The sequence below is a fragment of the Agelaius tricolor genome, unplaced genomic scaffold (assembly GCF_023055355.1).
Source record: "Agelaius tricolor isolate 1412-34295 unplaced genomic scaffold, bAgeTri1.0.p SCAF_5, whole genome shotgun sequence".
NCBI classification, from domain to species: domain Eukaryota; kingdom Metazoa; phylum Chordata; class Aves; order Passeriformes; family Icteridae; genus Agelaius; species Agelaius tricolor.
This window is the reverse complement of record NW_027269265.1, coordinates 27,783,083-28,001,615: the sequence shown is the minus strand read 5'-3', so window position 1 is coordinate 28,001,615 and position 218,533 is coordinate 27,783,083. Positions and strand designations below refer to the sequence as shown.

General features: G+C 36.1%; 1 protein-coding gene and 3 long non-coding RNA genes across 5 annotated transcripts; 1 reads left to right on the top strand and 3 right to left on the bottom strand.

The window, feature by feature from the left end:
• Nucleotides 1-16,082: 16,082 nt before the first annotated feature.
• Nucleotides 16,083-25,002, bottom strand: LOC139589993 (uncharacterized). The gene is made up of 2 exons (XR_011679182.1): nt 21,258-25,002; nt 16,083-18,427 (listed from the first exon to the last, which is right to left on the bottom strand). It is a non-coding gene; the product is annotated as an uncharacterized lncRNA (long non-coding RNA).
• Nucleotides 25,003-26,391: 1,389 nt separating this feature from the next.
• On the bottom strand, nt 26,392-57,942 carry LOC139589992 (uncharacterized). The gene is made up of 6 exons (XR_011679181.1): nt 57,263-57,942; nt 56,818-56,969; nt 51,878-51,938; nt 50,653-50,994; nt 34,533-46,588; nt 26,392-26,816 (listed from the first exon to the last, which is right to left on the bottom strand). It is a non-coding gene; the product is annotated as an uncharacterized lncRNA (long non-coding RNA).
• Nucleotides 57,943-83,907: 25,965 nt separating this feature from the next.
• On the bottom strand, nt 83,908-196,582 carry PRKD1 (protein kinase D1). Of its 2 annotated transcripts, XM_071426977.1 has the most exons (19): nt 196,100-196,582; nt 138,644-138,782; nt 126,242-126,373; nt 125,392-125,552; nt 122,646-122,669; nt 113,261-113,471; nt 111,517-111,594; nt 108,419-108,623; nt 105,847-105,970; nt 104,997-105,074; nt 104,141-104,420; nt 101,879-101,931; nt 100,728-100,800; nt 99,671-99,777; nt 99,087-99,248; nt 97,646-97,744; nt 96,338-96,605; nt 87,088-87,173; nt 83,908-84,870 (listed from the first exon to the last, which is right to left on the bottom strand). In XM_071426977.1, the coding sequence occupies exons 1-19, from the start codon at nt 196,286-196,288 to the stop codon at nt 84,652-84,654; spliced, it is 2,688 nt and encodes an 895-aa protein (XP_071283078.1). In that variant the 5' UTR covers nt 196,289-196,582; the 3' UTR covers nt 83,908-84,651. The 2 variants fall into 2 exon arrangements, with proteins under 2 accessions (XP_071283078.1, XP_071283079.1); XM_071426978.1 differs by lacking the exon at nt 122,646-122,669.
• A 104-nt stretch (nt 196,583-196,686) lies between these two features.
• LOC139589991 (uncharacterized) lies at nt 196,687-211,297 on the top strand. The gene is made up of 3 exons (XR_011679179.1): nt 196,687-200,552; nt 210,297-210,368; nt 210,450-211,297. It is a non-coding gene; the product is annotated as an uncharacterized lncRNA (long non-coding RNA).
• The last annotated feature ends 7,236 nt before the right edge of the window (nt 211,298-218,533 follow it).

Here is a 218,533-nt window from a genome sequence, read left to right as displayed (position 1 = left end):
CTGCCTATTCCTTTATGTCTAGAAAAGGCTATAAAAAAAACCAACAAAAAAACCCAACACCTGTAATGCTAAAAGACTCAGGCTTTTGTCTGTTTCTAATATTACTTTTCTGCCTAATTGCCATCACTGCCACGTACATTAGGCCCTTTTTCAGCAGGGTTAAAACAGGGCCAGTGATGAATGGAAAACTGATTGTACTGCTGTCAAACTTGAATGTGAGGCTTATTCTGGAGATAGAAGTATGAGGAAAAGGACAGAGAATTGCACTTCATTAAAGCTCTACCAAGCTGATTGGAGTGGAGGAGGTAATTGAGATTTAAAGTGGCATTCCCATCACACTGTCCCTTTTTCAACTTAACAACTGTCATTCAAGCCACATAGGGCAACAATTGGCCAGATTTCCCAGCTCTTCTGAGTAATAAAACAGACACTCACCTTCTGGCTATTCGTTTTACTTACTTTGTTCTAATTTCCAATTCATGTGTCATTAGTGAACGAAGATTGACAAGAAATAGCTTTGACCTCACAGATTTGACCTTCAACCTCAGAGACCCAACTCTAGACTGAACATAGGTTGGAATATGCTAAGAAACACCTTTCCTTTGCACGAGAATGAATGGCAGTTTTTTTCATCATTGTACCACCCCCTGCTTGCCACTACATTTAGACTATGAGACATGTCAACTGCCTGTCACAATTACAATAGACACAGCAAATCAGAATTTTACCCAAATCCAAGGGGAACTTCCTGAACAAAGAGTAAATTTTACTGCACAGATTTTGGAGACCTCCAATTTGTGCAAGCATAATGAATGCAGCCAACAGACAAATAGGTAGTTGTTAATTATCCCAGCAATTTCTTTTTTTAATGCGCTAAAAACACAGAGTGTTAAGCCTTCATATCTTACACTGTTACCTGATGATCTCATCCCATTTGAAAAGATGGTAATCTGAAGGAAGGCATTATTATTGTAAGTGCTCATGACAGTAAGTTGCAGCGGAATAATCCTTATTTTTTCATAATTTATACAGTGTGTCAGAAAAAAACCAGATTCTACTGCATCTTTCACAGTGGACTAAGTTGTCTACCTGTATAATAGTCCTTTTGGAGTAACTTAATCTTTTTATTTTCTTCATGCAATTATCCCAAAGCTTGTGTATACTAATTTAGTGTCATATTACTTATCAGAGCATTTTGTGGATGAATAATAACCACAGGGCAAGACCTATGACCTTAATAAGAACCTTCAACGAATTTTAGAGCAATTTGTGCTGTTTGCGTAGAGGTCTTTTAAAGCTCCACTGTTCTGAGCAGAAACTTGATCCCTATTGTACTTAGAACATTGTTTTTGTTCCCTCATATTTAGTGAATAAATATTTGGATGGTCCCAGTATTAAGCACCAATAAACACAATAATTGAATACAGCAATTCATTGTTGTCAGGTGTTTAAGAAGTTGATTGGGGTTGTTTTGTTTCGTTTTCTAAGATGAAATATTTTGAAAACACAGGCAGACTTCCTTAATGCATAGACTTTCACTTTACCAAGATGTGAAGTCATTACTCTTTTCCTTTTCCCCCTGTGTAATAGTAATTTTTCTGTGCATAAAAGCCCCAACATGGACAAGTTACTGCATTGACTTCAGTCTAATGGGAGACACAGTCATTTTGTTTTCTTCTAGAATATTTTTTCTTATATTATAAAATGTATTTGCATAGCTTATTGTGTTGCTCTGTGTTTTCTGAACTCCCCATTCATACTGCTGAAGAAAATAAGAATAAAATGTACTCTATTTTCTAACAGAAGGAGCTATAAACTTTTGTGAAGTCTAACAGTTGTCAGCATGTCATTTACAAATACTGTTACAATCCTCTACCTTCCTAAAATTTAAATACAATTCAAAGAACTGGCTTCTATTGAAAGGCTGTTATTAGCATATAAATACAACAGAATTATTTTGGAGTAGTACACGTATCCCAAGTATGACATGGTAAAGAATTTACTCATAATTATAAAACCCATGAACTCTATTGAGTGTATAATACTGGTCTTTGTTGAAACCCTGTTACAATTGTGCGAGAAACACACTTTTGTGTTGATGAATATAAATTACTTTACATCATTCAGCTTTGTTTGTCAACTTAATTATTACACTGTTAAAATATTGCTTTGCATTAGTCAGAACAGAACATTTTCCTTTTATATAGTTTCCTTTTCCCAGGGGTAAATTTTAATGCCCTGAAAGGTCATCAGAGGTCAGGACTTCTTGACTATATCTCAACAGTGCATTTCTGGTCATCAAAAGAAATAAGTCTCTGACCACTGGTAGCTGCTGTAGGGGTTTCTTTTATCCTGCACCTGTGACAATTACCCTGTGTTAGTGAAGCTAACAGGAGTCAGGTTGTAGGTTAAGGGTCAGGGCACTGTCAAGAGGAAGTTAGTCTTCAGTCCACTAAATCTGTTATCATTTTCATCTAATGTGACATCCATCTGTCAATCAGGGAATTTAGGTGATTGTCTTATTCTAAGTGCTGCACTTTATGCCTCAACCAGCTCACATTTTACTGCTTTTCCAATAATTACATTTTTCTACCTCTGAAAACCCATCTGCAAAATAAACAGGGAAAATCTTACTCAATCATTTTGAAGATCCAGCCTCTTTATGCTAAAAGCTGTTTCACTTACAAAATTAAGTGATTCCTCTGCAAAGTTTTATATTCATTTAATTTTCATCGTTATGGCTTTTTAACACAGAAAAAGAATAAAGCCCCTCTAACTACATGGATATCAAAATGAGTTTGCATGCAAAATTGCCTAATGCATACCAATCAAAAGTCCATATGCCTCATACCCGTCTCAGAAACACCTTACTTCTCAAACACCAAAAAAACAACGTACTATAGGTGTGAATGACAAGGATAAGCTTTTACAATGGACTTCTGAGGAATAAGAAGATAGTATATAGCTAAATTGACTACAAATAAGAAAATATTTTGAATATCTCCCAATACAGAACCACAGAATGAAGTTTCAAACTCCTTAAATTCCAGTTCAGTGCTGGTCAATTTCAAGTACATAAACAATGCCAGCCAGATACTGAAAAACAGAGCTAAATAGAAAAGAATAAAAAACCTAGGTGTAAAGGTAAATGCTCTACTGAATATGAGTGAGATTGCTCCTACACCTCAATTGAGACATACTTTTAATTGCTCTGATGAACAAGAACCTAAATACTTTGCCAAGCATAAAAATCATGGTGTGGTTATATGATGCATTTGAGCCAATCTAACAGCTTGTTACCACTGAAAAGGATAGTAATGTTCCCCCTATTTCCTCCCCCTGCCTTCCCACCCCAGATTAGTTTTCTGCTGGGTTAGCAAATTTAATTGCCTCACCAAGTGGTTAGGCAAGCATGCAAGCCAGTGTAGGGACAGTGACAAGAGTATGCGGCTGGAGCGAGTGTTATTGGCACGCCATTACATAGATCCAGTCACATAATTAAACTGCAGTTTCTCCTTTCACTTCTGCAGAAATTTCCCTTATTAAAAATCACACCTTACCAATTAACAGTTATTATCAACAAACTCTCTAGGACCTATGCTGCTACAATTTCACAGACAGCAAAGTTGATACATATGAGATACTCTAACAGATTCTAGAACAGAACCTGTCCCCATATAGCAGCAATATTAATATTGACATTAACTGCATTTCAGGATATTTTATTAGCAGTGCTTGGAAGAAGACTAGGGTTCTCTTTTGCACATTAGGGATGGGAAAATCAAGGTATTGAAAGGGGGAAAAATGCCGTATAGAAACGTAAAAGTACTTTACTATTACATCCATTACAAGACTCTATGCTCTAGGCTGTAACATTCTTCCCATCAAACTTATGGGCTTGTCTAAATATTAATAATGTCAGATGTTTAATTGCTCCAGGGCAAGCTGGGCTCCTCTCAGCGCACATGCATTCTGGTGTTCCTCTACTCTTACCAGCATGATTTCCGTACTCTGTGAGCTCTGTCTTGAAGTTTGTCTCCAGCTGCTCAAGGTTCTCCTTTTTTTTGTAGGATTTACTATGTTTTTTTCCACCTAAGTTCTCCAGAGATGAATTAGATATACTTCCCTTCCTGCCACAACCCCATCTTTTAACTCTTCCTTCCTGACTTCTGGCTTTTACCATAACCTTTTCAATTGATTCTGTAAGTGTTTTTTGATCAACTTATTTTTATAAAACCTTGCTTCACTCAGCCATTTCATTCTTTTTCTTGACTGCAGAAACCAATGACTGCAGGAGTCAATGACTGTAGGGTGATATAGTATGGGTAAATGAAGGTGGTATAGAATGTAATCTTATCCCCTAAAGAGTTGTAGCTGAACCAATGACTAAAGATTAGGAGCAGGCCTGATGTTAACAGGCCACACCTGTAGCCAATGAGAAGAGTGTTATAAAAGAATGGCTTGGAGGGACCTGGAGTCAGTTGGGTACTGTAAGGACAAGTCAGTGTCTAGAGAGGAGGCCTATGAGGCTCATCCAGGAGGTACGAAACTCTGGTTGTGTGGAACCCTTGCAGTGTGGTGACGGTGGAGCTTTTGCACTACGGTGGTAACAAATGACTGCAGAATCCATTGCAGAGTATTGAATACTTTTCATGCAAGAGAGCTGTTATGCAAAGAGATGTAGTTAATTTTAATATCTTGTCCTGACCCTGCGGTCAGATTCTTGCTGGGTCATATACGTAGATGTGGAAGTAGAGAAACGCTTCCTCTTTTCTCATTATAGCTGTGATTGTGTAAATATTTTAAGGTAATTGATAGTTGTCAACTCACATGTCTGTGTGGCTTGAGGATGGTCTACCACAGTCCAGTCATCTTCTCACTTCAGAGTAGTACACATGCTCATGTCTCCTTGATAGATTGAGTTAATCACATGGTAACAATACAGATTATCCTTGATATTTGACATGCTGATATGGGACTTATGGATGAATCATGATGGAATTGTAGGTACCATTTAGAACATTAAAACATATGTTGTAAAACTGTGGTAGCATTTTTTTAAAATAACTACAGGTGGCATGTTCTATATTCAAGGCAATGGGAAGAACTATCCAAGAAATGTGTTATTTCATAGTATGTTAACTTGTTTGTTGATAGTCAAATTCAATGGACTATATCAGAAGAAATAGATCAAAATAAGGGAATTTCTTATGCAAAAAATATGCTGGTAATAATATGAATCATTCCTATTGACACTGTATCCTGTGTGCAGAAAAGCATTTTACAGTTTCAGTACTAGCCTGATACATCTTACATGCTATATGTACTACATATGTGCAAAAAGAGTGCCCATGTATGTTTGGATGTTACAAATTTTCCATTAAATTTCCTGAAAATCTCTTATTTGATATCTCTGAAATACCATTTTGACATCTCTCTCTACATCTCTTTAGTACTTATGAGTAAATTAAAACCACACCTTGTGTCTTGCTGTAGCTCTTTTGTAAATGAGTAAATTCCATAGAGAAACCATTAAGGCTGAGCAAATCCAATTAGGCAAAAAGAATTGTTTCCCATGCTGAGGCAGTAACACAGAGTATATCACAGAGCAAAGCATATGAATGATTTTGATTTTCTTGGTTTTGATTACCTGTAATTTGAGTTAAAATACATTTGACCTTTCAAATAGCAAGGAGAAAGGGCAAGAATTACAAAGAAAGCTGCATTGGTTTCCATGCTCAAGTTCTGAATATTCACAGGAAAAACCTTGAAATATTTTCAAGGTTTAAGTAAGGAAATGGTGCCTATTAAAGGAAATTATGTGATTTATAGTAAGTAGAAACAATGCATTCTCCAAGGTATCTTCTTCACTTTAGTCAACAACTGGAGTAGGACAGACTAAAACAAGTTTTCAGAAATCATTTATAGAGTTGTAAAGTCCAGGCTGTTCATAATCTCTCAGAAATTACATTACAGATTATAAAGAAAAACAGAGGGAAATAAAGACTTCTTAAAATATGCAAAGGCATGTTGGTATTTTCTACTGTTTATTTAATCAACCTATGGAGGATGCAATTGTACAATTCTCTGATTTAGTCTAAGGAATAGAACAGAACAGAATGTTTCTGTTGGAGGAGTCCTCCAGTGATCATCCAGTCCAGCTGCCTGACCAGCTCAACACTATTATTAAGGACATTGTCCACATACCGTTTTGGCTCTGACTGGGCCTCTTGAACACAGGGGCATTGATCATGTCTCTAGTAAGCCTTTTCCAGTGCTTGACCACTCTCTTGATAAAGAAATGCTTCCTAATGTCTAATCTGAATTTCCCCTGGCACAGCTTTGAACAATTTCCACACGTCCTGTCCCTGGATACCAGTGAGTAGAACTCAGCTCCTGGTGTTCCCTTCCCCCCTGCAAGAAGAAGCTGTAGAGAGCAATGAGGTCTCTCCTCGCAGCCTCCTTTTCTCCAAATCAGACAAGCCCAAAGCCTTCAGCTGCTCCTCTAGGACATGCCCTCCAGACCTTTCACCAGCTCTGATGACTTCCTCTTCTGTTTTAAGACGTGAGAATTTATCTACAAGAGAATAACCACAACAACCGTGGTAGAGCGATCCTATGTGGATTCCAGATGCCCACCAAATGTGCTCTATCACTCCCTTCCTCAGCTGGACATGGAAAAGTACATATAAGGGAAGGCTCCTTCTTTGAGACAAGGGCTGGGAGAGGTTGCTCAACCAATACCACCATGGCAAAACAGGCTCAGATTAGGAAAATTATTTTAATTTATTACCAACCAGAGTAGGCAATATCACAGTAGGATAACCACAAATAAAATTAATTCTTAAAACACTTTCTCCCTACCCTTCCCTTCTTCCTGGTTTCAACCTCATTTCCAATTTTCTCTACTTCCTCCTGCCCAGTGGTGCAGAGGAAAAGGGAATGAGGCATTTGGTCACTTCATCAAGTGTTGTCTCTGCCACTCCTTTTTCTTCAGATTCCTCACATACTGCCCCTGCTCCAGCATGGGATTCGTACCATGGAACACTGTCCTCCATTAACTTCTCCAATAAGAATCCTTCCCACAGACTACAGTTCTTCACAAGCTGCTCCAGTGTGGGTCCCTTCCATGTAGTACAGTCCTTCAGGCTGAGATACAGCCTGTAGTTCAGGCTGCTCTGGTGTGGGTCCCCCATGGGGTCACAAGTCCTGCCAGGAAACCCCCTCCAATGCGGGGTCCTCTCTCTATGGAGAGTGGTGCTGGCAGGAGCTTGTTCCACCTTGGGCTTCCCGTGGGCTCACAGCCTCCTCCAAGCATTTCCACGTGCTCTGCCACCAAAACTTTGCCACAAGAAAACAACCTAACAAAGAAAAAAACACTGATTCTCTAACATAAACATTATTTCTCTTTGTAGTTTCAAGGTAACAACAAGTTTTCTATTAATTTCTTACATAATTTTTAATGGATTTAACTTTAATAAAAGAGCCTGATGTTTGGTAGGCTGGTTCAAATGTGTGACTAGTTTTGAAAGAAAGGTTTAAAAGAGCTCATTCAAATTATCTTAACTTTCTGAACATCATATTAATTGGCTGCTGAAGCACAATAGCTTATGAATTATTATTATTGTATGAGTAGCATGAATATTCTATTGTATATAGAGTGCAGAAAAGAGGGTCCATGCTAGATCTTAGTGGCAGTGAAGTAATGAAGATAAATTTTGTCAGTGATACCTTAAGCTGAGAAAGTGAAGAAGCACCCAACTAATATGAGACCAGCTCAGCTTTGGCACTTTGAGACTGCATATAGATCTAATGATTGCTATGACTTGAAAGAAAGCTCTACAGCCTGGTCTTATGTCCAGAAGAAAAAAAAGATCTAGAAATATTTATGCACTAAGTTTCATGTCTGTATTTTAGTTGTCATATAAGGAAAAATTAAAATAGCATCGATTTGGCTTTTTGTTAGGTCTTTACTACCACCTGACACAATTATATAGGAAGACATTAGGGTCTTCTGATATCTGTTGTATTTGTGCAATTAAATGAGGAATATCTGTCTGCATTTAGCCTCCAGAAACTTTGGGACTGCTGCATTTCCACGTGGCTGTTAGTTTACCACATTGGCTTTCAAAATTGTGACTACCTTGGATTTGCAGACTCTGTGATAGGTTCTGTATTAATAGGTTAAAAAAATAAGGTTGTAATGTACAAATTCTTCATGGAAATGGTCTGTGACAATTCTACCCTTATACAACAACTGCCCTCACTTTCTTTGATTTTTTTTTTTACTGTTAGCCAGTATTTCAAAGTCTTCTGAGGTAGAGACCGTCTTATTTCTTTATTAATAGTTCATTACCTAGAGTAATTAATTAGGCATCAATAACAAGAAGGAAAAGTTATAGTTTTCTCTGGCATAAAAAGATACTATTTATTCTCATATTTTTGGTTGGGGAGAGTAAAATTTACATATGGTAATATTAGTGTACACTTTAATGACTAACTTCACAACAGGTAGTAAGAGGTTAGATTTCTAAGAAGTAAGGCTAAGTAGTCAGAAAACAGAAGAAATTGCAACCTGGCTTTGAAATAGCTGAATCTTCAATGTTTTGTGATTAGGTTCCCATCAGCCCAGCAGAAAAGCATCAAATTAGATGGAAATAGGACATGCTATCAGCTGCAAGTTGTCATCTTTTTATTAGCTCTGCAACAACCAATCAGTCACATCACAGTGTGCAACTATAAAAAAAATATAAATCCCTTTTTTTGTTAGAAAGAAAACCCTTCTTAATGAATGTACATATGCTCTTCAGTAAGCCGTAGATATTGTTGCCAGTAGCATGCCGCCATTTATTTTTTCAAGTTTCCTTAAAGAAGCAGACTGTCAGGTATGTGAGGTTAGAAACAGAAGTCCTCAATTTACTCACTGAATTGTTGCACTATAAGTCTGATTTCCCTATCCAATTATGATTGTTTGCTAGAGGCAAGCGAGGGTAAGACACATTTTTCCCATTAGAAATCTGTGTTGAGACTACAGGCAATTACAACAGTCATTATCTACTGTAATGATATCTTTTTAATTTTGCAAACACCCAGCCATTAAAACAGGACTGAAACAAAAATTACTTATTTTACATATGTCTGCTAATGCTTGTCCAGGGCTAAAAACCTTGAGGGAAAGATTTTAAAATAACATGAGAATTAAAGGGTTTCAATTACTTGAAATATTCATATCTAAGAAATTACCTCCCACTGCAAACAAGGAGGAATGTAGGCTGCTCCAACATAGCTTGGGCAGTTTAGAGCTTTGAGTCACAAAGTGGCTAAACTTACAAGGGAAGACCTAGGCAATCATAACTCATAAGTCATATTATGATAATTCCTTCTTATTTGAGTCCTAGTGGGAGGAAAAGTACGTTGCACTTCTGTGGCTGTCTCCTTGCTAGTATGACTTTTTACAGTGGAAGCAAGTTATAGTGACTAAAGATCCATCTTGTTAATTTGGAGTGGACATTAGTGTCCAAAAACTTCTCTGGTATCAAAGAGATAGATTTCTTTTCACTTCCATTTGACCACGTTCAATGCACATTTTATGCCAGCCATTTAGGTTTTTCTGTAATCAGTGGAGAATAAAATTATTCCAAAGAATAATTCATTCATCTGGCTTAGATCCTGCATGAAGAAAGAATGAATTGTACTCTAGAGATTTGTAGCCCTGCATTTCTGTAGAGGGAGTGCTGACAAATTGCTTAGACAGTTTAAAGTTAAGTGAGATGAATCCTGCCCATCACTCCTGACACATACCCTCGAAAGATAAATTTCAGCTCCTTGAAATCAGTAGGATTCAAGCCATCTAAATAATTTTTAGAATTTTTATCATTCATCTGAAAATCTACTAGCTCTTCATTTGTATGAACAATCACACTTTTTTATCTCACAAAACACTGGGAATTTAAATGCAGTAAACACAGTAAAGCAGACTAATCATTGCAATTGAGGTCAGATACCTTGTGTAAATTCTTAATCAGTGGCACTTGCAAGAAATAAAAAGAACCCCTATATCTTTAGGCAATTAGTGAATAAAAGAAGTAAGTTGTTTTTTCTTGGGGGCTTCATAAATAAAACCTGTATGCATTTAAAATATTTGATCCCCTTCAGGTCTGAGTAACAGTTCTTTTCATCTGTGGTGAGGAGGATGTGTTAATGCAGCCTTTGAGCCTTTGTGATTATCCTCTAATGATGATTCTTCCTATGACTCATGAGTGAAGGCATTTGTGCATAGATGATAGATATATATTAAACATTTACTTCTAGACAGTGTGCTACTTCTCATTATTAAATCAATGCTGGAAAATTGACTTATGAGTGCACTGGCAGAAATAATTTCCACCTATAAAAAGATGTCACTGAGGAGGAAAAGTTCCTATTAAATCAAAATTTTCCCTGTTGTCCCAGTTACTTTTGCTGAGAAATGAAAGTCAATGTCATCTTCATCCAGGGAAATTGGGTTTTTGACTGTAATACTGAAAAGAATACATAAAATATGCATGGTAGTCAGGAAAACTCATTTCTCAGGAACGGTGTCACTCTCCAGTCACATGGTCAATGCTTGGGTGCTAAGCTTTGCATCCATTTTCTTCTTTCCCTGCCATCGTTTACTCCTCCATTAATTAGCATGGTCAATGGAATCCTAGTACATCTTTTTTTTTTTTTTTAAGGGACACATAAAACTTCTACAGGCTGGCCAAGCACTGGAATAAAAGTAGATTAGGAACTCCAACCTGAGTCCTCTGTATAACAGTTGGCTTGCCTGACATGAAGGTTATCAGTTATTCGCTCTCTTCCTTGTCATAAGGAAGGTTCTGATTTGTTCCTATGGCATGAGAAGTAAGGTAGCTGAAATCTTGTAAAATTTTATGGGTCAGAGAAAATGTGGCTAGTTTTAAAACTGATTAATTCTCCCCATTAAATATTAAGTGGTTTATTTTTCATTCAATAACTTTCAAACCATTATCACAAACTTATCCTTATAAAAGGAAAAACCTTTGGAAAAAAATCCAGTGCTTTCTGTGGCCATTTGTGGCATGTTATTTTCATGTGTTGGATCAAGATTATTGTTCATTAGGGAAGAGAAATGGTAATTTTTGAATCTGTCTGCTCCAGAGCAACAGTGTCTGTAGAAGCCACCTGCAAAGTCCTTCAAACCTTATTCCATAACATGTCCCAGTTTTGTTCTGAATGTAGATATGAATATACCTTGGGTATTATTTACTGAATGAAGCTCTACTCTCATTACATGTCATTTGAACTACATTTATTCAAAAGAGGACCAGTAAATTTCCTACACAAAAGAATATACCTCCATATTTCAAGCTTTCATAAATTTAACTTTATATCTAAAGTTGAAAATATAGTTCCTATTTGAAATAAATGGACTATTGTTAGTTAAAAAAAAAACATTTATCCTTTCATACTGTTCTTCTTTATCTTGGTTGATTTCTTTTTTTAAGTTCTGTACATCCTCTTCATAATCCTACTGGAATTCCACTGCTACTGCATTTATAGCCACAGCACACTTGCAGAATTCCAAAAGGTCTATTTTCTTCCATTTAATGTAGCAAAAAGAAATCTTGCCTGAATATAAAACATATCTGTTTTGATTATGCAAACTGTTGTGTGTAATTTTGCATCTTCTTTTTATATCATGTCCATTGAATCCATTTTAAAGGGAAATCATTTTCTAGACTAAAATGTTATCCTAAGAGCAGCTCCACTTTTGCTGACATGATTATGATTAGGAAATGTAGATCACTGCATATGAATACATTTGAAAAGAATTTTTCATATCTAAACTCTACAAGAGAACAAAATAGACCACAAATAAATAATCAAGCAGCTTTTATAAGTTTAAAAATAAGTCATGTATTTCAAAACTTACAAAAAAGTAACCAGTTTGATCTGAACAAAAACGTATCTAATTTATAGCAGAGAGAATCCAGCAACATCATTTTTAATTGGGTAGTAGAAGTGTTGAGGTGACAGGGCTGAGAACAGGTAAATCATCTAGGAATAGAAATGCTCTAAGACAGAAAGCCAGCTGGTGTAGTGCTTCCTTTGTGTCAGTGATCCATGTTGCATTCTGTAATAGGAACTGTTCAGACAGTCTGTTGCACAGCTGTTCTTCCTTAGAAACAAACAGCCAGGTCTGTTAGTGGTATCACTCTGCAGGTATTATAATGACAGTAGGGCTTTTTGGTTTTTTATATTATTTTTGGTTATTTATTCTATTTTATTTGAAAGTGGTATTCATCTTTTTGAGGAGTAGCTTTACAAGGACATAAATTAAAGTTTATATCACCATTCAGGCTGGATTAATTACTTATAATATGTCTGTAGAAGGAAAAGGTTGGAGGATGTCTATTTTTTTGAAGTATTTCTAAATGTTGCTATGATTTGGGTATATAGGAGGATTTTTGGTGGTAAATATTATCTAATATTAGAAATAATGCTAGTGCACCTGCACTTAGATGACTTTATCTGGAGTTTCATTTTCAATGCCCAGATTTTTTTCCTTCTCCATCACTTACTGCTTCAGTGGTGTAAAGAGATAGAGAAATCCCAAGACATGTTTAAATGTTTTTCAAGCTTACCAAGGGTATCCAGAAGAAGAAGTTATCCTTAGGGTAACTTTATTCTCTGACTCTTCCTATGCCCAAGACTGATCTGGATCATGGACTGCCAGTTATTAAGGCAGGTTTAGTCCAGCAGTCCAAATATTTTTTAAGAAAATTGGCAATGCTTTACACTCTAAAGACTGTGAAGTTATTTTCCTCCAAAGCATAGAATCAAATCATAAAGAATCATAAATATTTTTAAAGTCACAAATGAACTGTGTCACACCACTAATTAGCTGATTATTTTAAAAACAAACACAAAATTAATTATGCCTGCTAGTGAGAGGGGTTTTTTTCCCCCTGTGTAGTCCTTATGGAAGGAATCTGGAGAAACAAATTGTGATGATATTCAATAATGGTATTCTGGGACTGGGTTGACACAGTCATAGCTGTGTGTAAAATAAAGCTTAAAGTCACACTGAGATATTAGTCTATGCAGGGGATAAAATAGGAATGTGTTGAGTTGAAATACAAGGTGACAAGGGTGATACTTGAAATTCTCTGGTGAAAGAAATGACTGACTTTATTAGGACTGAAAGAAGTTATGGAGAAGGAGACATTAGAGATGCTATTACCAGCAGTGACTACCAGTGTTAGTCCACAACTAGGCAAAGTTGCTCTTTGCTGTAATGTTCTTTTCTTGGCTTCCAGACCACTAATGCAGGCAGGATATCTTCTCTGCCATCCTTTTTTCTCATCACTTCCAGTGATTGTGTGGTCTCCATGCTAGATGTGCCAGAGGCACCACTAAGTGGATGCCACTGCTCCTTTTATTTAGTTCTCAGTAAAGTAGGAAATAGAGCTGCCACCATCTCCTCCTGTTTAATTCAGGTGTTAGAACAAATGAGAAGAGTTACTACTACAAGCTGACACAGGATTGTCCTTATCCCTTCTGTCTCAGGGGTAACTGGTTGAATATTCTTTCTTTAAGCACTAGAATTTGCACCCCAGTACAGGCTGGTGCTCAGATCCAAATTTTGGGACTCAGTACTATACAGACAGGAGAGAAATTCTTAGGAGAAATTACAGAAGCAGCATATTTACAATTTAACTGCAAAGCTTTCAATCTCCAACTCCTGGTGATATATATTCATACTCCTGGTGATATATATTCATACTCCTGGTGATATATATTCATGCTCTTGATTTTCACAAAGTTACACTATGTGTGTGTCCAAAGTAACTCAGCATCTAGACCTTGGAACCCCCAACAGAATTCATGATCGAAAAAGTCAAAATGTGTGATTTAGCAGGACTCTCAGTTACTATTATAGCAAGTTTCTCTGCAAACGTATTAATTAAAACTAGATTGCTGTTTGTGAAAAAGTTGGAGGCTTTGAAGAATCAGTTCTATGATCAAAATAGACAGCTGTTAGGTACGCCAACATAAAAAGAAGCCTCTTATTCTATTGCATTTATTATGATAAAATTTTTGGCAGAAACAGGACAACAAGGATACATTATCTCACATGGTGACAGTGCTAAATTGTCATTAGCCAGATAGGAGAAATCATTACTGTTACTTTCAGAAGTGAGAAATTAGGGATTTAATCCAAAAGCAGCTTGAGCCTGAAAAACACTATTGCAATAAGCATGTAGAAAGGAACTTAAGGCAGAAAGTACCAGAGTGATGCTGCTGATTTTGCAGATTCAGTCCAAACAATCTATAATATTAGGGAAGTTTTGAAGAGTCATGATGGAGGAGAAGAGAAAGTGGTTATTGCTTTTTGTTTTAAGAAAGGTTGTTTTAAGAAGAAAGTGTCGATAGATGGGTAGAATTAATTATTTTTCTTTCCCAGGTTGCCTGCAGAAGTACCATTGTTTTAAATCAACAAGCTGATCACCAAGCTAGTCAAAGGAGATAACTAAAAATGTGCACCTCTGATGGGATGTTGATATGTGAGGAAAATGTTTATCTCAAGAGGCTTCTAATAGTTTAGAATGTTTCATTTTAGCCATTACCTGGCAGTGAATTTAGTAAAAATTGAGAGGAGAGTGTATGAGGCATTATCTTTCCTCCATCCCCAGGTACAAACCGTGAAATTCTGTAAAAGGTACAAGGCTATGTTCCCTCTGGGTTTGTTAATTTAGTCTGCTATGGAGTACACTCTAAATTCAGTTTTTATGGCTTTTACATTGTTTAAATAAATAATAGTGATCCCATATATGATAAACAAAAACTGTATTGTTTTCTTCTCTGTTTTTTACCCTTTCATACCTGTTTTGTACAATTATTAAGACTTGACCTAGAATAACCCAAGAATGATATGAACTGTTTTCTATCAGCCACAAGGTCATAGTAATGAATAATAAAATATATTTGGAGCTAAAACTTCTGTGTTTATTAAGTTAACTTCATGGTTGACTGGAGGTAGATAAAGACTATTACTTTTCTCTCAATACTCTGGGAATTTTCCCATTATATTTATCAAGATTTAAATGATTCTGAGGGTAATTTTGATAGATGCTGTCATTTTTCATTTATTGTGTATTTGATTTATCATATGTAATGCCAAATAGAAAGTAAAAAATCTATAAAAAAATATAATCATCTAATAGGTGATTTAATTAGTGCATGTATGTAGAAAATGTAATCTGTGGTAATTATCTATAATTATGTTTTCCTTGCAATTTAAAATAACTTGTCTTTTTCAGTAGGGAACAACCCTCTTTTTCACTTTTTGCCACCTTTCCATAACATTGATTGCCTTTTTGTCAAGAAAGAATGCGCCCCTTGAACTAGAAGAAATATCAAGGAATTAGTAACTGGTTATAGTTATTCAGGGACAGAAATACTTTATATGGAGGTCAAATGGGTTGTTTAATCAATGGATATCAAATAAAATGACAATGTAGATTATTAAAGAAAATCTTCCCACCACTGATATTTGTTGTATCATTCAGAAATCTGCTGAAGGAAAGTGGCAGAATCTTTTGTGTTTCATTTGTAACATGAATCTGATGCTCCTGTTCATGAATCTGCTCTCTGACAGAGATGACAGTGGAAATGGAATGAAGGAGAAGAATTAACTTGGACTGGTATTGAGGAGACTTATGAGAATCTGCAAGGCCAGTAGGGCATGAAGGTAGATAAATCTATGAGTAGAATCTACAGAGGGGAAGTAGAGCTACATTGAAACCTTGAAGATATCTGAGAATAAAAACACAGTAGCACAGATAGCAAAGGATTATTAAAATTCTGATAGAAATATCTGATAAGTTATCAAAATATTAAGAGGCCTGTCCAGCAACAGTCATAAAATGCCTGCATAAAAATTTAGACATATATACCCCAAGTCCTGCATTCACAGGTATGTGGATTATAGAACTTGACATTGGACTTCTATAGTAAAGGAAATGTAAAAATTTCAGTATTAGACTAAAAAGATGGAATATCAACATTTCAGTAGGTTTCAATTTGAAATTTTTTATTGAACAGTTTATTTATGCATTCCCATTTCAGGCTTAGACATTCAGACATATTCCACCTGAATTTTTGGATAATAAAAGATTTTTATTTTCTGTATAACGTACCAATTCTCTGCCAGAATTCTATATTTGAGCCTATACCTACAGTGGATCTCTAAGCTTTTGAGGGATTTAGCCAATCTGAAAGAAATGAACAAAAAATAGTTTCCATAAAACAATCTGTTTGTAGTAAAATTAAATAATTACAAAAAACTCTTTGAAAAATAGTTACAAAAAATGAAATAATTTCAAACCAAATAATTTAACTATATGTTTCAGGATCAAAGACAAATATCTGGGGTTTTATTTTGTTTCATGATTTTCACTTTAAAATTTTGATCGGGGTGAAAATGTATATTGTCTCTCTGACTGGATTGAACAGACATTCTGCTTCAATGACTGTGTGCTTGATTTATACTCAATGTTCAATAAAAAGAGAGGATTTTTTGGGTTTCTACTTCTAGTGGCATAGTATACATTTAAGGATGAAGAGATAATGATGCAAATGCCAGAGAAGCTGCTTGAATTTTTAATTTTGAATGCGCCAGAGATATTACCAAGATAATATATTTAAGAATAAAGGCAGGAAGTTTCTGTGAAATGCTGAATGCAAGAAGGTATAACAATAATGAATAACATATTGTTTACTTTTAAAAGTAGCTCAGATCAAAATTAATTAGAGATAATATTAACTGACAGAGTAAACCAGGGTGTTCATAGGTATAATGAGAAGCTGAGCTGGTTAACATCTGCATGGTTTCATTTACCCCTGTCAGCCAATGAGACAGGCACATCAAGACCAGATACTTTGCAAAGTGTTTCAAGGAGTACACTGAGAAAATATTCAGCAAATTTTCATAGCCATATGGTCAGTGATCTATACTGGGGGTTCTCCTCCCTCTGTTCCTGATGACCCAAGAGAGAGACGAAGGCAGTGCACGTCTAACACCAGTCCTTCACTCTGGCCTCTTTCTTGACAAAGGCTTTAGATGGTGTTACTCAAACCAAGGCTTCCTTACTTTCCAGGACTTTTTGCAGTACAAAAGTGAGATTGAGACGCCTAAAAAATCTTTTTCTGAAGAATCGGCAACTTTTTTCAAGAGAAGACCAAAGGGGAAGGGGTTAGGTTGGTGCAATGTCCTTAGAATAGGCCTTTGCAATAACTAGTTCTTAGGCAACAGGCATAGATGACTGCTATCACACATGAGTAAATGCAGCTTGTAACTCAGTTGTTTATATTGTTTGGGGTGTCGTTCTTCCAATATTAAGTAGTAAAATATTTTATCTGATACTAATTTATGATTAGTTAATATTTTATGCAGACAACAGATCTTATCTGTATTATTGCCAAAAAGTGTTATATTCTAATAGTTGGCTTTTAAAGAAAATAGAAACCTGAATTTGGAAGATGTAGGACAGATTAAAAAAAAATTGGAATAATGAAGGTTGTAAAAGCTGTAGAGGGATTTTTCAATTTAATGTCCAAAACTGTGATTGTGAACCATATTAAATAACACTGCTCAATCATTGTAGAAAAGACTGGTGCATAAAATTCACACTGGAAACATTTAAGATTTCTTTAAAATTATTAATTCCATTTTTCCATGTCATTTTATTATGACACCCTGAGATGTCCAGATCATCAATTCAGTAAGTGGTAGTGGATTGACCCTATCTGAATGCCAAGCGTTCACCAAAGTCATTCTATCATTCACCTTCTCAGCTGGATTGGGAAGAAAAAGTATAACAAAGGTTCATAGCTTGAGATAGGTGAGGGAGAGAGATCACTCACCAAATACTGTCATGGACAAAACAGACTCAGCTTGGGGATATCAATTGAATTTTGCTACCGACAAAATCAGAGCAGGATAATGAGAAGTAAAATAAATCTTAAAATATACCTCTCCCTCACCCCTCCCTTCTTCCCAAGCTCTTCCTTCCCCACCAGTAGTGAAGGGAGGTGGGGAATGGGGGTTACAGTCAGTTCATCACTCATTGTTCCTGCTGCTGCTCAGGAAGAGGAGTCCTTCCCCTGCTCCAGTGTGGGGTTCCTCTCATAGGTAACATTCCTCTAGGAACTTCTCCAACGTGAGTCCATCCCATGGGCAACAGTTCCCCCCAGACTGCCATGTGGGTCACTCTTCCATGGGGTGCAGTCCTTCAGGCACAGCCTGCTCCAGCATGGGTTTCCCCTGGGTTGACAACCTTCTCTTGGGCATCCGTCTGCTCCAGTTTGGGTCTCCTCCGTGGGCTGCAGGTGGATCTCTGTCCCTGGGGTTCTCCATGGGCTGTAGGGGCACAGCTGCTTTATCATTGTTTTCACCATAGGAGCACCTACTACCCCTCCTTTTCCACTGACTTTGGTGTCTGCAGAGCTGTTCCTCTCACATATTGACACTCTGCTCTTCTTTGGCAGCAATTATATCTGCACAATAACTTTTTTTTCCTTTCCTTCTTTAATATGTTATCACAGAGGTGTTACCACCATTTCTACTTGGCCCAGCCTTGGTGAGCAGCAGGTCCATCCTGGAGCCACGTGGCATTGGCTCTGCAGGACATGGGGGAAACTTCTGGCAGCTCACAGAAGCCACCCTTGTAGCTCCCTCGGCTACCAAAACCTGGCTGTGCAAGCCCAACACAGTCAAGTATATAAATCCTATTTATTTCTAGCCTGAATTTACTTAGGGCTAGTTTATATCTGATTGTTCTTTTGCCAACATCACTTAAATAGTTCATCTTTTCCCCTGATACCTGGCTGAAGAATTTACAGATAAAAATTATTTTCTTTTGAATTTCTATTTTGCTTGGTTAGACAAACCAGCAAGGTCTTTCAATGTTCTTTAAAAAAGATTAGCTCACCAATCACCCGTTCATCCTACTAGCGTCTCCTTGCTCCTTTTCACTTTGAATTTACCTTTTCTGATTATTGGTATCCAGAATTATATATGTGTTTCAGATGAGATTTTGGAGATATGTATTTATTTTTACTAATTGCATTGTCCAAATAAGTGGAAATTAAGTCAGCCTCATGTTTTGCATTGAAAGGCAGAGACTATGAAACTCAAATATCAAACTGAAATTGTTTCTTCCCTTCATATATTCTAGGCATTATATATGAGAACCAGAATCACACCAAAGAAAACATATTAATTTACAGCAGTATAATCCCTGTTCACTGAATTTCTTCCTAGCTACTGAGAGGTGCTTTTTTTCCTTGCTTTTAGGCTATGAATATCCATGAATATTTCATGTTTTTATTTCTATAATATCAGTTTAGTTCCCTGTAAATTTTCAATATTGTGTAGCTCATGTAATTGCATATAACAATAAATCATGTACCTTTATCATACCACTTATTCCTACTCATTGAATATATAACTGTCAAGAAACAACTATGCCATCATATTTCAGTTTCAGTAAAAAAATCTTATTTTATTGTGGCTTTCACTCATTTCCAGATGTCCTCCCTTCCTTGAAAGAGACAAGTCTGGGCGATGCCAGATTAAGATGAAATATCATCATCGCAACATATTAATTTTTCTTCAAAGATCTTAAAATAGCTTTCTTATGCTTTTGCTGGAACATTTTTCATCTTGCTTCAAGGGGAAAAACATGGATAAGAAAATCAACATCAGAACTTCAAATTGAGTGGTATATCCTCAAAATGTGGGCTGCAAATTTAACTACAGTGGCACAAACACTGTGCAGAAATAAACAAATACATCCTGTTATACTGGAGAAACATGTCCTTTTGGAGTCTGCACCCTTTATACAGAAGTAACAAGATGAATGTAAATAAGTAATATTTTCTAGGCATACTTATGAGATAATGCAAATAAAAAGGCAAACTTCTCTTGTGCACATTTGAACATTATATAGTCTTTTCTGAATCAGATGTATAATTTTTAAATTCTTAGAGATATATCAGCACAAATTTTGCTTGGAAAAACAGCTTATAGAAAACACTCAGCTCGTAATCACTGAAGTTTTCACCAGTCTAGTATCTGACAGTATCTACTTGTCTTAGTTCAAATGAGAGAACAGTGTTAGACTAATAACACATATGGTATGAAGTTTTTACAAGGTAACTGTAGAGACGTTTTCAAACAATCTAAAATGCAAATAGAGTATCAGTGCTATGTTGTACAGGCAGCTTTTAGGATATATGAATGCCTCTGAAATTATATTTTGTTCTTGTGAATTACTTTATTAAAAAAAACACTTCAGAGTGGGATTACAATGCAAGTAATTGTATATATATATATACAATTGTATATAAGTGAAAAATAAGGAATTGAAAAGTGCTTGTATTTTCTGGTGCTTTCATTATCAGTCAAAATAACAGTGAGTTAGTGAAACACTACCAAGAGAGCAATCAAGTGTGAGAAAGTGAACAGAAAAAAGCTATGTAAAGCCTCATTGGCAGAGAAATATCAAGTTCTGTCACTCTAGCCTTTTTATTTCAATGCTGAAGAATGGAAATAGCTAATTTGGATTTTTATTTAGGATTTTTCTGTCAGATGCAGAACATATAACAATTATAGTTAAAGTCCCTTGATTCATTTCAGCAATTCTGTGCTCTGCCCATATCTTTCCCTGAAGGATCACTCATTTTTTGTTGGCATAATAACCAACCTCAGACTTAATCTACATACAGTTTGGATGATTCTAATTATTTTTGTTAGTAAGGAGACTTTTTTTTTATCATTAGCATGTTATAACTTGACACTATGATGTGTTTCTCAAGACACATGTAAGTGTACTTCCCTGATATCTCACTGCAGACCAGAAAGCTCATGTTCTTGTGGCAAATTTTGTCCCTCCTGGCCTCACTGGGGTCCTCACCTGGCCTGTGCAGTCAAAAAAGGAAGGCTGAGAAATTAATGTGGTCCAACCTCCCAGTTTAAGCATTTGACATTTTCATGTATGTAGAGTAATTCACAATTAAATTTTGTGGACAAATTTTGTGCTAATACAAGCATTTACTCATGACAGCTGAAGCAGACAACATGATTGAGAATGTTTATAGAAGACAGAAATGCTGAAATGGAAGGAAGAAAGCATATGTCATTTGCTTACACTAAGGATACATGAGGTGCATTGTTCTCTTTCACTTACCCAGCTGATTTTATGTCCTTCCTGAAAATGTGGCATTCAGGGCCATGGAGAGAGAAACTTCCGTGTGAGAAAGCTGCTGTCTGAGATTTCCAACAGAGAATGCTTTCAGGAGCACTCCCAAGGAGCCACCTTCAGAGGTATATTCATGTTCTTGGGCTCAATTTCTGTGAGACATGATATTTAACTGCTCACAACCACTAAAAGTGGCAGAAAGAGGGAGAGAAGTATGAGAGGACAGGAAAGTACTGCTTTTTTTCTTATGGCAGCAGTAATCTATTATGTCAAGATAACTGCCCTTGAGATGGAAATCTAATTCCTCAGCACCCTGAGATAGCCACATTTGGGAAGAGTATTCTTACTCATATAGTTCATCTTTATGAGCTTTTTGAAGTACTGTTATAATTCCAAAAAGTTTAAATTTTTTTTCTAGAATACCACAACTATTAAAAAATTGAATAATTCAGTAAAATGTCATATGTAATAATAAAACCAAAGATGACAAAAAAAGTTATTAGCAAGTTGTGAGTGCAGGGGATTTACATGTCCTGAAATTTTACATTCAACTTAAGCATGCAACACTTACATGGTATCAAATATTTTTTTCCTTGATGGTCTAAAATTTTATCATGCAGACACCAGGATTCATTCACCTTGGGAGTTTGCTAGACTCAATCCAGTTGTTGCATTATGGAGGCAAGGATGGGTGTAATTCTGAAATTACCGAACCCGGTATGCAAACAGCTGGAATCTGTTACCTTCAGACGAGGTCCAGTGACGTACTTCCCTTGCTATCAGCGAGTTTGCCTTTCTGCCATGACTGCCCAGGGCCTTTTCCTTTCTGTGAATAATGTCCACCCACCCAGCTGCACGCCTGGCCAGGAGATGCACATTCCATCCACTGCTTTGGGCCACAGGGTTGGTTGAAAGCCCAGCCAGGATGCACACCCTGCTTTTTCTGACAGTACACATTGCTGCTAAATAGCTGGCAGGCTAGGAAAGATGCTCTGCAGGCTGCACCAAGTCCTTGAGCCGTATGTTATGCAGGTCTGTTCTCCAACTCGATTTTGTTTATTTCTCTGTGCGTCAGTGGTAGGATACGGAACTGTGATCTCTTATTTAAATATATTAATGTATTTCAGAGGCAGAGGGCTTTTAAAAATCATTATTTCATTGGTATGTTATCACTTACTTTTAATATGAATTTTTATATATGGTAGTTAGTCATCTCAGAGTAAACAACAGATGTATACACCTATATTATAGTTTAACACTGACATTACTATTAAACAATAATAAGAAAACATGTCAGAAACTTTATTGATTAATAAATGTGACAAGAAGAAGGAACACTCTAAGTTCAGTTCTGCTTTCAGAAAAATGACTGAAAAAGGCACATACTTCTTTTCAGGACATTCTAAAATGCCAAAATTCCTGATCAGACAAGTCTATATTTGCTGCTGTATATGAAAACTAATTTAGCACAGAATAGATATTTATTGATTTTTACCTCCAGACCATGAATTCCCCTGTTTCTGGGGTAAAGAAGAAATAAAAAGAAGAAAAAGTAATTCCTACAATGTAGCAGCTCCAGCTGCAATAAAAGTCTGTAGATTTGGTTCTGATTAAAAAGGAAGGTTTGTTAACTTGAAACCAGATTTTCTTTGCACTCTGGAAGTTTTACACCTCACTATTGCTTAAACCAATTTACAGCATTAACTTTGAGGTATCAAACATTACTTGCTACCTCTGTTAAGGGAATTGAGTCAGTTCAATCCTTGTCACTAAAAACAGAGCAGATCAGTGACTCCAATAAGGAGAAAGAGCAGTAACTTAGAAAACAAGTGAGAGAATAGGGTTGGTGTGGGTGACTGCAGTGCCTTTGAAGAAACTGATGCAGGGACAGATGACAGCTCTGACCCTCTCAGGATATTAAGGGACAGGTATTGAAGCTTAACATAATAAAATTAACTCATTTCAAACATAGGCATATTGCATGGCATAAGTTTTATAGGAGATAATCAAGGCCATCATCCATCAGGATGGAAGTAATTTTTTATAGCTGGCTGGAAATGATGGAAAACATTCCATAAATTATTGTGTGGTAGCTTACTGTCAACAAGATAGTCATGAGCACTTATGACCTGAATTGTTTAATTGTGTGTACTAAGCAGCATGATTTAATCCTTTCCAACATGCTCTTTTTTTGTTCTCTGTTGTTTCTAACAGAACTGTGATTTTTAATTTTACTATCTGGGCAGGGGTAACTCAGCAAAGGAATAACTTTTTTGTAATTGCACAGTATAGGGATAACACTGAATCAGTGTTTTAGAAAGTTCTCTCTATATATCTATATATACATATACACAACATTGGATTTATTAATTGAGAAAGATCATTGCAAAGTATTTTAGGACTGTGGAGTTATAAAAGCCCCAAGTCTGGTTGATCAATTTGATTAAATTTTGTGTTTACTATGAGCAAGAAAAAAAAGTTTAGTTTTCATTTTGAGACCAGCAAACCACAACAGAGTACGAGTAACTGGCCTTAAGAAGGAGATAGCAGGAAACCTCAGCTATGGAAAGATGAAAAACACCTTATCAGCAATGTAAGGTGTTATGAACTATTTTCCTGTCATCTACTCCATATTTGTATTCTTTCTGAGTGGTACAACGCAGCATAAAAGTGTGTTGCAGGCAATTCTTGCAGAGTATGAGAAACATAAGTTCAGAGGGTAACTCGTTCATCTGCACACACCCTTAATGCCTCTCAAGTTGTCCGAGTGAGGGATGCTTACAGATAAGACAGAACAATTATGTAAAAGCAAATCCTATCACATCGGCAGCTGACTGCAGAAAACTTACAGCCTGGAGCAAGGAGCAGCATCCATTTAGAATGAGACTGCACCACAGAGATATATATTTTCAGTAACTGAACTCCATCTATGTTTCATGTTCTAAAACACTCTGTATTTTGTGAATTTTTAATGTAACTGTGTTCCTCACTAATGGTGTTCCCCCATATGGCAGTTTCCACAGATTCCAGGTTGCTAAAGCACAAGAAAAGTTTTAGAATTATATCCTACATCATGTATTGATACATTAAAACTATTCATTTGATGAATGAGTAAAAATGCTATTATAAAATTCAATTTCTGATCCTGCTTAAGCCTGTTAAGAAGGAAAATAATAACCCCTTGTTAGTGTAAGAACTGCACCAACCTCACTGCTTTCTTGTTGTTTTCATTTTTAGCATGTGCATTTATCTGCTTCCAATTTCTGTTTCAAATACGCTCACAAAGGATCATCCTTTTGTTCTGACTGTACACATTTGTACAGTTTGGTAACTAGCCTCTAAGGCACTTCAGCTTTGTGTCTTTACACTTGTGGCCACTTATCAACCCCCTGCTTCAGTCTGGTAATTTTTATGATGGGACAATGAAGAATGTCATTCTGCCTTAAGCACCAGACACCATAGTACCACTACTGAATGGATCTGATAGTTCTACTAGTGAGTAAATAACCACTGTCAGAAAAGTTTCTCCCTCTGCACAGCTCTGACCCCTTATCTGGAGGATGTGCAAGAAATACTGTAGAAAGTGTCACATCATTGTCCACTACTTGGCACAGTATTGTTTACCTTATTCATCAATGCCTTGGATGAAGGTGCAGATCCCTCCTCAGCAAGTTCACTGGTGACACCAATCTGGGAGGAGTGGCGCACACCCCAAAGGGTTGCGCAGCCCCGCAGAAGGACCTCGACAGGTTGGAGAGATGGGCAAAGAACTTTCTGAAATTCAACAAAGGGAGGTGCAGGGTCCTGCACCTGGGGAAGAATAACCTCAGGCACCAGTACAGACTGGGGGCTGAGCAGCTGGGAAACAGCTCTGCAGAGAAAGAACTGTGAGTCCTGCTGCACAGCAAGATGTCCTTGAGCCAACAGTGTGCCCTGGTGGGGCAAGAAAGTCAGTGGTATCCTAGGGTGCATTGGAAAGAGCGTTTGCAGCTAGTCAAAAGACCTGGTTCAGCCCCTCTATTCAGCCCTGTTGAGGCCACGTCTGGAGTGCTGCATCCAGTTCTGGGCTCTTCAGCACAGGAGAGACATGCAGGTCCTGGAGCGGGTCCGGTGGAGGCCACAAAGATAATTGAAATACTGGAGCATCTCCCTTATGAGAAGAGGATGAGGCAGCTGGGCCTGTTCAGCCTCAAGAAGAGACAACTGAGAGGGGACCTTATAAATGTCTAGCAGTATATGAAGGGAGGGTGTCAGGAGGTGCCAAGCAATAGAACAAGAGGCAACGGGCAGAAACTGATACACAGAAAATTCCACATGAATGTGAGAAAGAACTTTACTGTGCAAGTGGCTGAACACTGGAAGAGATTTCCAGAGAGAGATTGTGGAGTCTCCCACAGCAGAGATATTTGAGATCCATTGGGATGCAATCCTGTGCCATGTGCTCTAGGATGCCTCTGCTTGAGCAGGTAGGTTGGACCAAATGACCCACTGTGGTCCCTTCCAACCCATACTCTGATTCTGTCATTTTGTGAAATCAAATGAAGTTGTCAAAAGAAGGATGATTTCATGAAGTCGTCCTTGTTCAGTTTTAATCTGTTGTTATAATGCTTTCCATTAGTTGTTGGAAAGCTTTCAATTCACCTTCACCTGAGTACATCACAACTAACTGGCAAATTCACTGGATTTGAGCTGCAAGTGACTAAGCACTTAGGAGAACTGTACTACACAAGTTTAGGTCGATTTAAAATTATGAAAGGAGTTTCTGAGATGATAAAGAATCTTTTAACTTTTGTATGCTGTGTGAACAAAGACTACTAAAGGCCTTAGAAAGCTAGAATCTTTTCTGGCAAGTTATTTTACAATAAATATGGACAGCACATCTCAAACTGAGACTGTAAAATTTGTTTTGCTATACTCTAAGCATTTCATACCATTTCTATATTTCTAAAAAATGTCTATTTTCATGCGACTCTATATATAAAGACATATATGTAGCTAACTTACATGCATCTGTGCAGGTAATCCCAAGAAATTTATGGGGTTTGCATGACAGTGTACAATTAGAAAAGCTAATTGCAATCTAAAAGTTTCTTTGGAACCAGGGAAACTACCGACATAAAGGAAGTTAAAGTAATAAGTAATGGCAGTAATATATAATTTTATATATATATACATACATACATACATATGTATATGTATGTGATATTAATGAAATACTGACTTCTACTACTAAATGAACACCAGATACTATATAATTTTTTTCCCAAAATGGATGGTAAGGGTTGGATGGTAAGGATGATTGTCCCATTTAAGAATGTTTTTCCAGAAATAACATTGCTGTGGTTGTCAGGCCCACTTGGTGAGGTACAGATAGGATACAATTCAGTTCACCTGCCTTCAGCAGCCTAGAAGATGGCTGCATATTCCAACCTAAGGGGTGACTGTCCTCTGTGGTGAGCATCTTCAGAAGGCAGCTGACATCTCCTTTCTCAGATAACTGGGGAATTGCCCTTCTGGAGCTAGCTCTTCCATTGACTACAGGAGGAGCTTAGAAGATGTATGCAAACAAGTTGTTTAAATGTCATATATAAATATCATCCTCTGACATATGTTTTCCAAAAAAACATAATTGTCAGAGGTAATAGTTTATTAAATAGTTTATTTACAGCAGTAGGGTGATCCAGGTGTTTTAAACGTAGAGGTGCCTAAATATTTTGCTGGACCTTGGTTTAAATCTTGCATCTTTTCTCTTTCAGTTGCTGAAGTTCACCAGCCCAAGACTGCTTTCAGTAGCTGCCATCCTTAGTTTCCTGGCTGAGCTGCTGTTGAGATTGCTTTCTAGGCTATTAAAATTAAAATGAGCCAGCATAAACCATTGAAATAATAGATCGTTTCTGCTTGCCTGCTTTGCTAACCAAGTCTCTTTGAAATAAATTAGGGAGTGATCACACAAGTAATTTAACCAGTGGATCTGGCAAGGCAGTGTTCTCTGGCAAGAGGATGGCAACAAACAGTCGGGGGTTGGCTGGGGTTGGTAATCTCTTCAGCTCGTCCTGTGGGAGCAGTAATGCAGAAACAATTACACAAAGCTCCCAACTGTATCTTCTTTTGAGGGCCATCATTTGTTTTCATCCAATAGTCTGCAGCCCCCTCATTTACCACCAGAAATAATGCTATGGTTTCCTGTTACTCATGTAAATATAAGCAAAAGAAAGAACTTCATATTCTAAGTAAATAAACCTTGCAGGATATGACCCATTTAGACCCACTTGTATTAAGAGCATGCAACTCTGAATCATAAGGAAACAAGTTTGCAGTTTACAGGTTGGACTTTCACTGATGTATTTTATAGAAAAAGAATGCCTTAGAAATTCAAAATAGTGAGACACTATAGGAGAACTCCAGGAGTTGACATAAAGTCAGAAAAAGAAAATAAAAACAAAAGGAGAAACTGCTTTACCAATGGTGGTTTTTTTGGCAAAGTCATCTTGGAATTTGATAAAAAAAAAAGGTTATCTGTCTGTTTAATTCCTGAGATATTAAATGTTTAAATACTGACACTTATTCATTAGGTTGTGTGTTAATAAGTCTATTGCTGGGAAACTTGTTCAAAAAAGAACATCTCTGCAGTTCCTATGTTGGTAATGTAGCTGTTTGACATTAACTCTTGGAGGAATCTAATTCTTTGACACAAGAGAGATATTCTGCTGTTCAGCTCTCTTCTGCTCTTCCAAGTGTCATCCTGTCTTGCTGCTCTATGAACTACCTGAATTTGAACTTTATGTAACTTGATAATATATAGAATTTGTGTCTTAAACATTTTTTCTGTAAAACATGTTTGCTCAGATTTTAAAGTTCAAAAGATATCATCTATCAGTTAAGTTTTGCATGTATAATTCTTTGCATTTTAGATAATTCTCATTGTTTTATATAACTGCAGCATTGAATTTTTAAATAGCATTTTAGTATGCATTCGAGTTGTACTTTTTCAGTGTACAAAATTTGTTAATTATTACTGCATTAGACATTTTTACAAAATTATTGACATTTTCTGAAATTACATATAACTAATTTGGAAAATCTCTAAAAGGAATTCTACTTAACACAGCTGTGAAACTACTTTAGGTGGCTAAATAGCTTCCACACTTGTAAGGTCCTTACTTTTTTCTATCACATATTAAAATTTTTCTCATAATTTTTTCTAATTGCACAGAAAATGTGAGCCATCAGTTTGTTCAAACTAATACTAGTTACTTTTGGCTGAATGTTTTTAATTTGCTTTGTGAAGAGAGTTCATAAATTTTTTTTCCTCTCCTATGATATAAATTTTGCACGATTTCTCATTAATGTGAGCAATCAGAATGCCACACTCTTTTCTCACTGTGGTGACTAGTCTTTGCTGGTAATTGAATGGTAGCCTTAAACAAGGTGAGGTCAGGCTTATTTATCTGACACCATGAATTCTATGCCTGTGTAAGAGGGAAAAAGGATGTTTTTTTGCCCTCAGGGTATTAGTCATGGTCCATAGGTTCGTGGGAAAAATGTAGGAAGTCTCAAAAGTTTGTTCCTATTATTTCAAATTTTCTTAGACTCCATTTGAATCCCAAAGTGAATTTTCTATTATTCCTTTGAAGGGAGCATAGGAGGGTACCAACAGTCTTTGAGGAGCAACACCTGCAGTTGCATTCAAAGGCATGACTTTTCCAAGCAGCTTCTGAGCTGCCTGGTATTGTCCCAGGAAGGATAAAGGCCTAGGTTTTTACCTGACTGGCAGAACATTCCACCACCAATAGAACTCTAAACATTGTTTTAGAAGTAATGAGTCCTGCTGGTTTCATCCTGCAAGACCTTGAAATCCCACAGGGCAATGTGGTAAGAAATAAAACAGAAGGCTGAGGCTTTTAATGAGTTTCCTATCCACAGATGCCATCAAGCTTTTATACTATTCATTTTATTTCTACAGCTTCAACAAAGGAATCCAAAGTTGTGGGCAATACTCTGACAAGTGCAGTTCACAAACTCGGCAGAAATCTAGACTTTAGACAATAAAAGATCATTGAAAGAAGTAAAAGAAAAAGTAAAAGAATAAAAAAAATGAACTTAAATATGGGATACTTTACTTTCAAAAAGTGAACATAGTGCAATTCAGACAAGTTAAACTGCTCAGAGCATAGAATGGCTGCAGGTTTCCATAATGTTTACAGAGGTTATGATGACAAAGAAAAGTGTACTGAATAGGGCCAACGAGAGGTCAGTGTACATTTTGGGAATATCCTTAAAGCCACACTAAATTGACAATTATCTTCATTTATCATTCATTCAAATCTGAATTTTTTGAAGTCTTCCATACAGTCAGAGAAAATGAAGAATTTTAATGAAGAAGCAGTGTATCTGTTATGAGAAGATGAAGAGAAAAGTGTCTGTACCTATATACAAGAATGTAGAATATGCATGTGTGGGTTTGGGAGACATTACATTTTATAATACTTTTTCCTCATTTTACCTGAGAAAATCATCATTTTCAGGCCCTTTGTTACCGGAAAATCATTGCCTGGAACAAATGTGGAATAAAGAAATACAATGTCTACGGACCTCCAGTCCAAATTGAATAATATCATGCTGGTTGCCCTTGATTCATCCCTAATAAAATATGGAAGATTTTGTGACTGTAAGATAAACAAACTCGACAAGTTGGAAAATGTGCCTTTCACTTTAACCTCTCAGCCTCTGTTCAGATACAAATGAAAATTCTTGTTGATAAGCGCATAAATATTTTGTTCTCAGTATTTTCTCCCTGCAGTTGTCATGAACAAGTCTGTGTTGAATGCTTTTATGAGGATGGTCCAAACCAGATCAAATGCGACAAAATGCTTTCATTGTAACATGGAAAGGTTTATTGTTCTAAGATTCCCAGTACAATTTTGCAGTCTTTGGAATTTTCACAGAAAGATAGAATCCACTATAAACCAAATATCCATCAAGAAGAGTTTTTCTTTTTGAGATGTGCACGTCAATGGTTTTGAGATGATGAAACTATTGATGACATATAAAAAATAGACATTTCTGAAAACAGTAACAGCATGGACTCCTTATATATGTGCAATGCGCTGTTATCTAAATTTCAAGATTTGTCTTTGTTTTAGTTTTCATTGATACAAGAATACATGTAATAGGTAAAAAATCTCTACGAGTTGTGGAGAGCTATGAGAACATATTATAAGTATCAGAATCTTTTCCTGTTCAGCGTTAAATTCAGAAAATGATGTTTACTTCATATCTAGATTTATATGTTTGTAATTTTAGCTGTGGACTGCAAACATTGACTCAGCCTCAGCCTTTTGACTCATGACCAAGTAGGTTGAAATGAAGAGATGAGCTTGAATGCCTCAAACTTCTGTGTGCATTCATTCTAAGAATTTTCCAGGGCTCTCAGAAACATTTAGACAATCAGGATTTACAGCTCCACATTTTGGCACTTCTCTATTCTGAACATCTCTCATTCTGTCTTCTGTTAGTCTCTTACACTAATTATCTGTACAATGTTTAAATTTTACTATTTATTATTGAAAGGAGACTGTCATTCCATCTTCACGTTCTCTTTGAAATGTCTCTTTTTTCTAATATCATGTGTTTAAATTTAAATAAATCATGTGTTATTCATGATGTTGTCATAAAGACAGCAATGGAAGAATTGGCTTTTGAAGAATATTTGTTGTATATATGCTGCATAATCATATATACATGCATAGACATACGTACATATATTATACATTACTATACTATACATATATTATACTATTACTATTACCAAACCTCATTTGTACAGAGCAAAATAGTGCAGTATTGTCATGTTTTACCTTTTTCAATAAAAAACTTCCAGCTGTTAATAAATGAAGCAGCACCTAACATATAATGCTGCCAGTAATGACTAACCAGATGTCTGCAGATAATTCCCAATATTCATTAAGTATTACAGCTTTTAAAATAGATTGAAATTACTTAAAAATCAATGGGCATATTAAATGTATAACTTGCAGCTACACATTCTTACCACTTTCCATAAATTCTTACTCCCATATTTCTGTTAGCAAAGCTTAATTCAACACTTTTTGAAATCAATTGGCCCTTTTAAATGAAATTTGGCATTTCTCAAATCTGAACATCTCTCTGTTAATATTTTACTAAAAATGAGCAAATCATGCAAATCATTGATTGTAGCCTCTAGTTTTTACAGAAGTCTAAAATTAAATTCCAGACCTATAGCTGAATTTACAGCAGCTAAATTGTCTGCTCGGCGCTCCAGCTCCTTCAGGAAGGCTCTAGTTTGGTATGGGAACCTTGAGCACAACATTTGGTTTTAACACTGGTATTTGGCACTCAGATCAATTTTCTAGAAATGTCCATAGCGCCTACTATAACTTGATAATATCCTGGAAAAGTTACTTGATATTTAGTAATGTGAATGAAGGAAAATTAGTATTAAAGCAATCATGATTAAAAAATGTTATGATTTAAGCTTATGTGGCTGTTTTTGGTAAAGCCATAAAATTCCTTCTTTGTCTTTCAGTGAACTTCACACTGAAAAAAACCAAAATAAAATATTAAAGAAGGTAGAAGGACTGGTTTGAGAAAAAAATGTTGTAAATTATGTTTTTTTCTAGTTGAGTACAAGTTTAAGTGCTAACTAGTATTTCAAACACTTACCATGAGATATCAAACAGCATGTGCTTTCTATTTATATTGGTTACCAATCTCAATATTCAGAGGAAGAGTGTATAAAGTTAACAAGCAATTATTTGGCAAATTAGTACTCAACAACCCTGAGTAAATAGGAAGTTTGAAACCTATCTGTTATACAGCTACTTTAATTTGCATAGCACACTGGTGTGTTTGCTTTGCAAATACTTTGCAATGAATCATCATTTGTACTATACAGTCCAAAGAAAAGCAATCAAAATTCACAGCAAGACAATGAAATTAATTATAACTGTTGAATTCTGTGGTGGTAATTCCTCCTCATGCAGGAAGATTAATTGCATTGCACTTTCCTTGCACTCCACTAAATGATCTGATGAATGTATAATCATTTACAGATTTTTCAAATGCTGAAAATTGATTACCTTTGATTAGCTCTGATCTGCACAAAGAGCTCTGACAGAGTATCAGTGAAACATTACAACATTACAGACAAAGTAACAAATGATTTAATTACCAGTGTGCTTATTAATGTTAGATTCCCTGCAGTGATCCTGGCAAATCAGGGACCTGTAATAGACCTGTGGGTTTCGCTGAATTCCATTAGGGTTTAAATAATATTTCTCACTATTTCTCAAATCCTTCTTTTCATGGCTTCTTAATAACTCTAATTAATTCTAATTTGCACAAAAATCCATTGCATCTCCATAAACTTTTAATTAGATGTAAAGTAAAATAAGTCACTGCTTTCAGAGACTGGGGAAAATGCAAACTGTGGCTTTATGTGCTTCCAAATAAGTTTTTCATTAACAAAAGATATTTCTCTGCAAAGCTTTTTAATGAAAGTTCAGAACTAATTTTGAATTAGGCATGTGTTTCAGCTCTACACTTTCAGCAGCAAACATAATAATAGTTGCTTATAGATGAAGCGAGAGGAAAAAACAGGATGGTAAAATGTTTAGCTGACAAAATGGTAAACATAAATTTAATACTTTTTTTATGTATTGCCAATATATACATTCACTCATTTTGTTAATTGTGGTAGATAAAACACTCTGATTAAGCAGCTACACTGTACACTGAAAGACTATTTGAAAATTAAATAGCAAAGGAACACTAGCCCAGTTACAGACCACGCTGAATGTTGTTGGCACAAACAAATCAGGCTTTTCTATGCTTATACTAGTGAACACTTAGATCAGTTCAGATTGGCAGCTTCTGTGGTTTTCTCTGGTTTTATGTCATTATATATGACATTAAATTATTATGAAGCAATGACAATGAAAACCCAGATGATCAGAGAAGTCAAACAGAGCTAAAATTAAGCTCTGTGTCTGCAAGTGTTTCTTAGAGAAAAAAAAAAACAAATGTAGGTAATTAAAAGCTTATTTAGCACTGAAGTATTAATACATAGACAACTTATAATAATATTTTTGTATTTCTGTTTTGTGGGAAAGGAGGGACTGTAATAGTGCAGGTGTTACTTTGTCATTCGTAATGCACAAGACGGAAAACTTAAAAAATAGAAATATTCAGCCCCCAGTGTGGATGATTACATTTATTACATTCACTGCTGTCAGCAGCTGAAAAGCTATCCATCACACTGAAACAGCGACGAGAGTCAGAAGTCTCTTTTTGTGGAGAAATATTGAAGTCAGATTGTTGATGTCAAAAGTCAAACTCTAGTTCAGCTATCTGTTTTATGAATCTGACTGAGACACATTGTGCCTGTGTTCAAACTGATATCTAGCAGAGCTCATTTTAGCAAATGTGTGATATAGAAGTCAGAAAAACATTCATACCAGCAAAATATTAAGAGGAAACTGATAGGGCACTCAACTGCTTTTATATTTAAATATCACATCATTCAATAATCATGCATTTATTTTTCAGTGGCGGTTATAAAACTTGCTGTATATAATACAATGATGATATTGTACTTTCATACAGTAACCCCAAAAATATTTTATGTGCACAAAAGCATTTGAAATGTGACTGCTTTTACCTCACTAACATGGTTGACATGGGTATAATTTTTTTTCAGTTTATTTTGGATACACATATGCACACATACATACACACATACATACACGTGTGTGTATATATATGAGGGATGATGCATTCAAGTAGTTTCAAAAGGCAAGCAGAAGACTTACATGGAGATACACTGACATAAGGATGAAGCAGTGCACATACAATAGCTGAGTGAGAAAATCCAGTGTAGTCATGATGAGGAAAAAAAAGAATGTATTAAGCCCTTAAAGACTGATTACACGTTCACCGTTGGAATGATATGTATTTACTGACCGCAGCTACCATTCACTGTACCTTGCTAGAACAGGAGGGATTCTTAGAAAAGCAATACTGAATAAAAATGTCTAAATGTACTTGCAACTCTCTATTTCTTCAGGTCTGACTTCTGGAAAAGTGAATAAATCAATTGCTCTGTTTCATTTCATCAGAATTTTTAAAACAAAATTTTACAAATAATTGGGAGGCAAAGAGGTTCCAGATAATAAAATGTATTCCATTAAAAAACACTAAAAATAAAACAAGAAATGTACTCACAGCTTGGGGAGTACTACTTAATATGAGTATCTTCAGTAGTTTACATTGAATATTTTAAAAGCGTTTCTTAAGGAAGGTGCTTTCTAGCTGAGAGAAAAACGTATGCGCTACACGTTATTGAACTTGCTACCGTCACCGCAGATTTTGTTCTGTTTAACAAAAACAAGCACAGTTTGTGAATTCAAGTCAGGGAGTTCCTTTTATTTTTGCTAATTTCACCATCCTTTCTCTTTTTAAGCACAGCCCTCAGGGTACATGATGTAATGGTCACCATTATAGTACGGAACAGGAAAAAAGGGTATCATGAAATGCAGAATTGAATGGTATTCTTAGAAAAAAAATGTATGCCAGATTTTTTCCAAGGGAGCTCTACTCAAAAACAAACAAATATGCAGATACTGTAGAAAGCTTCTTGAATCATCATTAGTGGTTAGAAAAAAAATTGGCAGAAAGAAAGTGGACGGTTTAAAAAAAAAAAGCAAGCCAAAATGGAAGGACTAATTCAATGATACCAGATGTAACACATGACTGTGGGGATTGAAGGGTCATGAGTTTGAGTCAAAACTCAACTTCGAGTTAATTGGCTGGCAGTGGGGCTGCACAAATTGCAGAGATAGAGTACTTGTTTCCTAGTGCAGGAGGTCAGCCTTCTTATGCATTTGCACTCTTTGCATGGCATCCAAGAACTAACACTTTTATTTGCTAGAAAAGAGTTTGCTTGCTTGTCATCTTTTTAAGGAGAAGAAAAAGAACTGGCTGAGCATAAAACAGAATGACACATTTAAAAAGATTCAAAAGCTGCTCTGTCTTGAACTACATGTATTTCCTTCTTCGTTTTTTTGTCTCTACAAACAATCCAGAAAACAAATGGTACACAATAGTTTCAGGGAATATTTTAACCCAGTGTTATGAATTCATTGATATGAAAACCATATATAAAATATGTAATCTTAACATATTTTCCCTTTGAAAAGACCAATATAGTTTTTTCCACCTTATCCAAGTTGAAATGTTATTATGCTTAAAAGAGAAAAATAATTGCCACTACCGACTTTGCTGGGGGAAAGAAAATATAATGTTCCTTAAAACATTTAAATGGGCAAGTGGGAAGAATTAAAAAAAAAAAAAAAGCTTCTAGCTGTGTGCGTGGAAACTCTGGCTATGTGCCTGAGACATACAGCAAAAAACAACATATGGAACTCACCAGTTCCTAAAATCCCTTTCCACAAAATTCATGCCACTCCTCACCACAATAAAATGACTCACAGAGGGGTGTGTTTTATGCCTCCCAGGCAGAACTCCCTAGTCCACAATTAGTCTATCCATTGAAAGGCCAAAATACCTTATTGTTTTACTTGCTGTATAATTATCTGTTATGATGAACTGTGATTCTAAGGACTATTGTCCCTAGGCTTGGATCTGTGTGTGGAGCAGTTCCCTGGCTGAAACCCAGGAGTGGACCTTCCATTTAGAATCCATGCCTGAGTGATTTCTCCAGTCTCTCCCTGGCTGGCTGAAACAGGGACTGTTTCTGCATGATTTCTTGGGTTGATGAGAAGCAATTATGCCTTAAATGAAGTCATTCATGTCTGCCATTTTGTTTGCATATTTTTCAGCATTCACCTGTTATTAGACCTGTTTTTAAACTGTAAACTAGTTTCAAGTAGACTTTTGTGTCTAATGTGGTTTGGTAATCAGAAAAAAATATATATGTAATGTTTTCTTCACAAATCACTCAAGCAGGAAATCTAATAGAGTGATTTAGAAGTAAAATAGCATTTAAGAATGTCCCAGACATTTCATTTCTGAAGTGATAATGTACAAAGATAATAATCTTGAGATATTAAGTAGGATTTTTAATGTGCATTATTTAAATAACCTTATCTGGTAGAGAAGATTGCCAAAACAGCTACTTTACTCCATTTAAATTTGGTAATACTGGTAGTGTAAACAAAATACTACTTTAATATTTAAGAATATATTTATATGTACGACAAGAAGATATTGTGTGCCGTTTTTCAGAATTCCTTTAATCTCTTTAAACAGACAGATTTTCTTTTGCAAAGCATTTACTTCTGAATGCTCCTAAATTATTATAAAAATTCCTTCACTATGTATAGAATCTTCTAAGTAGTTAACAAATAATTTTCTGCTTTCATTCTCAGTGTCTGGTAAAGCTTTTCCACAAAGCAGTTTCCAAGGTGATGTTAGGTACAATGTTGATAAAAGGTAGCCATGCCATGAAAACAAATACTGTAGAAAGAGCTTTGTCAATTTGTATTAAGCTGGATATATTTTATGCTAATTTACCAAATCTTTTGTTGATTTGTCAGGCTTCTGAATGCTTTTTTTTTTTTTTTTAATGAAGATGAGTGAATTTTGATAGATGCAATTTATGTCTGAGTATCTCCTCCCAAGAAACAAATTACTTTGTCACATTTTTCCCCATGGTAAATATAAAAGACAAAAAAATATGTAGTCCTGACAGATCTTTATATAATTGTAAAGCTTAAAACACAAACCAATTTCCAGATATTTGAATGAATTGTATGTGTAGATCACTGATTAAAACTGTAAATGCACTTAGAAAAAATTCCTCTTTTCATATTGAATAATCCCTATAGCAAAATATAATGAAATTAAACTGACAATATAATCTTGGTTTTTTTAAAGTTTATATAAAACATTGGAAGGAAGTTGTGAGTACTTCTAAGTGCATAATTTATCAGGGTAGAAAAGGGTTTTTTATTGTTGTTGTGGGCTGTTTTTTCAGAAGAGACTTGTACTAAGGTGACCTCTACTGTTTAAAAAAAAGGCTTGCAAAAGCAGCCCTCTCTTAAATCATCCAACAATCCTAAATTGCCAAGACAGACATGGATACTGCCGTGCTTAAAACTATTTATTTAATTCACTGCCATTTGGATTACTACAAATGATTTTAAGGTTTCTTTCTCATACACTGGAAAGTTCCCCTGCCATTTACTTCCTAGCCATTTGCGTGCAAATTCTGCCTGTACTGGGATGTCTGCCATTAAATTTTCTTCACACTGAAGGGTTTTCTCTGCTCCTGGTGGGGCGAAGTCATGACCCAGAAAAAAATTGATTCATGAATTCTCAGGGTGCAACTAAAGAAGAGAGGAAATATGCCTTGGCTGAGCTCCTACTAGTGACAATTTAAAACCTGTAATTAGTTTGGATTCAAGCTGCAAAAGGAATCTGAATTTAAAATGCATTAATTCAAACTGATATATTAACTTTAACAAAGTAGATCAATTATTATGTAGAATCATTATTACAGTCTGTTTTGCTAACTGTTGGATTCCAGACTTTATTAACTTAGATTTTATTAGAAAATGTAAGTAATTGCTTGCGAACACTTTATGTGATGGTTTTCTTGGTGAAAAAGAACTTTTTATTGAGGTTAGTTAGCTTTAACACCTCAGTTATGGATTCTATTTTTGTAAATTCCCATCATCCACATGCTGCACAATGGTTGAGGCCACTTACCCCCCGCTGATATCAGGACCCCACATCCCCTTTAGCTAACTCCCTGACATTTCTATGAACTACACAGCTGAAATGTTATACAGTAATTAATGTTGATCCTGGCACACACACAGCCTCCAGTACAAATTAGGATAGAAAAGGTTATCATAATATTTTGCTAGACTGTTTGGTAGACTTGAATTGCTCCCTGTGGGGGACAAACAAGAAAAGGTATTTTTAAGATTTGCATGCTGGAGGAGCATCCAGGTATTTTTATTCAGATAAAGCAGAAACTGTTTTGAACATTTGGTCTGGGAAATGTTAGTCTTGCTATTGGCATGTTTTGATACCTGTGCAGTTGGAGTCCCTTAGGAGCAGTTTGCTTTAGGTATGTGTTTTCAAAGATGAAACAATGTATGGTGACTAAAACTCTTAACCAAAGCTCTGTTATCTTCTGGAGTTCAAATCCAGGTACAACCAGCAGCTGGATCCTCTCGGACTGTCAGTGGTGTCTGAAAAACACTCAGAGACTAAATAATTTAGATTACACCATTCTGACCTGTATAATTGTTTAAATGAGTAATGCAGCCACTAACTGAAAGAGGTCAACCATCTGTAGAGGAAACATAGAATTTGGTTTCATTTCCAAACAAACTTTTGAAGCGCCATACTGTGGGAGGTAGGGAAAAGTCTGCTGACAGATCAATGGCTTATCTGCTACACCAAGGTTAAAACTTCTATCACTTGTAGAAAGCAATGTTAATAGAAAATGCTCCTGAGAGAGTAGGCTTAGCACAAATAAAACTTGATCCACTCAATATGCCATTAATTGTCTTTTTTTAAATTTTTGTGCTTTACAATGAATGTGCTTTAAACAGTTGTGATGAGTATTGATGGATTCTCATTAATCACTAAGGAAGACCACAACCTTATTTAAATTTTTTTTGAAAAATTAGATTCAACATGGAATCATGGAATTGCTGGATAGTATATGGCCTGCCAGTTTTCTTATTTTTAGGAAAGGAAAAACCCTACAAAAATTGCTGTTACATTATAAATTACAATTTCACATCTCTTCTGAAAATGTGAAGAGAACAGGTTCCTCATCTAGGAACAGGCTTTTGTGTATTTGTGCCCTGAATCTTTTTATTTAGAACATATAAGTATATATATTTGCCTTTCCACTCATGCCTTGAAATGCCTGTTTTCATGAGTAAAAAAAAAAAAATTTGCATTTGAAAGGATTTTTTTTTTATTTTATTTAAACCCCAAAGTACAATTTGCCCTACCAGTTTGTGCACAGCAAGCACAAGGTAAAACAATATTCCCAATGACTAATGTCATCTTTGTAATTTTGAGAGTGATTTTGAGAGTGAGTGTAATTTTGAGAGTGTCTGTAGCGGCATCAAAGTTTTTCCCTGTCATTTCCTGTCTTGTTTTGTTTGGTTTTATTTTTTTTAATTTTTTTTATTAGAGAATATATTTTATATGCAGGCTGAACCTCACTTAACACTGCACAAGATTGCAACTCGACAAACATATATTATTGAATGACGCCATTCATCACATTCAGAAACAGAAGTGAAGGCCAATTTCATTTAACAGACAGTGTGAGGACTGCTGCAGAATGAACAAATGGTACTTTGTAAATGTTGCCCCACTCATTTATTAAAGCTCTCTTAAAAGATAACTGTTCTTTGGAGATACTAGACAGAATATAAGTTTTCATACTGAAATTAAAAGTATATTTTCCCCTGAAAACATGCTCAAAATTGTATAAACTCACAGAAACCAATACACATTGATGAGGTCGAGAAATCCATTATGATTTCTCACCCAGTGGTGAACTTCATCCTTTTATATGGGGAACAGAGTGAATTTGGAATTATCCCAAAACAATGGTTACAAATCCTCCTGCAAAATTCTTACATAGTAGGAGGCTAGAACAATTTGAGAAGAATGTTCTCAAAACACAATGCATTAATGATGAAAAAGAACCATGTCTGTGTCTGAAAAAATATTCAACCTTTTCAGGTTAGGACTGGGTTACCCAGACTATTCTAGTGGGAAAATATTCATCACAGGTGTGAGATTTAATGTGTCCCTTTGTCTTTATCTCTGAATTCTTTGCAGCTCAGTGCCCGAACCTGAAGCTGTAAGGACTAAATTATGTCCCTCCTAGGACTGCTTTGTGGCCAGATACAGGTTTGAATATAGGAACCCATAACCTATATTCTCTAGTTGGCTGAATATATTAGCCATTATAACATAATGTATCAGATATATGTATTAGAGATGCAGTGAGACAAAACAGAAAGGGATGATTTGAGAGTCAGTCAAGGATGAGAGCATGAGCTGTAAATCTCAGCTTTTCGTAGGCGCCTATGACAAGACTTTAGACAATCTTGACAGGTGTGTCACAAGGCATTGACTGGGAATAGGTATATTCCAGAGATGGACATACAATCCTTGTTTTTGTAAAGAAAGGATGTCTTGTTAATCTTGACAATTTAAACTCTGAACCTGAAACATGTTGAGGGATTTCAGCAATAGCTTCTATAAGGAAATTTCAAATAGATGTCTTTTTATTCCCAGACATAGATCATATTTTTGGAGTTACAAGTTTGAATATAAAAATATAAAATATTGCTTTATTATCACAATTATGATATTATTTTTGCTACCATAAATATTCTGTACTACAACACACATTGAAAACTATGTAAATAATCATGTTCTGCTAATTACATTATCTTAAGTTAGAGTCAGTTGAGATAGTTGGATTCTAAATAATGTGAATGAAAAAAAAATCTCTTCTTGAATAGAAAGCTTTTGTAGGTAAGCAGGAATAGTCATCTGTATAAAAGATGAAACAGGGGCTAAGCGCTTCAGGGAATTTGCAAAATTGCTGCCACACACTCTGAGAACTCTTGACAGCTTGAACCACCCAAGCAAATGAGGTCTAAGGAATGGATATCCAGCAAGTATAAAAAGGCAACATGATCTTCAAAATGGGCCATGTAAGTGAAGCAAGGAGTGACAGGTAATGACATTCAAGCAACAGATCTTCACTGCCTGTTCTTCATTTTTCCTAAATTACCATGTTTCAATAGAGTAGACAGATAGATTCATAGAGGTACAAATTAGGATTGAAATTTACAGTCCTCATAATGACATCTGTGAACATGAAGTTCTTCAAGAGTTCCAAATATGGCGATCTGGCTTTGCCAAAAGCAGGTAGATAAATGGTAAATAAATGGTAGGTTTTATGGTAAAGGGGCTTTTTATGGGGTTTTTCATTGTTTTTCTTGGTAATGGTGAGCATAAAAATGATACTACTATTAATCTGGTAACTAGTAATCACAAATTAAATTCACCAAAATTCACTCTTAGAATACGAATATGCTTTCTGATCTAACTAAGGGGATCTGCTGTAACTTCCAAGCAGATAGCAGATTATTTCAAAGAATATATGCATCTTTTAGTTCTAGTAGCAGAAGTACAGGAGCTAGAAAAAAAGTTTATTCTATTTTGTGGTACATTAATCTCTGCTAGTTTACACAGTTTCTGCCAGTTCCTGAATATGTGCATTCCTAAACTAAGGTTTATGAACATCATGAGGAACACATGCAGTGCAGCTGATGTTTGTCATTATCTGTTCTATACATCATCAAAATCATGATGTAGGAGTGTCATGTTATGGTACTGTACTGCCACATTTAAAAGATGGGTATTTTAAATGATGGATCTTTTAGGATCCTTTAAAATATTTTAATAGACTTCTTGTCTGTTAATTGATAAGCTAACTTTCCACATCCTGTTTAGATGGAAAATTTCAGGATATTGATGTAACACAATACACTCAGTTTCACATCCCACCCAGTACAACTGCTTTTTATTCCTATAAGCTTACCAGTCAGGTCCCATCACACGAGATGCAGATTGATAATTCAGGCTATTCACCAGTGTAATACCCACTTCATGGTTAGTTAGGGCATTGGCTATCTATTTTGTATTTTGAAAAAGATAACTTTCTTTTAAAATGATGTGCAGAAATGCAAATTAAAATAGACTCACATAGTTGTGATGACACTTTTTCCATTTGTTACAGTCTTCGCAATATTTTGTATTTTTCTTCAAGCATAATTTTGGAGACATTTAAATATAAGAGACACTAAACTGTCATTTAAAAAAAGTGTTTTGGTGAAGTGCTGGAAGCCCTAAAAGACTCAGTCGAGAGTAGGCAAATGAAAGGAACCAAAACTTTCTAGTTTCACACAAAATATTTTTATATAATTTTAATTTAATGTAATCATAGTACTGGATTATTGACAGTGTGTACTAAGGGTACAAAGTCCTGGAAAATGAAGATTGCACAATCTGCTGCATAGCTCACATTAGTAAGACACCATTTATTTCTACAGTGTCTTATGCTGTAAAGATAAAAATGAGTAATGATCTGGAGATTCTGCAAGATACAATTTCTTTAAAATCAATACAACATGAAGAACAGAAATAATATTTTATTTCTAATGGGAAGAAATGCTGGTTTATAATTGCAGTATACATTTGTATTTACTGCAGACAACATGTCTTCTCCTTTAAAGTATTTTAAGAACTGTTTGAGCCTCTTTTAAGTTACCAAACCTGGGACCTCTTGTACAAATCTGTGCCATCACATCAGCATGTAAGTGCACTCTGCATAAAAAAGGATGGGGATTGATTTAGGCCGCACTACGGAGCCAACCCCAGGCTGAGAGTAGCTTTATTCTCTGCTTGTTTTCTCAGCTTTTTATTCATTTGCAATGAGGGAGTGTGGTGCTTTTTTGAAAATGACTCTCTTGATGAGGCCTCTGATTGTAAAGTACTTTCAAACTGGGAACTTCACCACCTTTGTTGCTGAGTGGATAACTTTTCCATTAAAAAATATGAACCTGCTTTCCACCAGTCCCTTTCCTCCTTTTCATTATTGTTCGTGTGCATCGGAAGCAACTTTTCGTAGCAGACCACTTACAGGAAGCTAGCAAAAAAAGATACCCACGTTCCAGTGCAATTGCATGATAGCAACCAATATTTTCATTGCCAGGTGGTACTAATAGCAGTTCTCTAAATGCAACTAGTATTTATCTAATCCACTTTATCTCTGCAGATCTCCTCTAGGCTTCCCATCCCAATTTCATCTCCTTACAGTACCTGCACACCCAGTAAGTTGATACGAAACAATTCAATGAATTTTGTTACAAAAGTAACTGATTTAATGACAGACTTTCAGTGAGAATTTGTCCCTGGAAATGCTATGGTTTCTGCAGACTACTGCTCACTACCCACCCTACTTCCGCTCCTCGGATGCTTCTGCCTAGACTGAGCCCACATTGCCTTACTCCCTTGCTCTCAGAAATCTCTGCTTCCTCATGAAAATTGGATTTTTTTTCTCATCAGTATTTGGAATTTACCTCTTCTATACACTAACTGTTCTTCCTACTATACTATGGCTGTAGCTGTCAGATCTTGAAATCAATGGTAATTTACCAGTGAAAAAAAAGATAGATACTTAACATTTTAGCAAAAGTTTGGGCAATATTTAGCACTTGAGTGTTAAAAGAAGTGAGAATTCAAATTGTCAGCACTTAGCACTTTCATTCATATTCACTAATCTCAGGAAATTATGTCCTGAGAAACCGGCACATACTTAAAATTAAAACAGGCTGTTTAAAAAGGAGTCTGCATGGCATCATATTTGTCAGTATTCAAAGTAGAGACGATTATTTTTCTTTTTCTTATTAGGTTAGTAGCTGCATCTCTTAATAATTTATTGCCTCTTTGTTTGTGGCATCCCAGGACAGAATCTCTCACAACCCGTTATTGGAAGACATTACCAAACTCTGTCAAATTTGGATGTCAGATTATGTTATACATTATAAATTACAGCAGCAGATGTTCTTTTAAAAAGTTGTGGTTTCTTTAAATGATCTAGCTGATGCAACTCTTTGAGTCACTGTGGTGAGAGACAAAATTGATGACAGGCTGATTTAGTGGTGCACTTTTTAACCAACAGTTTGAAGAGATTAGGAGGTTGTCAGAAAGATATCAGGAGAGGTAAAGGGATTAATTTGAAAAGTAGTTTTAAATTAAAAAACAAAGAGTTTCTTGGAAAACCCTTTTAGAGGTGGGAGCACCTCATGGAAAATGGACCATGAAGAAAATGTTTCATTTGGTTACTTTTTTTTTTCCTTAGGCAGATGATTTCTTGATGCCCAGTACCCTGCTAATTTTCTTGGAAAAATGTAATGTGAACATTTCTTGGCAAACACATTAATCTGTTAATTTTCTTAAATATTTCTTCATCCCTGGAATGTTTGAGCCTTAACAACAAAAAAAGATATCAATCAAGTCAATAGACAGGAAAGTGTTTGGTTTGACAGTTAAATATTTTAAATAAAAAGTGTAATTGTCATTAAAGAAAAAGAAATGATGATAGAAAATTACAATTAAAATATTTTTTTAATATCTGTTGCAAAGTAAACTAATGTGCAAAAAATTTTAATTAAAATGTGTTTATAATTTAGAAATAATTTAACAGAAAATGCCAGCATGGAAAATGGGATATAGATAGACTGATAACATGTAATGCAAGACAGTGAAGTTTCCAATGTTATAAACAAGCCATAAAAATGATATCTTAAAAATAATATCTGCAGGTCCACTGTTATTTTTTGCAAGGAGAAGGCTACTCAAGCATACAAAGGGACTCTGAGAATTTTACTCCTGGAATTTCCGTGTAGTGGCTTAAATTGTGTGATTAATTGTCCCAGAAATAAGGTTGTTCAATTCTTTTCCATTAAAAGAGCTACTTTGCCAAAGCTTAGCAAACTTACCTGAACCCTACACAGATTTCTACCTTAAATTTGACATTTCAGTATTTTACTTCAAGCTAATTATATTTAATTATTTGTGTGTGTATACATGCACACGTAGATACATTAAAAAACCAAAGAGCTGCTGTCTCTAAAACCAGTAGATGGAAGAAAACCACCACAAGCCAAACACACCCCTAAAGAATTTGTTTCATTTTATAAAATTACTGAATCACTGTAGTTCATTTGTTTAGATGCTCCAGTACATAGCACCCCATGTACATTTAAGGTACTTATTGAAATTTGTTTAAAATTCATGCTGTTACAAGACCATGAAAAAAATCTGAGTTCACACATAATCAGCGTCCTTCTCTCCGGGCAATCCATCTCCAGTGTCAGAAAAGAAGCTGGCCTTCCAGATATCCACATATTGTCCCTTTTGGTTGGCATGCAATGTGGGCAGAGGTGGGTATGGCCTGACCAAAGTAAACATTTGCTCAAAATAAGCAGAAATATAGCCAAAGAACGGGAAGTAGCAGAAGCTGGAGCAACATATTTATGGATGGGAATGGGATCCGTATGGTGACACCAGATAATTGCAGAGACAGGGCTGAAGGGGGAAATGGATTGGGCATGACCAGGAAAAAGCGAGGACATGGAAAGCAAAGGCAGAGTCAATTGATCATTATGTTCTACAATCAGGGTTAAAAACAGACATGCAGAGAGACTTGCTTTTCTCAGTTAAAAAGTAGTTATGACGTTAATCATTTCATACATGGACCAGGGTTGAGTCACATAAAAAGTAGCTACTGTGTTGATGTTTGGTACCAGAAATTCCATGGATTCAGAAATCTTCTTTTTGACATAAAAGTTCTTTTTTTGAAGTTAGAAACTGTTCTAGACATGAGATGTTTGTTTCCTCAGTTAATGAATCAAAACAACTAAAGATGGTCTCTTTCCTAAATGTTGCAATTAATACTTTGATATAAACGCATAATGATGCAGACATTCACTAGATAATTCTATTCAATTTCTTCCAGAGAAGCCACATCTTTTTCAGTTAAACCAATAATTGTTTATACCTAGGTTGTCACTTACAGAGCAGGGATAACAACACCATCTATCTTCACAGAACTTTGTGAAGATAAATTAATTAGAATTTTTATAGCATTCAGATGCTGCAGTAGGTGTATCAAGATACAGAAGAACAAGTCTGCGGTGAATACCAAAAAAAAAAGGGAGATCACACTTTAAATAACTAGTCAAATGTTTGAATAACTAATCTTTTATCAAAACAGTCAGAGACTGTGCAAAAATAGATAGGCTGAAATAAAGAACCATGATAATGATACATGCATAAAGAGGCCAAAACAAAAGTGCTGCAACTATTACAGTTTTAGCATTGCAACATTTTGATTTCCTTTTTATAACCTCTTTTTAAAACCTCAAGGCTATTATTCTATATCTCAGTCTCTGTATGAAGAACAAATATTACCCACTGTAGTAGAAGAAATGTTTTGAAATCTTCCTTTTATATGTGTTTACATCGCATTCCTATGAGCTCAGAAGGACTGTTTCTTTGATTTTACTTGTTTAAAGTTTCATGTAAATATTCTATAAAGCACAAAAATTAGTCTCATCTTCCTTTTCCAGCTTTCATTTAATCCATCACATTACTCATTTTCTCCCTGTTTTAAAGGAGTGAAAACAAGTAACCTGTAAAAGAAAACAGAGGGTTGAAAGGCAAAGTACTAATATCAAGCAAGGAACAGTCATTTAAGAATTGTAAAGTATTCTCTGTGCATTACCTAGGAAGTGAGGTAATGCCTTGTGTTCCAGTCCATGCATGCCGGTAGCACATTTAACAGCAAAGAAAAAGGGAGAGGGAGAGGTAGGCTTGTTTACCTATATGCCATTGGCCTATGCTTAAACAAAAAAGATAATAATTTCAAAATATGTTTGAAATGATGCAGCTGTAAGCAGAGCAATGATCTTTCTAATAATATATCTCTATTCTTAAAATTATAATCTTCAGCCTACTCCTATTGCCATGCTACAGTAACTCTTTGAAATATTCGTTAATACAGGATTTAACAATCTTATTTGCTATAAATTCTATTGCTCTTTATTTTTGCTTGCATAATACAACCTTTGCATCCTGCCACAATTTCTCACAAAGATAATGTAAATGACTGCAGTGTGAAAACCATCTTATTCTTTTGGTTCACTAACCAATAGATTATTTGAATTTCAACCTTACTTAATCACATTCAGATTACCACAGAGTGGACTTTCAAATATTTTGTCAGGACACATGCTCTCCCATATATTATACCTCCCAGAGTGCTCCTGTATGGCTGTCCCCTATCTTGTGTTGATAACCACACCAAAGCAGAGGTTGTGCTGCCTTCAGAAACACACTGAGAACCATGAGTTAATCCAGGGCCCCTAAGCCTGTGCTGTGCCATCACCTCACCGCTACCGACACTACTATCGTTACCACTTACTGTTCTTGATGTTTCCCTACCACCTGACTCCACATACTGCTCAGTATTTTTTAGCACTCATCATCCAAATGCTGTAAAACCCACCATCCAAGTGCTTCAAAATACATGTGCAATATACATATATATACCCCCACGCTACCCACAGAGGAGTAGCAGAGCTGTAGACAAGCAAAACTGAGACAGCCAAGACAGAGTGACTGAGCGGAAGGCTGGGATGCAGAGTAAGAATCCAGAACATTCTTTTTGAATGCAGAGATCAGACATAGCCATAGGTACATCCTTGGCCAAAACAGTCTGTGCTAAGAGCATTCTCTCTCCTGTACTTGCTAGAAATCTGTCCAGTATTAGGGCTGAATAGGGTTGAAACCTTCATTCCATGCCTGGTAATAAGACTTAGAAATCTGTCTCCAACTGTTTGGCTAAAGTTTCAAGTACTGTAGGTAGTTCTTAATCAACAGGCTTCTTATAAAATCCATATATTTTAAATAATATCAGCAGTGACTTGGAAGACTATTTGAGGTATAATTTGGTCAGACTGTTCTGTTGAATATTTTTCATGGAAATTTAATGTATGTGTCCACTACTTGAGGTTGTCTAATCTAAGCTCTAATGGACATGCATAAAATATAATGTGATAAATTTGTCCAGAATAGCTGGTATACAGCGACCTTTTGGGGTTTAGAGGCACAAAGGGGTTGATTGTGTATACTTTTGTAAGACCTAACACTTTAGACCAACCACAAAAACTCAGGACCCACGACTCAGGGAATCTGCATTTAAATTGAAACTGCTAACTAAGGGTTTTGGCTAAAACATCTATGGCAACTGGCAGTTTCTAGGGATATCACATCACAGTTTCATAGGTGATACACCTTTATTTGATTAGGAATTTAGCAAATATATCCCAGAATAGAAATAAAATACTAATAAAAATATTTGCCTTCTTAAAATTACAGTGCTTCTTAAAAGATAGCATAAACTGCTTTTTTTTTTTTAAATCGTGTATAACTGGCATCTCGTGCTCCTTAAAACTTCCCTCAATTCAGGTATAGAGACTTTTTCATTCTTTTTAAAATGTAATTGTGCATAGGAGTGTTGGGAGGTTTTAATTTGTTTGTTATATTCAAAATAAGTGCGAGAGAGAAAAAAGAAACTTCTTGTAGAGTTATCTAATCATGTTCAGTACAGACTTTTTCTTAGAGTTTTCAGTACTCTTAGATTAAGCTAAATTCTCATGTAACTAACAAACATGACATGGTTTAACTCCTGATAAGTCAGTAAGCATCATGGGTTAATTCTGAAATCTTAGTAGCTACATTTCTATAATTCAAGTGAACCTTTCTGTCCCTGCTATACTTTTCTGCTGGGAATGTAATCTCATAATCAATATGCAAAGCGACAAGAGCTGATGATATTAACTGGGGATCTCTTTCTGGGATCACAGACTCACTTGTGGAAAACTGTTGTTGGAAAACCAAGGATACCAAGTATAAGATGACAAGAAATAAGAATCTGATCAGATTCTGCATCCAAAACAAGGACTTTGTCTTGACCACCTTTCTAGCCAAGAAATCAGTTTCAGGGAGTCAGCAACAGCAGTTTTGTAAGTCTACAGTAAAACAGGATGCTACAGCATGTTTTCTGTTCAGAAACAGTAAGTCTGTTTCAATCGGGTTTTAAATGTCTTCCTAGTCCTGACATAATCCTAGCTGCAGGCTTTGTTGAACCAACTGGTGTTTATTTTGAAACTGACATCTTAATTCCCATAATCTGACTGCTCGTTGTAGGTCATTATCTCACCAGCAATGTGCTGACCACTATAAAAAAAGGTGGAAAGAGTAAAGAACCTTTAAATGATATGTTAAAAGTCATGCAGTTTTGTTTGAATTACTGTGAAAGTTGTATTCATGTTTCTGTTTTCAGCTCCACTCATCAGTTGTTTGTAACTATGCTAGAAAAGATTCTCTCCTGGCTGGAGCCCAGCAGATTGGTGCTCAGCTTGAGAGGAACAGTATTATTTAACTTTGAAAATATTTATTGATTCATGTTTTAATTAGCAGTAAAAAGCAATTTGTTTATTTTCAGAACACTTTCCCCCTCACATTTAAGGGCAAATTCTACTCGTTTTGTGTTTCACTTGCATAAAGGTGACATTTTCATAGATGCTTGCTTGGCACAAGGCAGAATCATGTACTTGGTATCCTGCCCTTGCTTTTTGAAAGATCCAGAATTGGCAGCTTTGGTTATGCGTAGGGGGTTTTTGCTCTCTCTATAATTTGCTACCCAGATCAAATATGGAAATTTTTAACCCATATTTTGTGGCTTTTTTGCATTTTTGCATTTGTAGGTGTTTTTCCTGTAATATGCTTTGTTCTGACATTTAAACACAGAACAGATATGTTTAAAATGCTTATGCCTAAAATACTATTCATCATGTTTCTAAGTTTGTACAGTGCATTCCAATGAATAGTTAACATTTTGGGTCCCAAAATAATCTCGACAAAGCACCATTTAATGTAGAAGCCAGGAAAAATGGTGGCAAGTAAATCCAGGTTTAAATGATACTGCATTATTATCCAAAATCATGCATTTCATCTATCCCAGCAGCATTCAGATGAGGAACTTTTAACAATGTCACTAATGTTACTGGTACTTGCAATGAATATAAAGTACTGATAGAAAGTATTAATTATTATCATTGCAGGCTTGAAAGTTGAAGCAGTGTTATTTTATATGGCAAATGCTTTAAGCATCCAACACTGCTTCTGAAACATTAGAACTGGGCAAAATACTCATGAGAAAGGTATTATTTGTTTTCAACAACAGCAAAAAAAATTATTTTCTATTCTGCAATTGATGCAGAGGAAAATAATGACATTTTCAAGATAATGAAATTTCATTATTCGTTATTTAATACTTGAAAAATATGTCCTTCTATACCCATATTTGGACTCATGAGTACTTTAAAATCCTAATGAATTATATGGAGAGTGGGATCTAGCAAGTCTTTTCACATTAGAGTCATTCTTACCAGACAAATATTTTTAACCATTCTTTATGCATTGGAAAGCAGATGCTCAGACAAGTGAAGGCATATGCTTTGTATAGCGTAAGTACAGGTGCTGTGATATTTTGTGTTGTGTTGTTGCAGTCCACAGCTATCTTGTTCCTGTGCTGTTTCCAATGTGGAAGAGATGGAAGAGAAGCTAATATGTATGCCCACTGCCCAAACCACAGGGTGCTGCCTTAGCTTGCTGGTGCCTAGTGAAGTACCTGTGTTGGGATGTGGAATGCAAAGCTCTGTTTCACTGAGCAGCTGCCCCGATGGGGTGGCAATCTCTAGCAGAGAAACACAGCAGCTAGCTGGGGGCAATAGGGTTTCTTCCTTTCTCCACTGCTATGAAAAAGAATACAGAGCACAAGGCTCTCTGGACAGCTGTTTACAGAGCAGATGTTGGTCAGTTGAATGCCACACTCAGAGTGACTGCTAAGTTCCAGCAACTATGGGAGAGTGAGAAATTGCTGTCCACAAAGGCCATTTTTACAAGAGAGGATCATCTCAACAGCAACAATGTCAGAATGTCTGGTATTTCTTCTCAAACATCACTGCAAATTCTGCAACAGAATACGGAACAAAAGCCTCAGTGCTTGATGACAATCTTCAGTGGCCCTGTACTCATAAACAGTGGTCTAACTGTCACTAATAGCTTTTAGATCATGCAATTAGTAACAGGTATTTAGTGCTTTGCTGAAAAAAAGTTTGAGTTTGAATTCATTCATGGATATATTGCGCTCATTTTGACCCACTGGGTGAGAATCCCTGTGAAACAAATCAGTGCACTCAAAATTCTTTAGATTCAATTTATATTCACTTTTCATCGACAGAAGAAAAAAAAGGAAAAAATACTGTTATTTTCCTTATCTGGAAGGACAATAAGTCCTCCTAAAGCTTTCAATTGCTCATCTCTCCACTTCAACCTCAGATATTTCTAGCATTCTGCTGCTACCTTTGTCTAGCAGAGAGGTTCCAAAGCTGCCATTCAAAGTGTTTCTCTCCCCACAGATGGGAACAGATCTATTATCCATAGAATCATCAGTCTTTGTCAGCCAATCTGTCAGCTATGAAGTCATAAATTACAGCATCCAAAAATTCTTTCTGTTCATGCTTCTTCACTATTATTTAAAAAAATATTTTAAAAATATTTATTTCAATCAATATAAATAAAAATCTGCATTTAGCACTTCTTACAGTAAAATTCCTCTTATTCCACCATAAATCTCTAATGGTGGTGATGGAATGCCATAATCATGGGGATTAGAGCATGTCTGACTAGAAACAAATGCCATGGCTTACAGTTTACAGTTTCCTCTAAGTGAAGAGTTTAGATGAGAAAAAGGATTATTTTGCATCCGAACGCTGTATGTTTTAGCCATGCTGCATAATTCCATGCAGTTGCACATCTAGTAAACACAAAAAGAACAAACAATTTTCACCTACAGGCCTGTGCAGGCTCTGTCTCCATTTGTGCCAAAGTTTATATTCAGTTCTGCTGCCGTTCCTGGAAAGGAGTTTCAGAATCACTTTGTCCATCACAATGCCATGACACAGACAAGCAATATATACATGCACATTTACCAAGCCTTTAAAGCTGGCTAAGCAGCTTGCCTGCACTGGGTATTCACACATGTTCCTGAACTCTTTGGGACATCTCTCTGTGCTTCATCTATCTATACTAACCAAGGCAATCTCTAGTAATCCCTTCCTGTAAAATCCACCTCAAATCATTCCAGTAGTTCTCTTCACCAGCTTCAATATGAGCTTATCTCCAGTGACTATGGATGACCACAGCTATAAACAATAGTAAAATGATACTACCAGTTTCTTGTGCCTTAGCAGGTACATGGCTTTTCTGGAAATACTTGATTAATCCAAAGTTGGTAAAGTAGAGGATCATCTCTGCTTTTTTATCTATCCCTTGGCAATGAATATGAATCAGTTAAATATAAGAAGTGTTTCTCTTCCTCTGATTTTTCCAGATGATTTATCATATAGGTTTCCTCACATTTCGCTAATTTTACTCCTCAGTATCTTGATGCTGTCCTGTGGAACACTTTGATTATGAATCTCTCTCTAGTGTCATTATAAAATTTCAAAACAATTTTTTTTGGGTCAGTGTTATTAATGAAAATGCTAAGTAGCATCAGATCCTGCTCAAATCTCAGGAGAAATGGGTAATCTGTTAGTTTAACAATTTGTTTTCAGTCCAAGTCATTCTTGTCCTTCTTAGTAATCCTACATCACTTTTATTCATTGTCCTCTAATGTTTGTCCAGTTAGGATAGACTTAGATTGTTTATCCAGTTAGGATAGACTTAGATTGTTTATATAATATGCAACATTTCCACTTTGTTGAAATGCAGTGGCTTGAAGAAATTCTGCAGTGTCCTTGTGTCTCACTAACCTTGTTTTCTCAAGTCCTAGAGGCCATTGATTCTTTGTTTTCTTTCCTCTACATTCTCTTTTTCCACTGTCTTCCATATAATTCTCATTAGATCTCTCTCATTTTTCCAGAGTATGAAATTCTGTCTTCTCAATCCCTTCTTTCTGATTGTAGTCACATTTCTTTTTCATGGCAAGCTCCAGACTCTGCCTTTTCTTTCTGAACACAGTAGCCTGGTTAAAAGCTTTTTTATGCCACAAAGAAACAAATTATTCACCAAGTTTCTCCTCTGGCATTGTTGACACCTGAATTTTGTTCATGAAGTGATATACCTGAAGACTGCATGTGTTTAAGGTCCTTTGGGAGTGTGATTAACTCCCTGTGGCACAAGTATTCTGGGACTATGATAACTTCATATAAATTAAGTCATTTATAAAGAATAATAAAGGCTATTAAAATTCTGAAAAAATATTTTCTCAGCTATTTCTAAAGTCTGTATATCTTTGGCCTCTTGGATATATTCAATAAAGAAGGAAAAAATGCAAATTGACAATTGTCAACATATATTTATATAGAGGCAATGCTTCCATGCACGGGCATATGTATATATATATATGTACATACATATACATATGAATATTTATGTAGATAAATCTATAAATCTATATTCCTGATCTAGTTACTCCAAAGTAGTTAGCATGTATAAAGCAGATTTCCATGCAGTGTCACACTGCTTTCAGAGAACTAGGTAAGAGACTACTATGTAATTCACAGTTCTGAAATATTATGTAGCCAAAGAAAGAAGACATCAACTTTAACATGTCTTTTTAGTTTTAATTTATTTTTCTATTGTATGTAGTTGCATTATTAAAGAACCAGCCTCTGGGAGGATACTTTTAATAAGAGTAAATTAAATATAGTTCATATTAAATCTTTACCACTGAAATGCATGGTCATCAAGAAGACACTTCAGAAATCATGTCTCTTTGCTGCTGCCAGTAATGTCATTGTAGCAGTGAGTGAATTGGTCTGTTTTGTGAAATACAGCAGATATCCTTTTACCATGTAATTCATTATTCTAGCTTAAATGAAGTTATGTTGATGATCTGGTCTATAGTTAACTTGGAGTTAAACACCAGCATAGCAACTCACCTCCCTTTAGCTACTGTAAACATAATTGAAACACCTGAACCTTAAGGGTGACATAGAAGAGCAAGGCATTGCTAGCAGTAACCCTTTATTTGGAGATATTTCATGCAATGCAGCAACAGGAGGATTCTCCTGAACTTTGAGTCATTAAATGAGTTAACTCAAAACTTCTCTGAGACATACAAATGAAGGTTCCGGCTGCAACTACAGTATTTCAGATATGTGATTTTGGTTATTTTGCATTTCTATTACATAGTCAATATATTTATTGTGTTGTTTGTGTTTTGGGTTTTTTTTTACTTGGAAATATCTGATTTACACTATTTAAGTTAAAACTTTAAGTCAGGGTAGACCCTTTGGAGGAATATCTGTATTCAATCTCAAGGGACGAAAGGTGACTGAAAACACGGTGCAATGGCATGGACTACTCTAGTGTGATTGTGCAATACAAGTGGAGAGCATGGAAATGCTTTGAACTTGCTCTGAGTTACATTCTGAAAGCATTGGCTTACAAATACATATGAAAATGCTGCTTTGAAATAAGCAACATATAAACAATGTATTGCCTTTCACAAAGGGAAAAATAGTGTGGAAAAGAAAGAGCATGCAATATACCCACATTACCAAAAAAAGCAGGATTTGTTTGTTGCTAAATATATGGCAATTCTCTGCAAAAGGTTTCAGAACCAAATTTATTTTTACCAATGTCTATGATCTCTTTAGAAAAAAAGTTGGATGATCAAGCTAGAAAAACAATGTGAAATTTAAAACAGGTGTTTTCTAAAAGAATGTTCATTGAATCCTACTAACTTTGAACTCAGGAGAGTGCACATATCTACAAAAAAGTGAACTTTTTTTTCTTTAATTGATCTTTAGGACTTTTCTCTTAATTTTGAAAATATTTTTTTGCCCTGCATTTTCTTTCCATTTACTTCTCAATTGAAAAATAAGACTTGAGTTTCCACGGTATTTAGTTCCACTATCAAAGCTGAGCTTTACTTTTTATATGGTTTCCTGTCTATGCACATCGCTCAAGGATTTCAGTTCCATTTTATACAGTCCATACTGACAAAACCTCTGTTTTGGGAGAACCGGGACAAAAAGACATTCTTTTTGATATAGAAGGTATTTTAAAGATATTATTTCATCATGAAATGTAGCCATGCACAAAATACAGAGTCTTATTTTACATATTCACAGAAGCTGATAGTCAAAATTGGTTAATAATGAATTTATCATTATTTAAGCAAATTTATATTCTGGACCTGCCCCTATATTTTGAATATCACAGATATTTTTAATATCTGATCCTTAACTATTTCCTCAAAGTTGTCATCATTTTATTAGACTATTTATTCTTATATTCACTGAAAGGCAGCTATTTTATAATAATTAGCACATCTTCCAACATAAAAGATGAAACTGTCTCTTAAAAAAAATGACAATGCTCTACTTCAATTCCATTGTAGTAGTCTTAAAAAGAACTATCTTCTTCCTCCAACTACATATTTTTAAAATGATGAAAGAAAGAAAACATTTTTTGCTACCTTTTTTTCCTTTTCCTGTTACATTTTTTCCCATTGTGGTGTGAATATTCATGCCATCTGACATCTATAATGCAGTCAAATAACTTTAGAGAAGCCAAAAATTATATTGGTCATCTCTCTTTCTTTCCTCTTTGTAATTAAGATCTCATTTTAAATCAAATCTTTCCATTTATAAAAGTAGTGATTTAGTTTTGATAGCAATAAGGTGTCATTCAGAACACTTCTCAGCATTCCCACAGTGAATGCAGAAATTTATCTTGACTTAGTCCATAAATGCCCTCTGGTGACTATCTCAAAAAATGCAAGCAGTTTTTCCTTTGATATTCCTTTTTCAATCACCTGCATGGTAGTTCAGCCAACTAATATTGAGATCATAACAGAAAGTAAGCAAACAGAAATTTTACAGATTAAACTTCTGTGTATAGAAGGCTTTCTTTAATTTCTGTTTGGATTGTTAAGCCTGAGGTTTTAAGAGAAGAAATAGCAATACTGACCTGATGCAACTCTCATTCCCATGGATTTAAAATGCTGTTCACAAGAAAGACATGATAGAAAACCTTAACTTATTTAGATAGCAATTTGAAAAATAGAGATGCAGCCAACAGATCAAAGAGAACGCAATGCTGAGAATTTAGAAATCAGAAAAATTGTCCATAAAAAAAATTAAAATATTTTTGAACTATAAAAAGATCTGTATAAAGATCAGAATAGTAAATTAAACTGAAAGTGCTTTCCTCAAAATTTCAGGTAATCTACAAAATTATTTACACATATTGGAACCTATTAGTTGTCTCTTTATCTAATAAATCTCCCTATGTATTCTAGATTGATTTTCTTTAGGTTGTGACAAAATTGCTGAATTTTATACCACTTCATCACCTGTGCATTGAGAGCATTTAAATTTATCATTTATTCTTACAGAGTGTCCATTCTCCTGGATTTTATCAAGCTAATACAAATAAATAAATAAATAAATAAATAAATAAATAAATAAATAAATATTTAAAATTTTCCCTTGCAAAGCTTATAGGAACAGTAGAAAACTGTCCAGCTTATAAATATGCACTGCATGCTATTTAGTTTGCTCACTCAATTGAAAATTTTCCTCAGAAGGGTTCCTCTATTTGACAGCTCATTCAAGGCAGTTCTGGAAATATTTCTAAGAGAAGGTCAAGGTAATCTTTCCCAGTTAGTCTGAAGATGCAGAAGGCAGAATGAAGGCAGTAGCTCAGAACTGTCAGTAGTTAAGAAAACTAAGAATTTTAGAAGTTGAAAAAGTAAGGAAAATATGCCATTACCCACCTGATGGCCTGGTAAGAAAAAAAATGTAATTTTCTGTGTCAGTTCCCAGCACTCACTTGGACATTCAGTAGAACAGATCAGGTCAATAAATACACACGTTTCATGCTTGCCTTAGAAACATTCTAACCAAACACTGCATGCCCTAATAGAAACTAAGAAAAAAATCAGGTTAGTCTATCTTTGTTTAATATTTTTCCCAATAAGAATTACACATGTAATTTAAAGCAATATAAAATTAGTTGAATTTGCTGATATTAAAACAAGATAGCCTGAATGCATCCAGAAACATTCCAGCAATGAGTCCGTGGAATGCTTTTGCAGTAGTTGGTTTGATCCAAAACATCTGTATTGAAAAATAATTTCAAATTTATGATAGCCTTTACCCCATTACAATAATACACTCTAATATGATAGAACAAATGTATAAACAAAGAAAAAGGCATACCTTGCAATTCAATTCTCTTTGGGGAATCTGGCCAAAAACAAAAAACCCTTTGTTATTCCATGAGTTAGCAAAGAAATGCTCTTCTTTTACAATGCTCTGATAATATACCTAAAGAATAACAGCACTCAACAGTCACATTGAGTACAGATTTGATTTGCTACCTTATTTCAAATGCATCATGAAACAGTGAAAATCATGTCTTATAAAGATATCTTAGCTGTGTCAACAAGTTAATCTTAAGAAAAAGGTTTGATTTTTCCTGTGTGTGACAATATGCCAAATCATGATGTTTCCTAAAATACAGGATTTACTATACTCAGTATTCCTAAATCTAAATATGTCCCAAAAACTAGTTTGCTTCACAAGCATAATCACCCTCAGGAGAGACAAAAAAGAACCCAATACAAAACAAACCCCTCCCAAAATAAAAAAAATACCCAAATCCCTAAAACTGTGCCTATCCTACTGTAAGTACAAGTGGTAACATAGATTGTGTATGTTAATTTTCACTATTTTAGAAGTTAGCTAAAATACCAGAAAGGCTCAGTAAGCCTTAGTATTGACTGAAAAAAAAAGAAAAAGGGTGGTTTAAGTGCCCCATGGCTGTTCCTTCCCTAAGAGATAAAAGCCATTTCCTTTAGGACTCTCTGTGTTATTCAGTGTCAGGATTTGGGGCACTGAGACAGGCATAACTGGATGGTCTTTAAGGTCCATTCCAACCCAAACCATTCTAGGATTCTATGATTCAGTGTTTGTGCAGGAGAAAGTTGTAATAGGCAGGCAGGCAGGTAGGTAGGTAGGTAGGTAGAGAGCTCTCTAAATCTTTCAAATGCACATAAAAGGAACTCCTTTAGCCATGAATTTTACCACTTTCATCTTCATCTTTCTCTAGTTTCTCATTTTTAGGTAAATTCAAAAGCCGTAGGAATTTCTTTATAAGACATTTGCAGGTTCTATTGTCTCTTCCTATGTTTTTGTCACATATTTACCTTAGTGTGATGCTGACAAATAATACTGCTTATTAGATATGACAGGTGGAATAAAAATATTCCATGTAGACTGTACCCCTGGAAATGATCAATAGCTTTATTTTTACATTGCACGTATTTTTGGTGTGTCATTGTTATAGACAAAGGAACCCTGCCCAGTATGAATACCATACTTTTATCAAGATGAATCTGGAATGCTTCCTAGGTTATACATCTGCTTGCTCCATCTAATTTACATATCAGAAGATATGCTGACCAGGGGATATGGAGAGTAATTATATGTATTACAAGTTGTTAGGCTACTATTTCTACAACTGGCAAAGACTCATCACCACCACCCCCTAAATCTAAATAAGCTTCTGGTGATCTGGCTGTCAGAAGCAAGTTAGAATGTTCGTGTGCCAGATACAACTAGCTCTACTGTGCTTACATGCTATCATGGACATATTGCAAGGTTGTCACAAGCTAAACATTTTGCCACTGACTAGAGGACGATAGCTTTTAAACATTCTAACATTATATGTTGCACTTAAGATTCTTTATCCTTTCTGACAGCTTCCCATTTCTTTACTAATTGTTTCTCATATGCTGTGTTTATCTTGTTGATGAGCTCTGGACAAAAGCAGTGGTAGAGCCAGACTGAAAAAAAATGAGTTACTTTTAAGGAGAAGAGTGTCTTCTTACAGTAGCTGCTCTAGCTGGTTGTCCTGTCCCTCCAGCATGCAAGGACAGTGTCAAGACAGCAGAACACCACTGTTTGTTCACAATGTGCTTTATAAGAGAAATGGCATATTATAGTGAGGCCAACACTGCAGGAAGCCACCTAAGTTTTGCTAATGTGAATGTTGCTTGAGACATGTCCAACAATTAAGACAATAATTACTGGGTACTATAATAGCTTGTACCTTAGTTTTAAAGAATTTTAAATAATTTGTTTGAATTTCAGCTGTCAAATTGTATTTGTCAGTACTCAGGTCAGTTACTAGAGAAGAGCTAGGTTTTGCATGTTTCCCCTGAGAATCCAACACAAAACTTGGCTTTTCTTTGTTTTTCCTGGCTGTTCTTTGTGCCCCATCAGGAATGCTGAAGCATTAGCCCAGGTCTTTTATACACACATAGAGTAAGTGTATAGTGTTATACACAGTGTCAGGTCCAGAATTCTTGAAAAAAGATTAGCAGGGAACATGCAGCCTAAAGTAAGCAGATATGTTGGTTAGCAGTGACTGTGTCTAAGGGGCAGACTGTCATTTTGGAGAGAACACCTTGGGGCCACCAATTAAACCTTTTGGCATGAATCTGAATTTCCTCTGCAATCCACAGGTCAAAATTCTGCTTGCTACTGACTAAATGAAAAACATAAAATTAAAATTCTGACAGAGATTTTCAAAAGTACCCAATATTTTGAAATGGATTTAAATGCTGATTTAGCATCAGCAACTCAGCAGAAGGCATTGCTCCATCTACTTACCCGGCCACATGTTTCCTTCAAAGAAGTAGGACACTAAAATTGTCCTTAACTTGCCTTTAAAGGACTGGTAAGCAATGTGAGATGTCCAGCAGAAATGCAAGAGATCATCCATGATGTTGAAATCAGGGTAAAGTTTACCCCAGGTCTTGGTTCAGATAAGAGTCTAATATTCAATTAAATATAGACACACTTGGATCTCTTTGTTTGTTAAAAGTACATGCTCAGAAAAGCACATTTCTTGAGAACAGGTTTCTTCACTTGTGTTCTAAACTTCAGTTCTAAACTTCACTTTTGAAAAATAGTCTTTGTCTTTGGAACCATTTGTATAAATGTTCCAGTGTTAGTTGGCTTGGTTTGGTTTGGTTTGTACAAAGAGAATGACAATAATAACTGTTACAGAAAGTCCCACAACTATGCTTTTTATGAAATAGTAATCAATATTGAAACCTTGCATAAGTGGTGATATGGTGTACCTAGAAAACTTTCAATTTAAGCTTTCATATACATTAGCAAAATGACTTCTGCAGAGAAAGCTTATGGTAGTTGTAAAGTGTAATATGTGTTTAGTACATATGTTTCTAATAACACTTAATCATTTTATTTCTCCATAACAGTCATGGAATGTGCAAAATCATCTAAAGAGAGAATACACCATTCTGTCTGATAATGAAAAATATCTTCAATACTTAGGTCAAAAGAAAAACACAATAAATTAGGTACATTGAGTTTTCTTTATTACCTTAAATAGTCAGAAATCAGTCAGAACAAAAGTATTCCAGAAGTTCAGAGTCCTGAGAACTTTAGAAAGTAATTGATATTGCACTCTACAAGAGGTAAAGATTTTATTTATTTATTTATTCTGTAAGTCACCACTCTTTATTTCATACTTGCTGTATATACACAAAGAGATTATGGATTTGATTCTCCTGTCATACCGGTGGTGTGATGTCTGATCACGAGGTGAAAGAAAATTTGAGTGTACTACATAGTCTTTGGATTGAATGTGCTGCATAGCTCCCACAAAAGTTCTTCAACCCTCATGCTCAGAAGCTTTTCTCCTTTTTTCTTCTTCTTGTTTTCCTTATTAGATATAGTCTTTAGAAATATGAAGTGTTCAACGTTACCATGTGATCTTATATCAGTACAACATCTAGCTTCCAGCATGGAATTTCATTTTAGAAGCTAAGAAAATGTAACATTTGATTTCCTCAGCCAAGTTAACCACATGCTGGATGTTAGCAGACATCTATAAAAAGCTACCAGTAATGCAGAACTGGGCTTGTAGTATTGCATCTAGCAAGAGATTTTAGCTACTCTATTAGGTCTTCATAATTGTAGCTGGTTTATTTGCAATATCTGGAGATTATTAAATATGCTACCTATACTGTTTGAGAACCATCAATATGAGCAATCATATCCATTAATCTTTGAATTGCACAATATTAATTGAAAAAATATTAAGATCTTAGACTAGAAATGGAATTTGTTTGTACAGGTGACAAATGTATGTTAATTGCTATAGTACCTTCAATTAAAAAAAGTCTTATTTCAGACTTATAAGATTTCTTTTTATCCTTCAAAAAATAAAATAAAATATTAAGTAGCTGCAAAAATTAGATACAGTATTCAAATGCTGTTTTCTATGATTCTGAGTCTTTCCATGTTGGTATTCCAGAGGAAAATTGTTGTGCATTATATTACCATAAGTTTTTCCTTTTAACTTTTCCAAAGTTGTTCAGAAGACTTGATAAGGTTTGATGGAAATAATTTGTGAGCTACATTAGAAAGTTCCATAATTGTGCTTAACTAAATCCTCTTAAAAAAACAAAAACAAAATTAAAAAAACCCACATCATTACAGAGTTGCTAGGTATGGTCCAAAAGCAGTTTAAGAATTATTTCTACTTTATTTTTGAGAAAGTGAATTGCCCCACTATCTAAACTGTGACAAGAAATTGAATTGTACTGAACCTTTATAGGATATGTGCATTAGTCCAAATAACTGAAGAGCTGTAAACATTGATGATGACTTATTAACTTTTTCTTTGTGATGTGCAACAGAGAGTAACCATACTAGAAACATACTTTATTTGTGACAGTGGTATCTAAAATATAATGCTGTTTATTTTAGTATAAGGTTCTCAGTGTGCATTCTAGATGTAAGAGGTTTGTTGTTAAAAACATCAATTTACAGATGAACAATGATCTAAGAACAGGCAGGGCCAAGACCATTCTGAAGGTTCAGACTATAGTGAGAAAAGTAACCTTTCCTCTTTCTGCATTTCTTTTTCCTTATCAAATATTTGCAGTCCCGTAATCCACTTTAAGTATCATTTATGTCTGCACACACATATATATATAGTCATATGTACTTATGTCTTAAATAAATAAAATGTAAGATATGATCACTTAAGGGAGCAGGATACTTTAATTACAGCATTTTACCAGTGTTAAAATTCTAAGAAACATCTGGAAGACCAGATAAAAGAGAGAGATGTTTAGCTTTATTATGAATAACACACTAACATACAATTAGGTTTTAATGGTTGTAACTTAACAGAACTGTTGTATGAAATATTTTGTTTAGCATTCATTAAAAACTGCTAATGTACTTGTGGCTTTTCATGGACTATATTTTTATGCATATTAATAGTGGAATACAAATATGCAAAAAACCAAACAGTTTGGTGCTATAATGTGAAAAGAAATTTACACCAATCTTATTTTTAATTTGTACGGGAACATTTTTACCACAAATTCCATATTTTAATAATACTATCCCAACTCTATTTTTTAAACTCATTTTGTCACTGTTTTGTAACAGAAACACTGTAAATATTATAGATGTGGTAAACTATTATACTTGTTTTCTTATAAATGAAATGATCTGTGCCAACACTGACAAAATGAATTAATGTGTTACTAAGGCAACAGTCACATTATATGCTTTCTCTTTCACAGTATGCGGTAGAGCATATGGTTTACTCTTAATGGAACACTAGCTTCTCATTAACATACCAGTAGCAATGTCAGAACTTACAAACCAGCATAACAGAGAAATGGAAAAACTTATAAATTAGACCCTTTCAGTATTATTGAGTAGAAAATGACTGATGTTCCAAGGTACAATATTTAACTAATACAGTGCCCTTTTCTGCATCTTTCTTCTCAAAGGAAAAAAAAAACTCAAAAAAAACAAAGCAAGAAACCCATAACTTTTTCTTGTAACAAATGCAAATATTGGTCCTTTTCTAATTTAAAATGATTGATATTCTTATAATTTTTAAAAATATGTTTCAATATTTCCCTTTCTCATGCCATGTTTTACATAAGCTTTGTCTTCTCTGGTATGTAATAATACCAGCATCTTCATGGGCAAATAGAAGTGCTCACTCCCATAGTGGATTATCCCTACTGTAGATACAGTAAAACAAACAGGAATTGTAAGATGAACAATGACGCTTCCTTGACTATTCAGGGCCATGCAAAAGAAATGGATACACCAGTTTGTTGGATCATCCTGTGGGAACAAAACAATCCATCAGATTCTCATCAGAGTGGTTGGGTGTTGGCTGCCATATTAAAGCCAGTTTCCCTAACTGAAGAAGTTACTAGTTTATGCCCACTGAAGTATTTTATCCTTTTTGCCTTATATCTTGGAAGTGTCTATGGCAGGACAGCACTAGTTGGTAAGTGTATGCTGTAAGGAGAGAGAATCTAAAGTTGTCTTATTTTATGCCTTTACAGAGAGATCAAGTGTGAATTCTGAGTGCGACTGCCTATGGCAACAGCAGAATTAAAACTCTTCTGTGTGATTAGTATTTCCAGTTTAAAAATTCATAACAACTAATCTTTCCCTCTGAAAGTTTAAAAAACCCTCTAATAATAACTAAAATATATAATTATGCTGCATTTTTTTTGCTTCAGCACTCTTATCTTTACCTCTCAATACAGCAGTGATACAGATGGACACTGGCCTGGTTGTCATAAGTGGTTGTCTGCTCTCTAAGTCACTGCAGGGGTAAGAATTGTCTAAGATTGGGTCAGTTCAGGGTTCCATGAGAACTGAAATCCAAAGCTGAAATTCCAAACATTTGATGCCACAAACTATTGAATCTCTAGTCCCTTGGTAGACTGCAAAACAAACCAAGGAAAAGAGGCTGCCACATCCCACTGGATTCAGCATGAATGCCCTACTTTTACTCACCATGAAATGCTTATTTCAGCAGTAGCTGTTGCCGTGGACCAGAGAAATTACATAAAATAACACTTGGAGGATCAGCACAACCTTGTCCTTTATGTTATATTAGTTTAAAATCCTAACTATAGGTGGGTGTTAGAAGTTTGTTACACTGTGTTGAGGGCACAAGAAAATCTTGATTAAAAATTTGTCATGAACTATAAATTTCATGCAATGTCAGACTTAGACATTTAAAGTAACAAAAGACCAAAAGTTTTCCCAGCTTAGTCCACTGAGAATTTTCTTCTTACTTATCAACAGTTAAGTTTTGAAGCCCCCTTTCCATTCTTATTCTGTCATTTGCGTATTTCTTTTAACTCTACAGCATGCTCTTTTGTTGTTGGTGATGTTTCTACAAATAATATTTAATGACTCTAAGCTCCTTAGAGTCAGAAAAAGTAACCATAGGCTGAGGCCAAAGCAAGAAAAGGCTCCACAGTCTGAAAGCAAGAACTGTTTATATCCAGGTGCTTGTGGGTGGGTGTGTCTGTGTGTGTGGGTAAATAAACACAGTAAGGCATACTTCATTTGTGGAATCCTATTCTTCCATTGAGAGGAAGTCATCAACAAAAAAAAGTGTAATTATCAGACTAGCCTAGCTTCTCTTTTTTTCAACTGCATTGTGTATCTGCACCTGAGTGAACCCTTATCTCACCTCATCGAGGATACCTAAGCTGAGTATCAGTTTAACTTCAATAACACAAACTGTTACTGCAATTAGTTCTACACTAATTCGGCAGTGATGTCTGTCCTGTATATATTTTTACTAACAGAAGTAGTGCATCCATATCATTTGTAGAATAGAAACAGGTTAAGGAGGAGGAAGCTTTGCAAACTATTTAACTTTACGAAACAAAAAGATAATATCCCTAAGTACAAATTGCTTGTCAACTCTATTCTTTCACAATCAACCTCCACTAAAGAAGCATTCATTTTTAGCATTCAGCTTTGCACTTCAGCATTATAGGATGTATATTACCATTGAACAGCATTGATGCTAACTCCTTCCACTTCAATAAAAATAAAGTGCAAAGGGTTGTTTATTATTTCAGTGTATACTCATTACTTGATCTGGTCACTCTCTCACTGGACTATACCACTTCTACAGGGAGAAATCAGTGTTTGTGAAGAGGTTGCACAATTATTTGTAATTGCTTTACAATGCAGTACATGATAATAAATGTCTCTGAATGAAGTTACTGATTCAAAGAGATAATTAAAATGTATGTCTATCTGACTCCAGTTCCTGCCAGCTTTATGTAGCCACTGTGCTGCCAGCATCTTTGTTATGTTTAGACAAAGAAACTCTGTGTGGCATTAACAATGAAACTCTATGTTGTTTTAACAATACTTAAGACAATTGCTGAAATAAACATTTGGTCCAAGCTGGAGATTTACAATACTCTTGTAATTCTGGTGAGGTGCATATGCTCCACAATGGTATCTTTTCCTAGAAAAGCATTATTTAATTGACTTTCAGCTGGTGTTAAGACTTAAAGACTTAGCTTAGGCATCATGCAATGCTAGGTATTCTCTTCAAGAGAGAAAATTAATTAGAGAGCAAAGGAAGCCAGCATGCTTATCATTTGATCAGGTCATTGACATAAGTGCTTCACACTTTTTAAAGCCAAAAGCTGTCTTGTACACCTGCTCAGAGGTCTCATCAATTTTATTTGAGCAAGGCAGTTCTTTTAAGCCTGTCCAAGGAAAAAGGTGGCAATTTTGATGGAGAGGGAAAAAGAGAGAAAGATGCGTCGCAAGCTCTTTATCTTGATCTCATTGTTTGTTTCTCCACTGATGTATGTAATGAAACAAAGAGGATTTAATCATGGCAAACAGAGGACTATTGGCACCCAGAGGGATCTCATTTTCTCTCTTACAAGTCTATTTCGTTTCAGGTTGCAACATCTTCTTTTCAGCCTATCCACAAGGCCGAGTTTCTTACCTGGGGCTTAAACCTGTGAGGCGTGAAGCTCTTTTGTTTTGACAGGTGCTCTTTGCTACTCCTCAGCCTAGCATTGGTGCTGCTAATACACAGAACAAACTCAGATATGCTAATGAGTGTAGTTATCAAAATTCTGTCTGTAATGAGTTTTATTAATTTACTTCACTTTTAATTCCTAGGGTAAAGTGATAAAAAACAAATTGTGCTGATACAAGAGTGAGAGAGATGGTTGTTTGCTATGCATTGCCATTGGATTCTCCATCCTTGGATTTCTCCAATTTCTACAAAATCTCTGGAGTAATGGAAATATCATAGTTTATGATATTTCCATTACTCCAGAGAATCAGACCATAACCTCTGTCACAGAACAGCTGCATACAAGGTGTTTCAAATATAAAGAAAATGGGAAGAAGGAAACTTAAAATGGTCCTGACATGGGTTTCAAATTCTTCCAGAAAAAAATTCTTTTTCTGCTGACCAGCTGCCATGAGGCTAAGGTATTATTTGCACATTTTGATCCTTAACTGGTGGAGTAAAAGATGATAATGTAATATTATCATAATATCAATAATAAATAATAGTACAACTTTAAGAAGAAAAGGTGGACATTCAGACCTTAAAGTTGTGAATAAATATCCTTCCCTTGCCTTACCTTTCCATGCCTTTTTCCACTTGCCTTACCCCACCTTGCCTTCCTTTCCCAGAACCCTGCATCACTCACATACGCTTAGATATGTCATAGGTACAGTTTGATTATTAAAGTCTAAATATTCATTTTACTGTTCTCCATTAAATTATGTGGAAGTGATGTACGCATGGCTCCTTTGTGGTTTAGGAGGACCTTTTAGGCCTCACACTGTGGGACAAAAAGCTGAAGAAGAAAGAAATATTGGGTATGGACAAAACATAGGAAAAAATAAAAGAGGTCTCTATGTAGAGAATAGAAATTAAATTCAAGGTACAATATAGCAAAATTATTGGTAAACACTGATTCAATTACAATTTGTTTGATTGCTTTAGTGATTTTAATCCAGTTTTAGAAGAATGATTATCCCAGTGGTTTGGCTTTTCTTTTCTATGCTTTTCTTTGTACTTTGGAAAAAAATACAGCTGTGGAACCTTGTAAAAACAAGACTGTGTCACTTCTCTGGAAGTTATTCAGATCTTAGTGTATCTGAACTGTCTATAAGTGCTAAACAATTCTGATAACTTGGATTTGATATTATCAAAGGTTTTTATTTTTCCTCCTTCTAATTTTATCTTATTGGTAAACTTTGGGGAAAAAATGACATTTTTTTGTCCCACTACAACACTGGCTAGAAGGTGTGTCTTGTCATCCCCATTTCAAATAACTATGAAAGATTATGTCATAGAATCTTTAGGGGTGGAAATGATGTCCAAGATCATCAAGCCCAACCACTAACACTACCAGCTGTACCACAACAGCAAGAATTTTTGTGACACATCTACATGGTTTTTGGATACTTTCAGGGATAGTAACTCCACCACTTCCCTGGGTAGCCTATTACAATGCTAGGCCATGCTTTCAGTGAAGAATTTTTTTCCTAATAATTAATTTGTTTGTACTTAAGGTATTTATCAGATACAATATATGCCTTTCATGATCATGCCCCTTTTGATGAACTGGCTTGCCTACTTTGATTAAAGTAATCAGAGAAAATCTAACTAAACCTGTAAGTAGCATGAAATACTGCTTGTCAAAAACTGTAGGGTTGCAGGCCTCAATTTTTTTTCTTGGAAAACAAAACTGATTTTTTTTTTAATCTGTCTGAAAATGTAAATTTCTTACATTCTCATAGAGTTTCTGTTTATTTCTTTTGGTGGGTTTTTGTTTGTGTTTTAGATATTTTATTTTTTCTGGATGGGTACTCTTGACACTTGAAAACAAAATTCTGCATAAAAAACTTCGAATGTTGAATATTTGACCACTTTTATTTGCAGGTTCAAAGACTACATTCATACAGACTCCTACAAGGGAGAAGGGGCCTTTATCAAGACTGTGAAATTTGGAAGGGAAATTTTGCTCAGGACCACCAGCAGAGTACTTGGCTATGGCTGGACTGTTAGGAGATATTTTAACTTAGTGCTGGAAGGTGCTCCTCTCTCAAGGTTTCATCCTGAGGCCCCATGTTTACTTCCATTAGGTACTTTTTAAGGATGAAGAGTTGAGTTAACACTCAGAGATTTGACCTGTGATTCCAGAGTTCTAGATATTGGTGATCTGCTTTCCAAAATAGTCATCCGTTTCTCAGTGAATTGGGCAGGAAGGAGAGAGGAAAGTCCCTCAACATTACCCCAGTTCTGTTATTTTTAGGCAGCTCTTTAAAGTCATAGGGTTTTGTAATTTTTCATGGGCAGATGGACCTAAAGTTTTGCAATCCAGGCTAAAATTTGCATAAAAGCATAAGCAAAGAGCAGCGCTAGTAAATGTGACAATTCACTAAAACTAGAGAGAAACTGAGCTTAGTAGGCTTGTTGGTAAATATCTGGAGTACAAGGAAACGTGCCTCAAAGTGTTGCTATGTAAAGCCTGGAACCAAAATGTGCTTCAATGTCTTTCAGGTACAACTTGCACTACTTTTGGTGAGCCTTTAATGACCCTTAGATTGGTCTCCAAGTCAGGTTTTGGCCAGGACTACAGAGACTAAGAAGTAATTGAAAAATAGTCCACTGTTAACCAATCAATGTTTTGTGTGTTTGCCTGCTTGTTGGTCAGTTGATTTTTTACACTGAAGCTCTTGGATGTAAGTGCTTTCAGCTTGGGGGATGATTGAGGGAACAGCTGATTTCTTTGTCAGACCAGAAGATCAGGGTCAGCAGAAGTGCAGTCCTACTCCAGCACGTGGAATATTTCTCTTTTTCTTCTCTCCTCAAATGACCTCTAAAACAGAAACATGAGAAAAGAAAAATGAACCAGACAGAAGTTAATGCCTGAAGTTTGTGGAAAAGAGTTTTCCATAGGTACTGTACCAAACAACTTCCAGCCTCTCAGTGAGGATGGGGGCTTGAAATTCTTTGCACAATATTCAATCAAAAGGTTTTGCACTTGATAGGGAAGCTAACTAGGATGAGATTCTACATCTATCATGTGGAAGAAATTAAAGTGGCTATATGTAACATTTTTTCTTGAGTTATAAAAACCCCAATTGTCTCTATGGGCCTCATCCTTGTTGTTTTGTCCTGTTGTTTTCTGGATTTCTCATTGAGAATCTACCTCCTTGCTTTTGCACTTTCTGCATACTACTGTCTCTCTGTTTCATCTTAACTCAGGCTAAAACAGTGAAGCCTCCTCACAGCAAGGTTGCCCTAGATGTTTCACAAGCCTTCCACCAGCTTTTTTAGTATGCAACACAATATTCAATTTGACTTGTCTAGTTATAATTATTTGCTGCTTTGATGGAGTGTTTTATTAATTCTATATTCTCCTTGGAAAAATGCACATAATGTGTGCATCTATCAATGAATGCATAGTTTCCAGAACGTAAACATAATCACATTAGATTGCATAATCCACCTTGTTTTCAAGTCTGAGATGTGTTTCCCTATTTTGCTCCTCCACTTTTATTCTAGGGACTGCAGACCTACAACTATAAGCTCTAGTTGCTCTAGCAGTGGAATCCCTTCTTGGTAGCAGTGTGCTTGCAAACTGCAGCAGGTGGAATGAGAGGCATGGAGCTGATGGGGCATTCTGCTGAGGGAAGATATAGAGTCTTTCCCCATCTTTCTGAAGACAGATGAATTTCCAAAATTTTCACAAATAGGGAGAGATGAAAAAAGTCATTACATTTAGGATATTTGTTCTTTGTTCCAGAACTTTATAATCTCCTCCATTGTATTAAGTAAAAACCAATCTGATTTTAAAAAGGAGAAAAAAAATTTGCTCCAGTGGAAGTTGATTGCATCATTGATTCAGTGCTTGAAGGGTTAAATTGAAAAGCAGAGAGCTCACTTTTCAGAGAGATTCTAGGACTTTAGGTAACAATGGAGTTTGAGTTTACTGCTGGCATAGGAAGTTGAACAGCAAGGTTCAGCTTTTCTGAGGGAATCTAAGAGTAAGCCAAGAGGCCAGAAGGTTAAAGGGCAGTGCTCAGGCTTCCCATCAGTTCCAGATACTCCAAACATTCAGGCATTCAGTGGCTGGATTCCCCCATGACATTCAGATGAATGGCCAGTAGAAATGAAGAACTAAAGCTGGTCCTGCTTTCAACTCTGTAACTTGTACCCTCCCTTATTCATTTAAATTGATGTAATAATCAAAGAATAATGCCACTAAAAGTAATAGGCAAGGAAAAGAGCTGTGACTCCATTGTCTTTTGCCATGAATATGTGCAGTAAGGTACATTTTGCACTAAATATGGCTTTTTAGAGGGCATAGCTTCTCAAAACATGTAGTTTAGAGGGTTTGCTGAAGCTCAGAGAACAAGGTTTAATAAGCTACAGCAGTAAGACTATAAGTTAGGAAAGACAAGGGCTGTTGTAACTCATCATTGTGCAGTAGAAAGACTGATTAATACTGTAACTCTTATTAATGACTCCAAGCAGCCAGGGACCATTCTGTGTGCTTTTGTCTATGACAAAAAATGCATTCTGAGTTATGGTTGATTACAAAGACCATGCATAATTTTTTATTTTCCTTTTCGCTGTAGATAACAAAAAGTTGAGAACATCTTTGCTCACATCTCCATTTGCTAATCCAGCTGTTGAATTTTTCCTCCTGGACTCCTGATGACTCTACATTAATTTTCTTTCAGTGCCTAGTGTTTATTTTCAATTACTATGCTCCTTTTATTATACCTTCTGATTGATTTTGTGTGTTTTGAGCAATGGCTTCTATACTTTCTGATTTTACAGACTCATAGCATGGTTGGGGCTGAAAGGAGGCTCTGGAGGTCATCTAGTCCAATCCTTCTGCTAGAGAAGATTCACACAGAACAGGTTGCACAGGACCATCTCCAGGCAGATTTTTAATATGTCCAGAGAAGGAGGCTCCACAACACCTCTGCACAGCCTGTTCCAGTGTTCTCAATGTAGAGAAGATTTTCCTCATGTTCAGACAGAACTTCCTGTGTTTCAGTTTGTGCATATTGTGCCTTGTTCTGTTGCCGGGCACCACTGAAAAGGTTCTGCCCCCATTCTTTTGTCACCTGCTCTTGAAATATTCCTATGCATTGATAAGATCTTTTCTCAGCATTCTCTTCTTCAGGCTGAGCAGGCCCAGCCTCCTCAGCCTTTCTTCATAACAAAGATGCTCTAGTCCCTTAATAGTTTTTTGTAGCCTCTGCTCTACCCTTTCCAGGAGCTCCATGTCTTTTTTGATCAGGGTAGATCAGGTAACTGGACAAAGTACTCCAGACATGGCCTCACCAGGGCTGAGGAGAAGGGGAGAATCACCTCCCTTTCTGTTTAAGTAGAGAAGTTTTTTGTACCTAGATTTTTCATGGGCACTTGCATGCTTCAAGAGAATTTCTTCTAGTCTTTTCATGACAATTTTTAATGCAGAGAAGTTGATTACCCCCACATGTTTTCATGACCTGGCTTCTCTACGGTGAAACATACACACAGCTCCTAACCTAACCCTATTAAAAAGTCAAATTTTGAGCCCTGCTTTCTTTTCTTTATTCAGTCCCCTTAAAATTCAGCTTACTGGAATGCTTGTAAAAATTGATTTTTGATGGCTTCTGGTTGTATTTGCAGAAGACAAAAGATTTATTCATAATCTCATATGGTGTGGCATATGAAAAACACAAGTTTGACAATAGATACTGATAAAAAGGGATTTTTTTAGTTCATTGGTTTTTTGGCAGGAAGTGATGGGGGACACATTAAGAAAAAAAAAAGAAAGGAAAAAAAATCTGTAAACACCAGATCCATATAATGAATTTTTTAAAACAAAGTACATGAAATTTAGCTCCCAGGATGCTAAGACTAGTTACTATGATTCACAGAGAGCCATTTTGCTGCTTAAGTACACTTTCAGCTTCAGCAGCTGTTTTGATTCATAATCTGTGCTGTAGCAAGGTTTATTTTAAAATACCAAGCAGGAGACAGGGCATTCAAACATCAATTACTTAACCGAGAGGATTCAAAACCTGAAGTGCTTAAAACTGAAATGAAACACATGGCAAATATTTTGCTTCCTGTCTCACTGGGGATTCGATCCTGCAAGCTGTGTGAGTACAAAGCTCCAGTTTGTCTGCAGTTAACAGGTGAAATTCTGACATTGTTGTCGTCAACCAAAATCTTTCCTTCCCCTTTCACAGAGCCAATTCGACCACAAGGATGCTCTCACAGCAGGTTAGGGTAAGGTCTCAGAGCCTTTAAATTCTAGTCATTTTAAGTTGGATTCCTTGCAGGCTTGCAAATATAAAATCATTTAGTCCTATTCTTTAGAGATGTTGGAAGGATGACAATGTCATACCTTCAGCCTCTAGGAAAGAGTGTTTAAATATTTGCATGTGGCTCTTGCAGCTGTGATTGGAGCTAGTCCACTTCACATCAGCCCTTCTCTGACACTGCATTCAGGTCTTCATGTGAGTTAGTGGCAGCCTATATAGGGCAGAAGAAAATAAAATTTAAAAATAAATAAATAAAGCCCCCGACCTATTACATATGGATATATATGATACCCCTATATCCCCTCAGTCCTATTTCCAAATCAGTTTATACTTATCAGAGAGGAAGACATTGCCCAGAATCTCCTAGCCTCCTCCTGTGTTTGGTAAGTGCTGATCAGCCAACAGGAGCAAAAAAGTCACCAGTGATGCAGTGTGCAGGATGCCTCACCATTCCTGGGACTGCTGGCATGTGAGGATTGCCTGGATAAATGATATGCAGGATCATGCTCAGACAACACCCGGAATTGCCAAAGCATTCAGACATAGAGGTGGTCGAGAAGAACTTGTATGTGGCATTCAAATTATTTTGTTAATGGTGCCATCTCCTGGTAGCAATTTGCTAAGCTAATCCTTGCCCCCACAAATATCTTACACTTTCTATTTTAATGCCATGTCTCTGAAGAGAGGTAAACAAAGTAACTTAGATCACTTTGTCTGGTAATGTCTGTTTTCTTGTTTAATAAGGAATATTCAAGTAGGAAACAAGCTTTTATTAAACAACAGTGTATTTTAGAACTGAACTTTCAGGATATAGACCCAGTGCTTTTGGAAAAGATTCTTTTTCCCTGCTCAAGTTGCTTTAATTTATTTCTTCCATAAGTATCAAACAATATAAAATCAAGTTAGATGATGCTGATAGAGAGCAATGAGTCTGCATACTAATGCAGGTCCTAAGCCCCCACACTTTGGGGAAGCAATAGTGCAATTCAGAGTGGGTTAATTTGACAAACAAAGGAACTGTACACTGGAAGAGACTGATGGCATGCCTAAATCTATAAGAAATATGTCTTCAGATTTCGAGTGGGACTAGAAATGTTTGAATGCTGTGTCCAGAGCCTTGCAAGGACTCACTTTTCAGATCTAAGAAATAAAGTGTGGTGGAACTCAGAAATACTAAGACATCACAGCAGAATAAGTGAAATATACAAGTAATGTATCTAATTCCATTATACTACACTGGGGAAAACTGTTTTCCTGAACTTAATCAGTGATTTCTTTCACTGATACAGGATTAGTACAGTTGCATTGTGGCAAAGACACCGTACATTTGTTTTCCATAGTGCTCTTTCTGTTCTGGCTCTGCCAGGCTAGGCTGTTACTGTGAAAAAAGATGCTTAAGTGAGATGCATCTCAATGCTTTGAACAAACAGAAAGAATATGCAACAGGAGTGATGGCAGTTTGATCTTCACATGACTTCTGTAAAGATCAATGAAATAAAGTTTGCAAAGGGCTTATATACTACTAAGTTCAGAACCACACAGTAGGCAACTTGTGATATAGTGTCTGTAAACTGGAAAATTTCTTAGTGAAGGTGAATTTGGCTTTTACTGTCCTTAGATTTCATACACAAATTTCTGTAGGATGACAGGTTAGCTACCTTTGCAGAAACATAGCCTTCTGAATGTGTGCGTAACCTCCACTTACAAGCAGGAATTAACATGTATTCTGTGTAAGGACTTCACTGTTGCAGATTCCATTTTGATGCAATATTTGTTTTTCTTCACATTTTTATGCTCAGAAGCAAGGAGTAAATTTACTCTGTCCTGTACTTAAACAGTGTTATCATACTCCACATTTTAATCAGCCAAAATCTCTGTCTTTTTGACTGGAGGAAAGCAGTCTTGAATTTTAACTTGCCACCTATTTTGTCAGGTTTTTCCAGGTTTCCATCCCGTTGCCTTCCTCTCAATCTTCACCGACAAAGAGCAGAAGGAGATGCAAAGGTAATCCAGAACCAAACAACTTCCAGTTTCCCCTGACAAGTGTAAAGACTCTCCAGCAGAAAGGCTTTGCAGGAAGTAGGTCTTATTCAATAAGTTCATAAAGGACCCAACCATGGCCAGTTTTGGGAGCAGTCCCACGAGAATCATGCTGGAAGATATTCCAGAAGGAGAGACTATTTCTATTACCATGTGGTGCCTAATGTGCAGACAAGGTGAAATGGTAGTAAAAGAAATAGGGAAAATATTGTCACAAATAGTGTGTGGATTACAACAGAACAATTTGCAAGGGAATGGAGAAGTGAATTGCACATCTACTGGGAAAGGTCAAACTATGTAAGTTGCAGAATTTTTACTTGGGGAACTCTAATGACAGACAGATGTGAGCTATACATTAAAGTACTTGATACTGTGGGTATCTATTTGTGCAAAAAACAGCTGAAGACTTCAAAACTTACTTAGGGAGACATTACAATTAGAATGGTAAATAGCAAAGTAAACTGTCACCATTTTCAATATATATTAGATGCCAGATACTGGAGAGTCTGAAGGCAAAAGAGATGCAGGACCGAACAGGAAGAATATCAAGAAGTAAAAAGTAACCAGGTAAAAGAAGTCTAAGAGCAATAATCAGCTGCCATCTACTTGTAGGTAGTTGAATATCCTATTTCTTTTTTATATTCCCAAGTGTATCTCATTATGGTTTAGCTGTGGTTTTTAACTTGCCTTTCCAAACATGCTTCTTTATTTCAAAGAAAAATCACTTTGATCTAGAGATAAAAATATTGTGTTTTCCTTCTCTGGACAGAATTAAACCAGAATAATTTTTACTCGTGAATACATTTTTTTCTTTGCCCAACTTTTCTAAGGAGATTTCAAGGTCCTATTTATATTCAAATTGTTTAAATATTTTTTCATGCAAGCTAAGCATTTAACTTCACAGCCACATTTTGCCCAACATTAATTATCAATTAAACCGCTAATCATTTCAATGAATGTCTCTTACTATTGTCTTATATATTCATGCTTTTGAACTGAAAGTGGGACATTCAGCTGTCTTCCTATGCAGCATTATTTTATAATTTAGTTGGAAGTGGCAGCCTGTAAGTTGCTTGGCAGCACTGCTCCGTGACCTCTTCTGACTAGAAGCTGCCAGAAGTACTGTATCAATTTCTAGCTGTTGGCGTTTGCTTCTATATTTAAAAAGAACTTACAGCTTTTTTCATGCAAATGAAAGGCAGGGGGAACCTTATTGTTCTGGTACACAGAGTAATTAACAGCAGTGGAAACTCCAAAGCATTCTGGCATCAGTCAGAAGGAGACTTAGTACCTATCTCAACGCGAATCACCGCGTTTTCGCATTAAAACACGCCGGCAGGCTGCACCTACCCTGGTCCCCGGTGCCTAAGGCTTTGCGAAGGCAGCGCGATGGGCGGCGCTGGGACGGAGCGGCCCGCGGCAGGTGCCGGGGCCGGCCAGGAGGTGGCGAGGCGCGCCCGGCATCGCGGCGGCCGCGGGGCTCCGCCGCCAGCGCCGCGCCCGGGGCGCCCCAGCCGCACCCACCGCTCCCCGCGCTCTCTGAGGGTGGCTCCGAACCGAATGCCACAGTTCAAAAGTTAAAGCATGCAGGGGGTTGGGAATAAGAAGTTGGTAATAGGTATCTACTAAAAAAAAAAAAAAAAAAAACAACAAAAACACAAAAGAAACCACACCTCAAAAACTTTGAAGTATGAAAATACATTGGTAATGGAGTAAAATCACACAGCCTCTTATTTTGCAATTATCATGCAAATCAGACAGCATAAGCTAATAGTTACTGGATGGCTTAGAAAATTGGCAATGCCCTGGCATTTTTTGTCTTTGATCACTGGTTTGAGTTCAATCTAGAATTGTAGTTTTACCCACTTGGCTCAAAAGAGATTGCTTTGCTGGTTTCAGGCAAATGCATGGTTGTTTGCATCATAAAATGATGACAGCTACTTGGCAAAGTAATTTGAAAGAGGAGGCTGAGGCTTTGTCTGAAGAGTAAAGTTGGACTACTCATGAGAATTTAGTTCAAGTGATAATGTCTGGACCTAGTCATACTTGTATATCTATTTTTGTATGAGTAGGGATTTAAGCACTACAGTTATAAGATACTTTGTGCCCATTTAAATACGTCTACTTTAGAAGCTGTGCCAATATAATTTTACTGGTAAAAGCCCCAGCTTAGCCAACAAAAGAGTACAAATATTGAGAGAGGATTATTGAGAGTAATAAATTAATTTCATCACCCTTAAGGCTATGAATACATGAATAAGTCTGCTCAAAACCAATTAGGGAACATGTGAATCAAGATTTTAAATGGTTGTGATAGGAGAGTTATTAAGCATGCAGAATATTGCAGCATTTATAATACTAGTCCTGCATCCTCTGCAGTACCTTGCCTACACTCTGTTGTCTCCTCCTCAGAATCATGGAGTTGTTATCTTCATATGCTATAAGAGTGGAAGAGCTGGAAGACAGTCTCCTTCCTTTGGTCCAAAAGCTGCCTGAGCCTCCTCACAAGCAAAAGCAGATCTACAGTAAATGGGGAAACAGTGGGTCTGGGAGGTGAAAAAGGCACTGCAAGGGCTTGAGCAAGGGCAAAGCCCTGAGGCCTTTAAAGGAAGGTCAGGGAGTGCCCCCTGGCTGGTACTGGAGACCAGTCACAAGATGCTTCCAAGGACAAACAAGATCAGTTTTGACTGCAAGGCTGGGAAACAAGACACAGAAGAAATTATATTTCTGGTACAGTCACTGACACCTCTGTCCTCTTGATCAAAAGAGTAAATTATGTCATGCAAACAGCTTATTTTCCATATAGCACTGTGAAGGATTTTACTGCTGTCACCAATCATGGACAGACAAGTCTCTTTGTGTGTGTTCTTTACTACCTCGAGCTCCCCATTTTGCACAGAGCCAGGATACCCACAGGAGAAGTTTAATCTAACATACTATGACACTATATTCTACTTTGTCACAGTACTTTGTTAGCAATGTGCTGAGAGATTTGTGCTAAACAAGGCTGGAATTACCTGGATCTGCCATGACTAACTCGTGCCTGTCATTAGGACTTCAAGGGCTGTGCCTTCGTTCAGCAGCCTACAGACCCTGTGACCTCTGAGGCAGCTGTGGCTGTACTTACAGGGAGTCTGTGTATTTACAAGTACTTCAAATGTGTGACAAAGAGATTTTTGTAAATGAAATATAATTCACATTTTATGGACACAGTATACCCTTTTCCTCCCACAGAACATCTCATCTAAGGGTCTTTGGATGCATCTAAGCTAACTGGAAATGTGAGAATATATCACTTAGTGTGCCTGCCTTTTATTGGCTTTGGGTTCAAGGTTACTGTTCTCTCTGCCCAAGTCACTCATTTACTTTTTTTGTCAGTTTGCCATCTACAAATGTAGTTAAATATAGAAACATAACGAGGAGCTGACCGAGAATATTGTACATTCCTGCATATTTTTGAATACTGCATTTTCCAAGTGTCAGTAATCCATAAGAAGACTAAGATATGCCAGGATAATATCTGTGAAGGTACCCTTGTACTGAGGCTTGTACCTTGTACTGATTTTTTTATTAATGTGAGCTTGTTTAGAGCAAGCCAGTTCATGCATGCAAACCTGTGTCACTCCAGCTTTGAAGCTCAAACAGTTTATTCTTCTTCACAGGCAAGGGGCTAATAGTCATAAATTTTTAGAATATGTAAAAATATTGTGCATTTCAATTGTTACAAAGAGGGGAACGGGTATACTGGATACCTAGCAGTTTTGCTTGAATGTATGCATTCAGCTTCCTAATCAAAAAACTTTCTCTGAATTTCCTGAAGTGTAGTGATCTTGAAAGAAACAGTGTGTGGAATCTTTCCTTCACGTTTCACTGAGCTCTGGGAACAAGAAGGGATATTTGAGCTTTAAATAAATACTTTCTGATGACTCTGTTTAGTAAGAACTCTCCTAAATGTAATGTTAGTGTATATGCATATACATACATCTGCCTTTTTTAGCCAGGAGAGGCTGTTTTCAGACCACAATGAATATGAAAAGGCCATTATCAGAGTGAAATCAGGTAATCTTGAACCGGCCCATGTTCCAGATGGAACTTTGATGTGCAAAATTTCCCATTAGGATAAAGGCGAAGTCAAGTTCAACCCAGAAACATTAAAAGCGTTCCTTATTTAGATCTCCTTATTTCCCTAAGAACAACTACAGCCACTATGTTTTACAAGTAGGTCTCATTTTACATATTAGAGGTTTTCCAGTCTGGATCTGTGAGCCAAATGCCTACTCTACCTTTTCACCACTTAGTGCCATGCATATTCTTTCATATTCTTGATTGTACTTCCATTTGGCAGAGTGAACACATACATTTTACATGAGCATGGGCTTTTAAAATCACCTTAGTTATTGTTTTTATTAAGATTCCTATTCATAACACATAGTGGTCATCTGTGATGAGCATAGAGTACAATGCCATGAGCAAAAGTGGCAAGCTTAGAAACCGCAACAGTGCCTAATTAGTTTCTGAAGACCTTAAATCCTACTTCAGAAGAAATCAGGAAGCCTGACACACCTAGAAACCCTCAGGGATTCATGCTTGCAAGCATATTTCACTTTTGAGAAATACAGTTAAGCACTCTGACCTGTGACTTCTGGCAAACTCAACTACAGCAGCAGAATGCCCTCACCCTCCTTCCTGCCCCTTTTGCAGATGGCAGAGATGGCAGAATGAAGCATCCCAGCTATAATTCATGATTGGAAAAATTAACTTAAACATTAAAATAAAAACTGTGCTTAGATACTTCTGAGTGTCAGCCAGAAGAGTTGAAATAATCTATTTTTGCTCTGTTATAAGGCCAGTAACAAACAGCTGGAGGCTGAGACAGTAACATCTTAAAATGCTGCAGCTGTTTACTTGGTAAATGTGAGCCAGGTCCCTCAAGTCAATTTTTATTTTTTTAAGAATATGTCACTTAAGTTTCCATGTATTAAATTTAGTGACCTAACTGCTCAAATAACTCATGTTTTTATATGCCTAAGTCAACAGAGGAACCATAACATCTACTTGCTTTTCACAGGGTAGTTATTAGGACTCTCTGAAAAAACAGTCCCCATTAAAAGTGTCGGAGGTCATTACCAATAAGTCACTATTCATTTTGGAAGTTATACAGAAAACTATTTAAGTTATAGTTGGCAAATGTATAATAAATTTATATTGAAAAATAATTTGTCTTGATAGAAATACTCAACAGAATCTGCCAATTTTTGTCAAACTTTGGCAGCACACACATGCTTACAGATTTTGGCATTTGCCTTAAAGGCACATTTTCATCATGCCTGTTTTCCTTTAGCTCCCCTGGTTGGCACCCTGCCTGGCAGACTTCTGCAGAGTGAGGCCCCAGGTTCTCCAGACTCACAGAAGAGATAGATTCCCTTAGTTTAGGACCTTAGTGCTTGGATGCCCATGCAAAACATTTCATTTCATAGAGCCTTTCAAAAGAGCAAGTTTTCAGTCTGAAACTGAAGTAGACTTTTATTAAATTCTTATTTGTGAACAGGTGATGCTCAAGCTTGTAGATGTGCTTAGTAAGGCAGCAAAATAGTTTACACTTCTTACGTGTGCTCCCTGTTCTTCACTGAAATAAAGCAATGATGCATCAAGAAACACAGACAAATATTAGCTCACTCAGTAGACTTCAGTTTCAACACTGACTCCCTCCAGTTGCTAGAAACAAGGTAAACAAAAAGCAAAGTGAAATTGCATCGCACTTACATGTCAAATTTGTCACCACTGGAAAGTGCTTGATCTACCAAGAGAGTTCCTCTGGCTTACATTTGATTTGGTTATTTCCCACCTGGCATATGCATGGAAAACCCCAGTAATATGAGTTTTTAGTTCAGATGCCACAGGACTGGTAAGGCAGAAGATGGCCAGTGCATGTGCCTGACTTCCTTTGTTGAATACAGTTTGGTCTATTTTTCTAGGGGAAAAAAAACTTACTAGTTTCTCCATCAAAGTGGTAAGTTTAGCTAAGTTTGGGGTGCTAAACAACTACAGGTACTAGTCTCTGGGGTATCTGCATGAAGTAGAGCTTTTCCAGGATGCCAATATTTTAGTACACCTAGCTGAATAATACTGCTCCATAATGCATAATTATCCAACTCTAATCTTTTGCCCAGTCTTACAGACTGAAGAATATATATATTAACCTGCCTAGTGATTAATTCAAAAAATTTGTTTAGTAGGTTTCTTTTCCTTTTCCTTTCTCCCTTATTTGAAAGAATGCCAAATATTTGTATCAGCTTAGCATTTTCCCTATCATGTCTCTGACTTCATTGTCCAGGAAAAATTCAGGTGTGCAGAAGAGGTATTGGTTTATCTAATAATGTGAAACAAATAATCTTTCAAACAAACAAAAAGAACCCACCCTGTTTTTAAGACAAAAACCAGCTACTGCCTTGACACGAGAACAGGATTTGCTGTTTATTAACTCCTGGAGAGATGAGACTCTAGGAAGGCTTTTCAGGAGTGAGGTGAAGAATGGTAAGAGTAGGGAGGGTGAAAAACACAGAAAGTAGAGTATCCAACTCCTTTTGAAGAGATCTTGCTAAGATGAGAATGAGGAGGTCTGATACATATCTGAGACAATGGAAGAGAAAGGCATACTGATGGGAATTCCTTTCCATCCTGTGATGTGAAGATGTGGATGGATGGATAGACGGATGGATGGATGGATGGATGGATGGATGGATGGATGGATGGAAGGATGGATGGATGGATGGTGACACTTGAGCTGTACAAATTGCACAAGGGCATCCTTTTGCTCACTTTTTTTTAGTTAAACTGAACAAGACACTGGATAAACTGTTTCTGAATTACCAAAGATTGTAGAAATGAAAATGGCTACCCCACATAAATCAGAAATTCTGACTTCCAAGTATCTGTTGGATACTTCTCTGCACTCCACAGCTAAGTTCTGACACAATAAATGTGTCTTCAGATGTATGATTACCTGTACACATGTGCTTGATATGCATAGAATATGGTGTAGCAGAAAAGGAAGTACCATCAACAGGTCAACACTTCTATGCAGCATAACCACTGTTGGTTTTGCTTCCATAATGCATGTGCAGGAACTGTTGGCATAATGGAAAATGGTAAAGGCCATGGAAATATTGCCACAGAGTAGCTCACCATTCGTTTTTCCTGAGTAAAAAAAAAAAAAAAACAAAAAAAAAATCCAAAAAACAAACAAACAAAGAAACAAACAAACAACCCCAAAAACAACAAAAAAAACCAACCCCCCCCCCCCCCCCCCAAAAAAAAAAAAAAAGGAAAATTATACAGGACAACACAACCCCAGATTTGCTTCAGTACACTTTGATGCTGATGTGTCTGTTCCATTTAGGCTACGAGTTAGGAATCAGTGAATTCATCTGTCTGGCTCAAATGCAAACAACTCAAATTTCACAGTGTAATATTTTTGAACAACAGCAGGGAAAAAATTAATGTATTATATTGGCTAAAGGCAGATTATTTTTGAAAAGCAATGAATATTGCACAAGTTTCTTAAAGTGATGAAGCGAGCTTCAGCACTCAAAAACCCTAACAAAAATAAAACAGCCATGGAGAGGAAAATAAGTGAAATGTGCCCCTAGTAATAAGAGTTTCTTGGAAGCCATGTTTAGTGACTAGTCAGAAAGTTTCTTAGGAAAGAAATTTATTTATACTTTTGTCTCTGCTCCACTGGAAAACAGTTTATTGGAAGTGCTCCATGAGATTGAAAAAGTTGATTAACATAGGTCTGTGCTGAGCAAACTCATGTGCATGCCAACCTTTGTTATGGAAGAAATCAGCAGACACTGGGATTTAGTGTAAGTACTCAATATTCTTCATTTTTCACTGAAAGTTGCAGTTTTTGTCACCCACCTTCTTACACATGCTGTTGAAAGTTATAGTGTTTTGCTTTCTCACTTAATTTCTACACTACTCTCCATGATTAATAACAGAGTGCCAGTATGTTATTTCATATTTCTGAGATTTTTTTTTGTTGAAAACCACCTTTGCTCAAGAGTTAGTACATTAATTGTAAATGAAACCAAGTCAACTACTAAAATCCCAATTCATCTAAATTGATCAATATGAAAGCAGAGCTTTAAATCTGTTGCTGGTTAATACTAAGGGAATGACACAACACAATTAATGCACTTCTGTCATATTCGGGCTCCTTATGAGCAGTCATGATATCAGCATCTGAAAAAAGTTTATATGACTCTGGTAATTCTCCTAATTTCCTCTTAGAAAAGTTAGTTTCTTTGACTTGACCCCTGGACTACTCATAGAATGGAATAGATATAATCTTCCTATATCCATGAGTCCACCAGTGCACCTGTAAGTGGACTTACTTTTAAATGTACTCAAGCACATGCACTTTTACTAACAGAAAATTTGATACTTAGCCCAACTCTATTTTCAAGTTTACTTTACAGTCAATTGATGATTAAGCTTAAGGCTGAAAGAGAAATAAACAATGGCCAATGATTAGCCAATATTTAGTCTTGTAGGAACATCCTGACAAAAAATATGGATATGGCAGAAAAATACAGCATGGCAGAATAGTCGACACATTTGACCTTGCCCAACAAGAACTTCTTCAGAACATGTCAAAAAGCCATGATTATAAAAGACCTTAAGCAAAAAAGGATTTTGGTTTTTTTGGAAGTGGAAGAAGTGAAAGAAAGTGGGGAGGAAGGAGAAGAGATTAATAAATAATTTTTCACAATACTTTTTAATTTTCTATAATATAATTTTTTCTGTTTGAATAGAGGTGCCTTTTCTTCATTTCCTCTATAGTACATACTAAACGTCCAGCAGAGGTGTAAAATACAGAGGAAAAAATCTTCTGGTTTTAGTGATGTTATGTATCTGGCAAAAATTTTCTCAGGACCAAGCTCTTCTTCAATGAAAGAATGAATTTATCTAAAGAAGAGCTCATGACTAACATAAAGCCAATGTTTGAGCAGTGGAGCTTTACCATATGTGGCTATTAGCTCTTATCTTTGCGTACTTCTGCCTCTAGCCCAATGCATCTTTACATTTTTAACCTCAGTCTTACACTACAACCTATACATTTAACTGGTTTTTTTTCCAAGACAGACAACGGCATAGAATAAACTTCAGCTTTTCAGTGAATTCCTCTGTCACGTGTTTTTATAGTGCAGCCTGAACATCTCTCACTGTTAAAACTAATTAGCTTAGCATTGGTAGTCTAAGTAATAGTTAGAAATGAAAATTATCATCTTTAAAGTTTTCAGGGGAAGAAGAGCAAGAAAGATCTGCAGTTCAGTGGAACTCAGTGGAAAAGCAGAAGCAGTGCATTTCTCAAAAAACTAAAATTCTTTTAATGCATCAACTTCCCCACTCCCTCAGTGTGTTTCAAAACTGAACAAAATCAGACCCATTAGGTTCTTATAAAATATGTGTGAAAGGAACAGATGTTGTCCAGCAGCATTTTCTCTCCTACCTCCACGCTGTCTTCTTAATGATGAATTAATTTATTCTACATATTTCTGATGCCACTCCAGGGTTATTTTAAACAGAAAGTTTCATCAATGAACCTCTTTTAACAAGACTTTTATTGAAAACATACACAAAGTCAACATGTTATTTAGCTTTTGAATGTACATATTAGAGAATATTCATAATAGAGAAGAATATTTTAAGAAAAGGGGAAATACAACTGACATGCTGCAGTTTATTTTACTAAGGCATTTAGGCTTAAGAGCAAGTTATACTGTGTGCATGTGTATCTATATACAGGAACTTACAAATACACAGGTTATCTGAAACTGTACAATTCTATGCAATTCATTATTTTTTGCCTTTTCTATTTTTAGAACACCAAATAAAGCTTTTATCCAAATGGTAGAAGTTGTTCACAGAACAGCAGTTATAATCTACTCTTCAAGAGTTTGCTTACAATTACAATACTAACAATGCACAAAATACCCCCGAGATCTTCCCGGGAAAGTTCTCTCTTACCAAAATGAGGCTTAAGTAAGAAAAACACTAGTTTGCAAAGGCACCGTGGAGACAGGTTTTAATACATTAAATACAACATGAATCATTCACAATAACAAGTTTAGTGTTTCTGGGAACTTTTGTAAATACAACACAGTTGGTCACACAAAAATGTTTCTGTTGATTTGTCTTGGCAACTCAGATATATCAACAGTGTAACAGCATAACAGCTTTGTTCCCATCTGACAGAAAATAATGGCAGTTCTGCAAGGCAAACGTTAAACCTGACCGTATGTATTTATTAATTCCACAGTGTTTTGACAGATTATAGGGGATGTAACTTAAAGGATGCTGACACGCTCACTGAGGGCTTTCATTTCTGTTTCTTCTAGCTTGGTGTTTTCGTTATGGTTAGCACTTGGACTGATAAGGTGTGCTGGATACTGCAATCCATGTTCTTCTGAATACTGTTCCCACCGGGAGTCATCACTTTCATGGGTGATGTAACGTTCCCCCATTTTACATTCCAGTTCCCTTAAATCTAACCAGGTTTGGTAGTCCTGAAAAAGAGTAACAGTATTACTTTTAGATTTCCTAAAATAAATTATACTCCCTTTGCTATCAATAGCACTCAAAGTGCTATTAACTCAGCTATCTAAGGATCATCCCTATTGCTCTAGAATGGAAAAAATCTTATATAAATGTGAAATCTGCCCAAAGATATAAATTTCATCTCTAGAGGATTTTTTAATAAATTAATTTAATTGAATTGTCACAATTATAGTATTGAGCTGTTACAGGTTGTTTTGCAAAATGCACAGATATGTATAGATTGCCATAATATCTAACTGAGGCATGGTGGTAAAGCAATTCCTCCTTCTAGTCACAAGATGAATAAGGAAGAAGAAACGTCTTTAAATCATACAAATACATTCTAGTGATCTGTATCAGTCAAGACAGCTAAGTCTGTATCTCATTATAATAATGCAGAACATAAATTCAGCTTGGGCTAGAAAAATCTCCTTTTCCGAACTTGGGCAATTCCTGGTTTCCTCAAAGAAATGTATACATCTAAACATTAAGGTAGTTTGGAGCTCCATGTTGACAGTCAAATGTAAGGATGGAAGTTAGTTTGAGTCTCATGCTATTTAGACCATTATGCTCTGCAGCCTCTCATCTGTCCAAAGTATGCAAGTTTAATAATTTCTTTTCTTATTCCAACCCAAAGCACACATGAAGCTGCAGTAATAGAGCCAATGCTAGCCCCATGCAGACTAACCTCTCCTCATGATCCTGTATCCAGTTTTCTATTTTCTCCTTCACCTTGTCTCAGCCTAAGACACAACCCTAACCACATAGCCAAAGCACCAGAAAGCCTAAACAAAGTAAACGCATAAAGCTTTCATCTTTAGTATCACATATACTTTGGCCCATTTCTTAGAGTCCTCCTCTCAGAGAACACCACTAAGTGTCCTCCACTCACTGCCCTGTAAGGAAAAATAACCACTGTTATCTTTCCTTAGCCTGCAAGGCAGGACTCTTCTAGACAGAGGACTCATCCCATCCCTGGGGCTAGAGCTGCTGCTGAACTGCCTCATCTTAGCTCACATCCACTCACTAGTACACAAGCAATAAAAGTGGATCTAGAGGAGAAGGACCCTGTCCTGTCACATGAGACAGCCAGCATCCTTGCTGTAGACCTCAGCCCAGACACTTCTGGTCCCCACAGACTCAAGCATATGCATTCTGCGATGGTTGCCAGGCAGAGGAGTGGTCTTGGAGGAAAAAAACTAGTGAGGGGCAGGAAATCTGAGGGGAAGAGAGCAAGCTCCAGATAAACATCCCTGAGAAAGGTGGGGTGCAGCATGGGCAGTTACAGCCCTTTTCCTCCTATACCAGAAGGTCACCATCTACTTTGAGACACAGTATCAGCTATAACATACTGAAGTAGGACCCAGTTTTCTGGTTTGATAAAGATTCCTTTGGGATTGGGGATTATGCATCTGGTCTATGCCATGCCTGTGCCATGATTACTTTCCTAGACGCAAACAAATCTCCCTTGGGAGATCCAACAGGCTAAAGCATCTGTCTGGCCTTAGCCTGTCCTCATCTCCAGGGAGGGGACACAATGCCCTGGCCTGGGCTGACCCCAGGCCTCCCTGCTCCTTGGCTGGAATGATGGAACTGGCCCTGGCTCCTCACTGCTTTGTCTTAGGCCTTAAACTTGCAGTAAACACTGCCGCCAGGATAAAAAAAAAATTACCATATCATATGGTGAGCACAAGACAGAGACTGCTGGCATCTTAAAAATTCCTTACATCTCAGTTTTTACTTGAAGAATTCAGTTGAATGTGGTTAATGTATTTTCCTGGCAAGCACACAATTTCATTAGTTTTTGTGATGACTGTGAAGTGAAAGCCCGTTGAATAATTTTAATAAGAAGTGAATCAGAGTAAACTGCAGGCAATGAAATAATGTAAGTCAAATGACTACAAGGACTTTATATTTAATATACACAATTTTCTAAGTAGACAAAAATGATAAAATACTTTTTAATGTATTTTGACAGCATGAGGATGTTTAGTATTGGAATCTAATACTTCAGAAATTAATGAGAAACCATAGGTAAATTGGTGAACAAGCATGAGCTTCTAGGGACCTAAAATCATATTGAGGTTAGTAGATTTTCTTAGATTCCACTGTGCTTAAAGATAAAGATTTTTTTATATGTTTAGAGTCCAAACACAAAAGTAAAACCATGGAATTTAGAGAAATACCTGTAACCATGGGTGGCTTAACGTCTTGTCCACACTGTAGCGCTTTCTCATTTTCACTTGCAATAAATTATTTATGAGATCAATAGCTGAAAACAAATAATATTCAAAAATGTTAGTTAAAATGTATTTGTTTCAACTAGGACATGCAAACAGAGAGCTACACAGACATGGTGGTTGTAAAAAGAGGGCAGTTATCCCTTCTTACTCCAGTTCTTTACAAATTGCAGTCAATGCTGATGTACCTGAAGGCACCCATGCAACCCTTCCTAATGGGATTACAACTCTTACTGAACAGTTGCCTGAAAATAATTCTCACACGTATCCTGCTCAAGAGAAAAAAAACTCATGTGAGGTCTACAGTTGTGTGATTTGACACACAGAGGCAACCAAAGCAACCACCACAAAGCTGAAATGCAAAGAGAAGGTTTATTCCATTGCACAGGCACGGGGACACCAGCTCTGCTAGGCTCAGCTGATCCTGGCAAAAGGGGGGCACTGCCTGCCCCAATATATCAAAGGGCTGTGTGCACCCCCAGTTCATCTCAAGGCTGTGCTTCTGTGATCTCTCTCCCAGCACGAGGCTCAAGCCCGTCTGTGAGAGTGTGTTATCTCTACGTGCTAATTCTACTTCTCAAAAGAGGCAGAGAATGAGCAACACTAGGCATAATAAATGGAGTTTTCCTACATCAACATTTTTAGCAGCAAGGTGCAAGGTCACTTCGAGTAAAAATACTCCCTCGTTGCCAAATCTTCCAGCTTTAACGTTTTCCTTCCAAGAACAGCATTCTTCAGGTACCACAGTAAACAATATATATGTACATATTTTTCTGAGACTTTCAGTGTCACAACTGACAGCAGCACCTTCCCAGTCCCTGAGTGGAGAAATTAGGTTTTGTAAGTCATCAAGTCTTGCAATACTATTCTTTTGAACTGAGCATTGCTTCTACTTGCTAGTCAACAGTAGGCAGTGTCCGAAAAGTGAGAAGGGCATCTTTAACAATTTCATGACTTCTGTGGTTTTGGAGTCAATGATTCACTGAGGTTCACAGAATCACAGAACAGTTTAGGTTGGAAAGGTCCTTAAAGATCCAACTCTACTACCATGGGTAGGGAGACCTTCTACTAGACTGGATTGCTCAATTGATCTTGAACACTTCCACAGATGGGGCATGCACAACCTCTCTGAGCAACCTGTGCCACTGTATCATCACCGTCAGAGTCAAGAATTTTCTCCTAATAACCAACCTAAACCTGCCCTCTTTTCAGTTAAAAGTAATTACCCCATGTCCTATCACTACATGTCCTTGTAAAAGGTCTCTTGTAGCCTCCTTTAGGTAGTTCAAGGCGCTATATGGACTCCCCTGCAAACTTCTCCAGGCTGAACAAAGCCAACTCTTTCACCCCATAGGTATGTGTGCTGTGGTGCCTGAAGGGATGAGACCCATGAGCCAATGACCAATGCATGGAACTGCAATGAGTGACCCGTTTGGAAAAATCTCTGTAATGAGAGTGCTGAGCTTTGAATGCAATTACAGAAAAACATTAAAAAAAAAAAAAAGAGGCTAAAATGAAAGGTTAAATCATATTAGGTGGTGCTAAATGTTCAGCATGAGTTCTGGTGGAAATTTACTGCTATTCCAGAATAACTGACTAGCCACAAGGAATGATAATATTCCTGCAATTTTTCCATTTCATCACATTATCCTTTGGCTTGTCCAAAGTATGCTGGTTTACATCTTTATTTCTCTGTTTATATCATGGTGACAGGGAAAGATGGTCTCAAAAGTAACACAGACTCATGGCATCACTGAGGGGCACCGGGTCTGAAACACGTCAGATGAATATTGTTGCCAGCTGGGTATTAAGGGAGCTGAATAATCATCTTGTCTGTTTTAAGAGTATGAGATGGGACAGAATTCTTTAAACCAATTATCTCTGAGGTTGTATTTTGTACAACAATATGGAAAAGCTTTTCTTTTTTAACAGAGACTTCCTCTCTGCAGGCTGGATTTGCCATCTAGGGCTTTATGTGTGCTTCTGCCACGGGGCAGAAAACAATGGAAACAATATCCAGGAAAATGAGAATACACATGGCCGTCTATCTGAATTTATGCAGTTAATTTGATAGACAAGCCTATTCTTGGCAATGGGAGACTATCACTAAAGCAGCCCTGACTTCCTGGTGATGAATACTGTCTTGGAAATCAAAGCAATCATGGGAATGATAAAAAAATACATCTCAGGACTTTTGACAAAGAAAGCATTGCCAGAGGCTTTGAGCCATTCTTTTCCTGGAACAGATGGTCCTAATTTTACTTTTCTATTGTGGACAAACAGATTGTTATCTACTGACTCTTTTAGCATCAAGTACAGTTAATGCTAAATTCTCTAACTTGTGTTTATTTTGCTCCCTCTCAAAATGCTGGTGAACTGTATGTAGGATAAGAAAGTCAGTGGATATCCAGTAGGACCATTACTGACAGATGGCATAATTCTTAAAACTCATTTGTTTTCCAAAATAGTGGGGTAATCTTCCTCTTTATTCATAGGAGACATTCTCAGGTTCCAAGCTATGGGGAAGAGATTAGGAAGTCAGTCATACACAATAGCTTTGATGCCACCTATCAAAAAGTAGTGACCGTTGTTTTTATCTGATGTTTCAAAGAGGAAAACATAGTCCTTTACCCACTGCAGAAGATCTGGGTATCAACAAAAATCAGCATCTTCTGCAACACTGTCCAACTTACCCTTAAATTCAGCAGTATTAAAGTAAGACTTCAGTCTGTCTTTTGATATATAAGCCAGTGCTGAATGTGAATTTAGTAGGGCTACCATTTCTTTATTATTTTCAGTGGTATTTGGGTGTGTATGATCTTCAGAGTTCATTTTTCTATCATTTACTATGAATCTCAGTTTGGAAAATAGGTCAAGAAGCTGATGAGAGGTTGATTGTCCTGGTAACTGCTGTGATGTGGGTGCACATATCCCAGCATGTGCCTCAGTAACTGTCAAGTACCCACTGAGGGTTGATAATGTCTCTATTACATTCCTTCTGTGCAACCAACTGGAAGCAGATATGCCTGTAAGCCTCACAAGTGATGATATCATATTTAACTATTCAACCTCCCTCAAGTTACAACAGGACTAGGGGCCCCTTTGCCCCTTTTTTCACTTCAGGACAAGGATGTATTATGTGTAATAACATATTTCTTTGTATTCTTGGGGGAAATTACCAATGGCTTGTTGAACAGACCAGAAAGGCACTGGTCTAGAAAAAATCACTAGAGAAGGTGCAAAAAAAAAGACAGGGAAGAAAACTATGACGAGGGTGAAAAGGCAGTTTCCCTGGATGGTTACAATTGTCAGTACCAAGCACTTGAAAACAGTTTACACAGACAGGCTGCTTGTTTCACCACTGCAATATTGCTGTCTCTGTAAGAAGTTTTGCTGTTTTGTTTCATTTTTTATCTAGAGTTCTTTTTGCCAGGAAAGTTTTGCCTATCCCTTGCTTCTTAAGGAGTAAGCACAAATAAATAAATAAGCAGAAATGCAGCATGACTACTAGAAGTACACCTGAAGTAGAAACTCAAACTATCTGATAGAATTTTATTTGCTTTGTTATTCAAAGTTTTCAAACTTAGGAGAATGAAGAAAACATGAGCTTCAACAGCAAAGAGTCTTTGCTACTTCTTATCAGGAAATCATGCAATTCAAGAAATGCCACTTGTGGAACCTGTAAGAGTTCTGTCTGAGTAACAGAATCCAAGATGCAAGTGGTACAGGCAGGGCAACAAAAGAACAGGGCAGTGTAAAGCAAGGAAGAGTCTAGGAAGTTTAATAATGACATTGTGAGTACTGGAATTAAAATGGTTAAAAGACTTGTGGAAGGTTCACTATTTTTCTCTGTGTTTAAATTCACAAAGCCCCCGTCCTGTTCTGACAGCATCCTGACATCCACTATCTTACAAAGTTTAGTCTGGCTTCAATTCATGTAAAATGAATGAACAGCAAGATTCATGTTCACTCAATTTCTGAATTTAAAAAAAATAATTGTTTGACGATTAAATTTTGAGTTGTAATGCTTAAAAACACTGAAGATAAAAAATTGGAAGGCATTAACATTTATTTTAGACATACAACTTCAGGGGGCCAAATTTGGGCATCATCTGTTACAAAATTAAATATTCTGTCTAGGAAGATGAAGCAGTTTTGAGGAGAGGGCAGTAACTACATAGTATTTTAAAGTATTTTCATTAATTTTCACTGATTTTTTATTTTAAATCAGGTTTTAAAGTAATCCTTATCAGACATTTGAGGAGCTTTACAAAATTTTATAGTATTCCTCTGTACTGTCTAACTTTAGAAAGCTCTGTATCCCTTTGATTTTAGGATAGCTCTTTCAATTCACTAGAAAGAACTTCCACAGTCAGGAGGTTCATGACTCTATACTGCTTATGCAAGTTTATTAATATGCCAAATAATTAATTGTAGTACGGACAAAGTCACAATTATCACTCTAAGTATCAAATTAACAGAATAATTGCTTTTCACAGGAATGACTGCTTTAACTCAGATAGGATGTGCCCTGCACATAAATGCAAAAGTTTACAAAATATCTTAAAAACCCTATTACAAACATATCATTAATTTAGTCTTTCCCTACAGATTTAAACTTTTTACATAAGTTATAAACAAGAAATCACCTGAAGGATATAAAAAAAAAGCAGTCCTAAATTAATGATAAATTTATGATTGATTAAGAATTTTAAAAGTACACCTAGAATACTATCTACTCTTACTGCCATAATTTGTACAAATTTAAGCTGCTTCCACTAATACAGGATGTCCAGGACTTCCTAGACCCTGGATTTTTCTAAGATTAGGTTAATTGATTAGAGGTCATCATTATTATAATTTTTTCATACACACAAATTCCCTTTCCTGCTGCTAGTCAATACAGCTTTGTTGACAAATGCTCCAGTGTACATGCAGTTATTTTAGCATAAAATGATCTTCAGTTGGCTGAGATTTTCAGGCACACAGATTCAGCTGTACTCTCAAAAGAAATCCTTCTCAATTCTAAGCTGTACCCTACAAGAGAGGTTTCCTAATACTAATTTATCCAACCAAATGTGTAAGAAGAGCCAAGACCTCCTTTTTAACAGCTAGCTAAACGTTTACAGAGGCAGAGAGCATCTTTGAGCTATAACATGCATTGACCTCCTGATACTCAATGCTCATTCATTCATGTGACTTTCTCATTAATGTGTGAAGCACTCAGAGTTTCTATTCACATTATGCTGGAAATACAAATAAATACTGACTCAAAGGCAGCCACGGTGTTTATACATGACTACAAAGCATTGTAACAGGGACACCATGACCAAATTTAATGCATGATAGGAATGGCATTGTTTCTTCCCAAGTTATTTTAATAATATTAAGTAATGTGAAGCACCTAATTAACGATGTGTGATGTGCATCACACAGCCCATCATGTTAGTAGCAATAGCTGTGCTGGTGGTAGCTGATGAAAAAAGAATTATGAATACAATGTTTTATGAAAATAGGGCAGCAGAATGAAACACACTATGAATAATTCCAATCTTGATACAGCACATTTTAGGACCATACAGTTCAAAAGAATAGCTACCACAGTGAAGTCATAGTACATAAAATATACTAACAGATAGAGAGAAAAAATCCATCATGGAGTTCTATCCTTATATTTAGTAGTATTTATTTCTTGTGTCATGTAGTGAAGTAAAAATAAATCCCTTGAGATGATGCAAATTTGGTAGACTGGAAGGTTAAAACTGGAAACAAACAGCAAAGCTGTTGAAAACAGGTTCCATGTTTGAGACATGTGAAATTTAAAGCTATAAAATAGACAGGAATTCTGCAAGTAGAGTCCTCTATATCAGTAACTAGCAAAATGCCACAATGAGGACTGAATTAAGTTCAAATTGTCATACAGCAATTCAGTGAATTTGGAAATGCAGCCAGGCTGCAACAAACATTGAAGAGAGAGCAGAAATAGACTGGGCAATGAACTGCTGAATGGCTCTGACAAAACCTGGTTTTCTAAAACATACCAAACATCTACCACAAAAACTACCTATCTCCAGTAATGTGTTACAATCTTATTTAGACATCCCAAAACAGGATCAGATTTTGGGATGTGTTCTTTTGAAAGAGTGAAGTTACTGGAAAAATATGGAAAAATGCAGCCACTCAGGTAAAAATCAGAGCTCCCTATGGAGAAGCCTACAAAACTGAAAAGTCTTCGTTTTCTTAAGTTGGATAAAAGGATATCTTAAATGGATAAAAGGAAGGACAAAGCATTACACAAAAAAGCGAAATTTCTCATCAGGAAGAGTTGATGAAATTAATCTAGGGGTTATGACATCAGACAGACACATTATGGAAAGAGAGGACTCAGTGAATGACTAGACCATATAAATGACTGGCAGAGAAGACAACTGTAGATGGTGACTTAAAAACATGAAGCATTCAGAAAATATTATCTTCAAATAAGTTTTGTCTTTTTTCTTGGCTTGTGACTGCAGATTTTAAGAATTGCCATAAAATGCTACAGAAAAAGTTACTATCAAGAAAATTAACACTGACCAGAATATTATCCAATATGGCACACTTTTCCTCCAAGACACAACTTATTTCCATGTGCTTTTCCTCTGAATCCATTAGACATTAAGTATATTATTTATATTACTGTGCAGTTTAAATTGTTATGGGTCATGTGATTTTTATTAATCTATCACCTCATCAGTGCAATTTAAAATTTGAAAAGCCAATTTTACTTAAAGACCAGTAATTGACTAAGTAACTTATATTGGGAATATTAAGGCTACTTTACCATTGCTGTTACTTTTCCAGACACATTGTTTACATATGATCAGTCACATTTTTTTTTCTTTTAAAATTTCGCTACCCTCTGCCTCCTAGCTCACAAATTAATATGCTGTTGCTTAGGAAGTATCAGGAAAAGCATGTGGTGTGCACTAAAGCCAAAGTGGTGCTAAACACAGCATAATTCACTCTAACTGCTGTGCTATCTTTTGAATTAAAAGAAATAAATGTTTTTCCCTCTCTGATTACAATAAAAATAGAAGATGGGAATAACGAAGTTTAGCCATCCTTAAACTTTTTACATGAACAGTGGTCTGAAGAGAGCACTGGAATAGCTACAGTTGCAAGAGGTTTTAGACATTTGGCTCTCTGAGTCACAGTAATAATCATGGACATGACACAAAAGGTTTAACTGCTGTTCGCCTTTCCTTAGCACCAATCTCTGCAATAGGCATGCAGAAGTTCCTTCATAAAACCTTTAAAATAATCTGTGTTTGTCCCCTAAATGATCCAATCATTTGTGGCATTAATTAACATGGCACTGTTCAGAACTGCAATCCAGATCAGATGCATTAGGACACCAGGACAGGTTTGCATTTTAACCATGCTGCACTGTCAGAGGTAACAGAAACTGGATGGAGCCAGCAGGTCCACAGGGGCAGCTCCTGCCCTCTCACAGTCTGTGCAGGAGAGTGAAGCAGGACTTGAGAAAAACATTCCTTTATTTTCCCTAAGTAATATGGAATTTGAGTTCAAAATTGAGCTCTACAAATAAGCCTTATTGAGTATTATTTGTACAGAGATCTAGACTTCAACTCCCTCTGTTAGACATAATGGAATCTCTTCAGACATCTTCTAGGTTTTCATTTAGAGTAAATAGAGTGGTTCATCACCAAGCAATCCAAAATATGTAATAAAATCACAATGTATAAGCAGATTTTAATTTAGTAATTCGTTAAAGTGTGTTTCCCTCCCTTCTGCATGCTTGCAGCCTGCTATCCATCAACCCTTAATGAAGGCTGTGATTCTACAAATGGAGAGATAACACCCAAGTAGGTGAATTTTCTGTAGGTGCTCTACTGAATCTTCACCTCTGAGTGCAAAAATTGATCTTCTGTCTACCACAGTAGAAACTTGTGGGAGACAATTTCTTGCAGCTTCCCCTGTGTTGATTGCTGTTTGCTTATCTCTAGCGACAGATAAAGCATTGCTGCCAACAGATTCTGTCAGCTTACATATCAAAGTGTGTGGAGGTTCAGGAGAACTTCAGTGTGTAATTGTGCAGATTTATAGCTTTTTTTTTTCCAACAGATTTCAAACTTCATCTGCCACTGAGATAAAATAACAAACAATGCTCTCTGAGCATTTTCAGAAGAGAATCTCACATGGCTGCAATATTTAGTAAGCATTAGGCACACTACTCTAAACTATGCTTAACAGGTATGTTAAACACATCACCTGAAAAGCAGAAAAATGGTACTGTAAATACCAGAAATTATAAATGCTAATATTGTAATTCAGTTTGGCACATATTACAATTCAGAAAAGTATATAAGATCCGATGCTTACAATGTTTCTTTGCTTTAAGACTTACAATCCTGCAGAACTCTGGACTAAAAAAAAACCCAAAGAAAATCAAATTGCCTGAAAATGTTACATATGTGAAAATGTTTGTGAAACCAGAAGTGCCTGTTTTTTTAAATGGCCTACTTAGTTGTGTTTAGACACATTTTTAATAGAACTAATTTACCTTCTTCAAAGATGTTCCTAGTGAACTAGTCACATTGTTCTTTTGTTTTTTATCAAAAGTCTTTGATGCCATTGACCAGAACTCGAGTTTCAAAGGTCTCACAGTTATCTCCAGGCCTTTTCCCCCTGCATAAAGTCTGTTATATGACATTTTCTCACACAGTTCCTGAAATCTCATCTACGGAATTGCTTGCTTTTATCTTCTCCACACAAAGATATCGGAGTACAGCATCCAGTTGAAACCAAACTCAATTACTGGAACAAGTAGAACAAGAAACAGACTGCAGATGCAATAGAGCTGAATGATGAGGTACATAAATGAATATACACAAGACGAATTACAGCAGCTTAAGCTCCCCACAGATTCTATAGCAATCTCATCTGTAGGTGGTTATGTGCCTCCTTCAACACCTCCTGGAGCGATCCCATGCTAGGAGATTATGCCATATGCAGTCTATACATGCTCTGTAGGAAATGTCTAAAGCAGCTGATAGCACAAAACAGACACATTACATTACTGGAATTTTTTTTTTTCTTTTTTAAATTCTATTATGTACAGGAAAAAATATAAAAGCAAAATACATCTACTCTTTTGAGCACTTAAATAAGAACAACCACAAACAGGTATTACCTTCAAGAGAAATTTCCTTCCATGGATTAGGTGGATACATGAAAGCAGCATTCTGGATTTGGTCATGTATGTCTTCATCTTCATTGAATGGAAAGGTACCACTGAGGCTTACATAAATGATGACACCCACTGACCACATATCCAGAGATCTGTTATAGCCTTTGTTTCTCAGAACCTCTGGAGCAAGGTAGGCTGGTGTTCCTACAACTGAACGCCTAAATGATTTCTCTCCAATGATTCGGGCAAAGCCAAAGTCACAAAGTTTTACCTGTTTAATGAAAAATCCTATAGTAAGATATACATTAATTTTATTATCAAATACACAGTTGGGGAATCATCAGTTAGTTGCAAGATGCATCTCTATTGTTCCTTCAAGGGTACTTTTTTTTTAAACTCATCTTTGAGAGGAATATTCTTATTCCACTGAAACAGTAGACTGGAATACCAGTCCATTGTATCTCTTCTGTTCCTTCATTCCATACATAAAACACTGTTGTGGATAGTCTCAACAGCTCAGGTTTGTGATGAAAGTAGTAATAAATAGTAATACTTTTCATTCAAAGCATAAGAACACAGCAAACAGAAAAAATGTTTTACCTATGGCTTTCTCTTAAAACTAGCAACAAAAGTTAGTTGTTAAACTTCCACTCTTATTTTATTATGGATCTAGCTGTACTCTGCCTCTCTGCAAACTTCCTTGTCTGAGTTCTACAAATTAAGCAGCTTGAAAATTCTCGCTTAAAACAACTCAGTACAGATCCTTCCCTTCCAATTATTGATACTGATATTATCTAAAAATTATCAATAGTACTCATTTTGAAAATGGGTGATTGAGGGAAATTATAGATGAACTCTGTAGACTGAAGGTAACAGAAGCTGATAAAAACACCTTTTAATGAGAAATATAACCAGTCAGAATGTGTATTTAAATATCCTGTGATCTACATGGCATTTAAATGTATAGAATTAAAGAAAAAGCTCTTGTTCTTCATGAGCCCTATTCGAACTTTCAAAAAAATAACTTTCTTTCTGGAGCAAATCAACCAGCAAGGTAATTTGTGCTTAAGGGTGAGCAAATTAGAAATGATCACACAAGTAGCTATGTCACACTTGAAAATCTAGTTCAATATTTTAATTATATCTAGTTCAACAAATGACAAGAATCAAGGATTTTCAAACATAACTTCTTTATGAGGTAGCTTGAATAAGTGATCAACTTTTTCTTACCTTAAAATTCTGTGCAGACAGGTTACATAAATACTTATTAGTTACAACAATTTATCTTAAGAAAGGGTATTTTCTACTTGCCTGTGGGAAAGGATCAGCTGATGCCAATAACACATTTTCTGGTTTGAGGTCACAATGAACAATATTTTTGAAATGAAGATGTCTTAAAGCAACAAGGATCTGTGAATAAAGAAATCAAATTATGGTTGTTTGTTTTATATTGTTTGAACAGTATCAGTGACCAGAGAAGCAAGGACTGGTGTCAAGAAAAACAATTCAATAAGAATGTACCTTTTACAAGAATATCAACAATGAAAAAAAAAACTAAAAAACTTAACAAAAACCAAAATGCTGTGCCTCAAGTTTTCTTGATGTTTCACTGCATCAAATATTTTTCCTTCTCCAAGAGCTTACACTATAAACATCTTTTAAAAACTGGGTTCTAAGTATTTGTTTACTTTTTTGTGCATGAAATCTTTAAATGTAGCAACATTTGCAGAATGACCTTTCATATCTAGATTCAACCAAAAACATTTCACAGAAATATTACATGATCCAATTGAAGTGTTTTTGATGGCAGAAAGAATGGAGACTGTTGTATGTATTTCTGTTCTGTTACAAACACATAAATATAGTGATAGTGTGACATATCCGTCCTTTTTGTGTGGCTTTAACTCAATTTCTGTTTGGTCAGGGGCTGACAGAATTTGCCACTGCATTAGAGCAGTGAGTGGTGAGGAGGCTGAATGAACCTGTGAACAGAAGAAATCAAATTCTAAAGCTGGTGGCAGTTTTGCCCATTAAAGCCTGGAAACTAGGAAACCTGTTAAGTTCTACAACAAATAAGGAATTTATAATATTAAACACCATAGTAGAGTTGCTCCTGCTACCTTCATTTTTCCTGACTGCGGAAACATGGGCTTCTCTGACTGTGAGGTGGCTCACTACCAATGTGTATCTAAATTTAAACCAGTATTTTGGGCAGCCAAAGAAACAGTATGGTAATATTACAGGAATGTAACAACAGGAAGCTCAAATAAATCCCATACCAAATTGTTAATAGAAGTAATAATGGAATCCAGACTCAGACACAGGTAGCACTGAGATCCAATCTCAGCACAGAAAATAGGTTTAACAGTGTATAGTATGAACTGCAGTGGTTTGATATCAGGCAGTTCAAGAGGCCCAAATTTCTTTTTGTAGCTCTCCAACAGTTTGCTTTTAGTGCTTTCCTTTCTTGTGCTTAATTCTTCCACCATATGAGAAACTGTAGGTTGATGTCCCCTCCATCCAGCAGCCAACAGCTCTATATGTGTCAAGCCTTAAGTCCTCTTAATGGGTTACTAATGTAGATAGTAACAGAGAGTCATGTAAAGAAAGCTGTTTTACCAACCCTGTTTTACTCAGATTTTCATAAACCAGCCAGGTAAATTATGTCAAAAGGAAAACAGAAGAAACATAATGTTGATAGTGATAATAATTGACCTCAAATGTCCTTCCAGGTCTATAATTAATTTCTTACCTGAGTAATTAAAAACTTAGTTATTCTCTCTGGCAGTCTGCCCTTTTCACTTGACAAGATCATCTCCAGCATGTCTCCATGGAGTTTTTCCATAACAACAAAGACTCTCTCTGGCGTCTCAAACATACACTCCAGATTTACAACCCCAGGATGATGAAGATTCTGTTGAAGATAAATACAGCACTGGATTTCTCAATATGATCAGTAGCTTTTATCATTGCATATTCAGACTTCACACTGCCACCTAAACTAGACAATGTTTCAGTATTCAGTAATTTAAACTGTGTGCCTAACCTGTAGGCCACAGGGACAAAATTTCTACGGGAAGTACAGAAGAATGTATGAATTTCAAATTAGTTTAACATACATTTTCCTTATTGTGGTCTGGTGCTTAAAACTGCAGAAATTGTAACTCCTTGTGTGACACTGCTGACCCATTTGGCTTTTTATGGAAAATATACAGCAAAAATACTAATATTTTTGCAAAGGCACTAATGATTATAAATTAAATTCATTATATTACCATCTGGTATTTACAGAAATAAATAATGGAGCTAATACAGTAAAAAACAACAGAAAAGTACCTGTAAAATGGCAACTTCATTACGAAGTTGACTTTCCTGTTTAGTTGGAAATCTTAGTTTATCAATTATTTTAATGGCAACATCTCTTCCAGTTTTGCGATGCTTCCCTGTATTAATAAAAGAAAAGCTCTCTATCAATTAACATGATTAATTATGAAAAGCATTCCCTTTTCATGGGTTGTACAAATGGCCATAACCAAGTAATCCTCAGAGCTGGTTGGCAGATAAGACATTAAAAGTTTTCTGTTATTTCTCTTCTTTCTACCCTTTGACAATAGAACTTGCTATCACCTGACAAAGCCACTTAAACATGTAAGAAACAAACATATGAGAAAGTTAGCTCTACATTTCAACAGTATAGATGCAAAGTTAATTTTCTCATATATGTGTAAGCTGCAGCTGCATTCTGTGCAACTGGCTGGTTGTAGGCTTAGTTCTTCACTGATAGCTCCACACTAGCAAATAATGAAATATGTGACAGCCTTCAGGCATGTTAGTGCCTGTCCCAGGTTTATCAGAGAGTCAGAGATACCTCAGTGAGAAATTTGTTGTTAGTTCTCACTTCACACTGTCTCAAACAACAGCTGTAACTAAATACATCCCCCAAAAAACTGCAGAAAAAAAGGAGAAAACAGAGAGGAAAAATTAATAAGAAAATAAAAAGATAAACAATTCTAACAAGCTACCGAAGAAACAAAAAAATGCTTCACTGGAATATGTAAAGAAACACAGAGGGAAAATAATGGTTTTTTTCATGCATTATATTTCTCAAAAAGAACAGCTTTATTAGAACTTACAGAGAATATGAAGCTATTGATAGACATTGACCCACACTGGGCAGTAAACTTCAATCTACAAAATTACTTTGTCAACACAAAATATAAACATATATGCAATTTCTGCAGTATATCTAAACATATATTTTGTTGAACATATATGTCTTAAATGAAACAACAGACAGCTAATTTCTGCAACAAAACATTTCAGAGTCCAAATATTTTCCCCATTCAAGAAAATTTTTATCTTAAGCACAATTTTACCACACACAAAGCCTTACCTCCATAAACAATTCCAAACTGTCCTGATCCCAAAACTTCATCTGGGAAGATCTGGTATACAGTGCTAATATCCTGTTTATACAAACAACAGATATTAAGCCCTAAGAATATGGAAAGAAAATTTGCATTTCATTTGCTTTTTCTAGTGGGAAGTAGCATCCTTTTAGTACAGTACATTTAAAATATATTATCTGCCAAAAATTTCCGGTGTGTTTTCTTACAAGCCATAGTAACTGTAACTGCTGTAAAAGCTGATGAATCTTCAACAGGTTCACTGAGAGGGGTAAAATATTCCATTTGTGCCAGAGAGGCAGTCTCATGTCTCACTATTTCTCAGTGCTGTAACACAGGCTAAAGCACAAGCTGTTAGCAGATTCATTTGGGAGACTCAAACAAACATCAAATCTTGTAGCTCAGCTTTATTTTCCTGATATTTAACCAGAAGCATGTACAACAGAGTAAAAGAGGGTCTAGCTCATAATAAAGGCTGTCTTACTTTTTAGGAAACAAATGGACACATCCCTAGCAGGCAATCTTTTTGCAATCTTTTTCTGACAACTACCAGAGCTGTCCCAAAGCTTTAGCTGGTTGCAGGGAGAATCTACTTTTTCCATCTGCCATGAGATAGAAAGCAAGCAGTGTGACTGCTTAACTTGACTACATGACCTATGTCCAACTGTCCTAGAGTAAAAGATACTCAGAATTCTCTATGTATGTGTTTCAATATATGCAACTCTTCCTTTGCATACATAGAGTTTCATCTTTGTACAACCAAGTATATCTGATTTTTCAGTTATGACAGGAAATGGTATATTTATCAAGTTTTGTGATCAGTTTTACAAAGTTCAGTTGGCAAATTCCATGAACCAGTATTTCTACACCTCGCTTTTCCATTTGGTAATTAACATCCTACACAGACCCACAGTTAAAGCCTGTGAAATTACCCATACATAATTCTTGCATCTCGAGAAAAGGTGCCACGAAGATGGTTTTTGTCAAAAGTTAAAAAAGCTAATTGTTTGTTAATTTCTTCAAAGTAAATGAGAAATGGCTGATGGGAACTCCCCTAACACTCCTCATGAAAAGCAGATCAATGACTTTGCCAGCTTAATAATAGCATGTCTAGCACCAGCATCAAGAGAACACTCACCACATTTTCTTGGACTTGGCAGTTTGACACAGAAATACTGATGGATATATCCCCTGGGGAAGAAAGCAAAGTATACTTTAGATTGCTGTGCTTTTAGTTCAAACATGTAGTAATAGGAAATGACATTCATATTACATCAGTATCTACTGACAGCTCTAGAAATTGGACCAATTAGGTCAGCTCATTTGTCTACTATTTTTTTAATTGTGAAGTCTCATAATAAGCTTCTTATTGCTTTTTCCCATTTTATTTTGAGGCTTTGAATTGCACCCAAGTAACAGCTGCAACTAAACTGGTTTTATTTAGTGATTTAATTTAGGGATTTAATAATAATTTTGATTTATTTAGTCACCTACAACATATTTGATGATATTCAGATGAAGGCAAATACACATTCAAATTAGACTTCATACTGTTACAAGTAATACATATTTCAACTGGCTTAACAGACATTATTAAAACTTAAAAATTAAAACAGACATAATGGAAACAAAACCTTGCACCTGCATTGTAGTACAAGAAACACCAGATCCAACTTCTATCAATGTGGAGCTTAGGATGTTATAAGCATGTCATAAGCATTTGAACTGCAAACTTACTGAGGCAAAATTCAGCATATGCCTACTACTAACTGCATCACACAAAGACAATACTTTGGGAAGGAAAGCATGCTTCTGTGGAGCATGGTCACTTCTGTCTCCTACTTCTATGTAGAGTCCCATTCATGCTGAATTTCCATTTGTTTAAGTAAAAATTTCAAAACTGTGTCCCCTATTATAAGGCCTATACTACACATTGAAGACACTTGCTACTACTCATCAGCACTAGTCCTAGTTGCTGTAAGTAACATGAGTAACATGGCCTATTCCCTTTCCTTAGGAGGAGTGCTTTTGGCATAGAATGTTTCAGTTATGGAGAGGCTTTTAATCATTGCCAATTTGTCTTCAAATATATGTACTGCTGTGTTTACATGAAAAAAAGCATGGACAAAGACAAGTCTTAGAGTTTGAGCAAAAGAAAGAAGGTTGCTATCATTCTCATTGTCCACAAGAAATTGCTCTGAAGATCTCCAACAACCTTAATTTTTGCACATATAACCCAAAGATAGCTACTAACTTGCAAAGAAATTTTTCAAACTTCCCAAGAGGGAGATAAGACAGCTGTCATGCACAGTACAGTATTTTAGGTGATTTGTTTAGCTACAGTGGACTCAAACCAGGGGCACTAGGCAACTAGTCTGACAGAAATGACATCCAGAATTTGACACTATTTTATACAAGATCCTGTTTGAGAAAGCAAAGGACACTGCTGATCTAATCTGATATGTGAGCTTTTGTGCCTGGAGAAGCAATGCCACAGCCTGTTGTATTACTTGGCTCCTGAAGGGCTTGTGGTCTCATTAGCATTTGTGCTGCATTAACAGCATCCAGATGTCAAGTGCCAAAGTGGGTGCATATTGCAACAAAAGGTCTAATCCAAATTATGTAGACATATCCAAATTCTCTTTACACTCACTAGGCTGAAGAGAAGTACAGAGCAACCACAGCAGCACACAGCTAGTAGTGAGGAATTGTTTGATCTCTGGTACTTTATTATCAGTACCCAAGACAGATTTAAACAGGTCTCATGTTTGGTTTACATAAACTGTCACCATTGCCAGAGAATTACACAAAGGTATGTAAATTGGAAGCTAAGATATATTCAGTTCTTTTGGTCCTGGATAACACACATGCCTTGTTGAGCCTAGAACAGCTGTTCTTCACACTTGAGCTCTTTTCATCTCAGCATGGGACAATGTTTGAGGCAGCTGTACAGCCAAATATGATGAAAGGGAGCATATCATCTCTGCTGCAGTGACCTAAAGACTGAAGAGCTGCTTCTGCAGACAGCTAGAAACATAAATTACAGTCAGGATGAGAAAAAAATCTATCAGTTCTGAAGTGGAGCTCAGAAAATTTCATCCCTCTGCACAAGGAGGCAATCCCTCACACCAGCAACATAAACTTGAATTCAAAGCCTTACTAATTCCATAACTATTTGCTTACTAAAATATCTATATCTTGTATACCAATACAGATGTCCTACTGACAACACATGGATGAGAAACCGCGGTGTTTAAAATATGGAAGACAAGTGACAACCCATGACAGAATAGCCTTTACCAGCTGTGCAATACATCCTTTCAATGTGTGCAGAGGACTGAGCAATGCCATTTGAGAGGTGATTCTCCTTATCAGAAACAGAGGAAATGAGCAGACTTACTGTGCAGGCTGGCTCCTGACCCCGTGGATGCCCCTTTGGGGATGACAGGCATCAGGGCGTGCTGTATGGCCATCTCCCACATTCGCGCCACGTCAATGCCGACGCCACTGCTGATAACGCTGTTATTCAGTGGAACGCTTGAGAGGTTGTCTATGTTTTCTCCAACATAATAGACTATATTTGCTGTGCTTATTTCAAAACAATGAGGATTGGCTCCTTGAGGCAACAAAGTGAAAGTTTTTGCAGGTTCCAGAGACAAAATTTCAGACAATGGGATTTCCTAAAATGAAAAAAATATTTTATTTTCTGTGGTGCAAAGATTATCAATATAAAGAACTTCAGCATGAGCTTTATTTGATTAGTTTATGATATCAGTTGTTGCCTTTTACCACATGCTTCTTGTACAAACAAAAAGCCTCTTGTAACCTGAAACTCTGTGACACAGACAACTGTTGATGGTAAAATACTAAAAGTTTCTTTCCAAGACTAAATAGAACTTTAATTATTTAACTGAACTTATCAAAGAGAGTAGAGAGGTACCTTCAGAGAAAAAGCAGGGCCATCCATATATTAAGAAAACTCCTTTAGAAAATAAAACCTTGTTGACTTCTCATATAATAACTTTTCATTTCCACAACACACATCTTATAGGTCCTCGTGAGCTGATATCTTTCTGACCAGAGACTTGTTTTTTGAAAAGCAGAACACACATACACAGCTTAAATAATAAAAAAAACCCGAAGAACCAAAACCTAGAGAGAAGTTACACTATTATTGCACTTTTAGTAAGCATCAATTTAGCAATTTAGTCCTTATATTCTGCTGGTATGAAAAGAGGTTGAAAAATATTTCTTACTTTGTAATATTTGCTTCCAGTATCATTTTGAAAAAGTGTAATGCATTTGCTGTCCAGCCTCCAGTAGTGTCGCTTTCTCTGCAGTGAAAAACAAGTAAATTAATGAAATGCTCATTTTGCAAAAGCACCACTGCCAAAATGTTTCCTTAGTTTGAAGAGATGTACTGTGAACGATAAAGACCCAATTACTATTACAAGATTTTAATGAAAACTTTCTAATTGAATTTAGAATTTATAGACCTCTTTTTATGCTCTGCTATTTCAGGAATAGCTCTGTTAAAATTGTACAAGTTTTAAAAATTTAAAATGTCATTCTGTTGTCTGCATTACATTCAGCACAATTTGCTGATATGCATGATCCTAATGCAATTGAAATTTCTTTTTGTATCCCTTCTAACACCCCAGTTCAATTTTGAAGGTCACATACTGAAGCCTTTATTCATTTTTTAGCAGGATAGAATGAAAATAGCCTTTTTCTACACTAAACCTACTTTACAAAAGTCTCAATTCAACTGGCAGTAAGGTATCATAGAAAGTGCAGCTGGAAAGTAAAGCTACTTTACAGAACCCCTTAACATTAGGTTTCACTTCCTTAAGAATGATTTTACATTTGGCTGCCTATGATAATGCAACAGATCTATTCAGATGTTTTTTGCATGTTTTAACTGTCTCCTGTTCTTACAAGCAGAGCCAGTCCCAGTTATGATAAGTATTGGGACTTTAGGAATCATAAAAATTGCAAAAAATGCCTTACATGAATGACTGTAAATTGTCTGAGTGTTGTTAGAATTTGATTCTATACTACAACATAACATTTACTGGAAGACAGGTCTTCTGTAACGATTCTTACCAGTGTGTCCTTGCTTGTATAGTGAACCATCCAACCCTCCTTCATTACTGTGCTACTTCTCCTTTTTGTGTGCTTCACAGACTGTACCACTCTCATTAATGGAATATTGTTGCTGGTTGAAGGGCTTAAGAATAAATCATTAAAGGCTTTTAAAAAGAAGATAACTTTCGACAGAAAGGAAAAAAACCTTTAAAATCAGAATACATGTATACACACACATAGAAAATATCCACATTTATTTTTATCATTGTTAGCTGACCTGGTTTGTACACTGTTTTGTTTTGTCATTCAAATTATCTTGAGATTACAAAGAAAAAAGGCTGTAATGCTACACCAAGGGAACGTCTGAAGGCTTACATACACTATTCCAAAATATTTCTAAAGATGAGCTAAGAAAATGGGCAAATGACTAGGGCCTTAGCTAGGCTCTGGGAGCACTGCTCAAGCTTGTGCTATCCATGATTCAGAGCAGTACTTGATCTTGAATCTCTCATAACCTACACAGACACTGTCCATCAGATCACTGTCCTGTGATCTTGCCTGGGCTCAAACACACAATGGAGTGATGCTACTTTACAGAGTAGAAAACATGTCAGCTGCCCAGCTGCACATACCCTGGCCAGGCACAGCAGAGAATCTACTGGAACCTCTCAGAGAAAGAGATTTAAGCTACTCTACGGTCAAAGACTTAAGGTGAAACCCTATTGCCTTGTAGGGTACGCACACTGCAACTTTCTACCATTCAGCCAACACACAGTAAGCTGGGAAGCCATGGGAATGTGACAGCATGCCTGATAGCACCAGCAGATAAAATCTGGTAGTAACCAGAGACAACCTAGCCCATCATCCTTGCTGTTAGAGTTAGCAACTCCTAAAGTAGATTCTGTGTAATGGAATATGGACTCAATCTGTTCAGTCCTAGACATGAATACTTGGCTGTTTCTGGCAGAAATTTAAACAGTGATGCTGCATTGTGAAAACAGAGCACAGCACTGCTTCTGTATTATGCCCTGCTAGCAAAGCTATTGGTGCAACAACTCCAACAAAAAAGGGCTGATAGTAGTTAGGAAAAGAATAATATGTTAATTTCCCAAAGTTGTTGTGACTGTAGATGTCTGCAGATGGCCCTGCTTCGCTGTAATGCATCCTGGAAATAAGCTTTATGAATTGGTAGTTTCCCATCAAAATGCAGAAAGCACTGTCTGAAAGTTTAATTAAATATATAACATACAGTTAATATCTCTTTTCTGCCTAAAAATCATTTAACTATCTGCAGTTTCTATTCAGCTATTCTTGTCTGGGCTGACAAGAGGTTATTTTTTATATATATTTTTGCCTTATATAGATCACTTAAAAAATATCCATGGATACAGAAACTACCCTTAGAAATAAGTGCAGAGAGGTACTACTGGAGGAATCTCTCTTACATAAGTAAAACCTGTACCTTAGTTATAAATGTTTTATTAGCACAATTGGGTATTTTTATTTTGAAAACTTGCAATGCTGTCTGCTTCATAAAACTTGGAAATTTACGATGTTCTGTGACAATGATTTAGTGATCTAAGCACAGGCCCATAATCCAATGATACAAGGTGTCTATACATCACACATATATCATACCTATCTATGCAGATAAATATAGAAGTAGTTTACTGCTGCATGAAGTAAAACCGTGCATTGTTGAAATGGATTGCCTTCTATCAGTGCAACAGGTGTATGACAGCAACACAGAAATAAGGGAACATAAATAAGAAATAAGAACATATTACTGAGAGAGACTCCCAACAAGCAAAATAAAAGAGGAAATTGCAAGTCAGACATGTGAAAGAAAAATGTTTTATAAGTTATAGACCCCTTGCATCAAGGAAATTACAGTTGAAATTTCCTTAATTCATTTTAGGTTCCCTAAATTTCCTCATTGATGTTCCTCATTTAAGTTCCTCATTAGTTATAAGGAATAATCCCTATTTTTTCCATACTATTTGGACAGTTCCAATAAGTCAATGTTTCTTCTTAATTCACTTCTGAGGTGCACTGCACAACTCAGTTCCTGTTTTCTTTCCTGAACAGTCATTTCAAAACACTATTTTTTAACTTGCTTCAAATTACTACTTTAAGTTTGTCAAACTTTCCTTCTTAATAAAGGCATCTAAAAATACAAAAATCTAGATCCAATTATACCATAGCCACTTACACATTTTGTTTATTTATCTAAATGTCAAGGCACTGCACTGTTAAACCAGGGAAAGAATGCCTTGGAAATTAAGTAAACAATAAATAAATATTTTACTAGTAATTATGCACAAATAGGTTCACATCATTTTCATATGAGAACAGACCTGTAAGAACTACTTTTGCATAAGTTTTCAAATGCTACTTCAACTTGACAATAAAGCTTCTCTTAAATTACAAATGCATATAATCAGTGAAGCAGTCTCACTACATTTCACCAGCATTCCCCATTCTAAATGAGTGAGAACAGTGACTGTGTATATTCCCCCTTGAGCCCTAGACATGATTTGTACAAATAAATACAAAGGAAGATGGAAGGTACACTCATTCCCCAGCTCACCTGATCATCCTGTTAGATTCATCGTGATCCAGATCAGCATCCTGCATTTCTCCATTGTCACTATGGCATCCTGTCATTGACATCTCTGAATCCTGAGCCATAGATTCTTCCATGTCATCTATAAAGCCACTGTTTCTTTCACTGTCATTGTCATCACTCCCTTCTTCCATAACCACATCAGACTCAGCCCCAGGACTAAGAAGGTCTGGAATACAATTTCAAGTTATTATCTAAAAACATGTGATACTCCAACTACGACATCCTGGCACATGTTAAGCTTCCAAAAAACTCAAGTTCTCTTTGGAAGTCTATAGCCTGCATCTATACAATATAAGTAGACAATTACTTATCATGTGAACTGTATATTCCTTTGCACAGGAACAGTGTCTTCTGTGAAGTCTGCACAAAACAGCACAATCATCAATATCACTGAAACAGTGCTCCCTGCCATTAGAAAAGAAATACTAAACAAGTACCAAAACTAAAGTCTTAGGGTTTAACTGATTTGACTATGGCATAGCATTAATAGCACCATCCATCTTACATTTAAATTATATTAAACTTTCCTGTTTCCAAATTAAATATGCCTAAGCAAGATCAGAGTAAGAAACAATTTTTTGTTGCATTGTTGCTTGTGAATGGGTTTATTTGGAATATAATATCATTAGTCCAGTCAGAGGGTAAAGACATCATTGGTTTCTCTGGGATGTTGCAATGTTTCAGAAATTTGAAGTAAGGTTAAAATCACATGGAACACATCAAATAGTTTCTCCTAGCAACTTTTGCCTAATTGTGTGGAGGAAGGTTCTTGACAGCCAGTGTAACACAAGAAGAAGCATATTGAATTGTCTGACAGCAAAATGTTTGGAATTGATGGCATTTCACTGAAATTAGAAGGACACATCAGAAAAGTTTGTTTTCATGTACAGTAGTCTCAAGATATTTGGATATCAACTACTGATGTGTGATTAAGAGACACATACTTCATCTCTAGCAGAACCAGTCATTCAGTCATGAATGATACTCCACAGTGCAAAGCTCTCTCTCTCTCTTTGTTATTCCTACAACACTTTTAAAATACCTATTTTTAATAAGCCTGCAATTAGTTAAAAATAACTCCTTACATTCTGTATATAATGCATTTACTAATGGGACCACACTTGAAATTTCATTACTCAACTCTTCTTTCACTTACTATTTCAGGGAAGATGCATCACACAGCAGATGGACAAAATGACAGATACTGTATTTTGTTTATTAAGTTTGAAAATAATGTGAACCAAATTACTGAGGAAATACAAATGGGATACAAGATAAAATTGCCCTTGCTAATCCCAGGGACCCTCTATCAGTCATTCAGGACACACAATTCAGAGTTCTATAAGGATTCTATGTATACCATACTAAGAATATTATTTGGTGTATAAATGCCAAGTTCTATAAATTTTAAGATTGCAATCTTCAAGGAATATACTTGGAATAAGCCCAGAATATGTGTTCTCACCCCAAGTGACTCCGCACAAGCTGTCCTGAGACAAACTATCACTTCCCATGAGCTCAGCATCAGATTCACGTGTTCAGGAGGAAAGTTCAAACAAAAGTAGGGTGTTGCTTGTGTAGCAAAGGTGGGGAGAGGGCAGAGGGGGTGTGTTGTAGGGATGAAATACACCTGCCTCAGATGGAAAGGGGGAATTTGGAGGAGTAATTCAGAAACAAATGTAAAATTTGTTCCTTTAGTTCCATTGTGCAGAAACAAAATTTATGTTCCTTCCTGTCTTTTCACAGCACTTTAGATCAATCACTTCTCTCTAAAACTGCATCTATGTGGAAAAATGTTTATTTATGAGATTTAGTTACTTTCTCTGACTACAAATCTCAGGGCAAACTTTACACTCCTATCAATGGAATTAACGTTTCATAGTGTATATTTTAGTTTTTGAAAACCAAACCACAAATTTCCATTAGCAACATTACTTGCACTCCTGAAGAAATAGTTGCGTTGTGGGATGGTTGATGGTTAAGTGAGGTATAAATGGTGCAAGACTAAAAAAAAGAAAAAAAAACAGTGACTCCAAGAGTCCAATGAGAAGTGCATCAGAAAGGACATTCAATAGGAAGACATCATCTACTTTGCAGAAAATCATGCACTTTGTTACATTTCAAGTGGAATACTTAGTACCTGTAGGAATTTTCCTACTAAACATAAAAACTTCATAGTGATACAGTAACACTACTATGAGAAATACTGTGAAAAATATTAGTTAATGTTCCTAATTTTGGACTTTCTTGATATGCCTTCAATAAAGTAGACCACTGATTTAAAGGAAAAAGAAGGCAGCATAAGGTAATACTTAACCTCAGAAGCAGTTTAGGCTGACAACACAGTAATATACATCAGAAAGTGAGCACTTCACCACATTTCTCATTCCCTTATCACACAGGAAAGTGACATTTTCAAGGCAATCAACAACTCATCTACAGTCACTCCTTTTTCTCCAGTACTGTCTGTCAAGCCTACCCATACACCCTTATACTTAACTCAAACACCAGCAGCACATGCATGGGAAAATCAGCAGATAGTCAAGACCTGATTTGTGGCAGCTGGTATGATTAGTTTTATGCCACCAGTGAATGGCAGATTTTTTTTCTGAAGGGCATTCCTAGTCCTTCTAGGTATGTTTTTCCTTCTCAGGAAGATCATCCTTAACCACTTTTTTCTCCACTCCCAATACAAGAACATGTTGTGCTTCTAGCTGACAGGTGAGCGCCAACTTCTCACATGCTTGGCTTTCCTCTGGCATTCTGCATTTACCAGGTGTTATCACGGGGCCATTTTGCTGCTGACATCACCTCCATGGCAGAGCTTAGCCTGTCTGCCAGTGCTACCCTTTTGGAAGAAACCCTCCTAAAGGATGGTGTATGAGCTACTTGCAGCATTCCTCCCACACTTCATCTTCAACATACAACAGAAATATTGCAGAGGAAAGACCACTCCCAAGCAATGGAAAAATGTGTGTTTGTACACGTCACAGTTTTACATTTCTTTTATTTAACTGATGGTTTAAACAATGACAGAAACAATTGTAAATGCAACTTACCTCCATTAATGGCAACTTCCCCCAGGCAGTTATTTGGCACTTTTGGAGCACAGCGTTTGTGACAGTTGAATCTACAATCTGGTAAGTGAAAAAGGGAAACAGCCAAATTATTTCTTTTTCAGTGACACAATTATATTTTCCCTGCTACCCAGCCTATAGCTATTAGGCCCTATCATTTCATTAATACAAGTCGTATGTTCAGAGAGTGTGCACTAGCCTGGCTCCATGCTGCCTGTCAGTGGAAGGGACAGGATGAAGATGCTAGAAGCACATTTCTGAGGGGAAAAAATGCTTTTCCAAGGGTAGCTGGGTGCAACAGCACTACAGCAGCCAAAGTGGTGCTCAGCTCATCTAGGCAAGTAATGAGGAGACACAAGTGCCTGGCTCCAAAGCCAGAGCTGCCTTTCCAGTGAAAGAAGCAGAATGGGCTGCAGTGTATCAGTTGCAGTTTAAGGAACTGACTACATAGGAAATACTGATGACTGAAAATTGAAACAGGAGAACCCTAGTCAACAATTTTAAGAAATTTTTTGGTTTTTACATCACAAAACAAAATATTTGGTTTTTTACATCACAAGGCAACTTCTGGACAGCTTCCAACTATGGGTTCCTTCAGTCCTTTCCCTATTTTTCAAATTTTTTTTTTTTACTTCTTCCATATGTGTAAGTAGCACTTCACTATATGTCATGGGAATTGTTTTCTTTTGGCTTATGAACACATTTTACCTAAACTAAGAGTTGTAAGTTATTAACACACCAGGAAAACCAGAGACAAAAAGAAAAAATATTCTAAGGCTGTCCATACCTTGCAATTATTTATGATTGATCCAAACACCAACTAGAGGTACAGGAGTGCCAAACTACAGATAAATATTAATTTTTTTTTCAATTAGGTTAATATTTGCTTAGATCACCAGGATTCAAAATTAACTGAAATAGGTGATGCTTTGATAGATATTTTATTTTAGTTAAATTGCATCAGAATCACACCTTAAGCTAAATTAATGCAACTTTGAATTTTGCAGAGTTTAGAGAAGTAACACAAAGTATACTGATTCATTTTATGATAGTTATTATTTATTGTAATAGAAGGAAGGTGATTTTAAGCCTCCATTAGCCGCCATTCCAACCCCATAGCATGCACAATGCTTTGTATTTACTGGCTAAGGCTGGCTAAGGTGAGCCAGCAATCTAGGCTACAATCCAAGGGGCCTGACTCACTTCAGCACCTACTAAGGTACACAATGCCATGACACTTGAGAGCACATTAGTCACACAAAAAATGTGGGTTTAAATTCTCATATAACCCCATCGTATTTTACTTCCATTACAACTTCCCCAAAGCACTGAGCTGCTGAGGCTCAGGCATATGCTTCTTCAATTTCCACACAGGACTTTGTAGATCAACAACAATGAAGATAAGAATATAGTCCATTATGTTAACTATTCTGCTGTAAGCACAGGTTCCCCTATGTCAAATACAAGATCATTTACACCTGAATGAAAAATGTGAGCTACTGCACATACACCAAAGGGTAAGAATGAACAGCCACGCAGCCAGCTCCTACAGAACACCAATTACTGTAATTTTGACTGCAGCTTAATCCAGTGTAATTGTACATGTGCCTACATGCAGACAGTTTAGTGAGGAAATCATGAATAAGGCTACATAGTAACCACTCAAACACTAATTTATTAATTTTATTATGCTTAGCTTTTATGTTCCTAAAGGATATTTACTTACCTTTGCACTGCAAACCCTGTCTAAAAAGCCCTTTGAGAAGCTTCTTGCAGTACTGGCAAACTGTTGGACGTGTGTAGGAGTGGATGACAAAAGTATGAGGCACTTTAACTTTAGACAGTAAAATCTTGTCTAGTTGAATAGGCCGTCCAATGTAGGACTGTGAGTTCGACCTCTTCTCTCGCCCCGTGTATGATTCTGATGGTGTCTTTTGCTGTAAAATACATAAAAAGGAGTTTTGTATTCATTTTTTAAAGAATATCATATTCATATATTCCCTCTCTTCAATAATACTGTCATATGTCATAAAAAGTCATGTAAGTGCCTTTAAACACTAATAGAACATGCATCATGCCCCTCTCAGACTGCTTATGAAAAATTTGAATGGTACTGAACAACCCTTTTGCCAACACTACTATCATATACTTTGAGTTGTGACTGAAGCAGGTTTTTATAAAAAAAAAATCAAAATTAAAATGCTCATCAAAATTTCTCAGAAAAGAATTTTACATTCTGATAAAAACCATTTTTACCTCTTATTTTCTGTTTTACATCAAAAGTAACTTTTAAAGGCTGCATTTTTGTATAAACATTAAAAAATTATTATGTTATTCTGTGTGCATGTAGGATGTAAGTTAATGATAGAAAAATATTTCTTTATAATTTTTGCTATTGCTAACCTTACTACATTTAGATTATGCACAATAGATCACAACAGGTATTTAAAGGTGTGTGTGTATATATACACACACATATCCTTTTAAATACCTATTATGTATATGTATATATATATGTGTATCTGTGTGTATATATCTATATATATATTTGTGAGACACACAGTTTAAGGCATGAAATCCAAAGAATTTCTGGAATAAATGAGTTACCATATTTTCTCTATTAAATTTAGATGTACTTATGATAATTGACCTAGAAAACAACTCGCCTAGAAAACTGCTTTCTTCTAATACTTGCTGTTGAGAAACAACCAAACTACACCCACAATTAACACTGAAATAAGAGAGAAAAAAAGAAAAAAAAAGAGAAAAAAAAAGAGAAAATGCAGCTTGATTATTTAAAACACCTTCTCATTATCATCCACAAATAATCAGATAACTGAACACCAGAAAACAAATCCCTCAGAGTGAGCCTGCACTGTTCAAAAACTGTAGTAGCTGAAGCTTCACGTAGACATTAACTTGAAACACTGCTCAGATTCAAATACATAATGCTATAGAAATTCCTCCATCTGATTACTATTTCCCAGTCATGAAAATATAGAAAAATACATTTTTGTATGCTTCTATCTTTTGGAGTAAAGAGGAATTGTGAAGCCATTTTAATGGTAGAACCACCTAAGGAATTAGTTTCTGGCTTTGCCTTCACAATGTATTTACCATGGGGGGAAAAAAAATTTCTTCCTTACAAAGTTCAAAAAAATTTCTTGCTGCAAAGATGAATTCTTTGATTATACTGTAGAATTAGGTGTCTTTTCCAAGAGGCATAAAGATCCACTGTACTAACACAGTCCTTTCAAATAAAGGAAAAATATGCAAAATACGTTGTATGAGCCAGGTACATATGGCTACCACAAAGAAACTAGATTGAAAGAAGAAAGCATCTGTCTTTTCTTTATCACAAATAAAATTGGAAAAACTCTGAGTACATACTCTGATATTATGGGTTTATTACTTCCTGAGGTTTAAATCTTCATGCTCTGCAAAGCACTTGTGCATATTAAAAAAATCCAAACAATTAATTAGTCTCAATTTGAGATAAAATTTCTCCCATATTTATTACCTACTCATAAAATTCACCTAATATTTCTAAGGCAGATTGCACTAAGTTTTATGAAGTCAACATGGACAGGCTGCAAAAGGGAAGGCAGAAGACCATCAGGACAGAAGAATGAGCCACATATTCTGCACAAACTGCATTGCTCAGCTGGTAGGAAATTACAGCCCTCAGTGTCTGTGGACGGGGCAAAGCTCACAAGGAGCAGTGAGAAACAGAAATGCAGTTCTCAGAGTTTTATGCCTGTGTAGAATAGAAACAATTTTGGTCCAGACTGATGCTAGCTCATAGTCCTAGTTCAGTGCCTTACAAGTTACAGCCTCAACCCTACCCTATGACCAGAAAGTTAGCCCTGAGTTTGCTCTTCAGTGGCCACAAGAAGAGTTTTACTTGTGACATACTACAATTTAATGTACATATTTTCTTTTTGAATAAAAAAAATCCTAAAGGGTTCTTACTTCTAATCACTACTTGCAATAGACATTTGGTGGACATGTAGTGATGCTAGTCTCTTAAAATGAAGTTTAACTGAAAAGGAGTGAGACTGGGTAAGGAAAAGAGTTCTAATGATTGCTTTCATTATGTCACTGCAACAAACTAATATTTCAGTTTACCTTTCTTATCACTAGAGCTATTTCTTGACAAACTTACCCTTGCCTGCAGTAAAAGTGATTCAAATATCTCCTAATGCTATCATCTGTCTTAGAATCCCGACTAATATAATCTAAATTAAACCTATTTTCTATGATCACTCTTTGCCTTCATTTTTCAAATTCTGCCTAATCAAAAATTATTTTGGCTACCGAATATTGCAAAGTCCAAATTATTTATACCTAGGTGACTTCATGCTTAAAAGATTTTAGAAAACTGGTTTGGCTGTTTTCCTCACCAAATGTCTTGCAGATTTTAGAAACTTCAGCTGTGTTGCTGAAATGTACTGAGACTAATCTTGGGCAGTTATGTTTAACAGAGGAAGACAGTCTTCCCTACAGCTTTGGCTCTGACCTAGATGTCTGATCAAATCTCAGGTGTGGTACAGTACAAGTATGGGGCAAATTATTTGCTTTTTTTTGTTCAGATTGATGGCAAATTTTTCAGTTTTAATGTGCTAGTGTATGTTTCTGAGAAAATGTCAGGTTGAACAAAAAGTGAATTCTAGATGCTCTACATTGAGTTGATTGTTTCTGAGATAACTCTGAAACAGTTACTCATCATACCATCAGCCTTGATCAAATAGACTTATGATTAATAAAGCTTTTGTTGTGTTGTTTGGTATGGGGGTTTTTTCTCAAAATTTGTATTAGTCAATGCACAGTTATATTTCTGAAATAATTACTTCAAGTCTCATTTCACATGGCTGCAAAGTTGTGTTCCTGAACAGACAATTAACTAAGCTTTTGTTAGTAATTCATAAGTGTTCTCTACAGCTCAAGCAGTAATGCATACTAAACAAAACATATAACACTGGAAAACCTACTGCTAGATGTCAGTCTTCAAGTCAAATTTATAGAGAAAAGTATATCAGCTTTTCTTTGCCATTCCACAAGTGCTGGGCTGCTATGTGCCAGTACTGTAGCACACCATGTAAGGCACCAGCAATCCTCAACTTACAGTGACTTAAGGTCAAGAGGTAAAGCCAAGTTTTACCTTCTCCCATGCTAGAAAAGACATCAGAATTCATGGATCTGGTCTCACTCCTGTATGCCCAGTCCTGATATGCCTGACTCCATTCCCTCCCTCTTGCAGCCAGAGGCAATGTGCCCCCTGGGTCCTGCTCAAAGGTAGCAGGGGAAGGGCAGCTGGTGACAGATAACTCATGGCAGCAGCAGCTGGAGCATCTTCCACACCCTCTGATGACTGATTGATTAGGAGGAGCACCTCCTCTCTCTTGCCAGATAAGCTTCTCCTCCCAATATTGTCTGAAAGTCCTGTCAAGATCCCTCAACTCTAACTTCTAGCTCTCCCAGCATCAGATGCCACAAGGTTAAGCCCCTGAAAGCATAGGAAACCAGGAACTATACTATTTTCACTGGAAAAGCAAGCATCTCCTCCACAAAGCACCTCCTCCGTTTGTTAGAAAGATAAATGAGTTTTTCCTGGTAGCCAGCCAGACTACTGACTCAGCAGGTCTGGAAACTTCCCAGGAAATGATTGCTTAACCAGATTACACCATGGAAACTAACAGCCTGCACAGTTCCAAATACTAAATAGTCCTTTAGAACAATCATCCCAGCAAGGTAATCTATACTTTAAGAGCTCAAGAGTATGATTTTTCAGGTGACAACTAACACCAAGAAATGTGTGCATGTACTGAATACTGGACGGTCTGACTAAGCCAGTGACACTGATCACATCCAGATACTTCAATAATGCTTTAACTGTGACAATATCTAATAGAATCCAGTTTTCTTACTCTTAATTTGGGGGAAAAAAAAGAAAACGTTTAGGTTTTTTTTGGTTTTTTAATTCCAAGAAGGCAGATGTGCCAATCTTTTCCCCAGCATGGGGTACTCCCCATGACTTTTATTTAACTGATGGCTTGCTTCTTCATCTTCTTGTTCAATTTCTTTGAATTTTTGGAACACATTGAAGCCCCTCATGTGAGTTCTGGTGAGCTTTATTGAAAGCTACTAGAAGACACAACAATTTGTCCACATTAGCCAGAAGCATTAAATCATTGTACAGTCACTGCAGGAAGAAGACAATCCCCCAAAGGTAAAAATAGCTCAGCAGATCTTTCCTGTCTTTTCTACCTTGTCCAAATACACTGCAAAATTACACTGCAATTAAGAAACTGAAATAAATACTGATTTCCCCACCAATGGATTAAGCTGCTCCTATTACCTGGATGAGTTTGACCATCATGCAGCATTCACATCTATTCCTTCCAGGCACAGAAGTGAAAGAAACTGTAGGGAGATGCTGAAGGGACTAATGGGAAGCAATAAAAGCTGACTGCTCGGACCCAGTGGGCTCTTGGGAACAAAGACAAGGACCAGCTCTGCAATCCAGATGCATGGACTAGTCCAAAACGTAAGAGAGACTGCTGTTTGCCTCACCCCTTTGAAAAAGGTTTTGACAATCCCACAAATACATCCCAGGGATTCTGAAAAGCTTTACCAAAACCTTCATGTTCTGTAAGAGCCAGAAAACAACTACTTCCATTTTGGCAATCATGCTTGTGGAAACATGCTCAAGTCAGTAACCTTCACTCAGAAGAGAACAGGCTACACAACCTATACTAAATATTTGGTTTTGTTCAAAACTTACACAAAGAAGTGCAAACCTTTTGCAGGCTCAACATCTAAGAAGTGTTGCAACATTATTCCTATAGTTTACACTGAGATATTCAATCAGAAATAACAAAAGTATTCCTAAAATATTGAAATGTTTGCCTCAACAAAAGAATAAATTTTACAATCTAGGGATTTTTATTTACTTGGACAACAGAGAAAAGTGATGTCTATTTTAAATAAACAAACAGCAGTAACTGTTTGAATGAAGTTTCATTTTTAGTGTTGAAACAGACTTGTTGAAACATGCATTTCCTTCCCATATTAAAGGCGGAGGATAAAGCCTTAATATGTTCACACACAATTTCCTCACAGGAAGCTACTGTCAAGTGAGATGCTAGATATCTATGTAACCACAGGAACTCTGTTTTTAATGCAATGCAAATGTTGACTTTCTTTTACAAATTAAACTATGTGACTGCAATTAAGTGAATTCAAAGAAAGAAATCTTCAGTTAAATATACTGAAACACCACACTTAGACTGCAATCAACTGTGTTGTCTTTTAAGGCTTCTTGCACTCCTCTCCAAGTCAAGTGTATGATTTAATCCCACAAGCAGCACAGTTAGATAGCTATGGTCTGAAAAACATTTCACTTTCCCATGTGTAAACACATCAAAGAACTGACTTCAGTACAAGCTGTTTAATATTAAACTATCCACAGATGGCTATTATTATATACACCGTTCTTCTACTCAGATATCAATAGCAGCAGACAGTGGTTTGAATGCTCTGTCTGTAACCTGCCTTATTTTGGAAAGTACCAATAGAAGATTACTGGGTTTCAGAAGGCATTGTAGGACTATGCTGACTCCTCAGAACCAGGGGATTCCCAAAACAAAAGCCCTTTCTTTTTGGATTTGCTAGTACCAGCAGCCATATAAGACTTACATAGTACAAGGCTTTTTTTCCAGCATCTTATAGACACAAGTTCATTAAAAAATATTAGGTTTAGTTTGGTCTTGTATCATGTACTTCATAATTTTAAGTATATTAATTAATAAGTTATTTCCATGGAAGTATCATGCAGTATTAGAATGCCCACATCAGAAGCCAGACCTGGCAGCTTCGTTATGCTTGCTGAATAAAGCTAATAAAAAGGGAAGAAAAAGCACACATGATGACACAAAGGTATCATAGCCAAATTATAGTTCAATAAAAACCCTTAAGATAGTCTTTGCACTATTCTGATTCATCCTACCATATAAAATCTTGGGGATTTTCCCCCCCAATGCCTGTATAAATGTGTCCCATCTGTCACTGTCTACATACCATCCTTACCAAATCAGGGATAACTGACATGTCTTTAGGCTTAACCACAGACACTGGTTTGGAAAGTTTTGGGTCTGGACAGAGGAGATATAGAAAAACCTACTCGGTGAGGCCTGCAGTAAGTTTGGGGGCAGTACTATGTTACCAAAACAAAAAAACAAGATTATATATTAGAAGGGAGGGAAAGCACCATTGAACACACCTAGACCATGTAATGGGAGATAAAAGGTTGCGTTGATTCCCATTATTCCTCAAAATAATATTTTGGGATGTTTTACCAATCCACAATAACCCAAATAATCATGAATGATGTCTCAGAGATACAACAGGGAAATGAAATGTGTGCTGCAGCATTTGGCAATTTTCAATATTGCTAGTACTTAGAAACTACAAGAACCTAGTTCCTAATTTTCCTTAGATGTACCACTTTGAATATCATAGATATGCAACACTTCAAGAGAATTACATCTGAAATATTTTTTGATTTTGACTTTTAATTTGTTTAACTATTTTAAGTTATTGTAAAAAGGCAAGAAAATTTAAAAATACATAAACGATTGCGGAATTAATTAAAATTCCTATATTCAATGTTCAGTGTCCGATTCACTGAGTTCTCGATTCTTAGTTCTGTTTAGTGCATGACTCTGTATTCACCTGATGCATCTGGCACTAATCAGTTTAATTACTCAAAGCCTCTATTTCACCTCCTATTATTTTTAAATAAACTCTAGATTTTGGAGCAAACTCCAGGAGCTCTATCTTTAGGGGTTTTTATTAAACATATGGGCACAATGAAAGCAAATTCCCATTCAGACAGAGAGGAATGTGCAGTGTGTATCACTGGAGCATGGAAAGATAACTTGAGGGTGACAGGAATAAACATAACAGAACAGTATTAATTCACAGTTAACTCAAGTGCCTCCAAATGAAAATATTAATTTTGCCTTTGAGGATCTTTGGTCTAATGAACTCTACTTCAGCCATTAGAAAAGGACTTGTAATTAGAAGTGGTTTAAGGCACCAAGATGCCCTCAGCTGCAACACCCCAGCTCTTTCTTATTCCCTCCCTCAAGGGCCTTTTCTTTTTCCAGTTCAGTGAGCTGGGGAGGGAGTCCCTGCACAAGACTGTAGGGACTGAACTTGGAAAAGGAGCTGCATCTCCTGTAGGAGAGTGGAAAACAAAGGCTTCTTAGAGGGGCTATTTCTGAGTCACTGGAAACAAGGACTCCTTATTTCAGTGGGCTAAGACAAAAGGGCGTCTGTTTTAAGTGTTGGGTGTGAGGGAAGAAAGAGAAAATGGCCACCCACGACTCCAGACAATTCCATCCCAGAGCATCTACTGTCCTAGTTCTGCAGAATCACTCTTCTATATATAGCTAAAAAGCCTCAAGCCAGCTCTGCTTATAACAAATCTACAGAGGCAAGCAACACCTGGTGCTTTGTATTCTGTCAGTGATACATAAGTAGTCTTTTCAACTAAAACTATACACATTTTAAATTTTAAATTATTTAGCAAAAAAGAACTGTAAATCCCGACTCTTCATCAAAAAGCAAAGATAATATGTAACATTCCACTTACCTATGCCCCATGAGACACATCATTCCTATTCTAAAAACAAAGCTCAGCTAGACTTTTTCTGAAAAATCACTTCAGGTGTGTTTATAAAATGACCTTACTATATTTGTTACTTCTAGAACACAAATAAAACTTCCCAAAATAATGGAAACATATATTAAAAAATAGAAATAAAATACTATTGTGTCATATAAATATAGTTTGAAGCAAAACCATAGATAGCTAACATCTTTTCACAAGAAGAATAAAATTTTGTTTTTCCTCCAAATACCTTTTTTTTTCCACACCTACCTTTAATTACTGCTACTTTAGGATAAACCACCATCATCCAGATTGGTGGACTCATCATTTATCCGACTTTATTTAGAACACGATTATCTTAGATGTTACAAAAACTGGTTTATATATACATGTTTGTATTGCTTTATGGATATTCTGTGGAGCTGGAATTCTGGGCCACACAGTAAGAATGTATGTGTTTTAAAAAGAAATAGAAACTTCATCCCTGCAAGTGTTCAGTGGGGCTTTGAGCAACTGCTCTAGTGGAAGATGATCCTAACCATTGTAGAGAGCTGGAAACATAGGATGGTTAAGGTCCCTTCCAACCTAAGCCATCCTATGATGAGGAAATAAAGTTATTTATTTCAAAGAAATAGTTATTTGGCCATGGAAATCTTCATTTTAGCACAACAAAATATTCCTCAGACTAACTATGTCGTATTTCTAAAATGTAGTATTTTTAAAATGTGCATCCCAAACACATGCTGCAAGGGAAAGATGCCAACACTTCTTAGTTTCAAAAGCTTTTGAAACTTTAAACACAAACCAAACTTCTTTAGAAAATCCATATGAAAGTCAAAGAGAGCAACCTTTGAAATGAATCACCCACTTATATTTCTTCTTTTTTTTTATTTAGACTTGATACTCTTTTCATATAGAGCTGTAACTTATTTGTACAATGTTCATGGCTATTTCCACAGAAATATAGAATCCTGGACTGTTTGGGTTTTTTTTTTTTTAAATTCTTTAAAAAAAATTTTTAATTCCACCACAGTCTGAAAGAAAGAGCTGCCCCCAACGGTAGTATGGTGTATGCTGGTGAGCATTTGAATGTGAGGTTTGTTCAGCTTAAAAATAAAATGTTTATTTTCTACTCCAGCAAATTACCAAGTCCCAAAAGTGAAGGTAATTTTTTTCCCCATGTGTTACTACAATATAAATAAGGCTTTAGTCTAACCAATGACCTCTTTGATGCCTACCAAATGCAAAAGTCACTTTTGTATTGAAATATTTTAATGTTTACCAATTTTACTGTTTAGCATAAGAATTATGATCTTCACTTTGGAATCTGGACTTAAGAAATCTGATTTAATTCCTGCATGCCTTCAAATTCATACTGATAATCATAAAAGAGGATGCTGCTAATAGCATGGTAGGGAGTAAATTCAGTACATACCTCATAGCCAGGGCTGACAGGAGACTGACAGGTAGTTGGAAAGAAGAAAAAAACAGAACAAAGAAATAAGGGGGAGAAAAAGACAGAAAATAATGTTATTTTAGAAGCAAGCATGAATGTAGGATCATATTATACTCTCATTCTTTTTTATAGAATAAATGCTTAAAACAGCATTTGAGCTGAGACTTAAAAATCTGGGTTGCATTGTATCCTCCTAGTTCTACTTTGTTTTTAGTATTTCTGTTGATGAGTTTTACACTAGTAAGTTAAGAATCAAAAGAAGATTTTATTCCTTGGAGGTAGATTTTTAAAGCTGTACTCAAATATAGTTCCCATTCAATTTTCAGCTCAAATGAAATGTTTTATCGGTAATGAAAACATTTATACCCAAACTGAAACTGTTTCTGTGGTTCCCTATGCAAGGATAATTAAAGTATAGGTACATTTTGCATTATTCCACACTATCCTGCCTCAAATATTTTTAGATTACAAAATTTCAAAAGACAGGACATAACTTATTCACTTTATACATGCCATTTTTCCAGAAGGCAGGTTTACATGCTGTGTCTCCTATCAGGTGCCCACAGCATGAACAAAAAAAAAAGAAACAACTCAGTTTGATAATTACATCTTCTATCAAAGATCTCCAGAAATTATTCTTTCTCAACTGCTCTGACTCTACATGGTAATTAGGGGTAAAAATACATTTATTTTAGTCCTATTTGAAGAACTGATAGCTATAACAGGGATTATATTTTGTTAGCAGTGATTCAAGTAACACATCAATATTATTAATGAATGGTACACTTTAATGAACAAAGTTGATGTTTTTCAGTATATTCACACACACTGTAGAAAAATGAAAGACATTCCAAAGTGCGTGGCTTGTTTGGCATCACCATATGAACTGCCATAAAACTTATCTCATAAGCACTGTAGAAGAAATGAGTCCAAAGGACAGATCTGGTACATGAGAACTGACAAAGCTTATGCCACTTAAAAAAAGCAGGGTGGGAGGATGGGAATGGAAATACATTTAAAGGAAAAAAAACTAAACAGAAAAAAAGACATACAGAAGCCATGTGTTAGAGCATTTCCAAAACCCTGGTAAATGACACCAGAATTTCATGAAATAAAAGTGAGATAAGAAAACTACTGGATTTCTCCAGGCCCATCCCTTTACCTACTGCAAATATATTTTCTTTGGGCGTGCACGTGTGTGAGCATGTGTGATGTTCTGAATCATCAACACAGGGACTCCAATGCTTACAAGGTCTCAGAGAAGTATAACCTGCAGTATGGACAATACTTACTGCATCTCTTCACTGGCAATTTTAATGCTGTCAAACATTTTGAAATATATAGCTTTGCAAAACAGGTGTTTTGTGTAAGAATGTGTCAGCAAACAAAACAATCATACAATTTAAAATGTTTCAAAATTGAAAAATTTTTGCTACACTTTAACTGTACAGTGAAGTGAATATTTCTAGATGGTATACCAGGATGCTCACTCACACAGTAGTTTTAAGAATTTTTTTTTAAAAAATGAGATAAGAATTAGGGCCAGTCTTCCTCAAAATTTTCTGTCTCGGACTAAATAATTTCTGAAACAACCTGCTGAGAATTATGATTAATCTGTAAACATTTGTTGCTGTAGTTTAGAGAACTTAAGCACCTTACTCATTTATGCAGCTTTTCAATTAAAAATACAGATTCATAATGTTAACCTTAATTTCCAAGTAGCTTTAGACTAATGATAATCAGTAGCATAAGTGCATAATTATGGTTCATAGATGGTACTGCATCTAACACCATGTCTACATAATTTGCAATAGTGTCCTTTTAGTATGTCAAGTTTAATAAGTTTAATATTCTAATTGAGAGGAAAACATGATAATTGTTGTGTGTACTTATAAATTCTTTCCTCTCTTTTAAACCTTAAGGTTTTCAAAACCTTCACTTAGCAGTGGATTCATTTATATACTGTGTAAAATCTTAACTATTCAAGTATATTATGACCATGAGTGCTAAAAAGAACAAACATGCTAAAAGTAAAAAATAGGTCATTTACTCCAATCAGCATTTTGCTTTCATTTCAGAAAACTAATATATAAATGAATATACAAGTATACCATATATTAATGTGCTTTTGTGTATACTGTACACCTATACATACCTCTACACATCTAAATACAGACATATAAATACATTCACCACAAAGAGCCATTTAAGGATCTAATGGAGATTTCTCCCACTTTCTTCTGAACACCCAGAAATATGCCAAACACACAGGCTCCAACTAACTAAGGACAGACCTGACTGTGACAGACACCCAGTTTAGTGCTGTGGTGTCTGGGTCACAGTGCTCTAATGAGGCAAATCTTTCCTAGTCAATAAGCCAAGGGAAATAATGGTCCGATATAGAAGAAATTCAACATCTAGTTCCAGAAGAGATTCTTCAAGATCCAGCTACTTATTTAGCATGGGTGGCAGCTTTAGGCCTTTAAAAATAACCTAATTCTTGACAAATGAGGAGACTCTTGGGAGTATCAGAAGTGACACATACCTTAAACCCACATACTTTAAGCTGGTGACCTCCCTTTTACGTCAAGATGCCTTCCCTTAATTTATAATTTACATACCACCCTCCTCTGTAGTCTGTAACAGGCAAAACCAGATTCTATAGCACTAAATATCATTGTTTCTCAGCTCCTCCCATGGCCTCTACAGCTAGGGAATCCCATACCAGAAGGGCTTCATCCGTCACACTGGGCGAGGGCTCTGCAGAAACTGTCCGAATGGTGCTGACTCCTGTCAGGGACACATTTGACAGGCGTCTTTTCCGTACACCACTGCAGTTGTTAGGAATTTTAAATGCACATCTCTTATGGTAGTTCAGACCACATCCTGAAAAGAGAAATTTAAAACCATCCCATTATGGTTTACTAGTCAAAAAAGCAAGTAATTTTGGATTTTTCAAAAACAACACAAATTCAAAAACATTAGCCTTAAATTTGATGAAACTTTTCCCTCTACCCTGCTTTTTTATTCTAGCAAATTGTTAGAGAGACAATGTTATCAGCTCCAAATAGATACATCTACAACCAGTGGGTTTTCTCTGATTTTTCAAAATTTATGGTCTCAAAGTGCAGGAAATTTCCATGACCAGCACTTGAAAGGTAAGGAAGTCTCACTGCAAATGGTATATTCTATTGGATTTAGTCTACCAGAAGTCAAACAGGTGTGGCAAAGTGAGAAAATTAGCTATTACAACTTCATATGGATTGACAGTAATTTCAGTTAAATAATCTGACTTAGTGCAAGACACAGGCTCATTAAAAATTGTAAGGAAAGAGTAAGACATGCAGCCTTTTCTTAAAACTACATATCAACCAAAGCTTTTTACACTCAAGGTTACAGAGCCATATCTAAGATGCCTCAGAGCAGTCAAAAAGATAAGTTCTTTAATCAGTTAATTCCTTTGACAGGTCTTACTGTCTCCAACTAATTTAAAAGCAGCATTAGACACAACACACAGAAGTAGAATGGAAAAGTCTCTTCTTTAGACTGAAAAATTACATCTCACCGCAGCTTACCTTCACATTTGAGTCCCTGACGCACCAGCCCCCAGAGCATCTCTCCACAATGGTCACAGAAGGCTGGAGCCCGATATGAATGAACAAACAGAGCATGGGGCCGGATTTGGAAGTCTTCAAATGTAGCAGAAGCTATAGCAGTAAGATCATACACAAAATTAACATAAATAAAAAGTAACATAACTACTGTTCTTCACTTATTAGGTACTTCACCACAGAACAATGCAAAACTCCTTTTGGCCACTATGATGCTGAACCTTGGATTTGGAATTGTTCACTGCATAATATTTTGAAGACAAAAAGAGTGATGATATGCCTTCATACTACAATGACCACTGGAAAAAGCTTAAAGCTGCATTTACAAACCTGCAGCAATAGTATGAACAGTGCACCAAAACCACAAAAAGCCTGATAAAATCAGTAACTCAGTTAACTTCAATTAGTTTAATAATTTAGATAATGGATTAAAAATGTATTATCTTGAAATAGCTTTAAAAAACTGGGGATTGTGAGAAGTATATATTCTTTCCCCTGTAGAAGCAAACCTGAAATCAAAATCTCCCATGAGTAGTTTTGCCCTAGGAAGTGATTTATAAATTAGGTCCTCCTTTCAAACTTCTTCCTATCATCTAGTCAGTCAACTTTCTTTAAATTACATGTCTAGGAAACTTTTCATATAGCCATTAATGTTCAAAGCTTTAACCTTCAGAATATTCCTGTTATTCACTGAAAAAAAAACCCAAAACCAAAGCCCTGCTGATGAAGAGAAAGATATGGGGTTTTTTTCCAAATTAAATTGAGGCTTTTCTTGGTAAAAACCTTCTGTAATGAGACTACCCTTTTGCTTTGACAATGTATTGATGGGGTGAAGACAATATTGTATGTAAAATTGTGCTGTATGTAAAATTGTGCTGTAAAAAAAGGGAGGCCTCTAAATATGGCTATAAGCACATTCTAAAAAACTTAATTACTCTGCAGAAAAGTTTGCAATTTGCACTGTTACTCTCAGATTACCTTATCATCATCGATTTAAGCTTTCCTAGTATCACCAAAACACGGGCATTGAAACTGCAGCAGTTTTGACAAGACTATTTCATCAGGTCTATTAATGACTTGGCTGTTAATGGCCAGTACTCCTTGTTCTGGGCTCAGTAGCAGACCTATCATTCAGCACAGCTGGAAAGTAAAACATTACAAGTCAGAGAGGCAAGGTCTTGCATTCAGAAAGAGGCAAATGATTTACTTCACCATTTTGTGTTCCAAGTCCAAAAGCACTCTGAACTATAAGCAGAGGCGAGATCCTGCTATTATCAGTAACAGAGCTTCACATAATGGCCACTGTCATCTTGCATCCCTGCCTCTCATGGCAGAAGAAACCATCAATAACAAGACTAGCAATATCTTACAACTAGAAAAAGCAGGCATTCTCCTGCTACCTTCTCCCATTTGGAATGCATTTAAGAGTAATGTATTCTGTTGAGTTCCTGCAGGCATTTGTAACTTGAGTCCTTACTTACAAGTGCTGGCATCCATCACTTAAAAAAATAATGTAACTCACAACTATACACTACTAAACTTCAGGCACTGGTTAAACAATAACAATTATTGACTGAGTATACAGCTCAGCTGGACTAAGAGAAAGGAAACAATTTTATTTTTTTCAATGTTCCAATCCTGGCAATCAAATACAGTTTGAGTTTCCAGAGTCTCATTTAAGTTAGCAGAGTTCTGGCAGTTCATACAGACCAAAGACTCCATATTTGATCTGCATCCTTTAATGTGAATTAAAAACTAAACTAACTACTTCCTAAATTATATACATGTGTACATTTATAATCATTCTGTTTCTTTATTTGTTCTGCTTTGAAGTAGGGTAACTTTAATATGGAAAATTTGAATCCTTTCTGGATATGAATGTGAGTATTTTACCACTCTAGATTTTACATACAGGGAAAATCCTTCTAATACAATAAATTTCATTTTGTTTTCTTTACCTATTATTGCTTTATCCCAATGCTTTAGGTAAAAACAGTTCTAATTAGGAATGCTAAATTGACATTCAGGTAGGAGGTGGGGACAGAGGAGAGAGGTACATTTTCAGAACTGAATTTGGAACTCTAGAGCAGAAGCCTGCTACTTTCTAAATGCAACTGGTACAGGCTACCTGCAATTTTTTTATAATAACCAGATTTATAAAAAGCTGCATGTCCTCAATCCTCCAGTGACAGAGATACAAGAAACTGAATCACCTGCTACAAGGCTGATAACATGGTGTGCTGCTGCACCTGGACCATTTAATTTGGAAACATGAGCTTGGGTGCCCAGAAAGCCATGGAAAAGGAAAAGAAAGGTCCCAAAAAGAAACAGTAATGACAGAAAGAAGGGGAAGATGCTGGAAATAGGGGAAGATCCCAGAGATCAGAGAGAGATGGAAGCCAGAAAACCTCCACCATAGTTTTGATTAATGATGCCCAAGGTTGGTAGCTGCAAGTGGTGGCACAGCATGAACAAACAAGACTTTGTGCCTTCCCTGGCCAGCAGCTGCCTCCTTACTAAGAGGGCAGTGGGAAGCTGGCAAATGTAAGGCTGAGAAGGAAGCAAATGAGCCAGCATGGGAGGCATCCAAGTAAAGCTCTCATCTCCTTCCTTCTTAAGTCCCAGTATCCAGATTCCCTATGGGCTGGCTGCTGTTTACACTGTCTCATCAGTGACGTGAGATTTAACTAATAAACTGAAGAGGACAATAAACAATTTGAAAGCATTTGTCCAGTGCTAGCTCAGAATTTAAAGGAATGATAATAAAAGATTAACATTTATGAGTCAATGTGATTCATCTGTACACTCTGAATTTTCAAAGTTCGATTTTTATGTACTTCTATTTGTTTGTGAATGATTTCACAGTTTCAAATCTACAAACTATATAGCTCACTAGGTCTAAGTTCATTTGAAATCCCATCACACAATTCTTTCATTATGGATTTACCCATTTCTCACCCAAGTGGAAAAAACAGCAATACCTTACTTCACAGCTTCAGGCCCTGTTAATCACAAAACACTGCAAAGGTATCAATTTAGCATAGTAAACAAAATTAAATACTCTTCAGGTTTACTGGAGCTATTGATGCAGTGTTAAAAATTGATTCTGACTTCTGGCATTAAGGAGCAATCCCAAATGAAAAAAAAAAAAAAAGGCTCTTGCTCCTTTTCCATGCTCTGACTAATCTATTATCTTAAAGTAAATGCTGTGAGTCTTTTACATTTTTATTTCCTCTGACTTTTTTTAATGATCTTCACAGTTATTTTCCAAGGATTCTGAAAAAAAGCTCAAAAAGAAGAGGTGCTCAAAAAGAATTAATAGCACTTGTAAAACATATTTAATTCCCACAAGTTTCTTTCATAAAAGGTTAAGATTTTTTTTGTTATATGGTGAATAAATGCTACTGGCTAAAAGTATAATGGAATTTAAAGTACAATCTTATGTTGAACTCAGTAAGGAATGAAAGAACCACCTCTGCATACATTAAATTATTTTTAACTATACTGTTACTTATCTGCAGAGGTTTAGATATCTTTTAGAATTACCCCAAGAATTTATAAACATATACTATTACAGAACAAATACAAGTGGGTTGTTTTGGGGTTTTTTTTGCATAGTTCTATTGGATGCCCTGATGGGATGCACTTAGCAGTACTGAGGGAACTGGCTCATGTCCTTGTGAGGCCAATCTCAACAATCTTTGAATGATCATGGTGATTGGGAGAAATGCCTGAATCCTGGAGGAAAGCAAATGTCATTTCCACCTTCAAGAAGGGTGAGAAAGAAGACCAAAGGGAACTAAATGCCAGACAGCCTCACCTGAAGCCTCTGAAAGGTGATGAAACAACAAATCCTAGTATGACCACTTCTGAAATATGCTTTAGTGTCTATCTGATTAATAATGCTTTCTTAAGGTCTCAGATCTTTAATGAGACCATCAGAGATATGGAACAGAAGCATGACTGTATATAAGCCTCCACTTTTCTCAGCCCCACTTGAATTTTTCTAGGATAACACTAGAAAAGGTAAAAGGGAAATTAAAAATGATAAAGAAATGCACAAGATGACATAACCTGGAAGAAATAAATTAATTATTATTCTGAATTTTGGTTGATTTTTTAAAATTGTTTACAAAACTTCAATAATGACTCATCCTAGAAACACCTCCAGCGCCTAGCCAGGTAGATTAGAAGGTCAAAATTACATAAGTAAAATGTTTAGTTCCTCACTAAAGACAACAGAAGTGTTCTACTCACAACATGTTTACCCAGTATTTCACCCATGCACATAAATAACCAGAAATTAACACTAGGAAATGGTGATACTAATATTCCCTATCGGACATTCTGTGTTCAGTTGCTTTAAACAGCTGTGACAGATGAGGAAAACCTCTAGAGGCATGGAAGAGACTTACATATAAAGGGAGATTAAAAGACTGGAAGACTGGAATTGCTTTGTTTGAAGAGGAAATGAGTAAGAGTTTACTGGACTGAAGAAGCAGAAGAAGCAAAAAAAAACCAAAAAAAACCCCAAACAAAAACAAACAACCCCAAAACAAAACAAAAAAAAAAACAACAAACCAGGAAACAAACATAACTGCTGCAGAATAACCTTCTGCACTACCAAACTACAGTGATAGGAGACTTCATGTCCTAAGAGGCAGGAAAGCTCTCCAACCTTCTTTTTGGCAACAAGTCACATCTTAGCTATGTTAACAGAAACATTCTTGGGGCCTCTTTAAAAGTCAGAGCGAGCCAGATTTCAGCTGGAATGACAATATCTCCAGGCTGAGTCACAACTACCATCGAGATATAAAAACCAGCAGACTGCAATCTGTGGCAGTTCCTGACTTCCTACTCGTTGGTTGCCATTTCAAATTGTTATATTCCCCAAGGGAAGGAGGATTGGTTGTTTGTACTCAGGCCACTTTTAGCTACAAACCTCAAGCACTTCCTAGAAGATGTGTATCTCAGCACAAAGGGCTGCAACCACAATTTTTTGGAAACTACTATGAGACTGTGTATTTCTATTTGCTCTTTCAGAATCAAAGCCAGCAGTCAGCCAATGGAAATAAATTCAATGAGTTCAATAGTGATATTGAAAGATATTTTTTTTACATAAGCCATATTTGATTTGAAGCCTAGTGAAGTACTGAGTTATTGAGACAACAACTTAATAAAAACTAAAAAAAGCAGAGAGATCCTCCAAACACTCTCCAAACACTAGATTTTTTTTCCTGACATACATCTATATATATGTACATATATATATAGATATATATATATATACATCTATATATAGCAGTCTAGAATACACTGTTGACCATGTATATAAGTTGTCTGATGCTATTCCAAGAGGGCAAGTTATTCCAAGTGGGTTACCCATTATTTTTCAATGTGCTGAATCATTTATAGCTACTCTCTCTTCAGTACCACTACTGTCATTTAACAAACACACTGATACAAATATTTCATCGAGCACATACTGGTCAAACAAACTATTGAACAAAGCAATCAAACAAAACCCTTTATGATAAATCAAAGAGTTTTCTGCTTAGCTGAAGCAAAGCTTGCTCCCCATTAAATTAGTAGCTGGCAAGAATTACCTACTGGGGAGGTAATTATTTGATGAAAGGGGATGGCGACTAGTGAGAAAAAGAAAATTCTTTGAATAGTGGCAGTTTTATAATTAAAATCTCTGTTAGTAGCAAAAAACAACTGGCAGACTATGAAGAACTGTGAAAAGGAGAAAAAAAACTAATTGAAGGTTTCTTACCCAAATAGTTTAAAAAATTTCAAAAAGAGATGAATTTTTTTTCCTTATATACAACTTCAACTGAACATATAGCAGTGGTCTCCAAAGCGAGGTGCACACAAAAGACAACCCATTAGGGTACAGAAGGAAAATCTTATCATTTCAGCTACATATATAAACTTTAAATAAATAAACACACACATATTGAAGGTATAAGCTTGAAGATTTTTAGTGATGAGGTGCACAAAAAGAAATCTGGACTTTGCCACTGTATCTTTAAGAAAAGTTCAAATGCTATTAAAGACATATCCAGTGAAATAATTTATAGCTATATGCAAGTTTCACATACCATAGATGTGACGAAAGACTAAACAGTAAATAAATTTTTAAAACAATAAACAGAGTCCTTTTATGAAAATATGGTTTTTATTATCATGCACTTTTTTCCACCAATGCCTTTTTAATTATAAGCCTTCCATTTGATTCTGAATGCTAATCAGATTATAGCATTGCATTGTAAGTCTAAATGAGCACACAAATATCCATTAAAACATTGGACAACTTTTGCAGACTCCAGATTTCATTCATCACCTCAAGTCTTTGGAGAAAGGATCAGCTGACATGGGGGCTGCTGAAGTATTAATCATGAATAACATACTGAGCTACTGTTACTAAATGGATTGTGCTAAACTCAGTCAAAATCATAGTATCTAAAATCTTTTTTAAAAGGGTAAATGTGATATATATCATATTAACAAAACTGAGAAAAAATTAATAAGAAAGGTAAAAAAATTACCTCACTGAACTAAGAATACTTTAAGGAGAATAAAGGGTTTTTTTAAACTCCAGAGGCTTTGAAATAAAGATAATATACAAATAAAATCAAGATTTAATTTGGTCCACTTTGGAAGTTGACAGGCATTTTTTTAACCCATTAAGTGCAATTAATGTAGCTAATCAGCTTCAATTCCACCTTTCTTGAAAAGCCAGCTGGTACAACTTATTGAGGTGAGGCCTGTTAAAGTGGTGTGACATGAATTATGTCTCTTTTCAGTGAAATCACGTGATAGGAATACAAAAGCGTAAGAATTACTGGATCAGACAAAAATCCAGTAAGCCTGGAATCCTATTTTGAAAGAGGAGTTCTCAAAGCAACATCAGCATTCTCTGAAGCAGAAAAGGTGACAAAGGTAGATGACACAAGGGCAGTGACATTACAAGCCATTTTCTGTTCCATTGCTACACCTGACACTTTACTAGTAATGCTTTCCAGATCATTCATTAATGTATTTAACAGCACAGACTTAAGTGCCTTGCTGGTAACCTACTTCCACTGTGAAAATACCATGCACTTCTACCCTTTGCTTCCTAAGTCATAAACAGTTATTTATCCTTTTGAGCATTCACCCTGTTCTCTCATGAAAACATCATTTCTTCATGAGCATTTGGACTGAAAGTGTTTGCATTAAATCTGGAAAACCAAGTTAAATATCTCAAATGAACCAACAATTTCATTAAAGACCACACAAACCAAAAATGTATTCTCTCAAAAGATCAGACAGTTGGAGATGTATGAAGTTGGATGTTTGATCTATTAGGTAGCAGTGGAACAGTCACTTCTCATATACAGGCACTGCCCAGAAACTAACAATTAACACAGTTATATATGGAAAAAAAGACAATGATGCAAACATAAACAAAAAAAGGAAAGAATCTTTCAGTTCTGACAACTTCAAACAGTCATCTATCTGAAATTCATGACCCAAGAACACTATTAGATTAATGAACAGAGAGGGATACAAAATCAATCAACTTTAACCTAATCATGAATGAGCCTTACCTCTACAGAAATAAGAAAAATGACATATAGAGAAAATTGAAAGGACACAAAGGAAGAATAATTGCTAAAGATTTCATCTTAGACAGAATAAAGATATTTGTATTTCTCAAGACACCAAAAAACTGCATGCTAAGATAGCCATGAAGGCACCAAGAGAAGGATGCTCTTTAATCACAACAAAGCAAAATCACAAATTGTGACCAACTATATAAGTACTATAACATTATGTTCAGAGATACAATACCACAGTCTCATCTCAAGTTGAACTAACACTACTATCAACACTATGGGTTGATAAATGGCATTTACTGTAATTGTACAGCTGTCCACAGCTTTTATTCAGCCCAGTATATTTTATCATAGACAGTATATACTGAAATTGAACTGAATCAAAATAAAAGGTCCACATCTAACAACCAGGTGATCTACCAACTATGTGGTATTACAACAGAAACAGCTTCTTAACAAAAGCACTGGATCAATTCCTGCCCTCATCAGCTCAGCAAGGGAACGCAAAATAGCTGCTATTTGACTTTCTTGCTTCAGGAATCCTGCCAAGTTGAGCACAACTGGTCACAGCAAGCAGATGAAGTACATTCCACTAATTCACACAAGATGCTAACGTTTCCCTGTCTGCTTCTCAGCAGCAGACAAAAACCTCTTACATCTCAATGGAACTTTGCCCAGTAAAAACAAGATAGAATTTTTATAAACAAACCCATCTTAAAACTGTAAATATACAATTTTTTCCCCTCTATATCATGAATAGACTTGGCAAATTTACACAGCAGTTTTTAATAAACTTCATGAACAAGGTACAGAAGAGGACATACTATGCTGACAGAAAACAAGTCTAAAGACATCTTAAGTAGTTGTTTCCTTGAAGCCCTCAAAATCAGAACTCAAAAAGAGAATACAGATGTACAGAAGCACAGCAATTCTCATCTGTCAGCTTCTTCTATAGAGCCTGTGCCTCCATTTAAAAAAAAAAAACAAATACAGTTATTCTGAAAAAAGTCACAGATACACAGATGGAGGGTGGCAATTGCATCTACAAACAGCTTTAAATAATATCTTCAACACATCATTCATTTAATAAAGGGGCTAACTGATCTACTTTCCAGATCTCATGCAACAACTTAAATTAAAAACTTGTTAACTATTTATCTTCTCTGCAAAGAAAGGGTACATAGGGCAGCACCTATCATTAATATCAATTGGCATCAACAAATTGCAGTTGAAATAAGTTATTTTTATAATCTAGTCAAAACAACACTGAAGATCTCCAAAAACCTAGGAGTTAACTTAAAGAAGTGAGTTTATCACAGCAAAAATAATCCGTTCTGTTCAAATTTATTGTGAATTTTACATTATGCTATTTTGGTAATTAATGTTTGCATCCTTTATTTCATGAGTGGAACATGGAAGTTAACTTCTCAGAGGTCCAGCTGAAGATTTCAGCAAATACTACTTGATCACATCAAGACTGAAGGACATTTTTCAGCTTAAACTTACTTTACATAAATATGTTTCCTTCTCTTGAGCAAACAGGAAAACTACATTTGAGAGAGAGAGAGAGAGATCTAAAAGGATGTAACTTCTGGTTTCTATTCCTTTAAGTGTTTTTTAATGACTGACAATTCATTTCCAGCCATCTTTTGACTGTAACTTAAACTGCCACTTCTGTACCTTGCTTCCTGATTCTGGGCTGCCTACTAATTTTTGATGGTATTCTAATAAATCATCCATACCATCTTCCTACAAATACACTTTAACAAAATCCTTTCTCCAAAGATTCAGACCCTTTTCAGTCTGAAATGCATAGAACTAAGTATATACTGGATTCAATGAACACATTAGCGGAGATTTCCACAGAAGTAGTGAAGATTTTTCTTCCTTTGGGCATCTGAAGAAAAGATGAACTTTCCAATATTTTAAGAAAAAATAATATAGAAAATCCACAGCTAAGAAAACGGAAACATGGTGAGTTATATGTTACAGCCAGAAGGGTATTAGTGATACTGTTCAATGAATGCCCAGGAGGGCAGCCTAATAAACCAAATGTATTCAACATTTCTGGTTCTATTTCTGAAGTGTTCCCACATTCCTATACCAACACTATCAGAATCCCATAAATAAAAAACAATAAAAATAAAAAACATAAATAAAAAAGTGTTCAAACAGATATTTTTAAAAATACATAAAATAAAAGGAAAAAATAATAGAAGTAAAACTATTTATTTATTTATTAGGGCTACTACATTCATAATAAAATTTCCATTTTCCTCTTTTAGTGTGCAGCTAACCAAATCTCATACATTCAACATACACTTTTGCTTGTACCCTTATAATAATGTTTGACCTTTCAGTTCCAAAATGCCAAAATCTATATTGGCACTGAACCACAATTCATCTGGCTGACTGCAACAGCCTGTGCTTATCTCCTCTGGAGGAGTCAGCAGACAGACACACAACATTTGTTCAGCACATTACATGATTCTTGCAGTCAATTAAAATACCACATTGTATTGCACCAATGAAAAATGCAAATAATAATTTTCATTTGGAATAAAAAAGCACAGCAGGTGCTGCAATGTGAGCTGAGTAAATTTCTTGTGTTTCACCAGAAATTTTTTGCTCTAACACAAACTGTTTCAGTTACATTGCATGACATCTACAGGTACAATTTTCTTCACTAAAACAGACTAAGGTGCTTCAGCTACAGTGAGCAACACCTCTAAGTTTCTGTAGATAAATTTCAGCTCTTTCAAGAACTTGTAATGTAAGCTCTAAACCAGCAAACAATCATGTTTACTAATCCTTAAACTGCCAAGAACATATGCAGTAGGAAAAAAATCATGGGTGGTCCAGCTTTATTAATAAAGTTTTAATTAAACTACAATGAAAAAAAGAAAATGCATACTAATGAATGTACAATCCTGAATACAAGGACTGACAGTTCAGCTTTCTGTACTCTGAACAGTATTGACCTGAGCAATAAAAAATGAATGCAGTGGATCAGTACAGCTTTTGACATCAGATACCAGTGCCTCAGGGGATGCTGACCCAAAGCACAAGGAGTTTTAAGCAGCAAAGCCAGAGCAGCAACAATGTGTTCTACTGCCTCTTTTGGACGTGACACTCAAAAACAATTACCAAAATATACCTTGAATCGACAGAACTTTAGAACGTATATTCTGTTTAGTTCTCTATAATGAAGGCCAGAAATAAAACACTTCGATCAGTTCAGCATATGCAGCTGAACACATATTGTATTTCATTTGTCCTTCCACCACTCAAGCACTCAATATCAAACACTGTAGTGCTGAAGGCCAATCTCTTCTGTTTCCAGAAGGTTTTTTTAATCCCTTCAAAATAAATTTTCAATGCATATTATTAAACATCCTGAAAAAGACTTCTTATGGCCCTGTATTTAGATAGATTTTGTCCTTTAATTAAAAAGGAGATAAACCATCTACAGCTACTTTGATGTGCACTATGGTCAAAATCCATAATAATTTTAAAGCATTTTAACTGAATATTTTTCAATAAAAAACTGCCTGCATTAGTTTGAATAATTCCTTAAACATTACAGATTGTTTGTACATTTCTTTCTCATTTTCAGTGTTGCAGAACTGGGATTACTTCCCCCGCTTTACATGACACAGGAATTGTCTGCAAAAATGAATTGCTGCATTTAGTTTAAGCTCATTTGAGGGAGGACACTAATGCTTTTAAGTGTTTATTGAGGAAATGTGTTTAATTTGTAATAGTGCCATCAATCAGGCCATGACATATTAGAAGTTTCATTTGCTGTCCTTTGCTCCTAAAGATTTAAACAGTTAGTTGCCTGATGTTGGCAAACTAGAAGGTATGTGATCTACACTTCATATAAACAATATATCAAATAAAAGCTATGATATTTGATAAAAGCATATCAAATATGTTTAAAAGCTCAGTTGGCTTAGATTATATGACCTTACTTCCACTCTTTTCAGCATCCATTAGGACTTGGCCTTTCTCTTCACTATCCTACACCCTTCTACAATTGCAATTTTTACTTTCATATGGCATACATGTCTCTGTATTTAAGCATCTTTCCAGATGCTCTAACTGCATGTTCCAACTGCAAAAACTCAGCCTTTCAATCATCTTCCAAGTTTTACTTGCCAAATAGCAGCTTTACATCTTTAAGATTCCAGCATTCACTCTACTGCACACCCATGCAAACTCTGCACCATTCCAAGTCACAAAGCTCATATCTTACACCTAAGCTTTTGACAAGTCCTATTGACACCTAATGACATCCTCAGACTTCTGTATTTGAATCACATTATTGTGCTCTCCCCTTCCTCTCATAATTCCAAAAAATAGATCATGTAAAGAGTCGGAGCAGTCTTGGCAAGCAAAACTATGCAGAGCTTTGAAAAAGAAATTATTTCCAGTGGACACTTTCATAGCACTCTAGCAAAAAGCTTATTAATGCTAATATTAACTAGTTAACTAGCTTATTAACACTATTAACTAGTTAACCTGTTGCTTAACTAGTAATATGGATGAAAGGAGTTGCTACAAAATACACAGGGCAACAGAAAAATAAAGTAAAAGGCATAATATGCCTAATATACGTCTGAGAAAGGAATCAAGAAAAAGGAAATTTTGGTTGTATGGACTCTCACCTATGCTGGGTTAAAATCCAATTGGGAGAAAACTACTCTGGATACTTTCATTTGCAAAAGAATGACAGTAATTTTCATTGTTTTTTAGTTACCTGATAAGACAACTTCAACTAGGTCTCCTTCTTGGATATCTGCAGCTGATTTCACCAACTGGAGAATGTTTTCAGAGGTAGGGTCATGGCGGAAGAGCAAGATTTTGTCGTACATTCCATAAAAACCACATTCAGGAAACTGCAAACACAAACCCATGAGAATTCACTGTGCTGTAAAACACATAACTGTAAAATACAAAACTGTAAAACACAATGAACATATAATGAAATTTTGAGGGCAGACTGGATCACTTCTCACACTAGTATCAAATAGGTTATATATTTTTTCATCTATGAAAATATCACTATATTCTGAAATGTTTTTACCACCAAGCAAGTAAGCTCATTTGCCTTTTTCTTCCTGTGAACAATGCAGTATCCACTAGGAAATGAGAGAGAAGTAAACGTATCTTGCAGCCACCACTGGTAACTTTTTCCTCACACGAGTTCCTGAGTAAGATGATTTAATTAGACCTGGAGCAGTTGTTTGGACTAGATGTTCTTTGGAGTGCCCTTCTAGTCTATATTATATTATTCCATGATTCTATGATCTCTCCCCAGATGTCTGCCCAAAAGATGCCTTGAAGCCAAAAGAAATATATTTTAGCTCTGCTTAAGATGCAATGCTTAAACAACAACTCAATATGAAATATCTGTTTTTTGAGCTCGAAGTTACCAGGCACATAAAACAATGTTTCAAAACAATATTTCAAAATTTAATCATAATCTTTTGTTTCAATGCAGAGAAACTGGAGCTTCAAAATCATATTAAATCCTATTTAAACTAAAAAAGGTTTTTTTAAAAACTCTGAGGTTATACACTGGAGATTATCATCTAGGTGACTTTTATCCTCTTTTTTTTTTTTTTTTTTTTGTTTTCTGAAGCAAAAAATATTTGTGCTTTTTTCATACTCCCAGCCTAAAGAACTAAGACTTTGTTCTGAAAACACAAGCAAGAAACCTTTTTTATGTTACAGGAGAATCCACTCAATTTTACATCAATGCACTACTCCATGTTTTGGCAACATGCAATGAAAAAAACACAATGACAAGTACAGCCAGAGAAATAAACTGGTATGTTTTGAGGTTATACACAAACACAGTGGTATTCCTAAGAATTTTCTTTATAGAGGCAGTGAAATATTATTCAAAATGTGAACTGCTGATCCTTTTCAAAAACTGCAAAATTTTCCTCATTTCACTGGATTTCAGAAATACCAGAGGCATTCCCCTCTAAATTCATTATGATTTAAATTGCTTGCTCTCTCTTTACATTCCCATTCCATTTGCTTTTTTTAAATATCTCAACTTTTTCTACCTAAAAAAAAATTGCAATATTACACATTCTATGTATGTATGTAGAAATATGTGTATCATGAGGTACAAGTTATTATATTCTGTAGAAAAAAGTAAATTCAACCATAGCATTTTTTGATAAATTACATACAAGAAATCTTCTGTTTGAATTAGTTTTCCCCAGATACACTACTCTCATGTCAAAACAGTCATTTTGATGGTGTGATTCTCAAACATTATATAAGGACCAACTGTTGCAACAGTGACAAAAATTCCCTCAGCTAAACTTATTCTTGCCAACAATAATGCTGATAGGCACAGACCAAAGTAAACAAAAAGAAGCCACGATGCTTTTGGTATTACACCAGTACAAACAGCATTCAGTTCTGCTAAACAGGAGACAAAGCAGGGAATTTATAGCATTGGAGCCAAACTCCCCAGTACCAACAGAAGGCCTTCTTTCAGTACAATAGCTGCTTAAAGCAGAATTCTCAGAGTTAAATGGTCATTATAATGGCCATAGTGAGGAAATACAGCACATCTGTAAGAATCAGGAGTGGAAGACTTGCTTACAGATTCAGAAACAGGATGTATTTCTGGCTGCTTAACAAGTCATCAGTAGCAATTAAGATACCAAAGCTGTCCATAAACACCTTGTTTGCCTACTCCAAGTGAGAAGCAAAATGAATCACTTTAATGGCCTTTCAGTGTGCTTCAGTCAAAGGTGCCTTAGTTTACAAGTGTAACTGGGTAAATGCCCTTTACAGCATAATAACTTGCTTAACTGCCACAGTTTAGCGGTGTATTTCAAGCATCTCCTGCCTCCCCCTTTTTAGAAACAGAAATATTCGATTTTTAACGTGATCACTTACCAGAAATTCTAGGTTCAAGATTTAAAATTTAGCAAAATTTCTAAGTCAACTGAACTCTATCCTCAGTGTTATTTATTAGATACCCTCCTGTCTTGGTTTGAGAAAATGAAGGGAAACACTCTAAAATGAGTTCTCCCCCTTTGTTTTAACCAATCCCTTTCCACCAATAAGCAGAAACAAAATATGAACAGATATAAGTGAAAAAATAAATTTGCTAACAAGTAAAACTGCAACAGGCAAATAACAGACTTCTATTCCAAACATTGAGCATTAAAAGAAACGCTGTCTAAACACCTGTATAGAACATATATGATATTGTAGTAGCTTTTATGGCAAAAAGAGGAAGTGCTACTAGCATTTGAAGTCACCTGTATGTAATAAGCACACTGAAACTGTGTGCTTCTTTTATTTTCTAAAAATATTACATCACGATTATCTACCCATAAGACTTTAAAGAAATACAAAATAAAATTATGTTTTCAGATGAAAAAGACTGCTGATCAGGATCTCAAGTTATTATAAGTCAATTTTTTACTGCCCAGATTGTGGGCACTTTGGCAGCAGATCATCCATAAAACAGAGTAAGAGGAGCACTAATCTTTCCTCAGCAGATATAACACAGAAGCAATGAAGTGTTTTTACCCTTAGCAACTGTAAATCTCAAGAAAATCCACCAAAATATTTTACCAATAACCATATAGAAGACAAGTGATTATGCAAATTCTGGATTTTCAATTAAAAAGCCTTCAAGTGTTACTACCAAAAAAAAAAAAAAAGTTGATTCAAATGTCAATTACTAGAACATCTAATTTTAAATATTCAATAATTCATTTAATCCACTATCCATCACATCAGTCAGTAATTTCAATGGCATTGGTCCCTCCACATGCAAATATGAGCTGAACTATGTACAGTCATAACTGTGCTGTTATTAACAGTTTTTCTCAAAATAAGGATCAAAGAGCGGCTGACAGAAGAAAATGTTGGTTATATTTAAAACTCTATTTATTGTGACAATCAAATGGTTTTATTATTAGAGACAGAAACTTTACAAGACCTGATATATCTAAATGCTAACATATTTCCAAATTGAATTGTGAAGCTTTCAAAAAGTAATTAATAATAACAAATCATATACACGGTTATCTGAATGGAAACCTACTCTGCCTCCTTTTCTGGTAAACCACAATTTAGAATGGAAATTAACTTCAAAGAAAGATAAGAGTCTCTAAGGTGAGACAACACTTCACCAGTTTGGTTTAATAAATATGTATTAGAAAGATTAGCATAGTAGCTATGTCAAATGAAAACCACATGAAAAATAAATTTCTTCCACTGAAGAACTTAACCTAGAAGAACTGGAAAACATATACTCTAAACAATGATGATGCTTCATTTCAATTAATAATGTGGTCCAATAGTCAAAAAAGTCTGTTTCTGTGATAATTTTGCAAAAATACTTCTTTTGACATAATAAAATTGAAACATACAGGCAGACAGATTCTCACTGCTAAGAGTGAAAAAAAAGTCATCTTCCTGTTTTTGTCTTTTTATATTACTACAATTTTGCACATCTTCTGTAAGGTTTAGTTTCTGTTGCTTTATTCTAGGAAGTCATGACAGTTGTTTTTTTACTTTTTTCAGTCATCATTGAACTTTTCCTTAAAATTAAATTTAACTGTCTCTTTTAGTGATGACTGTTTTTTTCTTCTAGATTAGTTAGGTTTTTAGAAGCCCTTAGTGATTTTCATATCAGCATCAGCAACAAAAACTTTGATAAAATCTGGAATTCTTTTACAGCACCAACATATTGATCCAGCACACATAAGGGCTGTGGGCTGAACAATGTCTTCACAGCATGTGAAGAAGCTGAGTCACACTGAATGTTTGTTAACTTAACTGGCTAAAACACAAGTAACCTTGATCTAACTTGAACAAGACTGTTGATCTGACCCTAACATACATAAATAAATAAGTCAATAAATAGTCTTACATCAATATTCCTGTTTTAGTATAAAGATATACACATACAAAACTTCAACAATCATATCAACCAAACTGAAACATTTTTCTTTTATAGTCTTAAAATAAGAGTGCACTTTTTTTTAGAAGTCAGAATTTCCTTTCTCTAGAGGTCAGAACACAGCAAAATCATGACCCTGAAAAGCCAACGTTTCATTAAGAGGACTGCCTAAATCTTCACTTGGTTGTGGCAGTCATTATTAACTCTTTAGCAAAACTCAAGAGATTTTTAAAAGGCTCTATTTACCAATGCTATCATGAAAATATTAGTCTTATGCATAAAGAAATACCACAAGACTTCAAGGTTTTGTTGCAAGAAACATCAGTTAATGTTCAAAGACCTTCCCCACACTTACACTACTACATTTACTACAAAGGAACACAAACTCTGGAGTTTAAACAGAAGTTTAAAGGACGTTATACAGAATAATGTAGCAACATCTGAGTACAAACAGGAGGTGGAGCTTGTTCCAGCAGCAGTGGCATCTCCACCTCAATCCAGGATATCACATTCCATGCTTAAGACATCTCAGAAATGGTGACTCACCCTAGACCTTTCCAGTAACTTCATTTGCACTTGCCAGGCAGACAAACAGCAAGGACAGGCAATGAATTATTTCCTAATCTTTTTTTCCTTATTTTTTTATTTTTCCCAGGCAATCAGTCTTCAGTTATATAGGGAGGAAAAGGAAAATACAGGGAGTAGTACCAATCAACTTGATGCTGCCTATGTTGCAGTACTACCAAAGACAGGCTCAGGTCAAACCCATTTGTCACAGGTTCAGAAAAACAGACAAATGATACGTCTATCCCTATGCCTTTCCAAATCAAGAACAAATATCTTGATTTGGAAAGGCAAAGGGGCAACTGAAGAAATCTGGAAAGGTGAGGAAGAGATGACTAGAGCAAGAAAAATACACTTAGAAGAGAGACACAGGAAAGACCTTGATTGTCTCATGACCCTTGAGGATCGCCAAGAGTTAAAGGGTTCACAAGGGTTAAAGTGGTAAATGGGAACAGCAATATAGGTCTTTGATCCCTTTTTGCCTTTGCATTCCTAAAAATGTATTAGCAATTTCCTTCCAAGCTAACTGCTAAGTGAAACAGACAAGTTACTAAGAATATACTGACTATACCAGCCAGGAACCATTCTCTGGATCCACAGCTAAGTGGCATGGAAATGGCTCACTGCCACACAGATGACCTCTTTCCCCAGAAGCAGGGAGATGGCATTGCCACTCCTTATTTTAAACAGTCTCTTACACATGCTAGGACCCAAACTGTCTGAGCATCATCTGAAGGAATGCGATTTGGCACAGATCAAACTGCATCAGGAAGCATGCAATTAAACAACTGAAAAGTTCATGTGATTTTGGGCCAATGCTTGAGCCTGTATCCTCATTTCAGTTTATTTATAAATATATTTTTAGATATAACTTCAGAGAGCGATCACCATGTGGTACATTCCGAACACCAGTGAAGCTTCCTAACGCTTTACTCTGGGCAGCATCATTCCTAACTTACAGTATTCATTATTCCTTTTACATTTTTACTACAATGATTGATATACAAACATGTTTTATAAAGGACTCATTACCTGTAGAATACCAGTTATATTAATATTGGAAGCTGCTTATATATATATATAAGCAGCTTCCAAATGGGCCATCTGAAAACACCAAACTTCTTATTGACTGCTTCATGGTGTAAACAGTATTTTAGATAACAAATACATACATACAAACATTTTTCTATCTCTGCAGCAGTGATCTGCTGCAGAAATCAGATTCTTCCATCTCTCTTACAGCAGGAACAGAGTATGTTGCCCACACATACTCACATGGACTGGCTGCAGAACAATGAAGATCCACAGAGTTAAAACACAGCTGAGCTCCTTCACACAACTACTCATGAAAAAGAAAAATATGGCCATGGTGAAACATAAAAATATGGCTTTTCTGGAGAGAGCCTGAACGCTGAACAATCTATTCGTCAGCCTTTTTTAGTACAGGTTGTTTCCTACCCTGCCCATTCAGGGTAGGAGTTGTTTCCTTTGTATTTCTTCAAACAAACAGGTTCTCTTGCTACCTATGCTTCCTGTCACTGTATGTCAGTTTGCCTTCTGTCACGCAAATTGCTCACTGCCAAAATTACAGAGTATACAGCACATTATTCATGCTACTTCCGTGCAGATTTAAGAACTCCCAGTTCCGGGCAACCAGACCTGAGTCTCCTCTCACTGCTCCTGGACTGTGTCTGGCAAGTGGCTGCTGGCTGGGGTCAATCCACCATGGCAACTGAACATGAAAAATCTAAAATAATAACACTTTTCCCTCAACTTTAGTATAATTAGTGTTACTCTATTTGTTCTATCACAAGATACAAATACATCTCCATTTCCATTGAAAATATTTGATGTATTTTTCACTGAAACTTCTATGGAAGTACTTTATTCTGAATTACCACATGCAATGGATTACCAAAATATGTTGATTGTCTTTGAAGCTGATTTTCATTGATAGCATACAAAGGCTATCTTAATTTAAAATAGCCTTTGTCTCTCAGATATAATGTCTCTTCTCCAAGACTAATCTTTTTTACTATTATTTCCTCAGCATTTTGTGAATATTCTATTAAAACTTCCAATGCAATGGAGACAATGCAGAGTCAAGAAGCTGTAAAGAAAGAATAAGTTCAATAACTCAGAAATTGAGAAAACACTCAATTTTGTCGCATAAAAATCCTATAAGTCAATGTCCCATGCAAATCAAAACACACTTGCATAGCTGACTGCTCTGTCATGTAGATTAAGAGGGTAATTCAATAGAAATATTTAGAAAAAAAAATTGCAATTAAATCACAAAGAGACTCAGCATATAAACTGGTCTTTGCATCCTGTTGGTGGCAAAAATATTATCACATCTACCACATCTGCATATACAGCATTATTGAATTGAAAATTTTCATGAGCAGAAGCACTGAGGGAGACCACTTTGAGTTTCTGTCTTCTCAGTTGTTTCGTGCTGAGAGTTTGAGATCTACGCTGATCTATTAATCCACATTTCTCTAAGACAACAGGGGGACCTCAGCAGAAAGGCTCCCACAGTTCCTGTACACATTCTCTGTGCAGCTCAACACAGTTCACCCCAGTGTAGAATCATGGAGCTTCCTGTGCAATGTTTAGGAGAAGAACGTGACAACAAGTGCCAGATTGTTGACAGGCATCCATTTATATAGACACTTCATGAACAGATTGCATTTCTCACCAAGGAGGTTGAGAAATGGAGCAGAAACTTTCGTGCCCTTCAGCAAACAGGCAGAAAAAGGATGATGAATCACTAAAAAAAATCAAGTGTTTTTTTCTAGTTCCATTAACATAAAAACATCTAAAGAGCCCCTTGCTCACAAGTATTGACTGCTTCTGAACCTGTAGTCTTACTAGTTCTATGCCATATACTACATCTGGGATTCGTAATTTAAGAGAGATTAAGAAAACAATTCAAGAGCCAATTCCATACACTATTAATAAAATAACCATACCAAAACAAACCCCAAACCCCCCATTTCTGTGAGAATCTACCACCAGATGTGTTCCAGCATCATTTTTTGATGCATTACACCAATTCAGGAGACTCAGTCACCAGTCACGTACCTCACTCAACAGACTACACAGATGTAGAACGAGTGTCTTTGATCTTTTTACAGATTGCACAACACAAACTGCTTACATGCAGTCAAAGCTTCTGTTCCTGAGGTAGGAGATCTCAAAAGATCTAATGAAGGTAAGAGACCTTTCACTTCCTTATACCTCTGCTGCACTTTCAAAATCAACTTCATTTCCTTCCAGATAGATGCCAGTCTACATAACTGCTTAAAAATATTTTTTTGTTTTGCACAGACACAGGAAACAAAATATCTCTGATCAAGAGTACTATTTTAAATAAAGTATTGCAAGTATGTGGTTTACTCCTGAAAAAGCAGAATTCCCACACACTTTAAGTAAAATATTAAGAGAGAATCTGAAAATTAGTTACTCTTTCATCCCCTCCCAATATTAATTCTATATTTCAGGAAATACACTAAGAGTCATTTGAAAAATACTTGTAAAGAGCAGTCTCATACTGAATGTGACAGAAATGTGAATGTTTAATGATCATATTGGTTCAGTTTTTAATACTAATAATTAGTTTGCTCCTTAGTTGTCAGTTTGGCTTCCATTTATAACTAATAATTAGGATCCTTATTAATAAAGGACAAAACTTCCATTTATCAGTAACTAGTGTCCTTTTTAATAAAGCATAAAGTGACATCACCAAGTAACAGGATTACTGGGCTCCTTAATTCTGTAAGGACTATAGTCAGGAGGAAATTCTAGCAGAAGAAAAGGCTGAGGGCACTCATGTTGGATACCAGTTAAGCATGAGCACACATGCCTAGAACCAGGTCTGTATTGGGCATAAGATAACTAACAGAAAAAACAACTCATAATGCCAGGTTATACACACTAATTCCCCATTACAAGGAAGCTGTCCATAAGAGCTAGTAAAAAACATTAGGACAAAAGTGCCTGTAAATTATTGTTTTATGCAGATTTAGCATTGCTTTGTAGCTCTGAGTAAGCCATGTCATAGGAAGTTTTGAGTTTCATTGTCTCCCACACCCAAAAGGATTTCCCTTGCCAAACACCTGTTTAGGGATAGGAAAACAACATGAGGTTTTTTTCTTTTTTTAAACATGACAAAAAATGGCAGCTTTTATATAGTAATACAAAATCTATATATAGGCTTCTAGAGAGTGAATCACTTGGGAAGAGGCCATTTGGGTTTCACACCTTCCTACCTAGCATTTCAAAGGTGGAGTGTACAACTTTCTGAATGGACTCCTAATCATGATACCAGGACACTATCAGTAAAGAAATGGAAACCACTGAAAGGAGAACGGATCAGAAGCAGATCACAACAAAGTTTCTGTCTCTGTGATGGGACCATTCGCACCCAGTGCTTCCTTTAGTTGTATGTATTCATTGCAGGAACACACAGCACAAAGAGGCATAAAGATTCACATATGTTTAAGCCTTCTGTTAATCTAGAACCACACAAAAGATAAGCATATGAATAAACCTTAAGGATAATTTGCTCTTTTTTTTATTGCTTTCAAAACAATAACTGCATTAAACACAGAAATTGCCAGGTCACAAAAAGGAGCTTTTAAGGTATGTCCTCCATATATCTATATACATATCTAGAACTATAATGTTCAAAACAGAAACTTGATAGCAACAGATATAAATAGAAAACATTAAGAGTTGTAGAAAACCAAGGAAGAGGCCCAAAGTAAGTGGAAATATCACTGTCAGCACACTTAAAGCACACTAAAAATTTTGCTAATACTTTAGGAACAAAAAGAACTTTAACAATTCGACCACCCACATAGATTTATCAATCACCTTCCCATTTGGGGAAAAGATATTACTGAATATTAATGATTAAACACTTTGTACCCTAGCATCAGTTAATATGGATGCTGAAGAGGACTCACAAAAGCTGCACGCATATTTTCAAGTCCAAAAAGGCAAAACTGAAATAGCTGAAAAGTCAGTGATTGGGTTCTAGAGTAATCAAGATGAAGAAAACTTATTTGCTCCTCTTCATAAAGGGGCACAGAGCTGTAGGCTCCTCAAAATAATAGAGCAAATGAAAACATGACAGACACTATTACTATTTAACTACCTTTGCTTTTGCAGAACTAGATAACTTGGTTATGCAATGAGGAAAATGCAAGCATAGCTTAACACTGACACAGATTCAGTCTTTGCAAAATATTATTTCAGACACATGGAAACATGGAATATAAACTGCTCTGATGTAAAAGGGACTCTATTCTAAAAAGCAACAATGAAATTTAGTCAGTGTAATAGATCATTAGGTGAACATGTACTTAAACACATGTAGTGAACATAGTTTTTGCCATAAATTGGGGAATATCAAAAGCATATGGATTTACTACCTCTGCTTTTGGTAGTGATATAAATGCAATCAGAAATCTTCTCACACCAAGCATTTAAAATGTAAAAAACTAGGCCATTGGCAAAAGGATTCAGGAAGGACTAATAGAATAATTAAGGAACTGAAAGACATGCTCTCCCGTCCATGGCAAAAGGGGATTAAACTGTTTAATTTCTAAAGGCAGGTCAGGATTTGATAATCTTTGATAAGCATCAGTCCTAGAAAGTGAAATCTGATTTGCTATTGATTCATCTGCCTAGCAGACAAAGAAACTGCAAGTTCCAATTTCTAGCAGCTGAAGCTATGTAGAATTAGATTACACAACAATTATTTTGCTGGTCCAACTTCTTTTCTCGCTTAATTTAAGTATCTAAAACAAATGCTTAGTGAAAAACAAATATGGCTGTGCTATTTCCACATTATAGGATTTTTGTTTCTAATAGACACTCTATTTAAAAAGAAGTTAATTTAGACAACTCCTATGGCTTTCTTATACAAAAAGGTATTGGAACAAATTACTATAATGTCATATTCTGCAACACTCAGTGTAAGGCTAAATTGGAGAGATTGCCTAACAGATTTCTTGGGACACTTCTCAGAACATCCTTTTCTTTCAGTCTCAGGGCATAAAAAGAGGTATTTAATACAACAGGTATCTGAAATTATCCTGACACCTCAAATGTCATCAGTCTTGTTCTGTGTGTCCAAAGACAGTCCATGGATCAGCAGAAAAAATTTTGCAGAATGTGCTACAAAAGGCAAGATGTGAAGATAAGGTGAAAGATAGACAGAAGGAAACTTTGACAGTCCTTACTTCTGCCTCTAGATAGGCAGTAATACATGCATATAAAGTGAATTAAACTTCAATATCAAGAGAAAAGGATAGCTTAAACACCAGCAATATCTTTTGGAGGGTGCATGTGATATTTCCATCACTGGAGGTTCCCAGAACAGGTTAGACAAAGATAGGTGTAGACAGAGCTCATTCTGACTTGAAATAGGAAGAAATCCTTTTGGGTCTTTGAAAGTCGGTATCTCTCCTGTAAGACATAAAAAACTCCCAACTTCCAGTGCAAAGTAAGGAAACTATGTAATATACATTCCCACTGTCTAATGTTCCTTTCTGCCAATCACATTCCTGTGACTTTCCTTTCTGATTACCTAAAACTCCCATTGTAAGTTCAACTGGATAAATACTTCCCCATTTTTTACTCTGAACGGTTGTGCAGAGCTCCTAAATAGCTGCCAGATTTCACAAGGGAAGTATTTGCATCTCAGCGTGGGTGAATACATGTCCACCCCCATCCAACTAGTACTGACAGATTATTTGACAGTTTAGTTTCAGTCAGACCTATCTGCCTCAAGAATATTTTTAAACATCAAGACAAAAGTTGTCTTGGAGTTTAATGTGTCTGGGATGTGCATCTTTGAAAACATGTATCTAACACATGAAATGAGCACACTGTCAACCCTAAACTCCTGCATGGGTTTGGTTGTTCAAATATCCACTTCCATCATATTGCCCTACTTAAGTACTTAATTTTTCCAGTACAGAATTTCACACTCATTAAATTTGACTTCTTTCACTACCATAAAGAGGATATTTGACACTATTGTTCTCAGGCACAACAAGGGACTGGAACTTTTCTCGTGGCTCTTCCCCTCTAATTTTAGACTTTAGGTAGCTTCCTCCCTATTGTTTTTGAAGAGATGGAAGTTCTTCTGCTGCTAAAAAAATTATAAATGCCTTTGTGAAAGAACATTGACTTAATCATGTCTCTGAATATTTAATTTCAACTGTTGGCTCCTGCCTTCCTGAAAACTCTATTTAAAAAAAGTCTTTTTTAATGCACTATCCATTCATTGAGCAGTGTTACAATTTTCAGTAGTGGAACTGTTCCACAACTGATGCTAGAACTTTTTAAGAAAGCTTCTTTTTTTCTTCTTTTATAGTCATCTTCCTAACAATTTTTTAAACAAGGCCATAAAATAAAGATTTTTTTTTTCTTACTTAAAATCAGAAAAGCTAACTTACAAATGATGCAGAGAAGAAATTTACACTGAGAACAAAAAAGTGAATCAGCTCCTTGAAGCATCTTGTTCACAGGGTATTTTCATACATTAAAAATATATCACTTAGAGCAAGGAAATTATGGCTTCCTTCCTTTCATAGAGAAATTGAAGTCTTTGGCATTAACCACAATATTTGAAGAGCACTACAAGCAAAGTCAAAATTCTATTCCTGCCAGGGAAAAAGCAGCTGTCACGAAGTAAGAAAACTTTTTAGACCTTCATTTAACATATAAAGAAACCCTTCTAAGTTCTAAAAACAAACCAGTCATTGTAAAATAATCTTATTTGCTTGAAGCCTCGGCCATTTGGCACCCAGCCAGCCAGGGTGAAAAGACAGACACTTAATATACAAAGATCCTAGCAACTAGCAGTCTGCAGGGAGCAGGGAATTGTATTGCCAGCAGCTGAGTGATCAAGATCTCATACACTGAGAAGGAATATACAAAACTGTGTGTTCATGGGCCACCTTTGTCTTTTGGAATAGATCAGAGGCAGGAAGATGGGCAGTGAAGTTCATAGTCAAAGGGGACAGACACCCGTATGTCCCATAAGCTGTGTGACCCTACAAATGTGAGTAGAAACATCAGGAGTTTAACTTCTGATGAAAGGAAAACAGAGGGACCAACACAGCTAGCCTCTTTCACCACCATTTTAAAATCTAGTAACTCAGTTAAGCTGCTTGAATTTTCCTCTCATAGCTGAGACACACATCTTTCCTGGCAAGACAAAAAAAACATTGAGAAGAGGCAACAAGTAAAGTGACAAGTTAAAAAAAAAAAAGTAATGCCATTTTTTTATTCAAAAACAGTGGTGGTTAATCCATTTGGTACTGATCACATGCATTTTACTTGTGTGGCAGCAAGCCACAAATTCTCAGTGCCCCTCACAAGGAGACTCCTGGCCCACAGATTCTGACAATATGCCAGAGTCCAAACCAAGCCAGCCTGGCTGCAGCTGGGTGCTTCTGCTCTACACTCTCTCTGTGTGAAACCCACCAGTGTTTCCCAATACTGAATTCAAGGGCTCCATACAAAAACACCTACTGCCACATGCTACCTAACACCCTTCATGCCAACCAGCTCCAATACTTTACTCTCTCCACAAGCACTGAAAAGGTCACTATTATCATAAAAACATTTTAATAATCATTTGGAAGTATAAAGCTACGTAGTTTCCCATGACTTGTTCAACAATTCTGATTCTCTGTAAGTAGCGGTATTCTTACTATGCACAATCAAAGCATGAAATAATGGATGGATGTGTTATTATGACAAACAGATCTGTTTTGCTGCATCAGATCCTCTGTACCTGAATAAACAAAATTCGGGGGGGGGGGAGTGTGGTGTGTCCTTGCAATGTTTACCAAAGTACTGTACAGGTAATATTTGTGCTTCGTGAATGGCTTCTCATTTTTTTCCCCTCACACCAACAAGTACTTTTACTCAACTAATAACATATTATCAGCAGGTAATTTTGCCTCAATTATTTTTTGCCTTTAAACCCAGCAAGTGCACAACTGTGTGAGAACAAAGCTATAAACATTTCAAATAAGCGCTCATCTGACTGCAGTGATCAAGCATGCTGAGCTGAACTGCCAACATGTATAGCTTCAGCAACAACAAATGACATTTCAAAACCCTAAAGCAGTCACTGAAGAATGCTTCATGGGATATGTCACCTTCGATTCACTTTATGCAATGTACCATTAGAAACATACAGTGGTCATTAATTACTATGCTCCAATAAGGTAAATGAGCAGTTGAAACTGGATACAATGCACTGACATATCAGTTTGAATTTCTGGAATTTTCAGCAAGGTAAAATAACAGCTGAGGCCATGATTTTTTAAAGCATCTGGTCATTGCTCCTATGTATGTAAGTGAAAATTGACCTTTAGGAACTAGATTAATTTGGTTTACATTTATTTCTTATTGCTGTGCTGAGCATTTGTAACCTGTACCACACTAAAACTTAAAATGTAATAAGAAAGCTAAAAAAAGTCAAACCTGTCCATTAAATGGATGCATATAAGCAAAGGTTCTATGTACATTGGATCACATTTTCCACACAAAAAGATTCACCAGCATCATCATTTCTACCATTGATAATTATGCATGGAAGGAGAACGGGATTTTAATTACTCACATTCAAAACCCAGTAAAAACTGAAGAAAAATTAACAAGTAGCAAAAAGAAGTCAGGTAAAGCCAAAGCTAAATATAGACCATTTTCTAGGGCCAGGAACAATTTTGCATGCACAGACGTGGCACCATGGGCAGGTGCATATTTAAATTACAGGCACATGAACATTGTACTTCTTGTTTTCTGACCACTCCCTCCCTTCCTGCCCACTGCTCCCTCTTTGGACTGATCTGATTAGAGACTGAAGATCATCTCAGCCCACAGCCACAAACCTGGTTGCAGCAAAAAGTTCTGTTTACAGCCTACGGAAGTCTGCAGATAATCTCTCTCAACATGCAAAAAATACACCACAGAAAAAGGTAAATTACAGAGAAAACTGTAATAACTGGATGCTTACAATGATACAGCTGAAAATATAGATATAAAAAGGTTTGAGTAGTCTCGAAATAATCTAGAAATATTCTTTGCAACTGTGTATTTTTATTTACTAGTAAAAGGAAGAAGACAAAATGTTTTATGTTCTTTAGTGCAATAATACATCTGTCATACCTCACCATCACTCAGGTTGTTTCCAATTTGCAAACTTACCGATATTTTGCTAAATCTTATCCTAAATACATCCTAAATCTTATCCTAAATTTTTTGTTCTAAAGCTTTTATAACCATGTAAGTGGAGGAAAGTGACCATTTTGCAGTGGTTGTCTCATGAAAAAAAAAAAAAAGCTGGCCAAATCACTCATAGCTACCCTGCCTACTCCGTATAACAACCAAGAGTCCATGCCAACTTCCCCACATCACATCAGCCTCCTCCTCCCTTCCCCTGAACTACAGCTGGATCCAAGAGAAAAGCATTTAATTTCACCCAAAAGCCCACACAACCAAAACAATGGAATCATCCAATCCTGAATGGAACTGGTTGTGTGTTTATGAAAAAGCTGAAGCTAAAAAAAAAAAAAATAAAAAATCTACGCTGTTAAGATTAATTATGAAACAGAAAGAGAAGTCTTCACACTGGTATGTGAAAAAGTAAAAAAAAAAACAAAATAAAATTTGCCAATGATTACTTCTGCCAAGCTAGAAAAAAATTCCTTTTTGTTTAAAATGAAATATGCATAAATACACAGGAGTGACAAAAGACTATTTTTTTGCTTTCAGTGCACTATAATTTTACTTAAATGGTAGGTGTTCTTTCAAAACAGAATGGCATTTCAAAGAGACACCCAATCCTGTATTTTAAATGCAGCAGTCATCTCTGAAACAGGTTCTTGAAGAAAATTTCAAAATAGCAAGAAGCAAATTAGTAAAAAAAACAAAACTTATCAACTCTTTTTTAATAAAAACATAATCATAAGGAAACAAATTAACCCCTCCCTTCCCCCCTTCTCCTTCCTCCGAAGCCTGTGCCTGCACAAAGATATAAGAAGCCACTAAACCACAGGGTGCCATGCCTGCCAACCACAATGGCTGAATAGCTCGCCATGTATCAGCAGCATTTTACACAAATGTATTCCTTGAGATTTTGAAATAAATAAAAGTGCATACAGCAAAATGATCAGTGAAATTGTTCTTTATTAAAAAAGATGAGTTTGTGTCGTCATACAAGCATACAATGCAATGCATCTCTTTACAGTGGCTTGAGTAGGTAATCAGCTCAAAAAGCTTTTTCCCTAATAAAAAAAGCAAAATTGCTATATAGATTAATTTCACTAATTGATTCTGATGTTTAACCTCTACAACTATGACTAGAGGAAGAAGAAAAACAAAGGAATATTGAAAAATCATTTAAACAACAAGAACATTAGGTTTGGTCAATGCCAGTGAATGAGTGTGATACAAGGAGAACAGGGCACAAAATTCCTTGACCACAGATTTCAGAATTACAATGAAGAAAAATCTTAATCTCATATTCAACAACTAGCCCTCTCCTACCCCTAAAGAAAAGTAGAAAGAAACATTTCAGACTCTGTCATCTGACTTGGGTTCTTTGCTGGGCCTGACAATGTAAAAGGGCATGTATTTCACATTTCTATCCACAATTATATTATATCAAAGGCCACTGATAGTTCAAATTCAAAAACTTCTAAGGTTGATACTTTTGTTTAGCTGTTTCATTTATGCCATGCTCACTCTTTTTAATATACTAGTGATTTCCTTTACACATCGCTACCTACTATATGAGCCAGTCTACCCTTTCAGCAATAAAACACAAAAATACTCTTTGATTGTTTGTTAATAAGACTGATAAAATCCTAGCATACCAGACCTGACAAGGCAGTGGTATCTTTTGTATGGCTACTAGCAGCACAAGGTGTAGCAAATATTCTAGGAATGAAGGAGACACAAAAAGTACATTAAATGGGACATTAAAGTACAAAACAATCTAGTGCTGTTATAGACTGCTCAAAAGGAAGTAAAATGCTAGGCTGGAAACTGGGACAGACATACATATGGACTAAACCCAAAGACTTCCAGCACCTGTACCCTGACTTCTGACACATGCCATATATAATTTTTATTTCTACCATTAGGGTTTAGTAAGTTTCATAATTTGTATAATTTGTGAAATGCATTGGAAAGCTCTGCTTCACCATATTCTTGTTGTCATCTCATATATTCCATGTGTTACCAGTACATTGCAGAGACACTGTTGCCTCCACTATCAGGAAAAACAGCAGTTATAAAATTCTGATTTAGACTGGCAAATCAAAAAAGAGTCAGGTCATGTCAAGTAGCCTCTTTAACCCCCGTTTGAACACATCAAAACTCCTTCAGAAACAACTTTTGTGTTCACAATCTCTTACTAAATTAGACATCAGCATTTGACCTAGTATCCAGCAGAAATGTATTGTTAAACAATGGCCAGCTGACCTCACCTCCAAGAGAAGCTAACTATGAGAATGGAGATGTGCCTCTACAGATGAAAATCTGCACCTTTGACTATAAGTACAGTTATAGTATATATTCAGTAAAGTGATGTGTTCATGCTTTAGTAAAAACCACTGGTAGAATTCAATGTAGGTATGATGCATAATCCCTAAACTCCTCTGCAAATAAATAAATAAATAAATAAATAAATAAATAAATAAATAAAATATCAAATAGAATATTTGGAAATAAGGTAAAATTAACAGAATTAAGGAAATACATAATATATTTTATGGGGTGAGAAAAAGTTTTGCTTGGTTAATCTGTCTGAATGAACTTGAAAAGAAAGTAAGACAAGCTTCCAGAGGTAGCGATCTAGAAAAGAAGAAAAATAACAACAAAACCCAAGATACAGCCAACAAAAGTGACTATCAGGTGACTAGGAAGAGAATCATGCTGCATATTTAAAAATAATTCCATAGCTCCAAAGAAATTTATCTTTTGGACAGTTTTTCCAAATAAAGCCCCAGGACAGAAACCCAAATCTTCTTAAAAGTCAAGTTTGACAATTTTATGACAAAGTTAAATGATACGACTGTCTGCAATGGCAGACACTAACACAGGAGATCCTTGCCAGTTCTAGAATCCTATTTAGAGTTTAAGAAGGAGAAAAACCCAAAAAATTCCAAGACATCCACATTGCCATTAATCTTACCAAAATACTAAGTTATTACTAATCTGTTAATCAGTTTTATCCTCTTAGAAGTAGGCATAAAGAATAAGCTGCTGAAGCAATCTAAAATCTTTTGAACCATGCGAATACTAAAGCTGAAATCTCCCAGAGCTAAATTTTCACGTTTTATACTGGCTTATGACAAAGAAATAATGTAGAAAGCATTAACTTTTGCTAAGTTTTAATATGTACAATAATAAATCAAATAATGCAGCTTTCCTCCAGAAAGTTCTTGAAGATTAATAGAAATATAAAACCAAACTCATTAATTCTACTTTCATCAGCCCAGAAACTCTTTCCTATTGACCTGAGAACTTTTGTAACCTTTTTCTATATACCTAGCTGCATTACAACATAGTAATATCTAATATATATAAAATATGTCTATTATATTCTCTCTGTTGTTTCACTATCTAGATACTAAATTAAAATTTTGTTGAGGTATTTTTACAGCAAGCTACTTCTGTTAATAGTCATGCTCAAGTGAGTTTTTTGTACACAGATGATTTATTTCTGAGGTGCCATCTCACCAGATGAACTGGAATCCCAAACTGGACTGACTTATCAGTCAGCTGGCAAATGAGCTACTGGCAGAAAGAAGCGAAGAAAAATAAATTAGTGCTGCAGTGGTGATGATGTAGAACTTCAAACAGTTCTTAGTGTTGTACAAGCAATAATTACTTGTCTTGCTCCCTTTTTTTACACAGGCTGACAAACTTACTGCCACTCCCTTTGCTAATATTTCTCTCTGCCCAAGAGCTGTTCCAAGCTTCTTTTCACTGAAAACTGGATTAACACAACTAACAAAAGTTCAGAGCAGATGTTCTCAGTTCTACTTAGCTGTACAGCCACTTAGACATAACATCATGCCAACCCTAATGAAGGGCTGGCGTGATGTTACCAAATATCTCAATTAATGCATGCACAAAAACGTTACCACTTCCTACCACAGAAGTCAAAGATCATAGTTTTCTGTCCCTTTTTTAATTTCATAATCAAACAACATAAATCTTCTCTCATTTACAACAGAGGTGCTATCTTCACCAGGCTTAAGTACTTACTTTCAATAAAGCTCCATTGCTACCACTGACATCCATTCCTTCTGTAGCATTTCAAATATCATTCAAATTGTCATTACTTCCTGCTTTAAATTTTATTCTCTTCTGGTGTGATAGTATGGCTTTTTCAATGGACTGGATATTGCAATTTCCCATACCAATGGGCAACTGTTACAAAATTCTGATTAATGTTTTCTGCATTCTGCATATGAGAATTATTAAATCTGCTTATACAATTTCATGGTTTTATAGTTTCTTTTGATTTTATTATAATTGTAGTAATTTTATATTGTATAACATACATTTATTTATTATTTTAAAATAATTAATTTCTATCTAATTATTTTCATAACCTCATATCTTTCATCTCCATCAAGTCCACTGACAACTCCTCCCATCTGTTTATCAATTTTAATCTAAAGAGACTCAAAGTAAATATGAAGCAAATTAATTGGGACTGAGAGTTGATAGAGCTGCATCATTGCATTTAGTTCCATGTATCTGGTCTTAACTTTATACTTGAAAAAAGTATACAGTGCCATAGAATGATCTACAGTTTACTTTTTTAAAGGCAGTTTTCTGCACTAACACCATCTTAGTCATATCTCTGAAAACAGTCAAATCAAACTTAAAGAAAGAGGCTACAGTAGCACAACCACATCCTGTATTTATACCATAATGAATGCAGACATGCTTAGCAATACCACTGCACAGAAACAACAAGCAGCATTTTGTCACAGCTTGAGAAACAATAAGGGGTTTCAATCAATCTTTGAGGGGTTTACACCACTCTGTGGGAATTCAGTTAATACTTCTGCGTTTTAAGCACCTCAAGCTAAAGAGGCTACAGTAACATCACATAACTTTTGATTGCCCTCTGAATAAACAGTGTATTCCTTTGCCTTCTAAAGCTACCTGACACAATACCTAATCACTTACTGCCAGAAATTCCTCCCTGTGGGAACTTCAGCCTGGAAGCAAATGAAAGGCAAAGCAATGTTGCATTTCAGTCTAAGAGACTAAAACCAAAATCAAGTTTGAATTTCTATAAAGTCAAATCTCCCATTTCTCTTTTAATTGAATATGATCTCTAAAACATCCATGGTGGTTTAAGGAATATTAATTTTGCTCAGGCATTTGTACATAGTCAGCATCACAAGGAAACCATTGTTATACAAAGTTCTCCCTGTTCATTCTCCTGCTCCTCAGGGCAGCAACAAGTGAACATCTATCCAGCAGCTAATGGATGTGTGCCATTGCAGAGCAGAGTTCGCCGACACTACATCAAATAATTTAAGTATTATATGGGGAAATACATCAAATAATTTAATTACCATCAGACACCAAGAGTTACAGGAAAAGTAAAAATAATTTAGTAAGAACTTTAGCTGATTGACTGCATGATTTTACCCAAGAGACTTTCCAACAGCAATCATTCCCAGTGGAATATATGTGACAAGTTTTACCATCATTCTCCCCCGCCCTCTCTTGTGGATGACAAAAGTTTAAACATTGTTATATATACATATAGACATACATGTATGTATTTACATCTGAACACATGCTTGGATACACAAAATAAAATATGTTTAGGCTTAGTATTTGTAACCATGAAGAGAGGGATGAAAGAGATCCCATTAGCACAGGACTAGAATTTTCCTTGGGCAAACCACTGCAAACCAGAACACAATGCACAGTCCAACCTCCCCAAGACACTGACATCTTTCTAGTATGCCAACACTTAGGTCTTACTTCACACATCAACATAAAAATTTACAGTGAATAGGAATGTAAATGCCAAGAAGTCTAAGCCAGAAAGCTCAAACAAGTTTCCTTAAGAGCAGAAGGATGGAGCAGTAGCAGAGTCCTGTCTAGGAGACAGGCTGCAGCCTGCAGCTTAAGCTTGAGAAAAAGGAAAAGTAAGGATTCTTTAGCCACAGAACACTGGAGGAAAGCACCAACTCTAGTCATTCTGTCTCTGCTGTATAAAAACACCACAATAAAGGCACTTTCTGATGTCTCTTGCTTGCCACATCTTTGTAACGAAAATGGACCAGCACTCTCACACCTCATCAAAGACTGGAGGAAGGAGAAGGGTAAAGTTCATGGGAAAGCATTTGTCTTATCTGGGCAGAATATTTTGCTGATGACCCATCTACCAGCTTCTGAGAGACCGCAGCATCAGTCAGTGTACATCTCGGTAGTCCAGTCCTTTCTCACCTGTCCCATCCACCCAGTGCACACCATAAAGACTCACTGAAGTTATGCTTTACGCACAATGATAAATACTTGGACAGTCAGATCACCTGTTTTTCAAGTTATTACATGAAAATAGATTGTCCTTCAAAACTGTTACATGAAAATACAAAGTCTTTCAAATCTAAAGCCATACAAGAGCTCACGATCCAAGCTTATAATGTCCACAACCTCACATCATAACCTTCTGTAAGATATCTAAGACTCCACAGAGGCTTATCAGACACTTATCCACAGGCACTTATCAGAGGCATCTTTTAACAGTGTGACTGAGATACAAAAAAAAGAACACTAAGCATGATGGAATGGACAAACAAATTTAATTACCTGTTGCACCACCTGGTCCAAAACCAGTGCAGCAGAATTTTAAAATAAAAATCTATCACCTTTTTAAGATTCATTCTGCTAAGACATGACAAAGACATTTTTGCACAATACTAGATTTCACTGTAAGTCATCATTGCACTATAACATTTCTGTTTGTATTGGTAGCTGGGGAAAGCATTCATCTCTCATTTTTTGTGTCAATGACACAGGTTACACACCTCACCTGTAAAACAGATTTTGAGTCTCACAACAGTACAAAATAGCTTGGAAGAATAAAGTCAGTTCTACTAGCCAAGAGCAGAAAACATGGACTGTCAAAGCACAAGATTTTAAAGCTGAATACAAAGGCAACACAATGTAATTGGATGAGGAAAAGAAAAATTCTTATTTCCTTTACTTACCAAAGTCCCCTCTCAATGGTCTGACAAATACTAAAGTATTATCTTTTTGTTTTCAAAAACACAGTCCAAGAAAAAATATGCATTATATTGACTACTTCTCCTGTGAGCTCTTCCTCTGTGTTCCTTGCTTACAAGTTTTAACCTAGTATTCTTGCAAAATCAAGCGCCTAAAAGTATCAGAAAGATGTTTACTCCAAAGTAATGGACAGAAATCAAAAAATATATTTTCTCTGTAGCAGTCTTGGAAAAAATTATAGTATGTTAGTGATTACATTACATTACCAAATCTAGAACTTACCTAAATTTTCAGGTTTATTAAATTTAAGGGGGCCATTAAACAGGAATGTATCCCGCTTCTTAGATATCTCTTACTGAAAAATTAGAAGCAATTTTTGAGTACTTTTATGCAAAGACAGGGTACACCTGAAGAACATACATTCAAAATCCCCATGAGTAACGCATATGCCATTAAATGTCTCTTGTAATGAAAAGTACTGGAAATTGAAAGGTTAAATACCACTAACTTGAAGGTGTGAATACGTGATGTGTTATCCAGCTATATAACAAAAAACCCAGATGCTTTCAAGGCATGTGATCTGACATCTACTAAAAAAATTATGCATGTAATCTATAAACATTAAAATAAATCAAAGCAAACAAAAAACCCAAGCGCAAAAGTTCACATTGTTTTCTCAAGGGGGACAAGGAACAAACTTTTTGCTCAATTTCAGTATCTCAACAAAAATCTCTTCTTGCATTCCTGCTCTAAAACTGATATGGAAAAACAAACTGCTAAAAGAAGCACTAATAAAGAAGCACTGTGTAAAATGTTAAAAAAATTGAAAAGTTATGATAAATATTCATGTTGGACTATCCCTTGCCACAACAAAAAGAAAAAATATAAATATGCTTTCAGCATAAAACAATCATTAATTTCAAGTGGTACTTAATTAGTGAGTCTGGAACAAATCTACATGAATTCTCATTACAATATAAAGCACATGTATTTCCAACTTCTAAGTAAAGCTAACTGTGAGTAAATTAAGGGTTTGACCTTCCTATGTCAGCATGGTGGTTAATGCTTCATCTCCTGTTTTCCAAAGTTTCAGTTTCCTGACACTCCACTTTCTGCAACAACTCACAATTTTATCTAGCAAAAACAGCTACATTTCGACCGAAAAAGTGTCACTGAATTCCACATCTTTTAACAGAAACAGTAATTTTAGAAACTAATGATGATTCTATTAGTTACAATTTTCACAAGTTTGCATTTAAAAAGCTATGTGATGCTATGCAATTCCACGTTACTCCTCCATCCAGGATAATTTAACACAATAGATGTGTATTTATAGTCCCAACATGCAACATTCATTTTTCACTTGCTAATGTTACCAGACAGAGGATTCACAGACATGCCTTGTATTTTAATATCTGAAGCATTTTATTGCACCATTTTAACAATTTTAGATCTGTGATAGGCAACCTGCACCTCACCTTGCATTGTCCAAACTGCAGCTTCAGGCTACTTCTATATTCCCCAACATTTTCATTCTTATTAGTCCATTACCAATTCATTAGCAATTAGACAGAGCTGCTCCTTCCACGTGTAATGACAGAGTTTACCAGAACAGCATTCCTCTGCACAGCTTCTATCACATGTTGAGCATTGGCTGCATCTGCCTCCCCACTGGGATGGGCAGGACTGTGCTGCCATGTGCATTGACCCACCAGCAGCTCTGTCAAAGTTTCTACTACACTATATTCCAGTAACAGCATAGACCATGCATATACACATTTCTTAGTTTCCTGGGGTTTAAATTTCAGTTATCTTCATGACACCAACCCATATTGTGAGTATCACTGGGATATTTCAGGATATAAACTAATATTGAAGTGTAGCATCTTCCCAAATGCAAGCAGAGAAGGAGCACTAAAATCCAGAGCATGGCTCTTCCATCTTTGCTGATCCTCGTGGAGCAAATGACAGCTGGAAAGGTAACAAACTGCCTGTGATTTGGCATATCATGGAAGCTGCCCTTTAACTCCTCTACTGCAAAGAGGGACGCAACATTTCAGATGTCCTCAACTTTTTTGTCCTGATATATTTTTTTACAAAAGAAACTTATGTACAAGTAAGCACAAAGAGCTCATAGCACTAAACTTTATTTTGAGGTACAGGTGTTGCTAATAGACTCATTTATCTGTGCATGTCACAGAAATCCAAATTTCATCTTTAGAGAAGATATCACAAAACAGAAAAAAAATAAAAAACACCAAAAAACTCACAAAACTAAACATACACAAAAGAAAAAAAAAAAAAACAAACACCAAAACAAAAATCAACGCCATTAGTCTGATCCTCATGTTACATAGAATTGTTTGGGATTTCTCAGTTATTTTATTTTTATCTTCTTTGAGCATTTCAACAACTACATCAAGATATGAAACCCTAAAATAAAGTCAAAGCTTTGAAGGAAAGCATGGTCACCTTGAAAAACAGCTAGCCTCTGAAAGAGAATTATAAATTAGCAACATGTTCTAGGCAATGGTTAATATCCATGTACTGTGTGCTTTCAATACTTGAGTGGCTAGTTTATTGTTTGTACTTTGGCCTATAATAAACCAATACAAAATTTTGTCATTTGTTTCCTCATAAAATTTTCCATTTCTCATCCGGCACCAAGGACAGCTCAAAATTTGATAAACTGTTTTGCCAGATTTTGTACACAAAATCCCATCTTCACTGACACAGGTTTATATCGACTGATTTTCACCTCCTGTACAGCTATGCAGATTCTGCTATATATGTAAATGCATCTTGTGACAGTTTTACACTTTGGCAGATTGCAAATGCTGTTAGATTAGAGTTGGTGTCTTTGATAAAGTAAATAAGTTACAGGGAATTACTACAGCAAGGGGCAGTGGGTATGAATGCCCACATTAGTACCTAGTGCTGAAGCTCTCAGCAGCTGAACATTCATGCCTAAAGGCTAGGTGTTGCTGTTCATCATACTAAAACTCTGGTTTACATAAAGCACCAACATATTTGACACTTGCTTTTATCACTTTTTTAATCCCTGTACAAAGGTTCCAGTAGTCCCCCAGAAGGTATATAAAACAGAGAAGAAAAAAAAAAACAACCCACAGTATAAAAAAAAAAACATGCATGCATGCAAGGGTAGGAAGTGATACTAGATCACAAACAAGCTATTTCTGGAGCTCATTCTTTATTCTTTTAATACCAAACTCATTGTTAGCCCATAAATGTAGCTCTGAGAATACTTTTGCAAACTGGCAAATTTTGTATCATTACAGATTGTTGTTAAGATTATGACAGAAATATTTATAGCAACTGACAGGAGACAAAGCAACCTCCTGTGACAGCTCCAAGCATTAGATCTTCAATGGGTTAAAGGCAATAAAAACACAAAGAGATAAACTATATATATGTATATTTATGCACGTGTGTATGAAACTAAACATATTGGGTGACAGTTTTCTACTAAAATTTCAGGAAATGCATCTAGCAATTTCAAATAGTGCTTAAAGGTGGCTGCTATGAACACATTCCATGCAGCTGTCACTGATACACACTAACATTTACCTTCAGTAAATGCTGAGGAAAACCCCTAAAACCCACTGGGAGTAAGCAAAGCTGCAGACTTAGAATATGGACAGATGGATTGGTGTAGTAAGAAATTAGTTTTCTGGACTTTTAAATACCAGAAATGGTTCTACTGACACACAGAAGGGCCTGAGGAGAGATCTGCATATAAACAACTTTGGACTGGCAATTATACAAGAAGGCCACGTTAGGGAAGAAGAGTTGTGAGCATGTGCAGTATGAAGTAATGGTGACAAGTCCGTATTCCCAAATGCTCCGTCTTCGTGCTTCTTATTTCCCTCTACTGCTGGGGCTTCTTTGTGGGCTTTGTCTCTTCTTCTCCCCAATACCTTATATGGCTTGTTTCATAGACAAAAATAAAACATTTCAGAGCTCAGTTTTTTGTACTTTCTGTAGTTGTACACCAGCTTACCATTCCTTATCATCTTATTCTCATCTTACATGACTCTTCCTTTCTGCTTCTACTTCTCCTCTCAGATTTCCTTCAAACAGTTGCCTCCCTAACCTGGACCCTATCATTTTACCTCACTTAAATGTCTCTTAAGATCAACTTTCTTCTATTCTCCACAAAAAAAAAAACATTTGAGGTGGAAACACCAAGCTCCAAATTTAGGTAGATCCTCAGACTATCAAGTAGGTTCTTTAATTCCACCACCATTACACCCAAGTGCCACAGCAACACCACAGCTTCCACAGCCAACACAGCTTCCTGTATTTCTACTTTGCAGAAGTAACCTTTAGAAGAAAACCTTGCTGACAGCGAGACTGAAGATGTTTCAAACCAGTCCTTTAAATTCTTCTCATGGGGAATTCTGCTGTAATTAACACCAGTAAAGGATCTGTGGAAATTTTATGGTGTTGCAGAAATATAGTTCTACTGCTCACATTGTCTTCTTATCCATCAACAGTTAAGACATGAGCCAAAAAGATTAATCAGATTAATCTGTCCAAGGAGCACAATGGAAGTTACAAAACTCTCTGTAATAGAACATAACTGCAAACCACGTGGGTTTTTATAGAGCTCCCCAAAAAGCGACACCCTCCACTGAAACACAGCAATATTCATAACAGGCCAGCAAACCCTAACATCCACCTCCCTAATAACTGCATTGCTTTTCTATATTACAAACATCTCAAGCAATGAACTGTTGATTTTCAACCAAGAAAATTTTAATTTAGTTTTAAAATATACAATTTAATGTTCTGAGAAAATTCAAGTGGAAATTACACCAAATTGGAGAAATCTACTTTTGGTCCTGACATTAGTTTTGAAATGGTACACCTAAGGAAAACAAGATGTGCCCTGTATGAAAATAAGAACTTTCTAAGAACACATTAATTTTAATGCCAGTGTTTGCCAGTGTTCAAGCAGAGCTACAATTACCATTTGTTCACTCCAAGTAAATAACTGGACAGGAGGGAAGAACTGGGTGAAGCCACTTTAACAGTAGACTTTGTCACTGCTTTAGCAAAATGAGCCTGCCAAGGAACTAGAAACAAATCAGTTTTCATTTTATCCAGCTTTATAAATTCTCAAGTAGTTTTTCCTCTCTGCAGGAAAATAAATTTCAGATGTTAGAGAGTTTTACAGAAAGAAAAAAATATATTTCAAACTAGAACATCCAGCTATTCACCAGAATTTTTAGGAGGGTTCAGAGTGTGTTTCAGCCTTTGTGCTCCCCAGCTCAAATAACAAATTCCAATTTGTTACTATATGTCCCCAATTTTTTACAGTGCAATTCCTTCTTGCTGAGTACCATTAATTTGTGGGGTTTGCATCTGCTGCGTTAGGGGGAAAAAGAACAAAACAAAAAAAAACCATACCCTCCCACAACAAAAACAAAACAAAACCAAAAAAAACCAACACACAAAAACACACAAAACCCCCACAACCCGCAACACGACTCTGTCTAAATCAGTGTAAAAATATCCTTAAAAACAGATATTAGAGTGCAAAACCATCTGTCAATTATGGCAAAATAACAGTTTGTATTGATAACTGCAAATAACAGCTCTGCATTTGGGTCACTTCTCACACATTTTGATGCCTTCTATCACACACACTGGCAGGCTCGAAAGTTGAAAGGTACGACAGCAAAGCTTCAGTGAAATAAGAGCCATCTTTCATTCTGCAGTTTTAGGCCTACTGGAGACAGTACTACATGGTGATCTCCAAAAAGTTTATCTACTAATAAGGAAACTGCAAGCAATTTTATTCAACTGCTGCTAGTCTCAAATCCATTTTTAAGTATAAGAATTTTAAGTCATATATGATCACTATAGGAGAAATCTGGAGCTTCAATTTCATTACTAACTTTATTTGAAATCTAACTTCCTTAAGAACTAATAAAGAAAGTGGAACTATTACTGCCAGCCATTTGCTAGCAAGAGGGTTGGCTAAACAGTTCTTGAATATAACATTAATTTCAACTACTTTAACTTCAATCCTAAATTGGAATTAAATCATGTAGAAGTAAAAATAAAATCATGGAACAGTTACCAGATTTTAGATTGTAAGTTTACTATTCATTCAGTAATAACACTGAGAAGCTTATTTAAGTGAAAAATCCAACCCAGTGTTGGTGAGAAATCTTTCACATTTCAAAACAGTGACTAGCCAATAGCTAGATTTTCTAAAAGAAAAAAGCCTATTTAATTTGCATAAAATTTCTTTCTTTGTGGGGCAATATCTGAAATATGTCTGTACTATAAAAAATAAGCCAGAAAATTCTTAGCTGGAACCAAACCACATGTACAAACAAAAAAAAACCTACCATAAAATAAAGGACTAGTCTTAGCTTTCTTGACTCACATCTCACACCAATTTATTGTCAAAATCAGTACTTACACAACAAGTACATACTTGTAATCAATTACTGTGAACTTCTGCTGAAAACTCAGTGAATCCAATTCTCTGTATATTTAGGGATATTTATTCCTTGCCTCTGCTTCTACTAGTATCTAGCTCATGGATTACACTCACAGTCACTCTTTTCCCATCAGCCCAGAAAATGATCTAGTTTTCTGGATGAAAGATTTGAATAAATAATACATAGTTGTTTAGTGCTAAGTATTCATTACGTTCAAGATGAAGACCTCAGTCACCAACAGATCAAATTTAGTAACTCCAACAATTAACACAATAGTTTCACTACAGTCTTTTTGACCTCCTAAGTGTCACAATGTGATGATCTGGTATCACTGACAGTCACCTGCCCATGTTAAATATCAGCAACATAGTTTGCACCTTAATAATAAAATATGATAATCTATAACAGGATTCCTTCTGTAATTTCCAATTTCATAGTAATGATTAATACTAAAAAATAACTAATATTCCTCCTTCAGAAACTGCTGTCATGTTGCCTTCAGTATTTTTCAGTAAACAAGAATGCAAATAAGATCAGTCCAGTAAAAATAAAAAAAATCTCACAAGATCTTACAAAAAATTAGCCTTATTAGCAAAATTGAGGAAAAATTCCACTATGACAACAGGATTCAGTAAACCATCTAGTTTGTGCTCTTAGTTATACAGCTAGCATTTATATATAAAAAGTACATGAAAATTCGACATCTCCACACTGATTTTATGTGGTAATGCCAGGTTTTCCCTTATCTTTCAGAAGGCCATTCATACCTGAGGATATGAGGCCCATTTTTCCCTATTCCCAGTTTTATTACACAATGAGTATTGAGCAGGGTTATTCCAAATGCCTGCCAGTTCTCCATGAGCAGAGCTCCCAGCACACACCGTGAGCAGCAATCAGAACGAGCACAGCTGGGAGTCAGCGCTCAGGGCACTTCAGCACTTTAATCAATCCACGCGCATTTCAAGTGAGTTATCTGCAGCAAGAACAGTCCTATAGTCCCAGCAGTGCTTACAGTGTTATTCTGAGCAAACAACAGAGAGCAAAAAATGTTTTCATATTAGAGGATGTGAGGTATGGAAAAAATGAAACAATGCTTTTTTTTAAAATACTCTTCAGATGGTTATCAGTACTCCACTGATAGCTGACACTTCGATGCCTCCAACTCCTCTGTGCATTTAACTCATGGTCAGTGCTGGATGTGAAATACAGTTGGTAATATGACCAGCTTATAGGTTGACAAGACAAATCTGATGTATCTGAACTATTGTTTCCAGCAACTGCAGCTGGACTGCTCAAAAAACACTGAAGCTTAGCTTTCAGCATGCTGATATTACATATTCTTAAGTTCAGAACTGCAAAAAATGTCTTAATTATCATCCTCTTTTTTGCTCAGAGATATATTTTTTTTAATTTATATTTTGCAGTGTCCCAGATACTTGGGTGAAAATTCCCCAATAGAGGCAAAAACATCAACAGTACTAACCCACTCATACCCATATTTGAGTACTTAAAGGGTGGGTACAATGAGGACAGAAACTTCCCTCTTCACAAGGAGCCATGCAGAAAAATATGGGTAACAGGTAGAAGCTGCATGAGGAAATGTTCTACCTAAGTGCTCTCATGGTCTGCTTTTTGGAACTGGGGGGCTACAGTTGTGGCTTCTGTGAGAAGCTGCCAGAAGCTTCCTTCATGTCTGGCAGAGCCAATCCAGATGGCTCTGAAGATGGACACGCCACTGGCCAAGGCTGGCCAATCAGAGATGGTGGCGACGCCTCTGTGATAACACATTTAAGAAGAAATCATAACAAATGTCGCACAGTTTTAATTCCAGTCAGAGAAGAGTGAAAATATGTGAGCAGAACAACATGCAGACAGCCAGATCAGTGGAAAAGGAGCAGAGATTCATTCCTCTGCAGCCTGTAGTGCAGACCACAGTGAAGCTGGCTGTTCCCAGAGAGGACACAGGGATCAGCCGGCAGCCTGTGGAGAAGCCCCATGCTGGAGTGAGTGGATGCTTGGGAGGAAGCTGTCACCCCATGAGATTTTTTCAATCTAAATATTTTAAGAAGCAGACCTTCAAACTTGATTTGCCTTAAGTTGACTAAATCAGGTAGCCCAGCAAGACATAGATCCAGCAAGTATGGTTTGTTAGTAAGAAAAACATTTATAGCAAATTATCTTAAATTAAACATATGCTATCATTAATTTTAAGGCTAAAAATTACATGTTACAAACTATTCAATGAAAAGATATTTTTGCAAGAGTTACAATTACTAAATTAACGCAAATTAAAAGTACTGTATTTCACTGTTCAGTAAAATAACCTATCTGCCAAAACTGTAAAATTCTGAGCATCTAAACAAACAGAAAGAAGCTCTACTTAAAATTTAACTATGTTCATTATTGTCCAAAATTTGCTAATCAGTCCTTGGTGATCACAATTTGTACTGCCCTCCTAGTGAAATAAACAAACAAAACCGGCCTCTCATTTGGATACTCTTTGTTGTTGACAGAATTCACATAAAGGTTTTATTTATAGATACACACATATGTATGTAAAATATTAATGAAGTACCAGTGTTACATGCAGACACAGCCTACTTTGTCTCTTTCCCTGATAAATACATTTTAAATGAGCTAATGGAGACAACACATTTGCAACTGCAACTGCTGTTGCTTTTTCTCAGCTTTTAGTCACAATTCAAATCTTAAAATAGCTAATCTACAGCATTCTGGGGATAATCTATGGATACTGTACTTAAGAGTGCATTGTTTGAGCATCTGGAAAGCTAAAAATCTGCTAAATAGCCGACCCCCTAAACATATGATTAGAGAATAAAAATCTGTCTTAGTCTGTTCATAGAAATTGTTTGAAACAGTATTTTGTTGCAAACTGCACTTATTTCTGCTGAACACATTTTTTTTTTTAAAGTATTGATTTTACTTAGTCTTATTTGAAATCTGGTCTGGAAAAGGCATTCACCTCATCAAATCTACTTATTGAAGGTCACAAAATTATTCCTGTTAAGAAACTATTTAAAATATGTGATTTTTAAATATTAACTTAGCTCCAAGAGATTGTACGGTATCAGTCTGCCTTTGTAATCTTTTTGCAACAAGGGGCACCAATTATTAATTTTAGGGGCACCAAAATATCCATTTCCAGACATCAGCCTATAGTCAAGGTTCAACTAGTTATTATTAAAATAGTAACAGTGCTTAATACATATTATAGATACATTGTTTAAAGGTTGGAGTACATTTTAAAGGAAAAGAATATAATTAATGTTTTATTCCTTTGAAACAACAATGCTACTGGAATTACTATGGCGAATTGGGTTCACACTGAAGCACAGCTGAAGAGAAAAATCTCTTCATAGAGATCATAATGACAAGACGACATACATTTTATTTAAATTTTTCCTATTGGGATAGCCTCATGAGATGCATATCTCATTTAAATGAGGACATTTGAATGACGATTGTAAAATTTGACTACGAAATGCAATGAATAAGCTCTAAACTGCATGAATTTACAGACCTAATTATTCAGCATTTACCATACAGTATAAGAAAATTAAGTCAGGAGACATATTAATCAAGTTTAAATACAATGATAATGTGGCACAAATGATATCCAGCAAGTTAGTAATAATATTCTGCAAGCAGTTCAAATTAAACTGTTCTGTGATCTAATATTATTGAAAAAATTCTCAATATATTTAAAAGAGCTCCCAGTCATTTGATAGTACTCAGTCCCACCACTGCCAGCTGCCCAGGAGGGTGACTCTATTAGGGGTAATACAGGCCATTAGTGTAAATCCTAACAGAGGTACTCTAAACTGTTTTCTGAAACTTACTTCCCCCCATCACTATGCAGAAGAGCCCAGTGTATTTTAAGTATATCTCAAATATGCTCCCAACCCTACAGTGGCCCTGCTTACTATGCTACAGGACAGCAAACCTGTTAATTGTACCACTATTTTAATGTGTTTTAGCTTATTGCACCTTAACATTACAGTCTTATCTCTGTAGACATGGAAGGGATTAACTTCATGCTAAGCAAAAAATTCAGTTAGCCTCATAAGAGAAGCTTTGAAAGTCTTACCAAAACATTTTCGTTTTTCTAACATATATTAATTCTAAAACATTGCTTCTTAGCTTTCATCATGCTAACTCCATTTTACAACAGACAAAAGCATTGAAGTCCTTGTCCATCTAATCACAACTGAATGTAAAGAAGCTACCTATATTTACTATGTGTACAAACATATTTTTGAAGAACATACACAAAAACGATTGGAAGACCTGTTGACTGACTTGCTGACTGAACATTTGCTTAACTGTTTACCTAAACCATAGCTAAAAGACAGAGGAATCAACCAACCCAGAACCAGCCCAAATCTTATAGTTAACTTCAACTTCAGTGATAGCTGGTTCTAGTCCCTATGGAGACAAGGTCCCTGGAGCAGTCACAATTTTCAGATTGACCTGCAGCATAATTTTATGAAGCAATGTTGGCAGTTTACCTCATTTCTTTTTAGACATACAAATAAATATCTTCATGATTAAGGAATCTGCTAAGAAGCTGTGAAATTAGCATATTTAGTCTCCACTGAAAACATTAACATGCAAATTGATGAATATCAAATGAGAAGAATAATGGAGTTCACCTTTGTATAATCAAACATTCTGGGAAAGACATTCTTTTTCTCCTCAAAAATTGGAAAAATAAAAGGAAAGGCAAATAGAAACAAGGCTACCAGACTTCCAATAAAAGTAGAAACTGTAAATCAAATAAGTATACTAGTGATCGCCTTCAGCTATATGTTACATGCAAATGATAGTATCAAATATGTGCAAGATTTCAGTTCTGTAAGATAATTTTAATGGCAAAATCTGCGAAAGCAGTTCAGATTTTGAATATCAGATTTGAAATCCAGTACAGTTACAAAGCAAGCCATCAGTAAACAACATACTCAACTGTTCCTAGTCCAAGCAGGACAAGCAATGACAGCTCATATTCAGAAATTCTGAAACTGTTCCTTCTAGAAAACCAGGAAAAACAAGACAAGGTAGTCAGAACACACCACCACATAAAAACCTAGCAATACATAAGCAGAGAAGTCCACACAGTGGGAGAAATCTCAGACATTCTTTTCACAATACAAGTAAAATTAATACTGAAAAATAAAGTTATTGCTCAGAAAATAAAAATGAAATTGATCAAACATCTTTGAATATATCCCCTTCCTGAGTTTTGCCTTTAGTGATAGCTCAGGCAAGAAAACGTGCCCTATACTTCCAATTTTTCTCAGCTCTGTTGACTATGAGTTGTTTTTCAATTCAGTTGACTATTGAGGTTTCCCTCCTCAATTCTCTCACCAGAATCTAATTTGCTATACATGAATGTAAAATGTCATACATCATAAGCTCTAGTTATAGGAAATCCTGTCTCTCTCTTTACATACACACACACACACATTTGTATCATGTTCTACCATTTACACTTCAGGAATCTAGAAAAGCGCAATAAAATGTCTTCAGCAATATCAAAAATAAACACATCTATAATTTACTCATACCTTGTACAGGTACAATATAACAGGTATGTACATGAGAACAACAGTATTCCAAAACTATTTTCCTCAGTGAATATGGCTGAGGATGTGTAAAAATATCCTAATGAGTCATTGCTTCCAGAAGAAAAAAAAAAAAGGTGATTGCAAGGAGAATAAAGTAATTGCTGGGAATGTGATCAATATTTAAGTAGTGAAACTGAAGAGCATCCAACATCCAAAATCCTCACTATCTACTGCATCTTTCATTTTTCACAGACTAAAACTAAAACTACTGTTTTGCCTGACAAGGTAATACATACCTTTCAAACTTGTATCACTATTAAGTGAAGTGGGGGGCTGAAGGGGGACAGTGAAAAGATAAAATGAAAGCAAAGACTGTTGTTTCTACACATGTTGCTTAGCAATACACCACGGGAAAAAAGCAGAAACCGTGACATTGGCCCCCATATTTTTACATAAACGCTCAATTGTGCATCACCGAAAGAGGTGCGAAGGAGTCAAGTACATGACCTATGGCAAAAAGAGACACCTATAGCACAAAGACACATGTTAGCATTCCAAAATCTAAACAGAAATGTCACTTCTTTATAGTAAAGCCTAAAGCATCAGTCTTTATCTTTTATTATTTCAGAACTGATATGAACTAAAATTCAATGTTTTTTTCTTGATATGCACTATAACAAATTAATTGTATTCCTATAAGAATGATTAAACATACATCTTTACATTACATCTAAAACATACATCTTATGTTTAAACATACATTTTAAAAACATACATCTTTACACCATATTCCACATATAAACTTTGTCCTCATAGCACTAGTTGTTTCTATACCCTTTATTAATCACCCATTCTTATTCTGAAAAGAAATAATTTTTAATAGCTAGTTACTAGTACTATTAGCAGTAATGCTCCAGTAAGCTTTGCCCATTGATCTCAAAATACACAACTGAAAAAAGACTGAAATATAATTGTCCTTTCCAAACAAGGCATAGAGTGATGCAATGACTCTGTCACTTACATGAAAGCATCAAAGAGTAAAATTTTCACAACAGAGACAAAATATTGAAAGTAATAGTAACTTAATGTCAGCACTTTCATGCCACATTTGACATCACAGTCCATATGTAAGGCCAGTTCTATCTACAGCAGTATGTCAAAACAGAGAGATCAAAGATTTTGAGAAGAAAGGCTTATGTTTTAAAATTTTTACAGGTTTTAGACACACTTTGAAACACATTAGCCAGACACATATAAAACAAGTGTACGTATATTCCCTTCTTCATTTAAGTGCAATCTTTAGAAGACAGTTAAGGAAATTTCCTAAGGAGTTTTGTAAAACATAGTATGTGAAATAAATATTTTTACCATAAGAGAGAAGAGATAAAGAATCAGAAACCAAAACATTTTAAAGAGATTTGATATAAAATATGTTTTGACCTCATTTAGGTGCAACAGCCAAAAAAAAAAAAACCAAACAAACAAAATACAGTAATTTTGTATTGAAATGCCTTGCTGCTACACAGCCAAACTTCTTAGGAATAATTCTTTTTCAAGGAAGTAACGATGACCTTTCAGTTTTTGAATCACATGACAATAATTCTACATTAAATATACAAAGAACGATCTACACCATGTAATCTACACCATGAAAAAAAAAATACCACTCTATCAGTAGGTAAAATCATTATTTTTTTGGTTTTTTCTAAAAAAACAATGTTTGAGTAGGGGCTTTTATTTCAGGATAATGAAAATTCATATGTTGCAGTTCTATTTCCACCTAATGTTTTTTACATACATAACAATTAGTAAAACAGATGAAAACCAAAACAACTTGCCAGATTGTCTTTTTCAGCTGTGGAACCGTATCTGTACAGCACATCACAAAGTATTCAGTCTGATGAGACAGATGTCAAAATAAATTGGTGACCTTTTTTGGGAGATGAGGGGAAAGAAAAATGCATAAAAAACTTGATAGCCTGTCCATTGCCACTTAGAGTGTACGGTCATCCTACCACCTTGTGAGCACCATATATCCTCACTGGCCTTCAGAAGGCAAATCTCTACATGACTGCAGTGCAGACATTCCCTTTATTTCCTCATCTGGAAAAGCTGTAATTGTCCAAGTCACTGTTTTTTTAACAGCAGATCAACTGAGTTACAAAAAAAATGCAAACTTCAAATACATCAGGATACAAAAAATGCCGCAGATTAGTGCTTCATCCAGAAACTTTTCTTTCTATTTACCTATTAATAAACATAATTTTAAAGCAATCATATTTGCTAGTGTATATATTCAGTTATATCTCTTTCTACATCTTCTTCTGAATTAGGATGCCTAAGAGATGCATAAGGAAACTCCAAAATTTAAAGAAACATTTAATTTACAGCCAGAAGAAACACAAAAGAAAGAATAAATCTTGGAAAAAAGGGGCGACAAATATCAAATTGGAAACTGTTGTTTTCCTGTATGATACCCTCACCTAGCCAAAAATGTAAGGAGACTTGTCATAATTTGTTCAGAAGCAACAATTATGGTAAATTTACAGGAGGTTTCTATATACATTATCACAGTGAGGCATTACATGTATTGAGTTTTTCATGCTTCCTGGGATAAAAAAAAAAAACCAAAGCACTGAAAAATCTATTATTCTTGCAATATTCAATTCAGTACCAAAGAACCCAAGTCATGATGAACTTTGATTGATGGACAAACAAATGATTGATGCTTACATTATGGCTAAAACATGTTTTACTTTGAAACTTAGATGAGCCAAAAAGAAACAGTTACAGCATCAAATGTGGCTAAGATAATTTAGCCATGCTTCATTAACTCTCCAGTTAGCTCATACCAAATGAACCTAAGCAGATTATCCATCACAAGGCAAAGGATGACTGCTCTTTTCCCCACATTAAAACTGTACACACAACTCCTGAATATCTGCAAGGAACTCATGAAACAGGGTGCAAGGCACAGCTGTGACACAATAGACCAACTGATTTGGCTGCATCGATCATTCACTTTATTCAGGCCCATAGTTCCAAAACCTTCTACTGTATTCCCAGAATACAGTGCAAAATACTTAAGAGGACTATGAGATATGAGAAAATGGGAGGAAAAGGTTTACACACACTGCTCTCAGGATGTTCCATCTAACAAGTACTGACATCTCTTTGCCTCTAACTGGAAATACCACTCTAGCAAGAAAGGTTCAGTTCCTTACAGGGAGAGCACACAAGACTTAGAGAAAATTTTTAAGCTCTTTTTTTACAGATCATATAGGGATCTTCTGGAAATTATATGAAAAAAGTGTGGAAGCAGAAGTATCATCAGAATCAAGAACACATTACACAAATAAATGGACCATAGGTCCAAAGCCAAAATAAATATGGATATGCTCTTTAAAATCCCTAATAAATGACAGGAACTTGGGGGGCAGCATGAGAAATAAGCTTATAAGAGGGGGCCAGACATGAGATGCCTCTTTAATGATGTAACTATTACTGCTGGGAACCAACGTACTGGGGTAAAAAACAGCCAGTCTGACTCATGAGATCTTTGATGTACTGAAAAACTTAGATCCATGAGGCAAATTGGTGCAGCATGGAGACCAGAAGAAAAACAAAGTATCATTTAATAAAATTTAAAAACCCTAAAGAAACATTTTAATTGTTCACCACAAGAGCTACATATGCAATGGTCACTTCAATCCATTTCCTGCCTTCCTCTCTTAACCAAAAATAAATGAAGGCAACTGAGGAGAAAGGAAACAGAATTCCTGCTGCAGATGTTTTAAGCAGAAGAATGTCAGTAATAGCATCCACACTTAACATCCTTCACAAGGCAGGTAATTCTTTAAACTTTATTCCTAGTACAGAAAGTAGTTGCCTCAGGGTACCCATTTTAAAGGACCTTTGAAGGCCTGCACAGATTTGCAGAAGGGACAGCTGACACATCTAATCTCCTAGAAGAAGCAAAGTTAACTGCACCAAGTAGTTCCAAGTCACTGGAATGAGTGATGGGTGGACTTGACCTAAGATGATGAGGCTGGATTCAATTTACTATTCCACTCATCAGCATTGGATACCATATACTGGGAGAAAATTCTATATAAAATACATTCATTTAAGATATTAGTGCTCTTAAACCAAATGCATACAATATACTTTTTTATTAGAGAACCTAAGTACAAATTAGAATTGTTTCTGAGTATGAATCTGACTAACGTACAAATAGTGCAATTCATAAGAACCACACGACTTGATCACTGAGTCTTCTTTCTGGCACTGATTTTCTTCTGCTATACTGTTCAACAAATGACCCAGTAAAAGAGAAACAATGTTTGATCACCTGAACTACTTACCCAAAACCAATTTGGCAAAAGTATTTAACTAGAACACTATCTGAGAATTTCTCTAAATGTGAAGCATTTACAGATATTTTCTAAACATAGAATATTTCATCACTGAATGTGATGATATGACCAGCTGCAGGATGAAAACAAAAACATTACACATATTTCTCTGGATTATTAGGTCAATTGGCAAACTGTAAGAAGCATTTCAGTTTTTCAAACCCAGTGATAAAGCACATGAACATTGGTACAAATAAATTCTATTCTCTTTGTATGTTTCTGAATCAGTATAACAGTATATGTATCTGAATATACACAAAAAGATGTTTAGGTTTGCAAAGCCAGACATTTAAAAATTCAAAGTGCCAAAATTAAGGCTGTCTATGAAAACTCCATCTGCTCTGCAGGACCATACTACTGAGTCACTACACTTGTAATTATACTACTTGTGATGCCTCCATCAATCCATGCCTGGAATTAATTGGTTTGTTTTCCCTTTACTGTTTGGATACAGTATGGAGCAACTTATTTGAAGATGCTGATCATTTTTGTAAATAACAATTGAGAAACATTTTCTTAATTGCTTTTGTATGATACTGTTTGCTAGAGTATATCATTATTTTTTTTTAATATTGTTGTGTTAACAGGCACATGAAATGAGAAATATGATTAGGTCTGTAAATTGTCAGGAACTTAGTCCAAGGAAGAGTAAGCCAAAAGTAGCTGCCTGTGCCCAGTTTGATCTTAGATGTTTTGTCTGCCTTCCAAAGTACTTCCCATTATATGCAGCAAATGCAAACCAAGAAATGAAGGTGGCACACCCTCTGTGTGACAAAATATAAGGAAGGGATGTGGTTAGAGCCACAGCACGAACACTAAGGGAAAACACTTTTTTATACATTTATATAAATGTACACAGTTATATAAATATATAAGGCTATAGACATGAAGGGTGATGGAAGGTAATTGAGAAGATAAAGCCACAATACCTTCTTTCCTTTTGCTCCTTCCCTACACCCAAAATAAGTCTGTATTTGTTATATCATGATTAATTCATTCAAAATGAAGCACTTCTTGAAGTAGCAGTTGCAGGCTCTGATGCTTTAGCAAGTCAGGTCTCATGGATTGAGCAGACAGAAAGCAACAGAGCAGTATTAGTTACTTGACTTGCTCCACAAAGCAATTTGGCAGCAGGTACAGGAAGAAATACAAACACAAAAAACGGCACAAAAAACTTTATAAACTATGCCATTATCTCTTCTCTTTTACCAGTTTTCTCCCTGCCTTATTCACCAGATACACTTCAAGATCTGCAACAAATCAGACTGGAAAAGAGAAGGTTGCATGGAGAGCTCACAGCACCCTTTCAGTATCTCAATGGGACCTACAGGAAAGCTGGAGAGGGACTCTTCATTAGGAACTCTGCTGATAGGAGAAGGAGCAATGGGCACACATTGAAAGAGGGGAAACTTGAGAGTGATATTAGAAAGGCTTTTGACTGTGAGGGTGGTTAGACAACCCACAGGTTACCCAGGGACGCTGTGGGTGCCCCAGTCCTGGCAGTGTTCAAGGCCAGAGTGGACAAGGCCTGGCCCAGTGATCTTGGTGTCCCTGCCCATGGCAGCAGGGTGGGACTAGATGATGATGATCTTCAAGCTCCCTTCTAACCCCTTAACATTCTATGATTCTATGCTTTCATGTTGGCCTTCTCTAGCATGGACCTATCACTTTAAGTCTACTAGATATTCACTACTTCAATGTATTTGTGCAGTGAGCTGTACAAACATGATTTCCTGCTCTACTATTGCAAATAAGTTAGAACATAGCATGTAAGTGGTTCCAGATACAGGTTGCATAAAGAACCAGATGTCAACAGTTTTACTCTGCCCTAATTGTCTTCTACTTTTTCAAAGGTCAACCTCAGTTTGCACATTTTATAGAGCATCTTATTCTCAGGTTTAAAAAAAAATTAATATATATTAATAATTTTTTTTAAATGGGTACACTTCTTGCATTATTTCAATCAGTAAATTCCACTATGTTTTTGTTCCCTAGTTTTCATTCCAAAAATCCTATTCACCCATGTAATGCTGGGGAGAGGCTCTGAAAATTCGTTTCTTCCAAGGGCTGTTTCTTGCAGCTACAGTAGCACATGCACTAACTAGTAAGAACTCACTCACATATTACTTGTGTCTCCCAAAACTAGTATCTAAGTATTTCTACAGCTCTGAAAGAATTGTTGGGCTTGCACAAAAAGAATTCAAAACTTAAGAAAAAACTTCAGGTTCCCCAGGAAACAGATTCCTTTTGTAGATACACAATCTCAAGTGCCCTCAAGTGCTGGCTGACATTCAGGGAGCTACGCAAGAAGCATGCATGTGCAAACAGTTGATGGAAAAACAAATACAAAACAACCTAACACTGGAAGTGTATGGCAAATTAAAAAGTTCACAGGCAACTATTTCTCAAGGCTTTGAGATCAGATCTAAATGACCACTTCCATCCAGGCTCAAGTATTTATTTTACTGTTGCTTAATTTACTTTAAGGAATGCAGGTGACTATCCTCATCTTGACAGAAAGAGAAAATCTGTGGCAGCTACAGAGAGCATTAAGGACATTACTACCTTACTGTTCAGTAAAAGTCTTGCTTTAAATATAATTATATTCTTAAGATGTAAAGTCATATCACATTAAAGTTTTACAGCTTCAAACTCTAACCAAAGTAAAAGTGCAGTGTTTTTCCAAGTCAGTTTAAATCAAATTTGTTCTCCTTGGAAGAACACAGTCAAGATTAAAACACAAGATTCATTCTGGGCTAAAACTGTGCCCAGCATTTTCCTTGTATGTTTTTTAGCATACTATTCCTGAGTTTAATTATACATTGTCCATTGCATAAAATGTAATATTTATGCTTGTCTGTGGAAATAAATTACATTCTCTTAACAAAAAGCGGGAAATAAAAATGTAACTGATACTCTTCAGTTATGCTCCTCAGATTAAGTTGTAAAGGCTTTTTGAACTAAATTAATTTGGTAAGCCAAATCTTTAATTTTGTTGCAGAATTCTTCCTCTACAATCCCCTCTCCATAAAGATAAACCAAAATGATCCAAAATGCTACATATCTAACCTAGACCTGTATTTTTGTAGTTTCTGTAGTTCAAAACAAATTGCCATTGCTCTCAGTCAAATATTCCCAAAACATAAACACATTTCCAGCTATTTTTTCTCACCTTGCCCCCTACTTTTTAAATTGAGTTACCTATTCTAATTGCATTGGTCATTGCTTACTCAACTGATTTCTTATGTCATGACAACACAGCAGATTCAATCATGAATCTGCTTCATGATTATCCTAAGCAGGTCACACAAAATGTAATTCCATTTTTAATTGGAGAGAGAGGAAAAAAATGGATGCAAGCAACAATTACTAGAACTCTAGTTGAGATTTCCTCCACATTTCATGAGACAAAGACCAAACAAATTAGGTTTAGTGTATGATGAGCAAGAGCACACCCATTCAGCTGCACACCCTTTTTCATAAGCATTCATGCATACTAATATCATAACAACAAAATGCTCAAATTGAAGATAACTTCAGAGGATCTAGTTTTTGCTCAGATTTATGGCTATAAGCAGAAATAATATGAGCAAAGGTTTTAAATGTACATTTTACTGCTATATCATAAAGTGCCCAATATATGAGAAGCATGAACCAATTTATCCTATTAAAGCATGGCAATTTTCTGCACATTATAGACACACTGGTCAGTTTAGACCAGAAGATTCTGGAAAATCACTCCAGCTTGCTGCTTTCAACCAGAAGGATTTACCAACCTTTTAAGAAGCAACCTCACAAATACAAAAAACTTAAATCAGTTTACAACTGAAATACAGTATGCCTTACCATATGCAACATACCTGCACCTGCTACCATATTGCAAAGTCTAATTGATCTTGGAGACGTCCTAAATATTTAGCAAAAGTCAAGGCTGCACTTTTCTGAATCTCGTCCAATATGAAAAAGGAGACCACTTAGGATACTGAGAGACAGATTTGATAGTTTTAGGCTGTAAATGTTAAGCTGACTGAATAGGCATAGTTCAACAACCATCCCATTTACTTAACTCTTACAGAGAATATTACTGATGGAAAAGAAGTCGTAGCCCTCAGGTTCATTAAACTGATTTTCACTGTCTTGATTTTGGGGAGGAGAGATCACATTATAATTTTCGTATGTATGGCTGGATTTCTGTTGATAAATCCTAATTATACTACGTCTATTTTTAAAAGGCCTCTAGAGAGATTGCACAAAATATCATTGAGAAAGTCTGCAAAATTAGCACATTTTCAAATTTCATCAGTATGCAAAATGTTCGGCTGGATTTTACAAAAAAACTTGTAAGGTAGAGGCATTCTTCAGGGAAAATACAACTGATTTCCACATAATCCAGACAAGATAAACTACTGTCTCAGATGATCCATAACTTCACTCAAATCCATTTATAAAACCAAGTAGTGGAAACACATGAGGAAAAATACAGAATTCATCATCTTTTCTTAACTCTCTCAGGCTCTTTTCTTGGTCAGTTACAGTTTAATTGAGACTTTCTTGATTATTATTTTTTATCAAGAAAAGGGGTCAGCATAGCCATAATGACACTCGAAAAAAATTGCAACATATTCAGTAGGAAAAATAACACAAGATAAACTAGTCATTTATTTCCTACCTGCAGCAAGCTGGTACTTGCTGGTAAGATTTAAAAATACAGAATTAATTTACAAATCTTTAAGTAGGACCAAAAAAAGTGGAAAATGAGAACATTTTGCTTTGAAAACCATGATGCTACACAGCTTTATAAACACTTCAAAATTCAAAATTTGAATTTCAAGAAATTTTTGAATACTCTAACACAACTATATCCAATATGCCTTCAGATTTATGAGTCACATTTGATTCACTTGTAGTAATACATTTTAAAAATGGGTTGAAAAATAAAATTGAGGAGCTGTAAGAACTTTTAACAAAATACAGCAGAGTACACACTTCTAAGTCTTATGCTTTTTTATGTACTATTAATTTATGTATTTGACTATTTTTCTTCTCTTTGGATAAAGTGATTACATGCAGATCACTCTTTCATTCCCCCAGAAATGGTCTGATTAATTTTTAAAGCACCATTTTGTCATTAGTTAAGGATTTGGCAGAAGAAAAGACAGCTGAGACACATCAATGTAGTTTCAGAAAGCAGTGGGTAGAAGATAAACAGTGTTTGAAACTGTGTGACATAAGCAAGTCTGCACACAAGGAAACAGAAATGTGAAAATAAATACAGGTAAAGTGGTGGAAAGATCTTTTTTCCCCCTCCTGTCAGAAGAAAACAAATACCTACTAAGACAAACAACCACTTTCAAATCATGCCTCTGTTTCTAGAGCTGCTAGCTGAAATTTGGCTTTGTAGCAATAGCAGCTTGCTTACCTGGCTGTACTACAACCTGGCACACATCTGAAGATGCAGAGCAGATATATACATATTACACAAAGAACAAGTGCGCTTCACCTTTTTTCCTGAATAAAAATTCAACCAAAAAAATTTTAAAACTTCCTCCCCTCACAACAATTTATTTCAATGTATGTATTTAAAGGCTTTTTGGTTTCTATTTTATAATTAACAAACATTATAAGTTGATCATTACCTAAAATCAGGGACAAGAGTTGTCAATACACTGCTCACTGACAGAATAACACCTAACCAGGGAAATCTCCAATGGCGATTTATCTACCTTTCTCCACACAATTGCTACCCAGAGCCTTCTTGGGCTGAGTGCACCAGACCTCATTTGCACTTGGCAGCCCTGTAAATGACTTCAACACTACTCAGAAATCCTTGACATCATACATAACCCAAGTAATAAAAATAGAAAACATAAGAATGGAGGTACCAAATACACTTGGGACCAGATGGGGAAAGGGGGAAGTCTAAAAGTAAGACAGTAAAAACTCAGAATATTGCCTAGAACAGATCACTAACTTAGATCTTTATTATAACTTTTAGATTGTTTATTAACTTGAAAGACTACTCTATCTTTAATTGGTCCAAATTGATTTCAGAATTAAACTTTTGAACACTGCAGGTACCACAGGAAAGCTCAAATTCTATCAAAACCGGCAAGAGGTTAAATTTCATCTTCACATCAGTGTGCTCTCCATGGAGCCAGTCCTGTAAGCTGAGTGCAGGGATGAAAAGCATTTATAATAAACAACTAATTTAGGAAAGCATATTAACATTCTATCAATATTTCAAGAATTTACACATAACTAGAGAACCCAGTAACAATCTTCTTTAATGTTATCTGCTGAGGCAAATTAGAAGGCAAAATTAAATCCAAGGATGCTCAATGATTTGCATCCATTTAATCTGGTAATAATAAAGCTTGATTTCCAAAGTATTTGTCTCACAATAGTTTGTGAATTCTGACACAAATTTTTCTATGCTTAAGCTTGCTGAAATATTTGAATCCCATATGAATTCTCTCCTAACTAAAAACCTGAAGTCCAAGGCAGCCTACCTTCAGTAACATCACTTGGCCCCTTGTTCTACCCAAATGTTGGCCACTTTGAAAAAAACAGAACTAAGTTTTCTTTGATATTACTAGTTTTTCACCAAATGTAACTGAACTTGATAAATATGAAAAAAAGGCAAAAAAAACCCCAAAAAACCCAAAAAAACCTGAGCATGAGAGGGCAGGGATTAAAGAATAAAAAGCAACTTAATTCTCATAAAAAAACAAGATCTACTTCTTTCAACAGTGTCCACTCAATTCACCTGTCATTTGTTCCCATTCCCCCACTGATGTCCAAAGAAAGAACAAAAATACAGATTATTCTAATTTAAAGCTTCATGCATTTTCAAATTGTCACAGAGCTGGTTAATTACCATTTTATAAGAATCTGAATGCAAACTTTGGAATAAAAAAAATAGCATCGTTCTTGGATTAAAAGGAAATAGTAATATTTAGAAATGTAGTTATCATAAGGTGCAGATTCAATTTTTTTTTAACTCTTGTCCTACAGTTTATCTGTACTCATTTAAGCATGTTTTCAACATGGCAAGTGATATTCAACATTCATTTTTTGTTTGAAACACATAAGGAAAAGAAGGGGATAACAATCAAGCCATACTAGTGAAAGATTTTTATGCATTCCTATTCAAAAGATGGAAGTTAAGCTTTGACTTGCTGTTTGGAAAGCCCCTCTCATTATGTAACGTTTTTTTGTTGTTTTCAGAAACTCTTGTACTGCTAAATAGAGGGGGGAAACAGTGACATTGTTACTCAAAAATTCAGTTAACAGGAAAAAAAATATGCTTTCTAAATTAAGCAGTGTAGCTTCACTCATCAGCAATTGATGGAGATATACTCTGTATCAATTGATGGAGATACACTCTGTATATCACCGAGACTAACAGACAAGTTATTTTTCCCTTCAGATCGTTTCCTGAGGCAAGTTTTTACATAGGGATTATTTACCTCTCAAATAAGGAAGCAGATATTTGCTGACCTTTTTAATTGATGAGATGAAATTTTTTGTTCTTAGGCCACCTTTGAACAAACAGGTGTGATATTAAGTATCTTTAAAAAAAGTTTAGAAATTATTGTTTCACATATCAGTCTCCAAAAGGACTATAGTCTCTTCACTATATTATACCTAAGAAAATGAGACTTGCTCAACTGTTAGTAAAACTGACACAAATTTATTTTTCCCTTTTTAAACAACATAAATTATTTACTTCTGGGTAGATTAAGGTATTTAACAAAATTACGTGACTGCAGTATGAAACAGTGTTTTGAATGTTACCAAGTTTTGTGACATTCTTCCATTTAAACATACAATTGCACATATGTGCTATCTGGGAATGCACAGCACATTAAAATATGTTGAAAAATCAGCAGCCAAATTTTAGGTTGAACTGCATGCCCTTAGTTTACTCAACTGTCTACCAGTCCAGGACATTAATTTTAGATGCCTAGATTACATAATGTCACCAGTCAATAAGAGCCTGTTAAGAAGCACAGGAAAAATAAGCACAGGTGAAAGAGGAGTTAAAACAAGAAGCAATACAACAAACACCAATTTTAGCTGGGCTGTTACCTTGGTCTTCCCGCTAAACCCTAATAAATAATGCATCTTCTGCCCCACAAAACACCTCTAACATGCACGTCCTTCCTGCAAAGACAGATAAATCAAACATGTACTCTTCAGTTCACTTCTCAAGCACTGCATCATCTTCCTTCCTTGAAAAGTTGTACATTGTTCCCTTTGAAACAAATTTTGCAATAGATGGGTGTGTTACTTCAGCGTATCAACCCTTCCCTTCATTTCTGCACAGACCAACCCACCACCATTCCACAACAAGAGATAACTCAGCAGACCATTCCTGCAACTATTCTTTATGTCTAATCTGTAAGATTTGAGGTCTTTATTTCATATGGAAAGGATTGGTGTAGTTTTTATTAATAATTTTCCTTAAGGAATTACTGTGCTTTTGCCCACCACCTAAGATGGATTTCTCATAGAAGTTTTTTTTCAAAGATACTGCCAATAAACTGCTGGCTTTATATGCTGAGATATCATTCAATACAGTTTAAGATGTGGTGAAATCACCACCTGTTCCACTACACCTTGACTGCAAAGTACTGAGGGGAGGGACTTATTCCCTGTACACAAAAATATAGCAATATATAATAAGGTTCTATTATAGTACAGGCCACCTAATATCTATTAGGCATTAATGTAACAAATGGACAAATATAAACAAAGATTCACTGCATACTCTGAGAATCACAGAAACATCAGAACCTCTGAAAGTTATCTAGTCTGACTTCTCTCTTATAGCTGAACTATCATCGACACAAGGTTTTGTTTACCCAAGTGCAAAAACAAAGGATGAAATCTCTACCATCTCTCTGGGTACCTGTTGCAATATTGCACAGCTCTCCTATCAAAGAAATGTTAACCTAGTGTCCAATCTGAATCTCTTTCAAACCATAACTCTCAGCTCTTTGATTCAGCCTCTGTCACCAGCTGGAAGAGTTTAGCTCTATCAGCTTTGTAAACTCCTCTTAAGGGTTCACATCACAAGAACCAATTTAGCACCAAAATAGAGCTCAGAACCTCCCCAGTCTTGTGGGAGTTGCTAAATAAAAGTAATCAAATGAAAGAAAGAAAGAGGAGGTTTACACTGGCTTTCCATTTACACTAGTTTAAGAACTGAAAGTCAGGACACTGGCATCTCTTCGTAAGGTTTGAAAAACATGTCAATTCCTGGGTCAAGTCCACATGGCATGATACATGACCATAAACAAAGATTAAAGATATACCAGAGAGACATTTCTAGATGTGGAGACAAGTATTTTTATTTTCTGAACTATTTGATTTGACTATATTTTCTGCCTGACAATCTGTTACAGTTACTTGAACTCTTGCTGCTATGACCATTTGCTTTGTGACAAAATGGCCTGTAGGTATACTGTTACATGAGAAAGATAACATACAGACAGCAATGTTTAACTTTCCTCCAGAAATCAGGAAATCACATAGTCTAAAACCAAGAGATCTTTTTCCCTAACTTAATTCCCTCCATCCATATAAGTGCACACAGACTGACCAGATTGTTTCAATTTTCACTCCACTTTTTTTTCAAGCATAGGACAGCCAAATCTTTAGGAAAAAATGCAGTGAAAACCATGTGGGTTTGGAATTGAACAGACTCCTACTCATATTCTACATATTTTGCTGCATACCTTCTATTTAGAGGTAGGTACAATAAATATAAGAAAGCAAAGGGAGGAGTTCAACCTTTCATCTATCTACAGTATATGTGTTTTTATTATTCTGGTATTTTCACATTTTCCTAGATGTACTTGATTTTGGGTGGCAACACAATCCTCAGAGAGATAAGAACAGCACTTACAATATTAGACAGCATGATCAGCACACCTGGAGTCCTGTCACATAGACAGCAAACCTGTAATCCAGCCCTTAAAAGCTGATCCAAAAGGGGCTGAACCTCAAAACAAAATGGGAAAATTATTACAGCTTAACAGAAAACATCAGCTCACACTGTCATCTCCTTATCAGTGAGGTTTCCTTCATGGCACAGACCCTCACTCCATGGATTAATAACACAATTAAAGAAGTTTAACCCTTTGTGGCCCAAGGTTCTAAGGGGCTTTAAGAAATGTTTCAGCCTGAATCAGACCCTAGGCTAGGACCCACAAATTACAAAAGGACATACAGCACTGCTGACAGGGAGAGCAGGGTATGCTTGACCACTATGGCCCACATACATTTGTATTTCTATTGTTATGTAAAGGGAGGTCTCAGAGGGAAAGATCAGACAATAGATAATTTGATGTTTTTAAGCACAAGCATCTTTCAGGCAAATGGCCTCATAGCCAGAATGTTTCTCCCAGACCCAGCTGTGTCTGTCTGTGCTTTTGCATCTGACAAGCTGTCGACAAAAACTCCTTCTAACACTTGGGAAAATTATTTCTCAAGGTTGACTTTTTTAAAAATAATTTGAAGAAAGAAGAAATAGAACGTTCTTTCAGACTACACAGGACATGTTCAGATTCAGCTCTTTTAAAATGTACAAGGTAGAGGCTTAGAGCTGGCAACCATGGTCGTGGTTTGCAGCTTCTCTTAGTGGATCTTTAGTATAGATCTTTATTTAGATCTTAGTATACACCTTGGGCCTAAAGTCACATTGGGAAGACCTTTTTATGCCAACCAGTAATCTAAGTCTTTGAATGCCTGTTTTCCTCTCTTAGAAAACAGCCAAGAACCAGATGTACATTCATGCTTCTTGATTTAAAAAAATTGATATATTTTATCAAAATAATTACCTATGCTTTATCTTGAATGTCATAATACTGTTTCTGATATGGTTCTGACTCCAGAAGAGGCACACACAACAGACTGCATAAGAGATACAATCACAACACGAATATAAACATTGTATAGTTGGAGAAGTGAAAGCTTACCTCTTGACAAAATTTTCCTTAGCTGAAGAAAACACATACAAGGAACAAGAAAAAGGAAGACACAAGTAGGTGGAGGAAGAGAAAGCAGACAACAGAGATATACACTGTAATTTGTGCCTAATTTTATGTCTATGCATAAATCACTGCAATATGTCCATAGTACTATCTGAACATAGGGTGATGCACTACACTACCCTGCAAACCTTACACGTTGTTTTAGCAGATAAAACTAGAAGAGCATTTAGAAACAAAAATCTGCTTCATGAAGTAGATGACTTCCATGAAGTGCATACATCAATACATCAATATTCTATCCTTTCAACTATCAAAAGCTGATATGCACAATTTATTTTAATCACAAACATAGTTTTTGAGTGACAACAAGTCTGCCATCATTTTAGACCATTTCCTGGATAGAAATATTTAAAAAGAAAGAAAAGTCTCAAAAAGCAAGAGCTCATTTAGCAGTACTACAAGTGTATGAAGAAGGAAAAAGTTGAAAGCCAGTGAAAGAAATCTGTTTTGGTCTGCAAAATCCTGGACGTTCATGCCAAAACCACAAGCAAGGAAAATATAAACAAAAGGGATGCCAGAGCAGAGCAGGTTATTTTGTAGCAAGTGAGACAGGATTACTAAATTTAGGCAGCCTTTCTAGCAGAACCTCTACCATCAACCCTGCAAAAGTGACACTCAAGTCTGATATGGAAAAATGAAACAACCATTTTCTCACCTCAGTGCCTGGCAAAATCATGCAGCAGCATGGTCCATGCTTCTCTTGGACACTATGCTAAGGCAGACGGAAATAATAAGGTGATTGGTGACAGCTACCATGGCTTCACTAAAGGCAAATCATAGCTGAGAAATGTGGTGGCCTTCTACAATGGGGTTACAGCAGCAGTGGATGAGGGAAGAGCACAGGACACTATATACATGGACTTGTGCAAAGCAGTTGACCCTGTCCTGCAGGACATCCTCTTCTGCAAGGTGAAGAGATGTGGATTTAATGGATGGACCTTTTGGTAGATAAAATTTGGCTGGATGGATGGACTCAGAGCTCAATATCCAAGAAAGCAGTGAGGAGTGGATTCTCCTCAGGCGGTGGTACTGAAGGGGAAATTTTTAACATCTTTACTGGTGTTAGGACTGAGAGCACCTTCAGCAAGCTTGCTGCTGACACCAAGCTGTGTGGTGCAATTGATGAGCTGGAGGGAAGGGAAGCCATCCAGGGGTCCCTGACAGGCTTTAAATGGGGACTTGTGCAAACCTCAGGAAGTTCAAAGAGGCCAAGTGCAAGGTCCTGCACCTGGATCAAGGCAATCCCCACATAAATACAGCCTGGGTGGAGAAGAGATCAAGACTAGCCCTGGGAAGAGACTTCAGGATGTTTGTGGACCAAAAAGCTCAACATGAGCTGTCAATGTGCACTTGCAGCCCAGAGGCCAACTATGAGCAACCTTACCCATTCTGTGATTCTGTGATCATTAAGATGCCTTCCAACCACTAATCATTCCATGATTTTAGCAGAACACACCTTAAGGAAGACTTTACAAATGACAATTTGACAGTATGCAAAAGGCATGTAATAGCTCCAGAAGAAAGGGAAGTCTTCCTCCAAGCACCAAGAAACATATACAAGTCAACAGCTAACACTGACTAAAGATATACAAAAAGATACACCACATATACAGGTTGTATCTACAGGGAAGATTAATCAACTATTTTAGATGACAGTTCACCTGCACTTCAGATAAACACTTAAAAGAGACATTTTAATTATATACTTGATTGCAACTATGCAACCACAACCAGATTACATAACGTCAATGTAAACATGTCTGATGTCAACCAGTCAAGAAGCCAGAGATGGCCTACACAACAGTAATTTAAAAAAATCCACAAACAATGCATGTGCTTATCACAGGTTGCTTGAGATATACACTGAGTACATTGAGACCAAGAATTGTCTCTACTCTAATTTTTAATTTTACATTTTTGTATCTTAAAAATAATTGCTAGCATAATCACTAAAAAAAAAGGCAAACACATATTTGGCAGAAGTTTTTAACTGAAACAGTTTCATATACAAAATACAGTAAAAATAAGAAACCAAAAGTAACAATATGCAGACTTCACTAAGCGTGTTTGTTTCCTTGCAAGTAAACACAGTATGAACATACAGGCAGATTTCTCCAAACACAGAGGAGAGAAAATAAAATCAAGGTAAGAAGAACAAGTTAATTTCAGATGTTTGTGAAAGATTTCCAGAAATGACAGGAAAACACCTATAGTCAAAGTCCAAGCAAATCCTTACAGGGATTTGACACATGCCAGGGTGTTTCCCACGATCCACAGCAGAGATCTCATAAACCCACCACACTTTCAGGACACACTGGGCTTTCTGTGCATTCTCAGGTCATCATGTGGCTTACACTCAGTAAGTCTTCTATGGAACAGTCAGACCGTGGGTATTTCAAATTCATTGAGCACATGCCATACTATCTCCACATGGCACCTCTGTCTGGGAAATGTTGCAACTTCATTCAATAAATTCCATCCTTTCTCTGGCAACAGAGCTGAATCTCATCAGCAGTGAGAGAAGTATCTCAAATGCCTATTCATCTTCTACTTCCTTTAAATCATTATGGAAATTATGTATTTCCTGGGGAAAGCATCAGTGCTTTCCCCAGCAGCATCAGTAACACAAGATCAACACATTCCTTCTGTAATTCCTTTAAAAATTAAGATGTAAAGTGCTTTGGTTACAAGGCTGTCCTCTATCCAAAGCTACATCTTATTTTTTATTCTATGACAATGCATTCAGTAGTCTTTAATCATTAGCTAGGAAGTTCTGAAGTACTCTACACAGCTTGTGGTATTAAACCCATTTTCCTTATCTGGATGCATGATGGATTACATAACAGAGTTAACATTTCTTAAACCTCTAGTTCCTTTAAAGTAATTCAGACTGACTCCCTTTCACTGAAGTTACATTTTACTAGCATCTTCTCAGATATGCTTCAAAAGTAACTATAACTAAGCTACAAACTAATGTTACATACAGCAGCTTACAGTTTTCAGAATGGAGAACAATAAATGTAAAGTCAATAAAGGATTAAACTGTAAACATCAAAAGTATCCCTTGAGTTTGGAAGATGTTTATGTGCACAGTAACAAGGCACCTTGCATTTTTAAGTTCCATTTAACAACTTGCATAGACAACATTGTTGTGAATACATGAAATGTTTACATTTGTATGTTTGGATGAAGATATCTGACTCTTGGCCAGCATGGTGAAAACCTGTCAGTTTCTCTGTTTATCCTGAAGCTAAAAATCTCTATAGCACCTCATGTACTCTGAGTCCCCATCCGACTCTCAGGGAATTGATTTCATTACCACCGGGCTTTTGTTTATTTTAGAAGAATGTGTAGGTTTGGGGGGAAAACAAACAAAAAAGCCCACCCAAACCAAAAACACCCACAAACAAACAAATCCCCCATCATTCATATAAACAAACCCCACAAGTTTTCCATGAATGCTTAAAAACATTGCAGAAAAAGATAAATATATTTTCACATGAACCTTTGGAAGAGGTTTTATTCTTTCTCTGCTCAGGCCACAAGAGGTTCCAGCCTGAGAAAACAAAACTGAGTTAATTTTGGTTTTCCTTTTTTATTTATTTAAGAATAACTTAGATTTTCCTTATAATGACAACTAGAAACAAAAGTGAATGCATACCTGCTCCTGAATGTGCTCCTGAATTTGGTTCAATTCTCAGGAATACTCTTAAAATGGTTTTTGATTTAATTTGTAGCAATTCTCATAATTTAACACCAGATAACCTTACATAAAGATGAATCTGGGCACAGTATTCCAATTGCAGTATGCTACTTGAACCAAGTACTTTTCTTTTTGTCCTTTCCCTTTCCCAAAATAGCCTCTCTCCTTATTACTTTTTTTTCCCACTGTAAAATTGCAGAATTATTCAAACCACTGAAAATCATCCACAACACCACTTTAATAAATCAGTCTGAACTATACAGCCTATGCAGCTCAAATTTTATTTCCTCTGTTTCTGATCACATTTTTTCTTGTATTTACGATTTTTGTATTCCTCATAACTTCTAAGTCTTCAAGTGCTGAAGGCCTAAGCCAGCATATGATCTTAACAGCTGACCTAAGAGCTATTCTATAAAATACACATTCTCAAGTCATATAACACTGCCTTATGTATTTACTTGAGAAGTCTAAGTTACCAAAACTTAGCAATGCCACTACAGTGCCCCAAGTCATCATATGTGAGCTATAACGATGACAAAGAATTTCAAGAAACGCGAAACACAATAATATCTCCTTCAAATTAAACTTGCATGAATTTGTATTAAAAAGTTGCATAAAGATTACTTTCTTTATCTTTTTAGAATAAAAAGTCTTTGGTAACATGGTAATTCCATACAGTTAAAGTGTACTTTGCATTACACTTGTCCTGGAGAAGTGGTTTTACTGTGGGCAGCGAACACAAAAAGGGCAATAATTCATACTAATTGTCTTCAGAAAACAAAGATTGTATTTTACAATATCCTCCCACTGTTCTTGTGGGACGTCAGCCTAGAAGTCAAACACTAGCATATATTTTAAAGTTGATCCTCATTTCTTGTCAACTACATCATCATTTAAATGCTAAAGATCCATTTTAACTGAAGAAAAAATAATCCCACATTGACAAGTCTCAAAGTTTTCATGTCACCGGTTCTAGGCAAGACAAGCAAAACACACAAACTCAAAGGAATCAAATTTTGTTATCTTCAGAATACATTGAAATGTGTTTGAATTTATGCCAGAAATCAGTATGTACCATTTCATCTTCAGATTTGTAGAGGAAGTTTCTTTACAGCTATCTCAGGATAAAACTTCTGAAGGAATACCTCTCATGGAAAACAGAGGAATAGCCACACTTTGCTCATTCCATTTTACATGTCATGTACATTAGATCATCAATACAATTATACTCTCTACCAAAATTAAAAACAAGACAGCATCTGAAATGCAAAAGTTACTCTAATGTAAGTAAATGCAAATACATGTTTATAAGGAAATGTAAACTTCTAAATTATACATAGCATTAAGTTTTATACATGTGAACTCACATGTATATTATTTATATACAAAAACACCATATAAAGATATAGAAATAGAGTGTCATACATATATACACCCATAAATGTATCTATATACACACACACACTGTATTAACATCCTACTCAGGCCTACATATGCTCCATTCTGCACACTTTGAGAGGTTTATTTCAATTTAACATAAACTTTGAGCAGGAGTAAATTAAATGGGTGCATACACCTGAGCAGAGTAAGGGTCATAATCACCTGAAATCAGGTATGCCCACATCACCATGGAAGAGGCTCCCTATAAGCAGATCATCTGACTCTGATACTGAAGAAAAGTCAGCACAATCCTAAAAAAAAAGCTGTGTGCAAGAGGACTGCTTAAATATTTAACAGCACACTACAGACACAGTGTTGATTTTAGCAGTCTAAGATGACAACCATCGAGAAAATCAAAACCACAATTTCTCATCCTTATATCCTGCTTCAACTGTCCAGACCAAATAGGAAGTTTCAAAGGAAATTGTTGCCTAGTTGACCACTACTCTACAGACCCAGAAAAACTTTCAAAATAGCATGAGATTTCAATATAAAATTCTTCACAGTGTAGTGTCCTGCTTGATTGTGATAAGCAAATGCATGTTTGTTATAAAATCAAGAGTAGACACCATTGCAAATCATTTCAGGAAAAGATAAAATCATAAACCTACAAGACACAAATAGTTATCTTGTAACAGTTTTAGATATCACATAACTTTTTTTAAGTCTCTGCCAGTATGCCAAGTAACTCTGAATATGCAAACAATCCCATCAGGATTAGTGAAACAATAAAATCATGTATATAGTGTATACGTACTTGCAGTCTTAAGCTGAAAATGGAGGCTCTAAGGACTAAATAACATATGAATTGTTCTGCAGGGTGGAGGAGGTAGAGGCCACAATTTAACAAGAAAAGAAAATAAAAACAAACAAACCAAAGCCTTTCTTCCAGTTTTCCCTTTCTGTGAGCCACTTCCCTCTCGACAGCCTTGGGAAAGCAGATATTTCAGCTATGAGAAACTGAGTAGAAGAAAGTTCCTCATTCAAATGTGCCCTACAGAGAAGCAGCTACATGATGCTTTTATACAATTAAGAAACTGCAACAAACTAGTGTTCAAAATTTTTGTGTCAGTACTCACTCAAGTAAGTTTGACTGTTTGAGCACAGACCAGCACATGTAATTTTCTTTACACAATGGTATATTGTTAGGAAATGAGGTTTAAAATCAAGCTTACAGTAAGCCCATTAATTAATTAACTATTCAAGAACAGTAAATAGAAACAATGAAACAACAATCTTAGCTTTTCCATTATTGCTAGCACAATAACTTCTGAATGGTGAAATATGGAATACATTTAAGCTATTTCAGATGTATATGTAACCAAGTGAGAGCGTTGGCCCAGCTTTAAAAACAAATATAGTAACGTGAAAGGGTACACCTTTCTCCAAAATTTAATTTTAAAAAGCAGATCGCAATTTCTTAAACCATAAAGAATGCACAATTTAGAAAATGGGTGCATATTTTATACTTTTTTGAAAACGCTTCGTGAGTTGCTCTTCAACAAAAAAGGAGTTCCACTATTCAGTGAAGTTCAGGTTGATGATCTACAGAGAGATACAAGGCAAAGCTATAACTTAAAGAACAACAAAAAATAAAGTCAATCCCTGTCTGAATTTTTTTTTACCTCGGTAAAAACAAAGCGGGAAGAGGAAGAATTTTTTTCCATTTTAATAATCCTGAATATTTAGGCAGGCTTTTTTATCCTTTACAATCGCTATGATACTTTTACCTATGGGCCTTTCACACAACAACCACGTATAAAGTAAAACTATTACACAACAGGATTGTTAAAACAGAGAAATCAGAGACGACAAAGGCAGCGGTGGATCAGGCAGAAGCCCGGTGGATTTCAGCGCACAGCGCGAGTTTCCCCGAAGCGCAGGTGACCCGCGCCTGACGCCGGTGCCGCTCCGGAGGGGTTGCGGTGCGCGCCACCCGCGCGGGCAGCGGGGCTCCCCACCCGCCGGCCCGGTGACCCAGAGCCGCCAGCCGGGGCTGACTCAGCCCCTCCCGCGCCGCGGCCACCTGCCAGCTGCGGGGGCTGCCCCCGGCGCCACCCGCACCGCGCAGCCCCGGCCGGCGCCCGCCCCAGCGCCAGCACCGGCCCGGCCGGGCAGCACCGCGGGGCCCCAGCCCCGGCCGGCAGCTCCGCCGGGCGGCCCGGCACAAGGAAAGGCTGCGCGCCGCTTTGAATCCTGGGCTGTCGGGGTTGGTTTTTCCTTGTTACTGTTTGCTTTTTTTCCTTTTTTTTTTTTTTTTAGTGGAAACTTTCCTTTCCCAGGAGAGGCCGGGACAGCGTGAACTGCCCCGGGGCGCCGCGCTGCCATCAGAGCTGACAGCTTTCTGCCCCCCGCGCCCCCCCTTCCGCAGCATTAAAAAGCAGCGGATAGATCCGGCCGGAGTTTGTTTTTAATAACGGCTTTTAGTTCGCACAGCCACTTACACCCCCTGGCAGCGCAATAAAAGTCAAGCTCGCATGTGAGCATCCCGCACAGAACCTCCTCCGCACCGGGGTCGTGGGGGGCACGGCAGAGAGACAAGTGGGGCGCCGGGGGAAGGAAGTGGGGCCGGCGGCGGGGAACTTGGGATAGGTTTCGTTTACCCCAGGAGCAGAGCCGCCGGGAAAGGAAAGTTCACAGCCAACAACAGCGGCCGCGGGCAGCGGGTCCGGGCTGGCGGCGAGGGGGCTCGCTTTGGGGCCTTCTTACCTTCTGGTCTACGATGGAGCAAGCCATTTCCCGGACGTGGGCGAGGCTGAAGTCCCCCGAGGAGTCCTGCAGCAGCAGCACCGGCTCCCGGCTCAGCCCGATCTGGAGGTGGAAGGCGACGCCGCCGCCGGCAGCAGCGCCCGGCGGCGGCAGCGGGCTGGGCGGCCGGATCAGCGGAGGGGCACTCATCGGAAACTTCCCGCCGAAGCCGCCGCCGGAGCCGAGGAGTCACGGACGGAGGGGGCAGAGTCGGGCACCGCCGCGAAAAGTTTGCGGCCGCCCCGGAGGCGCCGGGCGAGTTTCCCCGAGAAGTTTCAGGAAAGTCCCGCCGAGCTCCTCCCGGGTGAAAATGGCGGGGGGGGAGGGGGGGAGGACCGGGGAGGATGCAGACAGGAAAAGGCGGCGAGAAAGACGCGCGGGGGGAGCCCAGCCCAGCGCCGCCGAGGTGGTGCCGCCGCTCGGGCTGCTGGCGCCGTGCGCGGCGCGGGGGCGGGACGGGCCGCGCCCTCCGCCGGGACGGGCCCGCGCCCCGCTGGGCCGGGCCGGGCCGGGCCGCGCCGCTCCGCCGCCAAACGGCGGCCGTGCTCTGCCGGGTAGGAGCGAGCGCGGCGGCGTCGGCTGGTTCCCCGCGGCGGAGCTCGGCTGAGCCGGCTCTGTCTCCCCACCTGGCCAGGCTGCGGTGCTGGCGGGACTGAGAGCCTCCTCTTGCCCCGCGATCCCCGTTGGGCAGTACCTCAAGGCCAGGTAGAGGCAGAGCCCGAGGAGAGTCGGAGATTCCCTTGCTGGCAGGCAGCACGGTGCCCTTTCCCGGGCGGGGCGGCAGCTGCACCCGAGGACGGAAAGCAGTGCCAGGGAAGCGGGAGCTCCCGTCTGAGTCCGGCTCTTCTGCCCGGCCTCGGCCAGCATCTCCGGTCAGCATCGTGCAGCCGCTTCCAGCAGTCCCCGCGCCTTTTGGGAAGAAGCAAGGCACAGGTTGCACCCATCCCTTTTATAAACCAGCTTCCAGTTTTAAATACAGTGTGTGTTAAGGAGGAGCACCCTACCTCCCAAAACCAGGATGAGTTACTCTTCCCAGCTTTTGGGATCGGTGCAAGCCCCACCCGTTTGCCCAAGCAGCATTCATAGCAGGGCAATATTTAGTCTTAAAAACCTCCTCTTGAAGATGTGCAAAGACAGTGGAAATCTGAGCTGTAAATGTTTGAAACACCAACGGAAAGGCTCTTAAGCTAGGTATATGTGGTACCTGTAGCTTTGTTTGAACTACTACAGGTAGTGTGAAAATAATACATGTACGTTTGAAAATTCAGCAGTTGGTCTGATTTACAACTTGTTTCATTGCAAATTGCTTTTTTTTTTTTTTTTTGGCCAAAATTTACATCTGCAGCGTTGTTTTATTTTGATCCTGTTAGTAGGACTCATTTTACAGTTGTCAGCTTATTTCCAGCCTGGGAAGCACTGCAAACTTCCCATGACCTCATGGCCCAGCCAGCTTTTCTATACAGGAGTCAACGTGGGAGAAGCATACTAGAAGATCCTGCAGCCCTGCTGCATTTGTTGGTGAATCTGAGGTTCAGAGTGGACCCACTTACTTCCTAAACTCCCAATGAGAGCTTAGAGGTGGCTAGTTCGAATCTTTGACTCAGACATAGCCAACGACTCATATCTTAAAGGATATAAAACAATACCTAAAGCACTCAATGGGAGGGTGTCCCTTTCCCTTATGTGTCTTCTAGGTAGGCTTAATTAGAAATAGATTTTCTTTTGTGTATTTCGTCCATATTGTAAGTAATATAGTGAACCTTGCCATCAGACTTAAAGTTGTGCTTTTACAAATTCATATCAAACCTACTTTTGCTGATGTATTTGATGGCAAGTCTTTGAGCAACCTAAACCACTCATTCACGACACAGCTCTTTTGCAGTTCCTCAGATAACCAGAGCAGAGGTGGCAGTATCAATGTTGAGAATTACATGTCCTTGGTTTTCTCACGTATGTGAAATCAAGTGATAGAGCTCATATGTCATGACTTACCTGCAGCTCCTCATCATCTGTATAAATACAACTATTTTTCAAAAAGAAAGGTTACGGTATTTTTTAAAAGCTGTAGGTTGCTGAGTTATTTGTTTAGTGGGTCAGCTGTGTTGAATACACCTTTGTAATGAGAATTGATGAGGGCAGGATTTCTTCAGCGCTGTGTCAGCCTGTCATATACAAATGCCATTTATAAAAGGATTCAGTGGAACCACATGATGTGATCCTGAGTACAACCTGGCCTGTTGTACTTACTGAAATGTCATCTATTTCATGATCCTTCCAGATCAGGGAATTGTTGTGCTGCTGACAGGGAAGGGAAAAAATCATTCATAGCAGTATCTGACCTCATACAGAGTGCATGCCTGGTTACTAATCTGTACACACACAGGTGGAAAAAACACGGGAAGCTTGGGTTTTACTGCACCTGTACAAATCAATTCAGCAATACATGAACCGCTCAAGCTTGCAGGGGAAAAATGAATTTGCCAGACACAGCTACACAGTTTATACAACTGGCTATGTGAAGGAACAGGGCAGTCAGCCGAGGATGTCACTGTAACATCACATTATGAAAGCATCTCCAAGCTGCCCTCAAGGTACAGTGGCTGTAATGTTACTTCTAATTGCTCTACATGGCCAGACTATGACGGGTGAATAGTGGTCCTTGTATGTTTTCATGCACTGTATAGTTGACCCTCCACTTTGATGTGTTTCTGAACCTGTGATCTTCTTTCTGCATTGCATAGATGGTATTCTGTTCAATTCATCAGGAGTGAGTAACATCCCCTTCATAAAGTTTTTATTTCTTTCTACTTTTCTCTGTCTGTGATTTAACTGGTCATTTTTTGAACAGTCCATTTATCTTTCATCTTTTCAACAGAAGCAATTTTATGTCACATATGTTTTAGTTTCTAAAAATATCAAACAGCCAGCAAAGATTAATGCAAAATATGCCTAAACAATGGAGAATATTCTGTAAGTCAGTTTGACTTAGATGGTGGTAGTTTCTAGGTTAAAGTTGTTGACCTAAAATTTAGTTCCTGTATGTTTACAAAGAGAGTAGAACACAGGTGATTACAATGAGATGTTTACTGCTGGTTTTGTGAGGCAGGTAGTGGAATATCATATCTCATTCTGTGATCAGTATTTTGAAAAATAGATTGCTTGGCAATATTTTTCAATCTATTTTTCTTGGTAATTTTGCTTGGCAATATTTTTCAAAATACTTGGCAAGGAGAACAGAATAGAAAAAAGAAAAAAAAAGAGTAAAAAGACATAGTCACTGGATAGAAAGTGCAACTGAAAATAAAGTTCAAATTTTCACTGTGAAAACAAGTAGTCCTTAGAATTAATAGGCCATGAAAGTGACAGGTAACCTTTAATGATGTTTGCAAGTTTAGACTGAATGTTTACTCACAAGCTTTTTGGGCTCAGTACTGTGGTAACTTCTTTGGTTTCCCAAGGTCAGAGTGGAAGATATTTGCCTTTAGCTGTTTGTTATGTTCCTAATGGGATCCAGAAAAGACAGACAACATGAATTCAAGGATGTAAAGATAGTAATTTTTCTTTCTCCCTTGTAAGAAATGTATCTTTTTTCAGAAGGAAATCATCACCTGTCTAGGAAGAAAGTGATTTGGCATAAATCCCTTGTGCCTCAGGTCACTTTCACTTGTGCACTTCTGCTGGAGGCTCCATATGCAGTTCCACACAGAGCAGGAGCCTGTGGAAGATTTACTTTCCAAGCCACTACTGAAGATAACAATTTTTCATCCTTGAAAATTTATCTCTTCATCATGCAACAGCAGATCAAATGTTTAAGTGGGCAAAGACACTTCATTGCTGAATCAGGCTAATACTCATTTTTGCATTCTGCCCCTAAATTTTTTCACTTCATTCATCTTACTTATTCCCAATCTACTCAAACACGTCTATGCTTAGCAGAAACCTCAAATTTTACGAGGAGTAGCTCTCATGTCTAGAGGTGGGTTACATGTTCTTTATATAGACGAAGATTTTAACATCGAATATGCAGCCAAATCAGTTTATGTTAAGAATAAGTGAACATATCCTGTTTCTACAGTTGAATACAGACTCTGTTATTTGCATTCTTACTAAGCAGCAAAATGTGCTTTAATAAAGACAGGTCTACAAAAGTGAAAACACTTTTTCTTTTTGCTGTTTTCAGATGCTGAAATGATATTTAAAGTGAACGGCATGCTCCTATAATTTCTCTCCTGAAACAAAAGCAAAGCATTGAAAACTAATTAACCAAGGAAAAAAGAGAAAAACTGACTGATAAATACAATGGAATGAAATTTGGAAAGAACTGTGTAGACTGTGATGGAAAGTAAAAGGATACTGGGGTTAGCAATGCAAATGTCACTGAATCTGGGATTGGTATTGTGTTAGGGCTGAACTGGTAAGTAAAAGGGAGCTGATATCTGAAATAGTGACAGCATAGTTTCACAGATAAGCTCCTGGGTATTTATTTGGAGAGAAGCAGATGTTAGCTGTACAACTGGTTAGGGATTTTCCGATAAGCTACTTATGTCCCTGAGAAAATGATAACATTTCAGGATCTAAGTGGTTGTTGTGAATACAGTAAATCTTCCAAATTTTTTGTTTGTTGTTTTGGTTCTGTTGTTTTTTTTAAAAAGAATGTTTCCAATTGTTGAAAATGCTTCATCATTCCTAAAAGCAAAGGAGCATTATCTTCCATAGCTTTCTAGTAAATGTTGTAGATAATTGGTAACAAAACATTTAAAAACAGTCAGCCTAATAATTTAGAATTCAAGTTCAATAATCTGATACAACTCAGTGTAGTGTTTTTTATAAATGGATCACAAAACATTCTGATTTTTTTCTCGTTTTATATCTTGGAATTGGAAGTTAAACTCTGCCCCGGTGATAGGCTTCCAAAGTCAGCAAACAGTTTTGCCAGCCTGAACCAAACTGATCATGGACATAAAAGGTAGATAAAATTAATATAAAATCTGAAATATTGCAGGATAAAGCATTTTTATGTCAAATATCTGCATACTCTGGGGGTTTTTTGAGCAAAAAGTGGGCTGCTTTGAGAGGGAAAAGGTTTCTTTGGTTTTATTTTCTCTCTGTGTACCAAACTGATCTCACAATACTTGAAAATTTTTGGCATATGGCAGGCTCTGTTTATCCCAAATTATGAACTGACGATGTTTGTTATGGCTTGATGATAGAATAGCTGATGCATTCAGATAAACATGAGTATCTTGGCATTGTTTGTGCATATTGTTCTCAAATTGTTCTCACTGGCTCTCTGGTTCTGAGGAGCTCAGTATGGCTGGAACAAGATGGTCACTGCTGCTTGAAACTGCTGAGGCACTTTTCCCATTCTGGGGATACTGAAGTGAGGTAGTCATCGTGCCTAAAGGAAGACAAAGCACAGGTTTAATTCAGTCATTTCTTAATGCTGCTTCTTAGGTGATTTCTGACCAGAGTATCCTGTGTGAAGGACACTGTCACTTGCATACTGCCATTTCACTAAACAGTCCTGAATAGTACCATCTTACAATTCTACAGTGACTTGAAATCTCTGGGTCCAAGAGCTATATACTTTCTAATAATACATAATATGTATTCCCTCTTCAGAAATCATTGCATGATTTTCACTTTTTCGCTGGGCATAATTTTCAATAAGCAGCTAGTGTGTTTGCTGCACTTTGGTGATTTGCTTGAAACTAGATTGATAACCCCATTACTAAAAGATTTAATTTAATTGAAAATCAATTATACAGAATTTTAGTTATTTTTAAATTATAATAGCAGATTTCTTGAAGCATTATGTGCTTCTCTTATTAGTACATACGAACATAACAAATTTACAAACTTTGTTCTTTTACACATCAGGAGGGTATTGTACTGTTACTCAACACTAATATTTTTGTGACTACTGTCCAGATCTCCTTCTCATTATCTTTGAAGTTCTTCATCAGTTCAAAAGGGACCTTCATCAGGTCCTGGGAATGAAAATACTGCCATTGCAGAATCAGATATGTGTGCTGTAATTGATCCATGATTTTGACCTGTAGGAATAGGTGTCATTTTCCTAATATTTCTGTGAGTGGATGCAGCCTGAAAAAAGAGTCTGTTAACTGTCCATCAACATCTGTGTCCAAAGCTTATGGAGACAAAGTAGAGAACAAGCAGAGTGGCCAAGAGAAAGTAAGGATGACAGAGTCTTATTTGTGAGCTGAGCAATGTCTGATAGTACAGAAAGGACATAGGTTTACAAGCAGTTTTAAAACTGAGATAGAAATTTATCTAACTGCTAGATATGCCTGAAATGTTTACTGAATTTCTGCTCTGGTATTTAAAAATATGCTAACTGATCTTGCCAGGCTGATTAGTCTCTCTATGACCAATTTTAACATACTTTTATGTGGTTCGATATTTTTATTTTATATTTATATATTTATAACAACAACCTTGTTGTCCAATATAATTTGAATAAATAAAACTGTGGTTAACCTAAATTATATAATGATTGTTGCATGAATAATAAGATCACACACGGGTCCAGATAAAACAGGTGGGATTGTTGAGACAAAGATATAATACAGTAGATAAACTCTGTTCCTGTGTTCTTAAGTGCAAGTTTCCTCACCTATGATGATTTAATGACTTAAGGGAGATTGTGTATAGGAACAGAGAATCAATAGCTTTCTTACCTAAATTATCATTGATCTTTTAATATTTATTGATGTTGGTTACTGCTGCTGCTTTGGTTTCACTGCATGACACTGAAAAGGCAGAGCTAAGGACAACATTATGGGGAAACCTAGTATTTTACACAGGAGGAGAGAGGATGAAGGAATGGAATGATGCAGGGGATCACAAGGAAACTGCAGAAGAGGAGAAGGTAAAAATGGAAAAATGGAAAGAGAGAAGATTCACAGAAAAGAAAAATTCATTGCAAGGAGTACTACAGTCATACATCATAGTTTCTTACTTGAAAATATTCAAATTTTAAAATTTGACCCTAACAGTTGAGCAGACTCTGTTTTATGATAACTAAAACAATAGTTTCCCTTCATTTACAGTCACTGCCTTGCAGTATTAACTTTACCTTAATGTAGCTTTTCAATTTGGGGTTCAAATTAAGAAATATTTCATTTCATTTTCAACTAATAAAAGAGTGATAAACACACTACGTATAGTATGAACACTAAAAGTTATTCCATACAAGTCTTGTAAAAATAAAAGTTCACTCTTACACCAATTGCATCACATGTTTATTTAGGATAACCGCACAGAACTAAATACACTCAGAAAACAAAACCTCTGTTCATGTATCTTACTCCAACATAAAAAACACCAAATAAATGTAAAAAAGACTTAGTTGGTGAACTTCTTCAGGTAATAAAAGGCCCTTTCATTTAAACCATAATTTAGGTTTAATCACAGGGAGAAAAACGTGTATCTTTTCTCTGTCATAATAGACAAACATCTCAACATGAAGCTCTAAACAATGCTGCAGCATTGTCACCCAGGGTTAAATAAACAAGGAAATCATAAGATACAGTAGAAACACATTTCAAACAGATTTCTAACTGTGTTTGATTATGCTTAAATTTAATGGATCTTGACACGATGAAGCATGTGAAGAGAGTCTTAAAAGTAACTTGGTTAATGTTTTTTGGGGATACAAAAGAATGTAGCAGTGCGAAATTAGAAGAAAAGATAGACAAACAGAAGAATATAAAAAAAACCCCATAATTAATCTGATCTTGATCATGGTTTCTATTATCCAGAATAAAGGACTTTTTAAGAAAAAAATTTTCAAAAACTGCACGTGGAAATCAAACATAGAAATAAGTCACAATTTTTTTTGGTTTTCCCTTTGAATTTCACAAAGTGGACAAATATGTACGTGAATGTCTTCCAAACATGAGTTGTATATGTTCATCCTATGCCAGGTCAATATACTACTGTTTCTGAAGTATATTTTTACAGCCGCTTTGCAAAGCAGAGCAAGACTATTATTTCCATATTGAGTGCCATGGAATGGAGCATATTTTTAATTCACGAACTTTGTGAAAACAAAGGTATGCAGTCTTGATTAAAACATCGTATACATGTAAGAGTTATACTTTTGCAGTTAGCCAGCTACAGAGATGCAAATTAATTTATTTAAAGCTAATCTCATACCAATGGTCTGTGCTTTACAGCTGAGAAAATTTCTCATAAATTATGGACCCCGTTGTTCTGTAATAGAGCAGGCAATTGAATTTAGGTATGACCAGTATCAAATTAACTCAATAACCACTTGCCCCCCACCTGCCCCCTACCTAGAAAGAAAGAAAATGCTCTCCTCTGAGGAGACTGTACATGTGTGTGTGTTGGGGCAAAACTTTAGCTGCTGCTTTCCATTCAGGCTTGAGCACACAGCATTGCAGAGAGCTCTTTACTAATGTCTGAATGCATGTGTTACAAGTTGGCATTTTATAATAAACCTGATTAAAGAAATATGGTGAAATAATAGTTTTAGATAATTTGTATCTTCCTTCTTTAAGACACTGAGATGGGAAAGTCCTCACAGACCTAGCAAAGAATAGGCATTTCTCTAAGGCTTGGTTCATTAGGATTCTAGGTGGTCCTGTCTGGCTGGTCCATATTAATTGCAGCAATGATGTTTGGGGTCAGGGGATCATGAAACAGCTGGTCAGTATTACTTTGACCTAATCTCAGGTGATGTGGTGTAGGAAATAGTTAATTATATTTTTTTAGTGACTTACAATTTTAGGATGGTTGATCTTTGTGCACTGTAGACCCTTGCAGCTGTTTGCCATCATAGGGTTCCTTCTCTGTGTTCACCACAACACCTAAATGCATTCAGTTACATTTCATAAATTACGTGAATCCTCAACCAGCAACATGGTATCTCAAAGTTAATATAAGCAAATATGAAGCATACAGGTACAAAGCTCTGCTGGAAACTCTAGAGACCTTGAAGGAAAAAGCGAGAAGCAAATTATCAGAAATTTTTCTTTCTCATTTCCATCAACTCAAATCCCTTTACCTCATGAGTTTCAATAAAAGTTTAGAATACATTACCTTTTAAGGCATTTTGCAATAGACAACCCATACAAACCAGGAACCGAAAATATCAGCTATTAACATAAAGATTTGAAGTACATTTAGTATATAGCACCTCATTAAATTTAGTCAGTAGTTGGTAGATTACAGAGGTACTTTCCAATGAAAAATTATCTTTTTTTCCAAACGCCAAAATAATTCAGTGTGGAATGCCATATATTATATTCATTACAAATATTTATGTTAATTCAAGAGGATATGGAAAGTGTGGGGAAGCTGGGAACTTGAATGTTATGTTTTTCACAGCACCTGTCACTTAACTGCATTGTAGCCAGCAGCATATCCTTACAGCATTGATCTAATAAAATTCAATGCCTCTGCAAAGGGGCTCAATGCCAATGGCTGTGAGAACCTCAATTTTATATTTCCTGAGTCTGGCATATTTAAATTTTCATCTATAACACTAGATTAAATTAAATCTTTATGTTGAATATATGGTAATAAACTGGATTAAGCTCTGAATTCTCTAGTTAACACTCACAAAGTGCTTCTTGTAATAATATCACTTGGATTATTTATCCTGTATGCTGTTCATGAAGATAGATGTTCAACATTTCCGCCAGAGCTCTTCGTCAAAAGTTTATTCTGCCTGGGATAAAGTTCAGCTGTTGTCACAGAAGCGCTTCATTGCAAAGGCCTGAGACCACTTCCCTTATTCCTTTCATGAGTACAATAACGAATGTTTGGAGAGGTAGGAATCACATGATGTTCACGAAGGTTATCCACAGATTGTTATTTGCAGAAGAGAGACAGGGCTTTCTTACCATGTTGAAAATGTAGTTTCAAAGTTTTAGCTGGGTCTATAGAACTATATTTTCTTTTGAAGTCCCACTACCTTGAAAGCTTTACATAAATTTTAAACAGGAATTTCAGAAATATTTCTTAAATTTATTTTAAACTTTAAATAAATTTTCATTGATATGCATACCTATTCTGTTCTTTTTCCACAGTACTATCTATTTTAATGACAAAAATATTTGCGGACAGTCAATAATCTTCAACAACTACAGTCATATGTGCTTGTAATAAAACCTACAATAAATTCATCCAGTTAGGGTTTATCTTAGCTATCACTCTTAAGCAAGAAGTATGGATAGCAAATTTTAATGTCTGTTCATGATAAAGAGATGTTTAAAAAGTAGTTTGAAAAGAACCATGATCTTGGCTAAAGAATAGATTGGACTTAACTGTAGTCTGCTTAAAGACATTTCTACAGACAAAACAATCTTTCTGCAAAGGAAAAAAAATTAATTTCATACTTCTTTGAGATCCTGTAAATGTTCTACACTTGAAAACTGTAGCTTTTAGACCAATATGACTCTTCTTATATGAGATTCTGGTGTTTATGTACATTGTACACTTTTGATCTAAAGATTTCAAAAGTTCTAAGCATTCTTTCTGGATGCAGTTGACCTTTCTAATTCAAATATACATATTGCAAAGAACAGCCTACTCAGGGTAGCATTTGTCTGGCAGTTTGTTCTATAAATTCAGCACTTCACTTGCAGTGAATGAATCTGTAGAGATACAGAATAAGATTAAGAACCACCCTATTTCATGATCAAAGGTTAGCACATGGGTTGCTTTGCATCAAAAACCTCCATAATACTGGTATTGTTCTGCCTTGGGGGAAATGTTGGTTAGAAATAAGAATAAATTATAATGGAGGCATATCAATTATCTGTTTTGCAACACTCACTCATCATTTTTACATGCAGTTCTTAACTAAATGAGCAGAGATATATTTAATTATTTTTTACTACACCCTGAACAAAACAGACAATTGTGATTTGGCCCAGTTCTGAAGTATAATTAAAAAAACAGCATTGAAACATGTGGACTGAAAAATCATTGTAATAGAAATATTCAACTATGTCACATTCCAGCCTGTGACACTTGAGATTCTATAATAGACACAGGAAAATTTGTTAGCATGGCTTACAGCAAGAATTGCCTTAATGTAATGGCAGCTGGATATAGTTATCCTGGAAAATCTGAAAATTTAATTAGTTACAGTGAGGTGAAGACAAAATTAATAGGTTAGTTTATGTGCAAAACGTGCAGATTCCAGGTTTATGCAAGAGTACTATGACCTACAGACAATTAACTACACTTCAATGTAAGAAGAGAAATAGTTTCATTGACTTTAGTTTCCAAGCAATTAATTCAAAGTTAAGACTATTATTTTCTCTGTCATTTGCTCCAAGCCATTTTAACACAATCACTTCCCTAAGTTAGAGGAGTGTTACTCAGTACTGAAGAGACAGTTAAACCAATGTGTGTTTCACAGCAAAATCCATGGTGATGTGATGATTAAGGCAAATAGGCTTCATAATCTCAAAGAATAAATGCATGGCCAGGATCATCTGTGGTGATGGAAACCTCATGCCTTCATATTGGGTTTGTGTGGCAAGGTTCTGGTAGTGAAGGGTCTGCAGGCATTGCTTCTTTGGGAAGCTCCTGGAGGAAGGGATGCCAGGTGGCTCCAGGACAGAGCCACCGCTGGCCAAGGCCGAGCCCTGCAGTGATGGTCTCTGAAAACGTAATTAAGAAGGGAGGGCACAACTTGCACAGACAAAAGTCAGAAGAGAGGAGTGAGAATATTTGAGAGGAACAGCTCTGCAGGCACCCAGATGAGTGAAGGAGAGGGAGAAAGCGCCCCAAGTGCCAAAGCAGCCTATGTTGAAGACCGTGTTGAAGACCACATTGAAACATGTGGACTGAAAAATCATTGTAATAGAAATATTCAACTATGTCACATTCCAGCCTGTGAGTCCAGCTGTGCCTCTGCAGCCCGTGGGGGCCACAGTGAGTAGAAATCCACCTGTTGATCATGGAGGACCCCACTCTGAAACAGGTGGATGTGGCCAAAGTAGGCACTAATTTCCCCAAGTCAAGCCTGTTTTGCCTGTGATAGTAGGTGTCTCTCACTGTCCTTACCATGACACACAAGCCTTCCTTTATATTCTCTCTTCTCAGCTGGGGAGGGAAGTGACAGAGAAGCTTTGGTGGGCATCTGGTGTCTAGCTAGAGTCAGTTCACCACACCCTTCAAATGCCTCTTTTCTTCATTCAGCTATCTTCTTTTCACATCAAAAAAAAACATTGAAACCTTTCAGGACTGAAAATACTTTGTCTTCATTTGTTGCTCATATATAAAATTTCCACCTTTGTAATATCAAGAAAATTAATATTTCTCTTTACTCCCTCTTAATAGCAAGAGGGAGTAAAGAGAAATAATAATTTTCTTTGTTCTGGAAAAGTTTGACAGTGACTTCAGAAGCAATTGAATTAATAAGACCCCAGATATCTAAGGCCATGCACATTAAATTAGTTTATATCTGATTTCTTGCTTCAGTGCTCCTTCTCTGTTTCAGTACTATTGAAAAGTTATCCAAAATCCTGTATCTGGCCCACAGTACTACTGAACAACTTTACATCCTTCCCCTTTAATTTTTTGAACTCATCAAATTAGAGATTCATTTGTCCATTAGTTCAGATGAATACCATGTTTTTCAATGCACTTAGCAAAGGCTCCTGTAAGTGAATTATTTTAGGTGTCTTATACAGTCAGTGGTGAGAGAGGCACTCTGTTTTATGAACTAACTCAGCCTCTGGGGCTTCTTGTCTCTCTCCGCTGTCTATACAGGCACGTTGAATAAACATGTTCTCCAGTCCTGTATTCCTCTATCATTGTTTGGGGAAATTCTGCCAGCATTCATCCATGGTTTTTTAAAAAAATTTTAGTGTTTTCAAAATGGCCTTGTTAGTCTGATCACACTCTAGTTTCAGAGAGAGCTAGCTGCTGTTTTTTAAATAATGATTTTGAAAATCCCAGTAAATGTCTACTTCAGAACCTTTTTTCCTTATAATTCAATGACCTAATTTCCTAAGACTGATGGCTACCACTTCCATGCATGTGTTTGTGATTAGATTTTTGGCCTAAACCCCTAGAGAACAGGAAACTTGGTTTTGACATCTACATGTAAACAAGAAGCCATGGGCTGCCTGACAGCTCTGTCTGGGCAGAGCTTCTAGAGGTAGTGATACTCTCTGCTGAATTTGTCACAGGCAGGGAGGAAAAATGATTAGGCCAGGCCCATTTCCACCACACGTGTGTAGCAGCCTAGAACATTTCAGTTAAAGACCTTTGTTTGGAGGGGAAAAATATCTTTATTATGCCCTGCTGAGAGAACAGGTGACAAAAGACTGAACTTAATATTTCAGGAGAAAGAAGGTAGTAAAAGTGTTGGTGTGGTTTTCCAATAAAAGGACTCAAAGTCCTGACCACCATGATTTGTGGGTTACTAAGGGTTTGGCTTCTTCATCTGTGGGAGTTGTGGTTGTTTGGGGTTTTTTAATCCCTAGATTGCTAATAACACTGAACAGTATCCCATTGCAGTTTATTGAAACTACACAAACAAGGTAATTTCTGGGTTTTTTCATTGTTGGGTGGAGGGTTTTTTTAAATTTTTAGGACTTTTAAAATCTCATAATATTTACTGAAAATTTACATGGCAGTATATTCACATTGAAGTACACAGGATATTACATAAATTAATTTGGCTTCAGATATTGTTCTCTTTTGCATAGTCTTTGTCATGTGTTACTGTGCATCTTCTGTGGGGCTTACTGCTTTATATGATTGTGACATATTGAAGATTTGCATTACAGGAGAATTTTGCAATTTTCTGTGGTTTTGTGCTGCTGTATGGTAATATGAAAAAGAAGGAAAATGTGATGGAAATTAATTCCTCAGAAATATTTTGCAGTTGATAATCAAAGGCAAAGCATTCAGGATACATTCATGGCTACCATGCTGCAAGAGCACTGTAAAAAAAAAGTTATTGTTGTATAGTGCTATCCCTAAATACGCATTCAAAGCTTTAGTTCTAGATCTGTTTGACATATTTAGAGCATGTGACAAGATCTTCAAAAATTTTCCACTTTCTCAACTAGCCTTCAACACTTGTGAAATAAACTGACTACAGAGTGCCATGTTAAAGCTCCATTCTCTCTTTTTTTAACAGTAATATGTTCACAGGGAATAGATTCAAGGCTCTGGACTGAATCAGGCTGACAAATTCTTGCAATATTATTAGGTAGGGAACATTATTTGTTTTGGCCTACTTCCTGAAGTCTTTTGTTCTTTTATTTCTCACCTTTTCTTTTTATATTTTCAGGGACAGATTATTTTTCCCAAGTGAAGTCAAGTGACCAAAAAACCTGGAAGATGGCTGAGGTTAATACTGCTACTTAGTTCTAAAGAAAAATCCTGTCCTTTCATCATCATTGGGCATCTTTATTATCCAAAAAGAAAATTGTCCTTTTCACATTTGAACAGTGTCCTTGTGTTATTTTGCATAGCCTGTATGTAACATGTATATGCAGTAACCCATTTAAACAAAAAATGATTAGCTAGAATTTTTTATGATATGTGCAAACTCACAATTTTTTATTTAAAGAAGTTCCACTTTTAAAAAGCTAGTATTGGTTTCACATTCTTGTAGAAGTGGCTACTGTCTGAGGATGTATAATGGGTACCTATATTTTTATGGTATTTATAATTAGAGGAAATGTCTCAATGGTTTTAAAAATTGTATCTGAATGTGGATTAATTAAGTGATTATATTGCATGTTATATCTATGTGCATGAGGGGATAACAAAATATATTGCAAAAAATGAATGAAATGCTGCAGAATTTCAAGCTTGGAAGCAGCTTTTTGTTCTGATTGTTAACTGGGACATGGCAGCCCAGACAAACATTGTAACTCCTAACTACAAAGGAGAAAATTTTTGTACTCTTAATAAATAAATAAGATTGCAATAAAGTCATAATTGTCTTCACTAGAAATCACTCTCCTACTCAAATCAAAACAACTCTTGTGATCCAAGTTATGACCTCAGTGCAATGGCCAAGGCAGGAAGTAGGCAGAGTGCAGATGAAATACTGGGAAAGGTATGAGCAGTGTAAGCTGTGGCTACCTTGTGCTTTCTGTGAACGCATATTAAATGCAAACGTGGTTATCATCAAGGTTTTCTACTTTTTACTAAGGTTACTTCTCTGTTATTTGTGTCATACAACTTTATTTAATTTATTCGTTTCACTGAAGTCTTTCATGTTTGGCACCTGCATGAGAATTTATTTTGTAATTCAACAAAAACTAATTGCATGGTTTCCAAGAATGAAGCCAAAGAACAAAACTTTCCTGATCTTTTCCTTGAAAAACTTTGCAACTCACATATTTATAAACAGAAGAGGAGATTTGACAGCATTTTATTACTTAAAAAATCCTTCCCATTCCTTTTAAATAGGAAAATTGTTAAAGTAACGGGATTTTAGGGAATGTCACTTTCTGCATGTTCACTAGATGTTTCATAATTGTTGATGCCATCACTGCTTATATCTCTCACACCTCTTATTACTGACAAGATGGGACTTTTGCCATCTTCACCCTGGAACTGAGCAGGCAAACTTTAGAGTACATGACAAAAGCCAGGTTTCCTTGCATGAGCTTCTTCATTTAGAAAGTCAATATTGGGCTCTGGGCTAAAGAGTATTACAAGTGTTGATGTGTTCATGATCATCTGTTACTGGTTTATTTCATTATATGGTGCCTGCCTTGTTTTGTGATTTTCAGGCAACAAAAGTAAGGGAGGCATCTCATGCAAGTCTGGCCCCTTAAAACTGAAGTGAAGGGACTCAGAGCTCCTGAATCCAGAAGAAACAGTATAGGCAGGAGAAAGGACACAGGTGTCCAAACTGTGGAACATTAAAGACAGGCAATGAATTGCTGAAACAAAATCAAAATCAAAGTCAAAATCGATTACATAGGAATATTGAAACAAGATAGCAGTACATTGTTTTCAGGGAAGGTTGGAGGAGGGATAAGAACTACAGAAAATGATTTGGCCTGACACAGGGGGAAGGAGTGAAATAATCTAGCAGATAGCTGGACATAAGAAGCCAGGGAGAAGGTTGGATGGAAAGAAAATGAAGAGGAAAAACAACGAATGCCAATATTGGTTAGAGGACAGAAAAGTTTACTAAGTACAAAGATAAACTGTCTGAAATTTCATGAGAAATTGGCTGGAGAACATGAGGTCCAAAACAGGAAATAGCATAATTAATATTCACATGGTGAGTCTGAGTGAGAAACCAAGAGCAGTAAACATGCTGCTATTATTACTCTGCTCCTTCTTTCAGTGCTGTGTGACCAAACAGTGGACAACTACAGAAAATTACTAAAAAGTAGGTACTGTTCTCTTTTGTGCAGAAGATAGAATGAGGCATGGAATAGAAAGAACACAAGATATGGTTTCATTATGATAATGGGGAGATCTGCCTGAAAATTTCTGTTTAGGTGATTTTTATGGCAGTCTGTGTGTTATATTAGTCTTTTTCTTTCAACCATCCATCTCATAAATTCTCACTAGGTGTACAATTATCTTGGTTTGCATTCAAGTTGCACGCATGACAGAAAAAATTAATAAAATATCTTTTTGACATATTTGTGCTATTATAACGTGTAACATGTGCCACCACTACCAAAAACCATCAGACAATCCAAGGAACATTTCCAAATACTTTTGACCTTAATTTCAAAGTATCTCTGTTTCCCCCTTTCTAAAACAGAGATGATATCAGAAAGCCAACTAACTAAAACTTAGTCAAGAAAAAGTGGCATTGAGGACATTTTAAAGTTGAATAGCACACAGAAAAGCACTTGCAGGATAGACTTCAGAGTAGTTTGAAGCTGTAGCAATGTGCAATGAACAAGGCATGGAGTCATATACTGAGCAATGGAAAGAAAATTAAAGGTTTTGTCCCTAATCTGTAACTTAATATTAGCTGTTCTGTGTTCTGAGAGAGGAGGAACTCCTCTGCTTCAGACACAGTTTAATAACTCCATCTTGCAGTAAAAAAAGAGTCATCATTTCTTGTGTATGTTTATCTTGGTTTAACCAACAACCTTACTGCTTGAGTCTCTGAATTTATAAATGCTTGACTGTCACAACATGGTTCTTAGTTTTGCAGTGACACATGACAGAAAATTGAAAGTTCTGTTATGGAAAAAGATACAACCATTGCTTTAGAAAGAGGCAAATTTATGAAAAATAAAAATAAAAACAAAGGCTTTGAAGTTCCTATTTAAGATTGCCATTTGTTGCTTTTATTTTATTGTGACTATTATTCTGAGGATTCCAGTTCTCTATGCATGTTGTCCAGTGAGTTCTTTCTGTTTTGTATTAACTTATAATTTGTTTTCAGTACTTAATGTGTTTGTATTAAACATTTATTCTCATCTTGGCATATCTTCCATAATGATAATAAATGTAAAAATACATGCATATGGAAAGGGTTGTATTATAAGTAAAATTTCCCAGATAATAGTGTATTATTGTTTTAAAAAGTTTGAGTTTTATGACTTTTAAAAAGTTTGAAGTACTATACCTGCCATCTACTGGAAGTACAAGGACAATGCATTTAAGTTTTATCATGCTAGCTGTTCAGCCAATACATGTATCATTCTACCACTCTTACTTTTTTCAGTAAAAAAAAATTAAAATAACTTCAACATTCATTATTTAATTTATTGTTTTATTTAAAAGTAGAAGTCTTCAAATTTAACTCGGATTTTCAACTCCTAAAATTTCAGATTGTTAATGAATTAATTTTAAATTAATCTAAGCAAGTATTAAGAATTAAGTGTAAGAAAAACCTTTGCCAGCTTTCCTGACCCATTCCACATGAACATCCATTTTGTGATATGTACAATGTGTACAAGTGAAGGCAGACAAATAATTTTCAGGTCTTTATTTTTATACTTTAAAAAAGAATACTTACAGTATTTTAAAATTACACCTACATAAACTAGTGATCTTGTTGTTATTAAAGTGATTTTACTCTGACTGAGGTCTCATCTTTAAGACACTGGTAAATTACATTAGGTCCATTTTCATCTCTTCTTGTCTTTTAGTTCTGGTCCCATTTATCACAGTAATTTCTTTCCAGTACGGTCACTCGGGTTGCTTAAAATCAGAAAAAGTCATTCAAATGTAAAGATGTGTATTAGTCTTTTGTTGCCCCTGGATTTGGGACAGTCTGACTAAAACACCATTTGATTTGGTTTACTAATTCCAAAGTACTTGGAACAGAAAGAAAAAAGAATTAGTTGCAGCTTCCAAGAAATAGGACTTCCCAAGATCCATTTTGATATGAGAAGCAGTATTCTGCCTGCATATTAACAAGAAAGTCTAATATCAATTGCTTGGTAAGATGAGTTTCCATCAGATCAAACTGCAAAAAGGAAGAGAAATAATTAATTGTCTATTTACCTTTTTTAAATCTATAGTTAAACAAACCATGACAGGCTTGAAAGGGAAACAAAGAAGGTCACCAGTTGTCATTGAGGAAGTTTTGCTGAATTCCTAAAAGATTATTATGGAATGTAATTTTCAGACCTGGGAAGGGTATTTTATAAGACTATAATACTGAATACCATTTAATTTGGGGTAATAATACTCACTTTTATTGCCCATTATTAAGGTACTCTGAGAGTACTACATTGTGAATAATTTATGACTCAATTGTAGTGCTTTTCTAGACTGTTGCTAAGGTAGAAATTATATATGTTTATTCTTCTATGTTTGCTTTCTTTTAGTTTAATAACCTATAACAGTATAATTTATTACTTTACCAGAGAAACTATGAATAAGCAGTAAAATTATTTTGTCTCTTGAAAATTAAATTTCTTCTTTCTCACACTGGGATAGGAAATAGTTGAAATTTCTGTGCCACTAACTGACAGAGTTGGACAATAGTTAATCTCACTGGAAAATATAAATGCTTTAGGCAAAGAAGATCTTGAACTTTTGCCTTCTGTTTGAACTGTATATATGCTAGTTTAATTTTGGAAGCATACACAGGGCATGGATTCTATATTAGTTATTTTCTTATTGAAGTAATATTTATTTGTTTATTAAAATAAACTCATTTATTGTGAATTATAAATGCACTTTAATAGTGTCATTTATTGATAAAATACGCAAACCCCCTTTTGAATAGTGGCAAACTCCTTCATCTGAGAGATGCAGTTAGGCCCCATGCTGAGGCTGGGATTGCTCTGTGCAAAGCTAACCACATGCACCTGAACATCTGCAAACCATAGACATCCAAGATACCTTTGCATGAATGCTTTGTGTATGCTCCCCTGATGACCTCTGACTCCAGGTTCCATTGGAAGGTATTCCTTACAATTTTAGTACAGGGAACCCTAAGGCTGCTGGGCTTCTCTGTATGAGCAATCCACTTTTTAACTTTTTTCTCTGCACAATCAGGGAGACACATAAGCAATCTTCATATTTTCCAGAAATGTTTTTCTCTCTCTCTCTCTCTCTCTGACTTTGGAGAAGAAAAAACTGAAGAGTGATAGAAGAGATTTTGTTTATGGATGTTTCCCCCAGTTCTCCATAGCTCCAGGCAAGACCTGGTTAACCATTACCAGTTTAAATTAAACACTTCACATGCATAATGAAAAACAGGTCTCTTGTGTTGCTGCTGAAACAGAATGGTTCTTTTATTCTTTATGTGCTTTGATAGCATTCCAAATTCATCTTTCTGCATTTAGATAGGTTAAATGCTGCCTGAAGGATGTTTTGCACATTATTCCAAGCAGTGATGCGGGTAGTCCACAGCAAAAGAGGAAATATTAAAACACTGTTTTCTTTTTCAAGGCAAATATCATCCCAAGTTTAATATCAGTGTGGAGCAGGCATTTGCTTGTTCTAGACTTCCCAATCAGAGCTGCTCTTTTACTTTATATCAGGCAGATTTCTGTGCTATTGGCTTCCCCACAAATGTGCATCTTCTGCCACCTACCAGAAAAAGGGATCACCATGATCTGTTCAAGTGATTCCCCACAAATACTGTGTAAAGGTTCTGTAATCGCTTTGTTCTATAAATGTCTGAAGTTACTTTTTTGTCATGGAGATCTACTGTGTGAGATTTTTTCCAAGCATGCAAGGAAGCATGCAAGCATGCAGTTAGATTTATTGAAATCAGAGGAAAAGCAAAATAAAATGCTTCCATTACCTTCATGCATGCAAATGTTTATTTTTTCTGAACTAAAATAAACTGAACTAAGTTGAGCTGTGTGTCTTTTCATGGAGTGAATAATTTTTTTCCTTTCCTTTCAGTATTCTAGGTTGTCCTTTGGGGTTGGATTCCAGGAAAAAAAATCAGTAGAAAAGAAGCACAATTTTGGTTTTATGCTGTCTACCTATAAGAGTGTAATTCTCAATGGGTTTTGCTAAGTTATTTAGCCTATTAATTAAAAAGAAAAAAAAAATTGTTTTCTTGAGGTTGCCATAGATGAACTCTTTTTAAAAATTTCTTTTTGTTTCAAGGAGTTGTCCTAAATCAATATTTTTATTACTTAATGTACTATCAAAACAGTATGAAGATCTTCTATGTTTATCTTGTTTTCTTGAGAAATAATTTGGGTCAGTGTGACAGTTTCCTACAACCATGTCAACTAGTGATAATCCACCTCTTTTTTTTTTTTCTCTTTTTGCAGAGGTTTTCTGTGTTAAACCTTCCCAGGATAGAAAGAAGAGATCATTGGTATCTTTTTTAACAGAGGAAGTTTAAAATTTAAAATTGATTTATTCATCAAGGTATTCTACTCGAATGAACTCTGTATTTGCTGGGATGTATGATGACACTATTTTATAAATTGAAATGCCTGGAGGAGCCTTAAGCACATTGCTGAGAAATCTGCTACCTGCACTGCCTGACTTCCTCCCTCACCCTTGGTTGAAGATCTGAAAACTCCTCTAAAAGTTAAGAAAATACAAAAAGCTACTTAAAACAGAGATTGGTCAAGTTTAAAAGAAAAAGAAAACACAATCCAACAAAACTCCAAAAAAGAAATGCTACTTCTAAAATATTGACTAAACAATTTGGTAAGCATTCCAAAGTCGTAAATTGGTGAGAAATTTGTATGTTACAGATGTGATAAAGAGATTAAAGGATATTATAGTTGATTAAGTCAGATTTTAGCCTCACAATTACGCCTGTGGAATAAGCATTCTGGAGTGGCTCTACAGAAAAGATTTTTCTTGAGAACGTAATCAGCCTTGTCTTTGATTTCCTCCAGTTGAGGCCATTCAGAACCAGATGCACTTCTGTCTGATATGTGCTATCTATAAGGTGATAAAAGGGTAAAATCATACTGACTACATGCACACATTTCACCAACTGGAGTAGTTGATAAAGGATCAAAGAAAATTAACAATTGCTATAAAATTTTTGGAATTAGCAATGTCATCCTGTAACAGCTGCATTTACCTGGTTAATAAAAGGGCACAGGAAGAGAAGTGGGAAGAAGTCAGGTCGTTATGGTTGATCACAGCATGAAGCCTGCATGCTCCAACTTTAAGCACACCCGCTGATCTTTTGTAAGCTCCAGCTTTGTACTATCAGTAATGATGATATTTTTCCTATCTCTCTGGAGTTCCTGGGAGAAGTTTGCGGTAAAAACTTCTATATTGAAATTACTATAAAAAAAAATTAAAAATTCTTTTTATCTTCACCCAAATAATAAGTAGTGATCTTTTATCTTATACATTTCATTTCTGTCTAAAGTTTTTTATTTTTAATTAAGCATAAAAATATAATAATGTTTTGAGTAAATAGTATAATAGGATAATAATGTTTTGAGTAAATAATTTGCCTGTCTATACTCTTATTAATCACCACCTAATTGCTAGCCAAAATTTCTGTTTCAACCGAGTTGATAATTCATTTGAGGTATTTAGTAATAAGTAGTAGTAATAAGTGTGTCACTACCAAAAAATAAAGAGGAACCTAATGCTCTTCTGCAAGTCGTATCTGGTGTCCTAGAAAACCAACTCCTTCTTCAAAAAAAAATTTTCATACAGAAATAAGATTTCTTTCAGCAGTACTGTATCTGAAATGAAGGACACTTTCCATCTCTGTATTTTGTTGGGTACCTGGGAATAATACAGACACCCAGCATCTGAGCTACATGTGAGCTTTTTACAGAGAAACGCCTTAACAGAGTGAAAAGATCATTAACAGCCCAGACTCAATCTTCTTTATGCAGCTCAGGTGTCACATGAGTAATTTGCTGTCCATAGCTTTGAGAAGCACAAATATAAAAGCTACAAGAGACAGGATAATGGTATCTTGGTGATTATGCTGTTTTTCTAACTACTTCCAAGGCTTTTGCTTTCAGTTCT

Bases quoted from the DNA above. Each gene is read 5' to 3' on its own strand.
- PRKD1 (XM_071426977.1), bottom strand. From the start codon at position 196,288: ATGAGTGCCCCTCCGCTGATCCGGCCGCCCAGCCCGCTGCCGCCGCCG. The intron at 104,421-104,996 runs GTAAGAAATATT...TTTTCATTTTAG, and splicing joins CTGGAAGCAAATATTACAAA to GAAATCCCATTGTCTGAAAT. The intron at 101,932-104,140 runs GTAAGTCTGCTC...TTTCTTCCCCAG, and splicing joins GTCAGGAGCCAGCCTGCACA to GGGATATATCCATCAGTATT.